We start from the raw sequence: 249561 nt of genomic DNA, 5'->3' as shown, positions 1-249561 counted from the left end.
TCTCCTCCTTGTCCCCCACCCCTGCCTTTTTTATCATCTTCTATGGGCCCTCTCTCTGCCCCAGTTCTGACTGACTGAGGGCACAGAGCTGAGAGGGAGAGGCTAGTGACTTAGCCCAGTTATCTTTTTGGCCTCCCTCTCCTCTCAGACTCCCCAACACTCACCCATCCAAGCCTACAGAACTTCCTGGACCTTAATCCCTTCACACCACACCACCATGAGAAGACTTGGGTGTGCCCCCTCTCCCCCTACTCCTCTGCTACCAGCAGTGTTAGAGCTCTGTGTCCCACATCTGTGATCCCAGCTCCTCCTCTCCTCAAGGCACAGCTTTTCCTAAAAGTCCCTTCCCACTGTCTGTCCCTCTCTTTTTCTCCTAATATCCTGTCTGGGCCAGGGTACCTGGGCTCACCTTAGAGCCTTCCTCCTCTCCTGGAGAGGCAAAGGCAATATTTAATAATCCTTCAGACCTGAATATTCAAACCCCTGGGCAACTGTGTACAAATATTTGTGCGAAGAATTCCCTTCAAGTGATGCTAAAAGAAATTGCCTGGCTTAGAAATTGGCCAGGCCCTTGGAGTGGTGTCTGCTGCAGACAAGTGTCTGCTGGGACCACATGTGGGCTTACCATTATGAAAACTGTCCATGCTGGGTGATTTGGGTGGTGAAAGAGATGGGAAGGGACACTCATCTGCTCTGCCCTGTACTCCAGGGAGAAGTGGCCTGCCATTGGTGGGGGTGGGGGCAACTGGAGACAGGATTTTCTGCTGCTTATGATTTTTTTTTAAGAGAAGAGAAAGAATTTTTTAATATTTATTTTTTAGTTTTCGGTGGACGCAACATCTTTTATTTTATTTTTATGTGGTGCTGAGGATCGAACCCAGCGCCCTGCGCATGCCAGGCAAGCGAGCTACGCTTGAGCCACATCCCCAGCCCTGCTGCTTATGATTTTAATATATGTGCTGCCAAAGTAAGCACTCTTCTGTTTCTGAGATGATCTCCTGTCTCAGAAATTAGGTGCCCACTCTGTGTTGTGTTTGGTGAGTGTGGTGTGTTTATTTCTATGTGTTAGAAAGTAGGAAGGTGTTTCTGGAGAATAAACAGAATAAAGAGCTGAGGGGAAGAGAGGGTGTCAACACAGGAGGGCTCAGGACCTGGCACAGGGGGGATCCATACTCTGGCTGAGAATATACAGGGGTTAGAGGTGGCTTTGGCAACAAGCCAGAAGCAGGACTTGGGGCAAATCAGGAATTGAGTGTGCCCAGGAGGCACCTGGAAGGAGTTGCCTTTCCCAGAGTGTGAACCTTGGGCTATGGGAAAGATCCCACTGAAGGGAGGCTTCAGGTTATCTCTTGCACATGTGAAAATTGTCTTTATGCTTCCATCCTCACCTGCCCTGATCTCTCCATACTGGTCTGTGGTGGTCACTAAGGATAGGCAGTGAGGAGTGGGTCTGGAAAGGCAGGGAGCCTGCCTCAGGGGCAGTGATGAGGCATGTCCCCTTTCCTGAGTATAGTACAGCAGGATGTCCCTGAGCACTTCAAGTAATCTGATGTTCAGGCCCTCCCCAGGCAGTCTGGTTTAATTGGCCTGGATGTGGCCTGGGCATTGGCATTTAAAAATCTTCCCAGTGACTCTGATATGTGGCCAAGGTGAGACCCCCAACACTCACCCATACAAGCCTGTGCAGTCACTAGAGAAGTGCAAGTTTAGATAAGAATATCTTCACCTGTTGGTTTATCAGATATATAAGAAATTAATGGAACATGTTGAAGGTGCGAAGGAAAATGGCAACATGATTCTGTTGAATTAGCAACCAAGAAAATGACAAAACCACACTTTTTTGGGAATGGGAGGTATCTGGGATTGAAGGTGAGACCCAACTGCTCTGGAGGAAAGGACCCCTATAGTTTGGATCTGGAGCGTCCCCAAAAAAGTCCATAAGTTAAAGATTTGGTCCTCAGCTTGGCAGCTATGGAAGTGGTAGAAACTAAGAAGTGATGCTTAGTGAGAGGTCTTAGGTCACTGGGGGCTTGATATTGAAAGAGATTGTGGGTCAGGTGTGGTGGTGCACACGTAATCCTAGCAATTTGGGAAGCTGAGGCAGAACCCTGTCTCAAAAAATAAAAAGGGCCGGGCATGGTAGTGTGCACCTATTAATTCCAGCGGCTCGGGAGGCTGAGGCAGGAGGATTGCAAGTTCAAAGCCAGCCTCAGCAACAGCAAGGTGCTAAGCAACTGGGTGAGACCCTGTCTCTAAATAAAATACAATATAGGGCTGAGGATGTGGCTCAGTGGTTGAGTGCCCCTGAGTTCAATCCTTGGTTCCCAAACAAACATACATACATACATACATACATAAATATTTTTAAAAATAAATAAAAAAGGGCTAGGGGTGAGGCTGGGGCAGAACTCTTGCTTAGCATGTGTGAGGCATGGGTTCGATGGTTAGCACCACATAAAAATAAACAAATAAAATAAGGGTGTTGTGTCCATCTACAACTACAAAAAAAATTTTTTTAAAGGGCTAGGGGTGTAGATCAGTAGTAGAGTACCCCTGGGAAAAAAAAGGAAGGAAAGAAGGAAGAAGAGGGAAGAAAGGAAAGAAAGAAAGGTCTTGTGGGGTTTTAGTCTCTTTTTACACTCGCATATTTATTCTTATCCTCCCCGCCAACCTCCATCCCCTCTCTCTCTCTGTCTCTTTCTCTGATTCCTGGCTGCTTGCTCCACATGTGCTCACTCGTGATGTACTACCTCACCATAGGCCCAAAAGCCCTGAAAGCAATACAGCCAACAGACCAGGGACTGAAACCTCCAAAACTGTGAGCTAAAATAAACCTTGTCTATTTATTAGTTGATTATCTCAGGTGTTTTTGTTTTTGTCTTGTTTTGTTGTTTTGAGACAGAGTCTCACTAAATTGTTAAAACTAGCCTCAAACTTGCAATCCTCCTGCCTCAGTTTCCAGAGTCACTGGGATTACAGGTTAATGCCACTAGCACAGGGCTCTTCAGGGAGAGGGAGACATTGACAACAAGTTTACATGTATAAAAATAAAAGCTGGAAACCACTTAAGTATCTAATAGCTAAGGACTATGCTATGTCCACATCACAGAATACTATGGAGCCATTAAACATGATTCTGTGCAGTTTTACTCATAATCTCCCAAAAAACTGTAAACTCCCCAAATGTTCTTTGGGAACAACTTCACACACTGATCCATCCATACCAAGGAATACTAGGCAGCCTTGAGATGACAGGGATACTGGTACAACCGTCTTGGATGAGATTCAGGTGTCTTATGTTAAGTGAGAAGAACCATCTACAGTAGGCTCTGATCCTGTGAATAAGACAGTTTGGAAAAGGAAAAGCTGTGGGGTAGAAAACAGACCAATGATTGGCCGGGGTTGGAGGTGGAGGCAGATAGATGTTGACTGCAAAGAGCCCTGAGGGAATTTGAGAATGATGGAATGTTTCTTAGCTATGGTGGAGGTTCCAGAACTGTGTTTGTTAAACTCATAATTATGCACTAAAAAGGGTGCATTTTCCAGTATGACAACCTCAATAAGCCTGACTTTTCAAAACTGGTGCTGTACAGCCAATATTCACTGCCATGAAAAGATACATGAGATACTGCCTGATACTATTCCTGATGAAAACAGACAGCTGTGTGTATAATGTGAAGTCATATTTCTAAAATCCTCTTTCTGTATATGTGACATACATGAAAAATAGAGTGGCAACATGGCCAAGAAAATGTTTGTAAAGGTTAGTGAGATTGCGAGTGATCTAAAAGTTTTTCATTTTGGTTGTTCTTTCTAAACTTTCTATACTTGTAATCCCAGTGACTCGGGAGGCTCAGGCAGGAGGATTCCAAGTTTGAGATCAGCCTCAGCAACTTTGCAAGGCCCTAAGCAATTTAGTCAGACCTTGTCTCAAATTAAAAAATAGAAGGGACTGAGGATGTGGCTCAGTGGCTGCATTTAACCCCTGGGTTCAATCCCAAGTACCAAAATAAATAAAATAAAATTCCTAAAAAGGGGGCATATTACTTGGAAGGAAGAAAGGAGGGAGGGAAGTAAGGAAGAAAAACAAATTTCCAACCTCATTTTGTAAATGAAGAACCTCCTAGCCTAAGGCCAATTGTTATTTCTGGGGCTGTGTGAAATGCCGATCTCTGCTTGCCAAGGTGAGCAAAGCCTAGGGAAGTTTTGCAAGACAGGGGAGATGGCCCATGGAAGGCAGGCCTAGGTAGTGGGCAGGGCTACAGCAAGGATGGGTAGATAGGTAGGGTCTCCTCTCCTCTCCTCTGCTCCCTGGACTGTCAGGACTAGTGGGAAGAACTTCAGGCTCTATCAGTGAACATGATTTGGGGGCTCCAGTATAAACCCCAGCTTCCTCCCCCTTCTCTTCCAACATCAGGGAGTCTGTTCAGACTATCTCCTGACTGGGCTCTGCTGGCTACCCTGAGGGCTGCTATCTGTCTGCTGTTTCCCAGCCATGGCTATTTCGGTGCATGTTTTGGATTATTTTTGCCCAGATGTATGAGTTTGTGTTTTTCCAAGATGAATCTCATCTGGCTATTTCCTGTTCCAACTTTCAGCTCTAGAGAGGTCCATGGGGTGACTTCTCAGTACTTGTAACCTTTTCAAAGCCCCCTCCCCAGACACCTCGCTCCAGATTCACTTCAGTGCTGTGCTCGGCCTATCTGGAGGCCTGAGGAACCAGGACTCTGCCCTGCTCTGGGGCCCACCTCCTGTCTTGATCACCTCTTCCCTACAGGCTGCTTGCCAGCAGCACTTGGAAAGTGCGTGGCCAAACTGCTGATGTCGCTGGACCCAAGCTCCTGAGGGCTGTTGGCCCTAGTAGTGCTGGCCCGGGCCATCTCCGAGCTATTCGGCACATAGCTGTGGTTAGAGTAAACTGGTATACTCCTGTCTTGTGACTGCTGTGACAGATTATCACAAACTTGCAAGCTTGAAACAACAGAAATTTATTCTGTCCCAGTTTCTGAGGCCAGAAGTAAAAAATCTAGGAATCAGCCGGGCCATGCTCCCTGCATTCTCCAGAGAAGGAGACTCTTCTGCTACCTTTGATGGCCCCCTTCTCCTTGGGTCTCTGTCTGTGTGTCCCTACTCTTCTTATAAAGAAACTGGTCATTGAATTTAGGCCATCCTAATTTAGGATAATCTTTCTTTTTTTTTTTTTTTAAGAGAGAGTGAGAGAGGAGAGAGAGAGAGAATTTTTAATATTTTTATTTTTTAGTTCTCGGCGGACACAACATCTTTGTTGGTATGTGGTGCTGAGGATCGAACCCGGGCCGCACGCATGCGAGGCGAGCGCGCTACCGCTTGAGCCACATCCCCAGCCCTAGGATAATCTTATCTCAAGATTCTTTTCTTAATTACATCTGCAAAGACCCTTATTCCAAATAAGGTCCCATGCTGAAGTTCTGAGTGGATATAAATTTGGCGAGAGGGAACTTTTCAACCTGCTACTCTGGGCCCAGTTTTACCTGTCTTCCCCTGACCTGCGTAGAACTGGGGTGATATCCTCAGGATTTAGATTTTTGACAGTAGATGTGCTAGTGTTAGGACTGTGGACTGCATAAGGACTGGTTGGTTATGTGACAAATATAGATGCTTTATTTTTAAGAAACTATTACTGCCTTTTAAGGAAGGTATGTGTCTGTTTGCTTCATGGACAGGCTCCATGTAAAAACGGGGTGGGGAATTGGAGGGCTGGGATAGGATCCAAGTGTGAAGACTGTGATGGAGGAGCAAAGCAGAATTTTCACTCCTTTCTATCCACAGATTTGGCCAGAGAACAGTGAAGAAGGGATAGAACCTTAAAATGAAGGCTGGCTCTTTAGGGCTGGGACTATAGCTCAGTGGTAGAGTGTTTGCTTAGCAAGCACAAGTCCCTGGGTTCAATACCCAGCACGTATTAATAATAATAATAAAGGCACTTTGTTTAGCCAATCAGTCCAGGCTCAGCCAACAGTTGAGGCATGGTTGGCAATGGAGAAGGACCATGTATCTCACATAAGTGATTTAAACACTGGCTAGTGAGGCTGAGGATATGGCACAGTGTCAGAACACTTGCCTAGCATACATGAGGCCCTGGGTTCAATCCCTAGCCCTGCAAAAGCAAAAGCAAACAAAAATGCTGGTTATTGAACTTCATAGCCATCCTCCCTACTACCATCCATTCAACAAATCGGGTAGTGTTCCAGCTTGTTCAAAGCATAAGGAGCATAGCATAGAAACCCCTGCCCACATGACATTTTAGTGGAGCAACAATTAGGAGAGAATGGTGCTGGGCCAGAAGGTGTAGTCAGTGATAGCAAAGCTGGTCACCTGAATTTCTTCTACCTGCTATCATTTTGCAGAGTGACTTTAATGCTCCCCTCAACAAGAGTTAGGGTCTTGCTCTCTCCCCTTAATTTTGGGATCTCCTTGCTTTGACTCACAAAGTGCAGCAGAAGTGATATTTTAGCCCTTGCAGGCTCAGCCTTACAAAGGCTTGCAGCTGCTTGGTCTGTGGTGATGAGAGGCCATGTCAGACAAGAACCAAGGCTGCAGGGATAGTACCAACTCCAGCTCCTGCTGACTACCAATGCATGGTGGCTCCAGCTGACACTGGGAAGGGGCAGCAACTTATAGAAACATAGAGTATTGTATCACTGCTGTAAAGTCAAGGTAAGGGGAGAGGGAGCACCCAGGGCAACTGATAGCTCACCCAGAAGTTGACAGGGAAAAGGAGTAGAAAGTTGCTCTATCATGCGGCTCTGCAGGTCACTGGAGGAACTTTGGTTTTTTACTCGGAGTGAGAGGAGTGGTTTTGAGCAGTGTAAACTGACAGATGCCAAGCTGTACCCTCTCTACTACCTGGATATCCCCCTGAGTTACTCATGGTGACTCTGTGGTCAGATGTAGATGGGAAGACAGATGCTCCAGCACATAGATGACCTTGGGGACCAGATGCTCCAGCCCAACCTTACGTGCTGGTACCCTGGAGACCTGGGAAGAAAAGGGAAACAGGTATCCCACAGACTGAAGTGGAATGCGATACTCAAAATGGACATGAACCCACTAAAGGAAAACAAATTTTTTTCAATACTGGGGATTGAACCCAAGTCCTCATGCATGCTAGGCAAGCACTTTCCCACTCAGCTGCATCTCAGGTCCTATTTGAGACTAAGTTATCCAAGTTGGCCTCAAACTTGTGATCCTCTTATCTCAGCCTCCCAAGTAGCTGGGATTACAGGCATGCATCAGCACTGCTACAAGGAAAAATTAAAATGCATTTCTGGCATTCTGAATTGTTAGACTAAATTCACGCTCACAAAAAAAAAAATAGAATGGTTTCATCTATGTTTAAAGTATTTAGCACAGAATGCTAAATCCAGACCTTGGGGAACACTAAAGGCAATCAGCCTAGATTCAACAAATAAAGTACAAGAACAAAAGAGAGAGAGAGAGGGTGTGTTAGTCCGCTTTCCACTGCTGTGACAAAATTCTGATATAAACAACTTAAAAGGAGGAAATGCTTGTTTTGGCTCATGATTTTAGAGATTTCAGTCCGTGATTGCTTGGCCACGTCCTTGGGGCCTGAGATGAGGCCAAACACCATGACAGAAGGTTTGGTAGAGGATATCTCCTTAGCTCAGTCAGCTAGGAAGCAGATAGGATCAGAGAGGAAGGGACCTGAGACAAGATATACTCTTCTGGGACCAGTCACCAGTGACCCACTTCCTCCAACTAAGCCCCACCTCTTACAGTTTCCACCACCTCCCAATAACCCCATTAAGCTATGAATCCAACAATGAATTCCTCCATTGATAAGATTAGAGCCCTCATTAACAATCACCTCCTGCCTTGGAACACTGCTGCTTTGGGGACTATTATGGTTTAGATTTGGAATGTCCCCTAAGAGGCTCATGTGTTGGAGGCAATGCAGCAGTGTCCAGAAGTGGAGCTTTTAAGCAATGATTGAATGATGAGGCTGTTTTAGTTAGCTTTTGATCACTGTAACCAAAATACCTGAAAAGAACAATTTAGAGAAGGGAAAGTTTATTTGGAACTCAGTTTCAGAGATCTCAGACCATAGATGGCTGATTCCATGGCTTTGGGCCCAAAGTGAGACAATATGTCATGGGGGAAGAGCCTAGTGGAGAAACGCTGCTCAACTCATGGCAGGGTCTAGAAGCAGATAGAGAGCGGGTAGAGGAAGGGGCCTCAGGGTAGATGTACCCTTCCAAGGTACACCTCCAGTGACCCACCTCCTCCAGCCAGGCCCTATCTGCCTACAGTTACCACCTAATCAGTCCATTCAAACAAGGATGGACTGATTAGGTCACAGATCTTACAGTCCAATCATTTTACCTCTGACTATTACTGCATTAACAGGAACTTTTGGAGGACACCTCATATCCAAACCCTAACAGGCTCCTATCTCATCAGTGAATTAATCTATTTGATGATAGCTGAATGGATTCCTGGGAGGTGTTGGAGGAAGTAGATCACAGGGGCATGCCCTGGAAGAATTTATTTTCTCTCCGACCCCTTCCTCTCTCCTTTTCTCTCTGTCTTTCTCTCCTTCCCAGCCACCATGAGCTAAGCAGATTTCCTTGGCTGCAAACCTTCCATGATGTTCTGCCTCACCAAAGGCCCAGAGCAATGGAGCCAGCTGACCATGTCTTGAATCCTTGAAAATGGTCACAGTGTTGCAAAGTTATCTAACACAGGGACCCAGCCTCCAACACATCAGCTTTTGGAGGACATTTCAGATCCAAACCACAACAGAGGAGGAGTCTATAGGTTAAAACAGATGTAAGAGTTCTATCAATCCCAGCCCACTATCCTTATCTAGATCCTGTTTCAAATGAATAAACTGTAAAAACTAAAAATAAAACATATGGGGCAATTAAGGAAATATGCACTATGGGTGGATATTGGCTATTAAGGAATTATAGTTGGAATTTTCAAAAATGATAAAAGTTTATAGGAAAGAGAATTTTTTAAAAAATGAACAATAAATATTTGGGAAGCTGAGGCAGGGAGGATCACAAACAAGTTGGAGGCCAACCTGGGCAACTTAGCAAGACTCTTTTCAAAATATAATTAAAACATTTTTAAATGGCTGGGGATGTACTTCAATGTTAGAACATTTATCTAGGTTCAATTCCTCGTGATAAAGAAAAAAAAAGGAAAATAAAGAAAAAAGAAAGGCACAATAACATATTTCTTGGTGAAATCATGTGATGTCTTCGGATGGAGGAAAAGGTAAAACACAGATGAAATAAAGTGGGTCATGAGTTGAACTGCAGGAGCAGGTGCCAGGGCAGGCAGTTCAGTATATCATCTCACTGTTTTTGCAGATGATTGAAATTTTCCATAATAGAATGTTTCTAAGAGTGTGCACATATTCAAAATGAGATCAAGCCTTGCCCAGTGATCTGTGCCAGACTGCTGTAAGCACTTTACACGTGTCATCTCATGAATGTGCTGGAACTCCTGTCAGAGGGTGACATCACTGTCCCCATCTTCCTGGGGAGGAGTTGTAGACACAGACAGAGCAAGCCCCTTGGCCAAGCTTGCATAGCTGATGAACAGCAGTGTTGGGGTGTAAACCTGGCTATCTGGCTCCTTCAGGGCTTCTCCAGGTCTGCTCACTTCCAAAAAACCTCTGGACTTTGATGTAACAAACTGGTAGTTATTTTTCCTGGGAGGTGGGATGGTCTGGAATTTGATAAAACAGAATAGCTTTGTTATTTGGCCTTTTGTCATTTCTTTTTTTTTTTAATATTTTTTAGTCATTGATGGACCTTTATTTAATTTATTTATTTGTATGTGGTGCTGACAATTGAACCCAGGGCCTCACATGTGCCAGGCAAGCACTCTACCTCTGAGCCACCACTCCAACCCCTGGCCTTTTGTCATTTCTAATTTCTCTACAATGAGCATGCAGTACTTGCATAATAAAGGACTTTTTAAAAGTAAGCATATGGGGCGGGTGCTGGGGTTGTGGCTCAGTGCCTAGCATTTGTGAGGCCCTGGGTTCTTGATCCTCAGCACTCCATATAAATAAATAAAAAATAAAGATATTGTGTCCAACTACAACTAAAAAATAAATTTTTTTTTAAAAAGTAAGCATATCCGGGCTGGGGTTGTGGCTCAGTGGTGGAGCGCTTGTCTTGCCCGTGTGAGGCAATGGGTTCAATCCTCAGCTACATAAAAATAAATAAACAAAGTAAAGGTGTTAGTCCATCTACAACTAAAAAATAAATATATATGTATTTAAAAGTAAGCATATTCAACAGAGCCACAACCAGTGGGGTGACTAACATGGGCATGAAAGGGCTTCTGCCAGGTGGGTGCTGAGCCCAGGCTCCTGCTGGCTTTAGTGGGCAACTGGGAAAGGCATTGACCAATATGGACAGAGGCACTGCCTGGTTCTGCAATTCAGGGTAGGGGGAAGACACTGACCACTCTGAAGTTCTCTGTCCCCATCCCTATTCCCTGTGTCAGTAGCAACTGTGTAGAACCAGTTGAGCTGTGATGGGGAACAGCTAGCAGGAGTGCAGACCAGGCAGGGAGGTCAACAGAAGTGCCTGGTGTCCAGCCTGGCACCAGGCATTCAGGGACATAGGGTATGGGAGCCTGTGGCCCTTCAGGCCCCACACCACAAACTGACTTTGGGAAGTGACATCTCAAGGGAGGATGAGCAATGTGGTTACCCCTTTCTTATATCCAGTTCTACCACTGCATTTGGCTGGAATGGGCTCATGTGTCCCTATCACCACCTGCTGTCTGCCCTCCCCTCACTCTTCACAGGAATGTATAGCTGGTTCTCTGTAAGAGGCCCTAGGGATGGGGGACTCCACATCTGCAGTCCCCTGCTCTCCCCATAGCCCTTTCAGATACCTCCCACAAGTTCTCAAACTTGCTGGCTCTGTCCTAGCCTCCATAAACTCCTGGGCCAGTTCTTGTGGTCCATCTCAGCATTGTCCCCATTGGCCATCCACCTCTGTTCAGTGCAGACCATCCCAGTGACTTGCTATCCCTGCCTAGTTAGCCCCATGAAGCCCCTCTGCCCATGATGGAACCCAATCTCAGGCTGGTCTCCCATGTCCTCAGACCCTGTTTGTACCATGTGCCCCTATTTCTGACATCCCCTAAGGTCATCCTAACTGGAGTCTTGACATATCCTGTCACCCTCTCCCAGGGATTCACCTGGTTCATCCCACTCATGCATTCCCCCAGGAAGTCCATGCTGGTCCTCAGGGTTGGGCCCCCTGTACCCCCAGCACTAGGTTGTAGCCAACTCTCTCCTCTTCTGGAGAGAAGACTCCAAGGGCAGGACACCTCTGTGTGGGCTTGGGATCCTGACACATGAAGTCGTTTACAGATATTCTCTGACTGAGCAAATGGTCCTTGTGCTGAATGTAAGCCCCTGCCTCTTGCTGCCCCTGAAAGGTACTTCCTACTAGAAGACTCCGCCCCCATCCTATCAGCAGGCCACACTTCACAAGGGCCCTGATGTCTGGCTTCAGATGCACCAATAGTAACCTCCCGGAATGCTAAATTTTTTTTAAGTCCCCAAAAGTGAGCTCTAAGCTAGTGGACACAGAGTGACCAAGTCAGCCTTCCTTACCCTTGGGAATATATTTCCTTCAGGACTGTGAAGGAGTGATTTACCAAAGGGACAAGGTACTAGGCCTGCAGTGGTGAGGCTCAGCCATGGAGAACTGGAGGGAGCATGGGTTTCAAGGGCCCAGAAATGAGGTACCTGCTTCTTGGGAGGGCAGGCTCATTCCAAAGCCCGAGGGAAGAGGAAGTTGGGGAGGGAGGTGAGGGTTCAAGCAGAGAGTGAAACTTCCTCCTTGAAGAACATGGGGAGTTCCCCAAGCCCTCTATGATGGTCTGTGGGTGATATGTGGAGGCTCAAGGAGAGGCCTGGAATGGGCATGTGGGTTAGCGGTGGTGAGAATGCTGGAGAATGACCAAAGCTCTAGGCTCATGGGAGGCAGTAGGCTGTATTAGTCAGGGTTCTCTAGAGGAACAGAATCAATAGGAAGTATAATTATAAAAAGGGGATTTGGCCGGGCGCAGTGGCGCATGCCCGTAATCCCAGTAGCTCTGGAGGCTGAGGCAGGAGGATTGCGAGTTCAAAGCCAGTCTCAGCAAAGGTAAGGCACTAAGCAACTCAGTGAGACCCTGTCTCTAAATAAAATACAAAATAGGGCTGGGGATGTGGCTCAGTGGTCAAGTGCCCCTGAGTTCAATTCCCAGTATAAAAAGGGGGGGGGCACTTATTAGGTTGGCAACACTACCAGAAGCTAGATAGTCCACAAGGGCCACCTGCAGGCTGGAGAGCTGGAAAACCAATAGCTGGTCAATCCAAGAGGCTGAAGCCCCAGAACAAGAGAAATCAACAGTGCTACTCTAGTCTGAGACCTAAGCCTTCTGTAAAATCACTATCAGAGTCTATTTTGGAAGAGTGAAGAAGAGAGAGTCTGATATCCTAAGACAATTGCAGCAGCAATCAAGAACCCGTTCAAGAAGAATGCAGCTTTCATCAGCTGCTGCTTCTTTGTTCTTCCAATTTTTATTCCATCCAAACCATCAACCTATTGGTTGGTGCTGCACATGTTTTGGGAAGGTCTCCATTTCAGTTGGCTATCACACATGCCATTCATTCCTAGACACACCCTTATCTACAAAGCCATAATCCTCTTGATCCTCTTAATCTGTGGCAAATTGACAATTCAAATTAACTATTACAAAGGCTGAGCATGTTGGCATTAAAAAAAGAAGAAGTATCATTGGCAGGTGGGGAGGTCTCTGAAACAGGGAGAAAGCATCAGGTTCCCAGAGAGAAAAGGCAGAGTAAGTGTTATGCTCGAATTCGGGACCCCCAAAAGACCACCAGAGACCAAGATCGATGTAAACAGCAAAGAGGTGTTTATTGCGAGCTAGCTCGGTCCTCCACGCACACACAGCAACTGGTGACGCTGAGAGCCCCCGAGCCCAGGGTTTGCAGCTGTTTTATACATTCTTTGGAGAAGGCAGGGACCCCCACATACATCATAGCATCTCTTAGCAAATCATCACACACTTCGGGAAAATCAAATAACAACTCTAAAACATGATTAGCACATTCACTGGCGGAAACAAGTTGGGTAGGGGTGATTGGTTACTACAAGAGGGGGATTCATTTGAACTGATTGGTTTAAGCCAAGAGGTGTGTTCGTGCTGAACTACATGGTTTCCCAACACGTTATCAACCACCATAAACTACTGGGAGGGTCATCTTGCATCTCAGGTATTTCCCTGTCTCATGCTGATTGGTGGCTGCTAGGGGGCTGCTATGGATCCCCACCTAGCCTGACTGAGTCAGGGACACCTGGCGCAGCAGATCTCTCCTGTTATTAGTAGTTAAACAACTTAGCAGGGTGGGAATGTGCCTAGGAGTGCTCTGTGGGTCTTTCCAAGGACAAAGGTCATGTCCCTTCCTTGGACAGGCTTTGCTCTGAGGTAGAGGCTGGTTTTTCATTCCCCCCTTTGTCTGGAAACTTGGGAACCAATCATGGTTCCCTCAGTTGGGGACCTATTTGGGCAGGCTTTGCTCTGAGGTAGAGGCTGGTTTTTCATAAGGAAAAAAGGAGCTGACGGCATCACTCGACCCCCTCCCCCGCCGTGGGGGTGGGAGAGGAGAAAAACAGGGCAACCCTAGACTTAACCCTTTCAAAGAAAGCCTGCAGTGGCTGGGCAGGACTGGTTGCCTGTGTGGTCCCTGGGTCTGAGTCCAGATGCCAGGGGCAAGAACAGATGCCTGGGGCTGAGGAATTGGAAACTTCAAGTGCAAACAACTCCTTGGAGAAGCATGGCTGTTAGAAGAGGTCATAGCTAGAGACTAGGGGGGCATTCTGCTCCCCACCTCTCTTTCTCTCTCTCCCTCTCTTTTTTTTTTTTTTTTTTTTTTTTTTGGGTGGTGCTGGAAACTGAACCAGGGTCCTCATGCATTCTAGGCAAATACTCTACCCCTGAACTACATCCCCAGCCCTTCTGGCACCCTCTCTAACGGCAGGAGCTGTGGAAATGGGGCGGGTGCCTGTTAGGATCCCCTCCCTTCCTGAAGCTGGTGCCTGTTTCTTGCTTTCCTTGGCTGAGCTACGGGCTGAGTCTGCAGACAAACAGGCAAGGATATGAATACCTCACTCAGAAACTGGCTACAAACTTGCTAATGCCACCATTGATTTCTTATTCTTACACTTTCCTGGGATTTCAGCTTTCACAGTTTCCTCTTTCAAATATTGACTTTTTTTTTTTTACACTGGTCTAAGATTTTAGCACTCTTACTAGACACAAAAGCAAGAGAATACCATATGTAACTAAGACTGTTAATTATTCCTCAGTATCTGTCTCCTTCTTTAGTGATAGAACACCTGACATTTAGTGAGCCCAGAACATCAGAAAAAGACCGTACTTCCTATCTTTCTTTGTAGCTGGGCATGGCCTGTGACAGAGTTGTGGCTAAGGCCAATGGAGTGAACATGGAGTTTTGTGTGAGCTTCTAGAACGTGTTTGTAAAGGAAGATGTTGAGCATTAATATTATTCCCTTCCGTTCTTTCTGCTGGCTGGGATGATGCAATGATGGCTGGGTCTCAAATAGCTATTTTGTACTCTTGAGAAAGAAGCTCTCTGTGGAGCTTAGGGGAACAACAAAATAGAAGGAGCTAGAATCTCTGGTGGTTGTTAGGCTACCATACCAGCTTCAGACTTCTTGCCTCAATTTAGTTACATGAGCAAAAAATATGTTTCTACCTTATTTTAGTCATTATTGCATCGGATTTTCTGTCACTTAGCAAGATGGCTGATTGGGGTTCAGCTGCTTTGTAGGGCTTCTGCTCTTTTCAATCAAATGACCTTGAATAAGATGACCCAAACAGTGTGAAGGTCCCTGTTACTAGTAGTACTCAAACAGTAATCTCCCATTACTGCTTACATTGAGAGATTTTTAACTTAGAATTAAGGAAAAAGCAGTATTGGGTACATTTGAATTTGAACTTTTACAACTTTTAGTGAGGTAGAACATTTGCATGTTTCCCACTCATTTATGTTTCTCCTTTTGTGAGTTTATTTATTTATATATATTTTTTGGTGCTGGGGATTGAACCCAAGGCCTCATGCATGCTAAGCACACAGTATTCCACTGAGTCTTGGCTCACTTTTTTTCTTTTTGAAATGCTGAGCATTGAATACAGGGCCTCCCGCATGCTAGGCAAGCAGCACTCTAGATCACTTTTTAAAGGAACAACATAGTCAAATTAGTTTTAAAAAATATAAAGAAGTTTATTTAGCAGCTTTCCTTTATCAAGGCATAAGTGTCTGGATTTTTTCCTGTGAATCTTTGTACCATTTTTTAAAAAATTTTTTAGTTGTAGATGGACACAATACCTTTATTTTATTTATTTATTTTTATGTGGTGCTGAGGATTGAACCCAGTGACACACACACACACACACACACACACACACACACACACACGAGGCAAGCGCTCTACCACTGAGCCACAACCCCAGCCCTGCTATTTTGTATTTTATTTAGAGATAGAGTCTCACTGAGTTGCTTAGCTGAGGGGGGCTTTGAACTCATGAGCTTTCTGCCTCAGCCTCCCGAGCCTCTGGGATTACAGGTCTGTACCATTGTGCCTGGCTACAAGAGGCTATTTCAGATGGAAGGATTACAGATTCTTTTCCAATGTTTTGTTTGCTTTTAAAATTAAAAAAAAAAATTTTTTGTAGTTGTCGATGGATCTTTATTTATTCATATGTGGTGCTGAGAATTGAGCCCAATGCCCCACACATGCCAGGCAAGCATTTTACCACAGCTATGACCCGAGCCCTGCTTTTAAATTTTATCTTCAGAGTATTTTTATTATACAGAAGGCAAAAATTTTATGAAATCAAAATTCTCTATCCTTCCTTAGATGACTTCCCCCACCAAGAATATAAACACGGACTCATATTTTCTTTTACTACATTTGTGGGTTTTTTTTCCCCTAAACTTGATATCTTCCATCCTCTGGAGTTAATTTTGATGAAGATGTGAGGTGGGGATTAAACTATTTTTGCCACTCAACCTTGTTTTGAAGAATGCCTCCTCCTTTGTAACTTAACACTGGGCTGATTGTTACATTAAGTGGTCACATGCCCTCTTCCCAGATTTACTGACTTCAGAATTACTCATCGGTGCTGGAAGTCCACCCCTGCCTTGCTGTGGTGACCCCCATCCCAGTGAATCTCCCCACAGCTGGGCCTGCTGTCTGCCCTGCGGTGAGTGGAAGGAATTCAGCATGGACTCTGCTCACTCAGCAGCCAGGCCTGCAGAGCCGGGACTGTGGAAAATCACATGTGGTTTTCAAGTTGTTGGAAACCAAGGAAATTGTTCTGCCAGTTGTGAGGATGGCTAGACGCTGTCTGGAAGACCCTAGTCACCACAGCTTGGGGAATCACCCCTCCTTGTGGACTCTAGAAGCTGACCCTACTGATGACATCCAGGCACCTGAGCTACCGAGAAGCTGGTGTCTCTAAAGACCTCCCCCAGGGGAGGAACAAGGCCTGGTCCCTTCTCCTTTGCCCATGGGTGAACCCAGTCTCCAGGAGAAACAGTATCTAGGATCTGGGGGGCCTGCTGGCTAAGACCAGACTTCCTGCACCTTTTATTTAGTTCACACATGCACGTGCTCACGTGCACACACACACACACACAAATGCACAGTGCTATTGGACAGTGAACTGTGGAACAAGTTTCTGCATAAAGGAACCCCCAGGCTATCACTAACCATGGGTTCATTCCTCTGGGGGCACAACCCTCTTTGTCTGAGCTGTGCCACTTGGGCCCAGTGGCCTCAGATTCAGGTTGGAAGGATCTGCTCCTTGGATCTGCCTTGGAAGCCTCCTGTCCCTGTGTTCTGTGGCTTCTCAGATAGAACACAGGCCCTCTGGAGCCTGCTGGCAGGTGAGTTTAGCTCCCCTGTCAAGCTGAGGCCCTAGTGAGGCTCATGGCTCATGTGGCATTCAGGGGCTGAGGCATGGGCCTCAGCAGGAGGGAGGCTGGAGGGAGGCTGCTGTGGCCCTGTTGCATGATGGCCCCACAGGGTGAAGCCCATGTGGAAGGAGTGTTTGGTTCAGCCTCAGAGGGATTAATTTGGACCTTCATTATCACATATATGATGTGTCCTGAACAAGTCCCTTCTCAGGGTCTCAGTTTTCTGAGAAATGGGGAAATGCACATACTTAGCAAGTATTAGGTCACTGTGCTACCTGAGATGCCCTGAAGGGCCTGGGGACAGAATCTGCCTGCTTGGGCTTCCCCTCCTCCTTCCCCCAAGGAGTTCAGGGCCCTTACCTATATGCCCTCTGTGTCTAGGCATTTGAATTGCTGACTTTGTATGCCTCTGGCCCCATCCAGCCTTAGCTTTTTGAAGGGAGGTTACCTATCTGTGATTGCTGGACCTCTGGACCACCCTCAGACCTACACCTTGTTGAAAGTTCCATAGATACCCTGAGTGAACCAAAGAAACACTGATAGGAACACACCTTTGAGGTGCTTATGGTGCCCTGGAAACTAGAGGGCACTGAACTGGTGCGGGGGATGGGGACTCAGGGTGGCCTGGTAGGTTGAGGAATAGTGGTCTATCCTGTTCACCCCATATGTGGAGCCACAGAGAAGTGGGGCAAGTGACATCTCATCAGTCCCCTCTTGAGATGGTGCTGCAGGTCCTGCCAAGATGGCTAAAGGTGTCTTTTCACAAACTCAGGGAAGCTGACAAGTGTACTTGGGTACAGAGTGTGTTGCATGGACTTCTGCTGAGACCTTTAGACTTTTCCAGTTCCCAGAGAGAGAGCTGCAGCACATGCCTCCCACTCTTATTTTATTTTTAAAAATATTTTTTAGTTGTCAATGGACCTTTATTTTATTTATCTATATGTGGTGCTGAGAATCAAACCCAGTACCTCACACATGTTAGGCAAGTGCTCTTCCACTAAGCTGTAACCCCAGCCTACGTGCCTCCCACTCTTGTGGGATCAGAAGAGTATCTTCAAAGAGAGGCTATCCAGGTCTTGGGGTCCTCCTTCAGAAGTCACAGTGTTCTCTGAACAAGAAGAGTTGAATGAGGGCTAATGGAAACTGTATGGTCACAAAGTGAATAAGATGACACTCTTAAGTCCAGAGAGGAGGAGAAGAGATGGGTCAGATCACCAGCATGCAGGGTCAGGACTGACCCTCATGCTTCCCAAGTACAGATAGACCAGTGTTGCCTCTAGGCCCAAACTGTACCTGCCACAAGACTATCCAAAGGAATGGGACCTTCCTGTGAAGACCTCCCCCCACATAGCCTGAGGGAACAGAGACCTTATTTAAGGTCATAGTCTGCAAATTGGATGCAGACCAGTGGGAGAAAGCAGGAAACCAGGGCTTTGTTCTCATAGCCGGGCTCTGGCCCCTCCCTCCCACGAGCCCCTCCCTCCCACCGCTGGCCCATCAACTAGTTAAACTCAGTCTAACTCAAAGCTTCGATTTCTCATCCTGTTGGCAGCATCTCCTGTCCCCACCCCAAAGGCTTGATCCCAGAAAGTTCCCTGGGTGAGGAGGGGGCCCTTACTTCTAGAAGGAGAGGTGTTACTGTAAAGGGGTAAGAGGCCTTGGTGCACCCCCCTCCCTGTGTGACACTCTGCATGGCACCACTCCTCCTCTGTGGCCTTGCCCCTGACAACTTGAGGTGTCCCTGGCCTGACCTCTCTCTCCCTCTCCTGGGGCTTCCCCTAGCAGGGAATCCTCCTGGCAAGGTTCTTTCTTAAGGGTCCTCAGAGGTGCACTCTTGGCCCACAAGCTTCACAGGACATACTCACTGGCCAAAGCCCCCTTTCTCTCTGCTCTTTCCTCCTCTGCTTTAGGCCTCCACCCTCAGAGTTCCTTGGCTCTTCCACAGCTCTGCTTCTCACTGTGTAGCAACAAGGGAGAGGGTGGCCTTCCCCTTTTCAGGCCAGCCCAGTCCTGCTGTGAGAAGCAGGAGGGAGGGGGAATGGGGTGAAAGGTCACCTGGGTCTCTAGCTGACTCCCCCCAAGGTAGCTCAGGAAAATCCTTGGATGTAGATAAAGATGCTCTGAGGTGTGGCAGGGGCTGGGACTCTGAAGCCCCTTAGTGCTCAAGGTCATGGAGAAGAGGAGCCTCCCACTTTCTAGATTGGTTTTGGCTGTGCCTTTGGGGAGTTGGCATATGCTCCTCAGCAGAGAGAGAAGATTCCTCACAGGCTCCCTGTTTGATCTCCCTATCCCAGGCAGAGCCCCAGAGACCGCTTGGGGGCAGATCTTTAAGCTTAGCAGGGATCCCAAGGGGAGGAACTTCAGTCTGGCTTGGAAAGAAGTGGCCCTCTCCTGCCCAGTTGGAGGCCCTCAAACCCTTAGCCCTCCTGGACACAGAGGGTCCAGCTCCCCATGGTGGTGGTGGTGGGGGGCTTCTGTTCATATTCATGTTGGTGACTCACTGCAGCTAAGGGAAAGGGCTCTTTCTAGTTCTTTTTCATTTTTCTAAATGGCTTCTATTTTCCCTGGCAGAAAATGTCAGGCTCAAATTCAATTCATGTGTGAGCCATTCCCAGAGAAGTGACATTCCAAAGCCCCTCACCCAGCCTTGGGCCTCCAGCATGACACACTCGACCTGGAGCTGCAGAGCAAATTCCCAGAAGTAGTTTTGAGAATGATGAGTCAGAGGTTTGCAGGGGACAGTGGTTTATGAGAGCTTGCTTCACACTTGCTGCCACTAGGACCAGGCTGGGGCCATTAGGGCAGGCAGAGGCCTGGCTGTGAGGGGCTATTTTGAGAGCCCAGGGGCTGGGGCCCATGCTGGTCTCCAGGGGGAATTATGAGCCAAGAGCCAGTAGGGTGTGAATCTGAACACACGTGCTAGGTATGGCACATGCATGATCCACACATAGTAGTAGTGATGAGTACTGTTGAGGTCACTTGCAGAGATCAGAGGGCCAGGAAGGCAGAGCCAGGGTTGACTTCAGGGACCAGCTCTTGACTGTGCCCCTGCTTTCTTAAGGAGAGCCAGTGGGAAAGCAGAGGGAAGGCCTTGGAGGACTCTCCCACTCCTGGTGAGTCCTGTCAGTGCTCAGCTCAGCAGCCCCACTGGGATGTGCCTGGCTGCTGCTGTCTGCTCAGGCTGGCCCAGGGCACATCAGGACCCAGGTGCTTCCTGACTTGCTTTTTCTCTCTAAATACATATGAAGTCCAAACTCAATTCTTAATATTTCCAGGGCTCCTGGGTGTTCCTACAGGACTACATTACTAGGGTCAAACTCTTACAACATTGGATTAAGGTTGCTGGCTACTGCTCACCTTGACTTTTGGCTACAAGTGTGCTTTGTCTTGCTTCCTTATTCCTTCAAGGGTAGAAGCCATGCCCTTAGCTGTGATAGCCATTTTGGGCCAGTCAATATTTGCCCTTCTAGAAGCTAAACACCAAGGCACATGTGGTAAATCTCCCTCTACTGGCACCATGATGGACACCACTGATGGATCCTGATGCCCTGATGCCCAATCTATGTGCCCTTGAGTTCATGTGGTACCTGGAGCCATTAGAAACAGATTTAATTAATTAATTAATTAATTTTGCAGTATTGGTGATTGAACTCATGGGCATTCCATCATGAGCTACATCCCCAGCCTTTTTTATTTTTTATTTTGAGACAGTGTCTTAATTTGCTCAAGATGGCCTTGAACTAGTAACCTTCCTGTCTCAGCCTCTCCAATAGCTGGGAATACAGGAGGATGCCCAATGCCTGGTGTAAATTCAAAAAACAAAAAACACAGGTATTGGTAAGGGGAAGAAATGAAATGGTAATTTGTCCATGTTTAGACCTGGGGTGATGCCTCTGTCTGAGGCATCTACCCAAAACAGAGCAGTTGCTGCTGAGAGCAGTTTTGTACTGCCCCAGGCTAGAAAGTGAATTCTCAATGTGCTGTTCTTCCTGTAAGCACAGGGATTGGTCCTGCACAAACCTGGTGAAGTTGGCGGGACGAGTGCGGGAAGTTGACACTGGGTTGCTGCAGGTGACATTTCGAAGAGCCCTCCCGCAAACGCTTCACAGAATGGAAAGGATGGGGTGACCAGAACCCTCACGACCCATAGTTCCCAGGCACCTCTGGCAGGCTTGGCGAGTGCTAAGATCAAAGTGGGGTAGAGGCATTGGCTTAGTCAGATACTCACCCCCAGACCGTACCTTTTCTTCTCCTAGGCCCTTCATCCCCCCCAGTCGTCCCTGCCACCCAGACCCTCGGATCCTCGGTGCTGGGCTCCGGCCTCCAACGGGACAGCGCTGGTAGTCCGCGCATTGGGAAGTGCCAAGAGTGCGGCGCCCTAACTGCTCCACCCCCCCCATCCCCGCCCCCGCAGCCCCTCGGTCGCTGCCGGACTCCTCCTTCGCCTCCTCCTCCCTGGGGGGGGGGGGAGCCCGCTCCGGAAGCCCCGGCGCCCCCGCCCGGGCCGCAGCTAGCATTTTGGAGGGCGGTCCGCGCGGGAGCGCGCCACGCGAGGCTGGAGTGCCCAGTCGCCGCCAGCGCTTTGGAGCGCCCCCACCACCCCCGAGCTGCATCAGCCTCAGAGCCCGCCGAACTTCTCTCCAGACCTCCCCTCATCTCGGAAACCCTTTCCTACCCTCTTTCAGATCCCCTTGCTCCGGTGCCACCCACACCCCTTCCCAGAATCCCCTCCCCCGCACTTTTCTGCACCCCTTTCGGGAGGATCCCCGCCCCGCTCCAGTTCTTAGAACCCCTCTCCCGCCCCTGCCCCCAGCGCCCCTGCCCCACACCCCCACACCCCGTGCTGCGGCCATGGCCGTGCGCACCGTGCCCCTGCTCGGCTGCCTTCTGGCACTGCTAGCACTCTGTCCTGGGGGGCACCCACAGACTGTGCTGACCGACGACGAGATCGAGGAGTTCCTCGAAGGCTTCCTGTCAGAGCTGGAGCCCGAACCTCGGGAGGACGACGTGGAGGTCCCGCCGCCTCCCAAACCCACCCAGCGCGCCCGCAAAGCCCAGGCAGGGGGCAAGCTGGGGGCGGGTGCAGAAGGTGAGAGCCTGGGGCCGGGGCGACCCGTGGGGGGATTGGCACCTTAGGTGAGCATGAAAGGACTTGAAGGGCCTGGCTCCTCCCCAGACTGTTCATGGTGAGGACTTGCAACCGCGCCTGTTGGGACGCTGTGCCAGGCGAGGGCAGTGCTGGCAAGGAGCCCTGGGACCTGAAGGCACATCCAGCACAGGGTGGTAGGGCCGCTTTTGGGGGCCAGTGGATACAACTGTTCTAATAGCTCATCCCCAGGCCCCAAGAGGGTTTAGGCTAGGCTAGGGAACTGTTACCACCCAGCTGTCCTTCCTGACAGGCCCTCTCTTCAGGCCACACCCCCACCCCACCCCACGCCTGCACTTGCCCACCTACCCCAAGAGTGTACAGGTATGGGGAGGGGCTGCTGAAGACCTATGGCCCACGGCCATAAGTGGAAGTGGGCAGTGGGCAATCCTGGATTATTATGAGAATTACATGAGGTGATGCATCACCAAGGCATGTAACCCAAGGTTTCTTATGTAATCAGTTGTCAATAAATCTTGGCTGTTTCCCGTGGCTCTCTGGAGGGTGGCAAAAGATCTTATGATCTCTCTCCCAGGAGACTCTAAGGCACCATTCATCCTTCTTGAGGTCAGCAGATTCCTCCTCCTGCTCCCTGTAGCCCCAGCTGTAGATCTTTCCCAACTCTCCTTGTACATCTCACCTCCTGGCACCTTCAGCAGCCCAGGCTTGCTGTCTAGGGTTTTTGAATATTGCTGGAACTGGCCTTCTCCTGGTTGTTTTGTAACTTTCCTGTATTTCAGCCAAACTGCCTTCGTGTCTCCCATCCACCATTAAACTCACAGCAGCATTTGCAGCTCCTGCTAATGCATCCTGGGAGGATTCCCATGGGACAGCCCCACCTGGGGCACCTGCTCCCAGACTCCCTGAGATGACCTGGCAGCCAGAAGTTCCTAGACTATTCCTCTGTCCCCTGTGTGGCCCTCAGGTCCCCAACCCATCCAAGATCTCTTACTTTTTCTTCTTTTGGGGGCCTCAGGACCCACCAAGTGTGCCTTTTCTTTGAAGTTTCTTTGTCTTTGCAGGGAGACCCCAGGTCCATGTCCTTCAATTTGTATGATAATTGCAGGGATGACTGTTGCTTCTTCAGGCCTGCATGATTTAGTCACCTCTCTGTCCCTTCCATGTCCAGCACAGAATGGTACTCCATGACTGATAAAGGGACATTTGGTGAAGGAGTGGATTGTGGAGGGCTCCTCTTGAGGTTTTGGCAGATGTAGGCTTCTCCCTGGATCTGAGTGTCACACACTTAGGCTTTAGAGAGGCTGAGATGTGATGGTGACAATCCCAGACTCACAGAAAGCTGAGGCTCAAATACTAGGTCTGCCACAGTGTTTAACCTCTTAGTTTCCTGAACTGCTCTGGGGACTGATAAGAGCCTCTGTACCCAAGTTGTGGGCATCCTGAGTGGCCACAAGGTGACAGAGTGGGCTCTAAATCTTAATCTTGGACAGTACCTCCAGAAAAGGCTAAAGACAAAGGGAAGAAAGCGAAGAAGGACAAAGGCCCCAAGGCAACCAAGCAGCCCCTGGAGGGGTCCCTGAGGCCTCCCAAGAAGGGGAAGGAAAAGCCACCCAAGACCACTAAGAAGCCCAAGGAGAAGCCACCCAAGGCCACAAAGAAACCCAAGGAGAAGCCACCCAAGGCCACCAAGAAGCCCAAGGAGAAGCCACCCAAGGCCACCAAAAGGCCCCCGACCGGGAAGAGACTCCCCACTCCAGCCCCCATGGAAACCTTGGAGTGGCCACTGCCCCCACCCCCCAACACCAACCTTGGGGAGCCACCTCAGGAGGGAGGTTTGTGCCAGGTTTCTCTGGGGTTATGGGGCTCTGACCTCTATTAGAGGCTGGGAATGGGGAGGGTAGGTCCCTGGAACTCTTCTCCCTACAAACAAAGTAGGATTTGGGGCCTCATTTATCATGAACTTGGCAATTTGACCAGTGAGTTTCCTCAGAGCTGTAGCCTCTCCTGGGGAGGAAGAGGGCTTGGTAGCTTGGGGATGGGGATCTCTGTCCCCAGCTGTATGAACTTTCAGGATTCTTTCCTGTCTTCCTTGGTGTCAACAGCCAGCCCAGCTCTCTGACTTCAGGGTTGCTAGCAGGGTACCAGGAGTGCTCACTCCAAGGAGTGTGGGCTTAGCAGTATGTCCACAGGGCCTGTGATGGCTGGTGGCCTTAGGCTGTCAGGGTGGTTAGGACAGGCCCCCATCCACCTGCTCCTGGGGCATCTGTGTTGCAGGAGAAGCCTTCCCAAATACCTGGCAGGGTCAAGGAGAAGAGATCCATGTAGAGGCCGGAGAGCACCAGCCTGGTGAGTGGCTGTCATCCTTCTGGCCTCGGGTGACAAACCACCTTGGCTTGCTGCACTTGAGGGGTTTCCCAGAGTGGGGTTTTTTAGTAGCCACTGGCATCTTCCTTTAGTGCCTGAGGAGGAGACTGAGGTGCCCACTCTGGACTACAATGACCAGATAGAAAGGGAGGACTACGAGGACTGTGAGTAGGCCGCTGTCCCAGTGGCTCAGACCTGACCTGGGTAATGGTGGCCCTACCTGAGGACTCGTCTCAGCAGGGCCAATCAGATTCTGTCTCCCCTCAGTTGAGTATATCCGGCGCCAGAAGCAGCCTAGGCCACCACCCATCAGGAGGAGGCTCTGGCCAGAGCGCCCAAAGGAGAAGGTTGAGGAGCCAGAAGAGAGGAAGGAGATAATTGGTAGGATGGGGGGCAGAAGGGGAAAAGATGCAGGGGAGGGGCTCTGGCCTACCCCCAACTCCACACCTCCACAGAGCCACCTCCAAAGCCTGTGCTGCCCCCTGACTACGGGGATGGCTTCATGATCCCTAACTATGATGACAGTGAGTATCCAGTGTCCTAGAGTCTGAGGGATGTAGGTGAGTGGACACATGGGGCCAGGAATCTGGCCAGGGACTGGGCCTTCCCTGCCTGCTTTCCTGGCTCCTGACTTCGCCTTTATCCCCACAGGGGTGTCCCTAGGCTTTCAATTCCATGCAGGCCCAGCCCTCCCTGTCCTGTCTCCTTCCTCCCAGCTCTTTGCTACCTTTCCTGAGGGTCACCTTGCTCCAGCTCATCATCCCCAGTGCTTGTGGCACCTGCAGATTCCCTCTCTCCTGGGCTATGGGTTTGAGCAGGTCCTTATTCTTTTCCTGCCTCCAGATCCCTGTCACTTCCTCCAATCCTCTCTCTAGCTCAGTCCTCACAGTGCCATAGGGTGCCAGCTGCCACTCAGGCATGTCACCTGCCCTGGTACCACTCTCTGCCCAGTCTTGATTCCTTCTTGCCTCAGGCCAAACTGCCTTGTGGGACCATGTTGGGGACCTCAGCAGCGTCTTGTTTGTCCCACCCATTGCTCCACCCTCTCATAGGAGGACCCCTCTCCTCTTCTTAGCCTGTCCCCGAGATCCCTACCTCCCTCCCCTCCTGCGCAGTCCTGCTTTGTGGGCTCCTGTGAACCCAGGAACCAAGGCCCCCAGAGCAGGATCAGAGCTGCCTCAGCCAAGCTCTCTCTCCCCACAGTGGACTATTACTTCCTGCCTCCTCCACCACAGAAGCCCCATGTTGAGTTGGAAACAGATGAAGAGAAGGAAGAGCTAAGTGAGTGGGACCAGGGCCACCCCCTAAGGCCAGCTCTGCCTGCCAGACATCCTCCTCATGTGCCCTAGCTCAGCCTGACCCCCCATATACCCTTGCTTAGCTTCATCCATGAGTCCAAGCTCATCCTGACTTCCCAAATGCTCTAGCTAAGCTTCACCATATGTCTTAGCTCATCCTGACCCCCCAAATACCCTAACTTGGCCTGACCAACCTCCAAGTACACCAGCTCAACCTGCCCACCTACTATATGTCCCAGCTCAGCCATTTCACAGCTCAGTCTGTTACTCACACGTCCCAGCTCAGTCTGACCACACCCATACTGAGGCCCAGGATGACAGACCTCTTACCTTGCATCCTCCAGAGAAACCCAAAAAGGGCAGCAGCCCCAAGGAGGAAACAGAGGACAAGTGGGCTGTGGAAAAGGGCAAGGACCAAAAAGGTGTGTGGCTGGTCCCCATGGGGCATCTTGACTCTTGTTGCCTTGGGCTCTTGGATCTAGCTCCTCCCTTGTCCACAGGTCCCCGAAAGGGCGAGGAGCTGGAAGAGGAGTGGGCTCCAGTGGAGAAAATCAGTGAGTGGGGATCGGGTAGGGATAGGACAAAAACTAGCTCAAGACCATACACCAAACAAAATTGCAGCTGGGGCAGGGTTGGGAGTGAGGAGGGCCTTGGGTGAAAATCGAGGCCTCCAGCTGCCTTTACAGGTGGGCATCCTTGTGGGGGCCAGTGTGCAGATGACCTCATCATCTGGGTGAAGTCATGACTGGCAGGGCTCTACATGGGATTTAATGTGAGTCCTGGGTTCCTGAGAGGTGAGCACCATCAGTATGTTCTTTCTCCAGATAGGGCAGCTGTGGCCTAAGCAGGGGAAGCAGAGCCACAAGCTGCCACAGCCTCCAATTAGCATCTCTGATTTGAGGGGAATGGGCTGTAGGCCCTGTGGTTCTGGGCTGGTGGAGGGAGATCTGAGCCCCTAGCCATCAGCCTGGGGTATGTGTCCTCAGAGTGCCCGCCCATTGGGATGGAGTCACACCGCATTGAGGACAACCAGATCCGCGCCTCCTCCATGCTGCGCCATGGCCTAGGGGCACAGCGTGGCCGGCTCAACATGCAGGTGGGTGAGTGGTTGGCCCATCCCCTAGCAGGCAAAGGGCTCTTCCACCCATGCTCAGCACCTACTGTCCTGGACAGGCTGGTGCCAATGAGGATGACTACTATGATGGGGCATGGTGTGCTGAGGATGACTCACAGACCCAGTGGATTGAGGTGGACACCAGGAGGACTACTCGGTTCACTGGCGTCATCACCCAGGGCCGAGATTCCAGCATTCAGTACGTGGCTGGGCTCTTGGGAAGTTGGCAAGGTTTGGAGTCCCATTTGGGACATTTCAGTCAGCCCTTGAGCTGGTCCAGAAAAGCCAGTAAAATCCATGAGTGGCCAGCCTTGGTAGTTAGCCCCTGAGTTCAGATGAGCATGAGGTCAGGGACAAGCTACCACCCACAGCCATGGACAGGCACAGGACCTAGTACCTGATGCCCAAGTAAAACTCCATAGCCCTGCTGGTTCAGAAAGGGGGATTAGGTCACCTGGGGCCTGGGGCCTGGTGTAGGAGAGAAGCCTTGCCCTGACATCTTCTCCACAGTGACGACTTTGTGACCACTTTCTTCGTGGGCTTCAGCAATGATAGCCAGACATGGATGATGTACACCAATGGCTATGAGGAAATGGTAGGCACCTGAACCCTGTGCTGTTTCTGTTGTGTGGGCCAGAGTGGGCTCTCAGAAGGGGTAGGAGTGCTATTCTGAGGCCTGTCCCTCCCCAGATCTTCCATGGGAATGTGGACAAGGACACACCTGTGCTGAGTGAGCTTCCAGAGCCAGTGGTGGCCCGATTCATCCGGATCTACCCACTTACCTGGAATGGCAGCCTGTGCATGCGCTTGGAAGTGCTGGGCTGCCCCGTGACTCGTGAGTATGGAGGGGCTGGCCAGGGGTTGGGGTGGCTGGAGTTGATCTGTGGGTGAGTCAACATCAAGATCCCGACTGCCTACCCCTCTGCAGCTGTCCACAGCTACTATGCACAGAATGAGGTGGTGGCGACTGATGACCTGGACTTCCGGCACCACAGCTACAAGGACATGCGCCAGGTTAGAAGCCTGTGTCCCATGCCAGGGTGGGCCCTTTGCAGGGGTGACTGGAACTCATACCTAGCCCAGTCCTGCTGATTCAGGGGCCCAGCCTCCCTTAGAGGGATGTTGACTGCCCCTTGACTTAGGAAGACTAGAACCTGTGGGCCACCTGAGAGGGGCTGGGTTTAGCTATCCATCCCATAAAACAGATCAGGACAGAGGAAGAGGCATGGTCAGTGATGTGGTGCCCTCTCCCTGCCAGCTGATGAAGGTGGTGAATGAAGAATGCCCCACCATCACCCGCACATACAGCCTGGGAAAGAGCTCACGAGGGCTCAAGATATATGCCATGGAGATCTCGGACAACCCTGGGGATCATGAGCTGGGTGAGGGCCTGAGGGCATCATTCTGCTAGCCCTGGCTGCCTGGCCCTGAGCTACTTGGCTCAGCTTCCACTCCACAGAGGATCAGAGGCAAGACCCTGGCACTGCAGCAGGGCCTGTGCAGTTGCTATGTGGAGTTCACCACCTCCTGCTTGCTCCTGGAGTCCCTCTGGGGATCCAGGCTTGTCTTACTGGGCACCATAAACCTCAGCTGCTCCCTGCCCCCTGTCCCTTGGTGTCTGGGTCCTTTCTCAAATGCCCTGGGCCTTGTGAGACTGAGTGTTTGCTGTGGCTCCTGCCCTTTCAGGGGAGCCTGAGTTCCGCTACACAGCTGGAATCCATGGCAACGAGGTGCTGGGCCGAGAGCTACTGCTGTTGCTCATGCAGTACCTGTGCCGAGAGTACCGTGATGGGAACCCCCGTGTGCGCAACCTGGTGCAGGACACTCGCATCCACCTGGTGCCCTCACTGAACCCTGATGGTTATGAAGTGGCTGCACAGATGGTAGGTGGGACCTGGGGCTGGCCAGGGAAGGGTGGGGGTTGGGGGATGAGCAGCTGAAGAGGCCAAAGCTGACCCTGTTGACTTCTCACAGGGCTCAGAGTTTGGGAACTGGGCACTGGGGTTGTGGACCGAGGAAGGCTTTGACATCTTTGAGGACTTTCCGGATCTAAACTCTGTGCTCTGGGGAGCTGAGGAGAGGAAATGGGTCCCCTACCGGGTCCCCAACAATAACCTGCCCATCCCTGAGCGCTACCTGTCTCCAGATGCCACGGTGAGGAATTAACCCTGAAAATCTGGGCTGGGGGAGTAGGAAAGTGGCTTAACCTCAGGTGCTGAGATTTAGGGGCTGGGAGAGAGTCAGAGGGACATAAGGGGATGAGGAGAGTGAGCCACTGTCATGAGCATCTATGGAGGATGGAGGGGGTATGATGATGGAAGCCTTGGCCTCTTGTGCTGGCCACCCCCAGGTATCCACAGAGGTCAGGGCCATCATTGCCTGGATGGAGAAGAACCCCTTTGTGCTCGGAGCAAATCTGAATGGTGGTGAGCGGCTCGTATCCTACCCCTATGATATGGCCCGCACACCCAGCCAGGAGCAGCTGCTGGCTGCAGCCATGGCAGCTGCCCGTGGAGAGGATGATGAAGAGGCATCTGAGGCTCAGGAGACCCCAGACCATGCCATCTTCCGCTGGCTGGCCATCTCCTTTGCCTCTGCTCACCTCACCATGACAGAGCCCTACCGAGGAGGCTGTCAGGCCCAGGACTACACCAATGGCATGGGCATTGTCAACGGGGCCAAGTGGAATCCGCGATCAGGGAGTGAGTCAGCCTGGGACGGGCTGTGGTGGGGAACAGCCCACACAGGAGAGGCTGACTGTGATTCTGTCTGTCCGTCCAGCTATCAACGACTTTAGTTACCTGCACACCAACTGCCTGGAGCTCTCTATCTACCTGGGCTGTGATAAATTCCCCCATGAAAGTGAGCTGCCCCGGGAGTGGGAAAACAACAAGGAGGCGTTGCTCACCTTCATGGAGCAGGTAGGGCAGTCTGGGCTGCATGTGGAGAGAAGGGTGAAGTCTGGGACAGGGCCCTCAAAATAGGGTCTCCATGTGGTCCCCCAGCCTCATCTCCCTCCTTCCCACAGGTGCATCGTGGCATCAAAGGTGTAGTGACAGATGAACAAAGCATCCCCATTGCCAATGCCACCATCTCTGTGAATGGCATCAACCACGGCGTGAAGACAGGTACCTTGTGTGCATACCTTTACCCACCTTCCCCAGGTGGAGTCTATCTTGTCCTCCCTAAGTACCCACAACAAAGGGAGACACATCTGTGTGGCAAGATGGCCTGCTCTGCAGGACTCAGCCAGAGAAAGGCCTGGCCACAGGAAGAACAGGGACTAGTGGGCACCTAGAAGAGGTTGGGCTGGGAAGCTCAGAGGGGAAGGGTGGAGCTAAAGAGGCTCTGGGACAGCCAGCTTGTCTTTCCTGTGTAGCAAGTGGTGGTGATTACTGGCGCATTTTGAACCCGGGTGAGTATCGAGTGACAGCCCATGCAGAGGGTTATACCTCCAGTTCTAAGACCTGCAATGTGGACTATGACATTGGGGCCACCCAGTGCAACTTCATCCTGGCTCGCTCCAACTGGAAACGCATTCGGGAGATCATGGCCATGAATGGGAACCGGCCCATTCTGCGTGTTGACCCCTTGCGCCCCATGACCCCTCAGCAGCGCCGCCTGCAGCAGCGCCGCCTACAGTACCGCCTGCGAATGCGAGAGCGGATGCGACTGCATCGCCTCAATACCACTGTGGGTCCCACCACTACTCCAACCCCTGTCCCCAGCCCCACTGCTGCTCCCACCCCAGGCACTACCTGGGGACCCTGGGGCCTTCTACCTACAACCACTGCAGGTTGGGAGGAATCGGAAACCGAGACCTACACGGAGGTAGTAACAGAGTTTGGGACAGAGTTTGGGACAGAGTTTGGAACAGAATTTGGAACAGAATTTGGGACTGAGTTGGAGCCCGAAGAGGAGGAGGAAGAGGGGGAAGAGGAGGAAGAGGAGATAGCTACTGGCCCTGCATTCCCCTTCACAACAGTGGAGACCTACACGGTGAACTTTGGAGACTTCTGAGACCAGGGTCTCATCACCACCTGGCCCAGCTCAAGCTACAGCAGCACTTCCCAAGCCTGCGCCCACAGACACACCTATCAGCACATGGAAGGCCCCTCGTGTGGGTCCTGCAGGGGACACAAAGGAGACAAGGACCCAAGAGCCAATGTCTGTGCAGAGGTTCCTGCCCTGCCTGCCAGCCTTCAGGGAGGGGCAGGGAGGCACCCAAGGTCACACCAATAAAACAAGCTCATGGCACTGACCATTGCTGTTCTGACCAGCTCGAGGGGGAGAGGCTGGCCCCTACTAGGGTCCTATCCCAGGTATGCCTAGGAGGAGGTCAAAGCTCAGACAAGTAAACATAAATGCTTTATTTACAAGGCTTATATTGCAAAGGCAAATGGCCTGGTCCAGGCTGCCTCTCTAAATCAGGGGCCCAACCCCAGGCCTCCAAGGTCATCATCCTCTGCTCCAAAACCAGCAAAGCTGATAGGTTGGCAAGCCAAGCTGCGCAGGTTCACCAGGCAGGCAGTCTGGGTGGCACTGAAGTCAGGAACGGCCACCAACAGCACCATCTGATCCTCAGGGCCTACAAAGGAGTCACATCGGATCCACTTAGGGTTCTGGGCAAGGTATGCCTCACAGGAAAGCCCCCAGAAGTAAAGAGGAGTCACAGTGGGGGTGACAACAGAAGTACACAGCTCAGAGCCATTTCAGCCCCCAGTCTGGCCCCCTTAAATAAAATAACAGTCACAGGGCAGACCCTAGGCAATCTAGTTCATGGGAGCTTCTCCCCCAGGGAAGAACAAATTGCTCTTGTGAGCTCAGGGTTGTCAAAAGACAAAACTTACCTCGGATGATTTTGGAGCCAAAACTGGGAGTGTTCCCACAAAAGTAGACATGAGGGCATTCCAGAAAGATGAATGGGTCAGTTTTGTAGAAGGGGTAACAACCTGGAAAGGGGCCTGTTGCTGAGCAGGGCTTCTCAGCCTATATAGAGGATACCCGGGACTAGGCAGTCCTGCCTTGGGGCTACCCTTCACAGGATATACAGCAGCATTCCTCCCCTTACCCACTAAATGTCAGTAGCAGGTCCCAGTTGTGACAAAAGTGCCATGTTACCACAAGACCTGAGGGGCAGGTCAGGGGCCCTGATGCCTCTGCCCTCAGGGGTGGGGACTGGGGGGTTATACCATGCAAAACCCAAATTTCCAATATACTCCCATGGTCTTGAGCACTGGGGAGCCATGGCCAAAGACAAATTAAGAGTCTAGAATAGCTTCCAGAACAGGCTTCTCCTTAACAGGCCTGGGCAAGGCAGTGTAATCTCAGGAAGCTGTCTTCGCCCGCAGATCCCACCAGTGTGACTGTGCTGTTACCTAGGGTGTCAGGAGCTGTGGGGCTGATGTGACGGACTCGCAGAGTCCACTCCAGAATCTCCAAATGGTCTTCCATACTGCTGTATCGGAAAATGTCATTCACATTCTGTCCTGATGTCCCCAGGAACCTGCAAGGCAAGGCTCTGCTGACCCTTGGCCTGGGGCCCACTGCTTCTGCTCCACCCATAACAGCCAGCCCAGAGCTCATATCATATTTTTGGGGTGCTCCAGGCCAACCTTGTACAAGAACCTTTTGTTGCCCTGCCTCCTCCCCAACCTTCTCCCCTGCTCCTTCTGCTGTACCGGCTACCTGACTCCATCGATGGTGGCCTGGTAGGGGTTGGTGACCAGCTGCAGTGTGGAGTAGGCAGTGGCCAGTGGGAACATGCAGTGGTGCAGGGGCTGCTGGGGGAGCGTATAGTTGGTTGGATCAAATTCACCTGGCATCACGTCCACAGGCACCGAGGCCTAGAGGGCATAGGGCAGGGAAAGCTTGCAGGACCTGAGGGAGCTCCCACTTCCCAAGTCAGCCACCCAACCTCCCGATCCCCACTCAACAGCTTCACAGACTGGGGTCTCCACACCCTGCCAGCCCCCAAAGCTGCTCACACTCAACTGCAGGAGGATCTCATCCAGCATCTTGACTGCTTCCACACTGGCTGCCTGGGTTTTCTTGGTGAGATACTTGGCCTGGGAGTAGAAACCCAGGAAGCCCTTAGGCCCTGAGGTCAAAGGGACACCCAGAGCCCACCTAAGTTCTCAGCTGAGGAAAGCAGAGCAAAGCCCACCAGCAGAAAGATTTAGAGTTGCCTCATAGACCCTGCACCCCACTCTGGCCCATATACCCTCAAGAAGCAGGGCTGCTTGTGAACACAGCCCCAGTGCAGGAGCCCGCCCACTGCAGCAGGAAGGCTGAATACAGCCAGGTAGCCTCCATACCTTGTTGATAGAATCTCTGCTTTGGGTGCTGTGGCTGAGGAGGTTGCCGGCAAGAATAACCCGGGAGACGTGGGCAGCACTGCACTGTTCTCCTTCATCCCCGAGCTGCCCCGTCACCACATCTACCAGCAGTTGAGTCCCCAGCAGGCTCTCGCCACCGCCTCCACCCAGGCCCAGCCCAGACACGAGCAACACAAACCTGCAGAGACAGTGGGGTCCTGCAGGGTGCCATGGAAGGATATACCACTCCTTGCACTGGCACTGGGGCCCTGGCACTGGGACTCCTCACCTGTCTGTGTCAAGAGGGGGTGCAGGCTTCTGTGGAGCAAGGTCAGCAAAGCAGTGGTCCTCTACCAGAAACTTTCCATCATCTCTCACGGAACCAAACACTGCCAGGACTGTTCCTGGGGAGCAGTGAGGTGGTCAGGTGTTCCCACCTCCTCCCATCACCCAAATGGGCAGAACCACCAGCCCCTCTCAACACACCAGTTAATTTTCTTTAGGACTCTGAAACTAAAGCCAACTTTCTGGGGTCACTGTCCCTGGGTAGAGGCTGCAAGATTGGTCTCACCCAGTGATGGCACCCTACTTTCCCACAAACATAAATGCACCAGCCGCACAAGCCCTGATAGCCCCCACAGAGCTCCCCAACACAACCATGGTGAAGTCTCTCCCAACCTCCTACCAATATACCCTCATTGGACTCCCTACCTCCACCACCCTCTCATTGAATTCCCTGTTTCTCCCCATATTAACATATTCATGCTGGGCTCTACCCACTCTCACTGGGCTCCCACCTGTGACCAACTTTGACACATCAATGGTGCCTTTCAGTTTGATACGCTGCAATTCATCTTCCAAGACCAGCTCATCATCTGGGTGGATGTATTTGCTTCGAGGAGGCTGGGGGAGCAGGTTGTGCTGAAAGGCAGAGATGGTAGGTAGTCTTGGGATCAAGGCCACCAAAGTTCCTATGTTTCAAGATGGTACTGTAGCCCCTGCCCCTCTGGACCTGCTCCTTCGCTCTCCATGGGCAGAGACCCATCCCCAACCCCTTGGGTCTATTAGGGTGGCACATCAGTGTCCTCCCACATAGGTCTTACCTCTTCGCTGATCTCACGCAGGATGGAAGGCTGGAGTGGCATGGCCTTGAACAGAGTGCCCACTACACAGCACTTCTCCCCATGCTGCAGCTCACACAGCTTCTTTACTTCAACTTCACTGCCTGGTGTAAGGGATACAGACTCAGAGACCAGTCCCACCCCTGACCAAGCAAGCGGAGGCCCCTGCCCAGCCCTCTGCCATGGGGCACTTACAAAGAGCCTCACCAGAGTGCTGTAGGCCTGGGCCCTTTAAACCAGGAAGGAGAGAACATAAAGTGAAAGACCTCCTGGACCTCAGCAAAACAGTGAAGGGGGGTCTGCCAGAGGGACAAAGCCTGTGGGTGTGGTGGGGCCCCAGATGCCAAGTATCCACCTAAGAGTCAGAAGCAAATAGGGACAGATATGCAGAAGCAAGGCCTTGTGAAGATAGGGCAGGCACCAGAGTTCTGTGGTCACAAGCCTGGGAGGGCCCGGAGCCACCAGAAGCTGGAAGAAGGAGGAAGGATCCTCCCCTAGAGTCTCCAGAAGGAACCAACCCTGTTGACAACTTGATTTCAGATTTCTGGCTTCTAGAATGGAGAGAATAAATATTGTCTTAAGTCAGCAAGTTTGTGGTACTTTATTATAATGCCATAGGAAACTAGTACAGAGCATTACTTCATTTATGCCTAAATGATAATAGTCATTCTTAGAAAGAAGCATGCTAAATCCCAACAGAATCCGGCCCTAAAAATATTACAATTTAAGAGTTTTCATTCTTCTGTTCTATCCTCTGTCCCCAAATGCTTCATCCTCTGAAAATAGAGATATCCATAGGTCAGACATCCTACCCTCTTCCACCCCACTGTGTTTTCTGTTCCTTCTGGAGTCAGGCAGCCCTGATCACCAGGCGTACCCAGGATCCTGGGGTAAGTTAGAACACATCAGAATGTTCTGTACATTCTAGAGGAGAGCTGTAGAGAGCCAGGGTGGGCAGGAGGAAGGAATGCAATTCTCTAAAGGCCTGTGGACTCATCACAATGGATCCCCATGCCTAGGAAAAACCCCTGTAAGGAGGAGGCACAATAATGTGAAGATCATGTAGTCCCTCAGCTTAACTGACCCCTGCACAGCCCAACCCTTTCCTGCCCTGGAAGAACCAAAAACATTCCTCAGAGGTACATCTGGGGAAGCACAAAGAGGGGAGTAATTTGAAACAAGAGGGGCACACCACCAGTAAGAAACACCACACACCAAAGAAAACAACACATTCCTGCTAGAATTTGGATATGGCTTGTCTTGCAAAGGTTCATGTATTGGAGGTTTGGTCCCTAGTGTAACAATGTGAGAGGTAGAGAGATGTTTAAGAGGGGGAATCTAGTGGGAGGTCCTTATCTCACTGGGGGAGCAGCCCCCAGAAGGGATTAAAGCTCTCCTGAGAGTGAGTTGTTATAGCAATGAGCCCAGTCCCTGAAGTGCTCTCTGGCTTCCAGTTTGTTGATGTGATCTCTCCCCCCCCCCTTTTTTTTGCATGTGCTCTTACTATTTGCTATGAGGTGCTCACTGGAATGAAGCTGATGCTGGTATCACACCCTTTAACCTCCAGAACTATGAGCTAAATAAACCTCTTTTCTACACGAAGTACCTCACCTTAAGAATTTTGTTACAATAACAGAAAATGGACTAATATATGCTCTCACGCCCCCAGGTGGCCCCACTAAGCACAGTACACTCAACTCAGTCAATCCTAACAATACACTAAGAATAAATATTATACCCACACTGAGGCATTGAGAGGTTAAGTATTATGTCTAAGGTCACAGAGTTGGGATACAAATGTATGACCCTTAAGTACTTGGTGGAAACATTAACCCAAGGCAGGATACCCTTCTCCAAGTAATGCACTGGTACCAACAACAAAACTGGACACAAGACCAACACTTGCTCTCACTGATCCCCTTCCAGAAGGCAGACAGCCAACAGACAGTCCACAAATAATTGCCCACGGACAAATAGGGAGCTGAGGTAGAAAATATAGAGTAGACTCTTGACAGGTTAAGGTCACCAAAGGTGGTCTCCCTAAGGACATGCCACCTTAACTGAGAATGTAAGGCCAGAAGACTAGGGAGAGAATGTGCCAGTCAATGGAAAAAGCCTACAGCAGGAAAGCTTGGCATGTTCAGGGAACAGGTGAGCAGAGAGAGACCAATTCTGAGAGGCAGGCTAAGCTTTGATGATGAAGCCCAGGCTACACAGAGAAGCCTCCTGTGAGTATTCTGGGTGATAGCCAGCATCCACCACCAGGTCTGTGGTGACCTGCTGTCAGTCACCCCCTTCATTGTGGCAGCTGCCTAAATTCTTGCCCACAGTCAGTGTGTGGAATGCAGTGGCTGCTGTCAATCACCTGGGAGCACTGTTAGCGGGTTCAATCACTGGGAAAGAACGTGCTGCTTAAAACTCCTGGAAGGTGGTATTGATATTGGGCCCAAGCAGCAGGAGAGTCCACGGACAGTGTCCCCAATGGCTTAAAGGAAAGCAAGGAAAAAGTTCAAATTACTCCCCTTTATGTGTTTCCTCTAGCAGAGGGAGGAAGCAGCCCCTTGTTATGTGGTAGAGGACAGGCAAATAGTACTTTGGGCTGAGGTAAAGAAAACATCACATCCCCAAAGAATTTGCTAATCTACCTAGCAAACTTCCAGGCCCAGAGTTCTCCCACTGCCCAAATAAACTGAGAATTAATCCAACGGTTCAATGAGAGGTGGGAGGGGCCTGACAGCCAGTGTTTCTCAAAGTTCCCAGTGGTTCCCATGGGCCACCAGGGCTGAGATTCACCAAGTCTGGTGCTAGGGATAAGTAAGGCAGGGTCTTACCTATAAAAGCCTCAATTTAAAAACATAATAGGAGATGAATTTGAAAACAACATGGAAAACCACTCATGCAAATCATGAAAATGTAACATCATCCAAAAGTTAAAAGTGGGAGATGGGGGTCCTTTTTCACCACTGAGAATAATCTAATTGCAGGTGCAATCACTGTTGAGAGCCACAGCCAAAGGGGCCCCAGCAAACTTCCAGCTGCCGGCTGATGATTGGTTCACAGCGGCCCCAGCAACATCTAGCTGATTGGCTCCTCTGTGGTGATGTTCATTGGGCTGTTTCCCTGCCCTTTCAGACCAGGAGCTGCTCATTGGGGGACTTCTTTGGCTCCGCCCACACGACCCAGCCAATCGGCCTCAAGAGCAGGAGGATTGTGGGAGGTGGTAAGGCTTGTGTGGGTGAGAGGCTTGTGGGAAGCCAGTGGTGGCAGTTGGGCTCTGAGGGTTTTTTCCTGAGGAGCTATTTTGTTTGGTGTTTGTAGTTCTAAAAATAAAGTTCGTTTCTTTTGACAAGTGGCTCCTGAATTGTGCCCAGCCAGACTGCGGCAAATCACCAAAGAAGAAATGAGGAAAAGAAAATGGGTCATGTTGCCCAGGCCACTTTATTAGGAAAGATAGAGAAAGCCCAAGGGACAGAAGACTCAAGGCTACCAATACAGGAAGCCAGGAGAAGCCATCAGTGAAGTAAGGAGACCATAGTGTGCATCTCCAGAAATCTTGTCTTCTTGACATACCGAGGGGCTCTTTAGCTATAGTGTGAACAAACAGCTGAATAATTTGCACTGAAGACAGGAAAAACATTTCCCTCTGCTAATGAAATATTCACTGTCACCACCAAAACTAAGCCCTTACCTCAAACCAGTCTCTGAACTAAACCTAACGTGAAACCCACAGGTTACCTAATCCTCATTTTTACCTTAAGAAGAACTAGGAAGGTAAGGTAACTAGGAAGTAGAAGTTAGAGAAAAATTTTGGTTCTAAGTTCTGAGCTGGTGGGGGGATTACCCCCTAAACTCACCCCAATGCTGCAGGGCCCGGTTCACCAAGAAGGGTCGCATCTGGATGAGGCGGGTGGCATAAATATGGGCGTACTGTCGACTAAAACTTCTCTCCCCCAACCTGAAGGGTTGTGAGGAGTTGGTGTAAGTTGCCACAGGTACCCGGGCGAAGGTGGCATTGTTGACTGTTGGTGGAGACAGCAGAGTGTGGGGCCTCTGAGCTGCCTGTTCAGAAAACATGGCTGTACTCTTGGCTTGCTTTGTCCGTCAGACAGCTGTGCCCAGGCCAAAGAGGGTCACTGCAAGAAAACAAAGGCATTCTTGCCACTCCTATCCCAACCCAAGGCAGAACTCTGCTGGTGTCTCAACCAAGCTGCCCACACTTCAAAGGGCACTAAGATAGAAGGGGACCATAAGCTGGGTGTGGGTAGTGAACAGCCTGTAATCCCAGCAGGTCAGGAAACTAAGGCAGGAGGATCAAAATTTCAAAGGAGCCTCAGCAACTTAGGCTCTTAGCTTCTGGAGACTCTGTCTCAAAGTAAAAAAATAAAAAGGTCTGGGAATGTGGCTCAGTGGTTGAACACCTCTGGGTTTAATCCCCTGCACCCCCAAAAAGGGGGGGGTTAGGGGAAGGGAGAACAGACATAGTGTTTTCCTGGAACTATCTGTGTCTGGATATCTGTCTCACTCTGTAACCCTAGGCCAGGCAGGGAGAAAAGGAAAGCTGAGAGTGATTCTCTCATTTGGAGCTCTCTGCAAATCCCAAATTCAGGCATCCACTCAGGCATTTCCATCTGGACAGCTACCAGAGTCTCAAACTTAGTACAACCCAACTGGAATACTTGATTTGCCTCCTTCCAGTTCCTCAGCCCTGCTCCATCTCAAAAAATGAGGCCAGCCTTATTACTAAATAAGCTTGCCATTTAAGAATAATAACAACTAAGTAATAAAAATAAAACTATTTTAAATAAAAAACATAAATCAATTGCTGCTCTGTTGGAAACTTTTCAAAGATTCTCTATTTCACTATGTAAAGCCCTATGTTCTTATAGTGGCCTATGAGATCTGCCCCTACCATGTCTCTCACTCCTCCTAGTGACCCTCCCACAGCAAGGGCTCCAGGAGAGGTCTCTGTATTCTGGTTGGTACTTCTCCCATATACCTCACTGGTTCTTCATGTCCTTACTCAAAAATTCACCTACCCCTCTCCATATTAATTTTCAAGTGCAACCCTCCCCGGTATGTCTGCTTCTCTAATTGTTGTTCACAGCATTTTCTCCTAATAAACTGTATACTTTAAGTTTGCCTGCCTCCTCCAGCTAGACGATAAGCTCCAGGATAGCAAAGATTTTTGTTTTATTCCTGGAGATATTACCAGCACCTAGAACCGCACTGTTTGTTTCATTGGAATTCAACCGAGTTGTACCTGCAGGACGTATATGTGATTTTGAAAAGTAATACAAACAATATCTCAAGATATTCTTCACACACAATTGAAATGACAGTAGTTTGGATATTTTACCACCACAGCTTTCTCCGCCCCCAAACCTACTTGTTGTTTTGTTTAGGAAGTTCAAAACCCCGTAGCTGGTTCGTGTTCCCTGTACTGGACAGCTGTGCTGCACAATGCAAGCTCTCGTTATCCGCCCAAAGCGCGAATCTACATCAACTTTAAGCCAAACGTGCACTAAGGTGGCTGCGGCCCGCCAGCTACCGCGTCGCATGTGGCGGGAATCGGACCCACCCGTGGCCGCCCTCCCCTCAGCGTCCGGAGCTAGGTCCCGCGCGGTAGTGCGGAATATTCCCCAAGATGCGAGTTGCAGCCCCGGAAGCCCTTGTCTCGGATCCGTGGCCTCGAGCCCATTCAACCCCGCAGGTTTGCACTCACCAAGCGACGCTCCACATCCCGCGAATCCCCGCGCGCCCGGCCCGCCCATCATCGCATCCCACCAATCCCGTCGCGCCTGTCCCACCCATCGCCGCGCTCTGCCAATCCCCACGCGCCTGACCCGCCTATATCCGCATCTTGCCAATCGTTGCCGCTCAGCTCCGTCCATCATCTTGCGCCGTATCCCGCCGATCCCCGCGCGCCCTTAGCCGGGGAAGCTCAAGCTAAGGAAGCGCTTAGCCGAGTCCCAGGTTCCCTTGGCAACGAGGGGCGGGGAAAGGCGCAGCTGGTCCCGTACGCATGCGTGCACGCTGGGAGCTGGGTGGTTGGTTGCGCGGTGAGAGGTACCCGGTTGTTTTGGGTCTCATGGTCTGTCAGGCCTCTCCCTGAAGCCCTGCCCTGCGAAATTGCCTGGAGGGTCTCCCAAAGTCTCCCAGGGTCCTCGCTGTCCCTGCAGAGTGGCTCACCTGAGCGCAAGGGATCGCAAGCGGCCGCAAGTGAGAGGATCCTGGCAGAAGGAAGGAGGCGCCAGCGGCCAGTCCCTCTCTGCCCTCCAGTCCTGAAGCCCTGTGCATCCGACCCCGGCGGGCTGCTGTCAAGTGCTCCACAGCGGCCATCCCATATTCCCCACCCTCCGATGTTCTCCACACCCCAGTATTCGAACTCTTTCTACCCACTGATTCGTAGAATTTCTAACTGAACCCATCGGTTCTTCCCTGTACAGTTTTCCTCCCTCTCCCACCTTTGCTGTGAGTCTCCGTCAGAAGTTGATATGAACACACTATCCTCTTGTAGTGGACCAGCATGATGGTGCACACCTGTAATCACAGCTGCTGGGACCCTGAGGCTAGGTTCAAGGCTAACCTGGGTAATTTTAGCCGGGTCAGAAATTAAGATGAAAAGGGAAAGGGACGTAGCTCAGTAATTGAGAGTCCCTGGGTTCAAGTCCCAGTACTTCTGCAGGGTGGAGGGTTTCCAGGAAGCTCCGTAATAGATTTACCACTGTTCTAAGTACTTGACACTTTAATCCACCCTTTGAAGCATAAACTGTCCTTCCATTTTACAAATGAAGAAACAGGCAAATTAGGGGTCACCCAGTTAGCAGCAACTGGGATTCATACAAAGGCAGCCTGACTGCTGGTAACATTGTACTGTACTGAGGCTTCACTTGTAACATTGTACATGTACTGGGCAAACATACATAGTTTTACTTCTTCCTTTGCAATTTGGATACCTTTTCTGTTTTCTTGTTTCTGGCTGGAATTTCCCATACCTAAATTGAAAGGTAGTGGTGAAAGTGATCTTAAAGGAAAAAATTTCAAAAGTCAGCATTGAGTGTGATGTTAGTTGTGAATTCTTCATATATGGATTTTATTATTTGAGATAGTTTCCATATATTCCTTGTTTCCTGAAGTTTTTGTTTTGTCATGATAAGATGTTAAATTTTGCCAAATACTTTTCTCTGCATAAATTGAGCTGATCATGTGGTTCCCCCTGCCCCTTTTCATTCAGGCGATCTATTACATTTTTAAATTTTGTTATGTCAGATCATTTTTGCATTTCAGAAGAAAATCCCACTTGGTAGACTTAGTAACCACTTAGTGGAACTACAAACCAAAGTTACAGCAATACTAGCTTTTATAATTACCCCTGTTCACCTTTACCAGAGGTCTTTATTTATTTATTTATTTATTCTTGGTTTTGAGTTACTTTCTTTTCAACTTGCAGGACTCCCCCTAGCATTCCTTTCCAAGATTTCTGATGAGAAATCTGATCATCTTTTTGAGTATCCCTTATATTTGATGGGTCACTTCTCTCCTGCTGCCTTCAAGATTGTCTCCTTGAACAGTTTATAGGTACAGGGATACAAGTGGATAAGAGGTATAAGTTCTAAAGTTTTATAGCACAGGAGGGTAACTATGGATGATAATGGTTATATGTTTCAAATTATATGTTAATTATGTTATATGTTTCAAATTATATGTTAATTATGTTATATGTTTCAAATTATAAGTTAAATTATATGTTTCAAAATAGTTAATAGAATTTTGAATGTTTCTAACACAAAGAAATGGTAAATGCTTAAGGTGCCCTGATCATACATTGTATACATAAATTGATGTCACACAATACTCCATAAATATGTACAATTATTGTGTGATTAAAATTTTAAAAATATCTTTTTAGAGATACTCTTCTTGTCTTTGGCTTTTAGCAGCTTGTTATATAATTGACCCTCTGTGTCCATGGGTTCTGCATCTGTGGATACAGAGAGCCACCTTAAAGGACTTGGGCATCTACTAATTTTGATGTCTGTTGGTGGTGTGTAACCAATCCACTATGAATACTGTGGCATGACTTGTATCACTTTTTTCCTCAGCATGGGTGTCGGGTTAGCATACTTGGAGGTTTGTTTTGTTTTTTAGTTTTTTTTGGATATTTATAGTCATATCATTTATCAAACTGAGAATTTTTTAGCCATCGTTTCTTCAAATAATCTCTTCATCTCTTGAACTCTTTTTTCTGGAATTCCCATCATAGATATATTGGTATGCTTGATGGTGTTCCATAGGTCCCTTAATCTCTGTTCACTTTTCTGCAACATGTTTATTCTTTCTGTTCTTCATATTTGATAATTTAGATTGTCTAATCTTCAAGTTTGCTGAAATTTATCCTTGAATTTCTTAATGACTATTTCATTTTGTTATTGTACTTTTCAGCTCCAGAATTGTTTTTCTAATTTTTTATTTGTCTTTTTAGATATACATGACAGTAGAGTGTATTTTGACATATACAGACATGGACTACAACTAATTAATTCTAATTAGGATTCCATTCTTTAGGTTGTACAGAATGTGGAGTTTCACTGGTAATGTATATGAACATAGGAAAGTTATATTTAATTCATTTAGCTGTCTTTCCTAATCCCATTTCCCCTTCCTTCCCTTCATCCTATTACTATTATTGTTATTATTATTTATTTTTTGGTACTGGGATTGAACCAAGAGTCATGCTTAACCACCGAGTCCCATCCCCAGCTCTTTTTAAAATATTTTATTTAGAGAAAGGGCTGAATTTCTTAGGGCCTTGCTATGTTGCTGAGGTTGGCTTTGAACTCTGGATCCTTCTCCTTTAGTCTCCTGAGCCACTAGGATTATAGGCATGTGCCACCGTGCCCAGCCAGAATTTCTTTTTTACTACCTAAACAACAATAAAACGTTTTCTATCTATCTACTGATATTCCCATTTGTGCATACATCATTTTCTTGACTGTCCATATCTTCACTTATCTCTTCTGGTATCTTTTTAAAAATATATGACAACAGAATACATTACAATTCTTATTACACATATAGAACACAAATTTTCATATCTCTGGTTATATACATAGTATATTCGTACCAATTCATGCCTTCATACCTGTACTTTGGATAATAATGATCATCACATTTCACCATCATTAATAACCCCATGCCCCCTCCTTTCCCCTCCAACCCCTCTACCCTATCTAGAGTTTGTCTATTCCTCCCATGCTCCCTATCCCTATCCCACTATGAATCACCCACCTTATATCAAAGAAAACATTCAGAATTTGGTTTTTTTGGGATTAGCTAACTTCACTTAGCATTATCTTCTCTAACTCCATCCATTTACCTGCAAATGCCGTGATTTTATTCTCTTTTATTGCTGAGTAATATTCCATTGTGTATATATGCCACATTTTTTTCTTATCCATTCATCTATTGAAGGGCATCTAGGTTGGTTCCACAGTTTAGCTATTGTGAATTGTGCTGCTATAAACTTTGATGTGGCTGTGTTCCTGTAGTATTCTGTTTTTAAGTCCTTTGGGTAGAGACTGAAGAAAGGGATAGCTAGGTCAAATGGTGGCTCATTCCCAGTTTTCCAAGAAATCTCCATACTGCTTTCCATATTGGCTGCACCAATTTGCAGTCCAACAGCAGTGTATGAGTGTACCTTTTCCCCCACATCCTCACCAACACTTATTGTTGTTTGTCTTCATAATAGCTGCCATTCTGACTGGAATGAGATGAAATCTTAGAGTAATTTTGATTTTCATTTCTCTAATTGCTAGTGATGATGGACATTTTTTCATGTATTTGTTGATTGATTGTACATCATCTTCTGAGAAGGGTCTGTTCAGTTCCTTGGCCCATTTATTGATTGGGTTATTTGGTTTTTTGGTGTTTAGCTTTTTGAGTTTTTTATATACCCTAGAGATTAGTCCTCTTTCTGTGTGAGGGGTAAAGATTTGCTGCCAAGATGTAGGCTTTCTATTGACCTCACAGATTGTTTCTTTTGCTGAGAAGAAACTTTTTATTTTGAGTATCTTTAAGATGGTTGTTTTAAAGTCTTTGTCTAGCAAGTCACCTATTTGGCTTTCTTTCTTTCTTTTTTTATACCTTTATTTTATTGATTTTTATGTGGTGCTGAGGATTGAACCCAGGGCCTTGCACATGCTAGGTGAGCACTCTACCACTGAGCCACAAGCCCAGCCCTATTTGGCCTTTCTCTGGTATGGTTTCTGTTGATTTATTTTTCCCTTGGAGTGGATCATACACTCCTGTTTCTTTGTCTGCTTTGTGATGTTTTTAGTTGAAAATTGAATATTTCTATTTCACAATGTGAAAACTCTGAAAACCAGGTGTTTCCCCTTTCCCCAAGTTTGCTGTTTTATTTATTTAAAAATTATTACTATCAACTATGGCAGCAATGATGTGGTGGGTCATGTCTCAGTTCTCCTGCCCTGGCCAGACCTCCATAGCCTATCCCCCTGCAGCCTCTCCAGCATGAGCAGGGCCTTCTGCCATGGCCCACAGACCTACCCAATGCTGCTGCCACATCCCAAATGGGGTCTGAGCTGGGAATATGCCCCTACTGCTCCCTGCAGATTGTGGGCAGGGAAGCTACAGGGAGGTGATGCTTATGAAGTACCAGTGGGACATCAGAATTTATGTTATAAAAAAAAATGAAGCTCTTAAATGCCTCCAGCTGTTGAACAGGAAGCTCAGTTCTTGTCTCAGTTGAAGTACTCCAACACTGTCAACTGCAAAGCATCATGGGAGGGAGGAGAGGTCTATTCTACATTGTTCATGGCCTCTGTGAAGCTGGTGATCTGTACCCAGAGCTCCAGGAGCAAAAAGGGAAATTTCTGCCTGATAGTCTAATAGTAGAGTGGTTTGTACAGTTTGGCATAATTTTTCAGTATTTACATAAGAAACACAACCTTTATCTAGATCTGAAACAACTCAAAATCTCTTTCTGATAGGAACAAACATCATTCAAGTGGGTGACCTAGGAATTGACTATTAGAGAACACTGTGACATGGAAAACAGCCTCATTGGCATACCCTATTAGATGAGCCTTGAATTATTCTTAAACAGATCCTATAAGTCTGATGTTTGGGATTAGGGATGCTGTGTTGCTGGGCAAGCCAAGATGGCTACAGTTACACTCTTTGCTGAGGCTTGCAGTAGACTAGGTTTTTGTATGTAGCCAAAGTCATGATCACCCTGATTCAGTGTATGTCCTCAAGGTCATGAAAATTTGCTTGTGAGCATTCATCCACTTATGTAACCTGTTGGCAATATGTCTTCTTTGTCTGGCCTGCATATTAAAAATTGTCCATGGAGCCAGGCATGGTGGCACATGCCTATAATCCCAGTGGCTCAGGAGGTTGAAGCAGGAGGATCATGAGTTCTAAGCCAGCCTCAGAAAAAAATGAGGTACTAAGCAACTCAGTGAGACCCTGTAGGGCTGGGGATGTGGCTCAGTGGTTGGGTGCTCTTGAGTTCAATTTCGGTGCAAAAAAAAAAAAAAGATGATCCATGGAAGGATTCAGGAGGCTGGAGCTAGAGACTGGGGGGTTGCTGTAGCTTCCAAATAAAGAACGTCTATTATCTCAACTGTGCCTCACATCTTCTTTCACCTGCTGGGATCCGGAATCTGTTTCCCAGGGTCTGAGCCTACATCTTGATTTGTGTTTATGTAATGGCCACTCTGAATCTGAACCATGATTTCAATGCAAAAAACCCCCATGAATTCTTTATTGGATTATTGAAGGAAAGCTTCCACCAATGTCAAGAGTTTATAGCCCAGTGCTGGCAAAACTGATAAGAACATTGAGGGAAAGTTCTGAAGAAAGACCCTCTATGAGGAACATCCTGAGATGGCCCAGATAAAAAACCCATTCTCCTTGATTTTGGAGTCTACAAAGACAAAAACCTCCAAAACTAACATTAAAAATGATGATTCTAAATCCAAACCTGTTGTTACCAGGGTTTTCTAGAAAGGCAGAATCAAATTATGAAGTAATCCATCCCCAACCACATTCTGCTGAGGGCTCCAAGTCACATGTAATGAATGAAGATAAATATTTAACCCAGGAGAAACTCATGGCCATCAGTCCCTTGAAATAACTTGCTGTTCTAGAAGGCCACACTGGCAAACCAGACATGAACAATACTGCAGAGTCACTAGTCACACTCAGTAGGGTAAATATTGACATCTTGCCTGCAGAAAGTAGAGACTCAATAAATGACAGTGTAGTTCTGAAAAATCAACCAAGACACTTAGATGCCTCTAACAAGCAAAAAGGTAAATGCAATATTTCTCAAGTAAAGAAAGAGGGTCTGCAGGGTAACACTAAGTCCAGTGCTCAGCCTGAAAGCCTGATTCCCATATGGTCCTCTGTCAATGGCAGTGGGGAAGAGAGTAAACCAGTGAGGCTGTTGGAGCTCCTAAACAAAGACCAAAGGCCGAAGAACAGGTTGAATTCATGTGAATATATTATAGAAAAACAGAGCAGAATCTACCCAGATTTACAGCCACACAGTTTTAGGTCTGAATATTCCCTGTCTCCATAGTGATGGCAGAAGAATACAGACTGTGCACAGTGAGGGAGAGCAAAGTCAACAGAGATCTCTTTGCATTCCAAGAGGCACCTTCTCAATTTTGACTTCTCATCCCACTGTTGGGAAAGTGTCTATCACATTGTCACAACAAAATGCTGAAAACCAAAGTAGAATGGTTACTGGGTCTGTGAATAGTTCAAGGAGCAGTGAGATGTCATTATCAAAGGACTATCTGTCATCAGTCAGAAAGAGGAGGTGGCTAAAGCAGACCCAAGAAGAAATATTCCTCTCAGGCCTTTCAGTGAGGAAAACTTCTCTGAGAGCAGCAGAAACTGCAGCAGGAAATCCAAACAGGGAAACTGCAGCAGGAAATCCAGTTCATACCTGCCGGACAGCAACATTACTCAGGGGAGGAAACTGATTGATAGTGGGTGAGCTAAGTTCTTCTACAAGGTGAACTGATAGGTCAGATAGGGACTTCAGGGAAGGAAAAAGTCATACAAATGAAATGAGTGACTGATACAATTGAGGACTAAGATCCTTAAACTGGCTTCTAAAGAGAGCTGTGAAGTTGACCATAACCAAATTCAGTGTCAGATTTAAATTTCGTTGGAAATATTGGGACACATTGGTACTTCATGGAGAAGTTGCAGAAGAGATAGACAAACTCCTATTTAAAGGACTGCCTTCAGCTAGAATGACAGATTCTGAAAAAAATCAGAATAATTGTTGAAATATTGAGAGTTAACATCATTAGCAGCCTGAAGACTCAGCTGTTAGAGTAGGTATGTGATCTTCTAGAAGAGGAGGATAAATTGAACACAGAGTTACATTTATGGGAGCATGTGGGTAGAAAGTACACAACTTATAGTAGGAAAGCTTGCCAGTTGAAATCTTAGAGAAAGTGACTTTTTGAGAATTTGTTTTAATCTGTCAAATCTGAAGGCCAATTTTCAAAGGTTTATGGCTTTAAAGACAAACAAACCATAACAGTCATTTAGAGGCCATTTACTATTCTTTTATATCTCTTTGGGCTTTTTTTGTTTTGTTTTACGTTGGTACCAGGAATTGAACCTAGAGCACTTAAACCACTGAGCCACATCTCCATTCCTTTTTTTTTTTTTTTAAAGAGAGAGTGAGAGAGGAGAGAGAGAGAGAGAGAGAGAATTTTTTTTAATATTCATTTTTTAGTTCTCGGCGAACACAACATCTTTGTTGGTATGTGGTGCTGAGGATCGAACCCGGGCCGCACGCATCCCAGGCGAGCGCGCTACCGCTTGAGCCACATCCCCAGCCCTCCATTCCTTTTTATATTTTATTTAGAGACAGGGTCTCACTAAGTTGTTGGAGGCCGGCTTTGGACTTGTGATCCTCCTTGCCTCAGCATCCCAAGCTGCTGGGATCACAGTCATGTGCCACTGCACCCAGCTTCTTTGGGGGTTTTCTTATTGGAAAAAAATTGGATACAACAGAGTTGTATCAAACCCATTGCCTCACACATGCTAGGCAAGTGCTCTGCCACTGAGCAACAACTCCAGCCCCAGCATTCCGTTCTTAACAAGATCTGCCCACAAGGGAAGTTTGTACCAGAGCCTAACTGGCGGTGTGTGTGTGTGTGTGTGTGTCCCCAACTCTAGGCACTTCTATCCTTCCTATCTTGCCTGGAAGTGATGGGAGGAAAAAAGAGCCTGAGAAGCACTGGTGAAAGTCACAGCCCAGGGGCACAGGCTTGCTAAAACATGGTCACAAGCTATAGAACACTCTCGCTCCCACATATCATACATACTTTTCTGGGAAATGTATGGTTAACATTTTGGTTACTGATTTAGTTTCTTCAGTCATCTGTTTCTTTTGGGGCTGCTGCAATGGATTCCTGACATCCAGTCATAAGCATGCAAGTGGCAGTAGGCAGTGATATTAGTGTCTCTGACCAAACTGTTCACAGGACTCTCAGGGTGTTTCCCTTGTTTGTGCAGAAGTACAGCCTATTTCTCTGGCATGTGGGAGGGGTGGAGATGCAGAAGAAGCGGAGAGTTCAGGGGGTCCTGAGGAGAAGGGGGTGGAGGTGCTGCCTGCAGAGATAAGGTTCTATTTTGGAGCTGTGTGGCTTTGCATGTCAGCAGAGCATCCTGGGGGATGATCCACAGACAGGAGGGGGAGGGCTGAGATTAAGTGGCAAATAGAAGATCAGAGGCTTCTCCAGATGCCTGAGGTGGCAGAGAGAGTGCCATGTATCCCAGAGGAAAGGGACAGTGAGGGCAGATTGTGATGACAGGGATGCATGGGCAGTGGAAGAGAGGCCAGCAAGAGGGGGTCTCCTTACATCACCCACACTGCATGCATACATACACATGCATATACATGTGCAACCCCCTCTCCCCATGTGCACACTTGCACATGCCCAGCACAGATAGCAGGTACAAGGAGACTCTTTCCTACTGCAGGGGCTCCCTTGGTGCACTGCCTCTGGCTACCAGGGCAGGTCTCATGCTGATGGCTTTTAGATGAAGATGTACTTTACACCCAGTGAGGAACCCCCAATTATAAACAGCTGAGTCTGGCAAACTCACTGGATCACAGCATCTATATAAAAGCTCCTCAACCTTCACAGGTCTAGAGATTCATGTCACTTCACTCATTCACAATTCATTTGCAGAGTGTGTGCTCTCCGCCAGGACAGAGCTGACAAATATGTTTGCCACCTTCAAAGTGCTCACAGGAAGTCATGGTGATCCAGGCCAGCCCTGGGAGGAATGGTGCCCAGCATTGAGTCAGGAGATCCTTCCTGGATGAAGTGACTGTGGGCTGAGACCTGAAGCCATAGAGGCAGAGCCAGGTCTCCTCCCTCTGACCCTTTGCAGACAGAGATTCTCTACTTGGCCAAACTATAGTCAGGCCCCTGATCATTTTTTTTTTAATTTTAGTTTTTAAAATTTGTTTTAATTAGTTATACATAAAAATATGGAATTCTTCATGAATTCGCATGTCATCCTCGCACAGAGGCCATGCTAATCTCTGTATTGTTCCAATTTTAGTATATATGCTGCCAAAGCAAGCACCCCTGATCCTTTTCTTAGGCTCTCTGGCACACTTCTGTTTCTCTAGTTTTTGCAAAGAACCCGCTAAGTTAGTTTAACCAGAGGCCCTTGTCTCCATAACTGATCAGATTCTTCATCCTGTTCCTTCCCTCCATGATGTCTGACCATGTTGGCAAGAATTCTGGGAGGTTAGTGTCACTGAATTTCCCTATCCTTTGTCTTCTCTTAGTCATTTTCAATCTACTGATTCCACCTGCTCCTTGATTATAAATTCCACATGACCACACTGTATTTGGAGTTGATTCTAAAGTTTCTCCTCACTGCAAAATCCCATCACCATGGTCCTTACACCTATCATAATGGTCCTGAATAAAGTCTCCTTACCATGATTAATCAGTATTATTAAATAAGTTTTTTTTTTCTAAATAGGAGCAAGGGGCCAGTCCCCAGCAGGGGATTCTTGTCACACAATATGGTAGCAGAGACTGGGTTGAGGGGGTTCACTGCAAGGTAAGGATGATCTTGGAGGGCCAACCTTGATGATCTGGCAAGAGTTGTTCCTGTGCCTCTGGCTGCCCTCCCATATACCTCAGCTGAATTCTTCCAACCTCAGTGCTTCCTGCCCTCTACTTTGGCCTGGCCCAAAGTAACTAGTCAGAGAGCTGGGTACCTGGGATGCCACTAAACAGTATTTGGGGTATAGGGTTCTATACCCCAATAGTCAAAATCAAGAAAAGTGTCTCAGTTTCTGACTAATCTTAAAACTTTGTCAGTGCTACTGTTTGTCTTCATCAGGATATTGGCTAAGTTGATGTACCACTTACCTATTGGTACAGTACAAGTTGTGCCAAATCTTACTGGCTCAAAACAGTAACAGTTTCTTATTTCTCAGGACGCTGTGGGCTGACCAGGCAGGTCTTTTCTCTTCCTTCCTAAGCTTGGATATGGCCATTTGAGGCTCAGGGTTCATCAAGGCCTCATTCCTTCATGTCTAGTCTTAGGTGGATGACCAAGGGCCAGGCTTCTCTCTCCATGTTATCTTTTATTCTGAATTTTGTCTCAGCCTGGTGACTTTGGGTTTCAAGAAATTGAGGGCAGAACTGCAAGATGGAAGTCAACATGCCATAGACCAGCAACAATTCAGGAGGTGGAGAAGTGGCCTCAGACTCATGATGGTAGAACCTTTGCACTAAATGATGTACTGAATTCTATCGTATTATCACTTCTGGGTGGTGTGCAGACGTGACTGTGGCTTCCAGGACTCTGCCACCTGGAGAGGAGGAGATCATCAGGGGTAGTGGCCCTCCCTAGAAACATCTGCTCTTTAATACAGTGCTACTTGGCCCCCAGCCTGTGGCTATACCAAGTGGTTCTGAACTAAAATCAGCCTACTCTGGGAGGGACTCAGAAGAGGAGGCCCGAAGGTTGCGTAGGTGTTGTCAAAAGGTTGTGTAATTCAGACATCTTCATTCAAAGGCCATGGTTATGCAGGGGACACAGAAACTTCTAGGTGCAAGGATCTATGGGATATGTACAGCTAGTTTATGCTCCTAGAGAGGGAGCCCCACACAGCTGCCTTGTGCTCTGGGATCTAAACAAAGATCAGGACAAATTCAAACTTACCTCTCTGGGATGCGTATGACCCTAGACAGGTTGCTTAGCCATGTAGTGCCTCTATTTCCTATCTGAAGATGGGGATAAGTCACTCTGTATTGTTTAGGATTAGGTTCCACTATAAGTATAAAGACTCCCAACAGCAGCAGCTTCTATCAGATGGAGCTTGTTCTCTTTGTGTTAGGAGTTGAGGTGATGTGTGACATACCCTTGTGTCAGGGCCCAGGATGGCCCAGTTTGTAGCCCCTGCCCACACCTTCATGGCCCAAGGAGGCTGTGTGCGAGCTGTATGCTAGGGTTTAATAGAGGTGCACATATCTGTCTCTTAAAGAGAACACTGTCACCACACGGAGTCACCCCTGCCACCAAAGGAGGCTGAAAGTGGAGGCTTTATTCTAGGGTCCTGAAAGAGGAAGGGCATCAGTTGGGGATGAGCTGATTGCCATGTGCATGGAGCACCAGCCCTGATGAGTGTCAAGGGCAGAGAACTCTATGGCCATCAGATCCTATCAATATGCAGTCCCACCCTCCTTGACATATGAGGACACTAAGCTCCAGACAGTTTGGGAGCACTTATGTACCTACTGGGGGGGGGGGTGTCTGCTCCTTTACTTTAGGTACAGACTCACTCACAGCTGTGCCCATTCTGCTAACTTTCAGTCCATAAAATTCCAGAAGTTTAGCTGCATGGGAAGAGACACACATGGACCTACTCCCCCATCTGTCCAGCATACCTGGACCATCTGCACTCCTGTGCACTGTGGTTAGAGCATGAGAAGGCAATTTCTCCTATTAACTGTGACTTGGGGGCTGGGGATGTGGCTCAAGCGGTAGCAAGCTCGCCTGGCATGCGTGCGGCCAGGGTTCGATCCTCAGCACCACATACCAACAAAGATGTTGTGTCCGCCGAGAACTAAAAAAAAAATATTAAAAATTCTCTCTCTCTCTCTCTCTCTCTCTCTCTCTCTCTCTCTCTCTCTCTCTCTCTCTCCCCTCTCTCACTCTCTCTTTAAAAAAAAAAACAAAACTGTGACTTGGGACCATTGACTCACCTTTTCCCATTCCTTCTTTGACTTCACTCTTCCCAGCCTCAGGCAACCACTGCAGACTTTCAACTTTTATGAGATTATCATTTAACTTTTTATTATTTTAATTTGTATTTTCCCTTCTGGCTACCTCTGCCTGAGGAGGAGTCTCAGCCTGTGGAGAGCATCTGGATTGGAGAGTGGGTGGGCTGTGAGACAGCAGGCATCCATCAAGCCCTGACAGTGTGAGACTTTGAACAGCCTACGCCTGCTGGAGAAGCATGCAGGGTCACATATTCCTCATGCCAGGGCACACAGCTAAAGAGCCTGCATTTAACCTTATCAGTGGTGTTAACTCGGATAAAGAAAGAATGTGCAGAGAAGGAGGATGTGTGGGTGCAGGGCAGGGCCTGAGATCCACCCTGAGGGCTAAAAGGAACTCAGGATAAGATCAGAAGATACAATTTTAGCAGGGCTTTAACCACCACTGACCTGAGCCTCTGGGGGATCAGCTTATGCTCTGCACCCCAGCCAGCGTGGCTAGAGTTGTTCCTGGGGAAAGTCCCTCCCCCGCCCCCATGTCTTCCCCCAGCTTGCAGAGTCTCTGGAGTGATGGAACATCAGGCCATGTTGGCCAGAAGATTAAAAACAAAATCTGCCAAACCAGAAAATCTTCCACAAAAGTAAATGGAAAAAAACAGTTAAATTATTGAATAAGCATTAAGTAGACTGTAATGCTCATTATTGGCAACCCTCTAAGAGGTTGCAAAGATGGACATCTTGCCCTTGTACATAGCCAGGTACAATCCATTCTGTCCACATTCTCAGGAGAAATGGGGAACTTGTCCTCAGGTAAGAGGTCTCCACAACAGCACTGATCATATGCAGTGTACACTGAGTCCTCCTGGGCCATCTGGTTTGTTAATTGCTTTCATCCAAAGGAAAAAATAAACTCATATCTTAAGACAGGAAGTGGGTTTACAATTTCAGGCAGGCACCAGGCTGAACTTAGACTCCCACCCTCTCATAGAAACACCCTCTCATAGAAACTGGGAGATAAGAATGTTGTCTACCATGGTGATGACATTTCAGATGGGGCTCCCAGGTCCTTAATGAATCCTTCCTGAGTTGTAAAATTGGCAGGAAGCCTTTGGGCAGATTTACATAAAAAGGAGTTGACAAAGAACCTACAATTACAAGTTTTCTAAAGGAAATGCTCTAAGAAAGATAATAATATTGTATCTTCTCTTATTTGTTTTTAATTAATGCATGATAATTATGCAGATTCATGAAGGACTATGTGAAGTTTCTATACATGTATACATTGAATAATGACCAAATCAGGTTAAGCATATCTATCTCTTCAAATGTTTATCATTCCTTTGTTGTGAAAACCCTTAAAATCCTTTCATCCAGCTTTTTGAATACATGCAGTGCATTATCAATATTTTTAATTTTTTTCCAAAGCAAAGTCATGACTCACATGCAAATAGTGAACACCACCAAAGATTTTATTTGTTAATTCACTAGGGAAACAATAAAATGTTACAACTCATTCAGGAAGAATGCAAAAAGCATCCATATGGATAGGCAGTCAGGAATGCTGAGGTGAATCTGCTTAACAGTTGCAAAATTGGCTTCTTTCACAGAGTAAAAGGGAAAATAAATGTTTCCACTGAACATTTATTTGCATGTCTGTGGACAAGAGTTATTGCCTTGCTATTAGTTTTCTACAACCTATAGAGTTATGAAATTGCTTAAAGATAAAGGTGCAGAGGACTCCATCCAATTAATAATGGACACCTGTGGTGTTTTCATCCATTTCAAAGTCTATCACAATTTCACCTGTAGAGGCTTGGATTTTAAATTTATCCCTTACTTCATGAAAAAAAAAAAAAAAAAAAAACAACTTAGGATAGCATAAGGACAATTCCTTGATTTGCTCACCCTGTCTTCTCAGCATGCTTGGAGGGATGAACAGGGGCCACTGTCTGGATGGAAACACAAGCAGATTCATGAATTTCACGATCATTCGTAAGCAATAGAATCAGCTGTTCTTTTTTTTTAAACCAGGGATTGAACCCAGGGGCACTCAACCACTGAGCCACATCACCAGCACTTTTTATAGTTTATTTTTTTTAATTAAATTTAATTAATTAATTTTTGGGGTATAGTATTGAACTTCGGGGTACTCGATTACTGAGCCACATTCCAGCCCTATTTTGTATTTTATTTAGAGACAGGGTCTCACAGAGTTGCTTAGTGCCTTGCTTTTGCTGAGGCTGATTTGAACTCATGATTCTCTTGTCTCAGCCTCCCGAGCTGCTGGGATTACAGGCGTATGCCACCATGCCCCGCTATAGTTTATTTTGAGACAAGGTCTTACTAAGTTGCTAAGGGTCTTGCTAAATTGCTAAGGCTGGCTTCAAACTCACCATCCTCTTCTCTCAGACTCCCAAACTGCTGGGATTACCGGCATGTGCCACCATGCCCTGCTAGAATCAGCTATTCTTGAAGCTGGGCTTGGAGGTGCATGCCTGTGATCCCAGACTCAGGAGACTGAGCCAAGAGTATCTCAAGTTTGAGGTCAGCCTGGGCAACTTAAACATAGTTCAGTGGTAAAGCCCCTCTGTGTTCATCCCCCAGTATCACATGCACACATACAAAAATCCCACCTATGAGTACATCAAATCTCAAGACTCCACTTAGTAATAAAATTGCCAAATCCTGATTAACTGAACATCTCTTGAGGTGAAAATGCATTTTCCCCTGGGACTTCAGGAAGACAACATGGGTGGCTCAGCCTTCTCTTGATCACCTCCTCTCATCTCTCTAGCTACAGACATTGCAGCAGGGCATGGAGGGAGCTGAGGGGCACAAAGAGCTGCTACTACTCAGCTCTGGTCTGACTAAACTGTCATTGCCTCTCTATCTCTCCCTCAGGTGCTTTGAGGGACCCCTGCTGCCCCTTAGGTACCAATGATAGGAGTCACCTACTTCTCCAGCCACTGGTTTCTGAAATAAGGTAGGAGATAGGGACACTCAATTCTTTTTTTTTTTTTTTTTAATTTTATTGGTTCTTTTTAGTTAGACATGACAATAGGATCCATTTTGACATAATTATTAAGGCATGGAATATAGCTTCTTTTTTTATTGGTTGTTCAAAACATTACAAAGCTCTTGACATATCATATTTCATACATTAGAATCAAGTGGGTTATGAACTCCCATTTTTACTCCAAATACAGATTGCAGAATCACATCGGTTACACATCCACATTTTTACATAATGCCATATAGTAACTGTTGTATTCTGCTACCTTTCATATCCCCTACTATCCCCCCTCCCCTCCCCTCCCCTCCCCTCCCCTCCCATCTTCTCTCTCTACCCCATCTACTGTAATTCATTTCTCTCCTTGTGGGACACTCAATTCTGTGAGATAAGTTTCTTCCCCATTCCCATACTTTTTCACTGTACTTTGCATAAGGGGCTCAGGAGACCTGAGGCCAATTTCTACTATTATTTTGAATACCTCCAAGTGCTCTGGTCTGGGCTCTGGTGTCCATTTCCTGTCATGCCATAATTCTCACCTGTATTTCCCATGAGATTTGGGTTGTACTTTTGGATGGTTTCACATGGGACCCACCTACACCACTGTGCCAAGAGGGGAATGTACAGTGGGTCGGGGGTGCTTTACAGTTGGGGCTGCTATCACTAGTTGGGTAGAAAGTTTGCTGAATGCCTAGAAACTCTTTGTTCTACACAACCTTGAGGATATGGGCAGTGCCTACTTTGAGGTTCGTTCATGGGCTTGTGGAAGGAGGTACAAGTCCTCTTCTAGAAATTGGCCTTGAGCAAGGTGACCACTTTTCTGGGCCTCAGTGTACTCATCTATAAACTGCTCATGGTCATGGTTCATAATTCATTTGGCAGCATGGGGTGAAGTGAGTTGTGTGTGTGATGGTCATTATCTTAGTGGGCCTGTATTAGTCCCTGAGACTCCTGTCTGGTCCCCACCCCCTCTGTCACAGATAAGCCAACATTACAGTTTTCATTCAGAAACAGAGTTTATTGTGGTACCCCAGGCCTGCCCCTTACTCCTCTTTTTCGTCCCCATGAGTGATGATGTAGCACAGGGACTTGTAGTCGATGTTGCCTGCCAGGTCCATGGGTGTCAGGGCAAACATCTGCTCCACCTGTGGAGGCAACAACTGGCAGAGATGTGGCTTAGGGGACCTGTGACCCTTTACCCTCAACCTGGGGCTGTTTTGGGGCCTCAAACTTTTTAAATCCAAGCCCCAAACGCCTGGTTATTTTCCTGTTGGTCATCATTGGGCAGACTAAGCAGTAGGCTCAAACGGAGGCAGAAGTCAAAAGGTGCACCCTGGTCACAGAGATGGTCCCAGCCCCCTGTGAAGATACTTTTCCAATGGTCACTTGGTCTGCACAGTCTCCCTGCCTGGCATACTTCCACCCTCCAACCCCACATCTACCCCTACAGGTTTTGATAGAGATGGCACATCCTCTGGAAAGGCCCAGTTGCCCTCTCAGCCTATACTACACTGGTGCTGGGGGCAGTGGGTCAGGAGGCATCCCCAATGCCCTGCTGGGGAGGGCCCTGAGAAGTTCCTAGGGATAGGTACTAACAGGGTTGGGCAGGCTTACCTCAGCTGGAGAGAACTTGTCTGCCTGGGTCAGGAGGAGCTGCTTGAACCTGGGAAGTGGGGAGGATCTGAGCTGAGAGAAAGGGTGGCATAGCCCAGGAAAGAGCTGGTCACCCCTCAAAGAACACTGAAGGCCAAGGTTCAGGTGGCCCCCCACGTAAGCGGCCCCACTGCCCCTTTCTGCTTCTGCATGTTGTCCCTCACTGTGGGTAGGGGAGTTGACACTTACTCATCCTTGTTCACTACCCCTTGGCCGCTGGGGTCAAACATACGGAAGGCACTCAGGATGGCTTCCTCGGGGTCTGTCCCTGGGAGACCAAGGCAGCCAGGTGAATACTCAGGTCCCCAGCTTCTCAAGCCCTATCCAGGAGGAGCCCAGAGTTGCATGGGGGGAGCTCTCCATGTTCCAGAAGAGATGGGGGCATTCCCCCCTATGGAATGTTCCTTGGGGATCAGAGGGTCTGGGAATGATCACCCTCCTGAAGTGGGCAGGGCTGGCTAGGAGTTAGGATTTAGGAATGGATGTTTCCTGAACTCAAGTCAGCACTGGGCTGACCAGGGCCCAGGATGTGCAGAGGTAGGCTCCACATCCCCTGGGTGGGCCATGGCCAGGCAGAGTCCAGACAGGGTTCTGGCAGGGTCAGGTGGGTTTGGCAGGTTCAGACTCCATGTCTGGTCAAGGGAACCCAGAGCTGCCCCAGGCTCACCATTGAGTTTCTCCCCAAAGAGTGTGAGGAAGACCGTGAAGTTGATGGGACCCTTCCCCTCCTGCAGCATAGCATCCAGTTCCTCCTCTGGGACGCTCACCTTGCCTATGAGGGTGGGGATGATACAAACACAGGGACCCTGGTATCCCAGAGAAGGGCCATTCTGCCCTTCCCCTTTTCCTGGCTTCTGGTGAAAAGGCAGGGAAAGGGAGGTGTAAGGAGATGGGAAGGAGAGAGAGAAGGGGGCAGGGAAACAGTTCTTTCTCTGAGCAGGGACCCTTGGGAAAGCAGGTGAGCAGGTGGGGGAGTAGTGGGCGGAAGGCAGAGGCACTCACCGAGCTGGGAGTAGGTCTCTCTCAGGTCTGACTTGCAGATAATGCCATCTCTGTTCTGGTCAATGCAGCTGAATGCCTGTGAGGAGGTAGAGAGTCCTGGGTGGTGTGTGGAGGACAATCAGGGGCCAGGGCCATAACACACAGAAAAGAGTGTGCATATGGGAAGGGGTAGGTTTTGGATAGGGTTGGGGTTTCCTGGGGGTGCGGCACTCACTTCCTTGAACTCCTGGATCTGGGCTTGTTCAAACATGGAAAAGACATTGGAAGATCCACGCTGAGTCTGCTTGGTGGCTGCAGCCTTTCCCCGGATCCCAGTCTTCCTGCTGGCCTACAATACTGTGGATGAGAGGGAGTCCTCTCCCCAGGTCCCCTAAATGTCCCTTTCTCATCATGCACAATCTAAGAGCAGTCCCAGGAGACTCAGGGTGAGGATCCTCTCTCCAGCTCTGGGTACTACCTTTCAGGCTTCACACAGTCACAGAAGTCCCTGGCTCCGTCCCCTCCCAACCCTGGAGACTGCTGGTCTCTTTGTCCCCACCAGGCACTTACCATCTTCTCTGACGCGAATTGCTGCTCCCTCTTGCTGCCAGACCCCCTTTATGTCCCAGCCTTATCACCTGGCGGTCCAAATAAGGAGAGCAGCAGAGAACAGGCCCAAACTTGGCAGCCCCTGACTGGGCTAGAAGAGGATGAGGGCCCCAAGCAGATTCCAGTTACATTCCTGGTGACCTTCATGTCCACATGTAACATCTTGGGGTCCATCCATCTCATGTGACCACTCACTGTGTCTCCCCAGAGCAGAGTAGCTCAAAGCTTTCACCATTATAGGTATCAACTAAGGGTTCCTGTTGCCCCTTATCTGAGAATCTCTTCTGCAGGTCCAGTTTAGGCTCTGGCTAGGCCAGGCCAGTCCAGGCCCTATAGGCTTAGGGAGACAGTGTTTCTTTTTCTTTTTTTGGTCCTAAGGACTGAACCTAGGGGTGCTTAATCACTGAGCCACATCCCCAGCTGTGTTTATTTTTTATTTTGAGTTAGGGTCTTACTAAATTGCTTAGGGCCTCACTAAGTTGCTAAGGCTGGCTTTGAATTTGTGATCCTCCTGCCTTGAACCTCCCTCCCTCAAGCCCCCAGGATTACAAGCATGCACCACTTTGCTTGGAAGGAGACAGTGTTTCTGAGGATGATCTCTGGTCTAAGACTTGGGATTCCCAGAGGTTTTGGTGAAGACCTTCAGCTCTGGCCTCTTGCCCCCTGACTAAGTGACAACAGGCATCTCTGAGTTGTCTATACCCTGTAGGACCATTTACTTGGCTTTGGGGCAATTCTGGGGGTGAAAAGTGTACCGGCTACTCTCCACCTCTGTGCCCCTGCTATTGTGGCCTGCTCTTCTAGAGTGTTCCCATATCTTTCATTTGGAATCTTGCTGTCCTACAAGCCTCAACTCAACTCCACCTCCTTTAGCACCTCTGTGATGACGTTAACTGGGAACTGTGGGCATGTTTCCCATTCACTTGATGGCTAACTTGTTTTTGTAGCTTCCTCCTGAACACCCAGCCTGTTCAACACCTAAACCCCAGAGGGCTTGCACATAGCAGGTCTATGTGATTCTGTTTTGCATGAAGTTTTTGGAGCATGGACCCTCCCCTGGCACCCCATGAAAGAGGGTCACAGGGCCTCTCAGGTGGTGTTGAACTGTGGACAGAGGGGTCCGGACGCCCTCTGCTGTTCAGAGCAGCAACCTCACCAGCTTCTTGAGGGACCAGGGGAATCTCAGAGGAGCTAGAGAAGCTGGACTGCTTGAGAAAAGCAGGAGTGGGTTCCCTGGCTGGGCCTGCTGGCAACACTCACCCCAACCCAGCTATGCAAGGCCCATATATATCAATGGTGAGCTGAAAGAGGGCAGGCACTCTCATCCATTAGACCCCAGGTTTCCTATTTAAATATTTTGTTAACACCTCTTTTACTGTCTGGAAGTAAAATTCATTTCATTTTTTTTTTCAATTCAGATATGCAACTTAGCTTCACAAAAACATTTAAAAATCAATATAATACCTCAAACTGTAATATGAAGAAGTTGAAAGCCATTTATATCAAAATATGTCCTAATGTGTGTATGCTCAAACAATCCCATTATCTGGATGGTGAAGCAATCAGATGCTGTGTCAACTTACAGTACAGAACTTAAACTCAAATGAATGAAGAGGACCAGAGCAATTCCACATTAGAAGTACCAGAAAAATTAGAAGATCTCACAGAGGATGTGACTTTCCAAAATTACAACTTTGGGTCATGTTCTAAATGAGACAAAGCACAGTTGTTCCTAATTTGCTGGGTAGTTTCTTTTGTTGAGAAACGAATATGCAACACAATGACACAAATCTGTCTATATATGTAATTGTTCATTCTACCTAAAGATGGCGTTAGGTCCTACACTTGATATTTCACCTACCAAAGTCTCTATAGAGAGACCTTAGAATTGTGTGATATCTTCTATCTCTGGCCTCTACTCAGTGTCGCTACCTATTTGGCTCTGAGGGGACAGGACCTGAGAACAACTTGCAGCAGGGCCAGCCCATCCCTTCACTAGAACAATGACTTGCCTGGTACTCCTTCCATCCCACACTCATTGTGTGGCAGGCAGTGTTCTATGTCTCTGATCCCCCATATCATCCCATTCCCACAGCTTATCCTGTCGTTCTTCACATTTCCCTAGGTATAGCAGGCTGGAGGATAACGCATTCCAAGATATAGCCACATGACGATGTCTGTCTCTTCATATATTGTCCCCATGGTTCTTATGCACAGAGGTCAAATAAAGGCCATATTTAAACTTTTTAAAGTTTTTAATTAAAAACCCCACACAGTCCCAGGTTGGGCATGGAAAGGGTGGTGTGACACATGGGAGATATGATGAGGATGAGAGGGGGCTGAGATGGTCCCTTGGAGGTATGCTGAATGCTTCTGGGATTTCTTCCTGGACTAGTGCCCTTAGAGCCAAAGACACCTTCCTGCCTCTGGGAGCAGGCTGGAGGACTCCTGATGGTGCCTCCTCCATTTTGTGGGACCTTTGGGGCAGGATATTGGGGGCTCTGTCTCATCACTTGTAAGGGCCTATCTCAGGGGTGTGTGTGTGTGTGTGTGTGTGTGTGAAGAAAAAGGCCTCTTGGGGTTACCTGCAGACTGGGAAGTCCTCTCCCCACAGCTGGGCCTTCTCCTATGGCTCTTTATCCTCTTGGGTCAGACACAAGAAACAGTGAGGCCTGGGTGAACAGCAGCCCACTGTCCCCTGTGGGCCCAGGTCTGATCTGGCCAAGCTGCTGGAGTTGCCTGCCCCCTGCCTCCCAAGCAGGGTGAGCTTCCACAGAAGCCAAGCCACAGCAGGTGCCCAAGGGCACTCCCATCTCAAAGCAGGAGCCCAGGCCAGGCTGGCAGCTCTGAGAAGCAGACAGTGTGGAAATGCAACAAAGTCCTGAGTGAGCAACTACATCTCAGTAGTTGATTTCAGCAGGAAGGGCCAGGGCCTTTGGAGTCTCTGTTTCTGCTCCTCTCAGCCCCTTACCCCAGGGCTCTGGGGTTCTCCCACCGACTTCTGGAGAAAAGGCCAAGAGGCCAGATGGGCTCCAGTGACCTCTCACCATCTTCCAGGATTAGCAGCAGGATAGGCAGCTTCCTGCCCTGGTGAGCTGGGAGCAACTACAGAGAGCGCAGTCCCCATGGAGTCCAGGTTCAGCCCTCGCAGCCTGGCTCTCATTGGCCCAGCATGCAGGCCTTCTTACAGGCCACTGCGGAAACCAAGGCTGCACCCCTGCCGCTACCCTCTTCACTCTCGATGAAAGTGATCTCACAGCTGGGCGTCAGCCTGCGTACACTGGCGTGGAACCGCTCTTTGAAGCTGAATCGGAGGGAAACAGGGCTGCCTTACAAGCTCTTCCGGCCCTCCAGGTCTCACCTCTGCTAACCCCCACCTCTCCTGGGCGCCCAGAACCCAGCCGACCCTCCATCCCATCCAGGCCTAGGGGGACAACCCGAAGAGGCTCATGAATTCCTGGGGGCCATGCCATTTGGATCTCCCTTTAGTAGGGAGAGGGGTGCCAGGGTGGGGAGGGTCACCTAGGGTGCAGGGGGGGAATTACCTGGGGTGCAACTTGTACACAGAGCCATCCACACCCACGGTGATTCGCATCACTTCCTCGCTGCGGCTCTCGCGCATGCGGTTGATGACACCCGCCAGCCCTGCTGAGCACATGTGCGCTGCTCGCGTGGACACGCTCTCGCAGGCGCGGCGCACAATGTCGCAGTCAGTGGCGGAGGGCCTCAGCCCCAGTGTGCTCAGGATGTTATGGATCTGCTTGCGGTCGCCTGAGTCGCTGCAGGGTGGGAGGTGGAAGGGTGGTTGTCCAGGTCTGGCTAGCAGAGCCATGGGCCCTCTCTGGAGAAGGGATGATCCTACCCACCTCACCCAGTCAAAGCGGTCGGGACTTGTGCTCTGGAAGGCAGCAGGCAAATTTTGCCAGAGACCAGTACTTCATTTTTACTGCTCCCTCTAAGCCCTGGGTCTGTGCTCTAATGTGGTGCAAAAACATTGCCGCACCTGGGAGCTGTAGTGTGAATGAAGTATGAAGGTGTCTGTGGGAGTGAGGAACCATTTTGTGGGGGAAATGTGCACAGGGTAGCTACCTGGCCACTGCTCAGCTTGGGGCCAGAGAACACTCAGGATTCTGCTCCCAGTTCCTCCTCATCCTGGTGTATTAGGCCAGAGATTCTGCCTCGCCTAGGACCCTGTCCACAAGGGCTTCTGTGACCCTGCCCTTGCCCTCTTGACCTTTGCGGCTGGCCCCATCTCTTCCACGCACCTCTCCACCTGCGATACGAATCGGGTCTCGAAAGCGCCGCGAGTGCGTAGCTGCTCTGAGGCTTCCCCGTGGAACAGCAGGTTCTCATCCACCAGTTTGAGAAGCACAAGGCGCACCAACTCTCCCATGTACTTCCCGCCAATGAGCTTCTCATACCTGGACATGGGAGGAGGGTTACACCAGGTGACCTGCTGGGGACGTCTCCACCACTTCCCCCTTAGGGTTCTGAGGTAGCCATAGGGGTATCTTGGTTTCACCCCCTCCCAGTTGCTCCACATCCTGGGCTTCATGCTTCTCACTCGTTTATAAACAGGGGTTTTAGAAACTTTGGATACTAGGAAAGTGCACGTTTTCAACACATCTGGCCCAGCTGTTGGCTCTGTGAGGGAAAGGGATGAAGTTGAAGCCTCTATTCAGTCCCTCTGAAACTTTCTTGGTGGCTTCCACACTTTTATCTTGAAATTTATTTAATACTACTCACCTAATAGAGGCCTGTGATGAAGATGAAGCTCATAAAGGAATTAGCATGGGTCTGGCACCTAGCAGGTGGCTAACAAGTGATAGCTATGATCTGTGTGGTGTTCGCAAGATGTATTCTGCTAATTTATAGCATTTCACAAAGCACTAATATTCATTTTGTGAATGGAGACAAATATGTGCTTTAGGGAACTCTGGGTTAAACGTGGTAAACACTGCTGAGGGTCAGAGCCTTCTCTGTGACCAAGGTCACCTGTCAGAACGGGGAAGTTTGGCCTTATCTAAGCAGTGCCTCTCCCTGTTCTGGGGTCACAGGGGCAAGGCATGACTGACTTGAAGAAGAGCCAGCTTACAGGGGAATGAGCAGGTTGTTTTCCCCTGTTTAAAAACAAGCCTTATCTGTGGTGGTGGGGCTCCCATGTACTGCTGCATTCCCAGCGAGAGCAGCCCAGAGATGGGCTGGGGGGTGTCCTTACAGCTGCTGACCGGGATTCGCAGAGCTCTCATCCACCATGCGGTCATATTCCAGCAGGAACTCATCCAGTTCACCTGAGTCCCCGAAGGCACCCCACTCAGTGTTGACACACATGCGGCCCTCATCCCCTTCTACCAGCTCCACATTCTGCATCTCCTCCATGTAGCAGGCATTGCAGCCTGTACCTACAGGGATGGGGACACATTAGGCTACACAAGCTGAGGAGAGAGGATTGGAAGATCTGGGATGACTGTGTGACCCAGAGTAAATGGGCCAGTCTCTGGGCTGTCCTCTTCTCTAAAAGGGGACAGTAACACCTTCCCCACCCATTACCTGGCTGGTTGGGTGGATGGAGAACAACTGTGTGCCAACGTATTCTGCCAACTAGAGGTGGCTGTGAGATTTATGGCTTTCTCTTGTCAAAGTGCCTTGTTTTTTGACATCCTGAACCCTGTTTGGGGGGCACCCCAAAGTGAGTAAGGCATAGTGTGAACTCTTGGAACAGCCCAGAGATTACCACAGGCAAGAATGGCTGCAAGGTTTGTCATTTGCCATGTCCTAAGCAAAGTAAAAATGTGTGGTACTTTGTTCATAAGTTATTAAGAGTTTTGATAGTGAAGGTAGAGTATCATACTGAGCTGACTATGTGGGCTACACAGCCCTGAAGGCAGCAGGGACAACTGCAGTGCTGGTCATCAGGGCTGCTTATAGAAATTAGAGCCCAGTGATACTTGGCCTTCCAGTTTTTGTTTTGTTTTGTTAGAACAGAAATCCAGACTTTGATGTTAATTCTCCCAATTTTAGACCTTGGAAATTATTGTAAACACAATTTTAAACACTGAGCAGTCACCAAGAGTGTGTGGGGGCAGATGTGAGTCATGGGCCACCAAAGAGCATCCTGGGAGGGGTATGCCTGGGCCAAACAGCTGTAGCTTGTTCTGGTGAGAATTCAGGTTGAGGTCTCTTGGAAACCCCAGGTAACTCCAAGGGAGAGGGTTGGTGGTGGTGGGGGCACAGCTAGGGCCAATTAGAGCTCATGTGTAGATGTTGGGCTTAAAGACAACTTTCTCTATGAAAGGCAAGAGTAAAAGTATGAGCTATGAATAGTGGCACACAGCTGTAATGCCAGCTACTTGGGAGGCTGAGGCAATAGGATTGAAAATTTGAGGGAGCCTGGGCAATTTAGCAAGATCCTGTCTCAAGACAATATCAAAAACAGCTGGGAGGGGCTGGGGTTGTGGCTCAGCAGTAGAGCACTCACTTAGCACATGTGAGGCCCTGGGTTCGATCCTCAGCACCATATAAAATAAATAAATAAAATAAAGGTATTTATTGTGTCCAACTACAGCTGAAAAATAAATTTAAAAAAAAGGGTTGGGGATATAGTTCAGTGGTAGAGTGCTGGTAGCATATATAGGACCTGGGGTTCAATCTCCCAGTACTGGGGGTGAAAATAAAGGTAGGAAACAAGACGAGAGACAAAGTGAGGTCAGCCTGGAGCTTAAGAGATATGTACATAAATGTTTATGATGTTTATATGTATGTATGTATATATATATATATATATATATATATATATATAAAATATTTTTTGGGGAAATATAATTATAGATGGGAACCTACCAATACAAATACATTATTTCTCAGAGCTGGTTCTGAAGGGACCTTAGAAGCAAATAACTTTTTTTTCCCCTCAAGGCCAAGGACCAAACTCAGGGCCTTATGCATGCTAGGCAAGTGCTCTACCACTGAGCTAAATCCCCAAATCCATAAATAACTTTTAACATGGACTTTCTGGGTAACCAGGGCTCAGAAAGTATAGAAAAACACCCCCACATCTGTGTGCACAGCAGGTATCTGGTCTGACTGGATTGTTACTCAGGAAATGCTAGCTCCTTCTAAGAATACAATCTTCTGGGAAATTCTGGAGATTATTGTGGAGGACCTGGATGGGAAGGTAGGGTTGCAGCTCCCTTTCCAGACGCCTGCTTTGCTCCAGGTTGGGGCAGGGTGGGATCTAGGGGCAGAGGTAGTGAGTTAGAGGAGGAGCCTAGGCAGGACAGGCCCATAGGAAGACCTTGCAGGAAGGGATGTCACCACTTTTGTTTATCCTCTTCCACTTGGACAAATCTGTCAGTGTGGTCAATTTGCCAGATAAAGGGTTTTTTTGTTTTTTTGGGTTTTTTTTGTCTTTTTTTTTTTTTGAGAGAGAGAGAGAGCGAGAGAGAGAGAGAGAGAGAGAGAGAGAGAGAGAGAGAGAGAATTTTTTAATATTTATTTTTTATTTTTCGGCGGACACAACATCTTTGTTTTTATGTGGTGCTGAGGATCGAACTCAGGCCGCACGCATGCCAGGCGAGCATGCTACCGCTTGAGCTACATCCCCAGCCCTGGATAAAGGGTTTTAATTACATCTGATGGGCTGAGCAGGTGTGCAGCTGGTGGGCCATCTGATACCATGATGCTACAAAATGCTTTCTACCAGCATGTAGAGCCAACACCACATATTCCAAGACCACTTAGCTCTAGCCCTAGGCACTGCAATGACTGAAACCAGTTATTCATGCAGAGCCCCTGCCCATTTTGGAAGGGCCAGAAGTGCAAGGAGCCCTTACCTACAATCATGCCGACCTCACACTGGCGGTCTTCATAGTAGCAGGAGATCATTGTGGCCACAGTGTCATTCACCATTGCCACCACATCCATCTCAAAGTCCTGCCAAGAAGCACAGATGGGGCTGCAGTGATAGGGCTGGGGAGAGGGTCCACTGGTGCAGTGAGGAGGGGCCCAGGGCCTCCCTCAACTGGCAGATGAAGGTGTTCTCACCCCTCTCCTCTTGATGGCATCTCGCAGAAGCCCGACAATGTTGTTTCCTTCTGCTCCAGAGGCCTTGAAGCCCTTGGTCCAGTTGAGAAGGATGCCCTGTGGGGAGAGGAAGGTCTTGTGGTTGCTGGTGTTAGACAGAGAACCATGGCCTTAAACTAGTTCCTTTTCAGGTCACAGGGACATGTATCTCACTTTACAGTTGAGGAAACAAGTTTTCAGTATCCACACAGCTTTGATAAATGTTGGAAACAATTTTCCATAAATATCTCACATTTCTTCAGGGCTAGGTCCCAGCCAATTTAAGAATGTGATGTGTATTTTTTTGTATGTGGTGTCAGGAATTGAACCCAGGACCTCGAGCATACTAGATAAGCCCTCTACCACTGAGCTACACCCCCAGCCCAAGAATGTTTGTACAGTATACCCTAGAGTAAAGGTAGGTCCCAAGAGGAGCAACTGTATAAGATCAGAGTTCCTCTCCTATAGCAGAAGAAGTACCACCCAGCCCTTTCTATGTCTCTAAGGGAGCTGGGGCCTTGAAAAACCATGTGAGATGTTGCTCCAGCTGTTGCTTTTGCCTTGAGCTATGACCTTGCTTTGTTTCAGACCCAGAGGCCTCATGTTTTATGTATGTGTATATGTATAGAGACATACATATATAAAATTTATGTGTCATGTATGTATTATATGTGTATATATAGATAATGTGTGTGTGTGTGTGTGTTTGTGTGTGTGTGTGTTTGGTCATAACTGGCAGGCTAGCTTGTGAGCTGCAGGTGTGGTAAAAATCTCAGATCCTTCACATTTTTGACTCAGCCAGAAGTGATGATGTGTTGGGCTGGGGATGTGGCTCAATGGTGGAGCACTTGCCTTGTACATGTGAGGCACTGGGTTCGATTCTCAGCACCACATAAAATAAATAGAGGTATTGTAATTATCCACAACTAAAAAATGTGTACATAAAAAAGAAGTGATGAGGTGTCATGGTGGTCTGTGGTGAGCTGCTTAACCTCAGTTTCTTCTCCTCATTTGTAGCAGGGGGGATTATAGCACATGCCTCTCAGGATTGTAGGCAGGCTTTGGCACATAGTAAGAATCAGCTGAAATTATTCTTATTTTCCAAAGTTTCACTGACAGTAAATTATGAGGCCACAATTTGAATCTATATTTTTCTCCCTGCTGAGTTTGGACGCTTTCCCAGCACAGGATGGGGTGCTGCATATGAAGGCAGCAGGGGCGGAGTTCCTCTGGGGTGCATATCCATCCATTTCATTATCCCTCCCCTCTACCTGGCCCACCTTGTCAATGTCTTCGTGCCTCACAGGGAATGAGAAAGTGAAGCCCAGGGGTAGTTTCTTGTGCTTCATTTGATGCTTGTCCAGGAAGTCGGAGATGCACTCAGAGATATAGTCAAAGAGCTGGGAGATGCACCAAAATGGTCATTGGGTTACCATCCTAGGCCACCTGGCAGCCCTTCCCCAGGACTTTGTGCCAAGGTGTTCCTCAGGGGATGCTAAGCAATCAGTCCCTTCCAATGACCATCAGGCCTGTCTATAGTTCACCTCTTACTGTTTGTCAGAACTCAAGCCCTGCACCTCCCTGGATGCAGAGCTCTGTTTATAGCAGCTCCTGAGGCTGGTGCCCAGTTTAGCTGTGCTGTCACCTGCTTCCCCAGCACCAAGGCTTTGCTAACTGTCCTGTGAGACTTTTGGTGCTACTCCCAGGTATCCTTGCTGCCCTATACCTGCAAAAGGTTCAAATCCCCTCAAAAGGCCTGTCTATAGAATGGAGCATTTCCGAGTACTCTGCAGATGGACCAAGCTCCCTGCTGAGCACCAGAATCCAGGGAGATGCCCATACCATTCCTGCTATCCATTTCCATGGATAGAGAGCAAATTTCAGGTGGATGAGGGCCAGGCAGTTTTGGGCAATCTCCTGCCTTAGAACCCTCCCTCTGGGAACTGGCCTTGCCCCGATCATGTCTAGGGACTCTGGCTTTGCCCCTCCCCTCAGGGTTTATTCACTTCTATGCTCCCCCTCTAGTCTTCCCCATGGTGGAGGGCCTTGCTGCCTGGGCAGACATTGTGGTTGTTGTCACCCAGTTTGGCATGCCTCTGGTGGAAGGCAATGGGAAGGGTAGGCTGCACAGCTGCAGGAGGTCAGACAGTCCTCACCCTTTGACTTTTCTTCTGGGACAAGGTCATACCAGCTAAGAGTTCTGCCCCTAACCTCAGTTTAGCCAGTTCTGTCTCCAACACTGGCCTGACAGTGACCGTGAGACTTGAACACATTGGCCATGCCTAGTGGCTGTTTACTGAGGCCTCTAAGCGGCCTTGCTGTGCCTCTGAGGCTGACTAGACCTCTTGACTTCAGTTTCCCCTGTGGCTGGTGGGTGGGTGAGCTCTTTTTTCCAGGACTGGTGACTCCCTAAGGTTTTGAACTGTCTTGACCCCACCTCTTATCCCCAAGCTGCTCACCATCTCTGCAGTGCCCGTCATGGCGTCCTCAGGGATGGAGTACATCTGATGTTTGGTCTTCACACTCCACTGCCCTGCCTCACCCTCCCCCACCTTCACCAGCATCACCCTGAAGTTGGTGCCGCCCAGGTCCAGGGAAAGGAAGTCTCCAACTTCTGCAGGCAGAGGGAGATATGCTCAGCCTTGTGGTACCACCTGTCAAACCTGGGTTGGTTGGGACCTGGGCAAATGACCTCAGAGCCAGAGAGTGGAGGAGGGCAGGAACAAGGGTCCCAGGGGAGTTGGACATGGAGCATGGCCCAGACATTGGGGATATGCCAGAGCAAGCTGTGGGAGATGTCAAAGGTAAACTAAGGAAATGTCAGGGGGAACTGCTCTTTTAGATGGAGACACCCAGAACCCAGGGAACCACTGAGGACCTAGGGTAATGGCCCAGTCTCAGGACTGGGTTGGGATCTCCCAAGTGACCCTGGAGAGAATTCATCCATTGTGAGATTTTTAAATAGCCAGTTTTGCTAAGGCCCATCAGCTCCAGAGATGAACCTTTGGAGTAAATTGTAAGAACTGGCCCAGTGAGGTGGAGACATTATTGCTTGCCCAGGGAGTCCTGTCTGGGGACAGCTGAGCCTCTGGAAGTCCTGGCCAACAGCTGGCTCAGGTGTGGGGCCATCCCTGTGGTACCTGAGCCTTCTGGGGTGGAACGCACGTAGGTGGGCAGCATCTTCACGCTGGCCTCTTCGTGGGTCTCCAGCCTCAGGCCACGGTCCATCTCCTTCTGCATCCGTCTCATCACCTTCTTCAGGTCTTCCTCCTGCAGTTGGAACTCTGCCAGGATCTGCTCCACCTGCACAGGGAGGGAATGGGAGTAGCCAGGTGGACTTGTCACTAGAGATCTCCACACATCAAGGATCTCTTTTTATCCTCTGACCCTGGGTCTAGGAAGATCCATTGTTGTAGTTTGGATCTAAATGTTCTTTAACAGCTTACGGGTTGAAGGTTTGGTCCCCCAGCTGGTGGCACTATGGGGTGGGGCAGGGTGGAAACTTCAGAAGGTGGGGCCTAGTTGGAGGAAGTAGGTCACTGAGGGTAGGCTCTGGAGGGTATATTTTTGTCCCTGGACCCTTCGTGCCTCCTTTCTGCTTCACGTTCACCATTAAATGAGCAATCTCCTCTGATAAATGCTCCTGCCATCATAATATTCTGCCTTGCCTTAGGCCCAAAGCAATGGAGCCAATTGACCATGAAACCTCTCAAACCAAGAACCAAAATAAAATTTTCCTCTTTTTAAGTTGTTTATTTCAGGTATTTTATTATCATGATGAAAGCTAACATACCCATCATTTCAAACTAACACAGTTAAATTTAAAGAGTTCCAAAACCAGCCCTTCAATAATTAGCCTGCAGTAGCTGGCAGGGAGCAGGGTGTCCTTTGTCCCTGAGGCTTTCCTTGTGGCACAATGTCTTATAGAATCTCCTTTTTCTTTCCATATTGGTGAAGGGAGGGGAGAAGGTGCTAGCTGCAGAGTTAGTGAGACAGGGCTTCAGCCTGATTGGGGGAAAGGCAGTGGTATGATTATGTAAAGACCAGGTTATTCTACTTCTAGGGCTTTGTAAAATGTGCCAACTGGCACCAGCATACACAGGGATAGCCAAGGCAAAGTTACTAGGGATGGGCTGTATGCCCATCAGGGGTCTGGTTAGCAAAACACGACCATCCATGGTATGAAGACTATAAGTGCAGAGGGAGGAGGGTCTCCCTTGGCCAATTACAAAGATATTTTCATTCCAAAAAAGAAAGATTCTCTGATAAAAGCCACTCTTAATGAGATCCACTCTTTTTAAGAATTTGTGCTCTTTTTGTCTTTCACATAAGTTCAGAAGGTTGGAGATACTCTGGATTACAGCCAAGAAAAAATACAGCCACTTGCCCCTTCTTCAGTTTCTAGAACTGAGATTTATTTTTTTCCTCAGATGGGCAGAGTAGCACATTAAGTCATGATTAGGCTAAGCCGAGCACAGAAATTCTTTCTCTTTTTGTTGGCGATTGAACATGTGACTCATTTCTGGTCAATCACAGGTGAAGGGAAACCTGATTTTAGCAGGAGGGCAAACTTCAGTGTCCCTCTAAATTTGTGACTGCAACTATATAAGAATGACTGGCAACCATGAGGAGACAGGGCGCAGGGAATAAGGGAAGAAAGATTGATGCCATGGTGGGCCCAACTCCACATGCTGATTATCAGTCAGATTTTTGGTTTCCTATAATTCAAAACATTCCTATTGAATACATATCCTTAATTAAGAATCACTTTTCTTAAAGAGGCTCCACACTAAAAATTTAAACTCAGGGAAGATCAGAAAGGAATCGGACTGACAAGGGCTCTGACCAAAAAAAAGGAATCAAATACCTATGTGGGTTGAATAGGTAGCACTCTTCCACTTTGGGCATGAGTTGGGAGTGTAGCCCCCAAAGCCCAAATCCCCCATTGGCATTTTGAGGCATGTCCCTGGAGATATTCTCAGCATGCTGGAACAATCCAGGTTATGTTCAAAGTCCCAAAGTTACATCCTTCCCCTCTTCTTTCTCTCTTACACTTGCCAGGAACAACCAGTAGAAATGTACTTAACATTTGCTGAATCCTTCCAACATGCTAGGTCCTGAGCCGAGTGCTTTTACAACTACCTCACAACTTTATTACATCAGCATCAGGATTGAGGAGTCAGCGTCTGCCTGTCCTCTAGATGCAGAAAAGCTTACAGAAGTCATGTGTATAGTCACAGGCCTGGGGCCAGTGCCTGAAGCCACATGCAGGCGTGGTTGGCAGGAAGCCCTTGCTAGCTTGCCAGGCTTTTCCTCCAAGACACAATTGTTCAGAGGGACCTGATTATAAGACATTTGTGAAGCTCTTACATGATGCTGGTCTTGTAAGGGTCTAATCCCTGGGCCCCTCTGGGCTCCATCCTTGCTCCTCTATCTAAAAGCCCATATTGTGCCTGGTAACCTGGACTCTGGTCTTTAGCCCAAGGCTCTTGATGAGAAGAGCCAATACTCAGGCTGAGGTCTTGCAGGAAGTTTGTGTCTTGGGACTGGGCCCATGGTAGCTGATTGGAATGTGGCTATACTATCAGACAAAGGATCTGAGTGATCCCTGTCTTGCAGGTCTGAAGGGAGAACTTGCCCAGCCCTTGAGGGTCTCAGTGAGAATGTGATAAATGGTGGCTGCTGTTTCTGTCACCAGAGGCATTGGGGCTAGCAGGGCCCAAAGGGTGCAGGGAAGCCTGTGTCTTTACCTCTCTTTACCCAGGTGGTAGAGGGCCCTGTCACTGGCCCTGCCTCTGCCAGCTTCTAGGCCAGAAAGAATGCCTCTGAGGAATCCCAGGCATCACATGATTTCAAACTGATACCACCCGTCCAGAGGACAATTTGGAATTTCTATCAAAATTTAATTTTGATCTAGCAGCTTCTCTCCTAAGAATCCATTGTGCAGAATCCTGAAAGCATTTTGTAAGAAGCACATGGGGGTGTGGCCTGCTGTAACAGAATACCTCACATGACCCTGTAAGGGATCTTACATCAACCCAGGACACCTACTGGACCTTCTGCTGGCCTTTACAGAAAAGAAGGCAGACAGTATGTCTGGGTATCAGTGAGGAAGTGAGATGGGACATTTGGCAGCAGCCTATCCCATTCTACATAATAAAGTTGCATCTGGTCTGTGGGTCTGATTTTCCCTATATAGTATTATAAAAAACTTAAATTTGCTGTCAATAATTAAAATCTATTTAAATAGAGATACAGAAAAAAATATGGATTTCTATTAAAATAGGTTTGCATTCTCATTGGGGTTCCAATAAGGTGTGTTTAGCTAGTCCAAGTTGCAGGTCACAGGACATAAAACAAGTCTGAGCTCTGTCTAAACCAAGTGCTGCAGATTCTCTCATCCTCATTTACACTACATGGGCTGTGGGAACCCTAAACACACACACACACACACACACACACACACACACACACACACACATACTTATGAACATTCCCCAACCTTTGGGATAGGTTGGTGGGCAGGTGCTAGAAGGTTCTGAGCTTACAGCCACCTGGGGGCTCAGCTTTTGCTGTGGGGAGCTCCCTGCAAAGGCAAGCCTCATTTTTGGAGGGTAAAAGTTCCTTCCTCAGGGTACATCAGACCTGCAGATCCCTATACTCCTAGCACCAGGTCTGTGCAGCCCAGAGAAGGGAGCTCCAACCAGGCATGACCTCACAATCTCAAGGCTGTGTGCATAGGAAGGGAAAAATGAGTATCATATCATGAGCTGAGGTCTGCCTCACAGATTCTCTGGGAAGTTCCCAGGAGCAGGGACTGTGGGCCAGGCCCACTGTGACATTCCTGGGTTTCAACTTCATTCCTATAATTTCCCTGACACAGGTACTTTTATTATTCTCATTTCTCACAAATAAAGGAACCAAACACACACTTCCCCAAACCCACAGAGGCAAGGCGTAAGCTGGGGTGTGAACCCAGGCAACAATCTGAGCCTGCCCCTGAACTCCTCTGGCCTTCAGACCTTCCATGAGCCCAGCTGGGGAGTTACAAGTGTCTCTCTGATGTGTCAAGCTTACAAGACTTTCCTGAGCAGGATAGGAAATGAAGTTGCTGCCTAGGGAGTTTGAGGCACTTCCTCAGCTCCTCAGGTATATGTATTCCGGAGAGAAAAGCACAGACAGTGCCTGGCCCTGCCACAGCAACCTTGGGGAGGCAGCCCCTGTTAACTCACAAGTCCTCTTGCTAACCTTGCCCAAGAGGTCACAGGATATGTAATGGGGATCCACAATCACAACCAAACACAGGGCTTTTCCCACCTGAGGGCTTCCCCCACTCCCTGAAGGGTATAAACCATAAACCTAGTGCTGTCTGTGGTGTGGCATGTGGAGCAGGAGCTGAAAGTAGATAAACCATAGGAAATAATCATGCCATACTGAGGGTGGGTGGTGGGCAGTTGCTATTTCCTGGGAGGCAGGTGGGTGGTGGAGGGACCTGCCCTAAGGAAAGAAAGGAGTGACCTTGAAGACTGTGAAGGGTAGGGTGTTTGGGAGTGAGAGGCCTGAATGCTCCTGGATGCAGAGTGGAGGCATCTTGAGGCAAGATGGAAGTGGGGGCATCAGACTTTCCTAACAATCTGAGTGCAGAGACAGTGGGCAGAGGGTGGAGAGATGGCAAGAGTCTACAGAAAAAAATATATCTACAGACAGTTTGAGGAATGGAGTAAGAAGAAGAGAAGCATCTGAGAGGACCCTATGGGGTGGCCTGAGCAGCAAGAAGGAGAGGCTTCACTGGGGTAGGTCAGATGGGGGAATGAGGATTTGGATTAAATTCACTAACAGATTTGCCCACCGAGGGCACATTTGTCTCAAGTATAGCTGGCCGTGTAAAATCAGGGTTCAGGGAAATGTCTGGCTGGAGATAGACAGTATGGAGAAATCCTTAAGGTCACAGGCCTGGATGAGGTCACCAGAATATCCAGGTTGAACAGCAAACTGGGAAGGGCAGAAGACTGGACAGGATGCAGTGAGCAGGCTTGAGATCCCACCCAAGAGTGCAGTACAAAGCAAGACACCAGAGAGCAGTGCATTTGACTAATGAGGAGATTCAGGATACCCTGTGGAGGTCTCCATCCTAGTACAGGATGGGTGGCTCAGAGGGGACTGCAAGACCCAAAGGATCCTTTCAGGAACCAGTGCAACCCCTGGGAAAACACTGCAGCCTCTGGGCATCAGAGCCAATCCTAGTACCATGTTGTCCAGCCACAGTAGTGTGTGACCCTGGACTAGCTGCCCAGATACTTCTGAGGAAGAAAATCACAATCCACCACCCATAGAACTGCCTTAAAGAGCCCCTAAAAGCCAAATAGTACTGGATAAAGCCTGAGACCAGGCACCATCAGTCCCAGGAGTAAATTGCCTAAGGCTCCCTGAGAGATGACAATGGTAGTCCCAGTAAGGAGGGGTTAATAGTGAGAGGGGTCATATCTAAGACCCCGAGAGGCCCACATGCCTTCTTTAAGTGGTGCAGTACCTGCTTTCCACCCTTGTACCCAATATGAATCCAAAAAAAAAAAAAAAAAAAAAAACCCCAAGGGGGCTGCTCTTTCAATCCAAGATCCCTAGGATCTGAGTGGCCCTTACCAGGGTCAAGGCTGTCTGGGTCAGGCTCCTCATGGACTCCATTGCATCTCTCCAAGGGCACAGGAAGGAGGTGTTTTTGGAAGGTGGAGATGCTTCTGCTTGCTGAGTCCTGGGACGAAGCTGTAGCTGTGGCATCTGAGGCCACCTGTCACAGGTGAAGGCTGCCTGGCCAAGTGTTGCCCAAGACAGGCAATCAAGGGCTTCTGCACTAAAAGACCCAGCGGGAAGTTGCTGAAATACTCTGCCCACTGTCACGGGGTCAGGGGCAGGGCCAGAAGGACAGAGGAGGCCCATGTGGGGTCAGGGTCAATAAGAATTTTAGGGACATGGCTCCATGGCAGGATGGTGTGCCCTCTGAGGACTGGTCAGGATTGCTGCCAAGAGAGTGGTGATTAGTCAGAGCCAGTTTATCCACCTTACACTCCTTGGACTTATGAGGGAAGAACATCACTAGGCTGACTTGGGGGACAGGAGGAACAGACAGGTAGGGGTGCCAAGGGGCCTGGATTGTGCCAGTGAGGGTCTGGACTTGATCTTGGAGGCAATGGCGATTCTCATGGATTTTCATCTATAGAGAGGTCTGATGTGCTTTTCATATAATCTGGGGTTCCTGAATGGTGTTTGAGAAGTAGGAAGGCCAAAGCTTTTGTGGGAAGGACCCAGCTTAGACCATGGCGGAGTGTACAAGTCGGCATTGGAGGGTCTAGGGGCTGAGATGCTCAGTGCAGTTTATGGGATTTCAGGGCATCGTATCCTTCTGTTCCATTAGGTACAAAGCCTATCTGGCCATGGAATTAGCTATATAACCCGATGTACACATGAGCAGAAACAGGTACGGTTCCCCAGGGCTACCCTGACATGTCCCCCACATAAAAAATATGCATTTTTTACTCTTCAACAGTAAATCATAGACTCCCCTCAAAATACTCAGAACAACAATAATAAAAAAGAATAAAGTGGGGAGGACATTAGATTTTGTGACTGCAAAGTTCAGACCCAGGATTAACTTTGGGTGCATCCATGGGGTGTACATATTTCCTGGAGCCCCTCCTTGGGTTCGTCTGAGAGTAACCCTCACTTATCCTGCATTTGCCAGCACCTGTCAAGCCTTGCTAAAATTAGCTGCAACTGGCAAGTGGGTCAGAGTACAGAGGGTGCCCTGTAAGAATGCCACGTTCTCCTGCCAATGGTTAGTATGGTCACTCCCTAACACGATTGATCCCTTTCCCAAAATAGAGCAAAGATGGCCTCACCAGACCTCATGTGACAGGTCACTGACCACTCCACCCCTGGCTTAGAGCCTTGTTAGCTTTGGGGGCAGGCTCATGTCCGAGTTTGGAGTGGTGAGTCTTCTTCTGGACTGGTCAGGCCAAGGAACAGCTGCCCAGGGGTTCTGTCCTTCTCCTAAGCCAAGCCATAGTACAGGTGAGGAGATCCAAATTCACCAACAGAGGGTATGGGCTAAGGGAGGGCCAAAGGCAAATGGGCCCTCTTTGTGGTTTGGCTGGATTGCTTGTACTTTGAGTAACAAGCATCCTTTATCAGAGCCATTTCCTGAGGATGACTTCCTTTTCTTTACTGGCACCTGTGAGGGCAGAAAAAGGTTCAGCACGCCCATTTCCTTACACTAGACAAGCCTCTAGGATCAGATTTTAGCACCCACGCCAACCTTCCTGTGCTGCCTCAGTGGGTGAGGAAACAGCATCAATGGGCAAGCACCTCACTGGAGTAAAGATCAGTGCGGCAAGGAGACATTTCTACACTCAAAGCATTGTGGAAGGACAAGCCTGTCCAGAAAAGAGAGGCCAGGAAGAGAAGGGCTTCAGGGATGATGGCCCATGGGGATTCCCAGGACATACTTCAGTATCTGAAGGGCTGTCTGAGGAAGATGAATAAACTGTTTCTGTTTGGAACTTTCTTTAAAAACAAAACAAAACAGAGCTGTGCATTAATGAGCTAAGATGTTTCCATAGATAGTGAACTCTGAATTAATGAGGAGAGAAAGGGCAGGGCAGATTAGAAGGGACCCTACTCTATGTCCTAGTTGGTATGCCTGTATTTTGCTGTTGAAGGAACTGACAGACAGTAAGGACTTTTTCACTCATCTCAAGGATATAATATGACAAGTGCAGTGTGTTGGGTTGCTTTCCATTGATGTGACAAAGTACTTGAGATAAACGCCTTAAAGGAGAAAGATTTATTTTGGCTCATGGTTTCAGAGGTCTCAGTCCATGGTTTTTTGGTCCTGATGCTTTGACCTGTGGCAGTATAGCACATCATGGCTGGTGTATATGGCATAGAAACGAAGCAGAAAGGAAGGGTCCAGGGTATGAACATCCCCTTCAAGGCATTCCCCAGTGACCTAATTTTTTCCCCCTAGGCTCATCTCTTTTTTTAATAAAATTTCTTTTTTTTGGTGGTTCTGGGTATTGAACCTAGGGCCTTGTGCATACAAGGCAAGCACTCTACCAACTGAGCTATATCCCCAGCCCTAGGCTCATCTCTTAAAGGTTCTACCCTTCCCAATAATGCTTATAGGCTGGTGACTAAACTTTCAACACTTGGACTTTTGGGGAACATACAAGATCCAAACTATAACATTCAAAGATGGATATTCAAGATTATTCTTTCTAGAACCAAAAAATGGTACATGCCCTATATATCTAACTACAGAGAGCTGGCTAAACAAATTACACAATTATATGCAGTCATTTAAAAAATGGTAAGGTTGATTTGCCTCTGTTGGCATTGAAAGATGTCCATGACATCAAGTGATTCTCACTGAGATGCTTCTGAATTCTTGATCCACAGAAAACATGTAAGATAGTAAAGGTTTATTGTTGTTTTGCGGAACTAGGGATTGAATCCAGGGCCTCATTACAGGTGTTCACTACCATGCCTGGCCTAGATTTGTTTTTTGTTGTTGTTATTGTTGTTTGTTTGGTTGGTTTTTGTACTGGGAATTGAACCCAAGGATGCTTAACCACTGAGCTACATCCTCAGCCCTTTTTATGTTTTATTTTGAGACAAGTTCTCTCTAAGTTGCATAGGGCCTTACTAAGTTGCTGAGGCTGGCTTTGAAATTGCAATCCTCCCACCTCAGCCTCTTGAACTGCTGAGATTACAGGTGTGTACCTCTATGCTTAGGTCTATTGTTTGAAGCTACTAAATCTTGAGATAATTTGTCCTATAGCAACAGCAACGGATGACTGATACAGGGGAAAATAGTTAGAAAACATGATATGATCCATTTTTGTCATAGATATGTGTAGAAGATACAGATGATATAGATAATATGGGAGGAAATACAGCAAAATGGTTATAGCATTATTCTTGATGATGAAAATATTAGAGATTTTAATTTATTATCTTTTTTGTAATAGGCATTTTGTGTGTGTGTGTGTGTGTGTGTGTGTGTGTGTGTATGCGCGCCCATGCACATGCCCAATACTAAGGATTAAACTCAGGGCCTCATTCATGCTAGAAAAGCTCTCTACCACTGAACTACATCCTCAGCCCTATTTTCATTTTTGCTTATCTGTTATTTACTCTATTTCCTGCAATGATGTGTATTTATACAGTAATATTTTAAAATCAACTTTAAAAAACTGAAAGATTGAGCCTTATCTAATATTTTTGTGTAGAAGCTCCCAGGACCAGATTTTAAAGGATAGAGATTCAGTGTTACATTGACTAAATTGCAAGACCTCTTGTGCAAATAGGAAAGAAAATGGGGTTCGGGAAGCCAGGGACTCCACAGTGCCAGCTCCTCCATTACCAGCCTGTTCCTGACTCCCCCCAGCACCATCTGGGCACCAAGCACAGGCACACTGATGCAATATACCTAGAGGTCAGCAAGTGTTGCAAGAGTTTGCTTATCACAGGGTAGATTTGAGATTGGCTAGGCCTTTGTGCTAAGAGCAGTCCAGGGGCCTGGTGAATGGGAGGGTGTTAGGCAGTGAATAGGGTTTATAGCCAGGATATCAGGGACAGAGAGCATGGGAGAGACTGAGAGACAGCTTAATATGCCAAGATCAGATGCCAAAGCTAACGGGTGCTCAGTGGACTCCACAGGCAAATTGCTATGTCAGCACCTTAATATGGATTACCACTGACTGTGTGCCATGGGGACACTGAGGTCAACAGGAGTTAATAGACTTGCTAGAATGTACTAGCTATAAGAGGTTTGGCCAGATTTCACCCTCAGGTCATTCAGATTCCAGTATTGTTAAAGTTTAGTCTTTTTGACTAGATGGTTAGCTCTTAAGGGCCAAGCACACTCTGGGGCTATGAAGTATTCTTCAGGGCTGCTTCCAAGCTGGAAATGTTTGAAGGCTTCAGCTTCAGCTGGCAGAGGGTGGGAACAGGATAGCCTCAGAGTCTCTCCCCTGCCTCAGCACTTGCCTCTGATAGCAAAGGGGGTAGAGGCCTGGAACTAAGACTAAAGGCCAGTGCTATGTAGAAGACAAAGACAGAGTCTGAGTGAGGGATGGGGGAAATCCCTTATATTGGCTGGGGAGGGTCAGAATGGTGGGAGGATCACTCAGGACCCCATGCAGTGAAACATGACAATACCAGGTAACACAGGGAGTTGAAGTCCCCAGCTGGAGTCCAAAGATGCACTCTGCATTCACTGGCTCCTGGGCTTTGACAAGTCCTTTAGTGGTTCTAGGCCTCAGTTTTCTCCTCAGCAAAAGTGGGGATAACAAATCACCTACTTTACAGGGCAACTGAGATGGTTCAATGGGATAATGCAGATAAGGCTCTTGACATAAGCTGTTCAATAGTTTGTAACTATTATTGCTACCAACAATAGATATTTCAACCCCTTGGTTAGCTGGGGAGACACATGCTAAAGGCTTGGTTGCCAGCTTATGATGCTATTAGGAGATGGTGTAAGTAACCTTTAGGAAGAAGGACCTGGTTGGGAGAAGTAGGTCATTGTGGGTGGCCCTTTGAAGGATTTATATTTTGTTCCCACTCCCTTCTTCTCCTTCTCTCCCCTTTTCTGTTTCTTGGTCACTGTGAGGTGAACAGCTTTGCTCTGCCACAAACTTCTTGTCATGATTTTCTGCTTCACCACAGGCCCAGTATCAACAAAGCCAAGTGACAATGGATTAAAACTATGAAATTGTGAGTCAAAATGAATCTTTTGACATTTAAATTGTTTTCTCAGATATTTTGTCATAGTGACAGAAAAACAATTAACACGATTCCAGTCAAGGACACAAGCTATCCCAAGCTCTTGATCTATGGCAGGTCTAATGCCAAACTCTCTCCCACTACCTATTGATTATTTCAGAGGGTTCTAAGAAGACAGACCAGGTGGCACATTCTCTTTGGCGCTACTCCTACACTAAATCAATGAAACTTTTGTCTGAAAACAGAAGGACTATGAGGTTTTGTCATGGAAAATGGCAGAATAGAAAGTTCCAGGGATGGTCCCTCCACCTAACTAACCCTTAAGTTAGCAAAATCCCTCTAAGCATCAACTATTTCATAATTCTGCAACCTGACTGGACCCTAACAGCAATTATAGGAATGCCTGATGGAGGTAGGGGGAGGGCTACTAACAGTTTGTAAGTGAGCATCACAGAAAAACTAGCAACTATTCACAGCTCCTCAGTCCTCCTATGGTGATGGCAACAATGTTCATATTTCTAGAGCAGCTGAGTGGAGCAAGAGAATGCAGAAAGGACCTAGGCTTCTAGAAATTTGAGGTTGGGAATATTGTTGATCTAGTGGGTCCCTGAGGGCCTAGAGTAGAGCTTTCCTTTGCTTCTGCCCCTTCAGGCTGCTGTAGCTTCCCTGGTGGCATCTATAAAAATATTTAAAGATATATACATGCTGGGTTTTATATGTAAATATAAATAATGTGTGGACACATGGGTACATGCACACAGGCACCCAACAAGCAACAAGGGAGAGGGAGAATCTGACTTCCAGAGTCATCATATTGTACTACTCAAAATGGCCAGTTCTTTTCTTTTCTTTGGGTATCAGGGCACTCAGCTACTGAGCCCATCCCCAGCCCTATTTTGTATTTTATTTAGAGACTGAATTGCTTAATGCCTCGCTTTTGTTGAGACTGGCTTTGAACTTGTGACCTCCCTCAGACTCCCAAGCTGCTGGGAATATAGGCATGTACCACCATGCCCTGCAAAATGGCCAGTTCTAACAAAATATTACAAGGCATACAAATAAACAGGAAAATATGTCCCAATCATAAGCAAAAAAAAAAAAAAGGGGGGGAGAGAGAGAGAGAGAATTAAAAAGAAACTGTCCCTGAGGAAACCCAGACACTGGACTTAATTTGTCATAGACATTTTAAAACCAAACGTCTTACAAGGTTTCTAAGCAACTGGATTGTATTGTGAAGGAGGGAGGTGTCCAGAGTGTAAAAAAGGCAAAAACCCATGACTATGTGAGGCAAATGGTCAATTTATGTGCCCAAATGTCTAGTAATGACTGCTATTCATTATATCACTACTCACATATGCATCAAGAGCAAGCTAGGGTCCAGGATATTGTGGTTCCTATGGTGTGGTCCAGTTTAAAAAATATTCTGTTGTTACCGTGAAAGGACCTGAACTCCTTCAATGGCTCCTCAGCTCTATTTTGATGGATATGAACAAAAGTGCAGCCATTTTATGATCTCAGTTCATAGCATTATAGATTAATAAACTTTAATATTTAGGCAAAAAATCAACTGTCTTAAATATGTTTAATGAGATAAAGAAAATCATAGACAAAGAACTAAAGGAAACCATGAGAGCAATGTATTAACAGATAGAGAATGACAATAAGCTTATCAAAAGAAACCAAATATAAAACAAATAACCCAATAAATAAATAGGCCAAGGAACTAAACAGACACTTCTCAGAAGATGATATACAATCAATCAACAAATATATAAAAAAAGTTCAGCATCTCCAGCAAATAGAGAAATGCAAATCAAAACTACTCTAAGATTTCATCTCATTCCAGTCAGAATGGCAGCTATTAAGAATTCAAATAACAATAAGTGTTGGCAAGGATGTAGGGGGGAAAGGCACACTCATACATCGTTGGTGGGACTACAAATTGGGGCAACCAATATGGAAAGCAGTAGGGAGATTCCTTGGAAAACTGGGAATGGAACTACCATTTGACCCAGCTATCTCACTCTTTGGTTTATACCCAAAGGACTAAAAACAGCATACTACAGGGATACAGCCACATCAATGTTTATAGCAGCACAATTCACAGTAGCTAAATTCTGGAACCAACCTGGATGCCCTTCGATAGATGAATGGATAAAGAAAATGTGGGATATCTACACAATGGAATACTACTCAGCATTAAAAGAGAATAAAATCATGACATTTGCAGGTAAATGGATGGAGTTGGAGAATATTATACTAAGTGAATAAGCCAATCCCCAAAACTCAAATGCTCAATATTTTCTCTGATATGAGGATGCTGATCCTTAATGGGGATGGAGGGGAGCATGAGAGGAATGGAGGAACTTTAGATAGGGCAAAGAAGAGGGAGGGGAAGGGAGGGGGCATGGGGTAGGAAAGACAGAGGAATGAGATGGACATCATTACCCCTAAGTACGTGAATGAAGACACGAATGGTGTGACTCTCCTTTTGTACAGCCAGAGACATGAAATGTGGTCTATTTGTGTAATATGAATTAAAATGCATTATGCTGTCATGTATAAGAAATTAGAATAAACAAATAAATTTTAAAAAAGAAACCAAATATAAATTCTAAGATAAAAAATACAACAACTTATATCCCATCTGATTCAAACGTATGATATGTCAAGATCATTGTACTGTCATGTATAACTAATTAAAACAAATTAAAAAAGAAAAGAAAAGAAAAATACAAAAACTTAAATGAAAGCATCACTGGAAGGGTTCAATGGCAGACTTTACCAAGCAGGAGAAAGAATCAATGAACTTGAAAATAAGGCAATTGAAGTTATTTAGTCTGTAGAACAGAAAAAGAAAAGAAAGGAAAAAATGAACAAAACTTGATGGACCTGTGGGACATCATCAAACATACTAATGTAAGTATAATGGGATTTACAAAAGGAAAAGAGGAATGGATAGGGCATAAACATATTTGAAGAACTAATGGTAAACCAATTTGTCAAGTTTGATAAAAAAAATATGACATAAACCCAAGAAGATCAATGAACTTCAAGAAGGATAAACTTCTAAGAGATCCATATGGAAACATATGATATAGTATGATTGTCAAAAGACAAAAATAGAACCTTGAAAGCAGCAAGAGAAAAGTGACATGTTGCATATAATCTTAATCAATAACATTAAGAGCTGATTTCTCATCAGAAAACATGGAGGGCAGAAGGCAGTGAAATGACATATTTAAAGTACTGAAATAAACAAAACCTGTCAATCAAGACAGTTAGTTGTTTGTAACCAGAAAAACTATTCTCCAAGAATAAAGGAGGTATTAAGAAATTTCAGATTAAAAAAAAAACGGAAGGAATTCATTACCAGTAAACCTGCCATATAAGATATGCTAAAGGGAGACTTTCAGATTGAAGTAAAAAGATACTACTTAAATAGCTTAAGAAATAAAAGACTGTGAAGATCAATACAGCACTAAGAGGTAATTATAACAGTCAATATTAGTGTACTTTTGGTTTATAACTCCTCTCGTTTTCCTATATGATTTAAAAGGCATACACACAAAAAAAAATTATAAATCTGTCAGTGGGCTACAGCAGATAAAACATAATTTGTGAGAATAATAATATAAAGAAAGAAGGATGGAGAGGTATGGGAATAGAGTATCTGTACAGTATTGAAACTGTTATCCAAACTAGGTTATTATAAATTTAAGATATTAGTTGTCACCCTCAAGGCAATCATTAAGAAAATAATTCAAAAATGGAAATTGACAGAAGGAAATAAAGATGGAATAGCACAAAAATAAACTAAAATTTAAAATCCAGCAGTGGAGGAATTGAGGAACAACAACAACAACAAAAACAAAAACAACAACAAAAACATATATGATGGCATATAAAAAGAATAGCAAAGTGGTAGAAGTTCTTCCTTAACATGAATTACTTTAAATGTAGAGGGATTAAACTCTAATCTAAAAAACAGCTAAAAAACAGAGACTGGGAGAATGGATAAAATAACATTATCCATCACTGTGTTATCCACAAGAGATTCATTTTGGGCATAAAGACACAAATGCTTTAAAGGTTAAAAGGTGGAAAAGATATACCATTTAAAAACTAATCAAAAGTGAGATGTGATAGCTAAGTTATTATCACAAAAATAGATATTAAGCAAAAAAATTTGAAGAGACAAAAGAAAGTTATATATTGATAAAATTTCCAATCTATCAAGATGCAAATATATATAAACATCAGAGCTCCAAAACACATGAAGCAAAAATTTACAGAATCAAAGGACAAAACAGTTCTACACTAATGATTGGAGACTTCAATATACCATTTTCAATGATGGATTGAACAACCAGATAGAAAATCAATAAAGAAAAAGAAAACTTAGAAAACACTATAAACCAATGAGATCTAATAGACCCATCAAGAGCATAACATTATTCTCAAATGTTCATTAAAATTCTCAAGGATAGACTATATTTTGGTCATAAAACAAGACTTAATAATTTATAAAGATTGAAATCATACAAAATACCTTTCAGATCATACAGAATGAAAACAGAAATGAATAACTGAAGGAAAATTGGAAAACTCACAGATATGTAGAAACTAAATAAAGACTCTTAAACAACCAATGGGTCAAAGAAAAAAATCACAAGGAAAATTGGAGAATATGAATGAAAATTAAAACACAAGATTCCAAAATACAAGGGATGCAATTAAATCAGTGTTCACAGGAAAATTTGCAGTGGAAAATGCCTATATTAAAAGAGAAGACAGTCTCAAATCAATAACCTACATTTACACCTTAAAAAAACTAGAAAAAAAATTTGTTCCCAAGATGTAGGCTCCCTATTTACCTCTCTTATTGTTTCTCTTGCTGAGAAAAAACTTTTTAGTTTAAGTAAGTCCCATTTGTTGATTCTATGGGCATCCTATTAAGGAATTTGGAGCCCGACCCCACAATATGTAGATTAGGGCCAACTTTTTCTTCTATCAAAATCAGTGTTTCTGATTTGATATCTAGCTCCTTGATCCACTTTGAGTTAACTTTTGTGCATGGCGAGAGAAAGGGATTCAGATTCATTTTGTTGCATATGGATTTCCAGTTTTCCCAACACCATTTGTTGAAGATGCTATCCTTCCTCCATTGCATGCTTTTAGCCCCTTTATCAAATATAAGATAGTTGTAATTTTGTGGATTGGTCTCTGTGTCCTCTATTCTGTACCATTGGTCCACCTGCCTGTTTTGGTACCAGTACCACACTGTTTTTGTTACTTTTGCTTTGTAGTACAGTTTGAAATCTGGTATCGCTATACCTCCAGATTCACACTTCCTGCTTAGAATTGCTTTGGCTATTCTGGGTCTTTTGTTTTTCCAGATGAATTTCATGATTGCTTTATCTGTTTCTACAAGAAATGCCGTTGGGATTTTGATTGGCATCGCATTAAACCTGTAGAGAACTTTGGGTAATATCGCCATTTTGATGATGTTAGTTCTGCCTATCCATGAACAGGGTACATTTTTCCATCTTCTAAGATCTTCTTCTATCTCTCTCTTTAGGGTTCTGTAGTTTTCATTGTATAAATCTTTCACTTCTTTTGTTAGATTGATTCCCAAGTATTTTTTTTGAGGATATTGTGAATGGGGTGGTTGTCCTCATTTCCATTTCAGAAGATTTGTCGCTGATATACAGGAATGCCTTTGATTTATATTTGATAGAGCCCTAATATCCAGAGTACATAAAGAACTCAAAAAATTAAACAATAAGGAAACAAATAACCAATCAACAAATGGGCTAAGGACCTGAACAGATACTTCTCAGAGGAGGACATACAATCAATCAACAAGTACATGAAAAAATTCTCACCATCTCTAGCAGTCAGAGAAATGCAAATTAAAATTAAAACCACCCTAAGATACCATCTCACTGCAGTAAGAATGGCAGCCATTATGAAATCAAACAACAACAAGTGCTGGTGAGGATGTGGGGAAAAGGGTACACTTGTACACTGCTGGTGGGACTGCAAATTGGTGCGACCAATTTGGAAAGCAGTATGGAAATTCCTCGGAAAGCTGGGAATGGAACCACCATTTGACCCAGCTATTCCCCTTCTCGGACTATTCCCTAAAGATCTTAAAAGAGCGTATTATAGGGATACAGCTACATCAATGTTCATAGCAGCACAATTCACAATAGCTAGACTGTGGAACCAACCTAGATGCCCTTCAATAGATGAATGGATTAAAAAAATGTGGCATTTATACACAATGGAGTATTACTTAGCACTAAAAAATGACAAAAATCATGGCATTTGCAGGGAAATGGATGGCATTAGAGCAGATTATGCTAAGTGAAGCTAGCCAATCCCTAAAAAACAAATGCCAAATATCTTCTTTGATATAAGGAGGGCAACTAAGATCAGAGCAGGGAGGAAGAGCATGAGAAGAAGATTACCATTAATCAGAGATGAGAGGTGGGAGGGAAAGGGAGAGAGAAGGGAAATTGCATGGAAATGGAAGGAGACCCTCATTGTTATACAAAATTACATATAAGAGGGAGTGAGAGGAAAGGGGAAAAAAACAAGGGAGAGAAATGAATTACAATTGAAACAAAAAAATCATTGAAAAAATTGATAAAACTAAAAGTTGGTTCTTTGAAAAAATAAATAAGATCGACAGGCCCTTAGCCATGCTAAAGAAGAGAAGAAGAGAGAGAACTCAAATTACTAACATATGGGATGAAAAAGGCAATATCACAACAGACACTACAGAAATACAGAAGATAATTAGAAAGTATTTTACACCCTATATTCCAATAAAATAGAAGATAGTGAAGATATCAATAAATTTCTTAAGTCGTACAATCTGCCCAGATTGAGTCAGAAAGACACACACAATTTAAACAGACCAATAACAAAGGAAGAAATAGAATAAGCCATCAAAAGACTACCAACCAAGAAAAGCCCTGGACCAGATGGGTATACAGCGGAGTTTTACAAAACTTTCAAAGAAGAATTAATACCAATACTTTTCAAGCTATTTCAAGAAATAGAAAAAGAAGAAGCTCTTCCAAATTCATTCTATGAGGCCAACATCACCCTGATCCCGAAACCAGACAAAGACACTTCAAAGAAAGAAAACTACAGACCAATATCTCTAATGAACTTGGATGCAAAAATTCTCAATAAAATCCTGGCGAATCGAATACAAAAGCATATCAAAAAAATTATGCACCATGATCAAGTAGGATTCATCCCTGGGATGCAAGGCTGGTTCAATATACGGAAATCAATAAATGCTATTCACCACATCAATAGACTTAAAGATAAGAACCATATGATCATCTCGATAGACGCAGAGAAAGCATTTGACAAAGTACAGCATCCCTTTATGTTCAAAACACTAGAAAAACTAGGGATAACAGGAACTTACCTCAACATTGTAAAAGCTATATATGCTAAACCTCAGGCTAGCATCATCCTAAATGGAGAAAAACTGAAGGCATTCCCTCTAAAATCTGGAACAAGACAGGGATGCCCTATATCACCACTTCTATTCAATTTAGTTCTTGAAATACTAGCCAGAGCAATTAGACAGACAAAAGAAATTAAAGGCATAAAAATAGGAAAAGAAGAACTTAAATTATCGCTATTTTCGGATGACATGATAATATATTTAACAGACCCGAAAGGGTCTACAAAGAAACTGCTAGAGTTAATAAATGAATTCAGCAAAGTGGCAGGATATAAAATCAACATGCATAAATCAAAGGCATTCCTGTATATCAGCAACAAAACTTCTGAAATGGAAATGAGGAAAACCACTCCATTCACAATATCCTCAAAGAAAATAAGATACTTGGGAATCAACCTAACAAAAGAGGTGAAAGATTTATACAATGAAAACTACAGAACCCTAAAGAGAGAGATAGAAGAAGATCTTAGAAGATGGAAAAATGTACCCTGTTCATGGATAGGCAGAACTAACATCATCAAAATGGCGATATTACCCAAAGTTCTCTACAGGTTTAATGCGATGCCAATCAAAATCCCAATGGCATTTCTTGTAGAAACAGATAAAGCAATCATGAAATTCATCTGGAAAAACAAAAGACCCAGAATAGCCAAAGCAATTCTAAGCAGGAAGTGTGAATCTGGAGGTATAGCGATACCAGATTTCAAACTGTACTACAAAGCAAAAGTAACAAAAACAGCGTGGTACTGGTACCAAAACAGGCAGGTGGACCAATGGTACAGAATAGAGGACACAGAGACCAATCCACAAAATTACAACTATCTTATATTTGATAAAGGGGCTAAAAGCATGCAATGGAGGAAGGATAGCATCTTCAACAAATGGTGTTGGGAAAACTGGAAATCCATATGCAACAAAATGAATCTGAATCCCTTTCTCTCGCCATGCACAAAAGTTAACTCAAAGTGGATCAAGGAGCTAGATATCAAATCAGAGACACTGATTCTGATAGAAGAAAAAGTTGGCCCTAATCTACATATTGTGGGGTCGGGCTCCAAATTCCTTAATAGGATGCCCATAGAATCAACAAATGGGACTTACTTAAACTAAAAAGTTTTTTCTCAGCAAGAGAAACAATAAGAGAGGTAAATAGAGAGCCTACATCCTGGGAACAAATCTTTACCCCTCACACTTCAGATAGAGCCCTAATATCCAGAATATACAAAGAACTCAAAAAAATTAAACAATAAGATAACAAATAACCCAATCAACAAATGGGCCAAGGACCTGAACAGACACTTCACAGAGGAGGACATACAATCAATCAACAAGTACATGAAAAAATGCTCACCATCTCTAGCAGTCAGAGAAATGCAAATCAAAACCACCCTAAGATACCATCTCACTCCAGTAAGATTGGCAGCCATTATGAAGTCAAACAACAATAAGTGTTGGCGGGGATGTGGGGAAAAGGGTACACTTGTACATTGCTGGTGGGACTGCAAATTGGTGCAGCCAATTTGGAAAGCAGTATGGAGATTCCTGGGAAAGCTGGGAATGGATCCACCATTTGACCCAGCTATCACCCTTCTCGGACTATTCCCTGAGGATCCTAAAAGAGCGTACTATAGGGATACTGCCACATCAATGATCATAGCGGCACAATTCACAATAGCTAGACTGTGGAACCAACCTAGATGCCCTTCAATAGATGAATGGATAAAAAAATGTGGCATCTATACACAATGGAGTATTACTTAGCACTAAAAAATGACAAAATCATGGCATTTGCAGGGAAATGGATGGCATTAGAGCAGATTATGCTAAGCAAAGCTAGCCAATCCTTAAAAAACAAATGCCAAATGTCTTCTTTGATATAAAGAGAGCAATTAAGAACAGAACAGGGAGGAAGAGCAGGAGGAAAAGATTAACATTAAACAGAGACGAGTGGGGGGAGAGAAAGGGAGAGAGAAGGGAAAGCATATGGAAATGGTAGGAGACCCTCAATGTTACACAAAATTACATATAAGAGGTTGTGAGGGGAAGGGGGGGAAACAAGGGAGAGAATTGAACAACAGCAAATGAGGTAGAGAGGGAAGATGGGAGGGGAGGGGAGGGGGGATAGTAGGGGATAGGAAAGGTAGCAGAATACAACAGTCACTAATATGCCATTATGTAAAAATGTGAGTGTGTAACCGATGTGATTCTGCAATTTGTATTTGGGGTAAAGATGGGAGTTCATAACCCACTTGAGTCAAATGTATGAAAGATGATATCTCATGAGCTTTGTAATGTTTTGAACAACCAATAATAAATAAATAAATAAATAAAATTACAAGATTTCAAGAAAAAAAAGAAATGAATTACAGTAGATGGGGTAGAGAGAGAAGATGGGAGGGGAGGGGGGATAGTAGAGGATAGGAAGGGCAGCAGAATACAACAGACACTAGTATGGCAGTATATAAATGCGTGGATGTGTAACCGATGTGATTCTGCAATCTGTATACGGGGTAAAAACGGGAGTTCATAATCCACTTGAATCAAATGTATGAAATATGATATGTCAAGAGCTTTGTAATGTTTTGAACAACTAATAATAAAAAAAACTAGAAAAAGAAAAGAAAACTAAATCCAATGAAGGAAGGAACAACTAATAATAAAAAAAACTACAAGGAAGGAAATAATACAAATTAGAGTAGATATAAAGGAAATAGAGGGCTGGGGATGTGGCTCAAGTGGTAGCGCGCTCGCCTGGCATGCGTGCGGCCCGGGTTCGATCCTCAGCACCACATACCAACAAAGATGTTGTGTCCGCCGAGAACTAAAAAATAAATGTTAAAAAAAAATTCTCTCTCTCTCTCCTCTCTCTCTCTCTCTCTCTCTCTCTCTCTCTCTCTCTCCTCTATCACTCTCTCTTTAAAAAAAAAATAAAGGAAATAGAGAATAGAAAAACAATACAGAAAAATTAGTAAGACCAAAAGTGGCTCTTTGAAATGGTCAACAAAATTGACAAAACTTTATCTAGATTATGATGGGGGAGGGGAGAACTCAAATTACTGAAATTGTAAGTGAAAGAGTAGACATTATTATCAACTTTACAGAAATATAAAGAATTATAAAAGTATACTTTGAACCACTGTAATTACTGGAAAAGTTCTGAAAACATATGAACTACCAAAAGTAATTCAGGATGAACTAGAAAATCTGATTAGACTAATAACAAGTAATAAAGAAATTGAGTAAGTAATTAAAACTCTATCAACAAAGAAAATCCCAGATGACTTCACTGGTGAATTCTACTAAACATTTAAAAAAGAATCAACTCCAATCCTCTCAAACTCCTCCAAAAAAACTGAAGAGAAGGAACACTTCTTGATTCATTCTACAAGGTTAGCATTGTTTTGATATTGAAGCCAGGCAATGACACTATAAGAAAACTATAGGCCAACTCCCTCATGAATCTAGATGCAAAAATTTTCAATAAAATGCCAGCAAACAAAATTCTTCAGCACATTGAAAGAATTATATATATCATGATCAAGTAGAATTTATCCCAGCAGTGCGAAGGTGACTCAATATACAAAAATCAATCCATTATTAGAATAAGAGAAAGAAACTACATGATCATATCAACCTATTCAGAAAAAGCATCTGACAAAATCCAACACTGTGTCACGATCAAAACACTGTAGAGCTGGGCCCAGTGAAACCCATCTGTAATCCCAGTGATTCAGGAGGCTCAGGCAGGAGGGTCACAAGTTCAAGGCTGGCCTCAGCAATTTAGTGAGAACCTCGGCAACTTAATGAGATTCTGTCTCAAAATAAAAAAGAAAAAGGCTGAAGATGCATACAGTTGTAAAAAGCCCTTTACCTCTCAGTTCAATCTCCAGCACACTTGTGACCACACACACACACACACACACACACACACACACACACACATAATCCCTAGAAGGAAATTTCCTCAACATGATAAAAGTAATACGTGAAAATTCCACAGTTAACAACATACTCAGACTTAAAATTTTCTTGCATAAGACCAGGAACAAAACCACTTTTTCCACTTCTATTCAACAAAATATGCAATTTCTAACCCGAGCAATTAGGGAAGGAAAATGGGTAAATTGGAAAGTGCTATGGTCTGAATGTTTGTGCCCTCTCAAAATTCATGTGTTAAATGCTAATATCAAATGTGTTGGTGTTAGAAGGTGGGGCCTTAAGGAGGTAATTAGTTAATTCACAGGGGCAGAGTCCTTTGAATGGGATTAGTGCCTTATAAATGAAGCTCAGAGAGCTTTCTTGCCCTTTCCATTATGCAAGGCAAGGGCACAGCATAAACTTGACTTGAAGAATGATGGGCTCTACAATTCACAATAGCTAAGCTGTGGAACCAACCTAGATGCTCTTCAATAGATGAATGGATTTTTAAATGTGGCATATATATATATATATATATATATATATATATATATATATATATATACTACAGAATATTACTCAGCACTAAAAGAGAATAAAATCATGGCATTTGTAGGTAAATGGATGCAGTTGGAGAAGATAATGCAAAATGAAGTTAGCCAATCCCCAAAAAACAAATGGTGAATATTTTCTCTGATATAAGGTGACTGACTCATAGTGGGATAGGGAGAGGGAGCATGGGCATGTTTTATTTTGATGCCTTAGGAATTTCACTTGAGTGACCTCTAGTTTAGCTGTCTGTGTGGGTCACAGATGGCACAGTACAAGATATATATGAGAAATTCAATAAGGACATAGAGATATTGAAAAAGAAACAAACAGAAATCTTGGAAATGAAAGACACAATTGTCAAATAAAATGTTCAGATAAAAGTCTTTCTAATAAAGTAGATAATGTCTCAGACAGAATCTCAGAGCTGGAAGACAAAGTAATCAGCTTTGAACATTCAGGCAGTATTAAAGAAAATAAGAACCAGATGCAGTGACACATGCCTGTAATCCCAGCTACTCAGATGATGGGGCAGGAGAATCTTATGTTTGAGGCCAAGCTTGGCAACTCAGCAACTTAGAGACACTCTGTCTCAAAAAGGTTGAGGGTAGAGGGGCGGGGGACGTGGCTCAGTGGTAAAATGCCTCTGTGTTCAATCACCAGCACCAAAAAATAAAAAATTAAGAAAGAAAATAAGTAACCATGACCAGAATATACAAGAACTGTGGGACAATATTAAGAAACCAAATTTAAGAGCTGTTGGAATAAAATAAGGTTGTGAGTTGCAGGCTAATATCAAGGATAAACTCTCCAGGAATATAATAACAGAAAAATTTCCAAACCTTAAAATGAGATAAACATCCAGTTACAGGAGGCATTCAGAACCCAAACAGACAAGACCAAAAAAGACATCTCCATGACACATTATAATTATTAACATACAGAACAATAATAGAATTTTTAAAGCTTCAAGAGAAAACATCAGGTTACATCTTTGAGGCAAACCAATCAGAATTACTTGTGATTTCTCAGCACAAACTTGAAAACCAAGGAGGGCTTATAAAGATGTGTTTCAAGACTTGAAAGAAAATAGCTGTCAACCAAGATTTCTTTATTCAACAAAGCTATTCTTCAGAATTGAAGTAGAAATATACACCTCCAAGATAAGTGGAAATCAAAAGAATTAATGACCACTAAGCTCCACAGAATATACTTAAGAAAATACTATACACAGAAAAAATTAAAACAGACCACAGAGCTCGAGAACAGATAAATCTCATTTGAAGAGAAGCTAAGCAAATGAGAAACAGGACCAAATTAAACATTAGAAATAAATCAAAATGGCAGAAATAAATATCTGTCTATAATAGCATCAAATATAAATTGTCTGTCTGATTAAAAGACAGAATCCCCCAATGATACATTGTTTGCAAGAGACTCATAGGCAAAGACAATCATAGGCTCAAAGTAAAAGGATTAAAATTGATATATCATAAAAAATTATATATCATGCAAATTGAGACTGAAAACAATCACAAGCAAGTATTCTCATGTTTGACAAAGCAGACTTCAAGCCAAAATTAAATCAGAAGAACAAATAAGGCCAAAGAAACAAACAATGCAACAAGTAGAATACTTGCCTTCAGTGGTAGAGCACTTGCCTAGAATGTGTGAGGCACTGTGTTTGATCCTTGGCACCACAAAAATAAATAAGTAAACAAGTAAGTAAATAAGTAAGTAAAATACAGGTATTGTGTCCATCTACAACTAAAGATTTTTTTGAAAAGATATAATGATAGCAAATATTTATGCCCAAACATTGGTGCACTTAATTACATAAAACAGACACTACTTGAATAAAACACCAGATAAACACCAGTACAATAATACTGGGTTATTTCAACACACCACTCTCAGTAATAGATAGGTCATCCAGAAAAACTCAGTAAAAACTCTTCAGACCTAAAAAAATATTATAAATCAAATGAACCTAACAAACATCTATAGACAATAGCCAAATTTGCTTTCTTTTTAGCTGCTCATGGAACCTTTTCTAAAATAGACCATAATTTAGGACACAAAGCAACTCTTGGGAAATCCAGAAAACTTTAATACCTTGCATCTTATCTGATCATAATGGAATAGAAATCAATACTCACCCCACCCTCCACCCCCCCAAAAAACTTTAGAAACCATGTGAACACATGGAGATTGAACAATATACTTATGAATGAAGAATGGGTGTTAGAAGAAATCAGAGGACAAACTTAAAAATTCTTAGAGTCAAATGAGAATCATGATACAACATACCAGAACCTCTGGAAAATTATTAAGGCAGTTCTAAGAGGAAAGTTTATAGCTATGAATGCCTACATAAGAAAATCAGAAAGATTCCAAAAAAGCAATCTAATGATATATCTCAAGGTCCTCAAAACACAAGGAAAAACCAATTCCAAAACCATCAGAAGGAAGAAAACAATTAACATCAGAGCTGAAATCAATGAAACAGAGAATAAAAAAATAATACAAAAAGGATCAACAAAATAAAGAGTTGGGTCTTTCAAAAGTTAAATAAACCCTTAACAGAACTAACTGAGAGAAAGAGATGATTCAAATTAATAAAATTATAGATAAAAAAGGAGAAATCACCACAGACATCACAGAAATCCAGAGGATTCTTAGGGACTCTTTTGAAAACTTATACTCCAATGAATTGGAAAACCTAGAAGAAATGGATACAGTCTTAGACACATATAATCTGCCAAAATTGAACCTAGAGGATACAAAAAACCTAAATACATTCTAATGATGAGATAAAATCAGTAATAAAGTCTTCCAACAAAGAAAATCCTGGAACAGATGAATTCCCAGCTGAATTCTACCAGACCTTTAAAGATTGACCTAATGTCAATTTTCCTCAAATTATTCCATGAAACATAAAGGGGACACTTTCAAATTCATTCATGAAACTAGTATCATCTTGATACCAAAACCAGATAGGAACACATCAATTAAAAAAAAAACTACAGACCACTATCCTTGATGAACTTAGATGCAAAAATCCTTAATAAAATATTAGCAAATCATATTCATCAACATATTAAGAAAATTACATCATGACCAAGTTGATTTTATTCTAGAGTTGCAAGGATTGTTTAACATATGCAAGTGAATAAATGTCATTTATTAAATGAATAATTAAGACAAAATTAACATGGTCATCTCAATAGAAACAGAGAAATCCTTTGTCAAAACTCAGCACCCATTCATGATAAAAACACTGAAGAAACTATAGGGATAGAAGGAACTTATCTCAACATCATAAAGCCTATATATGACAAACCTAAAGCCAATATCAAGTGAATGGACAAAACTGAAAGCATTATTTAAAAATCTACAAGACAAGGATGTCCATTTTCAACCACTCCTATTTGATATGGTACTAGAAATTCTAGCCAGAGCAATTAGGCAAGAGAAGAAAATAAAAGAGATAAAAAATTAGGAAAGGAAGAAGTCAAATTATCACTGTTTGCAGATGATATATCCTATACTTAGAAGATCCAAAAAGGTCTACCACAAGACCTTCACCTAATAACAGATCCATAAAAGTATCAGGTTACAAAACCAACATACAAAAGTCAATAGCTTTCCTGTTTACCAATAATAAATCTGCTGAGAAAGAAATCAAGAAAACAATCCTATTCACAATAGCTTCAAAAAATTAATAAAATATCTAGCAATAAATCTAGAGCACCTAAAAGGTAAAAGACCTCTAAAAATGAAAATTATAGAATGTTAAGAAAGAAACTGAAGAAGACACAAGAGGATGGAAAGATATCCTATGTTCATGAATAGGCTGAATTAATATTGTTAAAATGGCCATACTAACAAAAGCAACATACAGATTCAATGCAATGTCCATCAAGATATCAATGACATTTTTCATAGAACTAGAGAAAACAATTCTAAACTTCATTTGGAAAAATAAAAAATCCAGAATAGCCAAACGAATTCTAAACACACACACATACACACACACACTCACACACACAGCATTTCTGGGGTTATCACAATACCTGACTTCAAATTATACATACAATGGAAAGCTATTTATCTATGAATTTGCCTGGAGAAGCAGGCAACCCCCATATCTAGTACCCACGATACAGCCTGATCCCCAAAGCCAGACCAGAGTCAAGTAGCATCTTTCTGTGCCCCTCACCTCCCTCCAGGCCCTGCTGAAATTCTGTGACTGGAACAGTGAGATCATGCTTCAAAACAAAACATCAAAAGCGTTGCAGATGTAGTTCAGTGGTAGAGTTCCCCTGGGCTCAAACCTTAGTACCAAAAAAAAAAAAAAAAAAAAAAAAAGTGAATTCACAGAAACAGAAAGCAAAATAGTGGCTACTAGGGACATGGGGATGGGGGAATGGGGAGTTACTGAGTTTCTGAATGGGATGATGAAATTGTTTTAGAAACAGGGGTGATAGTTGCACAATATTTTGAATGTACTTAATACCTCTGAATGGTACCTTAATGGTACCTTAATACCTCACCCCAATACTGGGGATTGAACCCAGAAGTGCTCTACGACTAAGGTATATCTGCAGCCCTTTTATATTTTATTTTATTTTGAGGCATGCCTCACTAAGTTGCCTAAGCTAGTCTCAAACTTGCAATCCTCCTGCCTCAGCCTCCCAGTTGCTGGGATTTATAGGTGTTTGCCACCATGCCTGGCTCTGAATTGTACATTTTAAATGGTTATAATAGCAAATTTTATGGTACACATATTTCATCCTAAGTTTAAAAAGGAGGATGACTAACAAGCTGGCCTATTTTCAGAGTAAAAGCAAATTTTTTCCTTCTTCAAATGGAATTGCCACTCAATCACACTTGTGTGTTCCACTCATTCAACACTATTTACTGTGCCTTGCATAGTTGCAGACACTACATGGACAGAATTAGAGTAGGTAATTAATTCTGGATTCTTTCAAAATTAAACATAAGCCTAAGGAAACTTCTGGCAAGGGCCATTCAGAAATCTCAGTAAACAAAGAGACTCAATGCTATAGTGAAGATTAATTTGAAGGGACTGTTCACCTTAATCTTGTTTCAGATGCCTTAAAGTCCCCACCAGTAAGTTAAGGAAGCATAGGGACTAACAAAAAAATAAATAAAGTGGGCATAAAAACCAATCTAGGAGAGAATTTTGGTGGTAGTTATTGGTACATTTTGCTCCCCATGAGCAAAGAGATGAGATGCCTACTAAATTTTTAAGAGGAAAATCCCACAAGCTTGGCTTGAAAAAGCCTTTGAGTGTTCAAGCCACAAAGTAATTCTTGGGCTCTCCAAAACTTACCAGGTGGAAGTAGACTGTGGAAGGATAGTCTGAACTTCAGATCATCATGTAGGTGGTAGTAAAAGGATCTCCCAAAATGTGGGGCTGAGGCTGCAGAGGACAGTGGACATTTGAGTTCACTGTGGAGGTAGATCCAGATTCCTCTCAAGAAACAAGCTCAATCTGGCAAGGGAGGGGGGGTTCTCCTGCCTGTTAAGTGATATTTTTATCATTGCTATGGAAGCATTTTGTTTCCCATCCTTTCTCTTATTAAATGGAAGATTTTTTTTGGGGGGGGGTGGAGTGCTGGATACATCCGTCGTCCTTTTTATAATTTGAGAAAGGTTGTAAATTATTAAGGATCTTGCTAAGCTGCTGAGATTGGCCTCAAACTTGTGATCCTCCTGCCTCTGCCTCCCATGTGCCACCATACAAAGCCAAATGGGTTTTTTAAAAGAAGATACTGTTATAATTTGAACCTTAAGTAAGCACCAAAGTTCTCATGGTAAAGTTTTATTTCCCAGGGTGGTGCTATTGGGAGGTGCTGCATCTTTAGAAAGCATGGTCTGGAGGGAAGCCTTTAGGTCATTGAAGGTATATCTTTAAAGGGGATTTTATGAACCCAGTCTCTTCCTCTTCCTCTCTCTTTTGCATTCCATCCATGAAATGAGCAATTTTGCTTAACTCTGTGTATTTTTATTATGATGTGCTGCTGCAGGCCCAAAGAAATGGGGCTAATTGATCATAAACTAAAACATAAAACCATGAGTCAAAATAAACCTTTTCTCTTTATAAGTTTCTCTTTATAAGTTCTCTTTATAAGTTGATTATGGAAAGCTAGACACCCTGCCCATAATTCTCTTTTCCATGGTGGTTGGGTGACTCATTTTTAATTCACAAAATAGCATTATTTGAGAACTTCTTCTTGCCCCCCATCTTAGACTTTGTCTTGGATGCAGAGACTGCATAAGGGGTTGTGTATTCTGTGTGTAAGAAGGAAATACATGGGTGTGGGAGGCCAACCTTATGGGTGACTGAGTTACACTCCCCAGCTGGGTGCTGAGGCGCTCAGTCACAGAAATGGGTGTGTCTTGCTACAGCCCCATGGGTGAAGCTATGCTCACCTGTTCCTTTGTAATATAACCCCTTGCCCTGTTTAGGATAGAATCTTCCATGGAAGTGCCTTGTGTGTGTCCCCTTCTCTTACTGTGCCCTTGGGTGTGGCCTACCCAGGTGTCAGTCAACCTGCTGACAGTGGACATCATGAAGACAGACTCAGCCCCCTGAAACCTGACTCCTTGCCTCATTTGAATAGCTTCTCCTCGATAAAAGGGGTCAGCGCGTGCTCTCGCTCTCTCTCTTTCTGCAGACCCTTAAGGTCAGAGGAGCTGTCACAGCGACCCCAAAGAAAAAGGTATTTGTGTCTCTTGTGTGGTTATTTCGTGCAGCCCAGTTAGCTCAGTTTAACTAGAGTGACCCCTGAGCCTTTTAGTCGTGAGAACAGAAACCCGGAACATGGGTATGTGGATTGAGGCACATGGTGGAGTGGACTGTGGAAGAGGTTGCTAGCTGTGGACCCAGATCCGTGACATTTTTTCCCCACTGTGATTGCAATGCTGAGCACCTGGATGGCAAGCTTCTGTGTTTTTCTTCCTCCCTTGAAGTGAGATGGATCTATTCATGATAGTTTATCTGTATTGTCAACTTGACTGGATTAAGAAATGCTTAAGATTAAAAGGTTTCTGGGTTTGTCAGTGAGGGTGTTTTAGGAATGATTGGCATGTGGAAGAATGAAGAATCTGATGTAGATACAAACTTGATTCTTCTTGAGAAGGTGCTTTGATTGCTGCTGTGAGTGCCTGAGGACATCAGAGTCCAGCTCCTACACTCTTCCAGAATTAACACAGAAATTGGTACCAGAAGTGGGGTCACTGCTGTGACTAAATAAACCATGTGGGTTGGAAGCATTTGGAACTCATTTGTGGGAGGAATTTGGAAAAGTTTGGAGATGCAGACTGGTGAAAACTTAGAATATAGTAAGCAGACCTTAATGGGCAATTTTGGTGGGAACTGAGAAGACCAGAATGCTGATAGGAATATGAACAGTAAGGATTAGGCTCATGATGGTTTTAGAGGAACAGAAAAGCTCTATTGAAACTTGGACCAGAGGACACTCATATTACATTCTGGCAAAATTGTCTACATTTTGCCCATGATCTGAGACTTTCTGTGAGGCTGAACTTAAAGTGATGGATTATTTAATCTGGTGGAAGAAATTTCAAGGCAGCACAACATTCAGGCAGTACATGTACATTGCTAGTGGCTTTTAGCCAAGTTTATTGAGAGGAGCAGAAAGCATAGTGAAAAGATTTGAAAAACTTGCAATTTGACCAGAAAAGTGAGTGTAAAGCAAATAACAACAAAAGTTAGTGAGTATAAAGCTGGGGCCAAGAAAGTTATGGTTGTTTAAAATTTTACAGGCACTAAAGAGTTGCTAAGTGATTTGTAAATAGGAGAGACAATGGGAAAGATGGCTTGAGGGTGTCTCTGGTCTTGGCAAGGACATACATATTGTATATTCAAGGGTGTAGATGTAAAAATTCCTTTGAGAAAAGACCATGGGGGGCAGCCTGCTTGCACAGAGTGGCCTAGGAAGTTGTTTGATCATGCTTGGCTACTAAGGCACTCAGAAGCCCCGAAACCATGGTTCCAGGAGGCCTGGCTACTGCCCAAGATGGCAACACACTTTGGCATCATCCGCATGGGGCTGTTTTACAGGAATGCAGGACACTGGATGGAGTCAAGGGATTATGGAGACTTCCACTGAGGTTTGTTTTGTGTTTTTGTACTGCAGATTGAACCTCGGGTCACTTAACCACTGAGCCACATCCCCAGACCTTATTTTTTTTTTTTTGAGACAGGTTTTTGCTAAGTTGCTTAGGGCTTTGCCAAGTTGTTGAGGTTGGCTTTGACTTGTGATCTTCCTGCCTCAGCCCTTTGAGTCGCCAAGATTATAGGTGTGAGCCACCACATCTGGCTTCCGCTGAGATTTTGAAGGAAAGTCTGGGAGGGCAGGCAGAGCGTAGCAGGGTCAGAATCCCTATAGGCAGCCCCTGAGAGGGCAATATGTGAAGATATGTAAAGAAAACTGAAGGTGCCAAGGATTTCCTGAAACATGGAATGTCTACTGAGGAAATCTGCAGCAATCAAGCAGAAACAATCCAAGGGAGAGTCCATGTGGGCTCAGGACGTCATGAGCCCCAGATGTTAGATGTGGAACTACAGGACTTATTTGCTCAACTGGATTTCTCTCTTGCTTTGGTACTATCCTGTCTTTCTATACCCCTATATCTACCTTTTTGAATGGAAATATTTACTCTACCATCATATATTGAGTATATGTAACTTGCTTTTGATCTTTACAGGTGCTCATAGCTAAGAGTTTGCCTCGAGTCTCAGATGAGATTTTGGATTTGGACTTTTGGGAAATGCTGAAACTGTTAAGATTGTGGGGGTGCTTGGAAATGAATTAAATATATTTTGCACTGTGAGGTGGGCATGAGATTTTGGGGGCCAGGAACAGAATGTTATGGTTTGTATCTAAGGTAATCCCTGAGAATTCATGTGTAAAACAATGCAGGAGTGTTCAGAGGAGATATTGTTAAATTATGAGAGCTGCAACACAATCAGTGGATTAATCCATTTGCTAGATTAATAATTTGAATGAATTAATGGGTGGTAATTGTAGGCAGGAAGGGCATGACTGGAGGAAAGAAGTAGGTCACTGGGGCATTTTGTCCCTGATGAACAGAGCTCTCTGCTTACTAGCTGTCGTGTCCTGACCTATCTTCCTCTGCCACTCACTTCTATCATGTTTTCTGCTTCATCTTGGGCCCAAAGCAATGGAATCAGCCAAGTATGAACTGAACCTCTGAAACCATGAGCCAAAATAAAATTTTCCTTTTCTAAATTGTTCTTGTCAAGTCTTTTGGTCATAGCAATGCAAAGCTAACTAAAACACCATTGAATATGAGTGGAAATGATATATACCATTTGGGGGTTCAGGCACTAAAGAAGAGAGTAACTCTTTCACACTTTTTTCCTGACTAGATGCAGATAATGACTCAACTTTAGGGGATGAGTGGAGCCATTAAAATGGAATGGAAGGAGACTGGATTCCTAAATGACTCTATAGGGGAGAATCTCCCAGCTGATGAAGACCTACATTTGATTGTTGTGGGAAATACAATTCTATGTGGTATTGGTTTCAGTGTATTTGTTATAGCAACAAAGTGTGCCCTTATAAACTCAGAATGAATGCATTAGTGAACAAAAACGAGTTGGAAGGGAATACAAGATGACTCATTCCTTCAACATTATTGAGTACCTAGTTCATGCTCAGTCTGCGTTTATGAAAGTGACTAGTTTTTCTTTTCTTTCTTTTTGTTTTTCGAAGTTCTTAAGGAAGGTATGTTCAGAAAAATATGGAACTCTTCATGAGTTTGCATGTCATTCTTGCACAGGAGCTATGCTAATCTCTCTCATTCCAATGTTAGAATACTTGTTGTTTGCTTCAGTCAGCTTTTTCAATGTTGTGACCAAAATACCTGACAAGAACAATTAGAGGAGGAAAAGTTTATTTCAAGGTTCATGGTTTCAGAGGTCTCAGTCCTTAGAAAGTTGGTTCCATTCCTCATGGCTCCAGGTGAGGCAGCACATCACAACAGAAGAGTGTGTGGTAGCTCAGGACATCACACCAGGAGGGAGGGAGGGAGGGAGGGAGGGAGAGAGAGAGAGAGAGAGAGAGAGAGAGAGAGAGAGAGAGAGAGAGAGAGAATACTCCACTCTTCAGAGACAAAATACATATCCCAAACCCACACCCACAATGACCCACCTCCTCTAGCCACACCCTGCCTGCCTATAGTTATCACCTAGTTAATCCCTATCAGGGGATTAATGCATTGATTAGGTTAAGAGTCTCATAACCCAATCATTTCACATCTACGTTTTCTTGCATTGTCTCACATAGAAGCTTTTGTGGGACACCTAATAGTTAACCCATAACACTGTCAAAGTGAGCACAGTGACTAGGGTTTAGCTTACCATCTAGCAGAAGAGACAAAAGACTTAATAAAAACTGAAATTGGCAAAGCTACAGGGACTTTTAGGAAACATAAAAGAGATTAATATATTTTTCTGGAGATTTTTGCTTTTTTCAGAAAATTTCCTATAGGCTGTAGTACATGAGTGAGAAGCACATTTCAGATGGAGGTCCCTAAAGACAGTGTCAAAGTGGCTGGAGAGATACCAATGTTTCAGGTGGCTCAGACTTGGCACATGAGGCTTGACTAAGGATTAGCAATGAACAAAAGGGCAACCCAAAATTTTGTGCACTTGGAAAGGGAAAAGTACTTCTGTAAGTAGCATTTGGGCCAAAGAGGGACACAGCATTGGATTATAGACCCTTTATAAGTGAATGACCATGAGTGTACTGAATAGAAAACATATGTATAATAGACATAGCAATGCTTAAGTAACATTTTCATCCTCATATGCACTTGCTAGAAACTAAATGGGAAATCAATGAGCAAAGGATTCTCTCAAGATGCTGAAAGCTTGAACATAAAGAAGATAAAATAAATAAAACAAAAATCAGAATAAAGGAATCAGTAATGATAAAAGTAGAAACTATTTGTATTTATATAGAAAATATACTAACAAAACAACAGTAGCTGGGCACAGTGGCGCATGTCTGTGATCCCAGGGACTCAAGAGGCGGAGACAGGAGGATGGAGAGTTCAAAGCCAGTCTCAGCAATGGCCAGGCACTAAGCAACTCATTGAGACCCTGTCTCTAAATAAAATACAAAATAGGGCTGGGGATGTGGCTCAGTGGTCAAGTGCCCCTGAGTTCAACCCCCAGTTACCCCTGCCCACACACACAAAAAAAACAAACAGTAAAATTGATTAAGAAATCTCAAAAAAAAAAAAAGCAAAAAAAAAAAAAAAAAAAAAGAAATCTCAAACCCAGTTCTTTAAAAAAACCAATAAAATAGATAATCACTTGGTAACTGATCAAGGATAACAGAAAATACACAAATAAACAACTTCAGGAATGAGGAAGGGACTTAATTATAGATATAAGGAAGGCTGAAAAATATATGAGTTATATCTAAGACATCAATGCATTTTATTTATTTATTTATTTTTTTAAAGAGAGAGTGAGAGAGACAGAGAGGGAGAGAGAGAGAGAATCCCAATATTCATTCATTTATTTTTTTTTTTTTTCAGTTCTCGGCGGACACAACATCCCCCTTTGCACTTGGTGCTGAGGATCGAATCCGGGCCGCTTGCATGCCAGGCGAGCGCGCCACCGCTTGAGCCACACCCCCAGCCCAGACACCAATGCATTTTAAAAATATAGAGGAAAAGGAAGATTTTCAGATAACATAAATTTTCAAAATTGACTTAGGAAGACAGAAAAAACCTGAATATGTGGATAACAACAGAAAAATATTATTAAGTGTAGAAGAACTTTCTCCTTACAAGAACACCAAATCAGCTAGTTTTTTAAAAAATATGTGCCTGTTTTGGCTGGATTACTAAATAAGGGGATGACACCCAGCATCTTGGGAGACTGAGGCAGGAGGATCACGAGTTCAAAGCCAACCTCAGCAAAAGTGAGGTGCTAAGCAACTCAGTGAGACCTTGTCTCTAAATTAAAATACAAAGTAGAGCTGGAGATGAGGCTCAGAGGTTGAGTGCCTCTGAGTTCAATCACCAGTACCAAAATAAATAAATAAGGGATGACAGACAGGCTCTGTTGGCTGTCAGGGAATATGTGTGAGGGATGTGGAGTCAGGACACTGACAGAGGGGGCTGGGAGAATAATGATTTTAATATGCATGTATTCAGAATGTTCCTTGACTTACAACAGCTGGACTTTTGACTTTTCAACTTTATGGTGGTATAAAAGTGATACACATCCAATAGAAATTGTACTTCAAATTTTTATTTTTCATCTTTTCCCTGGGTGAGTGGTACAATCCTTTGTCATAATGCTGGGCAGTTGCAGGTACCACCACAGCTTCCAATGCATGATCATGATGAGGAACAACTGAGACTATAGTGTGCTGTGTTGCTCAATTATGATGGGTAGAATAGGTATGGTAAATGCATTTTCCACCTATGATGGGTTTACTAGGATGTAACCCCTGTCAAGGAGAATCTGTACTCTGTGCCAGACACTGTCTTAAACTTTTTATGTGGACTAATTTATTTGATCCTCAAGACTTCTTTATGAAGTATCTTTATTTTCCTCAGTGAGGTCCTTATGTTGCAGAGAGATAAAATAATTTAGTTACTCTTCTCAGCTTCACTAATATGAAGTTTAAACCCTGAACCCTGTTTCTAAGGCCCACTCTGAAACACTGAGTTATCCTGATTCTGAGAGTTAGAGGAGGGACAGATAAGCTGAACCATCATAGCAGAGGGAGTGGTGATGGATGAAGGATTCTGGGGCATAGATCATGGAAGTAGAGAGTGTGGACAGAATTCATAGTAATGAACATAGACTCAGGCCCAGGGTGCTCATCAGGATCTATGTAGAGCCACACACCCATTAGCAAGTACATACATGACAAAATGCCTTATACAGAACAAAAAATTCAATAAAATGACAAGAAACCAATTAACAAATAAACAAACTCACCAAAGAATGCTCACCATAGATACAAAAATATATACAGCATCATTGGTCAAAAAGAGAAATGTAAATTAAAACCACAATTATGTACTACTACACACAGTTCAGAATGGCTACCATTTAAAAGATGGGAAAAACCAAGAGTTGGGGAACATGTGTGTGGAGCAACTAGAATCTTTAAACATTTCTGGTGTTTGGCAATTTCTTCTTCAGTCAAATATACATTTACCATACAATACTATTCCAGACATTTATCTTTCCAAAATGAAGACTCACATATGTATTGGAATGTTTACAGAAGCCTCCTTCATGATAGCCAAAGCCTGAAAACAACCCAACTGTAGACACACATTGCTCAGCAGTAGGCAGGGAGAAGACTAATATACTCCTGATCTATGCAAAGCCCATGCCAAGGGAAAGAAGCCACACACAGGAGTTCTGTACATGATGATTCCACTTATAGAGAATTCTGGGAAAGGTCAAAAAATAAAAGGGAAAGCAAACAGATCAAGTGTTTCCAAAGGGGTGGGCCTGAGGGGATTTGGGGGTCATAGAAATATTGTCTTGGTGGTGATGACTGTTATATCACCATATACATTTGACAAAGATCATCAAACTGTGTGCTTAAAAACAGATTTTTTTTCTACCAGGGATTGAACCCAGGGACACCTAACCACTGAGCCACATCCCCACTCCTTTTTATTTTCAATTTTGAGACAGGGTCTCACTAAGTTGCCTAGGGCCTTGTTAAGTTGCTGAGGCTAGCTTTGAACTTGGGTTATTCCTGGCTCAGCCTCCCAAGCCTCTAGTATTACAGGTGTGTGCCACTGCACCCAGCAAAAGTGGATATTATTGTGTGGACATTATACCTTAAGCTTTTTTTTTTTTTTTTTTTTTTGATGAAGTTGAAAATACTCAGATGCCAGCAGCTGCCTAGAGAGACTGCAGCCACATCTTTCCCTTTGGGGACAGAGCACTAAGGAACCCATTCTCCAGCTCTCTCTATGGTACTTCAGGCAGAAGACAAGGCTCTGGGGAGCTGGTGGGACTCCTATTAGCCACTACAGATGAGCAATTCATTCCTTGAAAACTTCTGTGTCCACTCCTACAAACCAGATAAGATGCCACTTGATCCCAAAGGATTCGATGAGAAATCCTATTATTCAAATGAGATTTTATTTTGTTATAGGGCCAAGAAGATCTGGTTCCCAGAGGGGAAAACTCTGTTCTCTGTCCAAGAGAGCCAGAACTCCTGAATTCCAGTGTCCTGGACCTCAGGCTACTTCTCCTGAGTGTGGGAGAATAAATATCATGAAAGCAAGGTATCTGGTCAAAATCCAATTTCCTTTCTCAGCCCAAATGTCACTTGGAGACTGTTATGGTTTGGATATAAGATGATCCCCAATAGCTCCCATTTTAATGCAGAAGGTGAAATGACTAGATTATGAGATCTGTGACCTAATCAGTGGATTAATAATTTGAACTGATTACTGTGTGGTAAATGTAGGCAGGTGGAATATGGCTGGAGGTAGTGGGAGTACCTTGGGATTATATAGTTAGTCCTTTGCTCCTCCCACTCTGACTCTGCTTCCCAGTTGCCTTGAGCTGAATAGCTATTCTCTACTATACCCTTCTTCCAGGATACTCTGTCTCATTCAGACCTAGAGCATTGAAGTTGGCCAACCACGAAATGAACCTCTGAAACCGTGAGCCCTAAATAAACTTTTTCTTCTCTAAGTTTTTGTCAGGCATTTTTGTCACAGCAACAAAAATCTGACTAATACAGAGACTGTCACTATTGGAAACCACTTCCCATTTTATTTGTTTAGGGTTAAGTGCCATTGCCATCTTCTAAGAGGCAGATCCCTTGAGAGTAGAACTTGTGGGTCTTCTGCAGGTTCTGAGTCCCAGGGCTGGGTCCATCATGGGCTCTCAATACCCAATAATGATTCTATTATCCAGAGGCCAGTGAAACCTAGAGCCACACCCTGCAGGCAGGCTCAGGCTCACTTTCCTGGTATTCTGTGTTGGAGAGGCCCCTGGGACAGCTCCTGGCCTCTTGAGCTCCTGGGGGTGAGGCAGACACTTTCATATTCCTATGAACCAGTGCTGACTTCCTCCTTGCCCACAGGACTTCCATTCTGCTCAGGGTCAGGTGTCAATATGCCCAGCACCAGGGATGGGCCTGCCTCACCTCATTCCACCTGCATTCATCTGCTAGACCTGGTTTCTGGAGCTTATGGCAATATCTGGCAGCCATGAGAGTAAAGTCAAGAGAATTAGAAGAGCTAACCCAGAGTCCCATATCAGAATGAGAATCATTGCCTCTGGACTATTGATCATACAAGGTAATAAAACCTATTGATGAACTCAGCTTAGTCAGGTATCCGGTACAGCCTATAGCCCTAACTGACACAGTGGTGTTAACCAATCTTCCCTGGACTGTAAGGAAGAGGAGCTCTAAACAGGTCAAGGAGGGCACACAAAGTAGTGACCGTGGATGGGTGGGGTTGGGATCAGGAAAGTAGGTGAATCAGGAGCCTGCAAGGGGAAGCTTCCTGCAAGGTGGTAGAAGCCCTGTGCTATGCTGAAAAAAGGTTAACAACTAGGTCTCCATGGAAAATGCCTGATTGGTGGCCTTTTCTGTTTTCTCTGTTAAAAACACTCTAAACTGACATCATGCAGGGAGGAGCTGAGCACAGACAATACAAGCTTCCCTCCTCATCTATAGCCTTAACCCCAAGATCTGTGCATAAGATCATCCTGAGCCATCTCCCTTCTCCCAGCTTGAGGCTCTCTTGCTGTCTGACTGCCTCCATACCAAGGATTTACTTGACTTGATCTTCCCAACCCAACTGGACCACCTTGCTTAATTCCAAGAGGCTAAAGTTCACAAGGTAACTTGATGCAGTGGTGTGAGCTGTGTCAGAAAGGACTGAAAGGAAGTATCTGTTCTACCTGCTGACTTAGTTTAGCATTGACTGTTCAACTAAACCCAGCCTATGCTGCCCCTCATGGGTTTCCTGAGTGGGTGAACCACACTTGTGACATTTACAGCCATTTTGAAAATGTACAGGACAGCTGATTTTCTGATAGCAGCATTACTCTATAGGAGTAATGGTTTTTTGTTTTGTTTTGTTTTGTTTTTTTGTAGTTGTAGATGGACAGAATGCCTTTATTTTATTGGTTTATTTTTATATGGTGCTGAGGATCGAACCCAATGCCTCACGCAAGCTAGACAAGTGCTTTGCCACTGAGCTACAGCCTCAGCCCAGGAGTAATGGTTTTAAATGAGAAAAAGCATGATGCCTATCCATAAACCCATCTAATTCCCAAATGCCACTAAAGTTCTCTCTAGATACAACAATGCACCAAATATTTCCACGATATAAAACCTTTAAAACATCAACTACCTAATTATTTGATCCTTAAAGAACTCAAGAGTAGATATATCTGTGTATCTATGTAATGATATTGTTCATTGCAAATATTGCAGATGCTGTGGCACCTGCTGGTCCATGGCCCCTCACCAAAGCTCAGGGCTGGCTGCTAACAGGTCATAGCTGGGCTCTTCTTCTGGAACTTGCTCCCTGATCCACAAAGTTGCCTTACAGAGAAATATGTGGGTGGTTAGGTCTTCTGTGGTTGGCAGAGAAAATACAGTATGTCATGCATTATTTGAGATATATATTAAAAAGTTACTTGTTGCATATCTGAAGTTTTCATTTAACTGGGTATCTTGAAAATGTTATGTGCTACATCTGGCAGCTCTAGCCTCTCCCTAGGGACCCCCAATGACTGATGGATGTAGGAGTACAAAAGATGGCCCTGCTTCAGAGAGACTCATATACAATAGGTGTATGAATCCTCATCTTATGCTCTGCTTTTAGAACCTAAAACAGTCAGTACCATAGTGACCCTAGGTGTCAGCCACTGGAGGTGGAACTTTTTTCAGCTGACGACAATGAGGATTACTGGTGGTGAGAGGAGTGCTGATAGTTCCTGGCATGAGGCAGCAGTTGATCATGAAGACCTCACCTGGGGGGAGCTGGGATATGTGGTGCACAGTTGATCTCTGTATCCATGGGTTCTGTGTCCATGGATTCCACCAAACATGTAACAAAAATATTCAGGAGAAATGTGTTTGTACTAAACATGTATATACGTTCTCTTTTCATTATTCCCTACACAGTACAGTGTAACAACTATTTCCATAGCATTTATATTGTGTTGATGTTAAAAGTGACCTATAGATGACTTAAAGTACCCATTAATGTGTGACTTTATGTGACAAAAGGGACTTACTGTCAGACGTGGTTTAATTAAGAACCTAGAATCAAGAGATTATGCTTGATTATTTGGGTGATGCAAATAAGATAGAAGAGGGAGGTAGGAAGGTCAGAGAAGCAGTGATGATGGAATCAGAGATGAGAAGAATACAATACTGCCTTTGAAGATAGAGGAAGGGCCCATGAGTCAAGGAATTCAATCAACCTCTAGAAGTTGGAAAAGGACAGGAAATAGGTTCTTCTCTGGATCCCCCAGAAGGAACCAGTCCTGCTGACACCAACAGATAATTTTCAGTGTCATGGGATTAGGGCAGGAAGCATCCTTCTACCCTGCCCCAGCACTTCAAGAGGCCCTTAGAGCTCTCAGACTTGCTGCTTAGTAAAAGGCTCTAGCTGTTGGGATGGTCCAGAGCAGTGGCAGTGAACCTGTGTGTTGTGGGGGCCATGGAGCCATGCACATGGCTTCAAAATTGAGAGGTCTGGCTCCGTCCCAGTCTGTATTTTCCGTGTGATCTTAGCATGACATTAGTCAACCTTCATTCCATCATCACAGAACCGGGGGAGATGTTCACTTCTTAGAGTAGTTGTGCACAGAGATGAGCTGTGAGAAATCCCCAGGGAGTGGGTCAAGGCTATTGGCACCTGCTGGACCACAAACAACAGAGCTGTAGCCTTTGGTCACTTGAGTGCCCACACCTCAAGTATGTTCAACTCTCCCTCTAACTCAGGTTATCTTCTGTCCCACAGTTAACCACTCTATCAGGAATGTTTCCTTCCTTTCCTTAGCAGCTGATGGAGGAAAACATTGTTTCAATTAGTGACCTGCCAGGGGCCCAGAGAGGCTGAGTGGCAGCCCCTGGACCCCCAATGCTTGTCTGTCTACTGAGGCCCAGCACTTACCTCCCCCAGGGACAGACTCAGGTGCATATGCATATGGGGAGTTCACAGACCTTGTCTGGGGTGCAGAGGGGTCTATCAGCAAGGCCTGGGATGTAGCAACAGTAGCAGGAGCTACAGATAACTAGGAGCTTGAATACCTGGTGGCCTATGGAGATAGAAACAGGAATTGGGAATTCAATGGGTTTGGAGAGACTGGAAAATTTCCCAATGGCCCTGCACCTACTAACAGTTCCTTACTACATTGGCTCTGGCCAATTCTCACCTGTGCCTGAGGCTTCACTGTCATGGGATCCCATAAACATGTACCCCACAGGCACACACGTGCACCTCTGAGTCTCAGGGACACTCCTGGAGCCCAGTGAAGATGAAGCAGAAGTAGCAGCCAAGCTGGCCTCTAGTCCTACTATGGACGGGCCTCAGCCACTCTGGACTTTCAAACAGAGTTGACATTGTTTGCAGTTCTATGAGAAGGAGTGGTAGGAATTTTAAATCTACAGAAAAGCTAAAGATGAATCTAAGAAAAACTCATCTTCATTCTAGTGGACAAGGCCCAGGCCTTGGGAATAGGTATGAAGGAAGGAACATGGTAGCCTACCAGTGTCTGAAGAGGGATGCAGGTGTGTTGTTGCCTGCTTGTTCCCAATAGGTTAAGTGTTCTATTTAGATGACATTCTCAAGTCTGCTAGACTTGGGTCCTGAAAAGATCAAAGTTTGTATCAGGCTCTTGCAGTAGAAATGAGACAGAGGAAGACAGACAGAAGTAGAGAGACACAGAGAGAGAGATAGGCAGAAAGAAATCAACTTTCTTTTTCTAAAGCATCCCATCTATGGTATTGGCATGGCTGCCCAGCTGATCAATATACCTGAATAGTACCTCTTCAGTTTCCTTCTTCAAAAGTGCCATGCTAACAAACATACTTGCTGTGAACTCCTCATCACCCCACCAGGTGATCTGTGGAAAATGTGGGTCACCCAGTTGTTTTTCTGGACCAGCAGAAGGACCACAGTGAAGGGAGAGGAAAATACAGACCAAAAAGTCCTCAAGGCCTAACATTCAGGTCACCTGAAGTGGTGGTCCATCAAGAAATGGAGGAAAATGCCATACGAATGGACCAGAAGTGGTGGGTACTCAGCAGCCATAGCTAGTGGGGAAGGGGCTGTAAGGAATAAGGGCATGTTAGTAGGATCAGGCTGGCCCCTTAGGAGCTGAGGGCCATCTGGGGAATCCACTGGACATGCTGCTTCTGCAGATCATAAAGGAATGACCACAGGCGAGTCCCTGAAGGTCAGTTCAAGCAAGATGGCTGTGCACAGTCAGAGAAACAGAAAGAGCAAAATTGATCTCCTTTAATGCAATCAAAAAAGGAAATGGGCCAAATTTGAGGGGGCACGCCTGTAATCCCAGCAACTTGGGAGGCTGAGGCAGGAGGACTGCAAGTTCAAAGCTCACCTCAGCAACTTAGAGAGGCCCTAAGAAACTTAGGGATACCCCATCTCAAAATAAAAAGGGTTGAGGATGTGGCTCAGTGATTAAGCGCCCCATTTCCTTCTAGGAGCTTGCATAGATTCAACCACAGTTGAAATCTAGGGAACAACTTTGAAAGTGTGAAAAAGATATTGCCTGCTGCTCCAAGTTTAGACCTGGGCTTGAGCAGGGGACAGCACTTCCCAAGGATAAAGAAGTAGACCTTGGGGACCTGGGAAGCTCAGAGAAGACAGATGCTTAAGACAATCCTAAATATAAGTCAGGCTACCCTCAAAAAAAGGGGGGACTGGGGTTATAGCTCAGTGGTAGAGCACTTGCCTTGCATGTGTGAAGCACAGGGTTTGATCCTCAGCACCATGTAAAAATAAATAAATAAAAATATTGTGTCCATCTACATCTAAAAAAAAATTTAAAAACAAAACAAAAAAGAAAAAAAAGGGGGGGGGGGTGAATCCTTGACCAGCCATAGAAGAGGGGAGGGGAATGGGCATTGCAGTTCCACAGCCCTCATCTGACCCTGGGTCCTACTGCATAGTGCCAGAATTAGTGATACTCATTCTATTTTCATTTAGCATTTGCTATTTTGCTCATCATAATTTTTTTGAATTAATATTGATCTTTTAAAAATATTGTGTTAGGGCTGGGGTTGTGGCTCAGTGGTGGAGTGCTTGCTAAGCATGCATGAGACACTGAGTTAAGCCTCAGCACCACATAGAGACAAATAAAATGAAGATATTGTATCCATCTACAACTAAAAAAATATTTTAAAAAATATTGTGATAAAATATCTTGATGGGGCTGGGGTTGTGGCTCAATGGTAGAGTACTCGCCTAGCACTTGTGAGGCCCTGGGTTCAATCCTTGGCACCACATAAAAATAAATACATTAAATAAAGGTATTGTGTCCAACTACAACTAAAAAGTAAATATTTTAAAAAAATATCTTGATGACTGACATTTTGTTACTCCTTTAAAGTTTATTTTTGAGCCCCATGGGGCCTGAAGTCCACAGACCTGGTGAAGACCAGCACTCCCTCCCTGTGGGGCAGAAATGGAAAGGGCATGGGCAGCCCCATACTCTGAGAATCAATACTCAACCAGCCTGAGTTATATCTCACCCCATAAGCTTCTGTGAATGAAGGGGTTTGGGGGCAACTCTTTGAAGTGCATTGTATACACACAAGCATGAAAGCATAGACATGCACACACCATGGTTTCTCCCCCATTTTGGGAAGAGCACCAGATCTCCAGCCCATACACTCAGCTCTCACCACTTTTAGCAATTTCTCTGCTTGCATCAACCAAAAAACATGTTTCCCTTCTCCCCAGATGGCCTGAGGTAGCCCCTTTGGGCATAATCTCTTCTCTAAACTTGGTTGGGCACCTTCCTCTGACTTCACTGTGCAGGCCCTATGACTTGGGCTGGTTGTTTTTCTCCTAACATCATTAGCTTTGCTAGAAGCAGACCAGCGGGGTGTTTATGCTGACCACGTCATTTCACATAGAGGAGGAGAGAAGCCAGAGGAAAACATGCCCAAAGTGACTGAATCCTGCTCACTGATCATGTCTTTCCTCATTCTGATCAGTATCTAGCATGAGAGATGTGGGTGTGTTCTCCCCAACATTTCACAGCAAATGCCCTCTGTCCCACCTTTATCCTTGCTTACTGCTCAACCTAGGGCTGGTTCAGAGAATGCCTGGATCTCTTTGTTGCTGGAAAAACTAACTTCTCTGTACTCCTCAACAGGGAGCCTCAACTCTCAGGATCCTGTAGGTGCTTCCTGTGAGGAAGAGGTGCCTTTGACCTATTATGATGTCTACTGAGTCAAAATCAAGCCCCCAAGCCCTCTAGCTGGGGCTCTGAACTCCCTCCCAGCCTCTCCCCAGTGGAGGCTGCTTTCCAGGCCTCCTGGCAGCCTGACTCCCAGATCACAGGGCCAGTCTAGAAAGCAGGGGCCTTCCTGCCCCACAGGGCACCCCAGCCACGTCTTTAAAGAACCTATATATAAAGCTGATTCCGAGGTACAAACTATTGCAGGTGCCATATGAACCCGAGTGTTGGGTACTCAAAACCAGACATTTCTAAAACTCTTCATAAGGCAGAATTACCTTCTCCTTCTTGGCAGCCTCCATCCTGGCTCTGTCATCCAGCATCTGCACAGCAGCCAGCTCGGGGGAGCTGGGCCCCAGCCTCCTTTCCTACCAGGCTTCCAAAGCAGAGATATCCCAGGCTTCTCCCCAGCACTGAGCACAGCCAGCCCTGGGCCTCTGGGAGAATATGGTCTACCTCAGGTTGCTTTGGGGTTTGAAGTTCAATTACAATTTCCTCCTTTTCATTGTTCTCTTCTGGACTACTCCTTGCTAAGGCCTCATCAGGCCGGGTGTTCTCTAGGCAGGGCCATGGCGTCTCTGAGGCAGCGTCCTCAGTGCTAGTCGGCTTTCTCTCTGGCTATGCTGAGCTGTGAGGGCTTGCTGTCCACTAGACAGACTCAGCAGAAAAGGTCTGTATCCTCCAGTGGCTTGGGGACGGCTTTTGAGTAATGAGGCCACAAGTGACTGTGTCCCTCACACTCCAACCAGCTTCCCTGGGCTCAGTAGCACTCAGTACTTCCTGCTCTAGCCAGGTGTGGAGTAAGGGACTCTCCTGCAGGGCCTCTGTGCTCCTGAGAGGGCCGTGGTTGCCATAGTGACCATTCTGTCATTAGAGCTGCCATGCAGAAAACTGGGACTTATGGCCAAAGGCCTCCATCCCCATCACCATGGTGACTACTCCGTCACCTTGTCACCACAGTGATTTCCAGCCTAGTAAGACATTACCACCTGCTCAGTTCCCAGGACAGTGTCTCAGGGTCTCCCACACTCACGTCATAATGAGCAGAGATCGATCTTCATGTCTGAAAACCAGAGGAAAAGAGCTGGCATCTTGGCTGCTATCACTACGGTGTGTGCTGAGGACCACGAAGGAGTTTTGGCTTGGCCCACATGAGTCCAGCTGAGGCCAATATGCTTCTCCTGGTCCACTCAGAAGCTTCAGCCCAGGATGCACACCTAATCTCTCAACCTTGCAGCTCAAATGCCTCTGGAGGCATCAGCAGTGCAGTAGGAAGACCTGGTGGAGAAGCAGGAGGCCAGGGTGCTGGAGCAACCTCAGGTGCTGGCTTGGGGTTTCATTTAATGGTCTGGAACAAAATGTGGTGTTTCTGACCTAGGACACAGATCTGGTGTGTATTTCACACTCACAGTACTTCTCAATTAGGTTTGGCTGTTTTTTAAGCACTTGATGTGGGTTGTGGCTACCGTATTGGATGGTGTCCAGTAGAGAGAGCAAAGAGGACTCAGAACCAAGCAGAGGGAGCTCTGGCAGAGAAAGCAAGGAGGAGCAGCAGTAAGATCTCTCCAGATGGATGTATTATATTATAAAATCAACCTCCTTTTTATAGTCCTGGAGGCAATTTCAGTTTTTAATATCATCAACAAGACTGAGATAGAAATCTTAGTATTTCAGCTGAGTAAAAATGTGCAAATGTTTCTTCTAGAGAGTTTATAGAGGCTGAATTACTAGTTGAAATGCTGTACACATTTAACATTTTGACTGATAGGACAATATTACCTTCTCTAATGGCTTCACCAGTGAATTCTTTGCCAACATTTGGCTACATCCTGGTCTATGTTTGAGATGATAAAACTTTATGGTTTTTACTGATCTCATTGGTTTCTTTTGAACCTAGCATTTTATTTAGATCTTCATTAAACTATTGGAATTGAGAACCAGACACACATAATTGTTTTTTGAATTGCAAAATGCTGGATACCTGTTCATATGTTTATTCATTGTTACATTTCTTCCTTTAGGGATATTTTATATTATAACCATTACTATTAAAGTATTTTCTACTAATTAATTGATTTGTGATTTTTTTAGAACCCACCTACAATACCTATAAATTTTGTTTATCAAATATGTTCTATCTTCCCAGTCTATTGCTTAACTTAAAACTTGATTAACAATGTCTTTCATCATACAAAAGTATTCAGTTTTTATGAATTTCAATCTTCATTTTCTTATTTGGAGGCTTCAAATCTTGTTTAAAAAAGCATTTCATTAGCAGAATACAACAGTCACTAATATGGCATTATGTAAAAATGTGAATATGTAACAGATGTGATTCTGCAATCTGTATTTGGGGTGAAAATGGGAGTTCAAAACACAATTTGAGTCAAATGTATGAAAGATGATATATCATGAGCTATGTAATGTTTTAAATAATCAATAAAAAAAGAAATAAATAAATTTAAAAAAAGCATTTCATCTCAAAATTATAAAAATGTTCTTCCACATTTGCTTCTAATATTTTCCCCAAAAGTTTAAAAGGTATGTTCAACACTTCAGTCTTTCTGGGTTTGTTTGTGTTGAGTGCACACCCAGCCATTCTGAGATTATACCTCTTGTTCTTACCTTTTTCCAAAGTCCTCTTCTTTAACAGGCTCTGGAGTAGGTTTTTGTATTTGGTGTGAGGTAGGAGCCTATCGGATGGTCAGTGTTGATTGGCAGAGGCCTGGATCAGGTGTCCATATGTTAACCAGTGACTGCCTCAGCAGAGATGTTCTTTGATTGCTCAGGTCTGGGGCACCACATGGCTCAGCCTGGACTGGCAGTATCATCGCCTGCACTATAGTTTCTTTTTGAGGACTTTTCCTCTATGGTTGCTGCCTTCATTTGTTAAGTTGTGTTTGGTGCTCTTAGCTTTTCAAAAAGTAAATTTAATTTTCTTGCCCTTTCTCATCATTCTCCTGTTTTCAGGGGAAATCCATATGCTTTGAGGTTGTGGGAGGTTTTATGATTTGAATAAGAGGTGTCCCCCAAAGCTCTTGTGTTAATGCAGAAAATGTTCAGAGGTAAAATTATTAGATTATGAGAGCTGTAATCTCATCAGTGGATTAATCAACTTGAAGGATTAATAATTTGAATGGACTAACTGGGTGGTAACTATAGGCAGTAGGGTGTGGCTGGAGGAAGTTGGTCACTGAGAATGTGACTTTGGGGTTTATATTTTTTCTCTGGCACTTTGTTGCCCATTCTCTCTCTGCTTCCTGGCTGCCATAAGCTGACAACTTTCCATCAGCGTGTGATTCTGACATGATATTCTCCCTCACCTCAGGCCCAGAGCAATGGAGCCAGTTGACCATGGACAGAAGCTCTGAAACTGTGAGCCCCAAATAAGCTTTTCCTCCTCTGAGTAGTTCTTGTCAGGTACTTTGGTCACAGGGATGAAAAAACTAACATAGAGGTGCATGCCAATTGTGGAGCAGGGCACACCCCTGCACACCCTTCTGCCCACCGCTTTTTTTCTTTGTAGACTTTTTTTTCCACTTTCTGTATAGAGAAGCCACATAACCATCAGGTATCACAATCAGCACAAGATACTGGCCTAAATGACCATATATCCCAATTCCAAATTCCTGGCCTTTGTCCAATATGGCTAGCTTCCCAGTTGGGGAGGAGTGTCTCCAGAACAAACACAGCTTCTGGGACGCCTTTGCCGGGAAAGGAGTCTCAAAATGAGGACATCTGTCTCATTAATTCCAAAAGTTCCTACCTGGCCCCCTCAGCCTGTCTTGGCTATGATCGCTTTCCTGCCCAAGTCTACTCCTGTCCCTGACCCTCCTGTCCTCTAATGTAGCCAGTGGCAGAACTCCAACCTTTGGTGGCAGACTATGTCTTTCTTCCCTGTGGTCTGAAGAACTCAGTGTCACTGAGCTGGGATACCTCAGTGAAGGGTGAAGGTAATGAGCAGTGTTCCTGGGAGTTGGGTCTGCTGAGAACTTGGATTGATGGTATCAAATCTGTGCATTTGGGCTAGGGATATAGCTCAGTAGTACAGTGCCTGAGAGCTTGCCTAGCATGTGTGGGAAAGGAAAGGGAGAGGGAGAGGGAAGAGAAGATAAAAAGGTGAAAGAAAGAAAAATCTATGAAATATATGCACCTAAGTCCTGGTGGTTGGACTAATCAGGTCATGAAAACCTGACCATGAGGGTGACCCTTTTCAATATCCCTTTCCCATGTAAGTTTTGAAGGGTTCACATTATGTTTTTTAAATTTTTTTATTGGTTGTTCACAACATTACAAAGCTCTTGACATATCATATTTCATACATTAGATTCAAGTGGGTTATGAACTCCCATTTTTACCCCGTATACAGATTGCAGAATCACATCAGTTACACATCCACATTTTTACATAATGCCCTATTAGTAACTGTTGTATTCTGCTACCTTTCCTATCCTCTACTATCCCCCCTCTCCTCCCCTCCCATCTTCTCTCTCTACCCCATCTACTGTAATTCATTTCTCTCCTTGTTTTTTTTTCCCATTCCTCTCACAACCTCTTATATGTAATTTTGTATAATAATGAGGGTCTCCTTCCATTTCCATGCAATTTCCCTTTTCTCTCCCTTTCCCTCCCACCTCATGTCTTTGTTTAATGTTAATTTTTTCCTCCTGCTCTTCCTCCCTGCTCTGTTCTTAGTTGCTCTCATTATATCAAAGAAGACATTTGGCATTTGTTTTTTAGGGATTGGCTAGCTTCACTTAGCATAATCTGCTCTAATGCCATCCATTTCCCTGCAAATACCATGATTTTGTCATTTTTTAGTGCTGCGTAATACTCCATTGTGTATAAATGCCACATTTTTTTTATCCATTCATCTATTTCACATTATGTTTTGAGTGAAATAGTGGTCAGGGTCTTGGTTAACTGACAAAGGGGTGTGGGGTAGGACCCACAGTATGGTGGATCTCCCCATCTGAACTAGGTTTCCTGGGGATATACCCCTTGATTTACTTTCATGTGCCCCACTCTGGGGTTCTGCTCTGTACTGGAGGCAGGCACCTCCTGTGAGCTGGGGAAAGCTACAAATGTAGATGGGTATCTGCTTTCTCCAGTGGACCAAACTCATAGGGCCTGGACCTTTGGTCATGGAAGCTGTTGCTCTAGTTCTGTATGCAGAGGAACTTTTCTTCTAGGGCCTAACAATCCAAGGGGAATGGACTTGAGACCTGTGCCGTGCCCTTGACTGAGCATGCTGCATTCATTACCTCAGTGCCCTGTCCCTACAATCTTTTTTTGTTGTTTTCAAAAAATATTTTTAGTTGTAGATGGACACAATACATTTATTTTGTTTATTTAGTTTTTTTATGTGGTTCTGAGGATCAAACCCAGTGTCTCACACATGCCAGGCAAACACTCTACTCTGAGCCACAACCCCAGTCCCTTACAATCTTTTTTATCCCTATAATTTTTGATTTACAAAAATATTGCAAGAACAGTACAAGAATTCCTGGATACCTTTCATCTGGGTTCCTTAAATTTGCTTTGCTGTATTTACTTTATTTTTCATATATTTAGTATGTATGTGTATTGTGCACGCACACACAGAGACACACACACAGACACACATGCTGATGATTTAAGAGTAAGTTGTAGGGCTGGGGCTGTAGCTCAGTGGTGGAACATTTGCCTTGCATGTGTGAGGCACTGGGTTGGATCCTCAACACCACTTACAAATAAATAAATAATGTTATTGTGTCCATCTACAACTAAAAAAAAAAAAAAGAGTGAGTCTCCCTCTTAAAAAAAAAAGTAAGTTGTATACATGGTGTTCCTTTACTCCCCAAATACCTTGCATTTTCTAAAAAAAAAAAAAAATTCTTACATAATGACATCATAGTAATTGAAATCAGGAAGTAAAAATAGATATAGTACAACTATATAATCTATAGATCCTACTCAGATCTCAGCCTCCCTTCAAATCTCTGCATTGCACAGTCTGTAGAATACCTTTAACCTACCGTTTCTCCTCCTTTTTGTCACTAATAATAATACACATAATCATAATTGTTGTACTTGTTAAATGCCTACAATGACTAGGCCTTGGATTCTAATCTTTTATTCCAAGCAACATGTCCTTGGAAAGGGTATTTTCCTAGCTTACCAGACTGGGGAGAGAGGATAGAGGATAAGAGACTGAGACTCCAAGGATAATGGCTTGCTTACTTTTAGTAGTAGGCATTGATGAGGCTGAATCCAAGTTGAATAACAGATGGGACAATGGAGTAGAAGCAGGTCTTACTGCTTTGCAGTAAGGGGCTTGGGAAGTTTGTACAAGACTGAATGAGTCTTCCTGTAGGTAATGAAAGCTGGGAAAAGCCAGAGATAAGGAGGGAGAACTGCCAGGAATGAAACTGGGCTGAGATTCATTAAGCATTTTGTATTCACATTTGAATCCCAACTCTACCTCTTACTAACAACTTTCTTAAGCTCAGTCTTTTTCTGTGGAAGATGGTAGTAACCTCTATTTTTATAAGGACTAAATGAGGTAGCACATGTAAAGTACCTGGTATAAGAGAAACCTCAGAACAATTATTATCACATTTAAATATATTCCATCCAAGCATTGTCCTCTTGGTCCTTCTGTACAACTTTGGGTGGCAGAGAACAAGGGGCTCTAGGGATTTTTCCTCACAAACGGCCCTCTCATGCCCCTAGTAAGGCAACTGTGTCATTACAGGTAGATGGCATTGTATTGATGGCATCAGTCACCAAGATTATCAGATCAGTGTGTCCACATCTGGGGGACTGGGCATGGCCACTGCTAATGACTGTTTCTGATGTATAGCACCAAATGCTGGGGATGTGAAAAAAACCTTTTTACCTCTGAACTTGGGAATGCCCAGAGAAGAGGGTTGGTAAAGGGACTGTGAGTGAGTGAGCAGGCAATGGGAACATCCTTAGCCACAAGAAATATTTAGAGCACTGTTTTCCTAAACCACTTCTCTAGGGCACATCTGGCAATGTCTGGACACATTTTTAGTTGTCACAATGGGTGGTGCTGGGGTGGGGGTCCGCTACTGACACCTAGTGGACACAAGCCTGAGATATTGCCTGCAATGCACTGAACAGCCCTTTCCAATTACCCAACCCAAAATGGCAATAGGGCTGGAGTTTGAGAAACTGATGTATTTTTTCCAATACATCATCTCTTTCCCATAATTTTAGTTCTGGTTGATTCTAGTATGATGATTGTGTGACCATACTGCCAACTTTCAAAGACCAAGGTTTTTGATGTTTTGTTTGTCTGTTTAGCACAAGTCTAATTAAGTTGCCCAGTCTCTATCTTAACTCCTGGGCTCAACAGTCAGCTTCCCGGATAGCTAGGACTACAGGTGTGCACCATCGCACTGGGCAACAAGGTCTTTTTCAATTACGTAATACCATTTAGTACACATAAAGTGGGCAAGAGGTGACACCTTCAGGGAACTTCCATGGACTTACATTATTTCAACAGCTCAAGCAAAATTAGGTTTTTCATGTCACTGTGCACAAAACTGCTGCTTGCAGTGGGAAGCTAACCCCATTTCTGTCCCCTTTTGAAATACAGAGGACCTGCTACACTTGAATTCCTGTCAGTGCTGAGACACAGGCTGCCAAGTTCCCAGGTCTTGTGCTGGAGGATCTTTCCAGTTGGAAGATCTACTCCCACACGCAGCAGGCGCAGAACTGATCCGAAACCGGGAGGCAACTTCATATGCTGAAGGGGATTCTAAAAGGAAAGGTCCCTCCCTCTATTCTTTTTATTAAATTGTTATTATTATTCTTATATGTTATACATGACGGAAGAAAGCATTTCGATTCATAGTACAAAAATGGAGCACAATTTTTCATTTCTCTGGTTGTACCCAAAGTAGAGTCACACCATTAGTATCTTTATACATGTACCTAGGAAATGATGTCCATCTCATTCCACCATCTTTCCTACCCCCATGCCCCATCCCTTCCCCTTCCTCCCCTTGGCCGTCCCTCTATTCTGAAGATTTGATTTACGAAAGTGCGGAGGAGTTGACGATGGTGCAGGATTTACAGAAAACAAGAATTGCTCGGGGTCTCACTGCCCAAGAGAGAGGTATGGCTGCTCTCAAGGGCTAGAAAAGGTAATAAAAACGACCTGGAAGGCCCAGCACTACTGTGACTGGCACAGGAGGGATCTCTGGACCTCACCAAACCCGACAACTCAGCACAGCACACACGTCGCCTCCTCCTGGCAGGCGGGTGGAGTTGGGCTCACACGTGTGCGTTCCGCCCTTCGCGGCGTCATACTTCCGGCACTCTCTTCTGCATCCGGGGTATGACACAAACACACTCTTCTCTTGATCGGGCCTCAGGAGCCCGCCCAGACCGGAAGCGGAAGTTAATCCCGAATTCGGAGGAGGAAGCCGGGGAGGCTCCGTCAGCAGCCGGCCCCTGGTACGCTGTGAGGCAGCGGCGGCGCCAGCGGACGGTGGCTGCTGTGCTCTCTACAAGTGGGTCCCACGGCGGAGCCGGTAGGCGGCCCGAGGGCCTGGCGCCATGAAGCTGTACAGCCTTAGTGTCCTCTACAAAAGCGAACCCAAAGCAGTACTGCTCAAAGCCGCTTACGATGTGTCTTCTTTCAGTTTCTTCCAGAGGTCCAGGTGAGCGGGCGGGCGGTGGTGGCCGGGCAGAGGCCAGGGGTCGGGTGAGTCCTCGAGGAGGGCCAGGTTTAGGGACAACGCCGTGAGAGCCAGGGTCCGCCTCGGCCTCCCGCAGTGGAACCTGGTCATGGCTTCTTCTTTGGTTCGGACTGTATCTCTGAGGAATCGTTTAGCACTCCCTCGTAAAAGTCTTATGTCATTCCATTACCCAGCCCTTCTTATATCATTCTGCACTATTGTCCTGTACTCAGGGTTTTTCAAGTTTCTGCCGCATAAAAATTAGAATGGGACTTTGAAATAGGCAGATTCCCAAAGTTGACGCCCAGATGTTCTGAATTAATAGCTTGTGTCCCAGAAGTGTATATTTTAAATCAGTGTCTCGAACCCAATCAGTGATTATGATCAGGGAGTCTGTGTATTATGTTTAGAGATCCACCTTTGTAATTTCTTGTGGGACTTCCCAACAATTCAGTATGAGAGATACTAGTGTATTCTTTTTTATGATTAAAGTCAGCTACTGAAGCCCCAAGATGTTACACCAAAATGAACTGGAGTCAAACCCAGATTGTGTGCTTTTTAGTGATTGGGCGCTAATAGTACACAAGGGTTCTACACCAAAGATTTGGAAGAAAAGTATGGGCTGTGTAGGGCTACAGGCTTTTAAATGTATTTGGAGCACTTTAATTGCAGGAAGGTATACATTAGAAGTGCCATAACATGCCCAGGCCATTTGTGGGAGCCGTTAGAGTGACTCAGGCAAACTACAGGAGAACCTTGTCTCAGAGTCTGGTGGAATCTGCCATGCAAATTGTTTTCATTGCTTCAGTGCAACAATTTGTTCTTGATGAGAGTGGCCAGTGGCTTTCTGGCTGGATCTAAAACAGTTCTTGTTATTTTGTTGAAACTATCTGTTCCTTTTGGAGTTTTTTAAAATTATTTTTTTCATTGTGGTAAAATACATATCAAAAATTTATCATCTTAACCATTTTTAGGTACACAACTCAATGGTACTAAATGCATTCATGTTGTGCAACCATCAGCATCATCCATCTTTTTATCTTCTGCAACCGCCCATTTAATGCTAGTTTTCCATTCCCTCCTTCCCTATCCCTTGGCAACATTCTATTTTCTGTCTCTATGATTTTTGACTATTCTAGGGACTCATATATGTGGAATAATAAGGTATTTGTCTATTTGAGTCTGGTTTATTTCACTTACTGTAATGTCTCTAAAGTTCATCCATCCTTTTTGAGACTGAGTAATATTTCACTGTATGTATTTATTACATTTTGCTTTCCCATTCATCTTTAATGGACACTTGGGTTGCTTCCACATTTTAACTATTATAAATAATGCTGCTATGAATATGGTGTATAAATATTTTCTTAAGACACTGCTTATGGTTTTCTTCAGCATATACCCAAAGGTGGAATTGGTGCCTCATCTTTGGCTCCTCCTTGAAGTTCTTAATGTTTCACTTCATTTTACCATTGGCTTCTATTTTCTGCTTTGTGTAATTGCATTTTTTTTTTTTTGATGGAACTTTTGGTGCCAACTTGGCTCTGGTCTTTTCTGTTTTTTCCATTTATACTGAAGAGTCTCATAGATTTGACTATAGGACTTATACCTAACTTCTTGGGATCCCCACACTATTCTCAGATAACTAAGGGACATCTCTCATTGTGTCTCTTAAAGCCATATGTATTCCAGCTGAGTCTTTTTTTTGGTGAGGCCACCCATCCATCATTCATGCCCCATGATTACCAAGCTCAAAACCTTTGAATAGATTCCCAGATCTTTTGACCCTGTATACAGGCTCTTACAATTAATGCAAGTCTTCCTTTGTCTAATTATAGCTGTACTCTAAGCACTATGTTTAGTTTTACTGCAAAGTCTTCCTTCTTTGAACATTTTTAAAGATTGTTTTCTTCTTTCCTATGATTATTTTGATCATATCATTCCCTCATGATGATAATATGTAGTAATACTATGTGCCACACATTGTGTCAAGTTCTTTACCTGGTTAATGTATTTAACCATCACACAAATTTTGATTTTACAAATGAGTTACAGCACAGTAACTTGCTTGACATTTGAACTGGGATCCTGGAGATGGGTCTTCAGATTATGTGTGCCTCTGTGGGAGCCTTGTTTGGACTTTCATTTAAGGAATCTGTTCTGTTGGCCATGACTGTCCTTTACATTGCTTCCCCAGTCAGAGGCTCCTTAACATCTCCTATGACTGTTCCATTTTGGCCAGATCTCTCTGTTTGGACTGTTGTGAACCTTCTCTTTTCTCTCAGCCTTTGCATAAGCTGTTTCCCACTTCCTCATCTTGGCTGTTTCCTTCTTCTAATTTTTTTTTAATGTTTATTTAGTTATAGATGTTTACGTAGTGCTGAGGATTGAACCCAGCACCTCACACATACGAGGCAAACACTTTACCACTGAGCTACAGCCTCAGCCCCAGCTGTTTCCTTCTATTTCTTTAAGAGCGGGCTTTGTCCTGTGGATGAGCCCCAGCAGACCTGAACCAGCACTTACTGCAGAGGTGTGTGGCATTGCCAGGGTCTGTTGTATGGCTACAGCAGTGACTGGTTGTATATCTTCTTGACAGATTTTTGTCACTAGTGTATGTTTTCTCATTCAGTGTTTATTTATTCTGTTTCTTGGAAGTTAGTGGGGTTTTGCCAGTAGAAGCTACCTCCTGCTTTTTCACTTTGTCCCAAACCATGCTCTGACCCAACTGTTAAATTTAAGGTAACCCAAAGAAAATGCCTCCAAAATCTGAAAGTGAATTGTTTTGGTGAACTAGTGGACAGATATAAAATTTATTACCACCATTTAAGTCATATCTGTCATTTATTTTTTATGTGGTGCTGAGGATTGAACCCAGGGCTTCACATGTGCTAGGCAAACACTCTACCACTGAGCCCTAACTCCAGCCCTGTATTTGTGTTCTTTGTAGTGGGTTTTCTGTGTGTGTGTGTGTGTGTGTGTGTGTGTGTGTATACAGGTGCCTATGTATCTCTGTATGTTGTTACTACAGAGGGAAAGGAATGAAACCAAGAAGCAGTGTCTCCTTAACTTATAAGCTCAGAGGTCACTTTCCATTGTACTAGGGACAGGTGACAGGAAGAAAGTAATAAATATGTGTGTGTTTCTTAGTGTTCAGGAATTCATGACCTTTACAAGTCAACTAATTGTGGAGCGCTCAGCAAAAGGCAGCAGAGCTTCTGTCAAAGAACAAGGTAAGAGGACTCTTCAACTTCTGAGTATGTGGAGCCTGGCTGCCACATTTTGGCAGCACACAGTTTTTTCAGCACATGGAGAGAACTACTAGGACCTCACTTCTGTGCTAGCTTATTCTCTCTTCTCTCCTCTTCCTTTTCCTATTTACACAGAATTCTATGTTCACTGTTGAAGTCTAAGCTTCCTAGATAAAATTCCAGAATCCAAAGCTTGGATTCACTTAAGATTAGGATCTGACTCTCCTGGAATAATAAACAGCGTTCATATTTCCTTTCTCCTCCAGAGTTGCAAATTCCCACCAAAAAAAGGATTTTTAGTTAGCACGACTGAGGTAATGCTTCATTCTGTGCTCCATAGGTTTTGTTTTTCTTTTTATGAAAGTTTTTAGGCACTTGTTTTAAGTTATATTAAGATTAGAAAAGAGTTATGGTAATTTCATTAGGCAGAAACAAAGACCATATCACATGCGCACTGACTTCAAGCCACTTGATTGTAGAGTTACTGAATTGATGATATAAATATCATTTACATCATAGGCAGTATTCAACACACACACACACACACACACACACACACACACATATATTCCACTTGAAATCCCTGCACAAAGAGCATCACAGAAGTGAAATTGAATTACAGACATTTAGTGTTCTCTCTCAGTTCTCCTTCATACTGTCTGTCCTTCCCAGCTTTATTACTTAAAGATGATTCCTCAGACACCGATTAGCTTCTTAGTTTCTGTGGAGTATGTACACTTTGACCCCATGTTTAAATATATTTTGGATTGTATATGAAATCTGGAAGCATATATCATAATTCCCTATCCATTTTCTGATTTCAAGAGCTCACATTCTTTCTCTTCTTATTTATTTGTTTTCCTGTTGTTCAGCATTGAAATCTTTTGAATCAAATCCTTAAGGACAAGAAGGGTCTTATTTGTAAACTGTAATCCTTTTTTTTTTCTCCTTGTTTGGGGAGGTGGTTCACTGTCATGTCTGAATCCCTTCAAAGTGATGGAAATTAATAGTATTATGGATTGTGACTATTTTGTGGAATCCCTTTTTCAAATCATACCTTTTGGTCATATGACAATTTTAGTGTAATACTGCTAGAAACCTCAGTCAGCAGTGGCTAAATTTTTTCCAGATAGCTCTCACTAGTCCCCCACTATAGGTTGGAGCATGTTGAGCAGTATTGCCATAATTTGGCAAACTGTGGCCTGGAAGGTAATTTCCTATCTTTTGGGCACTCTGAAAGGTTTTGTTTTGTTTTAAGAAAATAGAAGATTCTTGTCTTGTCTGGTCTTCCTTCAATTTGGGAGCAGCACAGAGCCTCAGAGAGGTTATGAATTGCCAAGACATAGCCAGGCCTGTCCTGAGCTCAAGGAAATAACTTGGAATGCTCCTGGGGACATATTGACTGGTGGCTCATTTTAACCTTGGCTTCATAGATAAGGCATCGACTGGTCCTAAGGAGGTATTGGGCTGCACTCTGGGTTAGATCCGTGTAGCTGTGCTACAGAGCCTCCACAAACCTTACCCAGCAGAGTTGAGCTTCATAGTTGCTTCAGATTGGCTTCATTTGACCCAGAATGCAGGAGGGAGCATTGTGATGTTTTGATTTGGGGGATTAAAAGTAGTCCAAAACCTTCATGTCATTATTGATATGTCTGATCTCTTGTCTCCTTAGAGTATCTGTGCCATGTCTATGTTCGGAATGACAGTCTTGCAGGTGTGGTCATTGCTGACAGTGAATACCCATCCCGGGTGGCCTTTACCTTGTTGGAAAAGGTAAGTATGTGGTTTGTCTGGATTGGACTAGGATGAGGGTGGAACATCATGTACTGTGCTTAAAGCACACAGGATGATTGGTTCAAAGTCCACATGTTTTTAGCCATCTCCCCTGCCCAAACCAAGAAACAATTTGACATTCCTGCTCATGTTCCCTCACTGCTACTGACTCTGAACCTCATTTGACCCATGTCCAGGCCACTGGGTGATAGTACCTTTCCTCTGACCAAAGCCAATTGTGCCTTGGGTTTTCATAGCTCTAGTCCTGCCCTCTATGCCTCTACTGAGGATCTTTCACTCTTTCTATGTTGCTCCTGCAGTCACTGTAGCTCTCTCCCCTGATGTAAGCTCTTAGCACCTAAGCATTCTATAATTTCTTGGTGGATTGCTAAATATAAACTTGATGCAAGGGGACTCATTCTGTCCCCACAGAACTAAAATACTTCCAAGTACATAAAATCCAGTAGTTGCTTAAATCCAAAGGACATAGTTCCATTTTTTGAAGAATTACTTTGGAAAATTAGAGGGCCAGTGCCCTTTTCCCTGGAAATCTTGTCATTTTTAAATGTGAACATCTTTATCATTTCCCAGATGAGGTTCATCCCAAACTGGGCCATATTTTACTTTTGATTCTAGACTACTTACAATATATTTTAATAGTAAGAAACATTTGGAAAGAGAAACTTTAACCTAGATTGTCCCCTTGCCTTTGGATGTCCTCTTCTTCCTTCCCTGAGCTCTGGGGAGTCTGTGAACCTCATTCAGGGAAAGGTGCTCAGGAGGAAGCCCTGTCACTGAGGGTGCTGGTAAGCACAATGGGAGACTTGTTGAGGCTCCTTTGTCTTTTAGGTACTAGATGAATTCTCCAAGCAGGTTGAAAGTATAAACTGGCCAGTAGGATCCCCTGCTACAATCAACTACACAGCCCTGGATGGTCACCTTAGTAGATACCAGGTAGGTTTAAAGAAACAGACTGTAGAGACTGTGTGGCCTAGAATCCACTTGATCCTAAAAAGTCCAGTCATCATGACAGTTCTGGTGACTTCTTTTGCCAATGTTCTTTCAAACCTTCTGTTTGAGAAACACAGAACATCTGCCTTCAGACTTGGGAACCCAAGCTGTAGGCAGACTTCATTTCTTTGCTGTGTGTTTAGACAGGTTGTGTCTTTTCTTACTATGAAGATTAGTCCATTTTCCTTGGTTTGAGTTTTTTTCTAGGTAATCACTCCAGTACTGACTGTTCTTATTTTGGCTCTTTCCTAGAACCCCCGAGAAGCTGATCCCATGAGTAAAGTACAGGCCGAACTTGATGAGACCAAAATCATTCTGGTAAGCAGGAAGGCAGAGAACAACTCTGGGACCTGAGGGCACAGGGGCATGCTGCCAGCTGAGCATGCACAAAGCCAGCCCTTGTTTAGGTAGTGATGCAGTACTGTCAAGGAAGCAGTGACTGCCATTCTATCACCTGCATCAGAGTGTCCCTCCTGTGCCTCTTGGTTCACAGTTTGACACGGGTCAGACTGAGAACCAGTGCATCCCTTGATCCTCCTTCCATGGCCACTCCTTGTCTGCAGTTACAGAGTTGCCCTCTATAGTACTTTATTCCCACCACCAGTGCCATTGTTAAGTTGGTTCTCCACTTCTGACAGGTGCCTCCCCTGGCAGTATCAGTATCGAAGGGGGCAGAGTGAAGCACACTCCACTGACCAGAGGCAGCCAAATTCTGCAATACAGGCCTATTGTAGAATGAGCTGGAACTTGCATGTTTATCTGAAATCTGATTTGGAATGGTTTGTTCTTTTTTTTTTTTTTTTTAATTGCTTTTAACTGGTTCCCTCACCTCCTATCATCTACTAATCAGTAGCCATTGATCTGTCACTCTTATACTTAAAATCCTTCAACAGCTGTCAAATCTACTCCAGGATAAAGTGTACACACTTATGCCTTATCCTCTATTACACCATTGTCTGCCCAGTTTGTACACAGTGCACCATGCTGGGGGTCTTTCTGAAGGACACTCTGTTGCCACAGCTTGTTAAAGTGTCTCCCTGACCACCAGGTGAGCACCTAGGGCATCTTTCCATCTTTGTTCACTGTGCAATGTCTAGCTTACCCTGGTGCTTATCAGTTGATGAATAAATGTGTGGATATGAAGCCCAGAAAAAAATCCACAGCTGATGTGAAGTGCTCCTGTCCACACCCACATGGCTTCGGCAGACACTGTATCCTGGGCTCAAAACTTGCTGGTTGTGGGGTTGGAGTCTTCTATTTTTTAAAACCAGCCTAGGGCTTCCACATAGGTCTCTCACATAGAGACCTATGAATAACTTGGCTTTGAAATGAAAGTTAGATGTGACCAAAATCATTCTGGTAAGCAGGAAGGCAGAGAACTACTCTGGGACCTGAGGGTACAGGGGCATGCTGCCAGCTGAGCATGCACAAAGCCAGCCCTTGTTTAGATAGTGATGCAGTACTGTCAAGGAAGCAGTGACTGCCATTCTATCACCTGCATTAGAGTGTCCCTCTGTGAAAGTCTTCAAACATCTATCTTTTATATAGCCTATTGGTCTTTCTGATCACTGAGATGATGTTTCTCCACAAGCCCTGAGTCATCCTTGTGCTGCTTGAGTCTGAGTCTGAGAAATACAGAACCTGGGATATCTACTCTCCCCTTTTTCCACTGGGGAGCAGTAGATAACCTTACCCAGTCCTGTTCTAGCTGCAGTTGTAAAATCTGGATTATTGGTGTCTGTATCTTTATTTTTTCCTCTTAATAGTTTCCCCTTAATAGGGGTTGAACCCAAGGACACTGTCTCTGAACTCCATTTTGAGACAGGGTCTCACTAAGTTGCTGAAGCTATTCTTGAACTTGAGATCCTCCTGCCTCAGCTTCCCAGGTTGCTGGGATTACAGCTTGGTGTCCGTATTTTAATTCAGCTAACTTTATTTTAAAAATCTGAGTTGCTTAGCTTTGCATAGGGATAAAGAACACTTGCTGATTCTTCATCCTGTACCATTTCACATGTGCATACAGCTGCCTTATCAATGGCCATCTGGAGAAGAAGTTGATCTCTGCTTCTTTGCTAACTGTTGTGAGGGATCTATCCCTCTACCCCTTGATAAAAGGTGTTCTTATTTCCTAAGTGCAGAATGATGACATTTAGAAAAGCAGGGTGAGTTCTATCACAGTGCTGTCTAGTGGACATATACTGTGTATATATATGAGTCATGTGTAATTCAGAATTTTATAGGAGTCATGTTTTAGTTGTTAGTAGTTTCAAAAGTAGTTGAAATGTATTAATATTTTTATTAAACCCAGTATATCCAGATATTATCTTTTAAGTGTGTAGTGAGAATAAAAAGTCACTAAGAGGGTGTGATGCATGCTGAGCCTAAGTCTCTACAACCGTGTGTGTTTGTACTTGAAGTATATCTCAATTTGGACTTGCTTCATCTTTTGAACATGATAGCTCTATGTAGCTCCTGGGTTGAGACAGCACAGCTTTACCAACTTGTTAGTTTCTTGCAGATGCTGTTAATAAATACTCAAAACAGAAGTATTTTCTCACAGTTCTGGAGTCTTAGAATCAAAGTGTAGGCTGCTGTTTTATTCTGGAAGCTCTGAAGGGTCTGTTCTAGGCCTTATTCCAGTGTCTTGTGGTTGCTGGCAATCCTTGATGTTCCTTAGATTGTAGGTACATTGCTCCAGTCTTTGCCTCTGTTGTCACACGGCCTTTGCTGTGTGTGCCACTCTCTTTTCTCTTAATTAGGATACCAGTCATTAAATTAAGAACCTACCCTAATCCATCATGCCCTTATCTTCACTAATATCATTTGCAAAGATTCTTTCCAAATAAGGTCACATTCAGAGGTTCTGGGTAGTTGTAAATTTTAGAGGGGGCCACTATCCAACCCAGTGCAAGTGTGCATTGTCTAGCTATGGTTTTTCTCTTCCCATAGAATGCCCCACCCATCTCCCATGTAACCCATGTATGTAGATGCACACACAGTAATGTATAAATATAAATAAGCATATGCATGAACTCTCCTAAATCAGTGCTTATCTGAGTATGTGCTGGCAGCAATTTTGGGAGGTATTTTGTCTCTGGGAGAACTAGATCCTGTGGGAATGCCACCAGGTCCTATTTTATCCACTGGGATAGTAACTGTTCTGAAACGCAGTCCTAACACTTAGAGATATATCTGTGCTGGAGAGGTGGTGCTTCCCCAGCCTCAGAACTTCCGCGAAGTCTCTTGTCAACAGTTGCTTACTGAACAGAGCAAAGAGTTCTCTTTTCTCTTTTGTCCAGCATAACACCATGGAGTCTTTGTTAGAGCGAGGCGAGAAGCTTGATGACTTGGTATCCAAATCAGAAGTACTGGGAACACAGTCCAAAGCCTTCTATAAAACTGTGAGTAGCTGCTGCCTGACTCTCCTGGGCTTCTCCCACGGGGCTGTTGTAGCTTGTTTCTTCTGATATTCTGTACTATGGTCAGACCCTTCTTAGTTCATTTAATCAGGGTGGATATGGGTTTCAGTCCTTGGGGCGTGGGAGCCTAAGACAAACTTCACAGCCCCAATAACAGCAGCAAGTTCACTCAGGCAGTTTCTCTTCTCTGGTTCTGAGGCTGCACATTGCTCGTTTCTGAACCCACATTGATGCCAGTTCTTATGATCAGGAGTTTGTCCTCCTTCCTCTGTGGCTAAGCAGTTGGGCAACAGTCCTTAAAATGCCAGTAGCTCCCCTTTCTGAGGAGGTCCTTTTTCCCTTTGGAATAGCTGTTTTATTGGCAGGATGGCTCTTAATGACTGCCTCTTTTCTTTTGGAACAGTACTCATGTCTCCCTGAGTGGATGTGGCACTTTTGACCCATTATTGAATAGTAGTAGAGATGAGTCTCCCTAGCCTTTGTACACATACTTTTGTGTGCACACTGGAGAGGTCAAGTGGGGTTAGGAGGGCAATCTATGACCAGAAAGCAAGAGAGAAAGTATAACAGCCATCTCCACAAACATGAGTAGGACCATGTCTGTTCTCTGGAAGATCATCTTCTGGGAAGAAATGCTACCAACATGGTTAGATAGTGTTATTGGAAGACAAGAGTGGAGGAAATTGAGCAGATCCAATTTGCATTGTTGGTTTTTTGCTTGTACCTTGTGTAATAGGAATTTTATCCACTTTTTGATAGCATTAATAGGGTGTGGGGAAAAAAAAAGAGGTAAGGATCTCAGACTGGAAACTGTGGTTGTGGACTACTGGTGGCAGCTTCCCTTGAGACCTTGAGGACAGTCCTGGTATATCTTTTCTTCCATCCCATTTCATATTAGTTTCTCTGTTAGACTGCTGCAGAGTCTCATCTGCCATTCCTGACACCTGCCAAGATTGGAAGCCCTGCCTTCCTCAGCACCCTTCAGTTCCCTTTCTTTCTTTCAAGGCCAGGAAACAAAATTCATGCTGTGCGATCATGTGATGCAGCCCATGGAGGCCGGCACTGGATCGTCCATTACTCATATCAGAACTGCAGTCCTGAGGAAGAAGAGACGTCCGAGAAGAGGACCTGGAGCTGTCCAGACTGGTCATTTTTATTTTGGAGTTTCCCAGAAGAAACAAGGGACGGTGGAAGGGTGGGGGAAATTCAAGTTCATATGTCTGGTTGTGATTTTTAGAAAGAATTTGAGGGCCTCAAGGTGTATTTTTGGGAAAACGAAACCATAAACTCTGAGTGGCTCCCATAGATGCTGAAGGGCTCATTTTCAGCTAACCCCAGAAGGCTCTATGGGAAGAAATTCAGAGCCAGCTCTTTTTTGATCCTCAGTATCCTCTGGATTTCATTTGTGCATTAATGATATTAACTCTTCAATAAGTGGGGTGGGGGAGGGGTCCCTGATGATAGGGCTGGGGTGGGCAGAATTTGAACACTTGGGGAAAGCCTCTCCTGGGGCACCATGGGGATGGGGGTGAGCCTGCTTACCACAGTGGCCAGAACCAGGTGGTAGGCCAGCAGTTTAGGCCTAAGGCCTGTGAGGGGGCAATGGTTACTAAGTCTCACAAATTCTCAACCTGTTGTTTAGTTTGTCTTTCTGTAAGGGTTGGCTTCCACCAAGGGCAGGACCCATCTAAACACCTTCTATCCCGTACTATAAAGTTGACTTGTGGGAGGTGTTTGGAAGGGGCTGAGATATATAAGATGTGAAGATTGTGGCTCTGCCATCCAGCAGGCTGGAGTTAGGCTCAGGAAAGGGGGCTCTTGTCCTGGTGTTAGCATGGTCATCTGGTAGTGCCCGTCTTCAGGGGAAGATTCACACACCGGTGCCCTCAGCTTCTCAGCATGGAGTCATACCCGCCTTGACTTGGAATTTGACTTTGAACATTAGTATCAAAGTGGTGGGTGCTGTAGACTTTCAAAACTGGTTTTTGTTTGCCTCTTCACTACAAGACTGTCTTGGCAATTGCCTGGGGCCTGCACGTCTAAATAAGTCTTTCCTGTGGAAACCAGGAGGAGGTGCCAGCAGCCTGATGCCTCCCAGCACCCACCTGAACTTCCTATGGTGGGAATTATACTGACCTGACTATGAGGCCTTCTCCTGGTCAGAGGCAGCTACGGGATTGGTCTGAACTGGTGCCTGCAGGAGCCACGTTGGCCTTGAGGCCCACCTCCGGAACCAGGCTGGAACAGTCCAGGGGGTGGGCCTAGGATGTGCTAAGTACCAAACCGCTTCTTCATGCCCCACTGTGCTCAAGCTCAAGATGCCTGCTCAGAGTACACCAGGGGTTCCTGTCCTAACAGAAACCTTTGCTGGAATGATATCATCTACAAGTATTGAACCAGTGTCATCTCATCCTCAGGAGCCTTATTATGAGTTTGCCCTGCTGCTCTGAGAGCCTGCATGTTGGTGTGGGGTGGGTGGCAGAGTGGGATCTGCTGTGTGTTTTGAGATCCCTATTCCAGTTTGGTTTACCAGCCATAGCCCTTTTTCTCTGGGCACTACTGGCCAAAGGGCTTTGGTCTTCCCCGTGGAATGGCCTGCCTGTGTTTTTTCCTACTGTCGTAGACATCGTCAGTCCAGGACCCCCTGAAAGACACAGATCTGGCCTATGTCCTGGTACCTGAAATGGAGTGAAGTGTGCCTGGATCCCAAAAGAAGAAATAGGATGGTTCCTCTTTCCCCTTCTGCTCTGGAGGATATTAGGAAGTAGTGTAGGTAGGTGGAAGAGGTGTGAGATTGGGGGAAGAGGAAGGGAGACTGGCCCACATTTGGCTGCCCTTCAGCAGGAAGGCAGGAGTGGGTGACTCAGATGGATGGCTCACCCCACATTTCCCTGCTCTCTCTTATGTTCTAATGTTAAATCATTTGGCAAGAGTGTATTTTAATAACTACTGCCTAACTTCTCTGTGTTCTGTTTGAGAGGTTCCTGTCTAGATAAAATTGTCTTTTAAAACTACAAAGTGGTCCTGGTGCTCTGTTTTTCAGCTTCAGAGGGTACCCCTTTTTCCCAAAGCCCAGCTCAGCCTTCAGGGAGATAAGCCAATAGCTATGTACCTGGGGGTCCTAAGATCTTGTCCAGAAGAGGCAGGTCCAGACCCAGTGCCTTAACCTTTCTCCACACTTTTCTAGCAGCGACCATGCCCCCCACCCCGTGCTTTTTTTTTTTTTTTTCCTTTTTTGCTATTAACCAGGTGAGGGAGCCCTAGAGTAGAAGCCCTATTGCCTCTGGTCTTAACTCTGACCCAGGGAGCCTAGCTGGGGAAAGCTACTTTTTAGCCTCAGAGCCATGGGGAGGATCTTGCGTCCCTTCGAGAGGATCTGAGAACACCCAGTTTACTACCCAGCACAAATGGAAACTACAGCAGGACATGGGGAATCCTGCTTCCTGAGGAGCAAAACTGACCTGCAGGTTTGGATGTGAAGATTGAGAGTCATTTCAGCTGCTGATCATTGGCGTTCTGAGGCCTCTGCCTGTCCTGGAAGCAGCCCTGGACCCAGTGTGCCTTATTGGAGGACCTGTCATAGCTTGGGGTAACCTGAGCCTGAAGGGGAGGGGGCGCTGTGGATGCAGCCCAGTGGTAAAGCTCCCTTGGGTTCAATCCCCAGTAAAAAAAAAAAAAAGTGAAATGCCTCATTGGCGTCCCTGCCTGTAGTGCTTAGTGGTTAACCCAGGGTGGTTAGCCCTGGGTGCTATCCCTAAAATTCCATCAGAGCTGCCCTGCTGGCATCTTGCAAAAAGGCTTCAGGAATAATGCATGTTGGAGGCTCAGGATCTGTAGTGTGCTGCAGCCTTCCTGAGGAAGGCCTGGCCTGGAAAGGTTCCTCTGATTACAGTGATAAACAAGCAAAGCCCTAGATACTGTGCCATCACGGTTGCACCTGTGGGTACTGGCCTAGATCTTTTTTGCACTGGCTCTTGGGATCTGCCTCCTGCTGCTCATACCTGGGAGCTTCTGACCAGGTGTAGCACACAGGGTCCAATAAGCTGACATCAAGGGCATCTTCACTGAGCAAGGGGGTCTGTAACAAAATGCTTAGTGAAGGAGATAACTGGAAGCTTTGGCCAGTTCTGGGGATCCCTTAGGATCCCCGTTCCTACTGGACAAGATTGATGGTATAGGGCCAGTGGTCTTATCAGAAGTTCCTTGGAGCCAGAAACAGAGGTGCACACCTGTGATCCTAGTTATTCAGGAGACTGAGGCTGGAGGACCCTGTGTTCCAAAGGCCAGCCTGGTCAACTTAGACCCCTGTCTGAAAATTAAAATGTTTAAAAAGGGCTGGGGATGTAGCTTAGTGGTAGAGCTCTTTTCTAACATGCACAAAAGGTCCTGGGTTCAACCCCAGCACCACACACACAGATGCACAAAATTACCTGAACCCAAGGATAGGTGTGTTTGGTGTCTGGGATTGTTTTGAAGCCAATACTTCTGTCCTAGAAAGCACAAGTTATAAGGAACAGGGCAGCAGGGACAGGCCATGGGATACAGAAATAGAGGGGAGTGGAAACGAAGATGTGTGTGGAGGACCACAAGGACTATCCAGGGTGTGTCCGGGAAACAAGAGGGCACCAAGGCAGAAGAAAGATCCACAGAGCTCTGGAGGCACAGGTCAGGGTTGGTGTTTCTGAGGCAGGCTCTGGCAGACTTTACACCTGAGACATAGGCTATAGCGGGAAACTGAAGGACAGCCTGGGAACATGAAAGGCCTGGCAGAGTTTTCACAGAAAGGGATTTGCTCTGTGCTTAGATTGGAGATGTAGGGCTAAGGCCTGGGAACCTTTCCTCTTTGCACCCAGGTCAGCCGACAGACCCCTCAGCACCTGCTGACCCTGGAGGCCCATGGCTGCTCCTGGGTTGTCTCCTGGCATCCCTCTGCTCCCACCACTCTAGATCTCTGACCTGGACTCCACGTAGTAATCTCTGTATGAAGCCTCCTGACTACAGTAGTTGCCTAATGTCCATGCTGGTCTGAGTGTCAGCTGTCTGCATAATCTATGGGAATAGAGCATGGCTGTGGCAGGCACATGTCCTCACACCCAGAATAGCCCATGTCAAATGGCATGGAGGCATAAGGAGAGACCCAATGGGACACTCAGGGATCCTGGTCTTAGGGCTCCTTCCTGCCTAGAGGCTGCCCTTCCTGGCCTCATCTGTGTAGGCCACTGGGGTAACTAGAGAGGTCAGGGCATTGGGGATGGAGGCCTTTTGGGGTGGACAGCCTGGAGCCCAGAGGACTTGAGAGACCCAGACAAGGGGTGAAGACAGCTGTTGCTATGACCCACTAGCCACCCTAGAGGGACATAGGGCCTCATCCCTCTGCAACATCAGGGGAGGGGCCTGAGCCAGGTCAGGGCCAGGGAGTGGATGTGGGTCTATACTGTGGGGCAAGGGGTTGGCAGGGTCCCAACATAAAGCACCCAGCTGCAGTTGAAGCAGTTTGTCCTGTTTTTCTTTTATTTGCAGTTTCCCGAGACAGAACAAAATAAGAATAATTTTTGTACACCTACAAGGCTCAGAAAGAAAAGACAATGAAACTCAGCAAAAAGAGAGAAGAGGAAGGGGCCGCCAGCACTGCAGACAGTGACTCCCTGCAGCACTGGCCAGCGGCTAACGCCACCACCCGCAAACACCTAGCTAGCAGAGCAGGTGTGTCCTGCTCTTTAGAGAGGGTCATGCAAAAGAATTATCCCCCAGGAAAAAAAAATCCCCAAATTATCCCAGACAGGCAGCTCCGTGGAGATAACAAGGTGAGTGGGAGAGGTGGGGAGGAGGCCCCAGGACGCCAGGGTGGCCGGCCGCGGGGCTGCACGCTGTCCATGGCAAGCCCTGCCGCTGTCCTGTGGCCTGAGCCACTCGCGCGGAGCCTGGCAGATGTTTACCCTGTGTCCATGGATGAGGACAGCTGTCCTGGGCACAGTATGGACGAAAGGTGGTGTCCACTGAGTGTCCATGGGTGGGCAGTCCCCTTGGAGTTTAGGATCCTGTGTCCTGTCCCCCACTCTGTGCCCCTCCCTTGACTTGATTTGTGGGGGAAGATAAAGAAAATCCTTGTTGAAAAATGACGTGAATTGAAGGTGGGTAGCATTGGGGTGGAGGCCCTTGTACCTCTGCACTCAAGGCTCCTACCCACTCCTACCAATCTGGCTTCAGACCCACCTTCCCTGGCCCAACTGCCCTGGGACTCTGTCTTTAGCCTTGCCGTGGCACCCACCATCACAAGGGGCCGGGACCACCTCACAGTGAGCCCAGGCAACTACACCTGGGAGCACCACCGGCCCCTGGAGGCAGCACATTGTCCCTAGGGACCCTCCCTCCACCCATCAGTGTCTAGCCCCACACCCATACATCTTGCCCCCAGCCTAACCTCTTTAGGCTGCATCCCTGGCCCACCACCACCCTTGGCCTTCCACGTGCTCCTGGATGGCTCCCACAGAGACTTCTGCTCCAGGCCCAGGTAATGAAAGTACTCCTATGTCAGCAAACAACTACTCAGATCCCTGCCCAGGCAGAAGCCCAGCACCTTCTTACCCCTCTTTCAAACTTGCTGTGTCACTCAACCCAGCCCTGAGCCCCCTAGTTCCCCATCTCTGCAGATGCAGCCTGGCCTGCTCCCAGCATCCATTGTCCATCAGAGATTCCAGACCCACAGTCCTTGGTAAGGTCTGCTCCCAGCTGCACAGGGAGGAGCTGCCCAGGCTGAGGGAGGGCCATTGTTGTTCTGCTGCTGGCCAGCAGGGAAGGGACAGGTACTCCAAACAACAGGGAAGCCAGCCTTTGGCTGATTCCCCTCTCCACAGCTGGACAGATCAGAGCTGCAGCCAAAGTGTCCTCTTGCCAGGCACAAGGCCTGGAGGCAAATTTTACCCTTCCACACCTCACTCCCCAAAGGACCAGAGCTGGAGCCCAGGGCCCTTGAGGCTTCTCTGGTAGCCTTGGGGGCGGTGGTCTCTTGCACACTCAAGGGGCGAGGGGCTATCCATGCTGGATAGTGACTTGAGGAAGCCCACACCCAGCCCTTCAGAGGGATGAGGGAAGGGAAGGGAAAGCAGGAACAGCAGCAACTCTCAGGCACGACTAGCGGGAAAGGAGGCAGCCCAGTGGCCCCACAACCCTCCCCAAGACACCTGACACCACAACAGCCAGGCAGCACACACAGGGCCCATGCGTTGGCGGGAGGATGCAGATGCCTGAGGTGTGGGGTGAGTGCGATACCTACAGACTAACACCGTTCAGCACGCGTGGGGGCCTCGTGGGTATGTTCATGCCCCAAGGGCTCCCCAAGGCCAGGAGCGAAACGGACACACGTGGAGCTTGGGTGGGGAGCAACCCCACAAATGCCAGATTTTTACAGCTTTTCCTTTCTTTAGTTTTTTTTTTTTTCCTTTTCCCATTTCATCCGATGTCAAATTTTTTTGAGTGGTTGTCGTTGTCGTCATCTTATTTTTAAAAACAAATCACGTCTGGTCTTGTTTTCTGCAGACACAGGCACCAGGGGAGGGGGCGAGGCAGACACAAACATGCGACAGGCAGGCCGTGCGCCCAAGGGCGGCCGGGCTCCAAACACCAACTCTGTCCGGTGAAACAGGCGCAGCTCTGAAACAAGGGTGGGTCACCTTCCTCAGCACCCCACCCCTGTACCAGGCCCCCAGGCCTTGCTGTCTACAAGAGGGCCCCCACAGGGAGTGGGCAAGTTAATGTTCACAAATGGGCCTGGCGAGAGAGGGCTCCAGGCTCAATTACTACCTGGGCGTTGGCCCCTGTGCCTACCACAGGTGATCCCCATCTTAGGTGCTGATGAGTGGCGCTAGGGAGCCCCTCCACTATGACCCACCAAGTTCTGGCCTGCACGGCTTCTCCAGCCTCATCAGTTTCCAGCCTTCAGGGTGTGCCCTGTGACACTGCTGGCCATTGTCCCCAAGGGCCACTCACCTCACTGCAGTGGGGCCACAGGTGCTCCCGAGCAGTGGAAGTGCACATTCTGCCACTTGCCATCACGGCGGTGCCACACACGTGTCTCTTCGGACTGGCTGGTACGGGGCCGGCCCTGCCCGTCGATGTACTGCGTGAGGCGGATGTAGGCGATGCAGGCTGCGTCCTCACCAATGACGTGCACATGTGGGTTCAGGATGGTCGTGTGAATCGGCTTGCTGTTCTTGGCCAGCACTGCAGACAGGTGGGGACTTGGCACTGAAGATAACTGGTCCCTCCAGCAATTCCCCCACTCTGCATGCACTATAATCCCCCTCCACCTCAGCATCTGACTTGCACACCTGGCTCTCTGCCCCCACCACCTTGGCTCCCCTTCATGGGGATGATTCCATAGTTGGCCACAGCCCTGCCCCTGACTGAAGCACTTCCTTGAAGGTGCTACCCCCTCATGCCCACCCCAGTTTCCTCACTCACGGTTCTCAAAGTAGAATCTGTGGAAGTCCATCCCTTCGACCAGGTTGCCTAGAGCTTCAGGCTCAAATGAGGTCAGGCCTGGGTCACAGATTTTCCTGGGGGGCAAACCCAAGTGAGGAGGGGCCCAGTTTTCCATCCTCCTCAACAACCCCCCACCCCAGCCCCCCAGAGACTCACGCATAGGCTTCAAAGTCACCATTGTTGACGGCCTCAATGAGCTGCTCTGTGGTTTTGATAATCTCCTGCTTCCGGGCTGCAGGAAAACACTGGGATGACCACTGGGCACTGAGGTGGGGGGCCTGGGTGGAGCTCGAGCTGCAGGCTGTATCTATGTGGCGGCTCCCACCCTAGTTTCTGCTTCTGGTTTCTAGAAAGGACTCCCATGCCCTGGCACCTGTGCCCAAACTATCCTGATCACACCACTCCCTCCACAGTCATCAATGGCTTCCTCATTTCCAAGTGCAATAGCTCTATCTCATTTTTCTTTAAATGTTTTTAAATGACAGAAATACTTCATCCATATAACAAAATGTCTGAAAAATGCAGAAAGGGGGGGAAAAAGCCCTTTTCACAACTCGCCCCACAATGGTCCTCCTATCTCCATGGGTCCTACCTGGGCTTTCCTGTAACTTCCACCCTGACTTATCTGCCTGCTCCATCTTCCACCTTTGCCTTGTTAACTTAGTACTTCCTTCCCCCAGCAACTCTTTGGAAGCTGGTAAGAGTGGTGGGTTACTAGGGGTCAGCACCAGGCAGGAACAGCCATCAGCAGACTCAGGGAGTGACTCCAAGGTCCCTGGAGGGTGAGGGGCTCCTGAACAAAGGCTAAGGTACAAGATGGTCCAGGGATCCACAGGAAAAAATATGCAGTCTCTGGCTACCCCATATCCTGCTTTTCCCTGGAAGCCACAGCCTGTGGCTCTGCCTATTTATTGTCCTAGTTCTGGGCTGGAGTCCTGGCAGACCCTTCTACCCCAACTGGCCTCAAGTCTGCTGCTGCTCCTTGCTGACACTTCTCCTGGGTTCTGGCTCTAGGCTTCTAGACAGGCTCCCTAACCTCTAGGGCAATAAACTGGAAGCCCCTTTGCTGCTTTAATTACAGTTTATTGTAAAATTTTTAAAGATGAAAGCAGCAGACAATAATATATCCCATGGCAGGGCTGCCTGTCACCATTTTTGCAGCACCTCTGGGACACAGAGGAACTTGTACCTGGAAGGCAGGGAGGAAGCTAAATCCACCACTGCAGAGACACTGCCTGCTACATGGCAGCCCACGTGTGACCACATGTGCTGGCAGAAGGCATCTGTGTCTGCCTGCGAAATATGAGCTATCCTTGCTTGGTCCTTGCAGCACCTGGCCAGTGAGGGCAGAAGTTGCTCAATGGCACCTCTGAGGAGTTGGGTGCATTCATGTGTGAGAATGTGCATGTGTGCACACACATGCTTGTGCATGCAGGCAAACATGTATACCTGTGTATGAGTGCATGCATGTAGCAGTCATGCAGTGTGCATGTACACAATGCTACAATTACACACCTGCATGTGTGTATGTGACACAGTGCATATCAGTGCCCATATGCTGTGTTTGTGGGTACATGTCCATATGTGTGCACATGCATGCATGTTTGTGATCTGCCCCTATCTTGGAAAGGCCCTCTCTCCTAACCCAGCTATACTTGTGCCATCATTCTGTTTCCATTTCTTGCCTGGCCTTGTATCTAGATCATATCACTGTTTGTGTTCAGGGTAGTCTCACAGCAGGTGCCTAATCCCACTACTCACACAATCAATTCTAGAAAGATGGTCTCCAGGAGGAGTGGGTTGTGAGTTCCAGAAACCCTTTCCCCTCCAGTTCCTGTTCCTAGTCCCACATCTATATGCCCAGCTCTGGGAGAGTACCAGGGCTCTGTTCCAAATGTGCAACAGCTATTCTGGTCCTTAACATCTGGACCCCACCAGGGTTGCAAAATTCTAAGTGCCCATCATGCCCCACTTCACCTATTCTTTCTGGAGGTGGCTCAGAGCTTCAGGTCTGAGCTCTCCTGAACCTGCAACCAAATTCTTCCCCAGTCCCAGAGCCAGGCTCCCTGGGCTGTCGCCCCTGCCTTCCACTGTCCAGAATCTCCTGACACTTGATAATCCCCTTTTTAACAGAGTGAGCTGCCCTCCTCCTCCTGCTATGCCCTCAGCACAGGGCAGAATCTGACTGGAATGGAGGACATTGTTTTGTTTCCAGTGGGCTTTGATTCTATAGTCACCTTATACTGTGGTAAGTGGAACCAATCTTTCATTTGAGGAGTATAGTTTTAAACAAACTATAATTAAAAATGGGAGTCAATGTAAAGAGAAAATGTTAAGTAAGCAGAAGAGGAGGTCCATGGTCATAGCACCAGTCAAGAGGCAGTAAACAGGGTCTCAGAGTTGGAAACAGGATCTGCTGGGAGAGCCTCCTGCCCATTCTACAGGTAAGGAAGCTGAAACCTGTGAATTGGGGCCAGACACCTCTTACCCTGAGGAATGGCTGCTGCTTAGATCCCCATGCAACCCAGCCCACTCTGTCTTTCCAAATAGCTTGTGGGCACTTTTGAGTTCTTGATATCCAGGTCTCTGGAGAAGGAAACCACCCATGAGGGAGGGAGCAGGGCTCCCCCAGCATGAAGGGATGCCTGAGGCATGATGCCTGCAGCTGAAGACAAGATGCCCTGTCCCCAACAACTCCAGGGAAGAAGCTCAAGTGGTGGGCAAGGTATGGCCTGGGAGGGTTTTCCCCAGCCCAGTATGAGCCAGGGCCTCACACTACCTGCAGCTCTCTTGCAGGAAGCTACCAGCCTAGGGAACCTCCTAGTGTCCAAGTGGGGCTGGTGTAGAATCTGACCCCAGCTGGCTCAAAGCCCTGTCCTTCAGAATCAGCAGTGGTGGGAGGCAGGACAGCTGCCCTGGGATCAGCCTGGATCAGCGTGGATCAGCCTGCTTCATGCATAATCCCCGATTAGGGGGCTAGGCCTGGGGTGCAGGGAGCACCCGGGTAGGAGGGTCTGGCCTGAGGTGGGCCAGTGGCACCTGGCTATTCACAAACTAAGATAGCTGTGGGCACCTTCTCAAGAAAGGGGGGAGATTCAAAACCTGCCTGCAGAGTGGCATGGAGCTGGCACTTGGTGCCCTCCTCCTTCCCTAAGTTCCACAGACTTCTTTCCCTGCACTTTGCCTAGCCCTGCCCAGCTCCTTCCAGGGTAGCCAAACCATCCAGTCCTGTTCACAGACCCTTTCTTGTAGCCCTTCCTCCTCTAGCCAAGTTCAGAACAGACCCTAAAGGAACAAGTCTATGCAATGGTCCCTAAGGTGACCCAGCCATTCAGTTTCCCCACAGGCCCTTACCTAGAATAGCCACCCAGCTAACTGTCCGGCTTGCCCTCCATAAGGGCAGCAGGACTCCTTAAAATCAGATGAGATGCTGCAGAAATAAATGCAAAAGGGTGCTGATACTCCCAGAAGCCCCACTTTGTGCTCACCCCAGTGCTTTTCCTATTTGCCTCCCTCATGAGCTTTAGCTGCTGTCCACCCCACGATTGACCCCCAACCCCCTCACCAGCAAGAACCTGGCCTCTTGCCTCAGCACCTCATCTCCAATCACCCCAGCTGACCTGGAGCCCCTTTGAGACTGCAGGCTGCATACCCCCACCCTCTTGGGCCACTGCTTCTGTAGGTCTCTCTGTCTCCTCTACTCTGCCCCAGACACCTGCAGCAGTCCCCCAAGGCTGGCCTGCAGAGTATTAGGGACGTGGGTGGTCCCAGGCCCCACCTATCACAGGTACTCACCCAGCCACTGCCCTGCCATGCCGAGCCCCTGGCCCGGCAGCCTCTTCTCTGAGAGCATCTCAGCACCACCCCCAACTCTGTGTCTCCCTAGAGGCGGGGATGGTGGCGGCTGCAGCCCTGGGATATCATCCATCCCTGTAAGTGATACTGGCCGGCAGTCAGCAGACAGACTGGGGAGGCCGCCCAGTCTGCGCCTGTCTCTCCCGCCTTCTCTTGCCCCTGGCTAGCCCTCAAGTCTGCTCCCTGATGTCCAGCTGGGCAGCTGGAATGCCAGAACTTTTCAGTACCCAGGACTATGTTTCTTTTCCTGCCATACTATCCACACAAGTCCACCCTCATCAGAGTGCAACCTGTACAATGTGAAGGGCCCTGGCCAAATAATGGACCCTCTGCCTCTTGCACTGAAGATCAGCACTGCAGGGGCAGCTGCCCACTTTAGTTTCCCATCAGAAGAAAGCTATGGCCCACAGGGTAGTGCACAGGTTAGCAACAAACACGTCATTTGGGATGCTTTTCCTATATGCAGGCATTCATATGCACATGTGTGTGCGGGCACTTGTGCACACACATGCACACCGGCACGCACGTGCACATGCATACACACATACTTCATGACCATAATTTTAATTTTATGAGACCAAATGACTTCTTTATGTGCTTTGATGCAAATCTCCATGACCCAGTAGAGGGACCCTGTGTCCCCCATGTCTCCAAAAGCTAGGCCTTCCCAGAGCCAGGTTGGTGACACACCACAGCAGGGGCTCACCCCCGTTGAGCCCTCCAAACAGCTTCCAGGGCCACTCAAAGTGCTACTTACACGGGGTGGGCAGGGGGCCAGGGAGAGTCGGAGATGGGCAAGGTGGGGGGCCCACTGGCAGGGAGCCCTCAGCTTCTGGGGTACCTGAGCCCCTCCTCACCGAGTTGAGGATGTCAGAGATCCTGGGGGCTGGGTGGAACAGACAGACGTGAACACAGTGGGGTGAGGGGACATGCAAGAGAGAAAACTATGGGCTGAGAGCCAAGCCAGAGTGGGAAGACAGAGGGAGATATAGGAGGATGGAAGGTAGACAGGGGGATGTGTGGGGATGTGGGAGGACAGAAGGAATGTGGGGAGCTGGCTCCAGAATGAACCAGGATGCCTTTGTCTGTCCAGGTGGGCTGAACTGGAAGCTGCTATGGGCAGAGGGTGCCCTCCAAGGAGAGGCAACCTGGCCCAAAGGAAGCCACAGGATATTTTTTCATGTAACTGGCCCTTGGGAAGGGCTTGATAGATGGGGAAAAAATGGATGAGGAAGGGAAGGGAAATCTTTCTTTCTCTTTGGTACCAGGGATTGAACCCAAGGATGCTTAACCAGGGGGCCATATTCCCAGCCATTTTTTATATTTTATTTAGAGACAGGGTCTCACTAAGTTGCCTAATGCCTCGCTGAGTTGCTGAGGCTGGCTTTGAACTTGTGATTCTCCTCCCTCAGTCTCCCGAGCCACTGGGATTACAGGTGTGTACCACTGTACCCAGGGAAGGGAAATCTAAGAGGAAGCACGATCTTGGCCCATGTGGACAGCACAAGTCAGTAAAGGCCAAGCCTTTATGATATATCTCTTTGCCTATAAACTGTGGGGACCCTGACTGGGGTTCCAATTTCAGCACATTCCTCAACCCTCCACCCCTTGCTGAGGAAATTGTGCTCTGGGCTTGAGGGTACATTGGAAACCAGAGGCATCCCTGGGAGTAGGCTCCTGGGCATTGTGGCAGGGCAGGGTGAACCAGATGTGAAGTCAGCAAGGCTGGAAAATTCTCAGCAGAGATTGCCTGAGGGGGCAAGGAGGGGCCAGGCCAACTGCCCAAGTGTAGGACAGCCCTTCTGAGGGAGAGGCCTAGAGCTGACAGCGAGGTGGGCGGCGAGCAGGTGGGGAGTAGGGAGTAGGAGATGAGCCACAAGGACGGCTGGGTCCCTGGAGGCAGAAGCCAAGTAGCTGCCTTGCTGAGTTAGCGCATGTGTCCCCAGGAAGCCCAGCCAGGCTGGATACCCATTGGGCATCCTGGCCTGGGGCGAGCTGGGCCGTGCACAGCAGGTGCAGGAAGCTGTGAACGCTGGCCATTCGCAGTGAGCCCTCAGCAGGAAAGGCAGCAGTCCTGGAGGCCACTACTTACACGGGGTGGGCAGGGGGCCTAGGAGACCTGGAGACAGGCAGGGTGAAGGCCCTGCTGATAGGGGCCCCTCGGCTTCTGGGGTTCCTGAGCCCCTTCTCACCGAGTTCAGGATGTCAGAGATCCTGGGGGCTGGGTGGAACAGACAAGACATGAACACGAGGCAGACAGACGCATGAGAAGATGGCAGAGCCAAGAGGAGGGAGGAAAGTAGGGCCCTGGGCTCAGACTTCCCACATGAGGGCTATCTCAGCAGCAAGAAGTCCCCAGAATGGGACAGAGAGATAACTGGGCTATTCTTGGAGATCATGGTATCAAGACCGGACCCTTCAAAGCCTCCCAGACTGCCCAGAGGCAGGCTGTGAGCTGGAAGGTAGGCTGGGACAGTTTCCCCATAGACAGAGGCCTCTGGCCCTGGCTTATATGGAGGTGGCATTCACTGGGCAAAGGCAGCTCTGGGAGCCTGATGTAGAGGCCAAGGGCTGAATCAGGCTGGAGCCATTGGTCCAAACTCAGTCCCCCCCACTTGGTTCTTGAGTAGCCCTTCAGAGAGAATTGCCACGCCCTTCAAAGTGATCCCGGCAGCAGCAGGGCCCGGGCTACTTACATGGGGCTGGCAGGGGGCTAATAGGAGTTGAAGATGGGCAGGGCAGGGGCCCCTCAGCTTCTGGGGCTCCCGAGCCTCTCCTCACCGAGCTTAGGACATCAGTGACCCTGGGGCCTGGGGTGAACAGAGGCAGGTGGGTAGGCGACAGGCACTTAGGAAAGGGGGCAGCAGAGGCCCCATAATGGGCTAGAAAGGGGAGGAGGGAGGTTATCGCTGAACCCCAGACCACTGCTGGGAGCTGGAGGGTGAACAGAGATGGGTGAGGAGGGTCATCCTTTGGGGCCACCCACTGGGGTCAGGAAGCCTCATTTGGTGGCCCCTGGCCAGGACCTGTAGAATCAGGAAGTGGGAATGACAATTACCACAAGGCATTGTGGCCACTGGGCTTGTCCTGGCTGAGGTGAGAGAGGCCCAGTGGCCCTGTTCTGCAGCCCCAGGACCTGCCCCATATTGGTTTCCTGCCTTGTCTCTGAGCCTTATCCTGTCCCCCTTGTCCTCTTCTATCTCCCTGCAGAACTGAGGCTCAGCCACCTTTGTTATTGCCCCATGCTGAGGGCACAATCTTGAACAGGGAAGTATAAGTGGTCTTCATACTGCTGACTTTAGGGCCTGTTTCAATCTGTGAGGGAACAACATAGATGTCCACTGTCCTGTGTTAAGGGCCCAAAGCCCTATGCTTGCCTCACTCTGAAGCTTGAGGGACATTCAGGAATAACATCACAGCTGGATGGGATGGGTAGGATCAGAACCCCCATCTGACCCCTGGGGCCATCCTAAAGGGCAGCTGATGGACTATGTAATAGGTTGCCTGGATGGCTACCAGGCTACTTCTGGGGAGTTGGACAAGGCAGAAGATAGGCTGGGGGACCACTCGATGGTGCCAGGTGCCTTGTGGTCTTTGGGAGGAACACACAAGGCTGTGCTCTGCAGGAAGAGCTTTGGGATCAGGGTATAGCACTGAAGCCCACCACAGGGAGGGCGGGGGTGCTCCCGGGAAACGAAGTATGGTTCAGTCACCCAGCCACTCACCAGTGCAAGATGGACGGAATCACAAGCTTAAGGAACTTTAAGAGAAGAACAACATCTTGAGCAAATTCTACCCTCATGCTTGGTCCCCCATGGGAACTGAGCTCCTGGCTCCCAGAACAGAACAAGCCCCAATTCATGGCCATGGCTTCCTCACTTGGACAGGGTACTTGAGAAGCTTGGTGGTGGTCTCAAAGCTGCTTCTTGTCCACACTGGGAAGCCTCTGACACCAGGTCCTAAGCTGATGTGTTGCAGGACACTGGACCCCCTGAAGGCTTATCCACCCCAAAGAGTAACCCAGCATGGATGGGCTAGGTCTCTGGTAGGTACCTTTAGCATCTTCATCCTCTATGGTTGTGTTGGTGCTGTCAGAAGATTCCTGAGGAAACAGGGGAGGTGCAGGTCAGGATGTGATTGAGGACAGAAGGGATACAGCCAGCAGTGGGACTAGCCAAGGGCTCTGGGTCAGGCCTGTGGTGGCAGGCCTTGGGGCCCCCCAAATCTTATGGAGCAGTAACTGGAGGAGAAAGCTCCCTGATCTGTGCAGGAGCCCTCTCAAGGCCTCATCCTGCCCCACCATAGGCAGCATCCATCCACATCCCCAACAGCAAGGGCCTTGACTTCCCTTTTCCCAACGAGACTCTGGGATGCTTAACTGACTGTCTAATGAGAGGAACCAGCACTTTGAAATTTCAAGACTTAAAACACAAGGTGATTTTTCTGACTCCTGGTGATGTGCCTAGGAATTTGACATTTAGATGGAGCAACTTTCAGATTCAAGTCTCTTGGGGCCCCAGACAGAATATACCTGCCACCTAGCCCCTCCCCAGAAAAAAGTGAGATGCCCACCTGGGCCATCTGCCCCTCCAAATCCTGCCAGGCCCAGCCCTTCCCACCTCAAGTGTCTGTTGCCCTTCAGAGAAAAACAGTATCCAGATGCCTCATGTCTCCAGGGACCTTGCTCTATTCCTCAGAAGGAATATCTATCTCATAGGTCCCTGAGGGACTACCTGCTGGTCTGGACACTGACTGGACTTTGCTCTGGGCCCTAGGCCAGAACTGGAGGTGTTCAAGTGTAGGATCATGGCTCACCTCAACCCAGAAAATGTTGTCTAGGGGTCCCTCACAGAGAAATATGATCCCTCTCCAGACACACAGGGCCCAAGGGGCACCCATCATCCAAGCGGAAGGAAGACAGGTCTTTGGTGTCTAGCACTGTGGATGCCCACAGCCTCTGGTCCCTGCCATGGGATGGTGTCTTCTGGAACCTTCAGAAGGGAATGGGGGCCTCATGAGGGCATTCTGGGGGTTCATTAGGGAGCTCAGGTCCTGGCATAAGTCTGAACTGCTTGCTGGCATGGGTGCTGTACTGGAAAGGGTTCAGCCACCTGCCCATCCCTCCCACCACCACAGAGAGCCAGCCCCTTCCCCGGCCCCAGGTGATGACGCCAATGTGATGGAGCAGATGGCAGAGCAGAGGGTGGGGGGGTCCGCTCAGCAGGAAGCACTGGGGCTATGCTAGGGATTGAGGGGTGGGGGGCAGCCAGAGGGGCAAGGACAAAGTTCCTGAGCCGTGGACCTGCCCCAGTGCCTGTAGTAGGAGGTCCCCTTAGAGTCTGGCTGAGAGCTGGCATGTGGTGACAGGGCACATCTGTAAGATTTCTTCCCAGGGAAGCGCCTGGCGCTTCGTTTTCTGCTGTGGTCCCCAGGCAGGTGGGCCTGTGGGCTCTTCCCTGCCTTGGGAGTTCAGGCCACTGCACACCTGCCCTCCACTCTGGGCACAAATGCTTTCCCAGGTCACTGTCCAGACCCTCCTCCTGGGCCCGGCGCCTCCTGCCCGAGGAAAGGGTGAGGAGGAGTGAGGCCGCTGCAGTACCTTAATCCCGTCCACTGGGTTATGGATAACGGTGGTTTGAGGCTCCTATAGAAGGCGGCAGACAGAGGAAGGAAAGAGAGGGAGAGTGAGAAAGAAGGAAGCAGAGGACAGGGGAGCCAGGGAGACAGAGGAGGAGTGGGCAGCGGCCAGAGTCCACCCAGAGAGAGTGCAGAGCAGAGGGGACAGGGATGGAGGCGACAAGTGGTCAGCGAGATGGCCCAATAGGGATGGAGGCAGCAGGTGGTCAGCGATGGCCCTCAGGGCAGTGGAGCAGGCTGGGGTCCGACCAACATGATGGAACCAACAGATCTTCCCAGGCTGGAGACGGCGCCTGCCCTCCCGAGGGATGATGGAGCTCATGGGGGCCAAGAGAAGCTGCAGATACATGTGGGCTCTGCCTCCAGGAGTTCTCCCCACCCTTTGCTGCCTGGACCCTCTGCCCCAGCATGGGGGAGGCACAGGCTTAAAGATGCCATCGGGGTGGGAGTGGTACATGGGATGGACAGGGCCCAAATGGGGCTGGCTGTGAGGCGGGTGTGTGAGCCACCTTGGCCCACTGGGAGGACCTAGGTGGTGCCTGGCACCCTCTTGCCACAGCCCAGCTGCTCTGAGCAGGTTCCCCACTGCCTGTACACGACAGCTTTCCTCTCCTGAGGACTCCCCATGAGCTCAAGGGAACCATTTGGCAAAGGCAGCCTTCCTGTGGACAGTCTTGGGCTGTCTCCCAGAAGCCTGGCCTGAGGCCCATGGGGGATTCCAAGCATACTTCTAGCAAACTTAGGAGCCTATGGCCCAGCAAACTCCAAACTGCCCCTGGATAGTGAGTGTAAGCATATGGTGCCTCAGCAGGAGGCTGGTGCCCTCTGGTCACAACTCCACATCTCTGAGAATGCCAGCTGTGAGATTTACCTGGACAGGAGCCCCCCAGGGCAAAGAGGCCAGAGATGGTCAATACCACCTCAAGAAGCAGAGTGATACATAGTAGGGGAGTCAGCATCCCCACCCCTCCCCAGCAGGGAGCCCCCAGCCTCCCTTTCAGGCATCCATAGACCAGCAGGGTACCTTAGTTTTGATAGGAACAGATGGGAGGGGCAAGCACACCCTGGATGCTGCTGGACATCTCACTACACCACCATGGCCCCCACCCCCATGGGACTCAGGGTGTGTCACTCCAGGCTATACCCCTAAGCTGGGTCAACCTGTTGAGAGTGGCAGAGAAGCTGAGGGTGAGGTCCCTGGGGGGATGGGGAGCCATGGCAGTGCCCTTCTGCCTCACCAGCTTCCTGAACAATCTCTCGCTGCAGATTGTTGGGGGGATGACTCATAAGGCAGCATAGGTGGTAGGACAGACCTCTCCTCTGTACCTATATCTCCGGACTCCAGAAAGGGGTTCCCTGAACAGCTCTGTACTGGCCTGAACCTGGGGCCCCTGACCAGTGGTCTCTCACTTGAGACCAAATCCCCCATCACTGCCCCCAGCAAGTGTGGGATTGGTCGGGGTAGGTGTGTGCTGTCAGAGACCAGCCAGGCTGGGTGGGACCCCACCTCACAGGGCCTCTCAGACAGTGGGTGTGGGAGGGGCCAGGGGTTGAGGAGTTCAGTACCAGGGCAGCAGGAGGGAGGGTCCCTTTGGGGCTGGTGATGGCCGAACTGTTTTTGGTGCTGTTTGTCTGGGGCTGTGGAGAGAGAGGAGAGGAGCTGTTAGGGAGAAAAAGGGCACCCACTTCTCCTCCCATGCTTATCAGGGTCTCTAAAGCCACAGCCTCAGTGGCAGGGGCAGAGCTCTAGGATCTGGGCCCCTAAGGCCAAACTGGCTCCTCACCTTGACTCCATCTGCCTTCTTGTTGAGTAAACTCTTGGCTGCTGCATTGGGAAGGAAGAAGGCATTGTTAGTGATGGACCCGGGTCTCCCTGTGAACCCAACCCTCCCACCTATCTCTGCCCTTTCCCCAGGAGTGAGGCCCAGGACTGGAAACAGTTGTGGCTTCGGCACATAGCCAGGCCCTGAGCAGCATCAGAACCTCCAGAGGGAGCTGGGCCACACTGCCCAGGGACCCCTCACCCCAGGATTGCCCCTTCCCCAGAATCTTCTGCAACCTTGGGGCTCCAACAGGGCATGGAGGCGCTGTTGTTCTAACCCTGTGCCCCTTGGCTTTCAAGAGAGGGAGAATGTGGACTCCTCCCTTGGGGGCTGGCAGCAGGTTGGGGGTCGTGGGCAGCTGAGCAAGGAGGGAAGGTCTTGACTCCCACAGTTCACCATGTTCCCATCAGGGGTTCATCCCAGCCCAGGTACATGCCCTGCTCAGACCCCACCCTTCTTTCTAACAATGGGACTCCGACCTCTCCACCAGTGTCCAAATGCCTTGGCCTTGCTGTCTTCCTGAACTGTCCCAGCAACCCTGCTAGTGGGGGCCATTTCTTAGTGGCACTCACTGGGGCCAACAGCAGCCTTTTTGCCCACAAGCCCCAGCAGATGCCCAGGCCCAGCAGATGACCCTGTGACCCCAAAACTCCCCTCAGAGGTCAGGGTAGACCTGGCTCTGCCCCGTCCTCCACCCCCAGCATTCACACCCTCCACAGCAAAAGTTAGAATTTTAATTTTAGAACTTAAAAAAAAAAAGAAAAAAAAGGAGGAAGTCAGCTTACCTTACAGAAAAGGAAAGGTGAGGAAGGGAAGGAGTGAGAAAGGAAGAGAGGAAGAAAGAGAAAACAAGATTTGTATTGGTTCAGGCAGGCACTCACACGGGGCAGCAAAGCCAGCCCGTCCTGGCCCAGCATTCCCCAAGGACAGCCAAGTGGCCGTGCGGCCGGTACAGCAGGTTAGAGAAGCAGCCAGGGCTGGGCACAGCACGAAGGGCACGGGAGGGGTGGGGTCCCTTGGCCCCAGGTCCAGTGAGGAAGGAGGAGGCACAGCTCCTTACACACCCGGTTCCAGGATGCTTGCTGACCATGCCTGATGCTGGGCTCTGCTGCTATCCAGAGGGGGACTCTTACTGCCCAGGGCAGGCCTGGGTCTGCACACAGAGACCTAGGGCTGCAGCTTTCTCAAACAGGGTGTCCCCCAAGAAGCAGCAGCAACAGCAGCACCCTGCATGAGCAGAAATACAAATTCCTGGGCCACCCAGCCCTCTTAAGTCAGAAGCCTGGGAACCTTGGCATCTACCCACAATCTCACAGGGCAGTTCTGACCCTTGCTTCTTTGGGTGGCCTGTTTCATTTCAGAGACCAGGCCTGGGCCCCAGTGTTGCCTGCTGACCACCTCCCTTCTAGCCAGATCACCATGCCTGGTCCCTCCCAGGCTCTGCATGTGGTGTCACAGGGTCACAACCACCCAGGAGCTGCATACAACCTCAAGACCCTGAAAGGCAGGCCCAGCCTGCTGTGGCGGCACAGTTTTAGTTCCCGGTCTCCCTCCTTGTGGATCTGTTAACTCTCACAAAACTTCTGCCAAGTCCAGGGTTACGTCAGGATCTTGAGAGCAGGTCTCCCCTGGAGCTAAGCAGACACTGGACTCCTGCATCCTGTCCTCTGCCGTTCATCCCCGAAAGGTTGAGTACCCTCCCCCCACCCCCCATGGAGCTCCAGTGACTACCCTGATACCCTAGGGCAGCCCTGTCAAGGGTTCCCAGGACCAGAAATTCCAACTTCTTTCCTAGAGCACAGACGGTGAAAATCCTCCCCTCACTGGGGCTAGAGTATATCTCCTTAAAACTTATTACACAGGGATACGCTAGTCCTGGTCCAGGGCAGCCCCACTCCTGTCTGTGGACCCTGCCTCTCTCCTTCCCTATCTCTAACACACAGCTCATCCCCAAAGAGATCTACCCAGTGCAGGCAGCATGGAATGCCCATCTGCCCCTGGCATGGAGCTGTGCCTGGCACTGCTAAGGCTGTGGCATGGAGACCTCTTCCTGCTGGTGACCTGCTGCTGACACAGCAGGAGAACAGGCTCCTCCTTGGGGTATACAGAGGAAGACAAGAGTCTTAAAGACACTTGTCATGGCAAGCTGAGCAGCAAGAGAGGGACCTCCATCCCTCTAGGGATGTGACTTTTTAAATGCAACAGTTTCAATGGGTGTTTTGCACAAGGTAGGCCTGACTGTACCTCCTATCAGGCCACACAGCCTTGGCCAAGCCAGCACATTCCCTGCTGGATTCTGAGTTGAAACAGTGCAGGACAATACGGATCTGAGAGTCGGCCAGACATGGGACCCTCCTACCTTCCCCCTTGGCTTGTCTCCAAATGATTCTCACAGGAAAAGAAGCATCTGCAGGCCTGTAGAGACCCCAGGACTGTCCTTGGTCATAAGAGGGCTCCATATGAGTCCACAAGTCTATCAAAACCCACTTTTCCAAGCTGCACTACTGGAGATGTTAACAGTTATCCACAGGAAGGAAAAGGACAGAGTTGAGGCTGGGGTGGATGTGCCAAGTCTGAGGACTTGGATGAGCCATGGCTTTGGCCCAGCCCCAGAAAGCTTTGAGCCCTGAGCTTATACCTATGTCATTTCAACATCCTCCCTGTGAACCCCTGTTTTACATCAGCCCTTGTGCATGTCTTGAGTGCAGCATGAGGCGCAGCCTGGCCCTTCCTAAGTAGGCAGTTCCTGGCCATTGGTTTCCTGATCCACTTCTTTCTTCAATATCCACATCTGCCCTGGACTAACTATGTCCTTTAGGTGCAGCAGGAGCCAAAGGTGGATGGAGCAGTCATGGGATCCCATAAATCTCACCTGGGGACTCCACAGGCCAGTGACCCTCCACCCCTGGGAGGATACTGCCTATTCCCAGGGGTGGTCAGGCCAAGAAACTGCAGCCAACCCACAGCTAGCCTGATAGTTATGGTCATCTTTGCTCTCACATCTGCTCAATGTTGGAGGGATTCTGGAGGACAACACTCTACAGCAAAGGTTTCCCTGCTGGCTGAGGTGCTCTGCCACACTGGGACGTCTGACAGAAACACGGAGAAGACTCCTGATGCATATCACTGGAATACAGCTGAACCAACCTAATCAGGCAGGTGGGACCCGCAGCCCCACCTTTGCCTCATCCCCTAGCTGGGAACCCTGGACAGCCATGCTGGGCTCCATCAACATGCACTGACTACCCTCCAGGACAGAGTGGCCCTTGGAGCCCAGGGCGGAACCGCACATGCAGGCGGCCTCATGCACCGTCGCCCTTGCTCACTTGCAGGCAGGCGGGCATTGCAGCAGGAGTCCTGGGAAGAGTGTCACTCAAAGGGGCCTGTCTCATGCCGCTGTACCCTGGGCAGCAGGCCTCTCCAGGAGCCACTAGCTTCATCTTTTCCTAACCCCATTCCTCCCTCCCATACGTTCTTCTAGAAGGCCATAAAATGGAGACTTGGGACTGTTCACTCGGCCCTCATGGGGAGAACAGACTCCTTTTAGGACAGCCTGAGCCTCCTCTATAAGGAGAGCCCTCTGGCAATGATAGCCTCACTGTGGCCCTGGAGGGTCACCAGGTAGAGCCAAGTGGGCGTGCAGGAAGAGCCGGGCCTTGGGAAGGTAATCCCTTTACTCCCAGCTGTTGCGGAGGTTCTTATGGGAGAAAGCTACAGCTTGGTTTGGGGAGAACCCAGGGTGACCCTGTGTGCTTAGCAGCCACCCTTAACATGTGTTAGCTCTCAGCTTGGATGGCAGCTATGGAACCTCTGAGGAGGTACCAGGGTCACCTAATCCTCAGGGGGTCCATGTCCCAGCTCCTGGCAGGAGGATCCACCTGTACCTCCCTGAGAAGAAGGTCAGCAGAGCTGCCTCCCCCCTCACAGATATGGGACTAGATGAGAAGTATCTCTAAAAAGAACCCAATAGGAGGCCTTCAGAGTCTCTTCAGGGCACTGAAGCCATCCCATCCATCCCTGCATGTGGGAACTCCGCAGTACAGACCACCAGCTCCGCCTGCTTTGAGAGAAGGACTGACCACGGGCCCACTGCTCCCTCGAGTCAGCATCCCTGCCTCCACAGCCCTGCTCCCAGGGCTCCCATTCCAGGACTCAGACCTCCAGCAGCAAGCTCAGTGGCTCCCCATGAGGTCACGGTCATTCTAAGTGGGGTCTTCAGACCCCAGGCACCAGGACTAGGGGTCTTGGCCAAATGTACCTGGGTTTAGCATGGCCAGGGGCCACCTAGCCAGTCCCTCCTCTTATAGGTGAGGAGACGTGTGAGGACTGCCCTTGGGTGGACCCTCCTGGGATGTGACCACAGCGGGAGCAGGGGCTCCCGGGGGCCCTGCCAGCCTCTGGGGCGGCTCTGGGAACCTGGCCAGCAGCTGCGTGCAGCGGGGGGGCTGCATGCCAACAGGAAGGACGGGCAGGAGCGGGTGGACGCTGGGCAAGACACATCTACCTTGTTCCACCAGCCCCATGGTGGTGCCGGAGGCCGCGGTGGACATTGTGGCCGGAGCGGTGGTCTGTCTGCCCACTGTTAGCACCAGGTTAGAGACGAGGGGGGGAGGGGGGTGAACACAGACGGGGTGGGGGGCGAGGTGAGGGAAGAGAAGAGACAAAGGAAGCAGAAGAAGATTAGAGTTAAAGTTTAGGCAGCAGATGGCTCCAGAATCCCTTTCTCAGGAGAGTGAAAACAAGATTGGGCCGATTGACACTGAAAAGCATTTGCCTCCTTTCTCCTTAGAACACCCCAGTGGGGCTTCTCATGCCCGGCAGCGTGTGCCGGGCACACAGCAGACAGGACAGTCCCATTAGTGTTGGTGTGACCATGTGTGCCCATTCCCGGCAGTACAGCATCACAGCAAAGTAACAGGAAGGGGGAGGGTGCCAGATGTGAACGGACAACGAGAGACAACCACAGGCGCTCGCACACGCAGTGTCAGACGACGGAGAAGCCAAAGGCACAGCTGTCCGGGCGCTGAGGCCAACACCACTCCCTGGGGTAGCCTGCGGCACCCTGGGCCTTGGGGGTCTCTAATAGACCCTTGAGATTTCATTTCCCCACCACCCACCCTGAACAACCAGGGCAGGCGGCGCCAGTTCTTCCAGAAGGCAGGTCCCTCTACATGCTGACTTCACGCTTACCCACCCCCACTTCTGCCACATCCCGCACACAACATGGTGCTCAGAGCACTGAAAACAAAGAGGCCGCAGAGCTGCCCTACAGACGCCTGGACAGACACACGTGGTGGGCTGGGTAGTGGGCAGCACAGACACTAGGGTGTCAGGTGAGGGACACAGACCCAATACGAAGGAGACAGGGCAGGGGATGGCAGACTCTGCACAGCTGCCCAAAGAATGAGCCCAGGAGGCCTGCTGGGCAATAGGGGTCCCCGAACTGAGGGCAGAGGCTGGGCACCAACCAGCTTGTTGGAGATGGGTGGAGGTGCTGGTGAACAAGGAGGGACTTCCTGCTACAACCTGCAGGTCAAGGGCAGCATCATGTCCTCCCTGGAGAAGAATGTCTCACCTGAGAAATTCCTTGTGGCCAGCATGGTGGTGAGGATGGCCCCCTGGGGAGAGACACACAGACAGAGCCAGGACCACTCTGTTAGTGTCACCTGCTGGCTTCTGGTCAGAAGAGCCCTGCCCACCTGCCTGCAGGCTCAGCCTTCCAGAGAGGCAAGAGTTTCAAGAACCTACCAGTACCTCTGAAAGAGATTATCTGTATCCAAATCAAAACATACCTGGGAACCCAATCCTGTCGACCGACTAGGCTTCTAGGTGCCTCAAGACCCTCCTAAGACTCAGGGGTTGCCAGAATCACTGTCACCAGGGCAGCCCTCTGGGTCTTCCTCCACCCCTTCTTTCCTCACAGGCCCGGGGTGGTAGTGACCGACTTAGGCTTTTAGGAGAATTATAGTTAAACGACATTCCCCAGGTCCAGGCCTGGCCTTGCCCTCAGCACTGAGGACCTGGGGAGATGGCTGGCCTGACCAGACAAATCATCATCAGGATCTTCTGGTCACCTTCCTGGGACCACCTTCCACTCCCATGGCCCACCTTCACTCCCATGGCCCTGTCCACCAAGGCCAGCATTCAGATCTGATCTCCTTACCAAACCTTCTCGGGACCAAGGCATGTTCTTCCCAGGTGTGGAACCTGCAGAAGGTCCTCAGGACACCCCTCCAGGACTGCTCAAGGCAGCAGGGTCGACTAGAAGGGGCCAGCTCTGTGTCTGGGGCCAAGCCCATACTCATGGCCTCAGGGGGCTTTGGGCTGTTCCCAGGGCCCAGATTCATTTGGTCTGGGACTTGCCAACAAGCACAGTCTTGGGGGCAGCTGTGACCCTGCTTCGTCCTTTGGCTGGATCTGCCGATATCACCCCCAGCAAGGGCCCGTGGGAACACAGGGATGTGTGATGGTTCTGTGGGCTAAATGGTAGTGCCTCACCTTGAGCTTCCTCCTGGCATTGAACTTCTTCAAACACTCCACGGTCTCCTGTCTGTGCATCATGGAGGCCACTGTGGAACGTTGCTGCAGGGAGAGGGGTGATCACAGAGTGGCAAGAAGCACCAGAGGCATCGGCCTTGTCCCGGTTGGGGCAGACCCCAGAGTGTCAGGGGAAAGGCCCAGGGCAGCAGGGCTTATGGCATCCCAGGGCTCCTAGGTGCTGAGAGGTACCAGCCACCACTGCATCAAGAGAACAACTGTCCCCACCTGCTGTATCCTCCCACCTGTGACTTCAAGCCTTGCCTCTCATAGACAGTACTGAAGTCAAGAGGAAGCTCAATGCCATCCAAGCCCTGTCCTCAAAAACCATCAGCATGTCCCAAGCCAGAGGCCATGAGGAACATCCAGGGAACTGTCAGCACAGGGACAGAACCCCAGTGCCCTCCTGGGGCCCTTGAGACCTCCCCCAGGAGATCCATTCCACAAGCGGGCACCAAGGACGACTTACGCAGACCCATGGATGCTTCAGGGCTTCATGGGCTGTGATGCGCTTGGCAGGGTTAATTGTCAACATCTGGTTGATGAGGTTTTTGGCTTCAGGAGTGACAGTGTCCCACTCGGGGGATGGGAACTGCAGAAGCAAAGAAATAATGCACAGGCCAAGGCTGAAACCCCCTCCCCCCATGCAGGGACAGAGTTGAGGAGGGCAAGATAGAGGGTGTGGCCACAGGAGGCTCCACCCCCACCCCTTGGTGCACACTCACGTCATAGGCCCCAGCCTTGATCTGCTGGTACAGCTTATGCTGGTCCTCATCCCAGAAAGGTGGGTAGCCCACCAGCAGGATATACAGGATCACTCCTATGGTGGGGACATGAGCAGCACAGCCCTGGGAGGGCACTGGGGTCCTCAGCATTCTTTTACCCCACCCCAACAGGCACCAGGCACATGGGAAGAATGGCATATATAAATCCTATTCCCAGCCCTATGCCCACCATACTTCACCATGGAGCCCAGGCTAGCCCCCTCTACTTCAACACCACCTGCAAGAGGAAACACCTGCCCTAGGAGCAGCCCCACCAGGTGGTCTGAGTGTCCCTGAGCCCTTCACTCAGGCTGTCCACTTGGCTCTGGGCCCAGACCTTTGCTGAGTGCAAGTGGACACAGGTGACGGGCCCTGGGTCATGTTAGTAATTCTAGTCTGTGGATCAGACCCCTGCCAAGGCAGCCCAAAGGCAGGTATGACACATGAACCTGGTCCAGGGCAAGCAAGTCAGCCATCTGCAGGTTCCAGAATAGACATGGCGACCTAGAAATGCCCTGGAACACCCCAACACACCCTCTGACCCACCCACCCCACACACGGGTCTCACCACACGCCCAGATGTCCACAGGCTTGCCATATGCCTCCTTCCGAAGGACCTCAGGGGACAGGTAGCCCGGTGTGCCAGCAAAACCTATTGAAGCAGAAGGGGCCATGAGGAGCTGTGAGGGGCCTCCAACACCTCCTGCCCTCCCCCTGTGCACTCACCAAACCATGCCTGCTGGTCCCCCTGCACCTCGATGGCCAGGCCGAAGTCCGCCAACTTCACTGCAGCCCCCTTGCACTTGCTGGCCAGGAGCAGGTTCTCAGGCTATAGAGAGGTGGCCGCAAAGTCACCATGTTTATACCCGAAGGAGTCACAGGAAGGGTATGGGACAAAAGAGAGATGACAGCAGCTTGCAGGAGAGGGGTGCAGGTCTGACCCTCCCACACATGGAATTCCCAGGGCATGGCTGAGTTCCGGTCCTGTACCCTCTAATCTGACTACCTGAGGACAAAGACAGCAGCCCCAGCCTGTCAGAGGAGAAAGTTAGCCCTCAGGCAGAGTGTAGCTCCCCTGCACCCCAGAGCAGGAGTCTGAGAGGGCCTCTCAGACCAAAATCCCCAGCCCATCCTCACAAGCAACTGTGATGGTCCCTACAGCTCTGGGGCAGGTCACACAGGAGCTTTGGAGGCTCCCATGGCCCGGGACTCCCAGTGGCAGAGAGGTTTCAACTGGACCTCCCTCCCTTCCCCATTTTTGACCCAGTGTATAAGTTGGCAGCTGGCAGCAGGGCGCAGGGGGAGGTGTCCTGTAAGGCTCAGGAGGTACTTCCTACTTGGACAGTGGCCCTCAAATGGCATGAAGAAACACTCAAGAGCCAAAGTGCCCAGGACAGCAGAGGACATCCACCTGATAGGCATAGCCTGACCACCAATTCCCACTTGGCTCTGGTCAGCAGGGCAGAAAGGAGGCCCCTGCCCTAACACCTTCCCGTCCACTCCCACAGGTGGGAAAAGGCTCTTTGGACCCCCCTCAGGGAGCAGCACCCTTGCTCACACTGAACAGACATCTGTTCCTTGTCTTGAAGAAGCAGCCAAGGAGGCTGCTCTCATTCTGTGGACACCTGGTACCAAAGGCCTGAGGGGTCCCTGGGCTTCAACATTCCCTGACCTTCCTGTCCAGCTTCCAATTCCAGCAGGGTTCTGGCTATTGGTGGTGCTCAAAGCCTGTCCATTCTGATCCTTGACCACTGAGGCCTGCTGGGTCCTCAGGTCCCCTGGCAGCCCTGCAGTCTCCCTCCATCCTGAAACTGCGCAGCCTGCATAGGTTACACTGCTGCTAATTATCCACCCAAAAGACAACACACTGCCTCGCGGCCTACTTTTAACACTGGCTGTCAACCTCAGAGATTTTCATATGTGAAAAAGTGGCCTTTGCAATCAATTAAATGTGCTCCAGACCAGAGCTTCCTGAGGTTTCAACTATGGGCTGCATAGCAGCTAGGGATGAGGCCTCATGCCCTCTTGGGGGGACTCTGACCCCAGGTGGAACTCCATATCTCTCTGGTAACAGGAGGGAGCACACAGGGCCCTACCCACTGGTTGCCTACCAGACACCACTGCCCATCTTGATTTTGCCAACCTAAGCAGGGCAGGGGCCCCAAACCATACTTCCACATGGAGAATCTGAAAGAAGAGGGGGCAGGGATGGCCCAGCTGGGCTGCATAGCCACTCCTCCACCTCTGGACTCCACTCTGGTTCCTTCACAGCTCAAGATGGCACCGACAGCCTTCTGCTCTCTGTCACCACCAACTCTCATGGGATGGGAGCAAACCCACCATGGTGCCATTTGGGGGCCATCTCAGTCAAGACAGTAGGATTTCTCCCCAAGAAAGAAGGATTGTTCTGCCACCACAACAAGAGGTGGAGGCCACAGCAAGAATTCTATTTGTTTCCCAAATTAAGAGGTGAGGGAGCACCCACCTGCACTTCTATGCCTTGACCTCAAAGTTAACCAGATAAATCACAGGGCCTGGGAACAACGTGTTACCTCCTCTGGGTGCTGGCACTAACACATGGCCTTCCCAGGGGAGAATCTGGGCCCCATCCTCCTAGGGACCCTGAGTGAGGGCAGTTCAGTTAAGACCATGGAGAAGCCAAGACATGTGAAGGGACAAAGAGGGAATCCCAGGTTTGGTCTTCCTGTGACACCCTCCTCAGAGCAACTGTGAAGACCAGCCTCCCATAGCCACAGTCTAAGGAAGATATGACCTCTCATTCAGCCTATTCAGCCTAGGGAAGATGTGACCCCTACTCAGCACCAACAGCCATGGGAAGGCTGGTCTTAAATACACCGGGGCCAGGCTCAGGGGTCCATACTACCTTCAGAAAGTAACAACGGGTTGAACCAAGATTTGGAAAAGGAAGGAAGGAAAAAGAGGGAGGAGGGAGAAGTGCCGGTGGCTTCTGGGATGCCACAGCCACCCCGTGTCCTGGGGGTGATAAATCTTCTTTTGAACAGAGCCTGAAGCCCACAGCTCAGCTCTGGGAAGCAGAGAGTTGGAGTGAGAGCTGAGAAGAACTGGCAGGGCCAGGTGAGACTGGCTTTCACCACCCTGCCCCCAGCAGCATCAGCCTTCTGTCCCCTGTGTCCCCACCTGCCAAAGCTGCATCTTGGTGGAAAACCAGAAAGTGTATACATTTGTTGCTAGGCGTACTCCTAAAGGCTGCCCCTTCCATCCCTGAAGGCATCGAGCCAGATGTGTGCAGGCACATCTCACACGTGTACACACATGCACACAGCACATACGGTGTACATTCACACACATGCATATACGTGACCACTTGTGCACACACACATAATCATGTGAATACACTCACACATGCACACACATACACTTGTACATTTATATGCATGCACACACTATATGCACACACATAAACGTGTGACAGGTGTGTACACATGCCTCCATGTACACATACAATACACACATCCAAGTGGACACATGTACACACACAAATAAACATGCACAGCCCTCAATGCATGCACACACAAGCACACTCTCACCTGTGTGCCCACAAACATGGACACACCTATATGTACATACATATCACATACTTCTACACACAGGCATGTGCACACACCTCCATGAACAAGCACACATACACACACTCCTTCACACAAGTACACGGTATGCAGACATGCCTGCCCACACCCCGCATCCCCCTCACTCCACACTGCCCAGCCCCTCATACCTTTTACACAGCATGCAGGTGTGGATCATACACACCTGACACAGAGTGAGATAGGAACTCACCTTGAGGTCTCTGTGGACAACCCCCATTTGGTGACAATGGAGAACGGCCTCCAGGATCTGCTGGATGCAGTGACTGTGGCAAAGAGCAGGTGGGTCAGTGCAAATGGCCCTGGGGATAGGCTGGGGAGGGAAGCAGGGAGAGGAGGCACAGGGAGAATGGCAGTGCTGGGTGGTACTGGAGTGCAGCTCCCAGCCTGCAGGGAGTGAGGCAGATGTAGGAAACCAAGTGGAGAGGAGATGCTAGCCAGAAGGGGCCTCTGGGGTTCCTTCCCCACTACCAGAGTCAGATACCCTGGCCCTCGCCCTGCCTTCCTCTTTGGGCCAAGGTCTGCCTAGGAGGCAGGGCCAGGTGCACAGAAGTGACTTTCAGGGCAAACATTCCCGTTCCCAATATACTTTCCCAAAGTTCGTGTTGACTAAGCTGACCCTAAGCCTGAACCTAGGAAAATAGTAGCCTGAGGCAGAAACACCAAGAGCCAACCAGGAGGCTGATTCCCAGCAGTGCCTTCTCCTCCTCCTCCTCCTCAGTGCAGAACACAGGCTCAGGAAAGAAAAAGAAGGAGGCTAAGGTTGCTGAGAGGCTGCCCTATAGGCACAGGAGTTTGTCAAACCAGCAGGGCAAGCCCAGGAGGAAAGTCTCCAGAGAGCTCCCTTGTGCCCTCTCCCTCCCCGATAACTCAGTCTCCAAAATAACTGCCAGGGTCCTTGCACCCCGCCCCATAGACTCAGGCTGCCCAACCCTCCTTAGTCTGGTCACTGAGCATACTCCACTGGAGCCTCCAACCTCAAAGAGGCAGTTTGTGAGAAGAAACGAGGGGTGTATGGTGGAAGAGTCCCACCTCTTCTGGGCCAGGTCTGGGGGCCTCCAAACACCCAGTATCCTTGACTAGGGGTCCCCTGGGGAGAGGTGAGGAGCTTTACCATCAGAGCAGGCAGGGTGGGGCCTGGCGAGGGTCATAGGGCTCTTCTTTCCCCAATTCTGCAGTGTGAAGAAGGTTCCTGGGACCAGAACAGTTCAAGCACCCAGAAAGTTCCAGCCTCTCCCCTCCTAAAACCTATCTGAGGCCACTTGTCCTGAACAGTTCTCCTGGCCTGCAGCAAGAAGGCTATGATTCAGGCGGCAGACTTTCTGCCTCAGGTCAGGTCCTCCAGAGTCACCAGGGGGCGCTGTGTGTCTGTGAGAGAGACTAAGTGTAGAGGTCCAGTGAGCAGAGGCTGAGGGCCCCAGTGCAACCAGCAGAGTGGCTAGTGCTCTGGAAGGACAGGCCACCTGGTGTGGTGAGGGCAGCACACAGTGAGCCCTCTACCCCCTGGCCTCCACTCTGGTGGGTAGGTCATTTGGAAGGGGGTTGGCACTGTGAAGCCCTCAACAGCTCTCCAGGCTAGAGGATGACAGGTCCCACAGGGACAACCACAGTATACAGGGAGCAGAAGGGTCTGTAGGGGTGGAGGGGGCCGGGGCTGGAAGACGATGATACAGGGGAAGGAGCGTCAGAGAGGATGGGGCACAGGGTGAGGGCAGGTGAAGACGATGCGAGAGGCGAGCTAGGCTATGGGTGGCACCATTAGTGAGAGGGTGCCAGGGGGTGGGCATGAGGACACCAGACCCTGGGGCAGTGGCCATGGCATGATCAGTCCAGGTACTGCGCAGTAGGGCCTCAGAGTCCGTTATGTATATGGAAGGCTCCATATGGCCAGATGATGCCCACTACCTTGCCTGGTATCTATGGGTCCCTCAGAGCATGTGGCCCACCCAGGGCCCCTCTTGCCCCAGCAGGCATTTGGAGGGTCAGCGGGGACACTTGGGTCCATTTACCAGCATGCAGCCAAGTTCTGAGACATTTTCCACTCGGCATGACAGAGCAGCCAGAGGGGATTTCATTCCACTTTCTGCTTCTAAGTAGAATATAAAGAAAAACCTCATCTCTCTCCACTCTGAGGGACAGGCCACTTCCAGGCTGTTTTGTAAAATATAAAGTCCTTCCTGAAGAAGCCCTAGAAAGAAGCTAGTGAGCTTAGCCCCTCAGGATCTGCAGGCAATAGGAAGGGTCACAGGCCTGCCTGTCCCAACTTGTCCTCTCCCTGATCTGGCCTACGGCCTTTGCTTGCCTGGCTCTGTGGGGAGGTCTGAGTGGCCAAGACAAGCCGGAATGCTCACACCTTCCCAAAGGGACTTGTTGCGCAGGGGAAGGCTGCCTGCTGGTATAGAGACAAGCCACAAAAAGCTACTTTAAAAAATATTCCTTTTTTTCTTCATTAGAAATGCAATACATTTTCAATAAAGAAGAGTTTTAAAATAGACAAGAAAAAAAATTTAACCATCCATAACTCCACCACCTGGAGAGAACCTCTATCCTTTTTTTTCTTGTAAAATGCATATCTCTGTGGCAAAGCAGGGTGGACAGAACCTGGAAGGCAGGAAGTGACCACCCTCAGCTCTCCCTGAGTTGAGATATACTCTCAAGGATCAGTGTATCACTTGACCTGGACCAAAGCAGCCCACAAATGGCTGACCCTTCCTGGGACAGGAGTCATCATCTCTCCAGCTGACATTATGCATCCCTCAATCTGGTCCCCAGCAGCCATGCCACAATTGGCCATCTCTGGGATCATTGTCTAACTTCATTGCTCTAGTGAGGGCTGGCCCCAAGGGAAGGGCTGTCTAGGGTCCACAAGGAAGCCCAGCGTACAGAATCCATGCTCCTCTATCCCACCCCCACACCAGGAGCCCAAGGGCCCAGGGGTAAGCCCTTGAATGGCACCCTGGGTACAGAAGTTTTGAGTGTGCTCTGGCCTCCTCCCACTGTCCTGGGTGTGGCAGGCAAGAGTGCAGGGACCCAAGAGGACAGATAGTGGTAGCTGTCCCAGCAGCTGTACCAGGATAGGCTGTTGACTTTCCTTGGCTTTATGCACAAGCTGGTTGGGGCCAGAGATGGCATTGTGAGGACACTATGGAAGGGGATTCCTGACCTGCCTTCTGGGGAAGAGCATTTGGAAACTGCTTATCTCTGTGAGGAAGGTTAGGCAAGAGATTACTGCCATGGCCCTCCACACCAAAGGGCAAGAGGGTGCCTATGACCACCCTCTAGCTGCTGCTCCTCCTCCACCAGCTGTTAGAGTCTGTAAACAAGTCAAGATGGCGCCTGGCATTTTGCAGAGGGAGTGGTTTGTGAAGTAACGCCAGCGAGCCATTAAGTGTGGAGATTCCTTATTGGTTGACTGCTGTATCTAGTTTATGTTAATTAAGATGAGCTGTGTGGAATGTATATATACCCCTCCTGTCCTACAATAAACGGCTCCCACTCCTGCTGTATCAATGTACACAAGTTGCTCGTCACCCCCCGGTTATTTTGCTGCAGCCGGACTGCGGCAACCAGCCACCCTAAGAAAAGCACCCCTCACAGTGCAGCAGGTCCAAGACATTCCCACAGGCTGGTCAAAGACACAAGATGGGCCCCTCCTTCCTTGGTCAGAGAGCTCCCAGTAGGGCCAGTGGGCCAAGTGACACTTCCACTCAGCTGCCTTCTGCTGGGAATATGGAAGGGACCATGATGCATGGAATAAACAGGGGTTACAGGAGAGGCAGGAGTGGGGCTGAGTGAGGGATGGGCAAGGGGGAAGATGGAGTGAGGCTTGGAACCCACCTAGCATCAGCCTCACTGTAGTACTCTCTTGCCACAATGTCTTCAAAGAGCTCCCCACCAGTGACCCTGTGGGAAAAGCACATGGAGGTCAGATTCTGGAAATACTGTTGCTTTCATCACCTTCTCTACTACCATCACCACCATCACCACTGCCACCACTACCTCACTACCACCACCATCATCAGCTTCACAAATATCACCACCTCCATCATCACCACACCACCATCTCCATCAATACCACCACCATCACCACCACCACCGTCACAATCTCTATCACCATCACCATACTAGCACCATCGTCACCTAGATCTGACAGCTTACCAATTACTCACTCATACATGATGACACTTAACCTTTCTGTCTTCACAACCATCCCAAGCCATTGGCACTATTATATTCCATTAATGGACAAGAAAACTGAGTTCCAGAGATCTAAGTGATTTCCCCAGAGTGGGCAGCATAAGGTTTGAGTCAGGCATCTGGATTGTTATCCTCAAGTACCCCAGGGCCAGATATGTGCCCTCCTATCCCCAGGAGTGAAAAGGCCAGAAGATCCGGTGCCTGGATCTGGCTTCCCTGATGGGCCACTGTCTTAGTTGTAAGACCCATCTTTAGGGAAGAGAGCTGATTGTGACAGGTGCTGGGGGTGGTCTCAGCTCGCACAACCTCATGCCCTATGTCCCTACCCAGTGACTGGCCATCAGAATGTAGTCAATACGGGCTTTGGGGCAGGAGCCACTGACTGGAGGGCTTCTGAGAATGTAGAAAGGGTTTGGGCTTCTGGGAGTCCTTGGAGTCTGGTAAGGTGGAGAGGTGTGGACGCACACCAGCAGGCAGGACAGAGGCCCTGAGTCTGCCCTTGTCTCTCCCCAAACTGAAGGTTCTAAGTTTGCCAGAAGACACCATACAATGGCTCCCTGAGGTGAGGCCCTCCCTGAGGAGTGGGGAAAGCCTGTTGTCCTCTTTCCAGGCTCCTTCCTGCTCTAGCTGCCCCTTAAGTGAGTCTGCCCCCTAAGGAGGGCACAACCTCAGCCAGGCAGCAGTGGCTGTGCTTGGGCCAACCTTAGTCACCTCTGTTTAGTGTTACCCATTTTTTTCTGGTGAGGTTTGGGTCTTCCTCATTTTTGTGTCCAGCACTCAGCACTGGCCCAGTTCATGGCAGGGGTGATCCAGGGAGTAGGGATTGTTGAAAAGTGACCCTGGCATGGGTAGGTACTGTGTCTTGCATTGGAGAAAAATTTAAATGAGGATGTGCTGCGTGTTAGCATGTCCCTGCTCCAGGCTAAACATGCCCTGAGGACCCTGCAGGAGCCCCCAGCAACACCTAAAGTGAGGAGCTTTTAAGGTTCCACTTTGTCTCTGGAGGAGCCTTAGCTCTGAGCAGTGCTACCCAAGGCAGTGACAATACTGGAGCAGCAGCTCTGGGCCTAGGAGACTCAGATTGGGCTCCACAAGCCACCCAATCCCTCTATCAGGGAGCCCAGCCCTAAATTAAGTGGAAATTCCAACATGAGGGTGAAATGCACATGCACCCATGTGTGTGGAGCAGGAGGATCATATCCCAAGTGTAGACAGGTCGTGCGATTGACTGTGTAGGTCGTGGTTCATCAGCTTACACATCAGGCCCAAAGGCCCTGAGTCCAGGCAAAGAACAAAAGCAAAAGGCTACCAGGTCTAGGTCCAGGGTCACAGCTTACAGTAGCCTCCTGAGAGGTACCTCACCTGGGGCCAGACCAGACCTTCTGGGGTGCCCTGTGTGTTTAGCCAACTGCAGTTCAGACTAATGGGCACCTGGGACTTCCTGGCTAGGCCATCGTCTGGTCCAGAGCTTCAGGGCAGGGATTTTGTTCCCGCCATGTTTGTTGATGGGGGCATATGGGCACAGTGCCGGCCCAAGAAGGGGATACGTCTGGGAGGTTCTGCATCTGAATCACCTCTCCACAGGCCATGGGGGCATACAACCAAGGAAAGTCATGGCCCACATGGGAGCCTCCTTCTTCCAGGTGTGCAGGTATGTGCAAGTCCTTCCATTCCCAGGCCTACTCCCTGAGTCCTGTGACATTTCTAACCATGGGGAGTGTGAACACCTGTCAATGTCCCCAAATCCACAGAGCCCCTCAACTGCTAAGGGACCTCTGGGCCTCTGAAAGTGAGGCCAGCCCATTCCAGAATCTGCTGCCCCGTCAGACACAAAGGTTTGGGAGGAGGATGTGCAGGACCCCAGGTCTCACCACCCTCAGAGGCTTTCCCTGCACCTCCTGGTGAGTGCTGAATCAGCTCTGAGCAAAGCCAGCCCCGAGAGACAAGTCATACACACACACACACACACACACACACACACACACACACACACACACTGTTCTCTTTCCTTCTTAGTTCCTGGAACACATGCAGCCATCTGTTGCCACCAGGAGCCCTGGACAGGGCCACCCTCAGTCCAGGGGCTTCTCCGTGTCCTGGGAAAAGAATCTGGTGGAGGTGGCTCTGGTGGACACAAGGGCAATGGTGAGTCTTCCCCCTAAGGAGGGCACAACCTCAGCCAGACAGCAGTGGCTGTGCTTGGGCCAGCCTTAGTCACCTGGCTGACAATTTGAGGCCTTATGGGACACATGGGGCATCCAATAACCCCCTGAAGGGACAGCCTTGCCTCTCTTGACCAGAGGACTCCATGTGAATGGAGTCCTCTTAGGTCTGCACACCCCACAGCCTGGGCATCTGTCACTTGAGGAAGGAAGAACTGAGAGGGCGGTCCATACAAAAGTGCCTCCTGTCACCACTGGGCCTGCTGCTCAAGAGCTGCTGCGGGAGGGCATGGGGTAACCATGGCAATGGCACCACAGCCAGGCTTCCCTGGCTGTGTGCCTTCCTGGAGGCCACAGAGGTAGGCCAAGACCCGTGGGCCCCCACCCAGCGCAGGGTCCCACAACAGCCCTGATTCACGGACAGCTAAATATAGTGCTGCTTAGAGGGAGCTGTCAAGAGTGAGGGAGATGAGATCATCGCTTCTAAATCTGGCAGGAAGTGAGAGGCGGCACTGGCCCCAGACGCCTTCCTCGCTCAGTTACTGCATGTGCAAGCTTGTGCGCACACACACTTGTGCAAACACACACGCACAGGCATATATGCATGTGCCCCCACAAACCATAGCCACACATGTTCATACAAGGCACACACACACACGCATATATACCACACACATACACTCAGACACGCTCAGATACCCACACATGCACACACATTCACACATAAGCACAAGTGCACACATGTACATGCTTTTACCCACACTCAAAATACACATGCTCATGCCAGGCAATGGTGCCACCACAGTCCAGCTTGACAAGGGCACACAGGGAAGGGAAGTGACTGAACCTCTGGCTGCACTCTGCAGTCCTCCCTTCCCTCCCCTACCCCTGTGGCCTGTGGGGAAGAAGGGTCACAGGTCAGTCCCAACCCCAAGGTACTCAATAAAACCAGAGCAAGACCAAGGAGGCCAGGAAGATGTGGCTGGGAGAAAGGTGACCCACAGCAGAGGTGTGCTCAGGTGGTGGCCAGAAGTAAAGACAGGACTGCTCCCTGGGCTGGGGAGGTTTTGGACCCCTCCCTAGCCCTGCACCAGGAGTGGGAGAGGGTTCTCAGCACTGGCACTTACAGATCGAAGACCAGGTAGTGGAAACCCTCCTCGGAGATGCTGTCATGGAGACGCACTGCAGGGACAGAGAAGCCATGAGGAACTGGTGGTAGCTAGGACACACCCACCTTCACACTGTCCAGCCATATGCCGCTGTGCAAGCCCTCAGGGAGGGACCCACAGCCAAGGACCCTAGGGCTGCCCACAGGATGACCTGTGGGGAGGGCCAGGTGGGTGACCAGGAGGCAGGGAGGGGGTACTTTGGGCCCTGCAGGCCACCAGCCCCTGGGTGAGCATCAGGGGCCTCTGGGCAGCACCCTGACCTTCCTCCACTCCCAGCTGCCTGCCTGATCCGTTTCCTTCTGCCAGAGGGAGATCAGGGAGGGCAGCAGTAGGGATTTGCCCAGCTGAGCTCCTGGACAGGAGTCCCTGAAAGGTCTGACATGGGGGAGGATTCAGGATGAAACACACCCATTGTTCACCCTGGGCCTTCCCAGAGCTGCCCTCTGTCCTCAACAGGCAGGGACCTGGTCCAGAGGAAAACCTGTCCCAATGTGTCATCACCCAAAGGCTTGAACCCTGAGCTCAGGTTCCAGCAAGGTGGGGCATTGCCATTCTCCCCTCCTCAAGCCTGTCTCCACGCTGCCTGCGAAGGTCTGTTTGCTTCCTGCCCCTCACTCTAGATCCTGCCTGGTGCAGGGCAGAACTGACAAGGACACACAGGATGCGTGACAAGTGGACAAAGGAGCCGGGGAACAGTGGTGCGATCTCAGCACCAAAGTGTGCTCCACCAAGGCCTGTTTTTCCTCACCTGGAGATAGGCCCTGCTCCAAGCAGTGAGTATTTGCTCAGAATGACTCACTTTGGGCCCTGCTCTCCCACGTGCAGATTCTGCCCTTTGCTAGAACAGAGACGACAGGCATTGAGCTCTCACCGTGTGCCAGGACTGCTATGAGCACTCTATGGATTAACTCAATTAACCTTCCAGCCACTCCTAGAGGCTACAGATGAGGAAGCTGAAGCACAGAGAGGTTGAGTAATCAGCTGAAAGTTACGCAGCCCAAAAAAAGGCAAAGTGGGGCTGTGAGCTGAGGGGTTGGTCTGACTCTAGGCCCTACACTGTGCCAGTCTTGGCCCCTCTCTTTTTTGGGTCCAGACAGAAAGATCTCTGAGGTATGGCTGTCTCCCATCATCCACACACAGGACCTGGAGGGTGAAAATTGGTCGCCTTCTCCCACGTCCCATAGGCACCTGGGCCTTAGGCATAAACAGCCCACACAGCTCCAGCCCCTTCCTGGTGCCCTCCTGCTCTGTCCTACTTTCTAATTAGCTGTCAGGGCCCTCCTTCCTGGCTCTGGTCCTTCCAGGTGCCAGCCTAATAGCATCCTCATGCCCAGAAACTCTAATCTGGCCTCTGGGGCCCAGGCCTTGCCCAGACCTCTGGGCTCCAATGACCCCACACCAATGGCCTTTCTCAGCACCTACACCTCAGGCACAAAGCCCCCAAGCCTGTGAGAGCAGGCTGGGCTCCAGGTCCCAGGAAATGCAGGACCACCCTCTCCTGCCACTGTACTGGCTGTATGACCTTGTACAGGTCACTCAGCCACATAAGCCTGTCTGCTCCTCTATGAAATGGACGAAATTAGCAACTCTGGATCATTGCAAAGATGAATTAGGTAACCTGCAGGAAGCTCCCACAACATGGTGAGTACCTAAGGACAATTGTCATTGTCACTGTTGTTAGCAGTTTGTGAGGCTCAGTACCAGGATCTGGGGCTGCTTGGGGACCTGGGCTTCTTTTCTGAGCCCAGAGCAAAAAGGTCTAAGCCGAAAGGGCAGCAGCTGGAAGGGGTCTTCTGGTACAGTGCTCCAGGGGAGGAAGGGAGGCCCAGGGCCACTGTCCCCTGGGTTCAGCAGGCACAGCTTGCTGGTGGGGGCTGGCACAGACTCCTGGTGCAATATGGGTTGAGGTCAGTGGCCCAGGGGACATCAGGCTTGGGTGGGTCCTACTTTCTGCCAGGAAGTGGGTCCCTCAATCAGATGGAGCCACTGGGGATACTTGTAGGAAATCAAGGTAGTGTGCATGTGAACATTAAAAAAAACCCATTTTTTAACTTTTTAAAAATAGTTAGGTGCTTATTTTAATGGTTTAGAAGAAAATCTAACTAGCACATCAGACCCATAAATTCACAGACAGGGCCAAGCTAAAAAGTGAATTGTCACAAAATCTATTTAAATAAAAACAGTAAGCAAATAACACTGTGGTGGCATGCAGAGGTGGCAATAAGTAAGGTCCCTGGCAGTATCTTTAAGAGTTCAGTCTGGAAACCATGGGTCAGGTCAGCAAATATCCTCCAGAGATAACCTGTTGCTCTCAACCTCCCAAGGGAGAAGGGGCTCAGGAATGTGGCCTTGCCCCCTCTCCTGTTTGCCTTGGGCTCCTGATTGTTGGGGTTCTTCCTTCCCTCAGGGATGTATTCCTGCTGGGCAGGGGCTCAAGGGTCCAGTTACCAAGAGCCTGGCTGGGGCTTGGACTTTCTTGGACCGGGAGACCAAGAGCAAGGAGGTTCAGGGGGCTCCTTCTGCTTCTCCCAAGAAGTTTCTTGGATCCTTTCCTAGACACCCATGGTGCTTGCAGTTGACAGAGACACTTAACCCTTGCCTGCAGGGTCAAATGATGCTAACTGGTGGCACATAAGAACAGCTGCTAGGTGGCAGCTCTAGTGACCTTTCACCCTTGCCCTCCTCCTCTGGGTATCCCCCTGCCCAGCTCCTCAGTGGGGACCCACTGAGGGAAGCTGATTCTAGCCCTGAAATCAGTCAAAATTACAAACTTCCTGGCCAGGGTCAAATGAGAGCTAGTCAGGGTGGGGAGAGGAGTCTGGGGGGCAGCTGAGGGTCCCTCAGTCAGGGCTGGGGGCTTTCAACTCCTGATGGAGATGCTGGGCACATTAGCAGGAGATGCTGAGGACTGTGACTCTGCTAGGCTCTGTCACCCTGGGGTCCTGGGGGCAGCAGTGGAGGTTTGGGACCTGCTCTTTGGATGAGCTCCCTACCCCCAGGACACCTTCCACATCAGAAGCAGATGCCCCTGGCTGGGTCTCCACTCCTGGGACCTCACCTGACACCAAGCAGACATTTGTAAATATGTGCTTAATAGTGAATTCTGGAACCCTGGGGAGGGTGTTGACCTGGGGCTACATCCAGGCAGGTACAGATCACCTATGCTCAGGAATAGGCGCTCCACAGACATCAGCTAGACTTGTCACTGTCACCTTTACCTGATCTGGGAACCAACTCCATACTCAGCCTAGTAGCCAGAACCACAGGGCTGAAGACCCCCTTCACCAAACTCTCATGGTGGTTGCGGCTCTGACTCGGAGGGCAGGCATCTGTATTTGAGGACACAGGGTTTAAGGAGCTCTGGACCATCTGAGTGCTTTGGTTTATTCCAGATGACCCCAACAGCAGCCCCCCAACACCTGGCCAGACCCTCCTGTGGCTTGTGGTACCATCCCTATTGGTCCTGCCTGATTCTTTCCTCCTGGGTTTCTCTGTCGACACAGGAAACTTGTGAAAACTGCCCAGGGTGACATTTTGGGCAGGAGGGAGCCCAAGCCCCAAAAGGCAAAGTCTCCTGGCTCTGAGAGGCCTAGTTGGCCCTAACCCCTGTCCCTATATGAGTTGCTACCGAGCAAGGCCAGGTCACATCCGGCCCAGTTCCATCTGCCCATCCTCCCTTTGTCTCTGAGGGAAACTGAACCCCCTGCAAGCAAGCTCCTGGCCAACCCCTGACTCAGGACCCCCTTGAACTGGTAGCTTGGAGTCCATCTGTGCAGTCAGTATAGGGCCAGGCTTTGAACGTCCCTCGCAATGGGATAACTCAGTTCAGTGGACACCAGGCTCATGACATCAGATGCTCATCATCAGTGGCTATAAAACACATCTCCAAAGCCTTTGATGCATCTCCTCTAAGAGGGAACTCGACTCCTCACCCTTGTGTGTGGGCTTTGAATGAACTGGCAGAGGTGACAGCTTGGAGGCTAGGTCATAACAAGGCACATGGTTCCTCAAAAGGTTAAATGGAGTTCCCATATGACCCAGCAATCCCGCTCCTAGGTACATACCCAAAGGACTGAAAGCAGGGACTCACATACCTGTGCACCCCTGTTCACAGCAGCACTATTCACAACGGCCAAGAGGTGGAAGCAGCCCAAGTTTCCATCGACAGATGAATAGATAAACAAAATGTGGTACCTCCATGCAATGGAATATTATTCAGCCTTAAAAAGGAAGAAATTCTGACAAATGTACAACAGGGATGAACCTTGAGGACATCACAAGTGAAATACGCTGGTCACAACAAGACACTATGGCTCTACTCTTCTGAGGTCTCAAGAGGAGTCAGACTCATAGAGACAGAAGGTAGAATGGCGAGTGCCAGGGGCTGGGGGACAGGGTGTTGTTTAATGGGGACAGTTTCTCTTGACAGAAGATGAAAAACTTTTGGCTATGGACAGTGAGGAAGGCTACACAGAATTGTGAATGTGTATGCCACAGAACCGCATGCTCACAAAGGGTTAAGATGATCAACATTATGTTATGTATATTTTATCATAATTTCAAAAAAGGCATTATACTTCTTTTTCTTTTCGTATCCTTCCTTCTCTGTCCCTGTCTCACACGTTCACTCCATCTCTGTCAGTCCATCTCTGTCCCTTGCTGTCCCTGTCTGTCCCTCTTTCTCTCTTCCTGATATGTTTGGAAATGTTCTCCAAAGGCCCATGTATTGAAGACGTGGTCGTCAGCTTGTGGTGCTACTGGGAGGTGGTGCGACCTTTAAGAGGTGGGGCCTCATGGGAGGAAGTCAGGTCATTGGGGGTGTGCCCTTGAGGGGATATTGGGACCCCTTTCTTATCTCTCCCCCCCCACTCTCTCTCCTTCCTGCCTGTTGAAAGGTGAATAGACTCCCTCTGCCATGATCTTCTGCCTTGCCACAGGCCCAAAACAGCAAGGCTAAGCAGACTGAAATCTTGTAAATCATGAGCCAAAGGAAATCTTTCTTCCTCATAAGTTGACTAGCTCAACTTTTGTCAGAGCAAGGAAGAACAGACTAACACATTGTCCTTCTGTCATCGCTGGCTCTGGGGAGCCTGCTGCCATATTATAACTCTGGAGATGCCTGTGGGAGGGGCTCAGGCCCCAGCCAATAGGCATGTGAGGAGCCACCTTGGAAGCATAGCCTGAGGCTCTGATCAAGCCCTTATAAGTACAGCCCTGGCATGTCTGCAGTCCATAGAAGCCCAGGCAGGGCCTGCAGCTGTGCAGCTATCCTGGGCACCCAAGAGGTTGCTGTTTTGAAAAAAAAAATATCTTCACTGTTGCTGTTTTGAGAAAAAAAAAATCTTTTTTTTTTTTTTTTGTACTGAGGATTGAACCCAGGGGCGCTTAACCACTGAGACACATCCCCAGCCCCCCCTTTTAAATTTTGAGACAGTGTCTCACTAAGTTGCTTAGGGACTCACTAAGTTGCTGAGGCTAGTTTCAAACTTGTGATCCTCCTGCCTCAGCCCTTTGAGTTGCTAAGGTTAAAGGCATATGTCACCACACCTGGGTGAAATTCTTAATAATTTTTGAGCAGAAGGCCCACATCTACATTTTGTACTGGATCCCACAAGTTGTATGGCAGGCCTGCCGTCTGCTGAACTGCTCTTGGATGCACAGAAGCTGTTAACCCGTGTGAGGGGCACAGATTGTGGGGTCACTTGTTCTGACGCATGGTGAGCCAACAAACTCGTGAAACCACCCTATGAAGGGGTGGGAGATTTACACGCCTTTCTACAAATGAAGGGTCTACCCCCAGAGCTATGGCTGGCCTCTGCCTTTCACTCCAAGCAGGCTGCCTCAGAAAAGAGGGGACTTTACAGTTTATGCCAGTTTCCCTTATGAATCATCCCAGTTCCTCCTACTAGATCCCTGGGAGAGAGGCAGGAACATCTCCATGTTCAAAGGAGGAAACTGAGGCCCCTCCCAGCCTGGCACACAGCTGCTGCCTGACTTAGCCACTGAACAGAACTGCCTCTCTCAGAACTGCACCCAGCACCTGTTCTTGTGGCCCAGAAGAGCCGGTGAGCAGCTTTCTGCTCAGAGGTGAGGCCGGTGCCCCTGAGGGAAGGCTAAAGATACCCCACCAGGGACAAGTTCCTCTTGTCTCCCCTTTGTGTTCCCTCCCACTCCTCGGAGAGTTTCTGGATCTACAGAGAAGACTGTGTGACCCCTGCAGCCTTGGGTCTGCCTCCTCTGTGTTCTGGAATGTGCTGATCTTGAGTCCCTAACCAGCTACTCAAGCCGCTGCAAGGACCTCCATAGTCACTCCTCCCCTGGCACAGACTGGGAGCAGGGACCATCCACTGCTCAGATCCAACCCGGAACCACACCAGCATCCAGCCAGGGCAGAGAGATGTCTTATTGAAGAACTGTTCAAAAACGCCAACCCAAAGAACACTTGGTCCTCTCCTCTAAGTAAAGGGACTCCTTCAAATACGCTCAGAAGGGTGACCTGCCCTTGGTTGGTGCTCAGCAGACATAGTAGTGGGGAGAAATGGAGATCCAGGACCAGGGGAGTGAGGGAAAGGGTACTGGCAGAGTTGAGTGGGAGGTGATGTCTTCCAGGATCCTCAGGAAGGGGGCCCAGTAGTGAGCTGCTGGTGCCCAGTGGGCCTGAAGTCCGCTTAAATGTTGCACTAAGATCCCGACTCCTGAGCCTGCCCAGACCTCTTGAGTTGGACTCTCTGGGGCAGGCCCAGGAATCTGCATTGTCAGTAAGAACAAGACTCTGTGATTGAGATGGAGAGACTGAGATTCAGAAACTGTGGACCAAGGCTGGTGATCTGCTGAAGCTCCACAAATGGGAGATGTGCCTTTCCCATTCAGCTCTTGGTTCGGGACAAGGGGAAACTGAGGGTGCCCCGTATACTAGAGGACAGCAGCAGAGACTCCCAGCACCAGCTCTCCTGGAGCCCCTGTGGCCCACCGGGACCCAACATGGCCAAGGCAGATCCTCCTCTTCCCTCTCTACTTCAGTGGGTTGGAAGGGAATGTGGATGTCCCAGGCTCCCAAACTGGCTGCTTCTCACAGTCCCTGGGTATTTCTTTTAAACACAGATTCCTGGGTCCTATCTTAGCAAAAGAGAATAAAGCTTTGGAGGGAGGGGCCCAGGAATCCACTTAATAAACTCTAGGTGCCTCTGCAGCCAGCCTGAGCCCTCCACTGGCAGAGAGCAGCTGTTACCTCCAAGGTGTTTCCAGCTACTCCCCAGTGTGGGCAAGGGCTGAGTTCCCAAGCTCTTCAGATGCCAGAGCCAGGGAAGGTGAGGGGCAGACAGGACCAAGTGACCCAGGGAGATATGAGCCAACTTCCTAGGGACTGCTCAACCGGGTTTCTGGGGTCTGCTCAACAGCTCCTAGAATTGTTATTTATCACCCAAACATAGGACTTGTCTGGGGCTTCAGGAAGGAGACTGGCAGACAGTGCCGCTGCGCTTTTTGAGGGCCAAGACACAGCTGGGGGCCAGGACCCTGTTAAAGTCTTGGCCTCCATCTAACCCAGATGCAGGCAGGAGGGCTACTGGGTGGCTCCCTTGCCTACCTTTTTCCTGGCAAGGCCAACAGTCCCGATGCTGAAGACAGGACCAGCTCAGCCCAGGCCCCCAGGAGCCCTCCCCATGTGCCCAGCCAGTGCGGCCTGGACAGCCCATCAGACCCGGGTTCCAAAGACCCTGAGGAGTTTTGTCAAAAATATCAGCCCCCCGCCCTCCTTGGGGGCTGCTCACCAATGTTGGAATGCTTCAGCAGGCGGCAGATCCGAGCCTCTCTCTCCAGCTTCTGGTGATCTGGGGACACAGAGGACAAGGTGTCACCTTGTGCCCCACTAGCTGGGGACTCATGGTTCCATTTCAGAATAGACTCATGAGGGTATGTAGCAGCTGCCAAACAAGAGAGGATGGGGACATGCCCACCCACGGCCTGGCCTCTGGGGTGTCTTTGTCCAGCTGTCTTCACCTGCTGAAGGGAGAAGCAGGGTGTGAGCACCTGCCGGGCCACCAGCTGCAGGTCTGGGCAAGGCAAGTTGCAGGTGCCTGGGGCAGAGACACCCATGGGAGGCAGTAGGTAGACTAAGCTGAGGGCTGAGAGTTTCCAGGCATTATTCAAAGAACAGGAAATGCCATATGTTAATAGTGCACTGATTTAATCCTTCACTTATTTGTCCTAATTCCATACTCTTTGGAACTTTCTGCTGATACCAAATTTGTTCTTCCAAGACAGTGGTGGGATGTGCTGAACAACCCATTTGACAGGTTGGGAGGGGGGAAACGTGTCCTCCTCAGAGCCCAGAGCCCACCAACGGCTCCCACCCACACAAGGTGCAGGGTCTAGACTGGCTCTGGGAGGGTGGACCAGAGATGAGCAGTCACTGGGCACCTGGATCCCCCCCTCAGGCAGTCCCTCCACAGGACCCTCAAAGATTGGAGCAATTTGTTAGCCAGAAACTTCCAACAGAAGTGCCAGGAGGATTTAAAAAGCTGAAGGAAATTGTAATAGCAAAAACTATAAACCCACATGTGACAGAAGAAGGGAGTGCTCCTCTGTGGCTCTGCGGTGACAACAGAATATGGTGCAGCAAGGAAACAGAGTCCCCCAGCTGTACCCACGGTGCACAAGCACACCCCAACCCCCAACATGGTGCTCAGGACAAAAGCAGCAACCAAGGAGTGTCCAAGATGTGCTTCAATGTACATCAAGGTCAAAACCAGGCATATCACTGAGCCACAGACGTGTGGGGGGAGCTGTGAAGAAAGGTAGGTGGATTTTCAGCACTCAGGACAGAGGCTGACTCCCTGATGAGACTGGGAGGAGGTGAACTTGTCTAGAACCTCTACCCCTGCTGAGCAGGGTAGGTGAGCACACAATTAAAATGCCCAGAAAGGTGAGCACACAATTAATATGCCAATCAGGATCACAGGTCCTCCTTTACTAAGCTGGGAGCTCCTCCCGGCCCCATCAGCAGGAGAGGAGGGAAGGTACCAATTAAAAAAGGATGCTCAAAAGGCATTCAAACCAGTCTGCAGGCCTATGGTCCCTAGAGGGTGCACAGGGGAAAATCACCCACCTGGCCTGGCCGAGGCATCTCTGGTCAGTTGCACTGGAGCGAGCATGGCGTAGTGTAGGGATGGAGGCCAGACATGCATATATGTATGTGCCTTTCCCCGGGGCAGCGGTGCCTGCAAACAGGCATGTCTCTGGGACGTGTCCAGAGGGCTTTCCTTCATTCCCCCAGGACAGATCCTTGAGCCACCCTGCCCTGCACACCTGGGTCCCATCTGCTTTCAGCCCAGGCACCTGGTATCCCAAACAGAGGGACTAGCCAAGCCTCCAGGTGGGTGGAGTCAGACCCCATCCCAGCGTGCTGCCAGAGGCCCCCACATCCCCACTCCCTCACCTGTACATCTGCCACAGCAAACACCGTTCTTGTCTTCCAACATAACACCCAAGTCCCTGCTGAAATGTAAGCTAAGGCACCCAGAAACGCAGCTGAGTTATTCACAAAGAGAAGTCTATGGGGTGGTGGAGAGGTGCAGCCAACAGCTGGGAGGACCTTCTGGCTGCCCCAACCACACCTGTCATGAGGACAAGTCACAGATAAAGACAGAGAAGAACCTAATGTCTCCAGGACTGAAAGGCCCATCTGGTGATGGCCAACCCTGGAAGTAGTTTAAGTGTCGACCTCATTCTCTGATGCGAAGCTTAGAAAGGGAAATCCTGAATCCACACCTTCCAATTGCTCAGTCGTGGTTAGACTGCATCCCAAACCAGGCAAGGTCATGTGTGCGTGGGTCTATATTTAAGTAAAAAGGTGACTGACAGACAGACTGACTCATTCACTTTGGCAGCAGTCCTACACTCACACATATGCAGACACACACACTTGTGCACACGCATTACACACCTGCTCCCCAAGGGGGCTGGCTCAGAGCAACTTGGGCAAAAGATGTGCTATTTATTCCTCCTACTAGAGAAACATCCCACAGATGTAATACAGTGTTCATTTATACCCCCATAAAAGCACTTATCAAAAAAAAAATACCCAAAACAAAAAAATGCCAAAAACAATTTTACTCAAAGATCAGGCTAAACTGGAGCCTGCAATTATCCGCCTGCCTGCCTGAATTCTAATGATAGCACAACGTCCCGAGATTCCACCCTTGGGGAATGCTGAGGCCTGGAAGCTTTTCTAGGTGATTCTGCCATGATCTCAGTGTAGGGCCCTGGCTTGCTGAGGCATCTGCTCTGCCAGACCTATATCTTGGGTGCCCCTGAGGTCAGCAGTATGCATGGGGCCCAGTGCAGGGGCAAGGCTCAGGGGCTACAGAAGGACAAGGGAAGGGAAGTGGCCCCAGCCAAGCCCTGCACACCCACGCTGATGACTCATGGCAGGGTTATCAGTAGCTCCTGCAGAAGACACCCCCATGCACCAAGCAGAGCGGGGCCTCAAAGTCAAGGCCTTCTCTTGATGCTCATGGGCTCTGTGACGAAGCCCTCGGTTTGCATTCTATGCTCCTCTGTGGGCTGGTGGGTGGTGTGTGCCTAGAGGCTGTAGCCTCCACACACTGCAAATGTTCACTCCTGCAAATGCTGCCATAGGGGCAACAAGGCCAGTGTGATGGAAGAAGAGGTGACAGCCCAACACTCGAAAAGGACAGGTGAGGGTTGCGAAAAGGCTACCCTTCTCCCTCACCTCACAGCCTTTTGAAAATCAGAGTGAGACCCCAGACAGCTTGGGTCCCACCTACTGCAGAAGCCAGACTACAGAAAACCACGCATGTCTGTGCCCACCTGGATATCACATCAACTAAGGCTCCAGCCACCTTGCAGGAGCAGGGACCACAAGGCTCCAAGAATGGCCATTTCTGACCTACAGGCCTGGAGGACTTGGCATGAAGTTCCCAGGGGCTGACGAGGGGAGCAGAGGCTCCTCTGGGCTGTTACTGTCACCCTGAAGATGATAGGAATAGGGGCCGCCCCGAGTTGTTCAAGGCCAGGATACGGGCACAAGGCACGTGACTGTCCTTCTGGAGCACCTGCCACACAACAGGCACCATCTGTTCTGTGCAAGTTACAGGCAATAACCTGTTTAATTACAGTATGCCCTGAGAGGCCAAAGTGGCCAGGGAGAGACTTCAAATGGAGTCCCCCTCACCTGCCACGCCTCCCTCCCTCAGCAACCTGTGCAATGGGTGCCCTGAGGGGGGGTTCCCTCCGGTGGTGTCTCCTCAAGCCACCTGGGGCTCCCTCAGGGGGTGTCCCTCAGTCTGGGTCAGCTCATGGGGTTTCCTTCCGGTGGTCTATTTCCGGTGAGGTCACTTGAGCTGAGTTAGGCACAAAGAGAAGTCTATGGGGGCAGCGGAGAGGTACACTTGGCAGTGGCTAGGAAATCCTGGCTGCCCCAACTGCACCTGCAGCACGAAGACAAGTCACAGATAAGGACTGAGAGTGGTTCAATGTCTGCAGGTCTGAAAAGCCCAGGATGAGGGCCTGGGGGCAGGAGGGGCAGTCTCCATTTGACATCCCAAAGACAGGCCAGTGTGTGGTTTCAGGGACTCCTATGTCCTGAGGGATGGCACTCAGAGGTCATGATCACAAGGCCAGAGGACAAGCTGAGGTAACATTTTTAGTGAATCTCTGTTGGTCATTCTCCATAATTTCCTTTTCCCTTATCCAGAGTGAAGAGGTGTTAGGGGTGGAGAACTGGAGGTTCCCTGGCCCACGCCAGGCCCCCAGCACTAAGTTTCACTCTCATGGCCCCATCTGCTCTCTGGCAGGGGTGACTCACAGCAGAGAGGGGTGGGGTGGTGAGAGGAGCCAGCATGCAGGGGACAGGAGGGATGTGGGTGGCACCCAGCCCTGCCAGCTGCAGGCTGTCATGGGAGGACACTGGGTGGAGTGGAGGAAGGGCAGGATGGGGAGAAGTGAGGCCTACCCACACCCACCGTGCACAATCTCAGCCTCTAGGATTGTGGGGATCAGAGCCTGTGGGGAGGTGGGGGCGGGAGCTGTCCCAATCAGGGTCGCCTGGGACCCGAGCCCACATGGAGCTGCACAGATGCTGTAAGTCCTGCCTGCTTTGTAGCCTAGAACAAGTGATGCCCACTCTCCGGGCCTCATCTAGAGGTTGGGAACAATATGATGTCTGGTCCCAAAGTATTGTGCTGGACTCAGCATGAAATTGTGTGTGCCGGGTACCCACCATGTCTAGCTCATGATAGATGCTCAAGGATCTACCCACTCATCCTGTCAGCCCTGCCTCACCCCAGGATGCTGCTAGCAACCCCCAGAGATCCCTTCACTGGGGAGCCCCTGCCAGTACCAGGGGGTCTCAGGCCCTGGAGAGATGCTCAATGATAGGCAGCCTGGCTGGGAAGAGCCCAGGGACATGGACCTTCTGGTGGGAGCAGCGATAAGGCCCTGTTCCAGCTGTCCTGGCCTGGACTTGGGAGGGTAGGGAGGGCCTTTCAGTGGCTGCCAAGGCTCTACTCCCCCAGTCTAAACCAGCCCCTGCAAGTGTGAGCCCAAAGCCAACACCATCAAGGCTGAGGAGATGCAGGCCCACTTGTGTGTCAGCCTCTGGTGGTAGGGACAGTAACTAGAGGTACCCCAAAAGCCAGGGTCATGTTCCAGGACTCAGGCCCTGCCAGTAAACTGGGACACAGCTCAACACTGAGGTCTGGGATGAATGGCCAAAAATTTGCAGTTCATCTAAATCTCACTGGGGGCCTCAGTTTAAAAGGGTGAGGGCAGCATTGCTGTTCCCATCCAAAGGAGACAAGGGCCACAGCAGAGAGGGACTCTTCCTGGGCCCAGGTCTCTTCCTGTAATCACCTCAGGAGCTGGACCTGCATCTGTTCAACACTTCAGACTGTGGTGGTGGGGTCAGGATCCTGCTCCCCGTATCTTTAGCACATGGCAAAACTACTGACCCCTGTCACCAGGATCCTGCCCACCTTCCCACCTGTCTCAGCTTTCCAGACTCTTAGAAGGTATAGAACATCACATCACTTAGAACAACTGGGGGCTTCCTAAGCACTGTCTTGTACCAGCATACTTCAACTCATGCATCTCAATCAGGAACCCAATGGCTAGCCTTCTGTGGTGGTAAGATGCTGGGATGAAATACATGGGACATCCTGGACCTTTGCTCCAGGCCTGGCCTCCACACCCTGCTGGCAAAGTCCTGTCCAGCACCCCCAGATTCCAGGGCTGGGGAACTGGCCAGAAAAAAAGTGAGTTCAGATTTAAGGGCCAGTACTGAGAGGGGGTGGCCAGGTAGGGAGAAGCTTCATTCTTCATGAAGAATATCAGCCAAGTGAGGGCCCAGGCAGCTCCTCTCCTCAGACTCCCTGGAGTGTTTTATAGGAAGTTAAGCTAGCCTGGACTTTGTTCAGCTCTGGCCATTCATTATAGCCTGCCTGTCCAGTCTTGGGGTGCAGCTGGTGCAGGGGCTGAAAGGAGGTCTTGGGCAGATACTGGAAATTCCTCATGAAAGAAAAATGGCTCATGAGAGTGAAAAGAGTCCTACAAGGCCCCTCAGAGTAACAGCTTGCTTGCTGAGCACTGGCTTTAGGTAGACCTGGGAGAGACTTCCTGTACCCAATAAGGCAAAGCCATTACATCCCCCAACTCTCAGATGGGGTACAGGTGCAAGGAGGCCAGGTGGAGGAGAAGCTGGGGAGACGATGACTCACTGCAGCCCCACATAGAGTATGCATTGGGTGGGAAGCCAGCAGCCCTTTCCCCACCTTCCTTCTCACAGGGCTGAGGGTGTCAGGGCATGTCTGTAGGCAGAGATGGAGGCACTGTTGAGGAGATGGGCAGTGGAGGCAGATACCCCTTTCCTGCTCGGCCTCCAGCACTGGGGGTCATCAGAATCTCGCTGGGTCTGTGTAGCTGCTGGAGGCTGAAGGATGGCAGACCAATGAGGGAAGAGAGGAGGCTCTCACTGTGGCTTTCTGTGCGTGTTTTAAGAAAGCAACTAGGCAGCCAGCAATTAATGTGACAGCTCAGCCAACAGCTTCACCATGGGGCTGGAGGCGCCTGTGTGCATGCTCTGCAGCTGCCTTCCACCCCATTGGAACAGAGGAGAGGAGTAGGGCTTCAAGAGACACTAACTACCACACACATCCTGCCCTCTGCACAGGAATATCATCCCCAGTGGAGCTACAGGCCTCTGAACTATCTGCCAGTCACATGGGGTGACTGGCATTCTGCAGCCCAGGCGTGTGGGCTAAAGTGTGGCTACTCTCGGGCTTCGTGGCAGAGGGTCCCCAGTGCCTTCCCTCTGTGAGGTCATTTGTCCTTGCAGTTGATGCTTCACACCCAGTGCCCTCTTCAGAATGAGAACCATCTCTAACATGTGGGTGAAGCTCAGCTTTGAAACAGAGATGTGTCTTGGAATTCCTGCTCACTCACTGCCAAGTGGTGGCATTTGTGAGGCCAAAGTTTAAGGCCAATATTATGCGCTGTCTTGATATCCAGAGAAACAAGGAAGGCCTCCAATGGCCTAACAGATGGCCCCTCCTGACTCTCTTACTGGGGATTAGCAGGCAACTCTCCTCCTCACAGGACCAGGCAATAGTTTCTGCTGATCTATAAGCAGTGGCTACAGTTCCCCACAACCCATGGAATTATTCAAACTAGTCAATCACATCTTCCTGCGGATATCCAGGGCCACTTCTCCCTCTGGTTACCACAAAGTCGGCCTCCTCCAGCCCTGCTGGTTCACTCCACTCTCAAGAGTAGCTCTGACAACCCGGAGGGACCCTGAGAGTGAAACATCCTTGTCTCCCCCTCTAAGTGCATGTGACTATGTCCTATTGTCCATTTCATCTGTCCAGTGTCAGCTGTCATGTGGACCAACCCCATAACCCTGGGACAGGACTTCCATCTTCACCTCTTTGCAGCAGGGTATGGGGACAAGAGCTAGCTGGCAGCCCTCTCCTCTACCAGTCTCGTGCCAGAAGTCTACACTTGGGGTGGAGTCTCCTCAAACCCAGGCCCCAGCCCAGCCCACCTGCTCACAATCATGGGCCACCTCAGTCTCCTTCAGGGATGTCAGGGGAGCTGTGATTCTGCACTAAGGACTCTGCACCATGACCCATGACCGTGAAGCACAGATCAGAAATTTCCAAGGGTGACAGCCCCCAGCATTCAAGACTCACCCAGTCACAACCTTGCTCTCAACACGTGGCCACAGGGGTTCTCTCCAAGGAAGCAGTCCTGCCCAGAGCTCCTCACTGCAAAGGTCTTGTGCCCAACCTCTGCCTCTGCCCCCAACACTATCCACATTCTTCTTGTCCTTTCCAGTGACTAGGACAACTGCCCAGATATTCCCACGCATACCAGACTGGATGCCTGGAGACCCAACCTAACCAGAAGCCTGCATTTGTGAGGCCAGGGAGCACTTCTGCACTGTGAAAGGGATAAAGGGGAAAAAAAAAACAACAGAAGAGACCCAGAAACTAAGGCCACATGGCCACAGTCCAGCACACTAACCACCTGCCCTTGCCAGAGCTTCTTCACAATCCCCTCATCCTTTACTGGCTGAACTGGTCTCTAACTTCCCCCTAAACAACCCTCTCTATACCATCCAGAAAGATCTGAGCCCTTGCTGGTCATGTAACCAGGGAGTTCCAGGGGCATAGGCAGCTGGAGCTCCTGCCAGCTGAGGCCAACAAGCAGCCAGCACCTATAACTCCCGACTTCCATGGGGGCAGGGAGATGGCCCTGGCCCCCTGCATCTGCCATTGTCTCAGCTTCCCTCTCTCAAGGTTGCTTCTGTCTTCACGGGAGAGGCCTGAGACTTTAGTGTCTTCAGCATATGATAGAGAACACTAGCTGGTGGCACTGGCCACTCCACTGTAGAGCTGGGACAAGGGCTCCCCTTGTCCACACACAAACATGGAAGCATCATGACTCAAGTGTGCTTGTTATCCAGGACAGGGGCTACCTGCAGGGTGAGGGGCACCTCTGTGCCTTCCAATTTCTCTGTGGCTACTTCCCATGTGGGCTCAGTCTGGGTTTTCAGCTCTCCAGATTATTCACTAACCAAACTAGGACTGCTCACCCAAGTCCTTCCCCAGGCCTCAGACCTAGTACTGTGCTGCTCTTACCCAGGTGGTCTGGGGACATGCATGTTCCCCCACCCTTCCACTCACCACATCAGCTCAGTCCTTGAACTGAATCGTCACAAAACCCCTCTCCTCACCTTTCAATTCCCTTACCTACATAATAGGTAGGTAAGGACCTACTAGGTGCACAGCACAGCCTTGGGCAGCCCCCACCCTCACTGGGCGGATCTAAAGTCAAAGCAAAGGAGAGGTAACCTGCTACCACACCGTAGAACCAGGCCTCAAACTTGGGCCCACAGCCTCATCCATTCAGCCCCTGTAATCCTGTGCTCGTCTCCTGGTGTGGGCATGGGATGTGAGCAGGATCACTCCAGATTTGGGGAATGTCAGCTTTAAACCAGCCATAAAGGCATTGAGGTCAATCTCCCACCAATTTTATAGAAGAGAAGACTGATGCTGGAAGGTCCAGAATTCAGTCCCCAGCAGGTTCTTTGCTTAAGCTGCCTTCAGGGGCTTCTTGTGAGCTCTAGAGTTAAAGCGGCTCAACCACCAGCTCCCAGTCCAGCAAGAAGGTGAGATGCACATATGGGATCCCAAGAACAGATGACAAAATGATACTAGGAGGGCCCTCAAGTTCATGGATGGACCCTCTGATAACTAGGGCCAGTCAGCTCCTCACCCTGCTCCGCCCACCCCCAGGCTGAGGATTCCTCCCTTTAGCTCCCCACTCAACCCAATGGGGTGGGCACTGCTCTTGCAGACAGTTCATGGTGCATCACAGGGATCAAGGGGCACAGAAACCTGATACTGGATACAGGCCAGCCGCTCCCAGGCCTGTAGGACTCTGTTCACATCAGCAGCCTCATTCCAGAACCAGTGGACAGGTGGCCTGAGGCTCCCCACCTTCTCTTCACTTCACAGATGAGGCCACCAAGAACCAGGACACCCTGCCATGATCTGCTCCCCACTTTGATCCTCCTCTGGGGCCTTGATTTCATAAGCCGTGGACTTAGCCAAATAAATTTGAGAGGACTAGGAAAACCGGTCCTCTTCCCAGCCTTGTTCCCAGTGCCAGATAAAACACAGATGCCCAGGTAAATTTGAATTTCAGACAAAATTTTTAATTAAAACTTTAGAATAAGTATGTCCCATGCAATATGAAACATACTTTTACTGATTTTTTTTCATTGTGTATCTGAAACTTAAATTTAACTGCTAAATCGGGCAACCCCAGCTTGGTTTCCTTAATTGTTCCTGGTGGTTCACCCCACTATGTTCATGGGCACCCCCACTAGGCCCCCCACCTCCCCTTCCAACTCCCTCTACACCTGCCCACAGGGTATCCTGTACCTGCCACACCGCATAAATCCAAGTTTTGGCAACACGACCGCGCAGTTAAAAGATTAACCCTTGGGGTGAGAAGGGGGCGGTCTCCAGGGGGAGGGTCACCCATCCCTACAAACCCTCCAAATCCCTGGAAAACGGTTAGCTTCCCTCAATCCCCTAAGGCTGAAGCGCGGCGGGTGGGTGGCGGGCAGTGGGAAAGGGAGGAGATTTGAGCCAGGGAGAGGAGAGGCGATGAAAGGCGGGTCTTGGGCCTAAAAGACTGAGGAGGGGAGGAGTGCAGGGGAGGGTCCCTGAGAGGGGAGGGCACCGCCTCCCGCGCATGCTCAGCTGCCCTGCACTGCGGCGCCGCGTCTCTATTAACCCAGTTCCGCCGATTCTGAGACCGCACTCTTATCCCCCTGGGTAGGGGTCATTTTTGGCTGCGGGTCGCCGTGGGGCCAGAGGAAGTCGCATTGCCGGCTGCAGCAAAAGCCCCGAGGTTACAGTCCCAGGCAGGTTTCTGGTGGGGATGCAGATCTCCACTCCAAGCCTTTCCCACCCTGGGGTGTGGGCTCAGCCCTGGAGCCCGAGAGACATTAGGACAGTTCTTCCCCATCACCACGGAGCAGGGTGTGTCCCCTAAGGCAGTAGGGGTCATGTAAGATTTGGGGAGGCCAAGGGCTTGAAAGGCAGCTGGACATGGGACCATGGGTGAGAAGAGGCATTCTGTGAGCCTCAATCTCCTGACCTGTGAGGCAAATCCACCTGAGATCAGCCCACTTGTGATGTCAGGCTCACCAATGATGTGAGCCCCTCACCGGGAAGGTCTGCCATCCCTGTGCACCCCACCTGTGAACACCCCCACACCCCCACCCCCTCCCACCCAACCACACACACTTTGGACAAAACCTCTGTCTGCCTCAGCTGGGAGAAACCTGGAGACCTTCACACTCAGGCTTTGCTAACTCCAAGTTGTAGGACCCTGAGTGTTGTTCAGCTTCTGTAGGAAGCTGTACACTGACATTATGGGTGTGGGATCTCTAAGCAGCAGTGTGGCTGCATGATGAGGGCACATATAAATCCTGACTGAAGCCAAGGGGCCCATCCAGGGCAGGGTTCCCATCCCATGATCACACTGTGTGCTTCCACTAACCAGGGGTCACCTCTGCACCTGCTTCCTGAGCAGTGTGCCAGTAAGCATGCCTCTCACTTCCAAACAGGCATCCACAAAGCCACAACAAAACCACCCCCAAAAGAGCAGTCATTTAGTGTGACAATGGTGGTGGGGGGGGGGGGAGACAACAACAAAAAATGTTTCTAAGACTCATGTGCCTAATGATCTCTTTACCCCTAGTAAATTAATTTTCCTCTAGCTGCTTTTGTTAACAATTGTTTAATAATCTCTAATTATTCAGTACATTCATAGATTTTGAATGTCTCACAATCCTCTATTTAATTAAGTATTAAATTTTTAAAAATCCAACTGTTACCACCTTTGGCATTGTGGGTGTGATTCTGAATGGTGCCAATTACTGGGTGGTTGTGGCTTTTCTGTGTTTGGGCCAGCTTCTTCTTCCTTACTGCAGGGCCTCAAAGGATTATGGCTGTGTCTTCTGGGTCCTGGATGGCCCTAAACACAGCAGGTGTGGGAACACAGCATTCCCCACAGTCTTAGTAATGCCGAGGAAGATCGAGGCCCCCACATTTGCACTAGATTCATTTAAGGGCTGAAATAAAGGTGATGGGCAGGCTTCTAGAACTTCCTCTCTAGCCCTGTTCTCTGGGTCCCCCCTCCCCTCTCCTAGAATAACTGGGCAAAGCCATTTCATAAAAGCCTCAACACCAATTGAAGCAGAGTCAGCCAGGCAGAGAGCCTAGGGCCAGGTGGACATCAGAAGCATAGCAACTTCCAACTAGGCTGAATTGGAAGCTGGGAAAGCCACCAGATGAACCAGCTGCATGTGTACTTGCAGAAATGTCCTGGGCCACTATCCCAGGGCCTGGGAAGCTCCTTAGCAAGGGGATCCAGGACAGATCATGGAGGAAGGGCCCTGGAGTCTGCAAATGGTACTGGAACGGTACAGGCTATAGAGGTAGGATTCCCTTCTCCACCCCAACCATGAGGACACCTTGTGAGGTCCTCAGAAGCAGGGTATCTTGCTGCCTGTCCATGAAGGGGGATGGCAAGGTGAAAAGAGGACCCCTGTAGAGCATGACCACACTCAGGCAACTGGTGCATCCCTCTGAGCAGACAGTATTCTCATTTTTTGGTTGGGGAAACTGAGGGTAGGGTGGCTAAACAACCTGCCAAGGTCATACAGTGGGGCAGCTAGAGTTGGCACCAGACATTTACCTGGAGGTGAGACATCTCACTATGAAGCTGAGACTCAGCCCCAGGACCCTTTCTCTTGCCCCCTCCCATCACCCCCTCAGGGAAGCTCAAAGCGTCTGGGGAACACCAGAGGAGCCTTGAGTCCCTATAAGGGTAGGTGGCCACAGAAGGCACTGGACAGAAAGCCTCAGACCAAATCGGCAGTGGTGGCAGGATTCTGTCTGCTGAAGGAGACCAGGAAGGAAGCTCCGCAATGTCCTCCCCTGAGGAGTTAGTGAACCCTTCAGCACTGTCACCACCAATCCCTGTGAGGCAGTCTGGAGGAACAGAAGGGAAAAGTGAGGCAGAGCCCACAGCAGTCAAGGCAAGCCTGGCTCTGGGTTATCTCCTGGATCCCCAGGTTTCAACCCAAAAGGATTGGGTATCCCTGGAAACCAGATTCAGCAGGGTTTGTTGGGCTCCCTGGTAGCATTGTCTATATGGCTGCACTGGGACCAACAGCTGTGATAAGGCACCCACTCAGGGATGTTCTTGGAGGAAGGCCTTAGTACCAGGAGCCTACAACTAGCTGTAAGGTTCGGCCTGCAATTCTGGCAAAACCAGAGAACTATTAGAAACAGAAACAGGGATGCATAATTTGATACACATCTGATAAGGAATTACTGCTGGTTTTAGGAGGGATAATGCAACTGTGGCTATGTTTTTAGAATCCTTTTTCTGCTAGGAACACATGCTGAAACATGGATGAGATGCCAAATGGTCTGGGTTCTGGGGTACAAACAAAACTGGCTAAGAGCTGCTAAACGCTAAAGCTGAAAATCATTCTGTTATTTTCTCTGTATTTGGGAATGTCAGAAATTTTCCATGATAAAAACTTAAATAGGACAAAAAAAAAATGCTCAAGAAAATGTCAGGGCTGGACAAAGGTGGGAGGATCTGGAGGGGATAAAACAGTGAGGGTCAGCCTGCCCTGTTGAGAGGGAACTTCCCTGGCCCTGAGAGAGTGACTGTGCAGGAAGAAGACAGTAGGGAAGGAAGACAGTAGGGAAGGATGGCCTGTGGCTACACAGAATTCCAGCCCTGCCCCCTCATCCAGCCCAGCTTGTATCAAATGAAAATGTGGCCAGGCACAGGGCTTGAGAGAAGCGATGGGCAGGAGGATGGCCTGGCATTCCCATAATGCACACAGGCAGCTCAGCCCAGTAGCCTACGTGGTTCGCAGGGGTCTTGGGCATTGTTGGTCAGGAAGCAGTACAGGCAAGCTGGCCACTTGCAAGGTGAGGTCAGGGGAGTAAGAAAGAGCAAAACATGCATGTCTGGGGTTTCAGATTTCTACTTTTCTCAATCCTTCCAACTTGTGGTACACTTTAAGGGTATATATAGGGGGTGTGGGTTCAATTTAAAGGAAATGCCTAATGCCATGGAATTATACCCAGATGGTTTCCTGCTTGAGCCTAAGAAACTCCTACTCCTTCAAGTCCCATCCAATGTAACTTCTAGATGACTGTCCAATCTCCTGGGAACCCCCCTCACCCCCCCCAGCACAATGGGCTATAGCTGCCTATTTCAGGGTGTATTTGGCATCACCATGTCCTTGGTAAAAAGCTGTTATATAAGTAAGGGTCTGTCTGGGCACACTGCGGCCTTGAGCAAGCCTGCAGGTGATAGTGAAAGTGTAGAAGGATCAGGAGGCTGGTATCTGATGCATCACATGGTCCTTAGGCTGAGAAGCTGGCAGGAATAAGGTGACTCACAGAAGAGGCCAGCAGCACGGTGCTGGGGCTCTGCCAGGACCACACAGGGACAGGCTCACACATGTGTCTCCTTGGGATGTGCATTTGGGGCCACTTATCTGAGTGGACAGGGCTTCTGGAGACCCCTATGAGGACCCAGAGAGAATGAGGGTAGCTGCTGTCCCTCACAGATGGATGAAAAGTCAGGAAGAAATCCCAGCCATTTATGGATTCTAGTTTCCAGGCTAATAAAAAGGGCTTTTAAAATATTAAATTGACTGGCTATCAATATTTTTGGGTGTGGAGTACCGAGGACTGAACTCAGGGGAACTTGACCACTGAGCCACATCCCCAGCCTTATTTTGTATTTTATTTAGAGACAGGGTCTCACTGAGTTGTTCAATGCCTCACCTTTGCTGAGGCTGGCTTTGAACTCGCAATCCTCCTGCCTCAGCCTCCCAAGCCACTGGGATTACAGGTGTGTGCCAACGTGTCCTGCTGGCTACCAACATTTTTGACAAACAATTCAGTCACAGGTTTTATTGAGCATCGCCTGTGTGTGGGACTTCGGTGGGCCTGCTAATGTGGTCAGGAGCCAACAGAGAGCTGGAAAAATAGCAGCCCTTGCTCAACAGAACATCGCATGACAGTGGGAACAAATCCACCACACTGACACACCCTGAGCACAAGGCAGGTCATGCCAGCAGTGTGACCCATGTCAGACTCAGACGCAGGTAGATGAAATGACAATGTGGCAAACAGTTGAGAAAGGGAGGGATGAAGACCACAACACTCAGGAGAAGGGAGGAGGTGAAGCACCCAAGAAACTCCAAGTGCCTGAGTTTCATGTTCTTCCTTCCAAAAGAAACCCCAAGCATACTTTATACCTGTGTCCCCATCATGCTGACCACCAAACATCAGAGAATGTGGAAGCTTCCTGAATTCTGGCACTGTGCATACAGCAACACTCTGTAAGTGTTAATTTTGACATTACTGTGAGGCTGGAAGACATGAGCTCGGCCTGGTGTCTTTATTCCGGGAGTGGGACAGAGTGGCTGCACTGGGTAGCTGGACACTTGAAGCGTCCTTAACTCTGAAATGGAGGCAGAGTCACAGTCACATACTCAGGGGCTTGGGGTTACAATGCGTGCTGATGAAGGAAACAAGGCCCCCAAGACACAGCTCGGTAAAAGGGACACGAGGGCTCATCCCTCTGCATGATCATTTGGTGGCTATAGGAGCCAGGGCTTCCACACCTGGCCTAAAATGGGGAGCAGGGTCCCAGGACTCAGGGCTGCCCAGAAGCTCAAGATGTGGGCCTAAGATAAAGCCAAGACACTCTGGACAGGGAAACCCCACATCACCACTCCAAGCTGTATGCTCTGGCTGAGACCTGCTCAGGGATCCCACTGCTGGACCCCTCCTAGATGGACAGAGATCTAAGAGTGGCCAGCAGCTCATCCAAACTTTTTCTTAGGATATTAGTGCAGGTCCACATCCTGCCCAGCCCTCACAGGGCAGGCCAACCCTGCCATCTACATCTCACAGAAGAGAGCACCCCACTACCCACATTCATGACTTGGCAACCACTTGATGCATGATCTGCTCCCTGCTACTCTTGCTTGTCAGCCCTGTGCCTGGGGCTCAGTCTAGCAGCATCCCCACGAAGCTGTGGGTCAATCCACACTGATTCACACCAGCCTGAGACAGAGGGGCAGTGGACAGCAGAGAGATGCTCCCCATCTTGTATCCTACACACAACAGCCCAACCCAAGGTCTGTGTACTCAGAGGCTCCAGGACCCTGGCCAGGCCTCTTGACAGCCAGTGATTCCCAGCCACGTGCTCTTGGTAACATCTGCCTACCTAGCACCCCAGCCAGCATTGTTGCCACCTACAACACACTTAGACAATGTCCAGAGCACATAAAAGCTGACCTTCAGAAAGCACTTCCCTCACCTCACCTACTGCCCCCTGGGGCACTACCATCCATCCTGCAGCAGTCCCCTGGGGTGTCTGAAGTATCTTCCTGCATAGGAACTAGGAGGACCCTTCAGAGTCCCCACTGTGCCTGGGCTGCTCACAGCTTAAGTGCAAGACCAACTATTCTGGAAGCTCCACTGGAGAAAACACCCAGTTTCCAACAGGCTGACAAATGCGTACAGTTATGTACACACACGCACATGCACACACCGCTCCACATAGCCACACTAATGCACACACAGAAGCATAGAGACAGGTGTACACATGCATATAGGCACACATATACTTGTACACACACATCTAAGCCTGCTATGTATCACAGAGCTCTTCTCCATGGTGCCCTTGACAAGAAGGGAGTGTCCTCGCCTCAGGGAGGTTGCCTGAAAACCCACAGCCCAGGAACTGGCACCACACTGGTTGTGGGATCACCCTGAGCATCACAGGTTCCCGACCAGATCTGTGTTTTGTTTCGTTTAATATTTATTTTTTAGCTTTAGGTGGATACAATATCTTTATTTTATTTTTATGTGGTGCTGAGGATCGAACCCAGTGCCTCCCGCATGCCAGGCGAGCGCGCTACTACTTGAGCCATATCCCCAGCCCCAGCTCTGTGTTTTGACAGAGAAAAATGAAGCTCACAGCCCTAGGCCCTGGAACACAGCCCCACCCACCCACCCCACCACAAGCCAGGCCCAAGAGGGGCCAGCAGAGCTCACCAATGGCCAGTGGTCCACATCTAGCCCATGCAGAATCCCAAGAGAGGGTTCACCCAGTCCCACACCCCAAAAGCAGCTCCCCCTGGTCCCAGGTAGCCAAAATTTGTGTCCAGATGTTCAACAAGGCTGCTGACAGTGTTCCAGGAGGGGAGGGGTGACATGGTGCTGACATCTCACTGAGATAGCCACCCATCACACCTGCATTCCTGCTGCCCTGCCATGTTGGGGACTCTATTCAGAGCCCTACCTGGGGTCCACGCACTCCCCATTCAGATCTGTGCCCCATCACCATGGAACTTGCTGTAGACTGACTTCTGGTTTTGTTTTCTGTCAGCTTGCCTGAAAACACCCCCATGAGGACAAAGATCTGTCTGCTCCATCATCAGCAGGTCTTGAGAGGCCCATGATGCACCAGAGCTGCCCCGGCTGGCACCAGGCAAGACCTTTCTTCCCGTGCCTGCAGTCTTCAGAGCTCTCCCCAGGGTAAGTGGATGCACTGTTCTCCTGCTCAGAAGACTCAGTTAAGAAACTGCCTGTCGTATGCCAAGTTGGCCACAGAGCCAGAGGGTGGACGTTGACTGCTGCCCTATCTTTCACCTGGAGTCATGGGCTTCTCCTTGGCCACAGTCCTTGGGAAAAAGCACTACAGTGCCTAGCACCATGAGCATCTATCCTTCCAGCTCTGAGAACGGAAATCAAATAGACTTGGGAAGGGGAGGCCATGTGGTGACTCCAGGGACACCCAACCAACGAGTGAAGGTGCATCCTGAACCTGGGGATGAGGACCCACACATCCTTCAGACAGAGATGCCTTCAAGGCCTTAATACTCCTGCACTCCTTTACCCCCCCCACACACACACACACACAACCTCTACTCCACGAACTCTGAAGTCTGCTCCATCCATGTGTGAAACTGCTGGCCAGGCCAAGCTAAACACTGGCCAAGCCTAGGAGGGATCCACTGCCCTGTCCACAGCCCTCCCAAGCCCCTGCCCAGCCCAACCATGGCCACACTGACACCCCTGGGCCCTACCTCTGGCTGACAGCTTCTTGGTGTTGATGATCTTGGCTGCATACTCATGGCCGGTGCAGAGCTTGACACAGCGTCGGACCACAGAGAAAGCCCCCCTGGGGAGGAGAATACCGGGCAAGAGACAGACAGAAACAGACAGGGAGAAAGAGAGAGCCAATTAATCGCCCATAAACACTCAGTATCCAGCCAGTAGCCAGGCCTTGGGCAGACGGCCAGTGATGGGAGGAAGCCTGGACCCTTCCCACACCACTGGGTACTGCAGGACAGGGCCTAGCCTCTGGACAGCTCCTGTGAGACAAACACCCTGACAAGGCTGCAGGGAAGGGGGGCCACCACAACACTGGGAGGAGGCTGTCCAGGCCCCCACTCAACTCCCCACTCAATATCCTTATGGGTCAGATGAACTGATAGTCCCCCGGGCCTTCCATCTCCCACCCTCAGGTGTTCTATACCAAGTGCACAAGGCCTAGTTAGTTCTTTTTCAAAGAAAGGGCCAGAGGCCAGCTACCAAGGGCAGATATATTTGGTGCAGACCCAGAGACTCACATAAGGTTGGAGAGAGAGGGAGAAGCAGCAAATCATTAAACTGCAAAGTGAGAGGAGAGAGTCCCCTGGAATATTCCACTGTCCTTGTGTCAGAGCAGAGGCTGTGGAGGTCCAGAGTGGGGCGCCACAGGGACATTGACACACCAACAGCTTGGAGGTGTCACACTGAAGAATCAGAGCTTGGGAATGTGGGTTAAAATGATGGTGGCCATCAAGAGAGGCCTTTGACATTTCCCACAAAACTGACACAGAAGAATTTCTACTTCTAGAGACCTGAAGCCCAGAAAGGGAGGAAGCCCAGAGCCAGACTGAACCCACTACTATGACACCTGACCTCTGTCTCTATACCCCCAAAGTGCCCAGCCTCCCCACTCAAAGCACAACCTCACTCCGTCTTTGGACTGGGCATCCTGAGTAATCCCAGTGTCTAAATTGAGGTTCCATGACCAGAAAGAAGTCTCTTAAGCAGCACTTTTTTTTTTCTTTTTCTGCTACAATCTTTGTAACAATGTAAATGAACACACTATGCCTCCTTGAATACATTCAAAATGACTCAGGTCCTTCCCATCAGTGACTACCCAGGCAGCCTAGTGGCATCTTCGCCTTTTAAAGTCAATCTGCAAAAGGGGACAAGGGCTACCTCGGGAGGGGCTGGGAGGTGGGGAAGGCTGCTCGCTCTGCAGCCTCTTGGTTCTATTTGATTTTTTCACTTATGTGTAACAGTTACATTCTCAAAATATTCCTTCTTATAAAAAAATGTAAAGAAAGGATTATTGTTTTGACTCATGACACTGTCCTGAGAGAGAGTGGAGAAGGGAGAGGCTGTGAGCTTCATGCCTAGTCTGGTTTCAATTCTTATCCATCACTTCTGGTTGCACAGGGTGACGTAGCTCTCAGTCTCAGTTTCCTCGTCTGTATAAGAGAGCAGAAAGGCCTCTTGGGGCTGCTGTGTGGCTGTTGCCCACTCCAACCTCACCCAATGCTCACCCTCACATTCCCTTCTTGCTCATCAAGAGTTGAGAGCTTCTGTTAGGGGCCCTGAGCTGCCACCTGATCTGTTCCCCACTCAGTGCCTAAGAGGGCATGGTGCCTGCAGTATTGGCTCTGTGGACACCCCCTAAAAGCTCTGGGCCAGGTCCTGAAGGAAGCAGGAAGTCCAGGCTTCCCTGTGCCAGGGATGCAACCTCACATGTGGGCTGACCCTCAGTGGGAAGTTTGCATAGCTGGACATTCATCTCTGAGAAACAGATAGGTGATGCTGGACACCGGGTCCAAATGGGGAAGCCTGTCCCTGGAGCAGGGAGGAGGTCCACACTCATCTTCCCTTCAGCAGAGCCTGCCCCCAGTTGCTGTGCCGACTTCAGTAAAGACATAAGCAGAAATCCCTGCAAGTCACAACTCTTCTGCAGCAGAAGAGTGGTCACGCATGAAATGACCAAGATCCTACAGCAGATGGATGGTTCAGGGTACTGCTCAGGTGGCCCTCCCCAGGTCAGTCACCCGCTTTTCAGCTCTGTAGAAGGCTCTGGAGCTGCCCCTGCACTGTCAGCCAGGGTCTAGGATAGTCACGGACTGGGAAAGGTGAGAAGGGATAGTTGCAGTTGCCACAGGGAGGGAGAAAGGTACGCTGGGGACCAGGAGGCATCTAGGCTGGGGGTACCAGCTGCACAGCCATGTGAGAGGGAAAGCAGCAGGCAAAACACCTGCTGTTCAGCAGATGCTCAACAGGAAGGGCCAGAGATGAAGAAGCCCTTCTTTCTTGGCCACAAGTCCACAGGGTGAGGTGGAGAATACCCAAAGAAAGGACAGGTCCCCATTCCAGTGACTCAGCCCCAGATACAGATACAGGTGGTGAGAACAGGAAGGCTCAGCCCCCAGGATGGCTGCTCTTCCCTATGCCCAGTTCCTCAGCCCCACCTCTTCCACCCCTGCAAAGGGCTTCTCCTCATAATGGCCATCTCCTTCTCCTCTAGCATCCATCTCCCTTCCCCTCCATTCCTCCAGCCCACCACAGGCACTTGGCCAGTAGGTGCAGATCCTCCTTCCTTTCTCAGTGGCTCTATCACCTGCCAGGTACTACCCTATCACAAGAAGTCCCCCTGGAAGTGGCCACAAATACATTCAGCATGTGCCACGCAGGCTACAGCTGGGAGCATTGGCATCTTAGATACCTCCAGAACAGGGAGGCCAATGCCATCGCCATCCTTTCTTGTAATCATGGAAAGGGAACACGAAGACTCTGGGTCTGTACTGTAAGCCTGTCCCTGCCACCGCAGTCCAACTCCTCTACATCCTTCATGACCCAATTCTGACAGCTTGGTCTTCTGTGATTATTACCTTTCACATGGGTCTCAGGTCAGTTTCTCCACATTATTATAATTATTTATCTGTCCATTTCTACCCCCTCCCCACTGTGGCTTTCTATGGCAGGGCCTCTGTCCTGTCTACCCTGATCCTGGTTTTAGGCATGGTGTCGCCTGTTGATACAGGAATCAGAACTAACGGAAAGCAGTACACGCAGGCTGGAGTACAGAGTGGAGCTGCTGGGCCTCAGCTTTGTCCAGCCCAGTGGTGCAGTGGCTGCTAAAAAGCCAGGGACAGGGAGAGATTGGGCTAGACTGTGGAGAGAGGGCATGGAAAAGGGGACCCCTAGAGTGGCCAACAGGAGGGAGACTTCTAGAACCCCCAGCAGGAGGTGGGCCCCACTAGAGTAGTGCAACAGGAAGGGAACACCTACAGCTGTCCAACAAGAGACCTCCCCCTCCCACCACCACCAAGGCCTCCCCTGTGGGTAGACAAGCATCTCTGGGACAGAGGCCACATGGGCAAAGGGTCAGACCCAGAGTAAACAGAAGTAAGGGTCTAGGGGAACCCCCACACATAAATAGGCCTGAAGCCCCCTCTGCTCATCCAGAACTACAGGTGAGCAGGACAGGCAGTGGCTTGTGGCAGAGGAGACAGAAATGGTGCCAAGGCAGGAAGAAGGTCCAGAAGCAGGTAGGCGGGAGGGTCTCCCTGTCAACACTCCTGCTAGAGACTGGCTGTGAACTTCATCTGAACATCAAGGTCACTTGTGAGATGCCTGGCCTGGGACACCTGCCACTGAACTTACTAGGAAGTGATCTGAATAACTCATTCGGATCATGAGGCCCCCAGGTACCAAGTGCGTTATGGGGCTTTTAAAATCAAATAAAGCTAATTAAAACAAGAAAATACTCTTTGAGTCTTTCCCTTGCTGAAGGCTCAAAACACTTTCCCATTTGCAGTGGGATCAACAGTACCAGGGAAACGGGCCCTGAGAGAGAAGAATTAATTCTGCGCAGGAATGGAGCCCTGGAACTGCACGGCCCGTTTCCGTGAGCTGCCTGGGGGCTGTGGGCACTAGCTACCTGCTTCATTGCTGGAGGTAAAAATCTCTTTACCCAAGAAAAGGGGCCCTGTCAGGAGAGCACCAGGTCTTTCCAGCTGGCTATACCGCACAGACTACATGAGTGCATGGTGAGGAAGGGTCAGGGTTTGGACACATTCACAGGACCCCATCTGTGCCTATCTTCTCCTGGAGTCTCACTGGCTCCTCCCACCTTATGACAGACAGCTCATCCCAGCTACTATTCCCAGCCCTACTGCTCCTCAGAGGTAGAATATGGCCTCTGGTTAGCCCTGACTCTGAGCTGCCCCCAAACCAGAAACTACCAGGAACCTGCCACCTGCTGCTCTCTGTGGCTCCCACTGGCCCCCTCAGAGCTCCCTGACATGTGGCTTTGTGGTCCTCTCCGCCCTCCATCAGACCTTGCTAGCCACACTGCAACCTTGTCCTGCCATCCAGGCTCCTGGCCCCCTTGCTCCACTGCCTGGTCACACCCACATCTTTCCAAGGTGAACTGGAGGGAAATGCCCTTGAGCAGCATGGCCACTGCTGGGCTGAAATAGCAGAGACAGGAACGTTCTGAATCTCACCTGTGATCATAGCAGGGTCTGCAAAACAGCTTCTCATGGACCCTCCCATGCCCGACTTTCTAGTGAAGCTAGGGTTATCCTGACTGTTGGCTCTTGGAGTGCTAGTTAAGACACCATAATGATACCTTCTGTCCCCCACGGCCATGCAGACCCTGCTCACGGGCTGGGGATTTTTGTCAGTGAGGGAGATAATAATGTTCCTTATTAAACAAGGCGATCCATGGAGAAGGCACTTTCTGGCACCCAGAAAGAACTGACAACACAACTCTGTTCCCAGGGTGGTATGGACGGGGACCAGGCTCTGCGATCCCCACATCAGGCTTCAGAGCCCCTGCACAGCAGTGCTCAGGAAAGCTGAATCAAAGGGTACTCTCAGCTGCCTCAATACTTGGATCCTATCTTCCTGGTGGAAATTTCAGAGTCACAGCAGCTTCTCTCCCCTGCTCCCCTCTTGGCTTCCCCCAGCCCCACGTCCACACCCCACCCTGCCACCCCCGGTTTTCTCCCTGTGTATTCTGGGCTTTCATGCATCCATGCTGGGCCTCTGCTGGCCTGTCCAGGGTTGTCACCAGCTTCCTGCCAGGGCTGCTAACTATTTGCGTAACTAAACCTGACAACCGGACTTCGACCTTGTCCCACAAACGCCTTTGGTTGCTTGACAACGCAGTGCGGGTATTTCACATGCTCCCAGAGGCCAACCACAGCAACAGCCCAGGGATGAGTCGGAGACCCTGTCTGTCTACAGAAAGGCTACTGCAGATTCCAGGGATTCTTATTTTGTAGCAAAAAGATGCCCAAGAACCTTGCATAAAAGCAAATATCCAACCCTGTTGACCTATTTTGTAAATGGACATTTCCCATTTGGATTTTCTGTGTAAGGACTCAGGAGAGTCAGGGCTGTTCCTCCAGGAAGAAGCACAGCTCTCCCCAAACCCTGGCAGATCCTATCTGGCAGACTGGCAGATTTTTTTTTTAATAGGCTGAGCGGACAACAGTTTTATTTCCTGCTGTAAATTACTAAATAGCTGTTCTGAAAGTAGCCTCAGGTCATCCAGGTCCAATCTCCCAGCCTGGTCAGCCCCAAATGGGCTGTGTCGATAGGGACTGGAGCCAGGGCCAGTCCAGCAGGTGCAGGTCCATGACCACACAGAGGGCCTGCACATAAAAAAAAAAAATTAATCAAGTTGCTATTTAATTGTGTTCTGGCTTACAAAAAATGTCCCTACTTTCAATTATAATGAGCTCTGGGAGGCAAAGGAGGAGTGGCCTTTTATATTTATTTTATTCACTTATTTTATTTGAGATGGGGTCTCACTGTGTTGGCTTTGATCTCCTGGGCCAACAGGATCCCGCTGTCTCAGCCTCCCACATAGCTAGGATGACGGGCATGCCCCATTGTGCCCAGCCCTTTTATATTTTAGTACTGATCTAATCAGCTTGGTGGAAATAATCACTTCTATATGAAGCAGAGTGTTGAGATTACTGTGGTGTTGTTTTCTTTTATGTATTTCTCTGCTTACAGCATCTACAATGGAGTACACAGGATCATTTCAGAATATGTTGAAGTCGCTGTCAAATCCCTAATCTGAAACGCTGTTGGTGCAGCTGCACTGATGTTATTTGTGCAGGTGTGCAGCTCTTACACCGTGGGGAGGTGTCTTTTTACACATTTAGGAGCAGCTCACTCTATTTTTCTGCTTTCCCCCTCATTATTTCTCCACACCTTTAGCAAATCTTTAACAGATGATCAGACCTGTGCACTGCTCCACCCTGAGGAGGCCCTCCGGATGCCCTCCAGTGTTTAACCTCCACAGTCCCCCTGACCTGGTGTTGACCAGATGACAAAAGCATTTCATGTAAATGTGTGTTACACCAGGCAGGAGCTGGAGGCCCCCAGGACAGGAGTGACATGCCACAGGGTGACAGACACTGCCCATCACCCACCCCCAGGATGGCAAAGAGCAAGCTGCACTCACAGGCTGCCGAGTGCCCACATATCCTGGGTTCTGAAAAATGGTCTTGAGGTAGCCCTGCTGGAGATGAGTGGCTGGACAGCACTGAATTCTGTGTGAGCACTCAAACTCCCTGTGGTCTCGGCCAGCATCCAACCACTGCTTTATCATTGATTCCAATTTTGTTTTTGCTTTTTATATTCAACATCACACACGATTCCCATGTTTTGACCGAAATCCCTTCCTCATCTTGGTCGTGGAGAACATTCCTTCCAGTCGATACTTCTGAGACTGCCAGGCGTTTGCCATGCTTCCAATTTGCTGTCTCATAAACGGCCTGCCATGAGTGGTTCAGTTGTTTCTACAGGATTCATTTCCAAGGTACACTTGCCGGGTGGTTTTATAACAATTTACAACACCAGCCATGGAAAGCCAGTCTCTCCACTGCCCAGGGTTCCAACCTTGGCCTTTGAGAGGTCTTCCCTGGAAATCCTGGCGGCTCATAGAGCCCTGCAAAGGTTCCTCAAAGCTCTCTCCTTCTCTGGGCCAGGGCTCCTCTATTTCCTGGCAGGCAGGTGCACCTCTGCCTTCATGATCACATGGTGTCCACTGTGTGTCTCTGTGTAAATTTTTTCCCTTTTTATAACTAAACTTATGGCCAGTATAACCTCACCCTAACCTGATTAATACACATCTGCAATTACCAAATTTCCAAATAATATCACCTTCTGAGGTACTAAGGGTTAGGGTTTCAACATAGAAGTTTAGAGGGGACACAACTCAGCCATAACACATGCTGACCCCCAATTCTGCCTTGCAGAATCTGCCACTGAGTGCAGTAGGGAACAATTCCCTGCATTATATTCCCCAAATATTTGCACCATTGGATGTTGACAGATGTTAGGTACAAAAGGGGTTTCGTGAACAAAGAAAAAGGGAACCAGCAGTTTCCTTCCTTCCTTTTTCACATCAGGACTTCTCAGGGCCTTTAGTGTGGTCATCGGTACTGAGTCTCAAAAGAGGGAGTGAGAGAAGCAAACGTTCCCTAACCTATTTGACCACAGAAATCTTTATTCACAAAAGGCTCCAGAGGACGGAACATTCTTAAGACTGAACACCAACCCCTTTCTGAAGCCTCCTGTGACCCACAGAAGCCCACAGCAAATGCTTCTGAGGACAAGCATGTTAGGGAAATGCTACCCATCTGTCCACTTGAGGACACACCCAAACTCAACAGACCTATCTTGGAACTACAGCTGCTCTTCTTGGGGTCACTGTGTACACATCGCAGACCAAGACAACCTCAGTGGGGTTCCTTCTTCTTTCTGCCTTCTCAATAGGGCAGGGATGAGCCTGTGGGGCCCCACCACCTCTGGCTTCCTATCACTGGGGGTTCCTTTCTCTGAGGACCCCCCCTCCTTCAGTGCATGGAGTCCTTCCCCCACAGGTACAGAAGCCTCACACTTCAGTGCTGCAAAACCCCAGACCCTCCAGGCCCCACGTCCTGTTCTGCATCCTCACCTCCCTACCCTGAGTGGCTGGATGTCATCTGGATGAAGCAAGAAAGTGTATTTGGAGACTTCTATTTTCTTTACACTTCCAACAATGCTTTAAATGAAGCAGAGGTTGTCCCCTGTTTGCCTGATGAGGCGCATTTGTAAATGGCCACACACAGGAACCTTTTCACCGTGAGTGAAGGTGCCATCATTTTTACTCAGCCACGTAATGGTGTCTGCAGGGTTTTCTCTCCTACACTGACAGTTCTGTACAGGATGTGGGAAGAGTATGATGTTGACCTGTTTCCATAACACTGTGCTAGATTTCAACTTCACAGGTCCCAATCCTCACAACACCTGGATCACCACCTCTCCCTGACACAACAGGACTGTCTGGACATCCTAGAGAGCTTAAGGCAACAAAGCCGATAGAACAAGAAGATGGATGGCAGCAGGGCTAGACTGGGTCTGATCTTTTCACCCAGCACCCCATATGCTCAGGTCCTTCTCTGAGGAATATGACCCCCAGTCTGTGCCTCTCTTCCTGGGTCCTCCCCACCAAAGCCCTTAACCCCATGGGCCCATATAGGAGGCTTCTGTCTGTTTCTCACAGAGGGGATAGGAGGGATAGGGCAAAGGGTAGGGACCAGGACACAGGCATCCTGGGCTGCTCCCACTGTGAAAGACTGCTGGGAGAGGCACGCATGGACAGCAAGAGGGCTATGAAATGGACCACTGGTCACTGACTGCTCCCTCCTCTATCCCAATGACAAGCCCAGGACTGGCTGCAGAAAGCACTTGGCAACATCTGCTAAGGAACAGATGGAACCCTAGAGTACAGCTGTATGAATATACAATGATTGATTAGCAATGTCTGTCCTGGGTACTGGAAGGGCACTGTGGGCTATGCAAACTCTATCCCTGGTCTAGAAAGATCCACAAATCAATAGACTTGTCTTCCAGCCTCTCACAACTTGTGTAAGTCCCACCTCTTAGACCTCTGCTCCTCTCTCCTCCCGGGGGGGTGGTGGGGCAAGGTGATCTGGGAATTTACCCTTGACTTTGGCAACTGGCACTTCACAACTCAAACCCATCTGTTGGCAACTTCTCTGCTGTAAGCTTTGCGATTACTTCCCTGGTCCTAGCTCATTCCACAGGTCCCATGGCCCCCTGTGCAGGAGCAGTAAGAAACACATATCTGTTTTCACACTCCTAAAAGTGTACCCAAGGATGACACCCTCACCTCCTTGGCACCTCAGCCATGGCTCAGCCTAGCACCGTACAGCATATCCTCTTATAGCAAATATTTGGGAGGTACTGGCCTCTCCAGGATCCTATAGAACCTTCCTAGGACACCATAGTTGTGTACCCACCTCTCCCAACACAGGGTCAGACAGGTCCCCGGGAGGAGCAGGGTCAGACCCAGGTGGAGGTGACAGTTAGCAGATGGGGTTCTGCAGACATGGATGATAGATCTGCCCCAGTGGATCTACCCAGGATGTACTTTCTGTCCCACCAGGGATGTGGGACATCAAGGAAAGAAGATCAAGGCCCATGATTCTTGGACCCAGAGAAACTGAGAGTAGAGAGAAGGGCAGCTTTGAGTTAGGAGGACCCAAAGTGAATTTTGGAGTTGCAATTTGGTGACTATTTCAAAATGGATTTAATGATATATATCTCACGGGCTTGATGAGATAAAATAACAGGGGCCTACCTCAAAGCATGCTGAAAAATAAGTCACGAATAGATTTTTTTTTAAATGCCTGGAAGTTGTCACTTCTGCCCTCATAGACAAAAAGATGAACACACTGAAAATTCACAACCCTTCTTGGATCCATTAAAGAATTGAGAAAACAGGTAAACTGCCACCCCCTAAATCGGAGAGACAGATACGGAGAATCACAACTTACCAAAGCAGAGACCTCCCCAGGAACCAGTGCTGGGGTAGGAAACCTGTACTGTGACTGATGAACTGCTGGAAGCTCAGTGTGGACAAGCCTGAGGGTTAAAATCCTGGGTGCCGGGCTGGGGATGTGGCTCAAGCCGTAGCGCACTTGCCTGGCATGCGCGGGGCACTGGGTTCACCACATAAAAATAAATAAAGATGTTGTGTCCACCGAAAACTGAAAAATAAATATTTAAAAATTCTCTCTCTCTCTCTCTCTCTCTCTCTCTCTCTCTCTCTCTCTCTCTCTCTCTCTCTCTCTCCCTTCTCTCTAAAAAAAAAAAAAAAACCTGGGTGCCCAGCCTTCGTGGGGTGCACTTGTGCTTTCGTGAATTTTGCCTACAAAAGCCCTACCAGGTTTTCACAATAAAGATTGGAGGAAACCCTCCAGGACTTCAGGCAATAGAAAAGAAAAAAAATATTATTAAGTATCCCAGAGCATTCTGTTCTTCTGAACAAAGCCTGCCTTCAGGGGAAACTGGTTAATGAGAGTCAAGGAAACATCCACCTTCAACCCCTTCTGGACATCCTGTATCACTGAAGAGGTGGAAGCGAGAGACTAAGAAGCAGGTGTGAAGGTCATGGCCTAGGGGCACAGGCTCACTAAAATATTAAGACCTGACCACTGAACTCTAGAATGTTTCCTCTTCTACCACTTCTCTAAAGTCCTATTCATCTAATTGCTTCTACCTAACACACATCACATCCAGCTTTCAATAAAAATCTAGAGGGCATACATGAAGGAAAAGAACATAGTCCAGAGATAAGCGCAAGCACCAGAAACACACTCAGAGATGGTGGAACTATCAGACTGGGAATTTGAAACAACTACAATTTATATGCCAAGTGCTCTACTACTCAGAAGGCTGAGGCAGGAGGATTGCGCAGGGGAAGAAATATCTGAATTAATGACTGAAAAGTTTCCAAAATTAAAGACACATATCAACCCATGAATTTAAGAAGCTCTGAGCATACAAAGCAGAACAAATACCTAGAAATCTATACCTAGTCCTATTATATTCAAACTGCAGAGTAAAAGACAAAGAGATCTTGAAAGAAGCCAGAATTTTTTTTTGATTACATATACATGGGAAACAGTAAGAATTATATCAGCCTTCTCAGAAACCAAGCAAATGAGAGCAAAATAAAATATATGTAATCTTTTTGTCTTGTGTTGAGGAAAAAAATAAAAGAACTATCAGCCTAGAATCTAGTATCCAGAGAATTATCCTCCAAAAGTAAATAAGAAATAAAGATGTTCTCAAACAAAAATTGAGTGACTGGGTCAACAGTAAACTTGCCTTGAAAGAAATGTTAAAAGAAATTCTTCAGAAAGTTTAAAAATGACATGTCAGTAGGGCTGGGGTTACGGCTCAGTGGTAGAATGCATGTGCGGGGCACTGGGTTCGATCCTCAAGGAAATAAAATAAAGGTATTGTGTCCAACTACAACTAAAACAAAATATTTTTTTTTAAAAGTGACATGTCAGAAACCTGGATCTACATAAATGGAAAGGGAGAGAAGCAATAAGCAAAGGTGGTATAAAATCCTTTCCCTTATTATTAATGATTTAACAGATAACAGCATATTCATAATAATAATAGCAGCAATGTTTTTCATGATCATAACCTCTGGATAAGTGAGGGCATGCAAAGGATGGGAAGAAGGAGTTAGCAATGCTCTGCTAGAAGATTACTGTACTACTTCAGTACCTGTTCCATAGCATAGTATTTAGAGTGGACTTGGATTAGTTGTAAATGTATCAGTTGCAAATGTATATTACAAACTCTGAGGCAACCTCAAAAAGGTTGAAGAGAAGGAAAAGAATTATTATTGATATGTTAAGAGAGGGGGAATGGTGGAGAGGAAATAGAATCACATAAAATGCTCAATTAAGCCACAGGAGGCAGAAAAATGATGGGAAACTTAAAAGGGGGGAATCAAATAGAAAATCATGACAAATATGGTAGCTATTAATCCAGCTATATCAATAATCATTTTGAATGTCAATAAATTTATATACACAAGTAAGACAGATGGAATTGGATCAAAAAATACTACAGGCTGGGGATATGGCTCAAGCGGTAGCGCGCTTGCCTGGCATGCGCGGGGCGCTGGGTTCAATCCTCAACACCACATAAAAATAAAAAACAAAGATATTGTGTCCACCTAAAACTAAAAAATAAATATAAAAAAATTACTACATGCTATCTATAAGAAATCAGATTAGGAGTAAAAAGACATGAGTACTACTCAAAATAATCTACAAATTAAATGTCATTCCTGTCAAAATCCCAACAGCTTCCCCCCACCAATAGAAAAATCTACTCCAAATTCATATGGAATCCTAAGGGAAACCTAAAAGCCAAAATAATCTTAAATAAAAGAAAAACAAAGTTGAAAGGTTCACATTTCTGGATTTCAAAACCTACTACAAAACTACAGTAATCAAAACAGCATGGTACTAGCATAAGAACAAAGAAACAGACCAATAGAATAAAATAGAACCTTAAACTGGGGGTATAACAGTAGAGCACTTGCCTACCATGCTGAGTTTGATCCCCAGCACTGAAAAACAAAAAACAAAGGTAAACTACAAAGCCAAGAAATAAATCTTCCCATACATGGCCCACTGATTTTCAACAAGAGGGCCAAAACCATAGAGTGTTATCAACAACTGGTGTTAAGATTGACATATAAAAGAATGAAATTGGGCCTCTTACACCATAATTAAAAATTAACTCAAAATAGATCAAAGACTTAAATTTAAGACATAAAATTATAAAACATCTAGAATAAAATATAGGTGGAAATCTTCATGACATTAGCTTTGGCAATGATTTCTAGATATGACACCAAAAAATGCAAGCAACAACAACAACAAAAATAGATAAACTGGACTCCACCAAAAAATACAAATTTTGTGCATCAAAGGACACTATCTTTTTAAAGTTTTCTTTGTAATTTATTTTTAATTTACTTTATTTATTCATTTATAGGTATGGGGAATTGAACACAGGGGCACTTTACCACTGACCCACATCCCTAATCCTTTTGATGTTTTACTTTAAGAAAGAGTCTTGCTAAGTTGCTGAGGCCGGCCTCAAACTTGCCGGCCTCCTGCCTCAGCCTCTCAAGACACTGGGATTGAGGGCATGCACCACTGTGCCCAGCCAAAGAACACAATCAAGAGAGTAAAAAGGCAATCCACAGGATAGGAGACAATATTTGCAATTCATGTATCTGATAAGGGATAAATATAGGAGAACACTTAAAAGTCAACAACAAAACCTTAAAAAGCCAATTCTAAAAATAAGCAAAGAATTTGAATAGACTTTTCTCCAAAGAAGATATGCAAATGGCCAATAAGCACATGAAAATATGTTCAACATTACTAGCCATGAGGGAAATTAAATCAAAATCATAGTGAGATACCACTTTACATTCATTAGGATGACTACTAAAAAAAAAAAAAAAAAAAAAAAAAAAAAAAAAACTTTAACTGAAAAAAAAAAGAAAAAGAAACTGAAAACAAGTGTTGGTGAGGACGTAGAGAACTTGGAACCCTTGTGCATGGCTGGTGAGAATGTAAAATGGTGCAGCCACTGTGAAAACAGTCTGGCAGTTCCTCAAAAAGTCAAACATAGAATTACCATATGATCCAGCAATTCCACTCATAGGTGGAGCCAAAAGAACTGAAAGCAGGGACTAACAGATCTATCTATATTCACAGCAGCGTATCCACAATTGCTAAAAGGTAGAAGTAACCCATATGTCCATTGAGGAGAGAGTGAATCAACATAGTGTGGTATAAACATACAATGAGATATTATTCGGCCTCAAAAAGGAAGGAAATCCTGATACATGTTACAACATGGATGAACTTTAAAGACATTAAGCTAAATGAAATAAACCAGTCATAAAGGATAAATACTTCATGATCCCTCTTGGTACCTAGAATAGACAAATTCATGGAAAGAAGGTAGAGGAAATGTTACCAGGGCCTGAAGTGGGTACAGGGTTTTTGTTGAAGAAGATACAAAAATTTTTTGTCTTGAAAGGTTTTGACAGTAGAACAACAATGTGAATGTATTTAGTGCCTGTGAACTGTACACTTAAAATGATTAGAATGGTAAATTTTTAAAGTATATGATATATATAATAACTAAGAATTTTGATTAGCCATATAAATAATTTGTACTGATTTCATTTATTTCCTCACTGATTTCTAGTTTAATTCCACTGCAGTAAAAATATGATGCTATTAATCCAACTACATTAATAATAACTTTAAATGTCAATGTGTTTTAATACATCAGTTAAAAAACAGAGACTGGACTGGATTAAAAAAATAAGACCCAACTATATGCTGTCTATAAGAAACCCACTTTAACCATAAAGACACAAAGAGATTAAAAGTAAAGATATGGATACTACTCAAAGTGAATTATTTATACAAATTTTTAAAAAATAGCTTGTATAGCCAATATCTTCTGACAATTCTTCCTCCACCCCCAAGTGATACAAAGGCTAGAACTAGGCAAGTGCTCTACCACTGAAGTATACCCCAGCCTACATATGGCATTTTTTTTTCTGGACTCTGCCATTTACTAATTATATGATCCTGAGAAAAATTCTCATCTGTAAATGGAGGTGAAAATAGTACTTCTTAGAGCTTTTGTGAAAGTAAAAAAACAACGCACAGTTTGGTGCAGCTTAAACACTTAAATGTTAACTATATTAGTTTTTCAGTGGTGAAAATGTTAAATATTGGCTTTTTAATGGTTAAGACTGTAAATTTTATGTCTGTATGTTTAACATAAATTTAAAAAACTAGGGGGACAGAGAAAGATATATCATACTAACACTCACTGAAATAAAGCTGGAGTAGTTATATTAAATTTCAGAAAAGATTTCAGAATAAGGGAAATTGTGAGGGATAAAGAGGGACATTGTATAATAATAAAGAAGTCAATTTTCCCAAAAGACCTAACAATCCTAAGCATGTACACACCTAACAACAAAGCATCAAAATATATAAGGTAAAAACTGACAGAACAGAAATTAGAATTAGAAGAGACCACTATTGTAGCTAGAAAATTCAACATCCTCTATCAGAAAGGGATAGACCCTACAAGTAAAAAAACAGGAAGAACACAGTTGATTGGGACAGCACTATCAACCAGAAGGATAAAAAAGACATCTAGGCACAGATTACCTCATCTGGCAATAGCAAAACCAACACACACTCTTCTCAAGTTCCCATGGAACATTCACCAAGACATACCATCTCCTGGTCCATAAACACACCTTAAACTTGAAAGAAAAGAAATCATATAATGTATGCTCTCAGACTACAATGGAATTAAACTAGAAATTAATAGAAAGATAGCAGGAAAAACTCCATATACAAGGATATTAAACGCCAAATCTTTAAATGCCACATGGACAAAGAAAAAGTCTAAAGGTAAGATTTTAAAAACAATTTGAACAAAATAATGAAAAAATATTTATCAAAATTTATTGAATGCAGTGAAAGTAGTAGAGGAAATTTAAAGTATCAAATGCATATAGTAGAAAAGAAGAAAAATCTAGGATACATAATCTAAACCTCCACCTTAAGAAACTAGAAAGAGAATTAAATACAATGTAAGCAGAAGAAAAGAATAATAACTAGAGTAGAAATCAATAAATTGCAAACAGGAAATCAATACAGAAAATTTACAGAGCCAAAAGCTGGTTCTTTGAAGAAAAAAATCAATAAAAATTTTAAAAACTGCTAGCAGGATAACAAGGAAAAAAGAGAAGACACAAATTATTAACAACTGAAATAAAAGTGGGGCCATCGTTGCTCATCCCATAGAGATTAAGAGGATAATTAAGAATACTATGAAAAACTTTATGGCCATTAATTTTATAACCTTAGATGAAATGGACCAATTTCTTGAAAGATGTAATCAATCAAAATTCACACAAGGGGAGATAGATGCTCTGAATAGGCCTCAATGAATTAATGAATATTTAAAAACCTTTTAAAACACAAAGCACCAGGCCCAGAAGGGTTCACTGGTGAATAATAACAAACATTTAAGAAAGAAATTTTATCAATTCTCTAAAATCTCTTCCACAAAACAGTCATAAAGGAAATACTTCCTAATTTTTTCTACAAGGCCAGACTCATCCTAATTCCAAAACCAGACAAATATTACCAAAAAAGAAGGAGGAAGAAGAAGAAATCTGCAGATCAATATCTCTTATGAACACAGAAGCAAAAATCCTCAACAAAATATTTCCATATTGAATCCAACAATTTATGTAAAAAATTACAAGCCATAAACAAGTGGTATGTATCTCAGGTATGCAAGCCTGGTTAGAAAATCAATTAATATAACCCTTTACACTAACAACCTGAAGAAGAAATATCACTTGATTGTACAAAGAGATGTACATTTAACAAAATCAACAACCATTTGGAATTTTTTTAAAAAGCACAAGAAAACAACAACAACAACAAAAACATTAAAACCCCTCTCAGCAAACTAGGAAGAATAGAACTTCCTCAAATTGATTTTTAAAAAAGTCTACAAAGACCTGCATTTTACATCATACTTAAAAGTGAGAAACTTCCCACCAAGATCAAGAGCTAAGGATGTCCTGTTTTAACACCGTGACTCAACTTCTTACTGGATGTCTTACCCTATGTAATAAGACAAGGAAAAGGAAACAAAAAGTATACTGATGGAAAAGGAAAAAATAAAACTGTCTTTGTTTGCAAATGATGTATCTATGTAGAAAAATCTCAAGAAAAATCAACAAAAATCCCTCTGGAACTAAGTGATTACAATATGGTTGTAGCATATAGATTAATATTAAAAAGTCAGCTGTTTTCTCATATGCCAGCAAGAACAATTGGAATTTGAAATTAAAAGCACAATACCATTTTATTAGTTTCACAAGGGTAAAATATTTACATTTAAATCCAACAAAATATGTACAAGATCTATAAGGAAAACTATAAAACTCTGATGAAAGAAATAAAAGAACCAAATAAATGACGAGATATTCCATGTTCATGGATAGAAGCTTCACTATGGTCAGGATGTCAGTTCTTCCCCAACTTTATCTATAAATTAAAGGCAATTCCAATAAGTTATTTTGTGAATATAGACAAACTTATTCTGAAGTTTATATGGGGAGAATAAAGACAGAGAATGGTCAGCACAATATTGAAAGAAAAGAATAAAATCTGAGGTCTTTGGAGGTCGGATAGAGAAAGGACAGTCTTATCAACAATAGCACTGAAACAACTGAACATCCAGGTGAAAGAAAACGGATTTAGACACAGATCTTATGCCATTTACAAAAATTAATTCAAAATGGATTATAGGCCTAAATGTAAAATGCAAAATCATAAAACTCCTAAAAAGTAACATAAAGAAAATCTAGATAATCTGGGTTAAATGATGACTCTTAGGTATAACACCCAAAGACAAAACTGATAAGTAGGACTTAATTAAAGTTCTGTTCTCAGAAAGACACAGTTAAGAAAATGAAAAGACAAATCTCTATAAACCAGAAGAAAGTATTTGCAAAACACATATCTTATAAGGGACTGGTTTCCAAAATATACAAAGAACCTTTAAAACTCAACAATACAAAAACAACCCTATTTTAAAATGGGAAAATAATCTAAGCAGACATGTCACCAAAGAAGATACACAGATGGCAAATAAACATATAAAATGATACTCAATTGATGTCATTAGGGAATACAAATTAAAACAACAAAGAAACACTAGTATTGGGCTGGGGTTGTAGCTCAGTGGTAGAACACTCACCTGGCACGTGTGAGGCCCTGGGTTCGATCCTCAGAGCCACATAAAAATAAATATATAAAATAAAGATATTGTGTCCATCTGCAACTAAAAAATGAAAAAAAAAGAGAAAGAAACACCAGTATACACTTTTCAGAATGGCCAAAATCCATGACCCTGAGAATATCCAACACTGGTGAGGATATGGAGCAACAGGGACTGTCATTTATTGATGGTGAGAATGCAAAATGACCCTGTCACTTTGAAAGATAATATGGTGATTTCTTAAAAAACTAGACCCACTCCTACAATATGATCCACCAATTGCACTGTTTGATATTTACTAAAATAAGTTGATATGTATACACAAAATCCTGCACACTAATGTTTACAGCAGCTTTATTCCTAATTGTCAAAAATTAGAAGCAAACAAGATGTCCTGAAGATATGGATAAACAAACAATGGTTCAGGGCTGGGGTTATAGCTCAGTGGTAAAGCACTTGCCTAGTATGAGTAAGGTACTGGGTTCAATTCTCAGCACCACATAAAAACAAGTAAATAAAGGTTAAATTCTAAAAATAAAAATAAATAAACAGTGGTTCATCCAGATAACAGAATAATAGCAAGCTAAAAGAAATGAGCTATCGATACGCGCGAGTGGGTGGACCGGTTTTGGCTTGCCGGCGCGTACGGAGTATTGGCGGCTTTTTCAAAAATAAAGTTTTGTTCCTGCTTGAGTGGCTCGTGATTCTGTGCCCAGCCAGACTGAGGCACAAAGTCATCCATTCATATTCAGAGGAAGGTTTGGGATCTTTCAGTGATTTATGCGAGGTCTACAGAGGATCACTAGGCAATGCTGAGCTGACGTGGATCTGGGGCGAACAGTCTGGGCCTCTCAGAACACACACTGAGCCCGGATTGGCTGAATTCAAGCTCCCATTCGCCTGCTTCCCGCAGACAAACAGCTGTGACTCAGCCCTTCTGATCCTACGGAGGTAAATGCCAACCGAGCCTTCATAGGTAGTGGCCACAGGTTTGAAACGGGGCTTGGGAGAGACAGTAAGGACCCACCCGTTGCATTGGTCACCCGGCAAAGGGAAACGAACTGTCGCCATTTGCAAGAGATACCACCATGGCAGAGAACTGACGTCATCAGACTGCGGTGGAGGAGATAACTTCATTGAAACCTGCGGCTACAGGTGTGTAACTCCCCAGCCTTCCCTCTCCACACATCGGGGAAACCTTAAGGGCCCCTCCCAGCTCTCCCGTAAGGGCCCCTCCCAGCTGTCCCGTGAGCACGATAGCCCAAGGGAATCAGACATGGCGCGGAACTACCGCTCCCACCAGTGCTGACAGCTGAGGTCTCTTGCACCAGCTACCAGGGGCGTGGCTACCAGAGGGCAAGTAAAATTCGCTGAGGATTCTCAGCCCCAAGCTCTACAAACTTAGGGTCTGAGGAAATGGCAAACTGGAAGAGTGAGCCCAGTCGTTCATGAAAACAGGGCTCCCGGGAGCAGCAGACATGGCGTGTAGACAGTATTGTGGTGAGCGGCACCCGTGAGAGGGGCCTGGCTAGAGGAAAAGTGGGAAGTGACTAGACACAAGAGGAGGCCCTAGGCACTCAGGATTGGAGACTCGTCCAGTCTGGGAGGAGCTGCTGCACAGTGATTGGTTCCCGTGTATTGACAGGAGAAACTTGACCTGGTGGGCACAGCGCCACCTACTGGAAGAGAAGTTAATCAAACTCTAAGACTGCATTTATTAGTTTTTTTTTTCTTTTTTCTTTTCTCTTTTTTTTGATTTGGGTTTTTCTTTCATTTTCATTTTTCTTTCTTGTTGTTTTTTTAAATTTTTTTACAACTTTTTTTAAATTTTTTTTCTTCTAATTTTAATTTTAATTTTTTTCTTTTTTAAAAATTTTTTTTCTTTATTTCCTATTTTTTTTCTTCTTTTGTCTTTTCATTTCTTTTCAATTATCTTATCCCCCTTCCTTAAATTCTACCTGCTTACTCTCATTCTCTTTAGTGACTTCTTCCCTTCCCTTCTAATACCTTTCCTCCCAAGCATCAAATAAATTTATAGGAGTAAACAGTAACTCAGCAGTCAAACAGAACAAGAAGTAACATGAGCAGCTTCAAAAAGGAAGGAAGAAAAGGAGTACAAACAATGCAGGACAGCCTAAATATTCAGGAGGACCTAGAGTCATCAGAAAAATGGTCATATAAAGAACTCAAGGAACACCTTAGACAGATGGAATGGAACCTTAAAGAGGATACAAGACAGCAAATTCAAGCAGCGAAAGAACACATTGAGAATGAATTACATAAACAGATAAAAGAAGAAGTTAAGCATCTTTATCAGGAGATAGAGATTATAAAAAATAGTCAAACAATAATTCTAGAAATGAAGGAAACGATAAACCAAATTAAAAACTCAATTGAGAGTATCACTAACAGAGTGGAGCAAGTAGAAGCCAGAACGTCAGATAATGAAGACAAAATATATCATCTTGAAAAGAGTCTAGCCAACTCAGAAAGGCTGGTAAAAAATCACGAGAAAAACATCCAAGAGTTATGGGATAACATAAAAAAACCAAACTTACGAGTTATCGGGATAGAAGAAGGTACAGAGATTCAAACCAAGGGAATGAGTAACCTGCTGAATGAAATAATTACAGAAAACTTTCCAGAAATAAAAAAGGAAACAGATATACAAATTGAAGATGCATACAGGACACCAAGCACACAAAATCACAGTAGACCAACGCCAAGACACATTGTTATGAAGATATCCAATATACAGAACAAAGAGAAAATATTAAAAGCTACAAGAGAAAGGAGACAGATTACATTCAGGGGTAAACCAATAAGGTTAACAACGGATTTTTCATCACAGACGCTGAAAGCAAGAACGTCATGGAACAATGTATTTCAAACACTGAAAGACAATGGATGCCAACCAAGAATTCTGTATCCAGCAAAATTAAGCTTCAGGTATGACAACGAAATAAAAATCTTTCATGATAAACAAAAGTTAAAAGAATTTGCAGCCAGAAAACCAGCATTGCAAAGCATTTTGAGCAAAATACTACATGAGGAAGAAATGAAAAATAATAACCAAAACCATCAGTGGGAAGGGCCTCGGTAAAGACAGAGGGCAAGGGGAAAGATAATCATGGAGAAACAAACTAAATTTTTTAAAAAAAGGATAAATAATCAAACATGGATGGAAGTACAAACCATATATCAATAGTAACTCTGAATGTTAATGGCTTAAACTCTCCAATAAAGCGACATAGGCTGGTATCATGGATTAAAAAAACAAATCCAACAATATGCTGCCTCCAGGAGACACATCTGATTGGAAAAGACATACACAGGCTGAAGGTGAAAGGATGGGAAAAAATATACCACGCACACAGTCCTCGTAAGCAAGCAGGGGTGGCCATCCTCATATCGAATAAAATCGACTTCAAGACTAAGTTAATCAAAAGGGATAAGGAAGGACATTATATACTGTTAAAAGGAACCATTCACCAACAAGACATAACAATTATCAATATTTATGCACCAAATAATGGTGCTGCGACATTCATAAAACAAATTCTCCTCAAGTTCAAGAATCAAATAGACCACAACACAATAATTGTGGGTGACTTCAACACACCTCTCTCACCATTGGACAGATCCTCCAAACAAAAGTTGAATAAAGAAACTATAGAACTCAATACCACAATCAATAACCTAGACTTAACTGACATATATAGAATATATCAACCATCATCAAATGGATATACTTTTTTCTCAGCAGCACATGGATCCTTCTCAAAAATAGACCATATATTATGCCATAGGGCAACCCTCAGTAAATATAAAGGGGTGGAGATAATACCATGCATTTTATCTGATCATAATGGAACGAAACTGGAAATCAATGATAAAAGAAGGAAGGAAGAATCCTACATCACATGGAAAATGAACAATATGTTACTGAATGATCAATGGGTTACAGAAGACATAAAGGAGGAAATCAAAAAATTCTTAGAGATAAATGAAAATACAGACACAACATATCGGAATCTATGGGACACAATGAAAGCAGTTCTAAGAGGAAAATTCATCGCCTGGTGGTCATTCCTCAAAAAAAGAAAAAAACAACAAATAAATGAGCTCACACTTCATGTCAAAGCCCTAGAAAAGGAAGAGCAAAACAACAGCAAATGTAGCAGAAGGCAAGAAATAATTAAAATCAGAGCGGAAATCAATGAAATTGAAACAAAAGAAACTATTGAAAAAATTAACAAAACTAAAAGTTTGTTCTTCGAAAAAATAAATAAGATCGACAGACCTTTAGCCATGCTAACGAAGAGAAGAAGAGAGAGAACTCAAATTACTAACATACGGGATGAAAAAGGCAATATCACAACAGATGCTACAGAAATACAGAAGACAATTAGAAATTATTTTGAAAACCTATATTCCAATAAAATAGAAGATAGTGAAGACATCGATAAATTTCTTAAGGCATATGATTTGCCCAGACTGAGTCAGGAGGATACACACAATTTGAACAGACCAATATCAATGGATGAAATTGAAGAAGCCATCAAAAGACTACCAACCAAGAAAAGCCCAGGACCGGATGGGTATACAGCGGAGTTTTACAAAACCTTTAAAGAAGAATTAATACCAATACTTTTCAAGTTATTTCAGGAAATAGAAAAAGAGGGAGCTCTTCCAAATTCATTCTATGAGGCCAACATCACCCTGATTCCGAAACCAGACAAAGACACCTCAAAGAAAGAAAACTACAGACCAATATCTCTAATGAACCTAGATGCAAAAATCCTCAATAAAATTATGGCGAATCGAATACAAAAACACATCAAAAAAATTGTGCACCATGATCAAGTAGGATTCATCCCTGGGATGCAAGGATGGTTCAATATACGGAAATCAATAAATGTTATTCACCACATCAATAGACTTAAAGATAAGAACCATATGATCATCTCGATAGACGCAGAGAAAGCATTCGACAAAGTACAGCATCCCTTTATGTTCAAAACATTAGAAAAACTAGGGATAACAGGAACTTACCTTGACATTGTAAAAGCTATCTATGCTAAGCCTCAGGCTAGCATCATTCTGAATGGACAAAAGTTAAAGGCATTCCCTCTAAAATCTGGAAAAGACAGGGATGCCCTCTATCACCACTTCTATTCAATATAGTTCTTGAAACACTGGCCAGAGCAAATAGACAGACGAAAGAAATTAAAGGCATAAAAATTGGAAAAGAAGAACTTAAATTATCACTATTTGCAGATGACATGATTCTATACCTAGAAGACCCAAAAGGGTCTACAAAGAAACTACTAGAACTAATAAATGAATTCAGCAAAGTGGCAGGATATAAAATCAACACACATAAATCAAAGGCATTTCTGTATATCAGCGACAAAACTTCTGAAATGGAAATGAGGAAAAACACACCATTCACAATATCCTCAAAAAAAATAAAATACTTGGGAATCAACCTAACAAAATAGGTGAAAGATTTATACAATGAAAACTACAGAACCCTAAAGAGAGAAGTAGAAGAAGATCTTAGAAGATGGAAAAATATACCCTGTTCATGGATAGGCAGAACTAACATTATCAAAATGGCGATATTACCAAAAGTTCTCTATAGGTTTAATGCAATGCCAATCAAAATCCCAATGGCATTTCTTGTAGAAATAGATAAAGCAATCATGAAATTCATATGGAAAAATAAAAGACCCAGAATAGCAAAAAGCAATTCTAAGCAGGAAGTGTGAATCAGGCGGTATAGCGATACCAGATTTCAAACTATATTACAGAGCAATAGTGACAAAAACAGCATGGTACTGGTACCAAAACAGGCGGGTGGACCAATGGTATAGAATAGAGGACACAGAGACTAATCCACAAAGTTACAACTATCTTATATTTGATAAAGGAGCTAAAAACATGCAATGGAGGAAGGATAGCATCTTCAACAAATGGTGTTGGGAAAACTGGAAATCCATATGCAACAAAATGAATCTGAATCCCTTTCTCTCGCCATGCACAAAAGTTAACTCAAAATGGATCAAGGAGCTTGATATCAAATCAGAGACTCTGCGTCTGATAGAAGAAAAAGTTGGCTCCGATCTACATATTGTGGGGCCGGGCTCCAAATTCCTTAATAGGACACCCATAGCACAAGAGTTAATAACAAGGATCAACAAATGGGACTTACTTAAACTAAAAAGTTTTTTCTCAGCAAGAGAAACAATAAGAGAGGTAAATAGGGAGCCTACATCCTGGGAACAAATTTTTACTCCTCACACTTCAGATAGAGCCCTAATATCCAGAGTATACAAAGAACTCAAAAAATTAAACAATAAGATAACAAATAACCCAATCAACAAATGGGCCAAGGACCTGAACAGACACTTCTCAGAGGAGGATATACAATCAATCAACAAGTACATGAAAAAATGCTCACCATCTCTAGCAGTCAGAGAAATGCAAATCAAAACCACCCTAAGATACCATCTCACTCCAGTAAGATTGGCAGCCACTATGAAGTCAAACAACAACAAGTGCTGGCGAGGATGTGGAGAAAAGGGTACACTTGTACATTGCTGGTGGGACTGCAAATTGGTGCGGCCAATTTGGAAAGCAGTTTGGAGATTCCTGGGAAAGCTGGGAATGGAACCACCATTTGACCCTGCTATTGCCCTTCTTGGACTATTCCCTGAAGACCTTAAAAGAGCATGCTACAGGGATACTGCCACATTGATGTTCATAGCAGCACAATTCACAATAGCTAGACTGTGGAACCAACCCAGATGCCCTTCAATAGATGAATGGATAGAAAAAATGTGGCATCTATACACAATGGAGTACTATGCAGCAATAAAAATGACAAAATCATGGAATTTGCAGGGAAATCGATGGACTAGAGCAGATTATGCTTAGTGAAGCTAGCCAATCCCTAAAAAACAAATACCAAATATCTTCTTTGATATAATGAGAGCAACTATGAACAGAGCAGGGAGGAAGAGCAGGAAGAAAAGAGTAACATTAAATAGAGACATGAGATGGGAGGGAAAGGGAGAGAAAAGGGAAATTGCATGGAAATGAAGGGAGACCCTCATTGCTATACTAAATTACATATAAGAGGTTGTGAGGGGAATGGGAAAATAAACAAGGAGAGAAATGAATTACAGTACATGGGGTAGAGAGAGAAGATGGGAGGGGAGGGGAGGGGGGATAGTAGGGGATAGGAAAGGTAGCAGAATACAACAATTACTAATAGGGCATTATGTAAAATTGTGGATGTGTAACCGACGTGATTCTGCAATCTGCATTTGGGGTAAAATTGGGAGTTCATAACCCACTTCAATCTAATGTATGAAATATGATATGTCAAGAGCTTTGTAATGTTGTGAACAACCAATAAAAAAATAAAATTAAAAAAAAATAAAGATATTAAAAAAAAAGAAATGAGCTATCAAGCCATTTAAGGAACCTTAAATGGGTATCACTAAGTGAAAGAAGCCAATCTGAAAAGGCTATATATACTGCATGATTCCAACTATAAGATATTCTAGAAAAGAATACAAAGACAGCAAAAATATCAGTGGTTTCCAGAGGATAGAAGAGGCGGGAGGTTATGAGTATGCAGAGCACACAGAATTTTCAGGGCAGTGACACTACTTTGTATGATACTACAAAGGTAGAGACATGTCAGTACACATTCGTCCAAGCCCTGAAACTGTAGGACAACAAAAGTGAATCCTAATGTATACTACAGATGTTAGTTAATAACGTATCATTGTCTAGCATTCCCAAGGCCCTAGGTTTGATTCCTACCAGCATTCCTGCCAATCATCATCATCATCATCATCATCATCATCATCATCATCATCAGTCTTGGTCTGTTATAATTATAACAAATGTACCACTCTAATCCATGATGTTAATAGGGGAATCTGGGGATCAGGGTGGGGTGGTGAGGAGTACATGGGAATTCTGTACTTTCCAGCCAATTTTTCTGTAGACATAAAACTGCTCTGAAAAGTCCAATGATTTTTTTTTAAAGAGAGAGAGAGAGAGAGAGAGAGAGAGAGAGAGAGAGAGAGAGAGAGAATTTTTTAATATTTATTTTTTCTTAGTTCTCGGCGGACACAACATCTTCGTTTGTATGTGGTGCTGAGGATCGAACCCGGGCCGCACGCATGCCAGGCGAGCACGCTACCGCTTGAGCCACATCCCCAGCCCCAATGATTTTTTTTTTAATGAAAGAGACAAAAACATACCTTTATTATACCAGGATAGGGAAGACTTTTTAAAAAACTAAATTCAGAAAACATATACCATAAGGAAATTACTGATATTATTTGACATACAGGGAAACTTTAAATCTTCAGTATGATAGAGGACTCTGTACAGCATTTGGTAATAATGTTTTAGGGCCTCCAACATCACAGCCCGTGAACTGTGTGACAAGATGCTCCCTGACTCTTATCAACACCTGACTGATGTCCTGACTATAACTTCAGTCACAAGTGCCCCCTCCCTGTGTTCTCACACTCCAGGTAAGGATGGTGTTCCACTCCCAATTTCACTGCAGGAAGACAAGATCAAACCATCACAGGCATAGAGGTGGGACTTAAGCCAGAACTACCCTCTCCCTGCATGTTACCTACAGGTGCCCTTTGCAGGCTCAAAAATGGTCTATTGCAAGAGTACATTCCTGTGGGGTGGAGGAAGCAGCAGAATGGATTTCAGGACCTACGCCCAGCAAAGAGAGAGCATGTGGGAAAGGAGTCTGGAACCTGGCAGCAGAGCCCAAGGAAAACAAGTGGCTTCCCTCAGTCCCTTGATGGCTCTATCCTCCACTAGTCACTTTGACTGGGCTGTGGCAGAGGTTGCTGGGCCTCAGAGACAGCTCTTACCATCTGAGAAAACCAAGTCCCATGCTCCCAAATTCTGCTTGCTGGTTGTTTTTTTTTTTTTGTTTTTTTTTTTTTTAAGAGAGAGAGAGAGAATTTTTTAATGTTTATTTTTTAGTTTTTGGCGGACACAACTTCTTTGTTGGTATGTGGTGCTGAGGATTGAACCCGGGCCACACGCATGCCAGGTGAGCGCACTACCACTTGAGCCACATCTCCAGCCCATGTCAGTATCTTGATATTGGCCATGACAGGCATATTTACAACACCCAAAAGGGCACATGCTACCATCAGCATCCCACCCCATTTGTCACACATTCACCAGGCACCACTGGAGAAGGGACTCTAAGGCCATGATGTGGCTTCTCTCTGCATGTCCCCAAAACCCTCACTGAAACCTCTCATGCAGGGTGGAGATGCTGCCAGGCTGGAGGCCTCCTGGGTCTGACATTTCAGGTTCTACTTTGGGAACAGAAGAGGTAAGAGGGCTGGTGGGGAAACCAGCCCTACTAAGGGCTCTGGACACAGTAATCTAGGCTGGGCTCCCCCAAATCCAGGCCCTCCTGAGCAGCCTCCTTGAGAGCTCACCATTCCCAGCCTTCTATCTATAGCTCACTCAAGCCCTTTCTACTCCTTGCTCTTGTCCTGTCCCCCTCTCTCAATCTGTGTGTCTGCCTCTTTCTCTCAGGTAAACCATATTATCCAGGGATCTTTGGCCACAAGGATTTTTCTTCAGAAAACCCACAGCCGTCAGGTGTGAAAAAAAGGAGGGTATAGTGGGAGGGGGAGAGTGTGTGCACAGGGAAACAGGTGTGAGCAAAGGGAGGAGGGTATGAGTAGGGGAAGGAGGTATGAATAGGAGGAGGAGGTGTGAGCAAGGGAAGGAGTGTGTCACAGGAAGAGGGTATAAGCAGGGGAGGAAGGTGTGAACAGGACAAAGAGGGTATTAGGAGGAGGAGGAGGGTGTGAGCAGGGGGAGGAGGGTATATACTCAAAAAGGAGTATGTGAGCAGGAAGGGGATGGTGTGAACAGGAAGGGGACAATGTGAGCAGAAAGGGGATGGTGTGAGCAGGGGATGGTGTGAGCAGGAAGGGGACAATGTGAGCAGAAAGGGGATGGTGTGAGCAGGGGATGGTGTGAGCAGGAAGGAGAGCTTATGAGAGAATAGGAGGAGAGGGATAAGGAGGGGTGGCAGGAAACTCAGTGCTGGGACTTCCCCTACTGTTCTGTCTGTCCCTTGGCACTAGGGACAGGCCCCTAGGCTCAGCCACATCTTTGAAATTCTTCAGCAGCCCACATGGAGAGGCCTGTAGGTGGATCCATGACTGAACCATTCTCTGTGAGGAGACCATGTGTGCCTGTAGCCTGGGACCTTGGTCATCCTTGGCCACAGGAGAGGAGCTGAGCCTGAGAATGGCCAAGGTGGCCTTATTAGCAGATAGGCCACCTGAGTTCCTCTTCTGAGGGGGCTAATTCTTGTTTGATTTGTGGTCTTCTTTTTACAAGCCAAAAGCTTTCAATTTCTTTTTTTGTGAGCTGCCTACTTAACATCTTTCATCTATATTTCAATTAGGGCTTTGGCTGTCTTCTTATTGACCTGAGGAGATCTTTACATGTGAGAGAAACCACCCTTCAACATCTCCAGCCCCAGTATCACATGTGCCAGCTGTGGCCCCCTGACATATGGAAATTATCTGGGAGATATGGAGTACGGCACATTCTTCTGTCCCCATAACATAAAGGTGGGCACTTTGAGGAAAGAGTCTGTTTCTTCTCTGTGTCCCTAGAGTCCAGATTCACAGAAAGCCATGCTTGTCAAGAGATGCTGGCAATTAGCTAGCATGGGCAGCTGCCATCCCCACTTCCATCTGAGAAACGCCAGGGACAAGCCAGGTTCCAGGATGAACATGCTGCCCAGGCAAGGGGAGCCAGCATGCCCAAAGGGAGGATTAGGCAGGCCAGAAGAGGGATGAGCCTTGCCCACTCCTGTGTGCTGTGTCCCTCATTGTTCTCCTCCTCCTTATCTGCCCCTCTGCCCTGCCTGGGACTGCCAGCACTTCTCCACAACCCCCACTTCCTCAAGCATCTCCCCTCAGTACCCAACTCCTGGACCCCTCTGCTGCCCTCTCTGGGCTGGGTCCACAGGGACGCCTCAGCTGCAGGAAGAGGTCCATTACCTATCACAGTTAGCTCTGGGAGGACCAAGATGCAAGGGAAACTGCAGGGAAAGAGCAGTGGAGGGCCCCAGATTCCACCTGTTTCCTGAAAGCCAGGCCCAGTACTGGTCAAGGAACACGGGTGACCACTGTCTCTATGACTGATCATTTGAGCATCAGAGAAGAGACTTTGTCCATTGGCAGGTCTTGCAAATGTGGAAGCATGGCAGTCCCTTAATGCTCACCCAAAGAGGTTAGGGCTGAGTGGCCAACTCTCCTGGAGCATCTATCCATACCAGCCTGCCCCTCACTGACAGGCCAGGGAGAGCCAGAAGGGTCCAGCAAAGGCAGGAAAGCACTGAGCTGTGGGTGGTGCCCTTCCTAGGGTGGCTTATGTCCTCAGCCCAGAGCCCTACCTGGCACTGCCTCCCTCACTTGTTGGGCCACCAGCACAACTGCATATTCCCCAAAGTGCCACTTCCATCTGAGAAATGCCAGGGAAAAGGTAAGGTCCCAGGGGAGTGGACAGGTACCAGGCTAGGCCCTAAAAAGGAGGGGGCTCAGTCTGCCTCTGAGTAGGCTGTCCAGCTGGAGCCAGGGTCTGGGGTCCAGGCTGGCATACTCAGTCAAGGGCTGTGTTCCTGGCCTGGCAGGAGAAAGGAGTCATGGTGGCTTCAAGGCCACTATCCTCTCAGGTTGGCTAGAGCCTGAGGTCAGAGCTAGTAGGAAAAAGGGCTGTGCTGTGACCCCTCTTCACCTGCCCACTGAGAGCCTACCATGGATATCTGATCCTTAGCTCCATTACAGGGCATAGAGAGGGCTTTAGGAAGGAGATAAGTCATCCAGGTGTGCAGAAGAGCCGTCTTCCCCCAGGGTACAGGCACATTGGCCCAACGCTTCCCTCGCACATAGACTGTCTCTCCTCTGTGGCCTGAAACATGGCGGCAGGAAGAGTTTGCCTCATGACAGCAAGCAGCCTGTGTTATCAGAACTTCTATGAGATGTGAAAGCATCCAAGCTCGTACCAATCTGAAAGACACCAGGCCAAACAGCAAATGGATTCAGAAACAGCCGCAGTAGTGGGTGCTACAGAAGGCTGGCCCAATGGCAGCCAAAAAACCACCTTCAAAGTCAACACTTCAGAATCCACAGCCCCCTGCCTGGCAGAGGCCTCCCATTGCTGTGTCTGGGAGGAAAGTCACCAGGAATGGAAGGCCATGTTGGCTCATGGAGGACAAGTGGGAGGACTCAGGATATGTACAGTCTGGTACCATGGACACAGACTCTGGGCACAGCAGCTATACCCGGGACGTGCAGGCTCCCAACTCACAGACCCAGAATCAGAGGGGCTTCAGAACTCATAATGTTTATGTCCCCTTGGTTTTCCCTGTAATGTGCATACCAATTAAAGTTTTCAGGATTTTTGTTTTGTGTTACATTTCAGATCAAACAAATTTAATCCCTCTTATTTTATTCTTTTTAAAAAATATTTATTTTGGGGGGGGGCTGGGGATGTGGCTCAAGCGGTAGCGCATTCGCCTGGCATGCGTGCGGCCCGGGTTCGATCCTCAGCACCACATACCAACGAAGATGTTGTGTCCGCCGAGAACTAAAAAATAAATATTAAAAATTCTCTCGAGAGAGAGAAGATGGGAGGGGAGGGGAGGGGGGATAGTAGAGGATAGGAAAGGTAGCAGAATACAACAGTCACTAATATGGCAGTATGTAAAAATGTGATGTGTAACCGATGTGATTCTGCAATCTGTATTTGGGGTAAAAATGGGAGTTCATAACCCACTTGATTCTAATGTATGAAATATGATTTGTCAAGAGCTTTGTAATGTTGTGAACATCCAATAAATTAAAAAAATAAATAAATAAATAGATTTTAAAAAAAATTCTCTCTCTCCTCTCTCACTCTCTCTTTAAAAAAAAAAAGTCTTCCTTTCTTTAAAAAAATATTTATTTTTTAGCTGGACATAAATCTTTATTTTATTTATTTATTTTATGTGGTGCTGAGGATCGAACCAAGGGCCTTGCATGTGCTGGGCAAGTGCTCTGCCGCTGAGCCACAAACCCAGCCCTTATTTTATTCTTAAGGAATGCAAAAGGATGTGGTAAGAACTGTCCTTGGGACTGGTCTGTGGGGCACCTTCATGTTCAAAGGCTAAGCTTTGCAGCAAGTCTCAAAGAAAAGAAATAGATTTCCACAGAACCAGAAGGGACCCTAGAAAGTCACGTGACCTGACACATCCGGTTTATATGGGTGAGGCCAAAACCCAGAGATACATGGCGGCCCAAGGCTATACCTCCCAGTGGCCAATAAGCCATGCCCAGCAGGAGGAAAACATGTATCATAGGCCTTAAAACATTTTTGTATATCATATTCAAAGCAGCATTATTCCCAATTGTTAAGAGGTGAAAGCATTCATTGATAGAAGAACGGATAAGCAAAACATGGTCTACACATACAATGGAATATTATTCAGGAGAGAGGGCTGGTATGCATTTTAGTGATAGAGCTCTTGCCTAGCATGCATAAGGTCCTAGGTTCCATGCCAAGCTTTGCAAAAAAAATTTTTTTTAAAGGTAGACAGGAGGGATATTCTGACACATTCCACATGGAAGAACCTTGCAGGTACTGTGCTGAGTGAAATAAGACATCTGTGAAGGGACAAATACTGTATGATTTCACTTATATGAGGTATTTAGAGGAGTCAAAATCTGAGGCAGGAAGTAGAATGGGGGTTACCAGGGGCTGTGGGAAGGTGTAAAGAGAATTAGTGTTTAATGGGGACAGAGTTTCCATTAGAGAAAATAAAAAATTCTGGAAATGGATGGTGGTGATGAGTGCAGAGAAATGTGGCTATACTTAATGTGACTGAATCATACATTTAATAATAATTAAGACAGTAAGTTTTGTGTTATGTGTATTTTACCACATTTTTAAAAATGTCCTGATAAGACATGTGGCCAAATCTCTGAGAAATCTTTAAGAAATAATGAAAGACTTGTACTTGAAATGCTTTCTTTAAAATCTTTTAGCTGGGCACAATGGCACACACCTGTAATCCCAGCAGCTTGGGAGGCTGAGGCAGGAGGATCACAAATTCAGTCAGCTTCAGTAACTGAGCAAGTCCCTAAGCAACTTAGCAAGACTTCATCTCTAAATAAAATATAAAAAGAGAAGGGAATGTGTCTCAGTGGTTGAGCACCCCTGGGTTCAATCCTCGGTACCAAAAATAAATATTTAAATAAATCTGGTTTTTAAAAAGAACTCCCATGTGTCCAATGAAACCTTAACCTCTGGTGACAAGTAAGAAAAATCTAAAGGAAAAAATCCATAATGACTCCAGACAGTAAATCATGAACTAAAAGCAATGGGTGGCAGGCAGGGCTGTTCTGTCACCACCATGTTCCCATGAAGCTGGCAGTCCCCAGACCTCCCCAGCCCCAGATGCCCTGAAGGCCATCCTGCCAGAGAGGTTCAGAGCAACACTCCTCCCACAAGACAGGTTGTCCTTGGCTGTCCATCATGCAGGTCATTGGTTAAAACAAGGTTTGTGAACGCCAATCAGAAAATTAGTGTAAGGATAACATTCCTCTCAGCCTGCAGAGGAATCATGAAAAGCACCCAAACCATGGATTCTGTTAGGACTTTCAGATGGTGGGGTCTGTGGATAATGCTCCTGGCATTGTCTGGGAGCTCTTATGATGAGGGGATGAGCCAGGTCAGGTGGAGAGGCAGCGAGCCCAGGATGGGAAAGGGGTTTCATCTCTGCAGGGGTCAGACACAGGCTGGGCCACTGGGGACAGAGAGGGACCCTCAGACCCTCACTTCCTTCCAGCCTGCAGAGGCCTTGTGTCTACCAAGTTTTCAGTGACTGCCAAACACACAGTCCCTGGGGATCCCAACTGTCCTGCTGCCCAGCCTACTGTCCTGAGCAATAAGCGAGTTCTCACATACTCTATCCATCTCCCTGATCTTGGGGCTGCTTTTCAGAGCAGCCACATCTGTGCCCCAGACGTTCCACCACAGCAAAGTTGCACTGCTGTCATGAGGACCCCTACCCAGACTTGAGGTGCCTGAGCCTCTTGAACCTTCTCTGAGGAAGGAAAGAAGGCAACGAAGGGATCAGGGATGCCACCTCACGTGGGAGTAAAGGGAAGCCTCAGCTCCAGCCTTGCTGCAAAGATCTGGCCTTGAGTGTCGAAGGGATGGTCTTGAAAGCTGTTCAGAAAAGAAGGAAGATGGATCCCAGAACATGAAGTGAGGCCACTATGTCAAGTTTTGAGAGTCAAGGCACTTATTGGGTCCCTAGAAGTGGAACCATCAGAAGGACATTCCTGAAAGTGAAGCCATAGGGATGTGCCCTCACCACTTACCTGCCTCTGGGAAAGATAGGAGGTGGCATGCGTCTTGGGTCCAGGTCAGAGCTAAAGGGGCCCACAGGTCCTGGACGCTTCTTGCCAAATGGGAACCTGACGTTCCCATGCCTCAGGCCTGAGCTCACATCAGGCAGGGGCCCAGGGACTGGCTAAGTTTAGAGACACCGTCACCAGGCACAGGTCAGAGGTTGTGGTGACAAGACCGTTTCTCACTGTGGTTCATTTGTGAAGACTCCACAGCAGAATTGGCTCAAAGGAGCTGGCCCAGCCAGAGCAACCGTTCTGGCAGGTCCTGCCGATTAAGGAAGGCCCTGAGTGAGGTGTTGGCGATCACATTAGTTTTAAAGCTCACTTCTCAGCAATTGGAAGGTTGAGATCCAGATGGAAGAGTTTTTATTTTTCTAAGTGGAATTTACACATTTTAATAACTTTACTGAGATATAATTCATATATCAAACAATCCATCCACTTAGAGCTTATAATCCAATGGCTTTTAATACATCCACAGAGTTGTACATCCATTACCACCATCTAAATTTACAACACTTCATCGCTCCCAAAAGAAACTCCTATCCATTAGCAGTCACTTCTGATCCTCTCTCCCCACTGCACCCTCAGTTCCACTGTCTGCTCTGAGGATTCACCTATTCTGGACATTTTTTAAAAATTTTTATTTATTTATTTATTTTTATGTGGTGCTGAGGATTGAACCAGGGTCTCACACCTGCGAGGCAAGTGCTCAACCACTGAACGGCAGCCCCAGCCCTATTCCAGACATTTCATATAAATGAATTATAGAATATGTGGTCTTTTGTGACTTGCTTCTTTTACTGAGCATGTTTTTTAAAAATATTTTTAGTTGGAGGGGCTGGGGTTGTGGCTCAGTGGTATAGTGCTCACCTAGCACCTGTGAGGGCCTGGGTTCAATCCTCAGCACCACATAAAAATAAATAAAACAAAGGTATTGTGTCCAAATACAAATAAAAAATAAATATTTAAAAAAATTTAATTGGAGATGGATAAAACACCTTTTTTATTATTTATATGTGGTGTTGAGGATTAAACCCAGTACCTCACACATGCTAGGCAAGCACTCTACCACTGAGCTACAATCCCAGCCCCACTAAGCATGTTTTTAAGGGTCATCCATGTTGTAACATGTAGCAGTATTGCTAGAACTTCTAGAACTTTTAGAATATTCCATTTCTTTATTCATTCTTCAGATGATACACATTTGAGCTGTTTCTACTTTGGGGCTATTATGGATAATGATGATATGAACAAGTTCATATGTGGATATATCCAGAATGACTAATGATGTTGAGCATCTTTTCATGTGTTGTTGGGCATTTATAATGCCTTCTTTGAAGAAATGTCTGTTCATATCCTCTGTCCATTTTTTAATTGGGTTGTTTATTTTACTGTTAAGTATTAAAAGTTCTTAAAGTATTCTGAATACTAATTCCTCATCAAATATATGATTGGCAAATAAGAATCAGCTTCTTATATGTTGTCTTTTCACACTTTATTGAAAATATTATTTGAAGTACAAACTTGAATGTTAATAAAGTTCAGTTTATCTGTATTTCTTTTACTATATATTTTTGGTGTCATGTCTACAAACCATTGCCTAAACCAAAATCACAAAGATTTACTCCTATATTTTCTTCTAAGAGTTTAACAGTGTTTTAGCTCTTACATTTAAGTCTGCGATCCATTTTGAAATAATTTTTTGGAGATAATCTTTGTATACAGTATCAATTAAGGTTTCAACTTCATTCTTTTGCATCTGAATACTCAACTGTACATTTGTTGTACTTATTATTTTTCCCCCATTGGATTATCTGGGCACCTTTGTCAAAATCAGTTGGCCATAGATGAATAGATTTATTCCAGATTCTCAATCTTATTCCACTGATCTATGTGTTTATCCTTCTGCAAATACCACACTGTCTTAACTGATGTAGCCGTATAGTTTTAAAATCAGGATGTGTGAGTCTTCCAAGATTGTTTTTCTTTTACAGATTATTTTGACTATTCTGAGTCCCTTGCAGTTACATGTAAATTTTAAGACAAACAAAAAATTCAATTTTTAAAGAGATAATACATTGAATTTGTAAGTCAATTTGGATTGAACTACCATCTTAATAATATTGCCTTCAATCCATGAACATGGGATGCCTTTACATTTATATAGGTCTTCTTTAATTTCTCTCAAGAGTGGTTTGTAGTTTTCAACACACAAATATGTCTTTTCTTTTATTAAATGTATTCCTTTGGATGATATTTTAAATGGAATTATTTGTCTTAATTTCGAGATTAAGCATTACTAATGTAATGAAATACACTGGATATTTGTACATTGATCTTTTATCCTGCAACTTTGCTCAATTCATTTTTTTAGTTCTAATTTTTTTAGTAAATTATTTAGGATTTTCTTACACAAGATCATGTCATCCACAAAGAGAGGTAGTTTTATCTGTTCTTTTTCTGGTTATTTTTCTTTATTACCTAATAGCCATGGCTAGAACCTTTCTGTACCATGATAGAGAGAAATGAAAAGAAAAGACATCCTTATTTTGTTTCTGATCTTAGGAAAAACACATCTAGTCTTTCACCATCAAATATAATTTTAGCTGTGGGTTTTTCATAAATGCCTTTAAACAAGTTTAGGAAGTTCTCTTTCCTAATTTGTAGTGTTTTTTATCATGAAATAGTACTGGATTTTGTCAAATGCTTCTTCTGCATTTATTGGGATAATCATTCTTTTTTTGATTAGTCTATCAATATGGTATATTACACAGATTGCTTTTTATGTTAAACCAACCTTTCATTCCTGGGATAAATGCTACTTGTTTGTAATGTGCTATCCTTTTCATACATTGCTAATTGGTTTCATTATTATTTTATAAAAGATACCAGTCGTAATGTCCTTTCTGGTCTGGTATCAGATGGTCTGTCATTTACAGTTACTGACTTCATTTTTAAACGAACTGGGAGGAATTTGTTCCCCTTCTACATTTTGGGAAAGTTTATGAAAAACTGTATTAATTCCTCTTTAAATGCTTGGTAGAATTTATCATAAAGGTCTCAGAGACGGGGTGTTTCAGAATGGGACATTGAAATTACTAATTCAATCTCTACTTGTCAAATTTTCTATTTCTTCTTGGGTCAGTTTCAGTAGTTTACATCCTTCTCTTTGTGCATTTCACCTAGGCTATCTAAATTTTTTTTTCACACAATACCTTTATTTTGTTTACTTATTTATTTTTATGTGGTGCTGAGGATTGAACCCAGGGTCTTGCATGAGTTAGATGAGCGCTTTACCGCTGAGCCACAACCCCAGACCAGCACATAATTTTTTTAATATTCATTTTTAGTTATAGGTGGATGCAATATCTTTATTTTTATGTGGTGCTGAAGATCGAACCCAGTGCCTCCGGCATGGTAGGCGAGCACTCTACCTCTGAGGCACAACCCCAGACCCAGACCAGCACATAATTTTTAAAAATTTTATGCTTAGTTGTAAATGGACACAATATCTTTATTTTTATTTATGTATTTATTTTATATGATGCTGAGGATCAAACCCAGGGCCTCGCACATGCAAGGCAACTGCTCTACCACAGAGCTACAACTCCAGCCTGGCACATAATTTTTCACAGTATTTCCTTATAATCCTTTTTATTTCTTTCAATTTGGTAGTAATGTCTCCTCTCTCATTCCTGACCTGAGCAATTTGAGTCTACTCTCTTTTTTCTTGGCCTGATGACACTTTCTTAAAAAGAACAATTTTTATTTGTTCTCTTTAGCTATACATAACTGTGTAAACAATTTTGATATATTTGTACAAGCTTGGAATATCTTATTCTAATTAAAATCCCTGACCACCCTTTTTATAGCTGCAATCTTCCTTCTAACTGGTATTCCTGCATTTCCACAGATATTTATCACCAGCTACACTATCATATAATTCTTTTTTTCAGTACTGGGGAATTGAACCCAGGGCCTTGCATAAGCTAAGCAAGTACTCTACCCAGTCCTTTTATTTTTAGATATTGATGGACCTTTATTTTATTCATTTATTTATATGCAGTGCCGAGAACTGAACCCAGTGCCTCACACATGCTAGGCAAGTGCTCTACCACTAAGCTACAACTCCAGCTCCTCTACCCAGACCTTTGATTAAATTGTCTTATTTTGGACAAGCTGGCCTCAAACTCGTGACCCTCCTTCCTCAGCCTCCTAAATAGCTGGGATTACAGGTGCATACCACTGCACAGGGTCCCGTCAGAATCTGTTTAGTTTTTACCTGTCTCTCACCTGCCACCAGCACATAAGCTCCCCAAGGCAGGCATCCTTGACTGTTTTGCTCACTATTGTTTCCCAAGCAGCTGGAAGATGCTTGGCAGGTGGTGAATGTGCAACCAGATTTGTACAATGAATAAAAGAGTCTTCAGGACAGCAAGAGAAATCAACAACTGGCAAATACAACCCAGAATGTAATTACCATCCTCAAAAGAAACCAGAAAAAAAAAAAAAGTAAGCTCTGGTCTCGTGTTGTCCAGCTCAATAGCCACTTGGCATCACATAACTTCAAGAACCTGGAATGTCTAGTCCAAACCATGACATACCTTAAATATAAAATACACAACAGGTTTCTAAGATATAACATAAAAAGAAATGCAAAATACTTAATAATTTTACATTGATTACATGTTGAAATTATATATGAATATAAGGTTAAATGTGTGTGTGTGTGTGTGTGTATAATTACTTTCATGTTTCTTTTGACTTGTTTTTTTTATGTACTAGAATTTTTTTAATCACACATGTGGATCCCCTTCATAGCTACATTTCACTTCTTCTGGACAATACTACTCTAGAAAACTTGGATGGGATGGGGGTTAATATCATTGTGAGTGTACAGAAAACAAAGCCAAATTCCAAACACAAATAGTGAGGCTCTTAAGGAACCAAGGAATGTGAGGGTTGTACGGCTCGGGCCATAGGACAGGTTCAGGCTTCATGGCATATGCATTTACCACTGGAATCACTTGGAAGCTTTTCAAAACCCTAGTGTCTGAGTATCTGGGCTTCAGTGAACATTTCCCCAGAGGCCTCCAAGCTTCAGCCTGAGCTGAGAAGCATCCCCCTGGTCACCTCTTCATCAGAAGATTCTGCTTCTACTAGAGCCACAAACCTCCCAACAGCCAGCCTGGATCAAACCCATGGACTTAGAGAATCAGGCTGTCCCTCAACATGCAAGAACAGAAGTACCATGGAGAACTTCATTATGAAATGAGCAGGATGCTGCAAACCACTTGGAGGCCAGCTCCAGGCAGGTGTCTAAGAGTGACAGCTCTGTGGCTGTCTCACCAGGTGGCAAGACCAGCAGGTCACTAGGAAGGCACTAGCAGACACTGGAGGACCTGCATCTGTGAAGTGGGATGACACTGCTCTGGGAAGCAGGCAGGACTGCAAGGCCTGAACGGTCCAGGCTATCACAGAGCCACTGCTGAGCACCTGCTGTGTGCCAGGCACTGATCTGAGCACTCAAGCACATTGGGTGAAAGAAGGAGGCTTGGAAACCAGCACTGACTGGATGTGCATTAGAGCAGAGCACAAACCCCGGCATCTCCCCAAAACATGTAAACGGCTCCTTCCCTAACCAGGTTCACATGCTGCTCACAAAGTGGGGAGACAAAGATAGTGGTGATTGCCAATAGTGGGAATGATCCCCCTTCTATAAAATATCCCAAAATTGTTGCCTGACTACCGCCAATCTGTTCTAGATTCTACTAAAGCTTGTATCTGGCTTAATAAAGAATAGTGACTTTAGTTATTTTAGGATCATCATGTCAAAATATGAGGCACCATGTCCACCAGCCGCTGAGCCCTAATCAAGTTTGTGATTCTCATCCAGGAGACAGAAGCCACCCAAAGTTCAGCAGCTAAAAACACCATCTTTCACACAAAACCATGTTTTTATTTTAAATAAATTCAGATTTGCATATGAATAAGATAGGTATTTGTATGTGATATATCCATATGGCAATGTTTTCTACCCCGAACTAAATTGACACATATGCATTTTCATGTTTCTACACTAACAAAGTGACTTGCAGCTGTAAAGGATGCTTCACGAATAATCAAATCAGATTCCATTTTTGGTAGGAGAGACAGAAACAAAAAAACTTAAAATCTTTGGAAAGGCCATATCTCTCACTTGGACCAGGGAGTACGGGGTCAAGACGTCTTTCCCAGAGCAATCGTTACACGTTTCTATCTACTTGGTCTTTTCCATCAAATTACTATTAAATTCCAGAATGACTCAATATAGACTCTTGAAAGGCCAAGAGAGCCAAAATAAGAGAATCATTCCTATTAGAAAAGCAAGCATTGCATATCCTTCCCCTCCATTCTTGTGGAGGCCCAGATACAAAGAAAAAAAAAAAGCCCAGAATACACTCTTCAGTTTCTTCAAGTGAGACTGGGACTTTCTTAGTATCAATGACCTTAACCTCTGCACTTCTAAGTGGTCAGTACCTGCGGTAATACCGAGAACCCAGCCCTTCATTCACAAGAATCACACCTTCCTAGAAACTTTTCAGGCCCTGAATTCAAGTATAGGGCCCTCCCATCTTCTGTCACTCATCAGAAGACTGGTCCCAAATTTGGGTTTTAAAAGTATGGCCAGAGCTGGGGTTGTAGCTCTGGGGTGGAGGATCTGCCTCGCACATGTAAGGCACTGGGTTGGATCCTCAGCTCCACATAAAAACAGATAAATAAAATAAAGGTATTGTGTCCATCTACAATTAAAAAAAATTTAAATAAATGAATAAATAAAATAAAAGTATGGCCAATGCATGTACATCCATCTCTCTGCTAAGGGGACCAGCAGCCCAAATCCCTAGGAAAAGACATACTGACATGGCGGATAAGCATGGAAAAGTGTCACCAGTCACATGCATAGTGATTCCATATGTGCTTTAAAATCACAGACACATGACATATATGTATCTGTGTAGATATATGTATACATAACACAACCTTATAGTGACATAAAAATAAACAACCAGGTTTTTCCAGCAGGTGAGGGAACATGAGTGTAAAAGGTCACATTCTGGTGCACACTTCTTACTACTTGATTTTTTTTTCACAACAAGACTATATTGCCCTAGTAATTTAATTAATAAAATAAAAGTTTCAAGTCTTACTGGTTTCAAATGGGGTCAGATTGTTGGTTGTCAAGGAGAGACAATGAAAAGAAACGACATTTTCACAAATGGGAACGGGGTGGGGGGGGGTGGGCAGTGCCCTGGGTTTGGAAAGGCACAAAGACAGCATGGCAAGCTGCTAGCTGAGGACAGGTGCAGTCTCCAGAAGCCTGGGTTCAGAGTGGACCACAAGCTTGCCACAAGTCAGTTAACAGAAAAACAGCATTTTTAAAGTACATTATAGAGTAGGTTCGTGTGCTTTTGAGAGAAGCAGATTATAGAGTTCAGAGTCAAAGTACCTAGAATCAAACTCTGACCCTGTATGACTTTTTGCTGGGGATGGGGCTTCTCAGTGCCTCAGTCACCTCTTCTGTAAACTGGGAATATCACAGCACCTATTTCACAGAGCAAGCATGTTAATAAAATAAGCACCACTGAAGTGCTAGCAACTGTTACAAGAAAAGAAAGAGTCCGGTAGCAAGCATGCAGATATATTCTTAGCTCTCAGCAAAGTAGGTTATGGTATAAAAATACCATTAAATAGTAACTAAACTAGCGTCACCTTAATGCGCATCTTGCCAGCAATCTCAGCATGTGCAACTTCTTTTTAAACTACCCTACATTAAAGAATCAAGACAAGAACTTCTCTGGCCTTCTTGGAGACAGACCAGTAGGCCTGAGGCCACTCACCCCTTCCTCACATGGAGAAGCCACCCTCAGGCCAGGACCTAGGGACCCAGCCCTGCCTGTGGGTGGGTAAGTGGCCAAGTCCTAACACATCTTGCACCTCAGTATCCCACAGAGCAAGGTACAAGGGAGAAGGCAAAGTAACGAGAGTCTTGAGGAGGGAAAGGCAACTGGGGGAGGGATAGTGTTTGGGACAGCCTGGCTGAGTAGCCCAAGAAAATGGAGCCTGTCATTGGCAAAGACCCTGAGACAGGAAGGGACTGATGTACCAGAGGAAGGGAGGAGGAAAGCAAATACAAGATTCCTCCTCCACTCCATTCCTGTCTTCCCTGGCAACCGCTTCAAAGCAAGGAAGTCTCAAAAATTGATCTGCTCTGAATTTCTGAAGTTTATCTATTAACTACCTAGCAGGCCATCCACTGGTTCAGAGTAGGCCTGCTGGCAGAAAGCAGGAGCAAACAGCAATACCTCCAGTGAGTGGGCAGGTTACACATGCCCCAGAATGCAGCCTGCTCTCTACTTCCTGGGGGCCAGTGGAGGAGTCAAGGACACATCAAGGTCAATTCTAGGCCTAACTGAGGTTTGGGGATTGCTGGGAGGAATGGGAGACACCCTGGGCTGGAAGTCAAGGACATACCTGCTGCCTAAATTTGGGCAAGTCGCTGATCTTCCCAGCAGTTTCTGTAGTTGTAGAACAGAGGTGGAGGGAAAGCGTTCCTGGACAGCTCAAATAATATCAAACATTTAAAGTTCCACACCCATTAGATGCTGTGACCACGTGGGCCATGGCCCCAGTCCTCTGGAGGGGTTCATGAACTCCTGAAATTACATACAAAACCTCATGGGAACTGTTTCCCTCTAAGGAGATCATCTATATTTTAAGGCAACAATGACTTCCCAAAAGTGAAAGATTCACAAGCTAGAACCTAGAATGTGAGACACTTCCTGCCCATAAACCTTCACCACCTGCCTGTGCCAGGGAGAGCAGCACCAAGGGCAGGGGTATCCACAACACAACTAGTGGGAGTGGACATGGCAGGGTAGACCCTCACTGACAACCCCACTGACAGGGATAAACCCCAAAGAAACTCTCACCCCTGCACTAGCGAACACATGCACAGTGTTGGTCTCGTGGTGGGTAAGAGTGCAAAGCAGGAAGCAAATCTAGACTCCCATCAGGAGGAAAGCAGATGAGACGTGGTGTTCTTACGATGGATCACCACGCAGCAGTCGGCGACCACAATTTATTGGTGGCACAGATGTCAATAAGACTATGCTGAGAAAACACGTGAAAGAATCCCACATATTAGTATGGATACTTCTATCTCCCAGGCTCAAGAGCCCGGGAGAAAGGATACAAATGCCTAACAGCAGTCAGAGGAAAATGGGTTACTTAACATTTATTTGTAATGCTTTACTTTTCATAACTTTAAAACAGGACTTAAACCAAAATGATGAATAGTTTTCAATTCTGGGTAGAAGAGACAGGAGTGTTCATTTTGTTTATCCTAGAATTTCTGGATTTTAAAAATCTATCTAATAAAAAAAGTAAACTGTACTGCTATTTGGTCCGTGTGGACTGAGGGTTTTCCTCCTTTGCTCTGTGTCGGCTCGCAGGACCTAGGCTAGAGGTGGCTCGGTATCCCAGCATATGGGCCTCCGGGCAAATGTCCACGAGCCCCACGGAGTTGGGCAAGGAAGGGCACACACTGCAGCACTGTCACTGGGGACAAGTGGAGCAGGCCCCAGAAAGTATCTCTCCTTGGCCAGCTGACTTGCTGCCCAAGTGTCCAGGGAAAGATCAGGAGCAGAGACAGCCGAGAAGGCAAAGGCCAACGCCCCATCACACACACGCAGCTGTGGGCCTGTGACCCTGTCCTTCTGCCAAGCAGGGAGTCAGCCTGACTGGGTGCCAGGACTATGGCTTTAAATAAACTTGGATGTGTCCACCTGGGGCTGGGAAGCAACACCACTGTGCCCCAGGCAGGCGTTATCAACAATTGTCGGACATGGCCATGGCAGGATGGGCCTGAGTTCCCCCAGCTTGGCCTAGGGGTGTCTTGCCCTCCAAATATACTTCCTGCATTTGGCCCTGGCACCTAGCAAACTCCACAAATGAATGCTAGGCTGAACCAGCTCATTCTGGCTAGGATTCCTAGCCTCTGGTCCCAGGTCCCAGTGGACCCCTTGACCTGAGGCTTCATTCCTTGCCTGATCACATGCATGGTCTCCCCATGTGCTCCTTTATGATGAGGGCTCATTGTCTTGCCTGTCTACAGAAGGAGCTTGTGGCCCCAGCTCTCACCTGTCTGAGCCCTCTGTCTCACCTGCCATCAGCCCTCTCAACCTCCACCCCCCAGCGTGGGTGACAATAACCAACAGCTGCTAGACCCAGAGGCTCAGGGGAGGGCTGGTCACTTAGGCCATCACTCAACTCAGGGAAGCTCACACCAAAGCGAAGAAGGGAAGAACAGTGGTGAGCTGCAGACTGGGAAACCAGGGCAAATTGGGAGGTCCTGAAAGGGGCTTCTTGGAGGAGACTGGTGAGGCCTGAGCACAAGCACAAAAGAAGACAAGAAGCTTCCCCAGGAAGAAGAGACTACCCACTGCTGCCTCTTCCTGACAGAACCAGGCAGGCACACTGACTGCTGCCATCTGCCCCGCAGTGCAGGACACAGCTCTGGAGGAGACAGGATGGACAGGAACAGAGCCACTCAACTGAGGGTCTGAGAGCTGGACAGCCAGCCCCCCACCCACAGCCCTGGGCCTTCTGTCCACATAGGAAGCCAGCTCACCCCCACCTAAGGGCTCCCAACCTGTCACCCTCTTCCTCACAGACCTCCATCCCCCAGACAGCTCCTGGAAGCTTCTTCAAGACCTGTGTCCCTGGGGCCCACAGGGAGGAGCACACAGTGAGGATGAGGATGTCCCCTGGGTGGCTCTCCAGGTCCACCCAACCCCCACCCTTTGCTATCCAGCATAGACTTCCTCTCTGTCACTTCACTGTGTTCCTCACCCCCCAGGCCTGACCCGATTCCTCTCTACACGTGCTGGGAAGTGGGGAATGCGCACACCCCCACACTCCTCCAGCTGGGCACTCCACAATTATCAATGATCAGCGTCCCTCGCCCACCACAAGGTTTCACCAGACGCTTTTTTAGTAAAGGAAAAAAAGGATTTGCTGCTGGATGTGTAATAGGAAATCTCGCCAGCGCGCCCCCACCGCGCAGGAGGGGTGGGGGGAGGGGGGAGGAGATGGGGATCTGGAGTTCTCAAACCAGCCCCAAGGGATGCCAAGTGCAACTACCCAGACTCAGAGAGGAGACCCCACGTTAGAGACGAGGCCCCTGAAGGGCTTCTTGGTCTCTGACCCAAGGGGCAAAGCCAGGTCTGGACACTCCAAACTAGGGCTCCCGCCCCCACATTGTTCACGCTGCGGAGCACAGTCAGAGGAGCCAGGGCACCTGTTCCCCGTGAGGCCCTACCTGAAATAAGCTTCCAAACCCCCTCCTTTCAACCAATCACCACCACAAAAAATAATGCTCCAAAATCCAGTCTCCACCTGCCTCGATGACCCCAAAGTCAGAAGCCCAATCGGGTTCCCCGCCTCACCCCCTCATTTCCCACCCTGATGACCTGATGCAGGCTCTTTGACCTCTTCCCCCGCTCTCCAAATTCGTTTCCAGAAGAATCTGGGGGAAAAATGCTCCAGAACCCAGATTCCTCAAGGGACCCCTGGCAGAAGCTGCTCCCACGCCGGCACCCCCCGCACAGATGGGGCCACGCGCAGAAGCAGGCGGGAGCAGGTCCGCCACCCCCGCCGCCTGCCGCTCGGGTGGGGGTGGGGAGAGCGTTCCCACACGGGGGATGACCCCCTGGGGCCACGACTGACCCCTCCCGGAGCTCCAGGCCCGGCTGTCACCCCCATGTGCCCCTCCTCTCTGACCTCCCCGCCGCCAAATGCGTCACGTCTGTCCGGCGCTCCGGGGACACCTGCTGCCGCCCCCGCCGCGCCGCGTCCAGAACCTTGAGTCCGGGCCCCGGCCGAGCCACCGAGCTGGGCAGGGCCGTACACGCTGCGGTCCAGCAGCCGGGCCCAGCACCGAAGCTCGAGGGTCAGGCCCGCGCGGGGCCGTGCGGTAGGGCCGGGAACCGGGAGGAGCCGGGGGCGCGCGGGGCCGCAGTGCGCTCGGAACCCCGGCACGGAGGGTCCCAGTTCCCCGGGGCCCCACTCCTCTGGGGTCCCAGGCCAGGACGCGCGCGCCTCGGCTCTTACTTGCCAATATCCTCGTAAAGCTGGTACTCGTCGGTGAAGCGGGTGCAGGTCACCGTGGTGGCCATGGCGGCGGCGGACGGGCTCGGCGTGCGCTCGGCTGCGCTCGGGCGGCGACTCCGTCTCCCGCTCGCGGGCACGGCGGCGACACGGGCGCGGGCGCGGGAGACACCTCGGCTCGCGGCGCCGGGCGGGGGCCGGGCTGGGCTGCGCCGCGCGGCGAGCGCACGCGAGATCTGCTCGCTCGGTCCCCGCCAGGAGCGCGCCGCACACCTACGCGCGGGGAGGCGCGGGCGCCGCTGTCACCGCCGCCGCGCCCGCCGGGCCCGCTGCCTTCTGTACGCGCCGCGCCCGCACCCTACTCACCCAGCTCCTGCCTGCACCCGCACACGCACCGCACCAGTGCCCTGTACCTGCACTCGTTCCCGCGCCTGCACCCGCACGCGCGCCTCACCCTGCACCCGAATCGCGCCTGCACCCCGCACACACTCCGCGCCCGCGCCTGCACCCGCACTGCGCCCGCACATCGCACTAACAGCCGTGCCCGCGCCCCGCCCCCGCACTTGGGCCGCACCCGCACAGTGCCCGCACACTGCACCTGCGCCGGGCACCCACCGCGCCCTGCACAGGCAACCACCGAAGAGCTGGCTCTTCCCTGGGATACCAGGATGCCAGCGACTCCCCTACTCACACACACACAAGGGACCGCATACAATGAACCCAGCCTCCTCTGCCCTGAAGGCTCCCTCCCCTGGGCTGCAGTGGGGAACTGGTGTCCACATAGAAGATTATTCGTGTGCCATACCCAGAGGACTCATTCCTTACAGTCCCATGAAAAGATGCTGCCAGACCCACCCTGCCCAGTCTCTATCGTTTCACATGCACAGTGGCTTTCTGCTTGGCCTGGCAGAGCAGCCCAGGGGCTTCCCAGGCTGAGCACACGCCAGGGTGAGAGAGTGGGAGGGTGAGAGCTGCCCCTTTTTTTCCTTCTATGATTGGCTGCTGGGGTATCTGAAGTCCCAGGAATGGACATTTGGAATCCAGGCAGAGGGACCTTGAGCCAGAGGTACGACGACTGCTCTGTCAGGGACTCTGGGGTCCTGACAACTTGAAGTCACCAGGCTTTGTCCATCTGCTTGCCCCCTTCTCTGCCCTGGAAGGAAAGAGTCCATTCTTCCCCTCTCCATCTCTTGAAAGTGGCCCTGAAGGCCAAGGAGGAGTTGAGCACAGGCAGGGAAGAAGGGAGGGTGGAGGCAGGACCCACCCTGTTTCTTCCAAAAGCCTTCCCCCAGGGCAAGCACCCACACTTTTCTGATGGGATGGGACCAGGTCTGTCCCAGGCAGGCTCTGAGGTCAGAGTCTTCCAATCAGTTCTGGATAGGGCCAGACTGCTGTCCTGAGATAACCTGCTTACTGCTCCCCAAGGGCAGATTCTGGGCTTGTCCAGCTGGTACCTCAACCCCAGGCAAGACCATGCCTACCCCTGGAAACCACAATGTCTCCTGGATAAAGGAGCTAATGAGGGTTCTGCAGAGGGCAGCTAGGGTCCTTCCCTGCTAGGATGCACTTGGCACTGAGCTGCCTGGCAAGGAGTATGCCACATGGCAAATCCCTGCCCTGGTCAGAAGATGGATAGCTAGAGGATGAGGGAGATGCAGAAGTTCAAAGCAAGTGTGGTTTCCAGGTAAAACCAGTTGAGGCAAAGAAAGCCTGGCCTTGATCTCAGCAAGAAGGAAAAGCAGGCAAGAAGGGATAGCAGTTTGTGCCTCAGCATTGGGCTTAGACATGGAGAACCCTAGGCCATCCTAACAGTCACAGGTTGGGGGACCAAGGTTTGTTCTTGGGATCTAACCCCACAGGAGCCTGTCCCTGCACCTGCTGGCAGCAGCTGCATTGTGCCCTTTCTGAGTTCCAGAAGGAGGAGGCAGGGCTACACATAGAGTACAATTAGCAAAACAAACAAAACAAAATTGCACCCCTCTGTAAGTCAGACTCCAAGCTACCCAAAATCACATACACTCCTACCCATGTGTTCAGATACAAAGTGATACTGGAACTTAATGACAGCAGACATTGATTGTTCTTACATGCATTTTACATGTTTTCTTATTTATTTCTCAATCTTATGAGGCATGTATTATCATTATCCCATTTTACTAGATGGGATAACAAAGAAAGAAGTGAGGTAAGTTACATGGCCACAAGAAGTGGCTGGCATTCAAACCCCATGGCCCAAGAAGCCTCCCTTAGCTTTAACTTTCTCACACAAACACACATATACAGATACACATATATACACACTTACTGACATACATAAACACATGTGCATGCATACACATATAAATGTAATGTGTACACAAACAATGCACACAAACACGTGTGAATATACAGTACACCCATACACAAACACATGCAAACACACACATCTATACATACAGCTTCTTGAAGCCCCAAATGAAGACATAGTAGCATTCTGGGTGGTCTCATATGAGGTCACCTTTCAAAAAGTAGGGAGGCTATCCAGGATGAGGGTTACACAAAAAGTTGAAATCACTAAGAGGCACAATTTGAGGTCCACTGTATCTCCCCCACCTCTGTTTCTGTTAGCACCTGGGATGTCCAGGAGCTCTCTCTGGGCTGAACATTAGAAATCAGGTGGCCCTGATGAGGACAGGAAAGTCAGAGCAAGTGGGCACTAAACAGTGAGGAAGGGTTCAGCTACCAGAGGCAGCCAGGCTGTCCCTCCCCATACAGAACAGCCCACTCCTGCCTCCAGAGACAGAGGGTTTCTCCCTCACAGGGCAAAAGATTGGAATGAAGAAATGCTTCCAGCTATGACTCTTTTTGGTCTGGAATCCAGAAGCCCTCTCATTCCCTTTGACTCTATTCAGGCCCAAACTCTCCTCTCCTCCCACCCCACCCCATCTCTTCAGGAAGGACCCTCTTCCACCCCCACTCCCATGTCATCTCTGCCTCCCACCTTGTCCTTTCTAGCTCACTTTCGTAAGCAAGGAGGGCTCTCCCTCCCAGGTGGCAGCTGGGGTGGTTGTGGGGAATATGGGTTCTAGGAGGTTATTGTTAGGACAGTCACCATGGCAACGAGCATCACATCTGCAGAGCCAAAAGTGCTGCACATGGGGCTCATTCTCCCAAAAGAAAGCAGTCTTCCCTGTCCCCTCACCTTCAGGAGCTGCTTTCATGTGTGTGTGTGGAGGGGGAGTGGAATGTCACTGCTCTTACCTCTCCCAGACCCAGCAGAAGCAGATTACCAGAGCAGAAAGACCCAAGTCCATAAATCCCCAATCATCTGACCCTGGATGTGGCAGCCCATTCAGAACATCATGGCAGGCATATGAGATGGGGATGGGGATGGTGGTGGTGGTGATGGTGATGGTGGTGGTGATAGTAACAGTGATGATGGTGTTGATGGTGGTGGTGGTGATGATGGTGGTGATAGTGACAGTGATAGTGGTGTTGATGGTGTTGGTGGTGATGGCAATGATGATGGTGGTGGTAATGATTAAGGTAGTGGTGGGAATGGTATTGGTGATAATGATAATGGTGAGGGTGATGATGGTAATGATAGTGGTGGTAGTGATGGTGATCTTGAAGATGTTGAGAGTGTTGGTGATGGTGATGGTGAAGGTCTTCGCTATAATTTACAATGCATTCACCACAGGCAGAAATCATTCAGAAAGTCTGACATCTACCACTTCATATAAATTCACAACAATACTGCAGTATAGGAGCTATCATCACCTTCCTTTTATAAATGAGGAAACTTTAGTATAGGTAGACTGAGCTTGGATCACAAAGTTAGTCCAGTATTAGCATCCAGATCTGTCTTCACAGTTGATGACTTTAACCATAGTGCTTAATTCAAGAGTGATCCCTGACCTTCTTTATGCAGTTACTGTGCACCAAGTGTATGCCAGCCCTGTCCAGGCACCAAATCACATACAGACTAACACCCAAGCCTGACAATAACACGTCAAGTAGTGGTGTTTGTTATATAATAGTCCTCCCCACCACTACCTCACCCACAGCTTGACTTTCCATGGTTTCAGTGACCCATGATAAACCACAATCCAAAAGAGTTAAACGGAAATTTGCAGAAATAAGCAATTCTTAAGTTTTCAAAAATATTTTCAGTGGTAGATGGACACAATATCTTTATTTTATTTATTTTTATGTCATACTGAGGATCAAATGCAGTGCCTCACATGTGCTACGCAAGTGCTCTACCACTAAGCTACAACTCCAGTTCAATTCCTAAGTTTTAAATTGCACACAGTTCCAAGTAGTGTGACCAAACCTCACATTATCCCACTGCATCCCACTGGGACATGAGTCATCTCTTTGTCCCGCATATCCACAGTATGTATGTATGCACAGAAAAAAAAAAACATAGTATAAGGTTTAGAACTATCAGAAGTTTCAGACATCCACTGGAGGGCCTTGGAACAAATCTCCCACAAATAAGGGGAACAATTCTATATAAATTTAAAGCCGAGTGATCTGCAAAAGAGTGACAGAGTGGCACCTTCAGAGTGGGTGTCCATGGAAGGTTTTCTGAACTGGTGACCTGTAAAATGAGGTCTGACTGAGAGAGAAAGTAGCCTCAAAAGAATAAACAGGAAAGGTTTGACAGAAGAGGCAACCATGCAAAGACCCTTCAGCTGGACCAAAGTGGTATGTTTAAGAAAGAGAGTGGAGGGGCTGGGGATGTGGCTCAAGCGGTAGCGCGCTCGCCTGGCATGCGTGCGACCCGGGTTCGATCCTCAGCACCACATACCAACAGAGATGTTGTGTCCACCGAGAACTAAAAAATAAATATTAAAAATTCTCTCTCTCTCTCTCTCTCTCTCTCTCTCTCTCTCTCTCTCTCTCCCCCCTCTCTCACTCTCTCTTTAAAAAAAAAAAAAAAAAAAAAAGAAAGAGAGTGGAGAAGGGATGGGGTTGTGCTCAGTGGTAGAGCACTTGCCTAGCATGTGTGAGGTGCTAGGTTCAATGCTCATCACCACATAAAAATAAATAAATAAAATAAAGGTATTATGTCCAATATATATATATATATATATATATATATATATATATATATATATATAAAAGAAAAAAAGAGGGTAGAGAAAAGAGAGCAAGCAAAGTCCCCATGAAATTTTATACATGGTTCATCTACAGATTCTCTCTGGCATCTAAGTCCTCTAAGGGATTTGGGCCACCTTAATGATTAATAAGCAAAGTAATGAACCTTCCCAGTCATCACTTGGCATCCACCACTGACCCAAAGGCCCTCCTGAGAACATCGGTCAGAAAGTTCAGACTTGCTTTCTTCTCAGTGGGCACCATCATGTCGAAGAAATGCCATACCTCTGGGAGGCAGAGGGAAGTGAGGGCAACCTTGCTAACTCCACTCTTCCACTGGAGCTTGGCGCCACCTCTCCTGCATCTTGTCCAGACCTCTGGGTGGCTAGAATTCCCAGAGAACCCTGGCTCTCTCTGATCCCTGGGTGAGGTGGACCCTGTCTGTTCTGGTTGGTGTGACCTCCATCCTCCTGGAGACACCTCAGACCTAGACCTCCAAAGAACTAGCACTGCCTCAGCCTAGCCTCCAATCCAGGCATCTCCATCACCAGGAGTGCTTAGGCTAGTGGGAACAGGTAGGTTCACATGGCCATGCAAGGTCAGGGACAGCTCTAGTTCCTCCTTCCCTGGGTGAACACCACGGTCTTGTTGTCATGGAAACTGCCTCCTACAGGGGTGGGGAGGAGATAGATGTCAGGAGACCTGCACTGGAATGCTTCCCATGATGTTTTGTGCAGCCTCCAGTCATGGGCACGAAGGCCCTATTGTCAGAAGAGGCATGGTGCTAAATCTGTAGTTCACTGAAGACAAAGAGGCCTATATGCACTGTGGGGTGGTCAGGAGGCCTCAGGAACCAGGCTATCTCCATGTTCTGCTCTGGTGTCTGCGGTCAGCCCCATCTTGGTGCCTCCCACATTCTGCTCTAGTATCTGAGGTTAGCCCTTTCCCAGTGTCCTGACATGGAGATTCAGCCATCACATCCATGTTCCCTACAGGGGATAGAGAAAGGAAGGATGATGATTAGCACTGGCCAGATTTTGCCTCTTGGCCCCACTGACAGTCCATCACATGACTATTCTTAGCCACAGGGGAGACTAGCATGTGGGTGTCTGTCACTGAGGAAGTAGAGAATCACCCGGAGGACAAGCAGTGAACTGTGTTGGCCATTGCTGCTGAGAAACAAAGTCCACAGAGCATATGGCAATTGTTTCTGGATTCTGCTTTGTGATAGGAGATAATACTTGAAAATTGTAAGTATCTGCTATTGTTAACAGATGTAATACACTATAAAGATCATGTACATAAACAGAAGACAGATGCTCAGGAGACGTGTTTGGCAGGGGTTTTTGTTTTTGTTTTCGTGGTACTGGGACTTGAACTCAGGAGTGCTTTACCACTGAGATACATCCCCAGCTTTTTAAATTTTGAGACAGGGTCTCACTAAGAAGCTCAAGCTGGCCTCAAATTTGGGAATCCTCCTGCCTCAACCTCCAAGGTACCAGGATTACAGGCATGTGCCACCTCACTCAGCTTGACAGTTTTTATAAAGCTAAAGAGATGTCTTCCCTATGACCCATCAATTCTTATCTTAGGTATTTACCCCAAAGAAATAAAAAATATCCAAAAGAAGGCAGGAAGGAGGGAGGGAGTGAGGGAGGGAAGTTTGTACACACACATTTGTAGTAGCTCTATTCATAGAACTGAAACTCAGGAGCAGCATAAATGTCTCTAAACAGGAACATAAACAACGTGGTTCCTAGATCAATAAAAAAGAATACCTACTAATACACTCGTGATGCAGAAGAATCTCTCAGAACTAAAGCTGAATGGAAGAAGCCAGATACAGAGAACACATACTGCACAATTTTACTCCTACAGAATTCTAGATGTAGTCTATATTATAGAGATCAGAACAGTGACTGCTTCTGCATAGGATTAAGTGGCACCAAAATTGACTTGGAATTTTCTGGGATATGTATATCACTTCTACCATATATGGTGTGTGTGTGTGTGTGTGTGTGTGTGTGTGTGTATGTATATATATATATAGTGTGTGTGTGTGTGTCGTTGCCCAAAACTTGGCAAACTGTACACTTAAAATCAGTGCATTTTAAATGTGATTTACATGTGCGTTCCCAGTAATTATGTATGTAAATTATTCTCCAACTTAAAAATTACATGAAATGTAGGTTGATATCACTATCCCATATGGGGAATACACTTCTTTTTCAGCCACATGAAATAATCTAAGCAATGGAGCAAGTATTAGGAGACAAAGGAAATTTTTTTAAAATTCTACAAAAGCAGGAATCACTGAAAACAATATAAAAATTAAGAAATAACTAAAGGAAAGTCAAATCCACTCAGCAGGAAATTTTAAAGACAAACTATGGGCATTACAGAAATGAGATCTACAAACAAACATAAGTAAGACCATTTTGTAAGCTGTGGGCACAGTCAAAGCTGTGCCCAGAGGAGATGTCATGAGTCCGTGTGAACTTATTGGAAAATAGGCAAGATTGAAAATAAACTAAAATTTTCAGCTCAAGGAGCTAGGAAAGTTTAGCAAGATAAATCCAAGAGATTGTCAAAGGATTTGATTGCACTGAACAGAAACAAATGAAATTTTTAAAAAATAGGATGACCAATTAGTAACACCAAATTCTAGATCTTTGAAAAACATTTTTATTTTACTTTTTTATGTTGCTGGGTTGGAATCTGGAGCTTTGTGCATGCAAGGCAAGTGCTCCACCTCTGAGTTCACCCTTAGCCCCCTAAATTATAACAGTTACAATAGACAAATCTTTGACAAGTCTGTCAATAGCAAAAATAAGCCTGAAAAGTAGAAACAAAAGAGGAAAAAAATGAAACAAAAAGATAAAGATTATGAAAGAATACAATTGGCCCTCTATATCTGCAGACTTCAAATCCAAATATCAAAATATTGGGGGAAAATTGTGTCTGTGCTCAACATGTACAGATACTTTTTCTTGTCATTATTCCCATGCAATACAGTATAACAACTATTAACATAGTGTTTACATTGTATTAGGTATTGTAAGGAAATTTGAGATGATTTAAAATATATGGGCAGATGCTTATAGGTTTTATTCAAACACTATGCCATTTTACAGAAGAAACTT

The 249561-nt window shown here is 47.2% G+C and overlaps 6 protein-coding genes and 1 pseudogene across 16 annotated transcripts; 3 read left to right on the top strand and 4 right to left on the bottom strand.

Moving 5' to 3' along the window:
- The first annotated feature begins 21512 nt into the window (after positions 1-21512).
- AEBP1 (AE binding protein 1) lies at positions 21513-31198 on the top strand. The gene is made up of 21 exons (XM_081285514.1): positions 21513-22142; positions 23651-23992; positions 24435-24506; positions 24617-24688; positions 24792-24905; positions 24980-25048; positions 25728-25805; positions 26167-26244; positions 26323-26376; positions 26809-26918; positions 26996-27135; positions 27447-27531; positions 27627-27771; positions 27865-27950; positions 28195-28318; positions 28623-28819; positions 28911-29090; positions 29287-29638; positions 29718-29857; positions 29965-30064; positions 30316-31198. The coding sequence occupies exons 1-21, from the start codon at positions 21905-21907 to the stop codon at positions 30954-30956; spliced, it is 3417 nt and encodes a 1138-aa protein (XP_081141640.1). The 5' UTR covers positions 21513-21904; the 3' UTR covers positions 30957-31198.
- An 84-nt stretch (positions 31199-31282) lies between these two features.
- On the bottom strand, positions 31283-40169 carry POLD2 (DNA polymerase delta 2, accessory subunit). 3 transcript variants are annotated; one of them, XM_081285518.1, is made up of 11 exons: positions 40097-40169; positions 38229-38507; positions 34357-34478; positions 34051-34174; positions 33543-33657; positions 33254-33452; positions 32924-33004; positions 32625-32782; positions 32315-32442; positions 31787-31888; positions 31283-31524 (listed from the first exon to the last, which is right to left on the bottom strand). In XM_081285518.1, the coding sequence occupies exons 2-11, from the start codon at positions 38446-38448 to the stop codon at positions 31364-31366; spliced, it is 1410 nt and encodes a 469-aa protein (XP_081141644.1). In that variant the 5' UTR covers positions 38449-38507; positions 40097-40169; the 3' UTR covers positions 31283-31363. The 3 variants fall into 3 exon arrangements, with proteins under 3 accessions (XP_081141644.1, XP_081141645.1, XP_081141646.1); XM_081285519.1 differs by lacking the exon at positions 40097-40169 and adding an exon at positions 39953-40081; XM_081285520.1 differs by lacking the exon at positions 31787-31888.
- Positions 40170-46171: 6002 nt separating this feature from the next.
- On the top strand, positions 46172-47702 carry LOC308643434 (serine/threonine-protein kinase Nek4-like; annotated as a pseudogene). Its single transcript has 2 exons — positions 46172-46829; positions 47098-47702. The product of its transcript is annotated as a serine/threonine-protein kinase Nek4-like (transcript).
- A 9039-nt stretch (positions 47703-56741) lies between these two features.
- On the bottom strand, positions 56742-58675 carry MYL7 (myosin light chain 7; the record flags this gene model as incomplete). Its single annotated transcript, XM_081287413.1, has 6 exons — positions 58568-58675; positions 58354-58429; positions 58019-58123; positions 57541-57619; positions 57313-57361; positions 56742-56843 (listed from the first exon to the last, which is right to left on the bottom strand). Exons 1-6 carry the CDS (start codon positions 58601-58603, stop codon positions 56742-56744), a joined length of 447 nt encoding a protein of 148 aa, XP_081143539.1. The 5' UTR covers positions 58604-58675.
- Positions 58676-62100: 3425 nt separating this feature from the next.
- GCK (glucokinase) lies at positions 62101-114616 on the bottom strand (the record flags this gene model as incomplete). Of its 3 annotated transcripts, none has more annotated exons than XM_081286460.1 (10): positions 62101-62245; positions 62487-62720; positions 63207-63362; positions 64160-64343; positions 66774-66873; positions 66985-67108; positions 68236-68402; positions 69462-69616; positions 70143-70305; positions 114572-114616. In XM_081286460.1, the coding sequence occupies 10 exons, from the start codon at positions 114614-114616 to the stop codon at positions 62101-62103; spliced, it is 1473 nt and encodes a 490-aa protein (XP_081142586.1). The 3 variants fall into 3 exon arrangements, with proteins under 3 accessions (XP_081142586.1, XP_081142587.1, XP_081142585.1); XM_081286461.1 differs by having other exon boundaries at positions 66985-67080; positions 68283-68402; XM_081286459.1 differs by lacking the exon at positions 114572-114616 and adding an exon at positions 75643-75777 and having other exon boundaries at positions 66985-67080; positions 68283-68402.
- Positions 114617-122692: 8076 nt separating this feature from the next.
- Positions 122693-135458, top strand: YKT6 (YKT6 v-SNARE homolog). Its single transcript, XM_081287013.1, has 7 exons — positions 122693-122968; positions 126137-126219; positions 127910-128010; positions 128860-128964; positions 129274-129339; positions 132321-132422; positions 133446-135458. Exons 1-7 carry the CDS (start codon positions 122865-122867, stop codon positions 133479-133481), a joined length of 597 nt encoding a protein of 198 aa, XP_081143139.1. The 5' UTR covers positions 122693-122864; the 3' UTR covers positions 133482-135458.
- A 2466-nt stretch (positions 135459-137924) lies between these two features.
- On the bottom strand, positions 137925-241781 carry CAMK2B (calcium/calmodulin dependent protein kinase II beta). 6 transcript variants are annotated; one of them, XM_081287009.1, is made up of 24 exons: positions 241337-241781; positions 195932-196026; positions 178461-178520; positions 170650-170704; positions 167001-167066; positions 163357-163429; positions 160264-160366; positions 160106-160189; positions 159499-159593; positions 159243-159365; positions 158735-158818; positions 157812-157854; positions 156741-156815; positions 152198-152235; positions 151980-152051; positions 150376-150420; positions 148830-148878; positions 147473-147586; positions 146869-146997; positions 145534-145662; positions 141078-141153; positions 140901-140995; positions 140427-140660; positions 137925-140090 (listed from the first exon to the last, which is right to left on the bottom strand). In XM_081287009.1, the coding sequence occupies exons 1-23, from the start codon at positions 241399-241401 to the stop codon at positions 140428-140430; spliced, it is 2001 nt and encodes a 666-aa protein (XP_081143135.1). In that variant the 5' UTR covers positions 241402-241781; the 3' UTR covers positions 137925-140090; position 140427. The 6 variants fall into 6 exon arrangements, with proteins under 6 accessions (XP_081143135.1, XP_081143133.1, XP_081143134.1 ...); XM_081287007.1 differs by lacking the exon at positions 156741-156815 and having other exon boundaries at positions 152198-152238; positions 241337-241606; XM_081287008.1 differs by lacking the exon at positions 156741-156815 and having other exon boundaries at positions 241337-241606.
- Positions 241782-249561: the final 7780 nt, after the last annotated feature.

This window comes from Spermophilus citellus (genome assembly GCF_964194105.1).
Source record: "Spermophilus citellus genome assembly, chromosome: 3".
In the NCBI taxonomy this organism is placed as follows: domain Eukaryota; kingdom Metazoa; phylum Chordata; class Mammalia; order Rodentia; family Sciuridae; genus Spermophilus; species Spermophilus citellus.
The sequence above is the reverse complement of the archived record's forward strand: the minus strand, read 5'-3'. Positions and strand labels throughout refer to the sequence as shown.

Excerpts from the sequence above, each read along its gene's own strand:
- AEBP1 (XM_081285514.1), top strand. The coding sequence starts at position 21,905 with ATGGCCGTGCGCACCGTGCCCCTGCTCGGCTGCCTTCTGGCACTGCTA. Across the intron at positions 22,143-23,650 it reads GCTGGGGGCGGGTGCAGAAG|TACCTCCAGAAAAGGCTAAA; the intron begins GTGAGAGCCTGG and ends AATCTTGGACAG. Across the intron at positions 26,245-26,322 it reads AAAGGGCAAGGACCAAAAAG|GTCCCCGAAAGGGCGAGGAG; the intron begins GTGTGTGGCTGG and ends CCTTGTCCACAG.
- POLD2 (XM_081285518.1), bottom strand. The coding sequence starts at position 38,448 with ATGTTTTCTGAACAGGCAGCTCAGAGGCCCCACACTCTGCTGTCTCCA. Across the intron at positions 33,453-33,542 it reads CCCCCTCTTGACACAGACAG|GTTTGTGTTGCTCGTGTCTG; the intron begins GTGAGGAGTCCC and ends CTGTCTCTGCAG. Across the intron at positions 33,005-33,253 it reads GCAGAGATTCTATCAACAAG|GCCAAGTATCTCACCAAGAA; the intron begins GTATGGAGGCTA and ends TTCTACTCCCAG.
- YKT6 (XM_081287013.1), top strand. The coding sequence starts at position 122,865 with ATGAAGCTGTACAGCCTTAGTGTCCTCTACAAAAGCGAACCCAAAGCA. Across the intron at positions 128,011-128,859 it reads CCTTTACCTTGTTGGAAAAG|GTACTAGATGAATTCTCCAA; the intron begins GTAAGTATGTGG and ends TTTGTCTTTTAG. Across the intron at positions 128,965-129,273 it reads GTCACCTTAGTAGATACCAG|AACCCCCGAGAAGCTGATCC; the intron begins GTAGGTTTAAAG and ends GCTCTTTCCTAG.
- CAMK2B (XM_081287009.1), bottom strand. The coding sequence starts at position 241,401 with ATGGCCACCACGGTGACCTGCACCCGCTTCACCGACGAGTACCAGCTT. Across the intron at positions 147,587-148,829 it reads AGAGGATGAAGATGCTAAAG|GCCCCAGGGTCACTGATGTC; the intron begins GTACCTACCAGA and ends TGTTCACCCCAG. Across the intron at positions 141,154-145,533 it reads TGGCCCCCTGCCCACCCCGT|CCCGGAAGCAGGAGATTATC; the intron begins GTAAGTAGCACT and ends GTTTTCCTGCAG.